This window comes from Nuphar pumila, chromosome 3 (assembly GCF_984573655.1).
Source record: "Nuphar pumila chromosome 3, dmNupPumi1.hap1.1, whole genome shotgun sequence".
Lineage (NCBI taxonomy): Eukaryota > Viridiplantae > Streptophyta > Magnoliopsida > Nymphaeales > Nymphaeaceae > Nuphar > Nuphar pumila.
Window position 1 is genome coordinate 131,482,898 of NC_143251.1, and position 288,358 is coordinate 131,771,255.

The 288,358-nt window shown below is 38.5% G+C and overlaps 8 protein-coding genes and 1 pseudogene across 11 annotated transcripts; 3 read left to right on the forward strand and 6 right to left on the reverse strand.

Moving 5' to 3' along the window:
• Positions 1-318: 318 nt before the first annotated feature.
• Positions 319-113,050, reverse strand: LOC149843852 (gamma-glutamyl hydrolase 2-like). Of its 4 annotated transcripts, none has more exons than XR_016430920.1 (10): positions 112,507-113,038; positions 111,603-111,689; positions 95,311-95,400; positions 94,432-94,526; positions 78,522-78,582; positions 59,867-59,956; positions 59,633-59,695; positions 6,044-6,155; positions 591-683; positions 319-501 (listed from the first exon to the last, which is right to left on the reverse strand). XR_016430920.1 is itself a non-coding variant. In XM_090000095.1 (10 exons), the coding sequence occupies exons 1-10, from the start codon at positions 112,966-112,968 to the stop codon at positions 468-470; spliced, it is 1,164 nt and encodes a 387-aa protein (XP_089856221.1). In that variant the 5' UTR covers positions 112,969-113,050; the 3' UTR covers positions 319-467. The 4 variants fall into 4 exon arrangements, 3 of the variants coding, with proteins under 3 accessions (XP_089856221.1, XP_089856222.1, XP_089856223.1); XM_090000095.1 differs by having other exon boundaries at positions 6,044-6,132; positions 112,507-113,050; XM_090000096.1 differs by lacking the exon at positions 95,311-95,400 and having other exon boundaries at positions 6,044-6,132.
• A 2,285-nt stretch (positions 113,051-115,335) lies between these two features.
• LOC149843853 (heat stress transcription factor A-4c-like) lies at positions 115,336-131,483 on the reverse strand. The gene is made up of 3 exons (XM_090000094.1): positions 131,302-131,483; positions 125,438-125,974; positions 115,336-116,767 (listed from the first exon to the last, which is right to left on the reverse strand). The coding sequence occupies exons 2-3, from the start codon at positions 125,666-125,668 to the stop codon at positions 115,583-115,585; spliced, it is 1,416 nt and encodes a 471-aa protein (XP_089856220.1). The 5' UTR covers positions 125,669-125,974; positions 131,302-131,483; the 3' UTR covers positions 115,336-115,582.
• Positions 131,484-176,019: 44,536 nt separating this feature from the next.
• LOC149843854 (BES1/BZR1 homolog protein 4-like) lies at positions 176,020-179,907 on the forward strand. The gene is made up of 2 exons (XM_090001965.1): positions 176,020-176,364; positions 178,781-179,907. The coding sequence occupies exons 1-2, from the start codon at positions 176,149-176,151 to the stop codon at positions 179,690-179,692; spliced, it is 1,128 nt and encodes a 375-aa protein (XP_089858091.1). The 5' UTR covers positions 176,020-176,148; the 3' UTR covers positions 179,693-179,907.
• Positions 179,908-212,275: 32,368 nt separating this feature from the next.
• On the forward strand, positions 212,276-239,544 carry LOC149843855 (uncharacterized). Its single transcript, XM_090001966.1, has 7 exons — positions 212,276-213,160; positions 213,601-213,840; positions 233,756-233,845; positions 234,886-235,035; positions 235,560-235,684; positions 238,448-238,577; positions 238,816-239,544. Exons 1-7 carry the CDS (start codon positions 212,555-212,557, stop codon positions 238,939-238,941), a joined length of 1,467 nt encoding a protein of 488 aa, XP_089858092.1. The 5' UTR covers positions 212,276-212,554; the 3' UTR covers positions 238,942-239,544.
• On the reverse strand, positions 217,738-219,099 carry LOC149843856 (urease accessory protein F-like; annotated as a pseudogene).
• A 3,042-nt stretch (positions 239,545-242,586) lies between the features above and the next one.
• Positions 242,587-250,590, forward strand: LOC149843857 (uncharacterized). The gene is made up of 6 exons (XM_090000098.1): positions 242,587-242,780; positions 243,879-243,992; positions 244,126-244,333; positions 244,986-245,100; positions 245,195-245,353; positions 250,347-250,590. The coding sequence occupies exons 1-6, from the start codon at positions 242,688-242,690 to the stop codon at positions 250,381-250,383; spliced, it is 726 nt and encodes a 241-aa protein (XP_089856224.1). The 5' UTR covers positions 242,587-242,687; the 3' UTR covers positions 250,384-250,590.
• An 11,295-nt stretch (positions 250,591-261,885) lies between these two features.
• Positions 261,886-263,636, reverse strand: LOC149843858 (xyloglucan endotransglucosylase/hydrolase 2-like). Its single transcript, XM_090001967.1, has 4 exons — positions 263,404-263,636; positions 263,069-263,169; positions 262,588-262,781; positions 261,886-262,497 (listed from the first exon to the last, which is right to left on the reverse strand). Exons 1-4 carry the CDS (start codon positions 263,567-263,569, stop codon positions 262,074-262,076), a joined length of 885 nt encoding a protein of 294 aa, XP_089858093.1. The 5' UTR covers positions 263,570-263,636; the 3' UTR covers positions 261,886-262,073.
• Positions 263,637-275,956: 12,320 nt separating this feature from the next.
• LOC149843859 (small ribosomal subunit protein eS26y-like) lies at positions 275,957-277,180 on the reverse strand. The gene is made up of 5 exons (XM_090000100.1): positions 277,138-277,180; positions 276,959-277,051; positions 276,768-276,852; positions 276,313-276,443; positions 275,957-276,225 (listed from the first exon to the last, which is right to left on the reverse strand). Exons 1-5 carry the CDS (start codon positions 277,138-277,140, stop codon positions 276,151-276,153), a joined length of 387 nt encoding a protein of 128 aa, XP_089856226.1. The 5' UTR covers positions 277,141-277,180; the 3' UTR covers positions 275,957-276,150.
• A 5,964-nt stretch (positions 277,181-283,144) lies between these two features.
• Positions 283,145-287,124, reverse strand: LOC149843860 (putative splicing factor 3A subunit 1). Its single transcript, XM_090000099.1, has 3 exons — positions 286,912-287,124; positions 283,937-286,282; positions 283,145-283,631 (listed from the first exon to the last, which is right to left on the reverse strand). The coding sequence occupies exons 2-3, from the start codon at positions 286,106-286,108 to the stop codon at positions 283,362-283,364; spliced, it is 2,442 nt and encodes an 813-aa protein (XP_089856225.1). The 5' UTR covers positions 286,109-286,282; positions 286,912-287,124; the 3' UTR covers positions 283,145-283,361.
• Positions 287,125-288,358: the final 1,234 nt, after the last annotated feature.

Below are 288,358 nucleotides of genomic sequence, written 5' to 3' on the forward strand. Positions count from 1 at the left end.
GGGTGGAGGTTAAAATCCATTCCCGTGCAGGGATGGAGGTTCTAATCTTGAGGCGGGGCGGGGGTGGAGACCTTTGTCCCCCGCCCCACCCCACTGCCATCCCTATATACAGGTGTGTCCTTTACCGGACACCGAAACAAGGCCACGGTCAATGTGGCACCTCGCAGTCCGTAAGAGGAAGTCCGAACCATCAGAGGTTTTTCCCATTACATTGAAAAAAAAAAAGTCGCTTCTTATATTTGATATCCAGGATCTGGCTTTTTTATCATATCTTAAGATCCTGATATCTGTACAACGCCAAAATAAAGGGAAAAAAAAACAAAGAACGAAAGTTCTATTGCTTCACCAGCTCCAATAACATGCAGCCATTATTTATACACATAATGTTTGGAAACCCCAAGGTTTTTTTTTTATTAACAGAATTTTCTTGATCAATTTGGTGAATCCACTGAATCTCCCAGAACTGTTCAGGAGAAGATGTATACCTCGTCAAATCCCCTCCTACAACATCAAAGTTGAAGCAATGTTAAAATCTGACCATCTAGATAACCTTCTCATTGTTGGATAAAGTGGTCATTTTTTAACCTTACCCTGCCTTCCCACAGTAAGTGGGGCTGTAGTTGTAAATGAGGTTGTCCAGAACCGTTCTGGCAGGTGGTCTATTCAAGGATTTTCGAGCCTCACTGAACCAAAGTAATTAAAATGTGAAATTTATTAAAAACATTAACTTCCATGGGCGAGCAGAACGGTAGAAGAATGGAAACACAGGGAAGAACATCCATGGTAATTGTTCTTTCAACAAGCAAACTGTCTTTAAGGAAGACCAAAAAGATAAAGCAAGAAACACCTTCTACCAATCCAGTTTTGTGATCCCTACAAGGCGTGTTTGCCTAAAGGCTAGCCTGACGCAGCACTGTCCTGAAAGTATCGGTACTCCCCACCAAGGGCGTAGCTAGGGGGGGCAGGACTGTAGCCCAGTCCTGCCTCCCGAAACAGTTATTTTTTTTTGTTTTTTTGTTTTTAAAAGCCCAGTCCTAGCCCAGCCCTGACTGCAGCAAATAGTTTGATTTGTCCATATGAAATAGATTTTTATTAATAATTGTAGCCATTTTTTATTTTATCTCAAAAAAAAATATTTCGGGGCCGCTGCCCCCGAACCCCCCACTCACAAAAAATAATTTGTTTTTGCTACACCCCTATTTGCCCCCCCCCCCCCCCCTCCCCCCTCACATGAATCCTAGCTACGCCCCTGCTCCCCACAACCACCTACTATGTCCAAAAGCCATGCACAAACCATGATTTCTATCATATAAACTACGGTGAATACATCTGTAAGGTCTGATTGATAAGATGCAACCTACACCTATGTATGTGGGTATAAGGGATCTCTACGTAGCATACCTCTTCCTCTGTCTCACTCTATATAGTAATGGGTATGTGCTAAATGAGGTTTTCAGGTTTTTTTTGTTTTACTTTTAAATTCTGACCGTCCAGATGTGATTTATGCACTTGATTTTATAGGGATCATCTATTGAAGTGTTAGATTCTGACACATGGGTGGGTTTTTATAACGGTCCAAAATCTTTGTAAAATTTTGAGGCTCCAAATATCATTTTTTTATGGTAAACACATGATCCAAATGTGAATTCCTCATAAATCAATGATGCCAAACACATTTATGGGGTCAGAACTGCAAAAAAACACTGAAAAAGCAAAAAAAAAAACATTTAGCACATTTTATCTCTCATATTTCATTTAACACGTACCCATCTCTCTCTCTCTCTCTCTCTCCCTATATATATATATATATATATATATATATATATATATATATATATATATATATATATATAAGAAAAGAGGCTGTCCAACCAAAGGAAAGTGAAAATCTACAATGATAATCGATGGCATTCCTTCTCTATCAATTGAGCTTTTCATCGATTGAATGTTACATATTAGAATTTTATCATTCACTTAGTGGGTGACATGTTTTGGATTATGAATTTTTGATGTTTAGATGTGTTTTTTAAAGCGCTAAAAGACAATGGCCAAGAATACTTTGTATTGTAAAGTTTTAAATGCATTGTGAGTCATCGATTTTTCATGTTTCAAAAAACATGTCCATATATCGTAAAGTATTTATGTAAAGCATAATTTTTACTAAATAAATTATAAAGAACAAATATATGAGAACCGAACGATGAGATGCTCAAGCATTGAAGGAGAGTGATCAATAATTGTTGATTGTAGAATTTGGACCTTCCTTTGGTTTGACGGTCTCCCTTTATATATATATATATATATATATATATATATATATATATATATATATATGAGAACTAAACATATTAGGTCCCATTTATCATTCTGCCCCATAGTTTTAAGTGTTTAATGATAGATCTGAACCGTTAGATGTGTTTAGCAAGATCAATTTGGTGGGAATTGACCCTTGGATTATGTTTTTTGAGAAAGAAACAAGTTTTTATGAGCTAAGAAAAAACTGGTACCTTCATGGCCATTGATTTTGGATCATAGGAAAAACTTATTCCGCAGATCCAAAAGCTTGTTCCCACTAAACAAAACCTATAGATCACATCTATTGTGTTACATGTGAGAAAAAAAATACCTCAAACTATGATTTTTGAAGCAGCCTAACCAGACCTAATGAAAAAGGGAGCCTAAGGAACACATTATATATATATATATATATATATATATATATATATATAGAGAGAGAGAGAGAGAGAGAGAGAGAGAGAGAGGTCTGTGCTAAATGAAACGTGCTAAATGGGTGGTGTTTTTTTTTTTTATAATTTTGATCCCATAAATGTGTTGGGCATGGTCACTTTATGAGGAATCCACACCTGGATCATGTGTTTTAAATAAAGAAAATGATATTTGGAGCCTTAAAAATTTACAAAGATTTTAGGCCAATGATTTTTCGAACGTTATAAAAACCCAATCAGGTGTCGGAATCAAACACTTCAAGAGCTGATCCCTATAATTTAAAAATAAAACATAAAAACCTGAAAAACTCATTTAGCGTATTTTATTTAACACGGACCCATTACTATCTCTCTCTCTTTATATATATATATATATATATATATATATATATATATATATATATAGAGAGAGAGAGAGAGAGAGAGAGAGAGAGAGAGAGAGAGAGAGCTGCTTGATTCATAGATAATTGACAGGAATTTGATTTTGATTAGCATCCATTGCTTAGCATTTTTCTGCGAAAAAGTCGCTAAAGGTCACAACGGAACTTGGATTTTTAACTGCGCTTCAATACACCACTAAAAGCCATTTTTTAAATAAAGGGCACATCCTTAGGGCCTTTAGCAGCTCTACAAAGGCTCCACTAAAGGCACTTTTGTGCATTTTTGCAATTTTTGGACATTTTTGTGTGCTGACCATCCATCACACGCATGCGATGGATGGTCAGCATGACTATGGGTTAAGTAGCTATGGATCAAGCAGCTACCACTATATATATATATATATATATATATATATATATATATATAGATAGAGAGAGAGAGAGAGAGAGAGAGAGAGAGAGATGTGTTTCTTAGACCCCTGTTTCATAAGGTCATTAGGATCTATCAAAAATCAATGTTTTAAGTATTTTTTTCTAAAGTCTAACACCGTAGATTTGATCTATAGGTTTTAGTGGGAACCAGCTTTTGGATTGCCGGAATCTGACCTGAATACAGGTTTTTCTGGTGATCCAAAATCAATGGCTATGAAGGTACCTGTTTTTTGGGGCTAAGAAAAATATATTTTTTCATCCAAAAAACATAATCCAAGAGTCTATTCCTACTAAATTGAGCATGCTAAACACATCTAATGGTTCAGATCTATCATAAAACACTTAAAACCTATGGGACAGAATGAGAAATGGGGTCTTTATATATATATATATATATATATATATATATATATATATATATATATAGAGAGAGAGAGAGAGAGAGAGAGAGAGAGAGAGAGAGAGTATAAGGGGTAAGGTGTGCACAACCACCCGTTAACATGAAAATGAACTCAATTTTTCCCCAATGTTTTTTTTTTTACTTTTTAAAAATCTGAATTTACATATTTGTTCCACACAATCAAATTAGTAGGGATCAGCTTTTGAGTAATCCAATCCAACACATAAACAGGTCATTTTAAGGGATGAAAATCAAGAGTCCACAAATTTTTGAATTTACAATGTTATAAAATCATGCTTTTGGTCATGCCAAACACATCCGTATAGTTAAATCACTGAAAAATGGTGTCTAAAACCACATTCGGGGCATGCACACCTAAGCCGTGCACACCCACCAATTTTCTAGCCTACTACCAGTCTACCATGGGTGAACGGGTGTTTTAAGGTTGCTTTTTGCAAATCTAACCCTACAGATGTGTTCGGCATAGTGAATAACACTGGATCATGTTTTTTCAATAAAAAACATGATTTTTTAAGTCTTGAATATTTATAAAAATCTTACACCATCAATTTTAAGCCTTATAAAAACCTACCTGTTTTCTCATAAAATCAAGCATGTAGAACACGTGCAGTCAGATTTAAAGAAAACAGAGAAAAAACCCCTTAAAAGCCTAATAGGCTGGCGGTAAGCCAAAAAAGCGACAGGCAGCTCTCTCTCTCTCTCTCTCTCTCTATATATATATATATATATATATATAAATATAAACACTCCAATTTCTAGCATGGTGATGTCAGAAAGCAGTGGGGCTTGTATTATCTCAAGAGGGCAAACACTTGCTCTCCTTGTATCTGGCCTTCCTGTGACCAGAAACCTCGGCTAACATTCGTTTTTTGCATGAATAAGCTTTGCATCCACCCTAGGCAAAACCCCTCTTTGACTGGCTAACATTCCAACACCCGATCTCTCAGAAACAGGTAGAGTGATACCATCCATCCACCCACCTGGTTTCCAGTTAATCCAGTGCCTGCCATTACCGTAAAGCCATTGTATCACTTCATGCTCTCTCACACACACACATACAGAGTACCTCAATATCATCAATCTTGCCATCCTAAGGTAGGTCGACCCAGACGATATAATTGTGAAGACACTTTGTATCCCGTAATGTTTAAGATGCTTTGGAACAGATAAAATTTCAAAACACACAGCACCTACCTAGACTTTGAATGGATCATGACTACCAAATACTGTAGGATTGATCTATATGTGAAGAGAAAGAAGCTACGTGCACATGAACAGAGCGTGCTTAATTGCTTACTGCCAAGCAAAATGACCATTCCCATGTATGAAGATCTGTACACAACCAATTTATGTGCACATGAACACAGCATGCTTACTGTCGAGCAAAATCACTATTCCCATGTATGAAGGGCCATCTTTACACAACCAATTTTTTGCAATAGCACGACCAGAAACTAACAGACAGGTACTCTTAATGGTCGGTTCTGTAACAAGTGTTGGCATTATCTAAACAGATGAACCCTGTCCCTTTCTGTCTCCAAAGTTCTAATGATTGCATCTTTATTATATACACAACTATAGCTCTGCCTGGATTATGATATTTAAGTTACTTCTAATTAGGTCAGAATACGTCCAAATATGATAATCAAAGATAGCAACTTAATTTTGACTTGAAATTAGGTTTAAATGAAAATTAATGTTTTTTTCAAAGAAAGCTGCCCGTTCAAAAGAAAGATCACATTTGCACAAGTATTTTCAGAAAAACTATCTTAGATTATATATACGACTATAGCGCAGATTAGATTAGGCTATTTAAGCGACTTCTAATTAGGTCAGAAGACTCAGAACACACCCAAATATGAAAATCAAACATAGTAACTTAATCCTGACTTGGAATTAGGTTTAAATGAAAATTAATTGTCTTTTCAAAGAAAGCTGTATGTTCAAAAGAAAGATCACATTTTCACAAATATTTTCAGAAAAAACTATTCCAGCAATGCTTTTTAAGGTTGCCAGACATGTTAATTGCAGCATCAGATAATCTAATATCTAAATGTAAATAAAAGATATAGAGATAAACTAACCTGATAAAAAAGTTGGCAACATTTTGGGTCACTTGGACAGCATCCTCAGTATGTGGAATCATTGAAAGCCCCCACTCAAACGCATTCTTCTGCAGTTTTCTACATCAGATCCCTAATGTGTCCAACATGAATAGAACAGTGCATCGATGAAGAACTAATATGGCATCAGCTAAAACACTTAGTTTTTAATGCAATACTAAAATTACCCTAATTAAAACTTTTTTACTTTGAACTTATCAATACAAAGGTTATGATGGGCAATTAAATTACAATCAATTGATAAAATAGACAGTATTTCGCTCACCTATTAACATGTCCAGACTAATTGTCAATTAAAAGAAAAAATTTCCACAATTACTTAGATTGACTACTTCAGAGTTCCTCAGAATCAAGTGAAATTATGTGAAACATGTGAGCTGCTTATTAGTTTCAAATAAAATCACTTTCAAACTTAGTTTCAGATATACTTGCAAACTATCTCATTCTTAGAAAAGCAGAAACACAAGATGAATGCCAGAAAACAGGAGTATAATATATGATGCCTGGCAATATACAGAAAAAAAAATGGAAAACCTGTTAAAATGTAATCCTTAATTTTGTCATATGTTCTTGTGTGTGTATATATATATATATATATATATATATATTTATTTATTACCCGAAAATGGTATTTCTGTAATTTCCTATTTTATGCATATTCCATTTGGAATATGATTGTATTTCCTGTTATTCTTTTTCTTTTTCATGGTTTGTGCCACCTAGGAAGGCTCCCCAAAGAGTCATTGGGGGAGCCTCCAACGGTCACTCCCAACGACTCCTTTGGGAGTCCCCTAGGTGGCTCCTCTTGTGGTGTATAAATAGGGGACTTCCCCTTGTATTTTGTTCAAGAGCTTTTGGATTCGGGTGTGTCTTTTCATATGTCCCCAAACATGTATTCCCTTTCCGAATATTAAAAAAAATATTTTCCCATCTTTTGTTTCTACTATAGATGGAACTTCTCTTGAAATCAAAGGTAATTTTGAAACTCAAAACTTTTTCATTCCCAAAATTAGATTTATACCAAAGTTAAACTTGAACCTTTTCTCCGTTTCTCAACTCTCGGACCATAGATGTGATATAAATTTTTTCTCTGATAAATGTTTAATACAGGATCGCCAGTTCAGAAAGTTGATTAGGGAAGGCTCTAGGAAGGGAGACTTATATTATATGGACTCTCTTCAAGTTCCTAAAAATTTCTTTTGTAATGTTGTCCAACATAAAGATATAAATGTTTGACACAAAAGACTTGGTCATCCCAATATCACCAAGTTATCTTATTTACATTTTGCCAATTTTTTTGTAAAAATACATTCTCTTGTAATGACTGTATACTTGAAAAAATCAGAAGTATGCTTTTTGAACAAAGATCAATGTTTACTTCTAAACCTTTCGAAATTGTTTAGTCAGATGTTTGGGGACCGGTACCTGTTGTTTCAAAATGAGGGTTTGCCTACTATGTGATTTTTATGGATGATTTTTTCTAGGTATTTTTTGATATATTTTATTAGACATAAGCATGAAGTTTTTTCATATTTTAAATCATTCCATGTGATGATTAAAAATTAATTTAATAGCGGCTTAAAGATATTTAGAACTGATTGCGGAGGTGTAACGACCCCAACTCACACCTCTTGAAAATATGGAATTTTTTTTCTTCTAAAGTGTGGCAAAAATCTTCTCAGAGACTTGGGGTCCTTACAGTTCTAATTTCAGCTGGATAACCACACACCACAAACGAACTTACATTTATCATCCATAACCAACCCCTCCCCTTTTTTATTAATGAATCAAAATCCAACTCCAAAGACAGTGTTCTACTCAACAGAAAGTGAAGTAGTCACTAACTGAAACAAAAGAACTGAAAAGAACAGTAAAACTGAAAGACAAAAGAAAGAGTCACTCTATCCACTCGTGAAGCTGTCAAGAATTAAGTGCGACTCTCGTGTCTCCCCCTAGTAGCTAGCCAAACCTCACTGATTACATGTTTCTATGAAAAACCAATAAAGTAGGGTGTTAGAACCAAAATTCTGAGCACAGCTACTTCTAATGAAACCAAGTGAGACAAGACATATAGATAAGATTTCATGTAATAGTTTGAGTGAGTGCAGATATAACAATTTGCAACATTTAAGTAATCATACATGCAACAGGTTACATATGCTAAGCAGGAAGAAACAATAAAGTAGTAGCATATAGCAAGAACTAAGTGGTCAATACTTTCGGCATGCAGTAGAAAGTAATTAACATGCATTCATCATGTCATGATTGAGAAAATAAGTAAAATGTGCATGTTCTAATACATCGCAGAAAAATGTATGTGCTATGTGCAATGCATGAATCATTTGTTATCTTTCATTTAAGTTTTTCTTTTCCATATGCATGCCCTATTAAATGCATACAACTTTAAATTTCTTCTTTTTAATTACCGTTGCGGAGTTATACACTGCCGGTCCCAAGCCCGGATAAAGGAGGAGGGTTGCGGTAGGCCTGTGACAGCCAGCATAAAAACTTTGTCATATCCTATGAAAATGAACCAATATGAGAATTTCGTTGGGGCGTTCCCTACTGAGCGACGCGCTGTACTCTCTAGGCCCGGAGGCAGTGATAAATGTGCAAGGGTTGCTAGGTCGTCGCCCAGAAGCGACGCGTCACACCGGCGCCCGGGTGTGGTGTCAAATAGGCAAGGGTTCCCTCACTTTGTTGGACGGGTGGGGGTAAAGAAGTTAGTCCAAGACCATAAAATTAGGTTAGCCACTTGGAACATAGGGTCTTTAACTGGTAAGTTGGTAGAGTTAGTAGATGTTATGTGTAGGAGAAAGATTGATATTTTATGTCTTCAAGAGACCAAATGGGTAGGTGAGAAAGCTAAAGTGATAGAACCTTGGGGATATAAGATTTGGTATACAGGAATAAATAGGAATAGGAATGGAGTAGGGATTGCTATGAGTCGTCAGTTTATAGATAATGTAGTTGAGGTCCGTAGGAAGGGTGATAGAATTTTACTTATTAAATTAGTATTAGGTACGGATATTATTAATATTATTAGTGTTTATGCACCTCAAGTAGGTTTAGATGATTCCATTAAGCATCAATTTTGGGAAGATTTAGATGGAGTAGTACAAGAGACATCTTATGGAGAAAAGCTTTTCATCGGCGGTGACCTTAATGGACATGTAGGCATTAGTAGGGATGGATTTGAGAATATCCATGGAGGCTATGGTATAGGAGAAAGAAATGAAAGTGGAGAAAGGATTTTAGATTTTTGTTTGTCCTATGATATGATCTTAGCAAACACTTGGTTTAGGAAGAGGGAGTCTCACCTAGTAACATTTAAAAGTGGGGTTAATACGAGTCAGATAGATTTTTTCCTACTTAGAAAGAGAGATAGGGGTTGTTGCATCGATTGTAAGGTTATACCAGGAGAAAGTGTAGCTACACAACATAGAGTCTTAATTTTAGATCTTAGAATTAGACAATGCCGCAAAAGGGATAGACATAGGATAGATCCTAGAATTAAGTGGTGGGCACTGAAAGGAGCTAAACAAGGAATGTTTGTAGCGCAGGTAGTTAAGGAAGTTGATTGGTGTCTCGAGGAGGATTCAGAATCAATGTGGAATAAGATAGCGGGTGGTATGAGAAAAGTAGCTAAGGAGGTATTGGGTGAGTCTAAAGGCGGTGCACCACTAGGTAAGGATACATCATGGTGGAACGAGGATGTCAAATTAGCTATTAAGGTTAAAAGAGAGTGTTATAGAAATCTAAGTAAGAGTCGTGATAATGAGAATTTGGAGAAGTATATGATAGCAAAGAAGGAAGCTAAAAAAGTTGTTCGAAACGCGAGGGCTAAGGTATATAAGGAGGTTTATGACAAGTTGGATACCAAAGAAGGCGAGAAGGATATTTATAGGCTTGCAAAGATGAGAGATAGGAAATCGAAGGATTTGGGTATGGTTAGATGTATCAAAGATGAAACGCAAAGGGTTTTAGTCAAAGATGAGGAGATTAAGGAGAGATGGAAAGATTATTTTGATAAGCTATTTAATGATAGTCATGCTCAAGATCTTGGAGACTTCTCCATTCCTTTTCATGAGATAAATCGTGACTTCATGCGCAAGATTCAAAAGAAAGAAATTGCAGAGGCTTTGAAGAAAATGAAATCAAGAAGGGCAGTTGGCCCAGATGGTATACCTATCGAGGCTTGGAAATGCTTGGGAGAGAAAGGTTTAGAATGGTTGACAAATCTTTTTAACTTGATTTGGCGAACAAATAAGATGCCTAATGAGTGGAGGAAGAGTACTTTGGTGCCTTTATATAAGAATAAGGGTGATATACAAGATTGCACAAACTATCGTGGTATAAAACTCATGAGTCATACTATGAAACTTTGGGAGAGGGTGATTGAGTCTAGGTTGAGGAAGGTTGTCATGATATCGGAGAATCAATTTGGTTTTATGCCTGGAAGATCAACTATGGAAGCTATACATCTTCTTAGACAACTTATTGAAAGATATAGAGAGAGGAACAAAGATTTGCATATGGTTTTTATTGATTTAGAGAAGGCATACGATAGAGTACCTAGGGACGTTCTCTGGTGGACAATGATGAAGAAAGGTGTTTCTCTCAAGTACATTAGTATAATTAAAGATATGTATGAAGGAGTAGTAACCAATGTCCGCACTTGTGGAGGGGTGACAACCAATTTTCCGATAACGGTTGGGTTACATCAAGGATCTGCTTTAAGCCCTTTCCTATTTGCGATAGTGATGGATGAGCTTACGAGATCAATTCAAGAAAATGTACCGTGGTGTATGTTGTTTGCTGATGATATTGTTTTGATTGATGAGTCTAGAGCTGGGGTTAATGCTAAGTTAGAATTATGGAGACAGACATTGGAAGCTAGAGGTTTTAAGTTGAGTAAGAGTAAGACTGAATATATGGAATGTCGGTTTAGTAAGCAACGAAGTAGTGATGGGAGTGTAGTGAAGCTTGGTGAGCAAGATATACCGGTGAATGATTATTTCAAATATTTGGGATCCATCATTCAAAAGTATGGAGAAATTGATGGAGATGTAAATCATAGGATAAAGGTTGGGTGGATGAAATGGAAAAGTGCTACTGGAGTGCTGTGCGATCGTAGAATGCCATTGCGGTTGAAGGGAAAGTTTTATAGGACGACTATTAGACCCGCTTTACTATATGGTACGGAATGTTGGGCTGCCAAGAGACATCATATTCAAAAAATGAGTGTAGCTGAGATGCGGATGCTTAGATGGATGTGTGGAAATACAATAAAAGATAAGATTCGGAACGAAGAGATACGTAAGAAGGTAGGTGTTGCACCCATTGAAAATAAGATGCGAGAGAATCGTTTACGGTGGTTTGGACATATTCGGCGAAGGCCTAATGATGCTCCAGTTAGAAGGTTGGAGAAATGGGAAAATATATTAGTTAAAAGAGGTCGGGGTAGGCCTAGGAAGACTTGGATGGAGATGATAGGAAAGGATATGAATGCTTTGAACCTCACCGAGGACATGGCGTTGGATAGAAATGATTGGAGGAAAAGGATTCATGTGGAAGACCCAAAATGAATTTCTTTTTTGGTTCATATCGCTGACCCCAATTGTTTTGGGATGAAGGCGTAGTTGTTGTTGTTGTTGTTGTTTGTTGTAATTACCGTTGCCCGCGGATACACCAAACGAGTACAATCCCCGAGGTCAAGTTAGGTTCCCAAGGTAGCTTAACACACAATTTATAATTTATTACTGGGTTCCGAACTTAACCCTCGACCGAATCACCTTCGGAACATTAGACTTCCACATCTAATGTCGGGGACACAAGGGACATCTCACGCCCACATATGTCACTTTCTTGATACAAAAAACAACAGCGATGTTAAACACACCACCCTCAGGTAAAGTGGTGGACTCTCCATTGAGGTTCAAAGGACAAAATAAAGCAAACAAAGTTTTTGTATCCTCACAGTCTCCCCAAGACCGAATCTCTAAGATCCTCATTCTTCAGATGAGAGATCCCAGAACATATATTACACTGTTCTTATTTATTATCTTTTTATTGAAAGTCAATTCTTTAAGTTTGCAATACCATATGCAAAAGTAAAGGTGAAAACCCATATCCTCCCTTATGAGGACCCTTACGGGACTCCAGCCCATAAGGATAACTAGAACAGTGTATTAGCGTGTCATACCAACTTGTGTGTTTTAAGTGATGCAAATCAAAATATATATATATGAACAAAAATCAAACCCACGGCTCTCCAGGCCGGTGATGGTCCATTTAGGCCATCGATGCATCACATAACAAAACCAAAGTTGTGTTTTATTCGTAACACCAGGTTAGTGTGCCAAATGCATGTGTACCCATGCAAAAATAATGCCAATCATAAGCATGTCATTTCACAATCATATGCATCCTTATTATGTGTGTTACCTGTTAGAATTGTATTTGTATCGGATATGGATCCGATATTGGATCCATATCCGAGCGTATGCTTTCCCCATGCTTGGGCGGTGGCATACTTGTAATCCTGTATATTTTTCATGTATTTTGTTCAGTAGTGTTAGATCCTATATATATCTTATTAAGAGAGGGTCACGATACTTTTAACGTGCCCTACTTTCCTTTTGGCATCCTCCTCTTCTCCCCCTCTCCTCTCTTCTCTTTATTTTGTATTTTCAGATTGAAGGCTATTCTCCAAAGCTTGAAGGCGCACTATCTTGAAGCCCTATTCAGATTCTTTCATCTTGAAGCCCTATTCAGATTTTTTCATGGTATCAGAGCAACCCACGATCGACGCCTGTTTCTCCAGCCACGAGCGAGTCTTCTCCAGCCACGATCGACGAACTGCTGAGTTACGTCTGCCTTCTTCATCACGCCTGTCAACCAGGCCACGATCTGCTGAGTTTGATCTTCATTCTTCAGCCGAGTGCCTGATCCTCATCCTTCAGCCGAGTGCCTGATCCTTCAGCCGAGTACCTTTGGAAACGCAAATATTATATCAGCATAATCATGTCCACCCTCTCTTCGAGTTTTCTCTCCCAACTCATCTCCCAAAAGTTAACCCATTCCAACTATTTGACGTGGAAACGTCAGATAGTCCCTTTCATTAAGAGCCATTGTCTATATGGTCATATTGATGGCTCTACTCCAGCCCCGCCTGAATTGATTTTGGGTGAAACAAAGGATGCTACTAGTTCGGTGACTGCTACAGATAATATCCCTAATCCAGCATATGCCGTATGGATGGCACATGATCAGGCTTTAGTTGCTTATATTACTTCTACCCTCTCTGAAGAAGTGCTTGCAGGTATAGATGATGATATCTCAGCTTTTCAACTATGGAATACGCTTGCAAATACATACTCTCAAGTTTCAGAAGCTAGATATCTTCAATTGAAGCGTCAATTTCAAAGCATAAATAGAGGCTCCAGATCTGTACTTGAGTATCTCTATGAGATTAAAAATGTAAGCGATCAACTTGCTGTTATTGGCCATCCTATTTCAGACAAGGATAAAGTTCAGCAGGCTCTTAGTGGTCTAGGGTCAGAGTTTGATATATTTTGCACTGCTCTGGAGGTTCTCCCTGTCTTACCCTCTTTTGAAGACTTAAAGGCAAAATTGATCCAGCATGAGGCTAGTAGAGTTCACAGGCATGATGCTTCCATTTCTACTTCGCCCAGTATTTTAGTTACTTCTACACATGGTGTGTCAGGACAGCGTGCACATACTTGGGCTCATACATCCGGACAAGGAAAGGGTATTCTTCCTACTCCTCAGGGCAGCACTCTTGTTAACATGCCAAAGCGTATCCCTACATGTTTCTATTGCAACAAGAGAGGACATGTTAAATCTGAATGTTGGCACAATCCTCAGAACAAAGCTAAGGGAGGTCGACGTGATCACAGGCCAACCCCCTCTATCATTTCTAGAGCGTCTTCCTCCTCATTCACGCCCGATGCACAATAACTCTTAATGACAGCTATTTCTAATCTGAATCTCAAGCAAAATGATGATGGTGTCTGGTATGTGGATTCTGGTGTTGCCGCCCATGTGACTGATGATGCAGGTAAACTCTCTAGTGCATCTCCATATTTAGCAAAAGGTTCTGTAGTTACAGGTGATGGCACTCACCACAAAATTACTCACATTGGTAATGCATATGTTTCTTTGCCGCATACTTCTCTTCCTTTACACAATGTTTTAGTCGTCCCTAATGTCAAGAAAAACATTATTTCAGTATCTAAACTCATTGATGACTCTTCCACATCAGTTGAATTCACTCCTTCCTCTGTTTTTGTCAAGGATCCTCTCACCAAGACGATATTCGCTGAAGGAATTCGTGAAGGCAACATGTACGTCCTCAAAGAAGCTCCTCCAGTGTCCAAGTCCAGTTCATCTGTTTCTTTTCCTATCAGTCCGAATGAAGTCAATTTGACTCAAATTGATATGCCGTCCATTTGGCATAATCGATTAGGCCATTGTAGTCATTCTTTTATTTCTAGCCTTGTTAATAATGGATTTTTGCACAAATCCAGTCTGAGACCTGTTAGTGAGTCAGGCATGTGCTCAAGCTGTCAACTTTGTAAGAGTCATGCCCTTCCTTTTAATTCCATCAATAAAAGAGCTTCTAAATTGTTTGAAACGATTTACTCTGATGTTTGGGGACCAGCTCCTGTCTCATCTCCTTCTGGCAGTAGATACTATGTCATTTTTGTTGATTCTTTTTCTCGCTATACATGGATACACTTCATAAAACACAAATCTGAAGTGTTCCGTTTGTTTAGCCAATTTCATGCCCTCATCCAAAATAAATTTTCATCCAACATAGTGCATTTTCAATGTGATGGTGGTGGTGAATATTTATCATCTGAATTTACTGAATACTTGCTAAATCATGGCATCACTAGACAGATATCTTGTCCACACACACCACAGCAAAATGGCATTGCAGAACGCAAGCACCGACACATTGTAGAGACTGCCTTAAGCATGCTCCATGACACTGATCTCCCTATGACTCTATGGACTGAGGCATTTCACACGGCCGTTTATGTTATAAATCGATTGCCTTTAGCTCTTCTCGCAGGGAAATCTCCTTTCTTTCTTTTGAATAATGAGCATCCTAAGTATGATGAGCTTCGGGTTTTTTGGATGCATTTGCTATGTTCATGTTGATTCCAGCCTCCGGAACAAACTTCAGGCTCGGGCTATAATGTGTCAGTTTGTGGGCTATGCAGACCATTATCGAGGCTATAGGTGCTATAATCCCCTAACAGGCCGTATACATATTTCAAGACATGTTTTTGATGAACTCAGATTGCAGTTTCACACTTCTTCCAAGGCTATTCATGATTCAGCGTCCAGACTATATGATCCATGGTTATGTGCTAATATCTTAGGCGATGGGATTCAACCGACCACTTTTCCAGCCCCTTCTGACAGTACTCACATTGAAGCAGAAATGTCTGATGCCCAGATGGATAGTACTCACATTGAAGCAGACATGTCTGATACTCAGATGGCTGATCCTCCTTTAGACAGATTTTCTGGCTTGGTTTATTCTCGTCGCACTCCTGCCTCTACTACTGATTCTGTCATTGTTCCTTCTCATCCACGAAGGTCCACTCGAGCGAGACATCCCGTGGATAGATGGATAAGCTATAACACTTTCACTTTGGATTTTCAGCTTTTTATGACCAGTTTGCATAAACAGACTGAACCAAAGTGTTATTCTCAGGCCTCTCAAAATTCCCGTTGGATTGAAGCCATGAATGAAGAAATGGAAGCCTTGAATGAATGTCAAACATGGGAAGTCGTTCCACGGCCAAGGGATAAGAATGTTGTTGGGTCTAAATGGGTTTATAAAATCAAATATAAACCAGATGGCAGTATTGATAGGTATAAAGCTCGTCTTGTGGCTAGAGGTTTCACTCAACAACATGGGGAAGATTATGATGAGACTTTCAGCCCTGTTGTTAAGATGAGTACCATTCGAGTTATTCTCTCTCTTGCTGTTACTTTTGGATGGTCATTACATCAACTTGATGTCAAAAATGCTTTTCTTCATGGTTTCCTCAAAGAGGACGTCTACATGGAACAACCACCAGGATATGCTACTAATGATTCTAATCTATGGGTATGCAAGTTGCACAAGTCATTATATGGGTTAAAACAGGCTTCTCGTTCATGGTTTGAAAGGTTCTCCCTTCACATTCAAGAAGCTGGTTTTCAGAAGAGTGCTCTTGATCATTCTCTTTTTATCTATCACAAAGGAGGGATCACTACTTGGTTATTGATATATGTGGATGACATTGTTCTCACGGGAAATACTTCCTCTCATATCGTCCAAATCAAAGAAGTGTTAGAACAACACTTCAAAATGAAAGATCTCGGGGACCTCAGATATTTTTTGGGTGTTGAATTAGACAGGACTGAGGATTCCCTCACTATTTCTCAACACAAGTATGCCCTTGATATTCTCACATCCTCTGGTATGTCTGATTGTAAGCCCATTAACACGCCCAGCATTTTGCATGCAAAGTTGAACGTTTCAGATGGCAGTCTTGCATATCCTGTTCCAACCCTTTACCGCAGTATTGTTGGGAAACTTCAATATTTGACATTCACTCGGCCCGACATTGTATATGCTGTCAATCAAGTTTCCCAGTTTATGCATGCTCCCACAGACACTCATATGGAAGTTGTCAAGCGTATCTTACGTTATCTCAAGGGGACTATTGGCGATGGACTTACTTATAAACGCATGTCTCCTACTGTGGATGGTCATATTATCTCTACTTACACTGATGCTGATTGGGGAAGCGATCTTGATGAACGCCGATCTGTTTCTGGCTATTGTGTCTTTCTCAATTCTAATCTTGTCTGTTGGAGTAGTCGCAGACAACGCGCCATTGCAAAATCCAGCACAGAAGCTGAATATAGGGCCATGGCTGCTGGCACTGCCGATGCTACTTGGCTTCGTCACCTCCTTGGGGAATTATCTCTTCCTATTGCTCAATCTTCCATGCTGGTTGACAATCAAAGTGCCATTAAAATTTCATTCAATCCCATACTTCACAGTCGTACCAAGCACATTGAGATTGATCAACATTTCATTCGTCAGAAAATAGAAGATGAGGAAATCTCCCCTGCATATATACATACTTCTGAACAAGTTGCTGATCTTTTCACCAAAGGACTCACTGGATCACAGTTTTGGCATTTGAAGAACAAGTTGGGCATGATGAAAACTCATGCACAACTTGAGGGGGGATGTTAGAATTGTATTTGTATCGGATATGGATCCGATATTGGATCCATATCCGAGCGTATGCTTTCCCCATGCTTGGGCGGTGGCATACTTGTAATCCTGTATATTTTTCATGTATTTTGTTCAGTAGTGTTAGATCCTATATATATCTTATTAAGAGAGGGTCACGATACTTTTAACGTGCCCTACTTTCCTTTTGGCATCCTCCTCTTCTCCCCCTCTCCTCTCTTCTCTTTATTTTGTATTTTCAGATTGAAGGCTATTCTCCAAAGCTTGAAGGCGCACTATCTTGAAGCCCTATTCAGATTCTTTCATCTTGAAGCCCTATTCAGATTCTTTCATTACCTACATCACATACATGTATTCACCAATGCATACCTCCTTTGAGTGTGTGAGTGTGCACAAAAATTACATATTATCATCGAGCATACATACTCACAAAATATCAATAAACAACACATGATCACATTCATGATTGCATAACCTGGACAATGCAAATACTAAAATTTTGCATCTCTATATGTCAAAAGTGAAAATTTCTACATATGCTAGAGTAGTTGGTCGGGTTTATCAATCCCGAACCGGGCAACCTACCAACTAACTAGTCAATTCAATCCAGCCGACTGGGCCTGTCAACTAGTCCAGTCGACTGGATCGGCTGGAGTTGACCCTCCAACAGATCAACTGATTATGCTAAAACTGCATGGACCTTCAAAAAAGAATAGTTTGCACAATTATCTTAATGCACACAAGGATCGACTAACGTGATCAGATCATTATCCAGAGCTCAGGGTTCCAGGAAACATTCACATGGTACTTATACATAAATCCTATGATAAATCTGTCTATCAAACTCCATTATGTATGTAACACAGGGACATACCTGATAACTTTCATGCATGAGCACCACTATCAACCTATCATGGATGAACAAGATTAACATAGAATCAACCATTACGAACACAATTACATACCTACACAAAGTTAAGAGAACCTGTGACAGAAATTTTAATCAACATATATGCATACCATGTATAAGTGGGAAAAAAATATACTTATATTATTATTTTTTTTTCTATTACATTCCATACCCAGCCGATTGCACAGGTCTAATCCCAGTCATGGTGTCTATTCCAAATGTGTAAAAACAATCTTGCTTTATGATCGAAATTGTCGATCCACCCAAATCAAGCTTCACTTAGCGTGAATCGTTATTCAGGAGAGGCACAGATTATAATGTATCAGCTCAGCGTGATCTCAACTCGAGAAAACAAAAAAAAGAAAACACGCAGCCCCACATGACAGGTATACCCAATTTAAATCCTAAACAGAAAACGAGTTGGACTGTGTAATGACAGTCCAACTTAGGTTCACGTTCACCCATTACTTGGTGGAACAAACTCAGCGTGAACTCCCACAACTGTAGATTTTATGCCCTGACGTAAATCCAGTTCAAGAACACAGATCCAATCCAAGGACACGATGCCCAAGTTGAAATAATGACATTAATTTAAACCCCCCCCAAAAAAACTAAGATCTCAACAAAAAGGAAATCGATTCTTTTAGATTCACTAAGATACATAGATTTTTTTCTTAAAAGGAAAGGGGAAAGTAGACGGAAAGCAATCAATCGAGCCATGGAGAGCGACCCACGGTTCGCCCTCCATGTCTCTTAGGGCACACAGCCATATAGGTTTTTTTTTTCCAAGGATTCTCATCTCCAAACACTACACGGAATCGAACCGATATTCGATCCCTCATCTAGATTCAAGAGGAGCATCGTACCTCTTTCGATGCTTTTCCGACGATCGAAGACGGCCGTCGCGAGAGAGGGGTCGACTGAGGTTGATCTCTCCGTTGTCGAGCTCAAGTCGAGGGGGAAACAACGAGGAGGTGGAAAAGGGAGCTTCACTCGACGAGAGTGGCGTAAATGCCTGCCGCGGGTAGGAAGCCGTCGGCGACGATGGCTCTGACGTTGCGCACGAAAATGAGAGGGAGCTGAAACAGAGAGAGAGAGAGAGAGAGAGAGAGAGAGAGAGAGAGAGAGAGAGAGAGAAGAGTGAAGAGGGCAAGACCCTCTCCATCCCCCTTTTATCAAACTGACCCCCTCCTCTCTCTCTCCGAGAAGAATGGGGTTGGTTACACCTTCTGTAACCCCCCCCCCCCCTTCTCCCCTTTCGATCTTTGCAAGAATCGTGCCCTAGGCACGATTCTTATTTTCTTTGTTTTATAAAGCACAACCCGGGTCCGGGTCCGGGTCCGGGTCCGAATTGTAACGTCCCAAAATTTCAAACTTGCGAACCTTTCAGAAAATAGGCAAGAGACTAGAAAAAAATCTCTTTCCTCCATAGTTTATTTATCAAATCAGCGAAAGACTATTCTTTTGTTAATTCAGAAGGTAAGCTGACAACTTTGGGCACGTTAGCTAAAAGAACCAAAACTCACAAAATTCGAATATCCCAAGGAAAATCCGTTACAAACCCAAAACGTCCAGAACGCGAGCTAAGAGCAGGAAGAAGAAGTCTTGAAGCCATCTTGCAATCGCGCCATCGCCCGTAGTGTACCTAATCATCACTTGTACCCATAGAATGGGTTAGTTTCACGAAAAACTAGTAGGTGCACAAGAAAGACTACAGGAAACTGAAATAAGTACATTTAATTCAACAGATTATGCAGTTAAAAGCAGATATGCAGTTAAACAGATAAGTAGTGCAAGCGAGTCAGTAGTGCAAGCGCGTAAGCAGTGCAAATGCGTAAGTAGTGCAAGCAGTAAGCAGTTCAAAGCAAGTAAGCAGTGTAACTGACAAACGCAACATAAGATTCAATTGATCGTAGGCTGTGAACCACTACGCAACTAGCTTGTTCTCGTTCCTAAAACAGGGTTTCTGCATCTAATCATTATCAGGTCATCGTTTGTCGCCCTCACTACTTCTAACAAACGCTTGTCCTGAACCACCTTAAACTATTCCCATCTCTCAAGGCCTTATGCGGCCAACTGTCATCGGTTATGACTCACTAAGGCGTCATGCTTTCTCAGAAAAGCCCACCCTTCCGTAGAAGGTCCAAAATATGATCACTATCTCAAATCGCTAACGGTCTGATTCTCACATCTGAGTCCTGCATGTAATCATGCTAAAACAGAAAGTCGAAACTATAAATTCATAAGTGGCTATCCCAAACAATCTCAAAAGATCATCACAACTCACCATAACATTTTATGATAAGCAAAAACACAAGATCCACGTCGGATCACTCAATCCGGGAGATATACGACCTGACAGGGAATTACCGCCCTAAAGGGTATACCTGGTCTTGGACCATACACTTTCTCACAGGAGTTCACCGTCTTTGCGGCTACCCGTTCGTGGACAGTGTACATCCTCACAGAAATTCTACCGCTCTAGCCGAATTACCCGATCTGGGAAATGTACCTCACAAAGAATTACCTCCCTAAATGGTATACCTGGTCTTGGACCATACACTTCCCCACAAGAGTTCACCGTCTTTGCGGCTACCCGTTCGTGAATAGTGTATATCCTCACAGAGATTCTGCCGCTCTAACCGGATTACCCGATCTGGGAAATGTACAACCTCACAAAAAATTACCGCCCTAGATGGTATACCCGGTCTTAGACCATACACTTCCTCACAGGAGTTCACCGTCTTTGCGGCTACCCGTTCGTGGACAGTGTACATCCTCAGAGAGATTCTACCGCTCTAGCTAGATTACCCGATCTGAGAAATGTACAACCTCACAAGGAATTGCCGCCCTAGAGGGTATAACAATCACATCACACAAAAACATATAATCCTACGTACCGTATTATTGCCACAAAGAACATTACAATCTTCAAATAGGACCTCAAAGCATGCGTAAACGACACATGAGAACACACAGATCCAATCCAGCTGATTCTATAGACGAAGAGTAACTAACTCTATCTGACAGTCAAACAAAACAACTGAATAAGACAAGCACTCATAACAATGCTCGTAAGACATACAATTACCATCAAATGGCTCAGTCCATCAGCAAGTAATTAAATTAATCGTAAGGCATAAACCATTGCATCACAAGCCATTCATAAGCAATCATACGACAACAGTTATATCACAATATGTAAGCAGTTTATAAGACAAGCGGTCACATCAATCCTAGTTGCCACCAGTTCGTAGATTACGAGTTGTATGCAATCACATCAATCATAAGAAATGCAAGCCAACAAGTGTTACGCTACAATAAGCATCAAACAGTTCGACCAAGAGGTAAAGCAAGTCACATGCTAATATGTAGCAACTGGCATAATGCTATTATTATAAGCATTTAACTAGTATGAGAAGTTAGATATTACTTAACAAAGAACTGCGTAAGCAGTTTAACAAACTAGAGTAACGCCTCGACATGCGGGTACAGCTCAACGAGTAGCATACTGAACTACCGAGCAAGCAAGCAATCGACCAGTGTGAACAAACTTTATATTTCGATATTACTGGCCTACGGGTACGCGCAGGCAAAACGTAAAAACAACTGAAACTAGTTTGGGCGTCTCTTATTCTATGTATTTTCAATAACCCGAATAGCTAGTTGAGTCCGCTCCAAAGGGGACGGCTTTAGCCGAGAGAGGATTCCCCAAAGGCTGATAAGCAGTGCCACGGATGCATCCAACTTCTGCAGAAGTGTTGAGCTAACTATTGTAGCCCCTTTCCCCTAACTCCAATGACTGGGGAGGCCAGATCATATGCCCGTAGGGTGGTTGTTAACAACCTGTCCATTGGAGTTTTGTACCGATCTGTCCTCTCCCTTGACAGACAACAAGAAGCGAATAAGTACGTTAGGGGTTGCTTAACTAACGACCCATTTTATGTTGTGGTCTTTAACTCACTCAAGCATCTTGCCTGTGAAGACGAATGTGAGACCATTTTATGTGATTACAGCATTGTGCATTTAACATTATTCGAGGTCGCACGACCATCTCATCCGATCATCGCAGTACTAGACATGTCGTGCACGACTACAAGTACTCTAGGATGAAGGGGGTATAGCTCCTCAATAGAAACCTCAACAGGAGTGTTTTATAAAGATGTAATGCTTCTTAAACTATACTTTGACATTATTTGTCTTTTAAAACAGCCAGCAGCTTTAGCCAACATTTGGCATGTGATTATCTCGAATCTCATCCGCTATCGGGGTATCTACATGCCTCGCATGACTCGATACCGACCTCGATAGACGGGATACTGGTTTCTCAACAGAACCAGCCAATCAGATCCTTCCATATGCTTCGATTTGGGCAGTCTTTAATGCTTTTGCATAGCCTCCTAAAATCTCAAGTCGACTCTACAGGACTGCGTACACGAAGAGCCAGGATCCTTGCGAGGTATCCCTCTCCTTAGACGAAGGTGTATCGCCAGCTCCCGACTGAACTCTTGTCGCAAGAGGGAGAGTGGTAGATGTCTCTTGCATCCTCCACGAGGATGCCTCAAACGCGTATGCAATGAGCGAAAACCTGAGCGTCATCAGTAACAGCAAGGCAGTAACAACACATATGCAAAAGCAAGAGCTTGGGCGCAAAGCGCGATGGCAAAGTAAAGACTATAAGCAGAAGTGCAATGCAAAACCTCGGCGCAATGCGCGACAACAAGTAAAGACTATAAGCAGGAGTGCAATGCAAAACCCTTGCGCAATGCGCGATGGCAAGGTAAAGACCAAGCAGGAGTGCAACGCAAAACCCTTGCGCAATGCGCGACGACAAGGTAAAGACTGCTAGAAAGTAAAGAACAAGGATCGTGGAACTGCGTCCTTGAGTTAAATGTGTACTCGTATAAATATATATATTTCTATATATATATATATACATAATGGTCCCTTTTTAGTTAATTAAACTTAATTCAATTGTCCAAGTCTTCCGTGCGATCTTCTCCTACCTTGGACAATTGCGAGCTTGTCGGCGTCTGCGGTTGTAAACAATTGACGGTTCGGGTCACGAAGCGCGAGCGGAATCCGTCGTACGAGCTGCAAAAGTGTCAGTCTTAGCACGCTAATACCAAAAATAGAAGGTCAGGGACACTGCCGTCGTCCTGACGTGAAGGAAGCAAAGACAGGGGCATCGTGCCCCTGCGCACCTGCTATCAGTGCAAGAAGCAGGGGCAGGGGTTGTGAGCCCCTGTTGAGTTGCTGTCAGCAAACAACCAGGAGGCAGGGGCCTCACTCCTGCCGACAAAGAGCCATAGAGGCAGGGACCTCATGCTCCCTGTCTGCCAGAACAGAAAAGGCAGGGGAGGGAGCAGAGGCTCCCTGCCTTAACAGGAAATAGGACAGGGGGCGCAACCCCCTACTGAAAACGAGACTGGCAGCAAGATCGAGGCAAAGGGGCGAAACCCCCTACCGGAAAACAAACAAGGTGCAGGGGGAAACAGTCCCCACCAACCTTGAAGAAATGTGGGGCAGGGTCCAATGACCCTTGATGTCGAAGAACAGGTGCAGGGGATAGGGGGTGTCGCCCCTGTCGACAAAGGATAGGCAGAGCTCCATCCCCTGCCGACCTACCAGAAATGATAGGCAGGGGCTTTAGCCCCTGCCGATCTGAAAGTTTCAGGCGACAAGGGCGATGCCCCTGTCGTCCTGCCAAAAGACGATAGGTAGGGGCCACAACCCCTACCGGCCAAAGGTAACAGAGAGAGAGTGAGGGGCAGGGGCTGGAAACCCCTGCCAGTCGATCAACAATAGGCGACAGGGGGGCATCACCCACTGCCAACCAGTCGAACACAAGCGACAGGGGGTGTCGCACCTGCCGGCTGAAAAGGAGGAGAGAAGAAGAAGACGAGGGTGCAGGGAGGGGGGCTCGACCCCTCCCTTGACCAAAAGAGGCAGCAGGGAGGGCTCGACCATCCCCTGCCGTCAAAGGTAGCAGGGAGGGTTCGACCCTCCCCTGCCATAAAGAGACGCAGGGAGAAGGGAGGTTGCAGGGGCTCGACCCCTGCCCACCCAATCGAGAAAAAGAGAGGGAGACAGGCGAGGAGGGGTGCTCGGCACCACCCTCCTGATAGACCCAGGGCGAGAGGCAAGGGAGGAGTCCCCCTGCCGACGAGAGGCGACGACAGGGGGCTCAGCCCCCCTGTCGGTTGATCCCAAAAAGAGAAGCAGGGGGGAGTCCCCCTGCCGACGACAGGGGGCTCAACCCCCTTGTCGATCGATCCCAATGAGATAAGCAGAGGGAAACCCCCTACCGATGAGAGGCGACGGCAGGGGCTCTGCCCCCTTGTCGGTCGACCCCTCACGGAGAAGAAGAAGAGGAGGCGGAAGGAAAAGAAAAGAAGAGGGGAGGTGGGTGCGTACCTGGGGTCGCCGGAAGGTGCTCGTCGAAAGGGAGCTCGCCGGAAGGAGGGTTGTCGGCGTGTTGCAGAGAGAAGGAAGAAGGTGGTAGCCGACGGTGAATGGGGTCTCAAGCGAGTCGACGAGGGAGAGTCGGGGGGAGAGAGCAGAGAGATGGGAGTCGGGAGAGAGACGGTGAGGGGGGGGGGTCGTATTTGAAACCCCCTGCCTCGCTGTCTATAGAAGACCCAAGGGAGGCGGTAAGGTTGTGCCCAACCGCCTCTCCCTTTGGATCAGAGTCAGGTCCAAAACTGGATCCGATCTGGGTCCAAAAAAAAAAATTGGCTATTACACGAACCCCTCAACTCAGGATCCAAACTCGGTATTTGGATCTGGCTAAATAGGAATGTGGATCCGGCCACGCAAATAACGGTGGATCCACGAGTTGGATCCAATTGGGTCCAACTGTGGATTAAACCCCAAAAAAATAATGATTTTCTTTATTTTATTATGATTATATATATATTATAATATATATATATATATATGGATATATGGATCTAGAAGGTGGATCCCAGACCCATGTCCGCACTATCTTAAATAGTTATCACTTGAATAATTTAATTAATTAAAATTATTACACTTATATATACATATAAGCTTATGCGAGATAAATACATACGTAAAGATTCCTTTATGGGTCCTGGATCCGAAACTTTGATCCCAATCCCAAATCACAATATTATGTAATTTGTATATAATATTTCTAAATGCCTAAAAATTGTGGTTATTACAGGAGGTGAGTACCTCTCAAATGAATTCAAGAAGTGTATTGAAGATAGTGGTATTATCCATCAAAGGTCATGTCCTAAAACACCTCAACAAAATGGGTTGGCCGAAAGAAAACATAGGCATATCATTGAAACCACTTGAACTCTTCTCATAGCTCAAAATATTCCAAAGAATTTTTTGGCCGAAGCGACTCTTGCATCTGTCTACCTTATCAATCGTTTACCATCTAGAAATTTGGGTAAAATCTCACCTTTTGAAACACTATATAAAAGGAAACCTGATTATAACAGATTGCGAATTAAATTTTTGGTTGCAAATGCTTTGTTCTTACAGATAAAAATGACAAACTTTCACCTAAAGCTATTCCCTGTGTCTTTCATGGGTATGCCAAGACTCAAAAAAGATTTCATTGTTACGACCTTAAAAATGATAAGTTATATGTTTCAAGAAATGTGACGTTTTTGGAAAATGAGAGTGGTTTTGAAAAAAATGATTCTCACCACGAGAATGTTGACTATTCTTTCTTATTTGATCTATTATCTAGTAATGATGATATGTCTAGTGATGATGAAATATCATCAAACCATGATCGTGATAATGAAGTTGACACTAATGACTTCATTTCACCCAGTACTCAAGGTAAAACATCAAATGACCCAATAACCTATTCTCGTAGAGATAGAAATACTTTTAGAAGTGCAATTGAGCAATATGGTGATTCTATTCCCTCACATGATCCCAGACGATCTGAAAGAAATAGGAAGCCTCCAACCAGATTTGACTCTTTTAACTCTTTTTCACCCAAGTATAGAGCTTGTCTTAGTGCCATTCATTCTTATTTTGAACCAAGAAATTTTGAGGAAGCCAAAAAATGCGTAGAATGGCAAGAAGCTATGAAAAATGAACTCAAAGCCCTTAAGAAAGCTAACACATGGGAATTCCAAACTCTACCTTTTGGAAAGAAAACTATAGGTTGTCGTTGGGTGTTTAAAGTCAAGACTAGGAGTGATGGATCTCTGGAGAGGTATAAAGCTCGCTTAGTTGCGAAAGGGTATGGTCAAGAATATTGAATTGAATATGAAAAGACATTTGCTCTTGTAGCACGGATGGTTACAGTTAGATGTCTCATCACTATTGCGTCTATTAAAAAATAAAACATTTTTCAAATGGATGTTAAAAATTCTTTTTTAAATGATAATCTTAACGAAGAAGTTTATATGGATGCCCCACCAGGTATGAAAATTCCTAAAGATAAAGTTCTTCGTCTTCGAAAAGGTCTCTATGGTTTGAAACAGGCACCCAAAGCCTGGTATGATAGATTTAACGATGTTATGTTAGAAAATGGATTCTCTTCCTGTTATACAGACACTGCATTATTTATCAAAAAATCTGATGCATGTATTGTAATATTACTGTTATATGTTGATGATATGTTAATGATATGTTAATAACGGGTGATGATGTCAAAGGAGTCAAGGATATCAAATCCGTCTTGACTTCGAAATTTGAAATGTCAAACTTAGGGTTTCTGATATATTTCTTGGGAATTGAGGTTGCTTACTCCCAACGTGGTTATTTTCTATCTCAAACTAAACTTGCTTGTGAGATTATTGACAGGTCAGGAATCTCAAATGACAAAATTTGTGAAACTCCTAAAATAGTGGGCTCCAAAATAAAGATCGATGGCGGGATTCCTCTGACTGATCCTACACCTTACAAACAACCGGTAGGCTGGATAATGTATCTTAGCATCACTCGGCCTGATTTGTCCCATGTGATCCATATTGCCAGTCAATTTCAACATGCTCCCACAACGATTCACATGAGTGTCGTTCTTCGCATCATCAGATACTTAAAGGAAACTACAAATAAAGGAGTTTTTTTGTCTTCATCTTCTGAATTAAAGTTAATTGCCTATACTGATTCTGATTGGGGAGGTGACCCGAATAACCGTCACTCCACCACAGGTTTCTGTGTTTTCTTATGTGAATCATTGGTTTCTTGGAGGTGCAAGAAGCAACAAAAGGTCTCTTTGTCCTCCACCGAAGCTGAATATCGAGCCATGGCATCCACAACCATGGAAATTGTATGGATTCGGCGTCTTCTCTAAGACATGAGAGTATTAAAGAGCCAACAAAGTTATGCTGCGACAACAAAAGTGCAATATATATTGTCAAGAATCATACTTTTCATGAATGCACGAAGCATATAGAGATAAATTGTCACTATATCAGGGAAGAATATTTGAAGGTCATTGATCTTCCATATGTGACGTTTGAGTATCAACTGGCTGATTTCTTCACTAAGGCTCTTTGTTCTCCTAGATTTAATTTTCTTCTTGGCAAACTTGCAGTTATCGCACCGTAAGTTTGAGGGGGGGTGTTAAAATGTAATCCTTAATTTCGTCATATGTTCGTATATATATAGAGAGAGATACATATACATATATACTATGTATATATGTATACATCTCTCTCTCTCTCTCTCTCTATATATATATATATATCTTTTTTTATTTATTACCCAAAAAGGGTATTTCTGTAATTTTCTATTTTATGCATATTCCATTTGGAATATGATTGTATTTCTTTTTATTCTTTTATTTTTTCTTTTCTTTTTCGTGGTTTGTGCCACCTAGGAAAGCTCCCCAAAGAGTCGTTGAGGAGCCTCCAACGGTCACAAATGTGACCGTTGGGGGCTCCCAACGACTCCTTTGGGAGCCCCTTAGGTGGCTCCTCTTGTGGTGTATAAATAGAGGACTTCCCCTTGTATTTTGTTCAAGCTTGTGAGCTTAAGCTTGTCCTCTTTTCTAATATATTGTGGCATTTCATGCCTTTGTGCATGTCTGTATTGCTTTATGCTTTATGCTTTTATGCATATTTGTTAAGTCTTTTTTGAGTGCTTTTGTGCACTTCTCTTGTGAGGAATTAGTGCTTGTATGCGTATTGTCTCTTTGAAGACATTTTTAAAAAACCATGAGGAGAGAACCAACCACGAACCAAATTAGTTGTTCTCCCTAAATTGATACTTGCTATGCAAAGAGGCACAAGTACTAAAAATGCTGGGATAAGCACCCAACAATAATGCTAAAAGCCTAAAATGCATCAAACCCAAACATCCTGAGTTCGTTTTCACTCAAACAAATTTCTGGGCCTAAGAAGCTAAAAATGTCCTCAAATTTTGTTCTTTTTTTATAATGATACCATCCAACCAGAAAAAAAAAACATGTCTAGGTTTTGATGCAATTATGGAAACACGCCTACCTTTTTAGAAATTACAAAAAGCAGCTTGAGTTAGAAAATTAATTCTCAAATACACGACTCCATCTGAGGTGGGTTTGCCATGATTAACCCATGGTTAGCCTCGTGCAAATTAGCATATTACCCTCCTTTTCTTTTTTTCTTTTTTACCATTTAACCAAAAGCGAAAAATGGGGGGGTTCTTTTCTCTGTCTAAGCAACGAGTTTTGCCACCGGAGCTTGTCCACAGCAGGTGCTGCTTTCGAAGGACTGCTCCCCACCAGATTGTGGGATGCCAGAATCCACAACTTGGTGCTCTCTCTCTCTCATTTAAGGATTCAGGTATCTTTGTGTCACCAATTCATGTCTTCAAGCAACAATGGTGCACAAGTCATCCTCCTAAGCTGTAACGCCACCACTCGGTTGGGGCAGTTACGAGAAGAGGGGGAGCCGCTTGGGCGGTTATAAGAAAAGGGGGAAGCGTTACCGCTCTCCTCCCATGAAAATGGAAAGTGGGAGAGGGAAGGAGGGAAACGCCCTTCCCCGTTAAAGAAAGGAGAGGGGTGACGGATGCCCCTCACCCATGGCTATAAAAGCTATGGGTTCTCCTCTTTTTTCCCACTCGATTCAGCACACCCTGAGAGAGAGAGATGCCACCACCGGCCACAGGTAATTTCCCTTCCATTTCATTTGAAAAGCAGAGGACGCAGACAACCGCGGGGTTGCCGCTCATAGGGTTGGTGAAAACAGAGGGGTCCCCTCTGTTATCATAACCAACAACCAGTGATAGAAAAAGGAGGAAAAAGGGCAGCGAGCCGCCGGCAATGCCGCCCCCGATCATAGTGGACTGTTGCATCCTCAGCAACGGAGGGGTTGCGAGAAGCATACGCACAACAGAGAGGAGGGGGAGACAGTGTCTCGACGCAGACTCTATCTGCACACAACGGCAAACCGAGTCAGCTATGTTGCTCGGTCTGGCCATGACCCAGACTGAGCCGAGTCAGGGGATGACCAGGGTTACTCGGTCTGGGCATGCCCAGACCGAGCCAAGCAGTAAAAAAAATACATTTTGCAACAGATCGAGTTGGGTCTGAGTATTATCAACAGATCGACTCAGTCCGAACAGACCGAGTCAGATATGATTTGTTTCGGCAAACCGACTCGGTCTTGCCCTTGGCAGACCATGAAACGCCCTGAAATCTGACCTAAATTTTTTAGGATTTTTTTTTCAAGCCAGCAGAAATATTCAAATTTAAACAAACTAAGCATTTCAGGCACGTCACAGGAATCCTCAAAGCAATTACCATTCATTTCATTTCTAATAAAAAGTTTAAAACATAAGGTCAGAGTTTCTGAATGACTGGTTGACATAATTAATAACATCTAAATTAACTTTTGACATCCCGGGAATACAATAGATCATATATCTAGGTCCGTACACCATCCCACAACCGCTCTTTATCTTTTACTCTTCTCCTGAAAATAATAAAATAATTTGTGTCAGACTACAACCAGTCTGCGTAGGAGAATACTATGATTTTGCAAATGTAGTGTAACAAGTATGCAATGTGATGGAACAACTATAGATAGTAAAGTATGATACTATGCATGGCATGGATGAATAACAGAAAACTAATTTATTATATATCACAATTTTAACTCACGAAAAAGCATATCATAAATTATCATCTAATCAAATAAATAATCACAGGTTTAAACAATTAATCATACACACAATTAACTAACCATAAATTAACATGTTCATGCATCAAGCTCACAATTATTTGTCTGAGTGAAATCATGTATCAAGCTCACAATCATTTGTCTGAGTGAAAAGAAGTTAAATTTTATGTTTCTCTTGAATTATCCCGTGGGTACTCGCAGGCCAAGGCAACCGTAACAGAAGAGACCATTCGGAGGTTTATTATGCATTGGTATTTTATTAACCTAATGTCTAACTAAAACTGAAATCCTAAGGGAGTGGTTGAATAACCGAGAAAACCTCCCAAAGGCCCAAGACAATAGGATGCATCCCTAACTTCTGCAGAAGAATATGAAGCTACCGCCTAGGACAAAATTGGTAGTCTGAATCCCCTAACTCCAAAGACTGGGGACCAACGAGCCATTGCCGCTAGAAGCAAGAAATACATATCTTCAGAGTTGTGTACCATCTACCCTCTCCAAAGTAAGCTTGGATCTGAGTGGGTTGCTAACTTATTAATTTGTATTACTCGATTTGTTAGGGTTTTCCATGTTTTGAGCCCAATAGCTAAAAGACATTAGAGTTTCCCAAAATTTTGAATCATACCACAGTAGTAGTAAATCCCCAACCGTTCATACCTTAAATAGGTATGTTAACCAACCTTTGTCCATTTAATTGTGCAGACCCACCCAGAGTGCTCTGGTACCTTTAAACCATCAAGCACCAATGCCCTGGTACCTTTAAACCAGACAAATAACAGAATTATAGTATTTAAATTTCTCTGTGTATCCACTCTATAAACTCGAGGATCAATGCATAACCCTTTTTACCCTAGCTTGGCAACTCATGTGCCAGCATCAAACCGACCCGCAGGCTCGGTTACAAGATCATCATTCCTCATCATTATTTTTCAACAGCAAATTGCCACATGTCATTAGGTTTTGACTTGCGACATCCCAACACATGGTGACGTTGACTAATAGCTACGCCAAACAAGCAGAGACTCGTTCATTTCATTTAGAGATCTTGCAGTGTAACCTCGGAGGCAGTACATGTACCTACCCCTTTCTCCAATCACCTTCGCATTTGACCTTTCCAGGTGATATACAACTAAATGAGCATTTTGAACATTTCAGGAAGTATAAAGCTTTATATGCATTTGAACATCAACTTTATATGCAGCTTAATAACAAATGAATATGCGGCTTAGTATGCATTTTGAGCATCAACTTAATATGCATCGGAACCTCAACTTAATATGCAGCTAAATGTGCACTTGAACATCAACTTAAGATGCAGTTAATTACGCATTTGAGCATCACGAAATATGCAGTTAAATATGCATTTAAACCTTGACTTAATATGTAGCTTAATATCAACTTAAGTTGTTTAATATCAACTTGATATGCGGGGTAATATCTATTAAATCATATGTATAAGACTATAATACCCGATAGGGGTATTATAGTCTTTTCACATTGCTTATTAAACAATGTTTTTTTCTTTTCTTATTTTCTGTTTCCTTTTTCTTTTTTATTTCTTTTATTTTTTGTTTTTGGATTCACGCCAAAAGGGGGGCCCACCATAGAGTCGTTGGGGACCCCAACGGTCACAAATGTAACCATTGGGGGCTCCCAACGACTCTTTGGGAGCCCCCCTCTTGGCTCCTTTTTCAGCCCTCTCTCTTTGTATAAATAGGGGTGAGACCCCTTGTATTTCTTAAGCATTTTATGCTCTCTCTTTCAATAAAAGAGTTCTTTTATTTTAGTTGTGCCTTTTATAAAGCTTGTGTTTGTGTTGTCCCATAGTGAACTTGTGTATTGCTCCCTTTTGATATTTCTCCCTTGTTGGTGATTGTGAATGTATTTTTGCATTCATTATATTTTCACATACTTTATTACATGGTATCAGAGCCACTCGACTCTTGTAAGGTGAAGTTGTAACTTTCTCTCTTCTTTGTTCTCATACTACCTTATTGGAAGCAATGGAGGCCAAGATCGACCTATCATTCAAGCTAAATGGCAAAAATTACATGATGTGGGCATCCGCAATGGAGAATAACCTCAAAGGAAAAAAACTTTAGTTATGTAATGGGGTCCATTCTGGAACCTCAACTTGAGCTCACCAAGATTGAAAGAGGTCAAGAAAAAGCTCTTGAGGGAGATGCTCACCTCAAAGCTATTGAAGATCATCAAAGAAAAGTAGAAGATTGGGAGAGCAACCATGCAAAAATCCTAGCATGGTTTATGAACAATGTAGAACTCAAGGTATGTGCAAATATTGTCAAATTTCGCCGAGCCAATGAGGCTTGATTTTTTATGAAAAGTATGTATACCCAAAAAGATCTTGCAAGAGCCTATTTCTTGTAAGAAAATGTTAGAACTACTAAGCAAGGGGATATGAGCATTCAAGATTACTATAGTGCTTTAAACTCGGATGAGTTGGCTCTTTTAGAGCCAAAGTAGTATCTATGGAGGATGTTGAACTAAGACAAAAACAAATGTAACAAGACGATTGTTTCAATTTTTGTTCGGTCTATGTCCCGAATTTGAGCAAGTTAGGTCTTCACTCCTCCATAGATCCATTTTTTCTCCTATAGAAAATGCCATAGCCGAAATTATTCAAGAAGAAACTAGGCTTGGCATGAGTAAAAGCATTGATGAAGTGCTTATTGTATCCAAACTCGGCAACAATGTCAAAACATACAAACCACTTCATTTTGGAAAGTAAGGCAACTATGGTGGAAGAAAAATGATTGTATGCCATCATTGCCATGAGTCGGGTCACATTAAACCCGTTTGCCTGAAACTAAATGGGACATTCAAGTCTAAGGTGGCTTTTCTTGAAGAATCCACTACAAAAGAAGATAAAGGCAAGAGCGGAGACCTCAAGGAAACACTTGGTCAAATTTCTATGGCTCTTCAACACATTCTCAAAGCTACTTCCTCCACATCGGGTGTGGCCATTGCATCTACTTCACCTCCCGGTACGTACTCTTGGATCTTAGACTTCGGAGCCTCATTTCATATGACCCCACATGAGAATACATTAACTGATGTATGCATCAATTCAAGAGGCTCATGTATTTCTACGGCCGATGAAACCTTTTTAAAAATCACAAGTATTGGAACTCTTGATTCTAAAAATTCTCAAAATCTTTTTGTTCCAAAGGTTAGAGTTGTTCCAAAATTAAATCTAAATCACTTTTCAGTTTTCCAAATTGCTAACCATGGATGTGAAATATCTTTCTCATCTAATGGATGCTATGTGCAAGATCTCCAATCCGGGAAGCGGATTGGGCAAGGCCATAGGAAAGGCGACGTCTACTATGTGGATCATCTAAACCTTCCTACAAATTCTTTTTGTACTTATGTCCAAGATAAAAACATTGAAACTTGGCATAAAAGACTTGGACATCCAAGTTATTCGTAAATGTATCTTTTTTCATTTGGAAACAAATTTTGTAAGGAAAAAGACATCTATTGCAAAGATTGCATTTTTGGAAAAATGAAATTTATTCCATTTCCAACTAGAACTTTTCTCTCTTCAAGACCTTTTGAATTGGTGCACTCAGATGTATGGTGTTCATCTCCGGTTATGTCTAAAGGTGGTTATTCTTATTATGTCACTTTCATCGATGACTTCACTAGATATGTTTGGATTTATTTCCTTAGTTATAAATCGGAAGTGATTTCCTTCTTTAAAGAATTTCATATAAAAATACAAAATCAATTTCAAAGTAATATATTCATTCTCAGATCCGATTCTGGTGGAGAATACTTGTCTATTGAATTTCAAAATTATTTAAAGCAAAATGAAATTTGTCATCAAAAGTCGTGTCCTAGGACTCCACAACAAAATGAACTAGCGGAAAGAAAACATAAGCATATTATCGAAACCGCTAGAACTTTACTTGTATCTAAAAATATTTCAAAAAGCTTTTAGGTCGAAGCCGTCTTGACATCAACATATTTGATCAATAAAATGCCTTCTTCTAAACTAAAGAATGTATCTCCATATGATTTTTTTTTTTAATTTCCTCCTGACTTCAATTGTCTTCGCATCTTTGGTTGTAAATGCTTTGTTCTCTTGCATAAGAGAGACAAGTTATCTCCTAAAGTGATAGAAGGTGTTTTCTAGGTTATGGGGAAAACCAAAAAGGCTATAGATGTTTTGATTTTAAAAATAATAAACTATATGTTTCAAAAGATGTAACCTTTTTGGAAGATGAGAATGGATTTGAATAATTAGATAACCAAAACGAAGTTGATTACATGTTTCTACATGACCTTATTGATGATGTGTGTAATAATTCCATGAATCATCTTGAGGATATAGAGGATACATGTGATGTATCCAATATTGATATATCACCATCTAATGATGATATTAGTAATAAAAACAATAATGTTTATACCAGAAGAGGTCAAGAAAGGCCTATTAGTGCCTTGGAGAAATTCACCGAATCTTCAGAAGAAAATCCTATTAGAAGATCTTTTAGAGAATCAATCCCACCTAATAGGTTTGTGACATATGAGTCTCTTACTCCTAGCTATCGAGCATGTTTGATAACACTATATTCATATTATGAACCTGCTCAATATAATCAAGCCAAAACTATACCACATTGGGTTAAAGCCATGCAAATTGAGTTAGATGCCCTAAAAAAGGCCAATACTTGGAAAATTGTAACCCTACCTCCTCATAAAAAGCCTATTTGATGTCGATGGGTCTTTAAGGTTAAAACTAAAAGCGATGGATCCTTAGAAAGATATAAAGCTAGATTAGTGGCTAAAGAATATGCTCAAGAATATGGAATTGACTACGAGGAAACATTTGCTCCTGTAGCCAGAATGATAAGTGTTAGAACCTTAATAGTTGCCGCATCAACCAAAAAATGACCTATATATCAACTTGATGTGAAGAATGCCTTTTTAAATGAAAATCTAATTGAAGAAGTTTATATAGATCCGCCACCTGGAGTTAACATTGGACAAGTTCAAACTCTTAAACTTTTAAAAGCCTTATATGGTCTTAAGCAAGCCCCCAAGGCTTGGTATGATTGATTTAGTGATATCATGAACAAATTGGGTTTTTGTTCCTGTTATACTGACATTGCTCTCTTTGTGAAAAATATAGGTATGAATATTGTTATCTTGTTGCTTTATGTTGATGACATGATTATCACAGGAAATGCTCAACATAGTATTGTTAATGTTAAAAATATGCTAAAAGATAGTTTTGACATGGCTGATTTAGGTTTTCTTTCATATTTTCTTGGCATTGAGGTTGCATATTCTCTCCAAGGATATATATTGTCACAAATGAAATTTGTTGCAGATATATGTGCTAAGTCTGGTATTTTAGATGATAAAAAGGTGGAGACTCAAGAAGCAATCAATGCAAAATTAAGGTTGGAGGATGGGGTTCTTCTAGAAGATCTCACACCGTACAAACAACTCATTGGATCCCTCACATATCTTACTATCACTAAACCTGACATCACTCATGTTGTTCACTCTGCTAGCCAATTTCAGCATGCCCCTACAACTGTGCATATGAGTGTTGTGCTCCGGATCATTCGATACATCAATAATACTATAACTAAAGGGTTATTTCTATCCTCACCTTCTTCATTAAATTTACTTGCTTATATTGATACCGACTAGGGAGGTAATCTTAATGATAGAATCTCAACTACTAGCTTTTGTGTTTTTTTAGAAGATTCTTTAATTGCTTGGCGATGCAAGAATCAACAGAAAGTCTCCCTATCCTATATCGAAGCTGAGTATCAGGCTATGACAACTACTACAATAGAACTTGTGTAGCTTCGAAGTCTTCTCAAAGACATGGGGGTAGACATCACTGGCGCCTCAAAACTGTACTGCGATAATAAAAGTGCCATTTATATTGCGAGCAATCACACCTTTCATGAACCGACCAAACATATTGAAATGGACTGCCACTATGTTCGAGATGAGTATCTACGTGGAACAGTTGCATTGCCATATGTTACTTCAGAATATCAGCTTGCGGACTTTTTTACTAAAGTACTTCCTGCGCCTCGCTTCATGTTTCTCCTTGGCAAACTTTCTGTCGTCACCCTGTAAAGTTTGAGGGGCGGTGTTAAATCATATGTATAAGACTATAATACCTGATAGGGGGCATTATAGTCTTTTCACATTGTTTATTAAACAATGTTTTTTTTTCTTATTTTCTTTTTCCTTTTCCTTTTTTATTTCTTTTATTTTTTGTTTTTGGATTCACGCCAAAAGGGGGCCCCACCATAGAGTCATTGGGGCCCCCCAACGGTCACAAATGTGACCGTTGGGGGCTCCCAACGACTCTTTGGGAGCCCCCCTCTTGGCTCCTTTTTCAGCCCTCTCTTTGTATAAATAGGGGTGAGACCCCTTGTATTTCTTAAGCATTTTATGCTCTCTCTTTAAATAAAAGAGTTCTTTTATTTTAATTGTGCTTTTTATAAAGCTTGTGTTTGTGTTGTCCCATAGTGGACTTGTGTATTGCTCCCTTTTGATACTTCTCCCTTGTTGGTGACTGTGAATGCATTTTTGCATTCTTTATATTTCCACATACTTCGTTACAATATCAACTTAATATGCAGTTTAATTAATCAGGGGAAAATATTCAGAACATGCCGCAATTTGAGCATTACAATCTCAGAATATGAGATCGTTAAAACAGGGAAATAATCAGAACATGCCAAAATTTGAGCATTAAGCCTTCGGAGTGCATGAATCAGGAATAGATACATCTATTTTGAATGCAGCCAGACAGTATCATTGCTAACCATTTCCATTTGGTTTGAATCAGGATTTTTTTTTTTGACTTACAGTCTTACTTGTCTGCAATAACAATTTCGTTCTGCCATGATAATGAAAAAATAAGTATTCAAAACAAAACAAATAAGTGGCACGCTGATTGAACAACTTCTCATTGAAACAGTTAGCCAAAGCCGTGATTAAATAAGTTCTTCTCTAGGTAAGCTTACCATCGACTTTCATGTCTAATATATATATATAACCCAATTCAAATAACCAGCATGAAGACTGTTATGAAACCCTTATACAGAAATTAAGGGTGAAACTAACTAAAAGAAAATTAATGCTCTAGGTGTATTTTTCAGTCACTGATCTCAGCCATTAAATCGTTACCCAGAAAATGAATCAACAGGGTGCTATATGAACTTGCAGATGACTGATCCCTTTTTCTTTCTTTAAAACGCCAGCTGGGGTTCGGCAGACCCCAACCAGTCAAACGAGAGACCATTCACTACACAATATGATAACAGATACTTAATTTCCAAAAATTTAGTTCAAGCAAACCCCATAGGTCGGCGGATAGTAGACTTGCAGAATCTCGATTCTGCGTCTACAAAACCTTAAATCCACTCAGATGGGTGGGGCTACTATATCTTGCATTCTGGAAACATGTACACTATAATATCATAACACCTCCTACCTTTGAACCGAAAATCCCCAAGTTATTCGATTGCTTCCTTCCAGTTGTCGCGAATTCGAGCCCTCTTCACGCCGATTCCGCAAACACGAACGAGAGAGATGAAAATCCGAGGTAACGAGAGAGAGGAGGAGATGAGGGATCATAAAGAGAGAGAAAAACGAAGGGGTCGAGATCATGGAAAGATGGGGAAGATCGTGGGTGGGGGAGAGGAGTCGGTTTTTCCCCTCCCCACTCCTCTCCATGCCCCCCCTTTCATGAATGGGGGGATTTCAACCCCCATTCACCTTATTAGGGTTTCGGGTTCACTAATGACCCCCCCCCCCCCCCCCCTTTTAACTTTTTATTTTTTTTCATTAAACACACCAGCAGGTGCGGGTTTGGTTCGACCGAATCTGTGACCCACGACCCACTTATGTCTTTGGGTCCAAAGTTTGGGCTATTCGGATCCATCCTAGGATCCAAATCTATTAAGTTTTGAACCATTCCCTAATGGGTGCTAATGCGATATGGGTCTTCGATCCAATTTGTTTATGAATTCATGTGAGCAAATCTGGATCTGAGGACATGGCATTGGATAGAAATGATTGGAGGAGAAGGATTCATGTGGAAGACCCAGAATGATCTTTTTTGGTTCATATCGCCGACCCCAATTGTTTTGGGATGAAGGCATAGTTGTTGTTGTTGTACTACATGATTAGAACCATGGATCCAATTAATTTATCACGGATCCAATTAAAGGTACTTTGATCCTTACGCTTTCGATGCAAGGATCAACATCAATATTGAAGTTTCCGATGTCCAAAATCCAAATAAAATAATTTAGATCCAGATGTCTTCGGCATAAAGTTTTGAGATTCGAAGATCTTGTAAAATACTACGGACCCAAATAAACTACTATGGACTCTCCATAAGGTTTATTATTTTATTTTTTTTATTAAAGATCCAATTTAAACCCGCGGATCCACTCAATTCATCCTGGATCCAATATCCAATCTGGCCATGATAACAAGGATCCACTACCAAAGGTCCGATCCATTTGACCAAAAACAATTATTAAATATTCAATCTAATGTTCGTGATCTGATATCTAAGACCCGAATGAAACATCAAAGATTCAAAAGGATATTAGGGATCTGACATTAAAGATCCAAACAAGACATCCAAGATCCAAAACACATAGAACAATAAAAATTATCCTTGTACCAACTTAAAAACATATATTTCAAGTTTATTTATCTGATAAAATTCACGGGTATTACAGACCAGCTCGGTCTAGGCAGACTGACACAGTACTCTTGGCAGACCGACTCTGTCAAGATCGAGTTGGCCATTTTTTTTAGACATATATATATATATATATATATATATATATATATATATATACACGTGCGTCAGTGGAATTGTATGTGTACATAAAGCAGAGTGAAAATCGAGATGGCAAAGACCTCGATTTTCCAATACAAGCCGGATCCAGGTTTGGATCCAAACTCAAATCAGATCGCATGTACCTAAAGTGGATCCAAAACTAATTGGATCTAGTTGAGTTTAATCCAAATCCAAGACTTTTCCAGTGTTGACACCATACTTGTGCCAAACCATTATAAAAGGTTTGGATCAGGCATATCGGATCCAAGATCCAGTCAGAATTGCAGTTGAAAACTTAAATGATCCGCTCTGTAAGAAGAGTGTATCTGGATCTAGAATTTACTTAAAAGTTGAACTACTGTTAAGTATGGTGAAAAGATATTGTATAAAGACAACAAATTGTTGACATTATATAAAACTGGGGGTGTCGAAGAGTAAAAAGACCATTTTGCCCTTAGTATGCCTGATTAGTAAACATTGCATGACTTGGCACCCTGATGCCGGATTCAAGTGATTTTTGGATCCTTGGATTCTTCTCTTTGAGTAGGATCCGTTAGCAAGGGATGTGATGACAAACTCTGAAGGAACAAAGTCAGAGTTTGGCATTAAAGCTCAGTAGTATTTTCATAATTTTCACAAAAATGAGACTTTAAATGATTATATAGAATATTCGTTTATTTCATATCAAAACCTGCGAGAAGGCTAAAGTTATTTCTTAGAATTGAAATTTAAGCATTTCAGGTAAGTGAACATTTGCAAATTCTTCCTTAGTTAAATAAAATACATGATTAGTTTAGGCATCTACAATATGATTCCATGTGTTTTAAGTATGCTGGTTTTATTTTATTGTGAATAGAACAACTGTTTAGCATGCTTAGGAATCTATAATCATGATTGTAAAACTAACGCAAAAAAAAAATCTTCGGACCCGAGTCGGATACGGATCCGACCTGGACCCGCTAGGGTTATCGAGGGCGAGGGTTTCTTTAAACCCTTCTTCCCCATGCGCTGCACTTCCCCCTCTAAACAGGGAAACCCACGAAGGGTTTCCTGATTTACACCCCCCCCCCCTGGTGCCTTTAAGAGCACGCAAGGGTGAGGGAGGAGCCCTCACCCCTGCGCTCTTCCTCCTCCACCTCTCGACTCCTCCTCCGTGTCCCTCGCTCTCAGTGTGCGACCGAACCCCGGCGCCGACGACCTCGCGTCTGACGCCTCTCAGGGGAGCCAACGTCGCCTCCGCCCTCTTGTTCGATCAACGTAGTCGTTGCCGCCATCGCCGGTGACCTCACAAGTACGCCCTCCCTCTCTTCTCCTATCTTCTTCTTCCTCGGTTCTTCTTCTCCTTCCTCTGCGCTCGTCGAGGCGGCCCCCTGCCGCGCCCTCCCTCTCTCTCTCTCTCTTTTTGGTTCGCCAGGAGGCCGGTGGCCCCCTGTCGCGCTCTCTCCCTTCTCCCCCTTTCTTTTGCATTCACCGGGAGGCCGGCGGCCCCCTGCCGCGCCTCCCCTCTCTCTTTGCATACGTCGGGATACCGGCGGGAGATCGACGGCCCCCTACCGCACCTCCCCTCTCTCTTTGTGTTCGTCGGGAGGCCGGCAGGAGGCCGACACCCCCTGTCGTGCCTTCCCATGCTCCCTCTGTTTGCCGGAGGGCCAGCGGCCCCTGTCGTGACCTCCCTTTCTCTCTGTTCCCCCTCCCAAGTCTGTGCATTTTCTCTCGTGCAAGACGTGTTCCTTTGAGCAGTTGGCTCGTCTCTTTATTAGAGAGAGAGTGAGATTGCACGGAGTGATAGACTATTATATCCGATAGAGATTCAAAATTCACTTTCAAGTTTTGACAAAGCTTTCAAAAAGCAATAGAAATTCAATTGAAGATTAGCACAGTCTTTTATCCTCCGACATATGCACAATTGGAAAGGATCATCCAAATACTGGAGGATATGTTGCGAGCTTGTACATTGGAGTATCACAACTCTTGGCACACGATTATGTCATTAATGAAATTCACTTATAACAACAAATTTTTGACCATCATTGGTATAGCTCCCTACAAAGCTTTATATGGGAGACATCGTAGAACGCCTCTATGCTGAGACCAGGTAGATAAAAGAAAAACCTTAGGGCCTGAAATTGTTCGACAAATGAAGGAGCATATCAAATTCATCCGTGGAAGACTCCTAACAGCTTAGAGCCATCAGAAAAGTTATGCAGATAAGAGACGACGTGAGTTGAAATTCGAGTAAGGTGACCACGTTTTCTTGAAGATATCACCGTTTAAAGGAGGTTCAGAAAGAAGGGCAAATTAAGTCCAAGATATATTGGACCCTTCGAAATTTTGAAAAAAGATAGGATCTACAGCCTATCGATTGGCATTACTCCCATCGCTATCCAGGATGCATAATGTGTTTCATGTATCCATACCAAGGATGTACCAGATAAGGTAGAATCAGTGTTGGATATCCAAGAAGATTTAAGTACTCGAGAAGAACCAATCGAGACTTAAGAATTCAAAAGGCATAAGTTGAGGAATAAGGTTGTTTCGATGGTCCTGGTGAGATAGAAGCATCACAGTGAGAATGAAACTCTGTGGGAGAGTGAAGCAGACATTCGCTCACAATTTTCTCAATTATTTCCTAGTAAGATTCAGGATGAATCTTCTTTTAAAAGGGGTGGAATTGTAACGCCACCGCTCAGTTGGGGTGATTACGGGAAGAGGGGAAGTCGCCTGGGCGGTTACAGGAAGAGGGGGAAGTGCTACCCCTCTCCCTCCCACGAAAATGGAAAGTGGGAGAGGGAAGGGGGAAAACGCCCTCCCCCATTAAAGGAAGGAGAGGGGTGAGGGGGGTAACATATGCCCCTCACCCATGGCTATAAAAGTCATGGGTTCTCCTTATTTTTCCACTCGATTCAGCACACCCTGAGAGAGAGAGAGAGACTCAAAGAGAAAGAGAGAAGGAGAGGAGGCGCAGTGGCAGTGAGAGACACCACCGCCGACCACAGGTAAGGTCTCATTCCCCTTCTTCCATTTTATTTGAAAAGCAAAGGACGTCGGCAACCGCAAGGTTGCCGGTGCATTGTAGAGACGCTGGGATAGGGAGAACCCTGTCACTGTCGCTTGTAGAGTTGGTGAGAACAAAGGGGGTTCCCTCTGTTATCACAACTGACAACCGGTGATGGAAAAATGAGGAAAAAGGGCAGGCAACCACCAACAATTGGTGATTGTCGGCGGTGCCACCTCGATCACAGCGGACTGCGGTAGCCCCGACAATGATGGGGTTGACGAAAGCAGCCGCACAACTGAGAGGAGGGGGAGATAGTGTCTCGACCCCATGTGACAAGCATACTCAGTATGCACATAACGGCAGACCGAGTCAGTCGTGCTGCTCGGTCTGGGCATGACCCAGATCGAGCCAGGTCAAGGAATGACTAGGGTGACTCAGTCCAAGCAGAAAAAAAAAAACACATTTTGCGACAGACCGGGTAGGGTCTGAGTATTATCAGCAGATCGACTCGGTCTGAATCGGGAGTAATTTGCATTCGGTAGACCGACTCGATCTGGACAAAGTGAGCCTGATCCATAGTCAGAGAAAATAGATTCGGTCTGAGCAGATCGAGTCGGGTCTGCTTTCAGCAGACTGACGCGATCTAGACCGAGTCGGTCTGCCAACTCCAGATCGAGTTGGGCCCACAATTGGGTTAGATCGAGTCGACCGGATTTATATATATATATATATATATATATATATATATATATATATATATATATATATATATATATATATATATGTGTGTGTGTGTGTGTGTGTGCGGAATTGGATGGGTACATAGAGCAAAGTGAAAATCGAGATGGCGAGGACATCAATTTTTCAATATGAGTCGAATCTAGGTTTGGATCCAAACTCAAATCGGATCACATATACCTAAAGTGGATCTAAAACTAATTGGATCTAGTTGGGTTTAATCTAAATCCAAGACTTTTTCAGTGTTGAGGCCATACTTGTGCCAAACCATCATAAAAAGGTTTGGATCGGGCATATCGGATCCAAGATCCAGTCGGAATTGCAGTTGAAAACTTAAATGATCCGCTTTGGAAAAAGAGTGGATCTGGATCCGAAATTTAATTAAAATTTGAACTACTGTTAAGTATGGTGAAAAGATGTGGTGTAAAGACAAAACAAATTGTTGACATTACATGAAACCGGGGGTGGTCGAAGAGTAAAAAGACAATTTTGCCTTTAGTATGCCTGATTAGTAAACAAAGCATGACTTTGCACCCTGATGCCGAATTCAAGTGATTTTTGGATCCTTGGATTCTTCTCTCCGAGTAGGAGACATTAGCAAGGGATGTGATTACAAACTTTGAAGGAACGAAGTCAGAGTTTGGTATTAAAGCTCAGGAGTATTTTCATAATTTTCACAAAAACGAGACTTTAAATGATGATATAGAATATTCGTCTATTTCATATCAAAACCTGCGAGAAGGCTAAGGTTATTTCTTAGAATTGGAATTTAAGCATTTCAGGTAAGTGAACATTTGCAAATTTCTCAGTTAAATATAATACATGATGATTAGTTTAGGCATCGTACGATATGATTTCATGTGTTTTAAGTATGTTAGTTTTATTTTATTGTAAATAGAACAACTGTTTAGCATGCTTAAGAATCTATAATCATGATATTTTGTATGATGTTTAAATGAGACAATACATGCTACATGTTTTTTGCTTTATGACATTATTTAAATTATAAAAATCATGACATTTCTGCGTGTAAAAAATTGATGTATGATGTTGAAAATTGAGTGTAGAGTTCAGAGTTTTGAGATAGGATCTGTCTTGAGAATATCATGCTTATGCCTTATGAGGGGCATTGTAAGTGTCGTGATTTAATAAGTCGACTCTGTGGTGGGTCGTTATCATTAAATATATGATATGTGAATACGTATTAAAAGTAGTTAGTGGACATATATTGATGATTGTATAAAGCACTAACTTTAAGAAATAAAATTTAAAAGAATAATGTGCATAGGATAACTACACAGAGTCTAATAAGGAACTCTATTAGGAGGCATGGTCTAGGACATTGTTAAGGTATGTACCTCATGTGTACTTTGGGAATTTCTTAGACATTCCTAAGTGACCCTTAAGGGTTAAAACATTGCCCACTAGAAGTAGCATGAACCACAAAATCTTGGGTGCAGGTATAGTTTCTCGGCACCTTGGGGGCAGGTATAGCTCTTTGAGTACCTAGGGTGCAGGTATAGCCACCCTAGCTCTTCGGCTAGCTATAGATGAACTCTTTGTGGCTCCCGACGAGCATCTACAACACTTGTGTCTATAGTCTGGGCCAATTCGAACTATGTTGTTGTGAGTGGTTCATATGTCTGGCCAACGTTGTAGACTCTAAGTTGTCTAAATGAGTTGCTACGCACGAAAAGACTACATCTGAAATAGCTAATTAGAGTAGATTATGATTGTGCATATGAGGATAGAATTACGGTAAAAGAGAATAAAATTCATAAACAACATGTATGCTTAGTTAGCAAACTAAACCAAGACTAGGAGCTTAGATCTCACTACAGTTGTAACAGTCATATCTATTTATAAATAAAAACTTACTGAGTTATAGACTCACCCCTTCTTTTGGTTGCAACTGTAGGTTCAAAGACTGTTGCCAATAGAAGGAACTAGTCGAGAACTTTGACTCTACTGCTACCAGACTGATAAATCTGCTAATAAACTGATGTGATCTGCAGAAAGTGTGAGAAAAGGAGGGGAAGAGAAGAGGTTTCAGAAATCGGCAGTCAATCTATCTGTAGTTGCACTAGTGTTTCATTAGTTTTAATAGGGTTACAATGATCTTTTTACAAGGACAAAATTGCCCCTTGTTAGTAACACATGTTACATTATAATACAACTAAAGCAAAACTCGTGAATGAATATGGATCCTTTATCGGATCCATATCCAATCCATATTCCACATTCTAATACCCTCCCTCAAGTTGTGCATGGGGTTGAACCATGTGCAACTTGTTCTTCAGATACCAGAAGCGGTGACTTGTAAGACCTTTTGTAAACATATCGGCAACTTGGTCTTCTGAAGGCACATAAACTGGTTCAATCTCTTTGTCGGCTATCTTTTGTCTGATGAAATGTTGATCGATTTCAATATGTTTAGTCCGACTGTGATGAACAAGGTTGAATGCAATTTGTATAGCACTTCTATTATCACACATAAGTGTCGAATTTGAGATATCCTCTCTCATCTCTATAAGAAGATGCCTAATCCAGGTCACTTCTGCTGTGGTAGCTGCCATAGATCTATACTCTGCCTCTGTGCTAGATCTTGCCACAGCCTTCTGTTTTCTGCTACTCCATGAGACAAGATTTCTCCCAATGAAAACACAGTATCCTGAAATAGACCTCCTCTCATCTGGATCCCCTGCCCAGTCTGCATCTGTATAGGCCAGTAATGTCATGTTTTGGTGATTTCCATGAACATTGAGTATATGTGAGTTCATCACCCACCGTTCCTTTTAGATAGCGAAAGATGCGTTTGACAGCATCCATGTGACCAGTCTTTGGTTCATGCATGAATTGAGATACTTGATTGATAGAATACACAATGTCTGGCCTAGTGAAGGTAAGGTATTGTAGCATACCTACTAAACTCCGATACTTGACTGCATCAGGATATAACTCACCATCACAAATACTGAGCCTTTGGTTAACAACACTAGGTGTGGGTAGAGGTTTACAATCTGTCATTCCTGCTTTAGCCAGAAGATCAAGAGTGTATTTATGTTGAGTTAATGACATTTTATCACCTTGTTTGTCTACCTCTACTCCAAGAAAATATCTCAACCCCCCAAGGTCTTTCATTTTGAACCGCATACTCAATAGAACTTTAATTTGTTGAATGTGGTCTGAAGCATTACCAGTGATAACAATATCATCAACATATATGAGTAAGAAAACCATAGTGGTACCGTTCCTATATATGAACAGAGAATGGTCAAGTTGGGAACGAAAGAAACCATGTTTATGGATTTCTAAGGAAAAACTTTCAAACCATGACCTAGAAGCTTGCTTCAATGCATACAAAGCTCTAGTTAACTTGCATACATATTCTTTTGGGCTTCCCTCTGCATAACCTTGAGGCTGCTCCATATAGACCTCTTCCTTTAAGTCCCCATTAAGGAATGCATTCTTAACATCAAGCTGACCGAGGATCCACCCATGTTCAATTGCCAAGCCAAGTATAATGCGAATAGTACCCATTTTCACCACTGGGCTGAATGTCTCATCATAATCCTGACCATATTCTTGAGTGAAACCCTTGGCCACAAGACGCGCCTTGTACCGTTCAATGCTACCATCCGGTTTATATTTAATTTTATAAACCCATTTGGAACCAACAACATTTTTGTCTGGAGGACGGCCAACTATCTCCCATGTTCGACACTCATGAAGTGCCTCGATCTCCTCATTCATCGCTTCAATCCATTTGTTGGATTGGATAGCTTGATGAAAACCAAGTGGTTCATCATGTTTTTCAATCTGGGATAGAAAAATCTGAAAGTCCATAGAAAAGTTGTCATAACTAACCCACTTTTCAATAGGATGCCTTATCTTCTTGGTGCTTCTCTGTCATTAGACAATACAATGTGTTCTTCAGCAGGTACATTCGTTTGCTCTCTAGATCTCCTGGTATACACATTTCCTTTGTATCTCAGACACTCTGCTTGTGATGTATCATCTGAAACTGTCTCACCATGTATGCTTTCAGGAGATAGAACAGTATGCTCGGCAACATGTGAAATAAGTTCAGCACTAAGCCATGGATCATACCAATTATCAATTGCACCAGTAGGTTCACGATTGACCTCCGCTTCTTTTCCCAAAAAATTATTTTCATCAAAAACAACATTTCTGGAAATTCTAATCTTCTTACTGGCAGGATCATAGCATCTGTAACCCTTGTGTTCATCTGCATAACCTACAAATTGGCATATAGAGGCTTTGTCCTGGAATTTAGTTTTCATGGATTTGTCAATATGAACATAACATATGGATTTGTCAATATGAACATAACATGTGCATCCAAAAACTCGTAACTCATTATAATCGGGATGTGCACCAAAGAGAACATAATAGGGAGATTGATTTTCAAGAATAGGCATAGGAAGATGGTTTATCACATGAGTGGTAGTGTGAAAAGCTTCAGTCCAAAGACTAATGGGTAAGTTACTCCCATGCATCATACTCATTACACTTTCCACAATATGTCTGTGTTTACGTTCAGCAATTTCATTTTGTTGTGGAGTGTATGTAAAAGTATCTTCAACAAGATACTTTAGCCGATAACGCAACAACCTTAAGAATAAATGTGTGAACATACACACCCAAGAACACTTGTGCACAACGAACACAACACACCGAATCACAAATGTGCACTTGCACCCATAAGTTTCATAAACACTAAAGAGGTTGGGCTATAATCCCAAATCTCTTCTTACAAATACAATGGAGAGAGCCCATATTTATAGGGCTAAAGGAGACCTTGGAAGGGGCTCCACATAGTCGTTGGAGCCCCTCCAACAGTCACAAATGTGACCGTTGGAGGGGTCCAACGACTAGTGTGTTGGGCCCCTCCCAAGGTAGGTACAACTCATTTATTGAAAGAAAAAGAAAAATAAAAATGGGAAAAGAAATTACAAGACATATTCGAAAAAGAATATGTGTAAAAAAGACTAAACTACCCCTAAGACTAAAGATAGAATTATATATATATTTTACATATATAATAGGTAGATACATATACATATATTATATATATGTATATGTATTACCTTATATATGTAAAATATATATACGAAGTTACAAGTTTGGATTACATATTTTAACACCCCCCCTCAAACTTAGGGCAGGATGACCGATAGTTTGCCAAGAATGAAGTTGAACCGTGGAGCACACAAGGCTTTGGTAAAGAAGTCCGCCAACTGATATTCGGACGTAACATAAGGAAGATCAATGACTCCTCGAAGATATGCTTCGCGAACATAGTGACAGTCCATTTCAATGTGTTTGGTCCGCTCATGGAATGTGTGGTTTTTCGCAATGTAGATTGCGCTCTTGTTGTCGCAACACAGCTTGGTAGGCCCTTCAATTGTGACTCCCATGTCTTCAAGCAATTGGTGAATCCAAACAATCTCCATGGTAGTAGTTGCCATGGCACGATATTCAGCTTCTGTTGAGGAGAGTGACACCTTTTGTTGCTTCTTGCATCTCCATGAAATCAGCGAGTCACCTAAAAATACACAAAATCCAGTGGTGGAGTGACGGTTATTTGGGTCACCTCCCCAATCAGAATCAGTATAAGCAATTAATTTTAAATCGGAAGAAGAAGATAGAAAAACTCCCTTATTTAGAGTACCCTTTATGTATCTTACAACTCGTAAGATGGCACTCATGTGAACGGATGTAGGCGCATGCTGAAACTGACTTGTAGTGTGGACTGCATGGGATATATCTGGTCTGGTAATACTTAGATACATCAGAGATCCTACAAGCTGTCTGTAGGGTGTAGGATCCAAAAGTGGAACCCCATCATCAATTTTCATCTTTGCTCCTACAACCGCAGGAGTTTCGCAAAGCTTCTCATCCGTAATACCTGACCTGTCAATGATCTTAGAGGCAAGCTTAGTTTGAGATAAAAAATATCCTCTAAGAGAGTATGCTACTTCAATTCCCAAAAAATAAGTTAGAAAACCCAAGTCAGACATTTCAAATTTATCCTTCAAGATAGATTTTATACTCTTAACCCCGTTAGAGTCACTCTCAGTGATGAGCATGTCATCAACATACAAAAGTAAAATTATAATCCCTGCATTGGATTTTCTAACAAATAGAGCAGTGTCAGTAAAACAAGAGGAAAAGCCATTTTCAATCATAACAGAATTAAATCTATCATACCAAGCCTTGGGGGCTTGTTTTAGACCATAGAGTGCTTTTTGAAGACGAAGCACCTTTCCCTCAGGAGCCTCCATTCCAGGAGGAGCATCCATATAAACTTCTTCACTCAAATCACCATTTAAAAAGGCATTTTTAACATCCATTTGATAGATGTTCCACTTGTTGATAGAGGCAACGGTTATTAGGCATCGAACAGTGACCATACGGGCTACAGGAGCAAAAGTTTCTTCATAGTCAATACCATATTCTTGACTATATCCTTTTGCAACCAAGCGAGCTTTATACCTTTCAAGGGATCCATCACTTTTAGTTTTTACTTTAAAAACCCATCTGCATCCTATTGTTTTCTTACCTTTAGGAAGATGTTGAAACTCCCAAGTTTTGGCTCTTCTCAGGGCCTCAAGTTCATTGTCCATGGCATTAATCCATTCAGGGCATCTACGTGCTTTCTTCAAAATTTCTAGGTTCTATATAAGAGTGGATGGCACTAAGGCAGGCTCTATATCTTGGTGAGAAAGAGTCATAGGAAATGAACCTAGAAGGAGGCCTTCTACTTCTCTCAGTTCTACGAGGGATCACTTCATTCTGAGAGGCACTGGGACTGGCATCATTATATCTGTCAAGAGCACTCCTAAAGTTGTTTTGATCTCTATGAGAGTAGGTGATAGGGTTTCTAGGTAATTCAATAGGTTGATGTGACGAAGGAGATAAGGAGATGTTTTCCTCGGTTTCAAGTTCATTTGGGTTACTTTGATCTGACTCATTATCACTAGTATCATCGTCCTTATTCAATAAATCAAATAAAAAGGAATAATCCATATTTTCATTATGGGGGTCACAACGTTCAAACCCACTAACATTTTCCAAAAAACTCACGTTTCTGGAAACATACAATTTATCACTTTTGATATCATAACAACGAAACCCCTTTTGGGTTTCAGAATAGCCAAGAAAGGCACAAGGAATGGCTTTTGGAGAAAGTTTGTCATTCTTATCAGTAAGAACAAAACACTTACACCCAAAGACCCTTAACCTGCTATAATCAGGTTCCTTATCATACAGTTTTTCAAAGGGAGAAATTTTGTTTAAATTTTTCGATGGAAGTCGGTTTATGAGATAGACAGAGGTAAGGGCTGCCTCAGCCCAAAGATTTTTTGGAATGTTTTGAGAAATGAGCAAAGTCCTAGTGGTTTCAATGATGTGCCTGTGCTTTCGTTCGGCTAACCCATTTTGTTGCGGGGTTTTCAGACATGATTTTTGGTGAAGAATTCCAAAATTTTCAAGATAACTCTTAAATTCATTTGAGAGGTATTCTCCTCCAGAGTCAGACCTAAAGATTTTTAAACATCCATTGAATTGATTTGAAATCATCATGTGAAAGCTTTTAAAGGTTGAAAAAACCTCATGTTTATGTTTAAGGAAATAGATCCAACAAAACCTAGTATAGTCATCCACAAAGATCACATAATATGAAAAACCTCCTTTTGACATTACCGGAGCCGGTCCCCATACATCGAAATGGACAATTTCAAATGGTTTTGTCGTAAACATGGATCTTTGAGGAAAAGGCAAACATTTCATTTTCCCAAGAATGCATTCATTACACAAAAAGTCACTTTTACAAAGATGTTTAACAAAAGGCAAATACGAGATTTTAACAATATTGGGATGACCCAATCTCTTATGCCATACATGAATGTCTTTGTTTTGGACGACGTTGCAAAATTGACTCTTGGGAACTTGAAGAAAATCTACGTAGTAGAGGTCTCCTCTTCTAGAGCCTTCCCCAATCAATCTCCCGGACTGGCGATCCTGTATCCAACATTTATTAGAAGAAAATTTTATATCGCAACCATGGTCCGAGAGTTGGGAAACGGAAAGAAGATTTAGGTTAAGGTTTGGGATAAAACGAATTTTTGGAACAAAGAAGTCTTGTTTTTCAAAATTACCTATTCCTTTAATCTCAAGAGATGTACCGTCCGCGGTTGATACAAAAGATGGAAAAGCATTTTTAGAAAAGTTTGAAAGAGTGCAATAACTAGGGGTCATGTGAAAGGATGCCCCGGAATCTAAAAGCCAAGATGTCTTACCGGGGGAAGAGGATGACATAGCGGCTCCGGAAGTACCTCCCTTGAGAAGAGGTTGTAGGGCTTCCACGATTTGTTGAAGAGAAAGAGACTCACTTGATAAAGAGGGTCGTTCTTCAACTTGAGATGCCATAGCCGTTGCAATCAATTTCTTCCATTTAGGACACAAGGGTTTGATATGTCCGGGTTCTTTACAATGATAGCAAGTTACTTTGCTATAATCTTTTTTGCCATACCGATCATTTCCTCCTTGACCTTGATTCTTGAAATGAGGAGGTCTATAGGTTCTCATGTTATTTCCCGGTCTTGACACGGCATTAGCCATTTCACCATCTTCTTGAGTAGAGGAAGTAACAAGAATGCTAGGATTATTTTTGCCAATCCCCATACGGGTTTCTTCACCACTTAGCTTGGTGATAACATCTTCGAGTGAGGGGGATGTGAAGGCGGAGAGAAGAGAGGACCGGACTTGTTCAAATTCAGGTCTAAGGCCATTTAAAAAATTGAAGAACCGGTCTTCTTCAAGTTGTTTGTGCCTTAATTCGATTGCCTCACCACTCCATTTAGGTTCAAGAATAGCGAGCTCGTCCCAAATAGAGGATAATTCGGCAAAATACTCCCGAATGGTCATGTCATTTTGTTGGAGAGTCAAAGCCCTCTTTTGGAGAAAGTACTTGTGGGATAGATCTCTTGAGGTGTACATTTTCTCAAGATATACCCAAGCTTCGGAAGCCCTTTTAAATTTGATGATGTTGGCATTTATCTTGGTCTCAACGGATGAGAAAATCCAAGATAAGATCTTGAAGTTCTTCATTTCCCAATCATCATGTTTCTTAGAATACTCTTCAAGGGCCTTTTGTCTTTCATCCCCTTCAAGGATCTTAATATCCCCTCCTTCAACAATGGTAATCTTGGGTTCCGGTTCCGGTATGGATCCATGAACGTAACCCCAAAGCCCCTTTCCTTTAATATGGGCTTCCATATTACCGGCCCAAACGTGATAGTTTGAGCCATTAAGCTTAAACCCAAGAGAGAAATGGGAGTCTTTTTCGCCCATTAGAGAGGAAAGAATGCAAGAGATAGTATGTACCTTAATTACTTTTTGCGTCTTTCTTGACAAAAGAGGCTCCTAAAATATTGCTCGAAGAAGATGATCCTCTTTGATTTCAAAAAACTTGAAGGCATGCTTCCCGAGGAATGCAAAAGAAGGCGAATCGCAATTCTTCTTCTTCAACGAGGCTCTGATATCATGTAAAAGTATCTTCAACAAGATACTTTAACCGATAACGCAACAACCTTAAGAATAAATGTGTGAACATACACACCCAAGAACACTTGTGCACAACGAACACAACACACCGAATCACAAATGTGCACTTGCACCCATAAGTTTCATAAACACTAAAGAGGTTGGGCTATAATCCCAAATCTCTTCTTACAAATACAATGGAGAGAGCCCATATTTATAGGGCTAAAGGAGACCTTGGAAGGGGCTCCACATAGTCGTTGGAGCCCCTCCAACAGTCACAAATGTGACCGTTGGAGGGGTCCAACGACTAGTGTGTTGGGCCCCTCCCAAGGTAGGTACAACTCATTTATTGAAAGAAAAAGAAAAATAAAAATGGGAAAAGAAATTACAAGACATATTCGAAAAAGAATGTATAAAAAAGACTAAACTACCCCTAAGACTAAAGATAGAATTATATATATATTTTACATATATAATAGGTAGATACATATACATATATTATATATATGTATATGTATTACCTTATATATGTAAAATATATATATACGAAGTTACAAGTTTGGATTACATATTTTAACAGTGTACAGGCAAGAAACTCTACGATGCATCCCATTATCTTGGAGAAAATCTAAAAATTCTTTGGAGGAATACTCACCACCTCCATCACATTGAAGAATTTGGATATTTTAAGAGAATTGATTTTTAACATAGGCATGAAAGTGACGGAAAATGGAAAAGACCTCTGATTTGTGTTTCATAAAGAATATCCAGGTAAAACGAGAGAAACTGTCAATAAAGGATACATAATATTTACTTCCTGATCATGCATATATTTTAGAAATATTTCATATAAAAATATGCATGATTTCATGAGAAAATGATTTAAAAACCCAATTTTATGTTAGTTTCGAGTAAATGTGCTAAAATGATTTAAAAATAGAAAATGCATGAAAAATAGTTTTATTTTACATTTTTTATGCCTATTTTAGTTTTTGTTATAGTCATAGTAGTTTTAGTTTTAGTTTTCAATAAAAATAATAATAAAAATAAAAATAAAATAAAAATTAGAGTTAAAAATAGAGTTAGATATATTTTGAAATGAGGTTAGTGTAAATAATTTTTTTTAGAGTAGTTAGTTAGTTTGAGGTTTTTAGTAAATAGTTTTTTTTTTAAAATACTCTTTTAAATAGTTTGTTTTTTTTAAAACAAACCATTGCACGGTTTGTGTTTTGTTTGAAAATTGAAAAAACTAAAAAAATTATATATATAATAACAAACCGGTTTTACACGGTTTGATTTCTTTGAAAAAACCGAAAAAAAATAATAAGCAAACCGGCTTGAACCGGTTTGCGTTTTTTTTTTAACTGAACAGATTCTGTTTCAAACCGGTTCCAGCCGGTTTGGGGTTTTTAAAACCCACGAAATGAAAAATTTTCAATTGTCTCCCCTGTACGCCTGAAACCTCTTCCCTCTTTCCCCTCTTTCCCTCTCTTCCCTCTTTTCTCACCTTCCTCCACCAACATCGGCCCCTTTCTTACCTCTTTCTTCCCCTTCTCCCTATTTTTCTCATCTTCTTCAGCCGGTGGTGGTGGTGGATCTTCAGTCCGGCGAATGGCGCACGGTGGAGGCCGCTCTTCTCTCAACCCATCCCTATGGTAAGCATTTCTCTATCTCTTCTTCTTCTCAATCTTTTTCTTCTCAGCGTAATCTGGTTCTTCCCCTTCTTCTACTCTACCTCTCCTCCGTCCTTCTTTCAATCGTTCATATTTCTGTTAGCATATTAGATTAGCATATTTTGTTTGCTGAAAAATAAAAAAATAAATAAAATAAACACTTGTTTATCGGATATTGATTTCTGTCTCTGTTTCATTCCTGTTGTCCGTCTTGTTCATCTCTAGTTTTTTTGTGTGTTTCTCAATTGTTGATTAAAGTTTTTGTGTAATTCATTGTAAATTTTTTGTTTTGCATTCGATTGATTTTCTGTTTGTTTGTTTTGTTCGTTGATTTGATTTTCTATGTTTTTTTATTGTTTCTCATTCAGCGCACTTCCTGTTTCTTCCCTCTCTGCATTATTATTTTGTGTTGTCATTCAAATTTTTTTTCTGCTTTTATTTCAGCACGATCTCCTGTTTTGATTAATGGTTTAGTTGTAGTTTTCTTTTTCCTATGTTTTTTTCCCCAATCAGAATCCGATCATTCGCTGATCGTGAATACATTGCATTCGTTGGTTACAACATTTAATAAGAGTCTGACTATGGTATCTGTGTGGTTTTGCTGAGAAAGCCGGCAATTCTGGATTCATCAGATCTCAAATCTGGGTGATCAGGAGCTACCGAATTGAAAGATCGTGCGTGTGTGAATCCAGATCTAATTCAGCATCTCTGTTGCTGATCTCTTTTCCACCGATCATTTCATCGGTAGTAGCATTTTCATCTAGCATTCATTTCCACATACTTTACATTCTTGTGCCAATTTGTTTCCATCACACTCAACCGTCAACAACATCTGATCTGCTTCAGCATCACCACCGTGAATTCAACACTGATTCACTTGAAATTTAATCCTTGCTGTTGAGTTAACATAAGACTCCCATCGGGTCTATTGTGAAGAGTTGTTGCTGGAACCCCTTGTTCCGCCGGAAGTCCTGTTAGTGCCATAGAGCTTTTTACAGCAAGAGATAGTGAGAAGGCCTAATCCGGTTTGAATTTTGATTAGTTGTTTTGAAACTAGATTTACTTAGTAGATTTGAAATAATGAGCATTGGGTAATTGCATTGTAATTATAATACTTAGCTAATTAGTAGTTAGTTATACTTCGTTAAGAACATGTTGTTAGTTAGTTTTCGATATTATGTTTAGTCTTAGAATTAACTAGTGAATTGTCGTCAAGTTTACATAGTTATTGTCATTTAGTTTTTTTTTCCATATGTTCTTTTATTGTTTTTAGCATTAATTAGCATATTCTGCGTAGTATAGTCTTTATTGGTATCTTGTGCTGCTCGTGTTCTTTTGAATTGTGCAGGATAGCACAGGAGTGGAGCAGAAGCGATTACGTGACACGAAGTACGAAGATAGAAGATTTTTACTTTTCAGTTTAGAATTAGGAATTTAATTGGGTTTGTAAATATTGCACTTTACGCCCTCTGCGAAGGGTATTCATTTGTTGTAATAGTTAGTTGTTTTACTTTTCTTAAACATTCTACATTTCAATAATTCGGCAATAAAGATTTGTTTAGATTTGTGTACTTGAATACGATATATTCCCGTTCCCTGAGTTTGACCCGGTCTCATCCACTAGTGAGAACCGTTTTTTATTATTTGATGTCTGGTTTTCACATGTTTTACATTTAAAAATCTTTTCAAAATTACAACAATTAAAAAAAAGACATCACTTCCAGAAGAGGAAGGATTAGGAGCTGGGCCCCAAACATCTGAACATATTATCTCAAAGGGTATAGAAGTTCTTTTATTTATTTGATGAAAAGGAAGTACATGACTTTTGCAGACCTGACAACTGGGACATATTTTATTCCTCAATGAAGGTGAAATAGACTCTGAAAGAAGACCATTGGACACTAACTTTTCAATAAAGACTTGACTACAATGACCAAGACGAGAATGCCAGAGATCTGACTTATTACATTTGGATGTACTTAGGACACTTTTGGAGACGAGATCAGACTGGGGCTTCAGGACACTGGAGGCTGGAACTTCATTAAAGACATACATGTCTCCACGTCGCTCTCCTTTAGCGAACATCTCCTTCGTTTGAAGATCCTTGACAAAGACAGAAGTAGGAGTAAATTCCACATAAGAATTGGTAGAATCAACAAGCTTGGAAACAGATACAATATTTTTCTTTATATTTGGTGCATGAACAACATCAGATAAAGGAATAGATGACTTAGACAAAGGAATGACGACATTGCCTATGTTTGAAATAGGGTGGTGAGTCTCATCTCCGGTTACAATATTAGATTTTCCAAAATAGGGAGTCAGAGTAGAGAACTTACCTGCATTACCAGTGACATGGGTTGCTGCCCCAGAGTCAACATACCATATTCCATCATCATTTTGCTTCAGATTCAAGTTGGCCATAGCAGATAGAAGGAGATCCTTAGCATCTTCACTGACTCGAAATGTACCTGCAGTTTCTGATATACCAACATTTCTGGCGTTTTGCATTCTATTCCGATTTTGTGGGTTGAACCAGCAATTGGCCTTGATATGACCTCGCTTGTTGCGCTAAAAGCATGTGGGAACATTCTTTGAAAAATTGACATTAGAATTTGGTGTAGGTAGAATCCCACGTCCACCCTTGATTGGATTTCCCTTGCCTCTGCCGTGTCCTCCTCGTGCACGATCAGCTATCACCCCTGTGGCAAGAACCTCATGCATAGATGGTTGTCCAGTTGAAGCTTCAGACATGCTTTTCAGTGTCATCTCATACTGAAAAAGTTTGGCGCGTAATTTCTCAAAGGAGAGCAACGTAGGCAAGCATAATAAGGATGTAACAAGAACATGATATTCTGATCCCAAGGCATTCAGTGTTTGCTGCACCTTTTCTTTATCTGAGACTGAATATCCAACCATAGCTAATTGATCTGTGATGCTTTTGACTTGATTTAAGAATTCAATAATGCTCATTGCACCCTTTGTTAACATTTGAAATTCACGTTTAAGAAACAACACTTTAGCCTCTGATATCTGAGAGTAGGTCTGAGCTAAAGCATCCCACAAAACCTTAGAGGTGCAATCATCAGGAATGGAAATCAAGACTTCTTGTGACAATGTGGAGGTGATGTATGCGACGAGTGCCTGATCACGCTTCATCCAAGCAACAAAAACAGGGTTGCGAATAATATTTGGCAATCCTCCATCCTCTTTGGCTTCGATTGTGATAAATTCGATCCATCCAAGTGACTCGAAAGATCTTGACTCCGAATGGAAGGGATAATCTGTCTCTTCCAAGTCAAATAGTTGTTGGTAGTTAACTTTTCTGACACTAACTGCCCTAAGAAACTGGAAGAGAGACCTGAATTCCCTGAAGAATCCATTGATAGAATAAAAGGCTAACAAAGAATTAAGATAAATAAAAATCAGTAGGTCGAAGCAAATGGATTTGAGAATGGCAGCAGTATTGAACTTGGCTTTATGGGGCTGAAAGTGCCGAAGGACAAAGATAGAATAGCAGATCTGAAGGGATTTAAGATCTGCGAGGAATAAAAGAGGCTTAAATCAGACAATGATCTTTAGAAATAGGAGAAAGAACTGATGGCAGATCTGTCGCCACTTTCAGATTTGCGACAGTGAGAAAAGAAGGATAAGCAAAGATTATAAATCTGAAAGTATTTCAGATTTACAAGGTAATGGAAGAAAAGAAACAGATTGACATTTAAAGAAATATAAATAACAGAGAGAAAAGGAGGAAAAACAAAGGTTGCGTGACCTACCAACTTTCACGCTAAAAGGGATATTTTCTGAAAGTATTTCAGATTTGCAGGACAATGGAAGAAAAGAAACAGATTGACATTTAAAGAAATGTAAATAACAGAAAAAAAAGGAGGAAAACCAAGGTTGTGTGACCTACCAACTTTCACGCTAAAAGGAATGACCAGGCAGGCACGTGATTTGGAAGACTATTCACGCTGAAAAGGGGCTCTGTGAAATAGAAGAAAGGAGTTTCAGATCTGCGATTTTCAGATCTGTCAGAAGTTGTTCACGCTGACCTCAGAAGTTGTTCACGCTGACCAGGCACGAGCCTTATGTATTCATCACCCACAGGATTAACCCTGCTCTGATACCATGATAAATCTGCTAATAAACTGACGTGATCTGCAGAAAGTGTGAGAAAAGGAGGGGAAGAGAAGGGGTTTCAGAAATCGGCAGTCAATCTATCTGTAGCTGCACTAGTGTTTCATTAGTTTTAATAGGGTTACAATGATCTTTTTACAAGGACAAAAGTGCCCCTTGTTAGTAACACATGTTACATTATAATACAACTAAAGCAAAACTTGTGAATGGATATGGATCCTTTATCGGATCCATATCCAATCCACATTCCACATTCCACATTCTAATACTTCATTATATTTGAAGTATTATTCACTTTTACATTTTTGTTTATTCTTCTTATGTAATTGGACACTTGTATTTGGATGGTATTAGTTATTATTAATGGATGTATGGACCTTTAGTTATTATAAAAAAAATTTATGGCATGGTTTTGATGTTATTTTGGTAATTTTTCTTTGGGAACTAACGTCCATGAACCTGGGCTCGAGAGGCCCCGGTTTGGGTCGTTAAAAACGCATATCTCCGACTGACACCTCATTCAAGAAACTAACTCATATCATCTCAAAGTAGAACCCTAATTTCATAGAGAAGCTCTAGTCTTTTAACAGCCAGGACGAAAGGAGAGGGGCTTTGGGGGATTTTTGGAGTGTGGGGGATGAAAGAAACACTTGAGAGAGGATTAAGAGTAGAGTGAGAGAATATAAGAGAGATTCCTTGGGTGGTGAGGCGGTTTGGTTCAGAATGCTTCCTTTTATTACCTTTCTTTGAGAGAGAGACGAGCTCTGGCAATTGGAGCAATCTTCAAGTGGTTGGAGAGAGAGGAACCATGGGTTTATGATGAAGGTTTTGTAAAGCCTGTTTTAGTGGTAAAAACAACAAAGTAAGGGCAATATAGTAAATTTATGAATCCTAACCATGGTTTGACCATGGTAAACCCACCTAAGTCAAAGGAGGCATGTGTTTGGGAGTTATTTTGCTAACTAATCTTGTATTTGTAAAATTTCAAAACTTAGGCATGTATTTGTAAATAGGTTAAAAGTCAGGTATGTTTTTGTAAAATTTTCAAAAAACAACTGTGTTTTCTAGCTGCATGGGCCCACAAACTTCTATCGATTTATCCTCTTGAATTTTTCTAAAAAGAAACCATGACGATGGTTTGACAGTGCCAAACAAGCTTAATTTTTCCAAACCCCAGAAACATGACTTATTTAATATAACAAACAAATCAGTCATGAATTAATGAGGTAAAGCATGAGAGAAAAGAGAAACATACCTCTGGATGCCATTGGAAGCCACTCACAGGATAGTTGTATGCTTGTATAGTTGAAACATATACCTGGTATAATCAAATAGCTGTTAGTAAGAGATCATAAACATGATATGTAAAAAAAAGGCCATTAATAAGGAATGAACACATTATCATATATAACTGCATGACAGTGCCTGAACTAACCACCACAGATCGAAAATTTACTGTAACTGAATCAAAGGAGTTATCTTTTTGTACCTTATCATTTTTATCGCTGCTTGTCGTCAAAATCTCAAAGAAACTTGATAAAGCAGAACATTCTCGAAATCGTTCTGGAGATATGCCATACTGTGATCAAGATTATAATCAGATGGACAAATCAGCCCAATCCCAATCCTTTGCTAATAATGGAAAGGGCTTCCAATGGTAAACAAGACAAGTTCAATAGATCCCACCAAAGAGGAAAAGAAACAAAGAAATGCTAAAAATAAAAGAATTAAAAAATAGCCAGCTAAACAATCTTTTAAATTGGTTAAGCCATAGAAAATTCTGACTAAGATATGTCCATGTCCAAGAAAATCTAGTGTGCCTACAGATGAGTGCAGTTACATGTTGATACCAGCATTGCAATCCAAATGCAGTTCATCTAAGCAGCCAATGTGCAAAATTCATGTTAGAGGGTTACAAAAACAAGAAGGAAAGAATAAATAATGAATAAAAGCATTTGCAGAGAACCTAAAACTGATAAGTGTTAAAATATGTACTCTCTCTCTCTCTCTCTCTCTCTCTCTCTCTCTCTCTCTCTCTCTCTCTATATATATATATATATATATATATATATATATATATATATATATATATATATATATATATAATATTCTGTGTATAATTGTATATGTATATTATGTATATATATACATATATATACATATATATATATATATATAAACGTAATACATTTTTTTTTTTTACTTTTTTGTTCTATTCTGTGGCTGTTGAACTAACAGTTAGGCACCTCTAAAGGCTAGCTTGGTCTCCCTTTTCCCTCTCATTGTATATTTAAATAGATCTTCAACCCATTTATGTTATTGTTCTTTGTGAGCATTTTATGAATAAAATCCATATTTTTTATGTGTTGTTTTCTCTTATTCTCACTCTCTCTTGTGCCTTAGTGCATTTGTATTGCCTGTAGTGGCTCTTTTGTACTGCTCATAGTGGCTTGTGTATTGGCTTTTTTCCTATTGTGTTCTTGTGTACTTTTTTATTTGATTACAATCAGTTGGTAGATTTCAAACGTCTACTTAAATGTTGATGACCAGTACTCTAAAATGAAATTTTGACAAGTCATAAAATACTAATTAGGAGATAACGAGTCATATAGGGAAACAAAAATCACAAGACCCAGAGTTAATACCAAAATCTGGTGAATAAAATGCCCATTCAACATCTCCACTTGAGACCAAACACGATCACTACAAAATTGTAATATTATATATATTTTATATATATAAAGGATAATACATATTCATATATGGTATATATGCATATGTATTATCCTAATTATATATATAAAATATATATTTATCTATTTATAGGCATAGGGGTAGTTTAGACATTTCACAGTTTTTACGTATATTCCATTTGGAATATGTTTGTAATTTGTCTCCCCCTTTGTATTCTTTACTCCTTAGAGGAGCTTATGCTCCATTGTATGGGGTTTATACCCCCTTCTTCCTTCTTCTTCAATAATATTCAACTTATGACTTTATGTCATATTTTTGCCCCTTGTGTGGGTTTATGTGTTAGCACATTATGTGCTTGTGTTGTTCCCTTTAATGGGTTTATTCGCACTTCATGTGCATGTGTATGGGTTCTTTATTGAACCTAATGTATTCAAAGCCACTTTCTAACATGGTATCAAAGCCAAGTTGAGATTGAGTTGCTCTTTGGTGCATCGGGAAGCGTGGTATTCAAGAAATTTTTAAAAAAAAATGGTGAAGTATTTATTTCTCTCTCTTTTCTTTCTTAAAGTTATTAGGTATGCATTCTATTTCCTTAAGTATTGTATGAAGAATTTAATATGTTTTTTTATGTGTACTCTTTGTCATTATGTCTTTTTATAAAAATTTGAGTTACTTGATACTCTATTGAATCTTTTTCGTATACATACTTTTTCGTATGTTTTTCTTTGAAAAAATTGAAAATGATAACTTGTTTGGCGAAAAATTAGATATATGATTGCTCAAAACTTAATGGGTCAGTAAAGATTTATGACCATTGGAGCCTTGAATTTATATTTTAAATCTAACTTTGTTTATAAGAATACCTTTTATATATGGTAAGTCTTTAAAGAAAGGTATGTTAAGATTAAAATGTTTGTGAGATGTAGTTTTTCGAAAAATGCTAAATTCCTTAATAAGTTTTGATTCACTTACCCAATGTGTCCTTTTTATATGAGCAACATTTAATTAAGAAAGTTTTTTTTTATATAATTCCGGTTCAATTAAGTTTTAAAATAGTCTTATGGAATATGGTGATTTTCTTTGCATCTTTGTACTCTTAAAAGATTTTTTCAATTTGATTTAAAGAGCTTGTCTCATTATAAAATTTATGGTCTTCACTAATGTTTGTTGCGTACTTATTACATTAGGAGTTCGTAATAATCTATTAAGTCATGTTTTTTGATAAAACTTAAAAGCTTTTGAATTTTTCCTCAATAAATGTTTAATTTTATAGATTTATGCCATAGTACAATCTTACTTTATCATAAGGTTTTTTTTTAACAAATCTTTTATTCTTCTTTGTTGGAATTTCTCTCACTTTAGTGGAGTTTCCCCCTTCTTTGGGAATTTTGTGTGTTTTGAGCTCTCTTTAAGGAGCCTTTCGGTCCTTATAATCTTCTTGTGAGTATATACTCTTTTATGAAGATTTCATGGTTGTTGTGAGAAGATTGTTTGTGAGTATCTTTTTCCTTGCATAATATCCTTCAACGATTCATTAATACTTGTAACCCTTTGTGGATCTTTTGAGATTGGTTGTGAGCATTATTTTTTAAGTTACAATAGTGGATTTCATAAGATTTTTCAAACTTCACCATCTTTATGAATGCCTATATTGGCCTAAGTTTGTTATTTGCTTATTCAAGATTATTGTCATTTAAAAATCTTGCATTGCAAAAAAGTGCATCTATTATGATTTGGTGTGCATTTAATTGCACTTTATATCTATCATAGTTGAGGCTTGTTTTTTACTTTTTGATTATTCCAAATCGGTTCTTACGCATGATGTTGCTTAATATTTCATAATTGTGTTAGTTGCATAATAAGTCTTTTTTGTATAAATGACTTCTTTTGAAGATTAAGCATAATTCATGTTTATGCAAAATTGTTGTTATAAAGCATATTGTTGTGATTGATTATATTAGACCTTTGATTCAATTTTTAATCGGTCCTCTTTTCTTTGAAAAATGATTTCTAAAGTGTTTATTGCCTTTTTTTGGCATTTATATTTGTCCATCACATGTTTCTTTAATGCATCATTGTTTTGGCCTTATTATTGCTTTATTAGAGATGTTTGTTGAGGTTAGTTATGGGCACCTCGTGTTATATCATTCTAGATTGTCCAAATTCACATATTATAGATGGTGGTTGAGGTGAGTTATGGGCACCTTGGGACTCTAGAATGATTTGGTATATGAGTGTGTCACTAGTTTGATGTTGGCCATTGATCTTATGGATGCTCTTATTTATATATAAATGTGATGGATATATGATGTTTAAAACCTTAAAATGATTTAAGGTATATTGAAATCAAGGTTTTAGGGATTATTGCCCAACCTTCCATTGTTTATGAAAATTATGAGTGCATTTGCACATTTGTGATTTTATGCTTTTGTGCACAAGTGTTTCATATGTTCTTGGTGTGCGTATGTTCACACATTTATTTTCAAGAATATTGTTCTATCGGTTGTTGTATCTTGTTGAAGATACTTTTACATAGTTTATTCCAAAATGTTATTTTTATGGGTATTCTTTTTTGAAGAATATTGTTTTATTAATTCAAGGTTTGATTTATATATATGTTTGTCATTACAAGTTTTATTACCTCAAAAGTCTTCTCCTTTTATGCCCCTTATCTAAGTGTCATCATATGTAGACAAGAATTTTATTACACCTTCGTGTGTTGGTAGCCCTTTATTAGCTTTTGCTCTCTTGGTCTAGTAGCTGATCACACTTATCTTGAGTGTTATTTTATGTAGACAAGGCACGTTGATTCACACCATGGTGTGTGATTTTAGTCCATGTTGGCGTTTGTGTCCTTGCTCTAGTCGCTGAGATGTATGCCCATGGTTGGCTTATTTCACTCATTTCAAGTGTCATCTTATGTAGACAAGAGATGTATTGTGTTTTAGCCCATGGTTGGCTTGTTACTCTTGTTCTAGTAGCTAAACATACTTGGTTTTGAGTGTATTTTTACGTAGACAAAAGATGTTTTTAGTCCATGTTGGCGTGTATTCTCTTGTTCTTGTCGTAGATGCACTCATTTCAAGTATTATTATATGTAGACAAGAGATTCTTTTGCACACCTTTGTGTGTGTCTTTGGCCTTTAATGGCATTATATTTATATTCTTGATCTAGTAGCTTATACACTTGATTTATGGGTTTTGGAGGACTAATGAGGTAGTTGTTTGTAATGGATGAACTATTGTTGAAATTTGCAAAATTTCATTCATGACTTGTGTTTTAAGATATTCAAGTGAATCATATTTTTTATATGCATATTTTAAAATCAAGTTGATTTTTTGGAATTTAATCTATATATTAAGTGTTTATGGTATTTTGGCTACTTTTGTATGCAAAATGTGTCCTTTTTGTCAATTGAGTGAGATTTTCCTAAATGGGTAAGATTCTTTACTCAAATAACACTATTCATTTTGCCTCGTAAATGGATTTAAAACCTTGTGAACTCTTGTGTTTATTTTTTGTCTAAAGTATGCTTGGAGACTTCGTTTCTCTTGTTTGGCACTTCATTACATGTTTGAAGCATGTTCATTAATGATTCCTTTACGTATTAATTCATTTCATGATAATATATGCATATGCTCTTTATGACCTTTTAGGATCTCATTCAATAAAGTATATGTTGCTTATGCCTCTTCGTAGGATTATTGTGGGGTCCCTTAGTGGACTATTTTGTTATTCCCCCATTATGGGGTTGTGTTTGTCCAATATTGGACCTTATGAATGCACTATGCATTCTTGCAATATGTTTCCGCTCACTCTTTAAACATGATATATGATTTTGAAAACTTTGGTTTTCTAAATTTTCTTTTCATGCTAAAGTAATTATCCTATTATGCATAAATTTTGCACCTTGTTAGGAATGTTCCTTTTTGAGTAAATTGCAAAGATATTTTTTACTTGTTTTTTATTGTTGTTCCTCAAGATCTTGAAGATAAGAGGAAAAGAAGTACCTTGGATAGATCATGGAAGGTGCTCATCGTTAAAGACATTGGAGGGAGACATTTACAATGGCATTCGTCCTGAAGGCTCTTGAAGCCTTGAGATTCTTCCTCTTGCTTTCTTCAATCTTTTCGTTCCCCCACGCAAAGCTTGAGGGGGGGTGTTAAAATGTATCATTCGACAATTGTAATATTATATATATTTTATATATATATAAAGGATAATACATATTCATATATGGTATATATGCATATGTATTATCCTAATTATATATATAAAATATATATTTATCTATTTATAGGCATAGGGGTAGTTTAGACATTTCACAGTTTTTACGCATATTCCATTTGAAATATGTTTGTAATTTTATTTTTAATTTTCTTTTTTATTTTTCCCTTTTTTGTGGTTTGCGCCACCTAGGGAGGCTCCCCAAAGAGTCGTTGGGAACCCCCCAACGGTCACAAATGTGACCGTTGGGGGCTCCCAACGACTCCTTTGGGAGCCCCCTTGGTGGCCCCTCTCTTGTGTTATAAATAGGGGTCTCCCCCTTTGTATTCTTTACTCCTTAGAGGAGCTTATGCTCCATTGTATGGGGTTTATACCCCCTTCTTCCTTCTTCTTCAATAATATTCAACTTATGACTTTATGTCATATTTTTGCCCCTTGTGTGGGTTTATGTGTTAGCACATTATGTGCTTGTGTTGTTCCCTTTAATGGGTTTATTCGCACTTCATGTGCATGTGTATGGGTTCTTTATTGAACCTAATGTATTCAAAGCCACTTTCTAACATAAAATGCCCATTCAACATCTTCACTTTAGACCAAACACGATCACTACAAAATTAATTTCAGATTTAAATGAAGCTTCTATTTAGATTTGAGAAATGAGAAGACAAGAAGAAAATGAGCTTAAATTGTATCATAGCTGACTTATTTAGGAGCAAATTTCATTTAATGGGGTAATTAGTCATATAGGAAATAAAAATCACAATACCCAAAGCCACTGCCACATTAATTCCCTATCAACAAAACAGGACCAATACAAACTTAATTTTGGATTTACGTAAAGCTTCTACTCAAGAAAAAATGAGTTTGAACTCTATCATACCCAATTTGTTTAGGAACAAATTACATTATCAAAGAAATTAAGAGACCCTCTACCCTTCATCCCTCCCTTTTCACCTTTCACTATTTGTTTTCTCTTTATTTTCATTCTCCTCGAGTCTCCAGTATCTACCTTCTATATTAAATTCATTCAAGGTGTTCATAACTAGAATGAGATTAAGGGTAAGATCTAGAAAAATTAGACAACTAAGAACCATGAAAAAAAGTTACAACACAAAATTTGACTAGTAGTTGTAGAAGAGATATCTAGGAACCTCAAAGACAATAGGTTCCTAGGAACACTTGAAGGGCTAGATCATTTGGTTGCTGAAGCTATGTAGTCAAAAGCGGCGACTGGGTGCCGAGTTGGGCTTGTTAAAATATATGTATACCATATATATATATATATATATATATATATATATATATATATATTCTCTGCTATCTATTGTAATGCCCATTAAGGGCAATTTAGACTTTTTCTTATTATGTAAATAGACATGTCCACTAGGGACATTTTTTGCCTTTTTCTTATTATGTAAATAGACTTCTTTTGTTATTTTTCATTTGTGAAGGGGCAAGAGGGTCCAACCCATAGAGTCGTTGACGGTCACAAATGTGACTATTGGGGAGCTCCCAACGACTTTATGGGAGCCCCCCTTGGTCCCATAAAGTGTATAAAAAGGGGTTTTTTCCCCCTCTTCTCTATAATGCTTTTTCATAGTATTTCAATATATGATTTTTTATATTTCAAGCTCTCTCTCTCTCATTGTGTGTGTATGGTGCCTAGCCCTTTGTAGTTTATTGTAGTTTGCTAGTGGCTTCTTGTTTATGTGCTTCTGCATTCGTTATAGTCACTCTCTGACATTGTTTTTGCACTAATGTTTCATTACATGATATCAAAGCCCCTAGGTGATTGAGCACTCTTGGGACTCTCTTTTATTTTATTTTTTTGTGTGCTTGTATTTTGCACACTTGTTATCCTCTTTCCTTCCTCTTCCATAATGGCCGACAAGGATGCAAAGATTGATCTCTTGTTCAAATTGAATGATACTAACTATAGAATATAGGCAGCCGCTATAAAAAACAACCTCAAAGGTAAAAAACTTTAGGGATTTGTATGTGGTACGGTTCTGAAACCTCAACTAAAGCTCACCACAAAGGAAGGAAATGAAGAAAAAGCTTTGAATAAAGAAGAAAAAACCAAGGCCATTGATGAATACCAATCCAAAGTTGAAGAATGGGAAAGTAACCATGCCAAAATATTGGCATAGTTCATGAACAATGTGGAGCTCAAAATTTGTGTTAATCTAGCCAAATTCAAGAAGTCAAATGAAGCATGGTTCTTCACGAAAGGTATGTACACTAAAAAAGATCTTGCTAAACATTTCTTTTTGCAATAAAAAGTGAGAGCAACCAAGCAAGGAGATATGAGTATTAAACATTACTATAGCATTTTATCTCCTCTATAGGATGAACTTGCCAAAAACAAACGGAGAGAGAGATTCTTTCAATTTATTCATGGGCTTGGGCCCAAATTTGAACAACTACGAGGATCCCTACTTCATAGGGCTTCAACTCTTCTTAGTGAAATTCTTGTCGATCTATGCCAAGAAAAAACATGCTTAGCTCTAAAAAAGAATATTGATGAAGTATATCTGGTATCTAAACCAAGTAATGATATGAGGACATATAAGCATCCTCACTTTTGAAAGAATAACTATAACAATAATGGTCATGGAAGAAAAAATGTATCATCATTGTAATGAACCAGGGCATCTTAGACCTGATTATCCTAAGAGAATAGTGGCTTCCATTGGAAAGAACTCCAACAACTCAAATGGCGATCAAAAAAGGGATGGAGATATCAAGGACTCCATTATAAAACTTAAGAAAGAATTTCAACAATTTGTGAGGAACAACTCTTCCACACTTCTGGTGTCGCGCTTTCATTGACTCCCAGTATGTCTTATTGGATTCTTGATTCGGGTGCTTCATTTCATATGACTCCAAATGCATCTCTTTTATCCAAACCAAACACTAATTCTTTCAAATCTTTTGTTTCTACAGCCGATGGTACATCTTTGGATATTAAGAGAATGAGAACTCTTGAAACCACTTTAAGCAATGACAAAAAATTCTTTGTTCCAAAAATTAGAATTATTCTAAAACTTAAACCTTTTTTTGGTTTCTCAAATATTCGATCCTGGTTGTAGTATCTCTTTTTCATCTTCAAATTGCTATGTCTAGGATCCTCGATCCGGGAAGCGGATTGGGCAAGCTCATAGAAGAGGATACCTACAATATATGAATTTTTTGTCATTACTATCAAAGTCTTCTTGCAATCATGTTCAAACAAAAGATGTTGCCACTTGGCACAAAAGACATGGTCATCCTAGTCTCTCTAAGAATCTTTTCCCTCTTTTTGAGAAATTTTGTAATGAAAAGAAATTTACATGCAATGATTGTATCCTTTGAAAAATGCATTCTCTTCCTTTTCAACATAGCAACTTCATTTCGAAAAGACCCTTTGAGTTAGTGCATTTGGATCTATGGGGACGAGCGCCCATCATGTCTAAAGGAGGATATTCATATTATGTTGTCTTTATTGATGATTTCACTAGATCTACTTGGGTTTACTTTCTAAAAAACAAATCCGATGTTTTTTCTACTTTCAAAGAATTTCTTATTCTTATTCAAAAATCAATTTCAACATAATATAACTATCTTTATATCCGACTCCTGAGAGGAATACATGTTAAAAGAATTTCAAAATTATTTTAAACAAAATGGCATTATTCATCAAAGATTTTGTCCCAAAACTCCATAACAAAATGACCTTGCCGAAAGAAAGCATAGGCATCGTATTGAAACCACAAGAATTCTTTTCATCTTTAAAAATGTTCCAAAAATTTTTGGGCCAAAGCCACTCTTTCCGCAACATATCTTATAAATAGGATGTCATTCTCATTTTAAAAAAATGTTTCTCCCTTTGAAAATTTGTTTAAAATATCCCCGAATTTCCAAAGATTAAGAATCTTTGGTTGTAAATGTTTTATACTTTTTCAAGGACAAAACAAACTCTCACCAAAGGCTCTTGAATGTGCTTTTATTGGTTACGGTGAAAATAAAAAAGGATATGGGTGTTATGATGTTAAAAACAACAAACTTTATGTTTTAAGAAATGTGACTTTTCTTGAGAATCAAAATGGATTTGAACATCGAAAACCCAAAGAAGATGTTGATTATTCCTTTTTATTTGACTAAGTTCCTAAAGATTGTTAGAATACAGTTTGCATATGTGTATGGATCTCGATCCAGATCCATACGCATATTATATGAAACACATGTTAAATAGGATCTCATTAATGGCATACTTGTAATATGTATACTTCTTTACTTTTATAAGGTTTAGGGTTTTGGAGGTCGTGTATTGCTGTGCCGCCCCAGCCTTTCTCTCTCTCTCTCTCTCTCTCTCTCTCTCTCTCTCTCTCTCTCTCTCTCCCTGCTTCCTGTGAAGGCTGTACCAGATATCAAATCTGATATGGTATCAGAGCTTAGGTTAATTGCGTGAAGAAGTTCTGAACAGCAACCCCAGATCGTGATTCTCCAGCGTGAACAACTCCCAGCGTAAGCAGTTCTTCAGCGTGATTCTTCAACGTGGATTGTGATTCTTCAGCGTGAATAGCAAACCCAGATCGTGATTCTTCAGCGTGAACAACTCCCAGCATAAACAGTTCTTCAGCGTGGACTGTGATTCTTCAGCGTGAACAACTCCCAGCGTAAACAGGTCTTCAGCGTGATCAGTTTCTCTTTATCTCAAATTTCATTCTTCTGAAATCTGAAATCTCATCTCTATTCTGAAAGTTTATCCTCTTCATTCCATTGTCTTTGTTGATTTCATCTTCTCTTCAACACCAACAACTGGTTTTCAGACCTGTGTTGGTTCCATCTACACTCAACACAAACAGACTGCAGTTCCCTTTTTATTACAAACCAGTTTTCTCTGATTCCACAAGTTTTCTTTCCTTTATTGTTGTTTCAGTGTTCTTTGTGCAACACTTTTGGTAGTACAGAACTTATTCACTGTTTCACTGCTATGAATTTCTCTTCGTCATCCGGTCCCTCTGCCAATTTCTTGAGTCAGCTCGTTACAGAAAAACTTACTCATTCTAATTTTTTGACCTGGAAGAGGTAAATCCTTCCTTTTATACGGAGTCAGGATCTCGATGAACATTTGGATGGTTTAGTTTCTATACCACCGCGGCTTATTTTGCAGGAAACCAAGGATGAGAAGGGTGACACAATTACCATTTCCATTAAGAATCCAGAGTATACAGCTTGGAGGAAGCGGGATCAGTCTTTGGTTGCTTATATTACGTCAACACTCTCTCAAGAAGTGTTGGTTACTCTTTCAGATGATTGCATTGCGGCAGATCTGTGGAGTAAGCTGTCTCAGACATACTCTCAGATATCAGAAGCCCGAGTTATGTACTTAAAAAATGGATTTCAAAGTTTGAAGAAAGGCTTCATGACCGTCATGGAATACATAGGCCGCTTGAAGAGTATTACTGATCAATTGGCTGTTGTTGGAAGTGCTATTGCAGATAAAGATAAAGTTCAGCAACTTCTCAATGGATTGGGTCCTGATTTTGACATGTTTACCACAACTTTATCATGCCTTCCTCACTTGCCCACTTTTGAGGACCTCCAAGCGAAACTTCTCCAGCATGAGATGATTATGAAGCAAAGGGCAGAAGGAAATGAGTCAGCTCGTCCTCATTCAGTTTTGGCCATGGACACTTCTGTAGGTTTTGGACGAGAGAATGGAGGGTATCAAGGAGGCAGAGGCCGCGGACGTTTCGGGCAGGGAGGACGTGGTATCTTACCTACACCTAATATTTCAGGGGCTTTTAATACAGGGAATCAGAGGAGAGTGCCCACTTGTTTCTTATGTAACAAAAGAGGACATGTGAAAGCTGATTGTTGGTTCAATCCACAAAATAGAGGAAAACTAAACAAAATTGAAAACAAATCAACTACTGCTGTGGACACAAAAGTGCCATCCACAGATGTGCAACAACTTTTGTTATCAGCATTGTCACAGATGACGATCAAGCAAAATGAACAAGGCGAATGATATGTTGATTCAGGTGCCGCCACACATGTTACGGGTAATGCGGGTAAGTTATCTCACTTATTGCCTTATTTTGAAAAAGGTAGTATAGTTACGGGAGATGGAACTTATCACTCCATTAGTCATACTGGCAATGCACATATCCCTATGTCAAAGTCCTCACTTCATTTGTCAAATGTCCTTCTTGCTCCTAATATTAAAAAGAACATTGTTTCTGTAGCTAAACTTGTTGACGATATAAATTCTTCCGTCGAATTTACTCCCTCTTCTGTTTATGTTAAGGATCTATGAACAAAGGAGACGTTCGCTAACGGGGAGCGACAAGGAAACATGTACGTCTTCAAGGAGATTCCTCCAGTGTCTTTGCCCTTAGTCCCAGTCCTTCAGTTGAAGTCGTCCAAGCATTTTTCAGTGTCTTCGCCTTTAGAGTCTTTGTTTTTTCCTTCATTGGAAGTTTTTAATTCATCTCATTGTAATAAGCCAAATATTTGGCATAGTCGTTTGGGACATTGTAGTCGAGGTTTCGTTAAAAATCTTGTATCTGATGGTCTTCTTCCAGAGTCTAGTTTAAGTTCATTTTTTGATAATAATAATAAATGTTCTTCATGCGAACTCTGCAAAAGCCATGTTCTTCCTTTTCATATTATCAATAAAAGAGCTTCAAAGCCATTTGAGATTATTTGTTACGATGTTTGGGGACCCGCACCTATTCCTTCTCTTTCTGGCAGTCGTTACTATATTGTCTTTATTGATTCCTATTCCCGTTATACTTGGATATATTTCTTAAAACACAAGCATGAAGTTTTTCAAATATTTCGGGAATTCCATTCGATGGTCAAAACAAAGTTTGCTTGTGATATTGTGCATTTACAATGTGATGGTGGAGGAGAGTATTCGTCGAACGAGTTTATTGCCTTTCTTCGAGATAAAGGAATAAGCCGACAGGTTTATTGCCCTCATACTCCTCAACAAAATGGGGTTGCGGAGAGGAAACACAGGCATATTGTCGAGAGCGCGATGAGCATGTTACATGATAGCAATGTGCCCGTTAGTCTCTGGACAGAAGTTTTTCACACATTTGTTCATATCATCAATCGTCTTCCTATGGCACTCTTGGATCGGAAATCTCCCTATTATACTTTATTTGGGCAACATCCCTCTTACGATGAACTGCGTGTTTTTGGTTGTGTATGTTATGTACATATTGATTCATCTCTGCAAAATAAGTTTCAGGACAAGGCTGTCAAGTGCAGATTTGTTGGGTATGCAGATGAATACAAAGGTTATCGATGCTATGACCCTACTACAAAACGTATTAGGACCTCCAGAAATGTTGTTTTTGATGAACAAAATTTTAAGGTCAATGACTCTGCAGTGTTGCCACCTCGAGAATTAGAAGTATATGATCCATGGATGAGCGCAGATCTTTTTGCTAATACAGGAGAAACATGTCACACAAATTGTCCTTCCTTCGGCTTGAGTAGGGAGTTGAATGACTCACAAATGCACGGTGAATTATCTCCAGTTGAGTCACCTCCAGTAGAACGTTTCTCTGGACAGATATACACTAGACGGGACAAAAATACAGAGCCGAGGAATGTGGAGGAAAGCATCGCCAATGATTCGGCTCAAAGGCCGTCACGCATTAAGCATCCTATTCAACGATGGGTGAGTTATGAGACCTTCTCCCTTGATTTTCAGTTGTTTATGTCTCAACTCACAAAACAGGATGAACCCACTTGTTTTAATCAAGCTCTTCAATCCCGTCATTGGACTGAAGCTATGAATGAAGAAATGGAAGCTCTTCATGAATGCCAGACTTGGGAAATAGTCCCTCGGCCAGAAGGAAAGAATGTAGTTGGCTCAAAATGGGTTTATAAAATAAAATATAAGCCTGAAGGAAGTATTGACAGATATAAGGCGCGACTTGTTGCTCGCGGATTCACACAACAATATGGTGAAGACTACGATGAAACTTTTAGTCCCGTAGTCAAAATGGGTACTATTCGTATAATCATATCCCTAGCAGTCGATTAAGGTTGGAGCCTTAGCCAGATGGATGTTAAAAATGCATTCTTGCATGGAACTTTAAAGGAAGAAGTGTATATGGAGCAACCACCTGGTTATGCCGAGAAGGATCCTATTGCCTGGGTGTGCAAACTAAGGAAATCTCTGTATGGGTTGAATCAGGCGTCCTGTTCCTGGTTTGAAAGTTTCTCTATGCAGATTCAGAGTTATGGTTTTAGAAGATGCTCTCTGGATCACTCACTCTTTATTTACCAAAAGGCGGACATTGTTATACTTCTTATATATGTTGATGACATTGTGGTCACTGGGAGCTCAGATAGTCATGTGCAAGACGTGAAACAGTTTTTAATGAAAACTTTCAAGATGAAAGATTTAGGGGAGTTGCGGTACTTTCTTGGTGTGAAAGTTGACAGACAACAAGACACATTGACACTCATGCAACGAAAATACATTCTTGACCTTCTGGAAAAAGCCGGGATGACGAATTGCAAACCAGTCAGCACTCCTAGTGTATTACATCAAAGGCTGAGCTCTGAAGATGGTCATCTTTGTGTCAACCCTACAACGTATAGAAGTCTTGTGGGGATGTTACAGTACTTGACCTTTACCAGACCTGATATAGTTTATGCTGTCAATCAAGTATCCCAGTTTATGCATGCTCCAACAGAGGGTCATATGGAAGCTGTGAAGCGCATTCTACGCTATTTAAAAGGAACTATAGGAGACGGACTTGTTTATCGCAAGAACGATAATTTGCATAGAGGTCATGCACTCATTACTTATACAGACGCAGATTGGGTAGGGGATCCAGATGAGAGACGATCTGTCTCTAGATATTGTGTTTATATTGGGCACAATTTAGTGTCCTGGAGCAACAGAAAACAAAAGGCAGTGACACGATCGAGTACAGAGGTTGAATACAGATCGATGGCTGCAGGCACGGCAGAAGCCACATGGATTAGACACTTATTGAGTGATCTTGGGGAGACAATTATTCGATCATTTCTTTTATGTGACAATCAAAGTGCAATAAACATTGCATGTAATCCTATCCAGCATAGCAGAACGAAGCACATTGAGATTGATCAACATTTCATACGGCAGAAAGTCGAGATGAAGGAGATAGAACTACGTCATGTTCGTACAGAAGATCAAGTGGCAGACCTGTTTACCAAGGGATTGACAGGACGTCAATTTTGGCTATTAAAGAGCAAGTTGTACATGCTCCAAAATCACGTACAACTTGAGGGAGGGTGTTAGAATACAGTTTGCATATGCGTATGGATCTGGATCCAGATCCATACGCATATTATATGAAACACATGTTAAATAGGATCTCATTAATGGCATACTTATAATATGTATACTTCTTTACTTTTATAAGGTTTAGGGTTTTGGAGGTCGTGTATTGCTGTGCCGCCCCAGCCTTTGCGTCTCTCTCTCTCTCTCTCTCTCTCTCTCTCTCTCTCTCTCTCTCCCTGTTTCCTGTGAAGGTTGTACCAGATATCAAATCTGATAAAGATGACTCTAAAAAACCTAATGATACAATTTGGGATAGTAAGATTGTTTGTGATAATGAGAATGCTTGTGATAACCATTCTCATTAAAAAGATGATTCTCCTAGTGAGAATCCTAATGATATTCATGTATATACTCGACATGAGGAAAATGAGCATCAAAATGCTTTTGACATATATTAACAAAATCTCCCTTTAAATGATCAAGTTGAGGAATCCTTACGTCAACGATCCTCTAGGAGCATTAGACCTCCTCAAAAATTTGTATCATATGACTCGTTTTTTATAAATTATAGATCTTGTCCAATGATGATCCATTCTTGTCACGAACCTTACAACTTTAAAGAAGCTAGGCAATACCCCCATTGGATAGATGCCATGCACCTAGAATTAGAAGCACTCAACAAGGTTGACACTTGAAAAATTGTAACTATCCCTTTAGGTAAAAAGGCTACTGATTGTAGGTGGGTCATTAGAAAGATATAAAGCTAGGTTAGTTGCTAAGATATATGCACAAGAATATAGAATTGGTTATGAATAAACGTTTGCTCTAGTTGCAACGAGTGTCAGAACTCCAATAGCCTTAGCATCAATCAAACAATGGCCTATCTACCAACTAGATGTCAAGAATGTCTTTTTAAACGGGGATCTTTGTGAAGAAGTCTATATGGATTCTCCGTCGGGTCTTGAAATTGAAAACGGAAAAACACTTAAGCTTAATAAAGTTCTTTATGGTCTTAAGCAAGATCCAAAATCTTGGTAGAACCGCTTCAGTAAAGTTATTCTTGATAGTGGATTTACTTTATGTTATACTAACACTGCTTTTTTTGTTAAGAATGCAGGGGACCACATAACCATCTTACTTTTGTATATTGATGATATAATCATCATTGAGAATGATAAAAGGGGCATTGAGTTTATTAAAAATATTTTTAAAAATAATTTTGATATGTCTAGCCTTGGATTTCTAAGATATTTTTTAGGGATTGAAGTTGTATATTCTCCTCGGAGATGTGTTTTTTTTTCAAATAAAGTTTGCATCAGATATTATTGCTAAGTCCAGCTTGACTGACGAAAAGAAAGTGGAGACTCCATAAGTAATCATTGTTAAGATGAGATCCAATGATGAACCTCCTTTAGAAGATCCCACTTCTTATCGTCAATTAATCAGATCTCTAACATACTTGTCTATTACCAGGCCAGACATTACTCATGTTGTACACAATGAAAGTCAGTTCCAGAATGCTCCTGCTATTCGCATGGTAGCAGTCATGCAAATTGTCAGATATCTGAAAGAAACTATAACAAAATGGTTATTCTTATCCTTTTTTTCATCTCCAAATTTAATTGTTTATACTAACTCTGATTGGGGTGAAAACCCTAATGATCGTATTTCTACCACAGGTTATTGTGTTTTTCTTGGACAATCATTAATTTCTTGGAGATGTAAGAAGCAACAGAAGATTTCCCTATCTTCTATAGAAGCACTACAACTGAACTGGTTTGGTTAAGAAGTTTGCTCAAAGACATGGGAGTTGTCATTTCTATTCCTTCAAAGCTATGCTCTGACAACAAAAGTGTCATCTACATTGCTAGCAATTATATATTTCATGAACGAACAAAGCACATTGAGATGAACTGTTATTATGTTTGAGATGAGTTTTCGTGGGGCACTATTGAACTTCCATACGTCACTTCAGAATACTAGCTTGCGGATTTCTTTACCAAAGCTTAATCATCCCCTAGATTATTTTTTCTTCTAAGCAAACTTTCGATAATCTCACCATCAGTTTGAGGGGGGTGTTATATATATATATATATATATATATATATATATATATATATATATATATATATATATATATTCTCTGTTATCTTTTGTAATGCCCACTAAGGGCAATTTTGTCTTTTTTTTATTATGTAAATAGACATGTCCACTAAGGACATTTTTGCCTTTTTTTATTTTTTTCCTTTCTTTTGTTATTTGTCATTGGTGAAGGGGCAAGAGGGTTGAACCGTTGGGGAGCTCCCAACGACTCTATGGGAGTCCCCCCTTGGTCCCATAAAGTGTATAAAAAGGGGCTTTTGCCTCCTCTTCTCTGCAATGTTTTTTCATAGCATTTCAATATATGATCTTTTATATTTCAAGCTCTCTCTCTCACATTATGTGTGTTTGGTGCCTAGCACTTTGTGGCTTATTGTAGTTTGCCCATTAGTGGCTTCTTGTTTATGTGCATGTGCATTCGTTATAGTCACTGTGACATTGTTCTTTGCACTAGTGTTTCATTACAAGGCTAGTCGCCAAAAAACCTAGGAATTGGTGGGATTCCTAGGTAACCCCTTTATGGGGTACCAATTTTTTCAGCTAGGGCGCCTAGTTAGCGCTTAAACTGCCCCCATCTAGGCATGAGATAAATTCAGTCATTATTTTACTTCAGTTTTTACGAAAATGGGGGGGGGGGGGGGTTAAAAAACCTAACCCCCCTCATTTTACTCTCTCTCTCCTTCTTCCCTTGTCTCCCCTCCTCCCTCTTCTTTTTCCCATCTCTCCTCTGCCCCCTTCTTCCTCCTCCCACTTCTTCTTCGTCTCCTATCTCTCCTCCTTCGCCTTCTTCCTCCTCCCACTTCTTCTTCTTCTTCTGCTGCTGCTGCTTCTTCGTCGGTTGAGAGAGACAGATGATTCTGTGTGTGTTTCTGTGAATTTTTCTATAAAAACCTGAACCATGTTTAGTATTAGTAATGTGTGATTTTTTGTATTACTAATTATGTCGTGTGTGTGTGTGTGTGTGTGTGTGTGTGTGTGTGTGTGTGTGTGTGTGTGTGTGTGTGTGTGTTTCTGTAAATTTCTGTGAAAGGTTAAAACTGAAAGTGTGATGTTTATTTGCATGCATGTGTGTATTTTTCTGTGTATTTTCCTGTAAATTGTGTATTTTATAACTTTTTTAATTGGGGTACCAATTCATGTAAATTGTGCAAGTTTCTGTCCATGTTCTCATATTTGAGGTTACAACTTGTGCAAGTTTCTGTGAATTTTCTAGGCTTTATTTTAAGACTTTTTGTTTAGCTTTTGTTGATATTGACTGTTTGATTTGTTTTTCAATTGTTCTTAATTTTTGGGCAGGTTTTGTAATATAACTGGTTTCTATGCTTGATGAGAAGCGATATCTTATACTATGTACTTCATTGTTGATTAATCTTATGTTGCATGCTTGTTTGCTATTAGTTTTAGGCTTTTAGCACTGCTTTTGTAATTTTTATTATTATTTTTTTTAATTGGGGTGCCGACTAGTCCCACCTAATCTCCGACTAGTCTTTTTGGGGTCCACCAACTAGGTAACAACTACTGCTTTTGGCTACATAGGGAAGAAGCATACTTATTCTGAGGGCTAGATCTTTTGGTTGCTTTAGAATCACACGTCATTTACATGAGTGCAATCTGGTTCCCTACTGCTTGCATAAGAACAATATTACGGCTTCCAAGTTGATCTATGTACAGGTTGTTTGTTTCATAAAAAGAAGCTATGATTAATTCACAAATAATGAGTAAATTACTTAAACCAAGTCAACAAAAATAAGCAGTGACTGGCAACATTGTTGTATCACAAAAAACAAATGTTAAATATGGCATTATACAAAGGTATAATGAAAATTTCATAAAACTTACCTGATGGTTTTGCATGACAAGGCACTCTGTTGTTAATTTCTTAAGCAACTCAGGCGAAAATCTGCAGAACAATTTGTGAACTTAGATAGCTGCCACTATTATCCATTATGAATCATGCTGAAGTAGTTCAAAATCCCTTTGTGCAAGGTGCTCACTCGAGGCCTTCATCCATATCATCAGTTATTCAAAAGCTGACAGCTAGGGTTCAGCCCTCACCTGCTGTGGTCCCAGCCTGTTTGGACCATCCTTGGAACCACTTAGAGACCCAACCCAGCTTGAACCAGGCTTGGGACTGGACTGATGCCTTTCCCTTCTTGAAATGGGCAGGCCAGCAGTTAGCCCATGGCCAGATCCATATGAGCCAGGCACAGGCCACAGTTTTTGCCCCTAGTCCAGCCTGTTGTCCAGCCCTACTGACCAGAACTATGAGACATGAAAATTATAATTTATTATAGCCTAATTATGTGGGATCACAGAGCAGGATTCATTTCATGAGAATGATTCCTATCTAGATAGCTCAACATCAATACCATCAGAATTGATCACTGCCAATCCCATTGTGCAATAGGATCGAATATTACCCTATGCAAATTGAGATACAAGCACATGGTGACAGCCAAATGTGTGACATTTATTAAGTCAAAATATTTCTAAAACCAAGCCAACTATTGGTAGCAAAAGTATCTGCAGGAAAGGATATGCCATAAGCTGTTATAAGCCACAATAAAGCCAGATATTAAATAAGTAATACTCTTCAAGAAGGTACCAATCACGCCAATCTTCAATGTCACCAGCACTAGAAGCTGTTACTATTGTATGTAGAATCTGTAAGGAAATGAGACCCTCCAACAATGTTCTCCAAATCACCAAAGTGGATACACAAAAGAGCCACAATAAAATCCACTTAAAACACCACAAAGAACTACAAAATAGGCTCACACACAAAACCCACTCCATGGGCACACAAGGAGCACTCATAAATTTAAAAATATTATTTTATTCAAGAGGAATCCATGCAACAAGCATTAAATTAAAGAGGGGGTTTCACCCCTATTTATATACAATGTAGAGAGTCTCCTAAGTGCAACAACTCCTTTTGACTAGTCAATGTGTTGACTAATCCAACTAGAACTAAAAAGTAAAAAATAAAAGAAACTAAAAATCAAACCTAGTTACATATATGTACATAATACATATATGTGTTAAAATGTATCATTCAACCTTTGTAATATTATATATATTTTATATATATAAAGGATAATACATATTCATATATTGTATATATGCATATGTATTATCCTAATTATATATATAAAATATATATTTCTCTATTTATAGGCATAGGGGTAGTTTAGACATTTCATAGTTTTACGCATATTCCATTCGGAATATGTTTGTAATTTAATTTTATTTTTTCTTTTATTTTTCTCCTTTTTTTGGGGTTTGCGCCACCTAGGGAGGCTCCCCAAAGAGTCGTTGGGGAGCCCTCCCCCTTGTATTTACTTACTTCTTGGAGGAGCTTATGCTCCATTGTATAGGGTTTTTTACCCTCTTCTTCTTATTTCTTCAATAATATTCAACTTATGACTTTATGCCATATTTACCCCTTTTATGGGTTTATGTATTAGCACATGATGTGCTTGTGTTGTTCCCTTGAATGGGTATATTAGCACTTAATGTGCATGTGTATGGGTTCATTATCGAACCTAAAGTATTCAAATTTCAAAGTCACTTTCTAACATGGTATCAGAGCTCGGTTGAGATCGAGTTGCTCTTTGGTGCATCGGGAAGCGTGGTATTCAAGAAATTTTTAAAGAAAAATGGTGAAGTATTCATTTCTCTCTCTTTTCTTTCTTAAAGTTATTCGGTATGCATTCTATTTCTTTAAGTATTGTATGAAGAATTTAATATGTTTTTTTTATGTGTACTCTTTGTCATTATGTCTTTTATAAAAATTTGAGTTACTTGATACTCTATTGAATCTTTTTCGTATACATACTTTTTCGTATGTTTTTCTTTGAAAAAATTGAAAATGATAACTTGTTTGGCGAAAAATTAGATATATGATTGCTCAAAACTTAATGGGTCAGTAAAGATTTATGACCATTGGAGCCTTGAATTTATATTTTAAATCTAACTTTGTTTATAAGAATACCTTTTATATGAATGGTAAGTCTTTAAAGAAAGGTATGTTAAGATTAAAATGTTTGTGAGGTGTAGGTTTTTTGAAAAATGCTTGACATATATGAAAAATTCCTTAATAAGTTTTGATTCACTTTCCTAATGTGTCCTTTTTATATGAGCAACATTTAATTAAGAAGGTTTTTTTTCGGTTGAATTAAGTTTTAAAATAGTATTATGGAATATGGTGATTTTCTTTGCATCTTTATACTCTTAAAAGATTTTTCAATTTGATTTAAAAAGCTTGTCTCATTATAAAATTTATGGTCTTCACTAATGTTTGTTGCGTACTTATTGCATTAGGAGTTGGTAATAATCTATTAAGTCATGTTTTTTGATAAAATTTAAGAGTTTTGAATTTCTCCTCGATAAATGTTTAATTTTATAGATTTATGCCATAGTACAATCTTACTTTATCATAAGGTTTTTTAATAAATCTATTATTCTTCTTTGTTGGGATTTCTCCCACTTTAGTGGAGTTTCCCCCTTCTTTGGGAATTTTGTGTGTTTTTTGAGCTCTCTTTAAGGAGCCTTTCGGTCCTTATAATCTTCTTGTGAGTATATACTCTTTTATGAAGATTTCATGGTTGTTGTGAGAAGATTGGTTGTGAGCATCATTTTTTAAGTTACAATAGTGGATTTCATAAGATTTTCAAACTTCACCATCTTTATGAATGCCTATATTGGCCTAAGTTTGTTATTTGCTCATTCAAGATTATTGTCATTTAAAAATCTTGCATTGCATAAAAGTGTATCTATTATCTTTTGGTGTGCATTTAATTGCACTTTATATCTATCATAGTTGAGGCTTGTTTTTTACTTTTTCCAAATCGGTTCTTACGCATGATGTTGCTTAAATATTTCATAAATTGTGTTAGTTGCATAATAAGTCTTTTTTGTATAAATGACTTCTTTTGAAGATTAAGCATAATTCGGATTTATGCAAAATTGTTGTTATAAAGCATATTATTGTGATTGATTATATTGGACCTTTGATTCAATTTTTAATCGGTCCTCTTTTCTTTGAAAAATGATTCCTAAAGTGTTTATTGCCTTTTTGTGGCATTTATATTTGTCCATCACATGTTATTTAATGCATCACTTGTTTGGCCTTATTATTGTTTTATTAGAGATGTTTGTTGAGGTGAGTTATGGGCACCTCGTGTTATATCATTATAGATTGTCCACTTGTCATATTATAGATGGTGTTTGAGGTGAGTTATGGGCACCTTAGGACTCTAGAATGATTTGGTATATGATCTCTAATTATGAGTGTGTCACTCATTGTTATGTTATTTTAGTTTGTCCACTTACCATATTATAGATGGTGGTTGAGGTGAGTTATGGGCACCTTGGGACTCTAGAATGATTTGGTATATGAGTGTGTCACTAGTTTAATGTTGGCCATTGATCTTATGGATGCTCTTATTTATATATAAATGTGATGGATATATGATGTTTAAAACCTTAAATGTTTTAAGGTATATTAAAATCAATTTTTTGGAATTATAGCACAACCTTTTTAGTTGTTTATGAATCTTATGAGTGCATTTGCACATTTGTGATTCCGTGTGTTGTGCTTGTTGTGCACAAGTGTTCTTGGGTGTGTATGTTCACACAATTATTCTCAAGGTTATTGCATTATCGACTAAAGTATCTTGTTGAAGATACTTTCACATGGTATATTCACACATTTTATTTCAAAATGATATTGTTATGGGTATTCCTTTTTTGAAGAATATTGTTTCAAGGTTTTATTTATATGTTTGTCATTACAAGTTTTATTGCCTCAAAAGTCTTCTCCTTTTATGCCCCTTATCTAAGTGTCATCATATATAGACAAGAATTTTATTACACCTTCGTGTGTTGGTAGCCCTTTGTTGGCTTTTGCTCTCTTGGTCTAGTACCTGAACACACTTGTCTTGAGTGTTATTTTATGTAGACAAGGCACGTTGATTCACACCATGGTGTGTGATTTTAGTCCATGTTGGCGTTTGTGTCCTTGCTCTAGTCGCTGAGATGTATGCCCATGGTTGGCTTATTTCACTCATTTCAAGTGCCATCTTATGTAGACAAGAGATGTATTGTGTTTTAGCTCATGGTTGGCTTGTTACTCTTGTTCTAGTAGCTAAACATACTTGGTTTTGAGTGTATTTTTACGTAGACAAGAGATGTTTTTGGTCCATGTTGTCGTGTATTCTCTTGTTCTTGTCGTAGATGCACTCATTTCAAGTATTATTATATGTAGACAAGAGGTTCTTTTGCACACCTTTGTTTGTGTCTTTGGCCTTTAATGGCATTATATTTATATTCTTGATCTAGTAGCTTATACACTTGTTTTATAGATTTTGGAGGACTAATGAGGTAATTGTTTGTAATGGATGAACTATTGTTGAAATTTGCAAAATTTCATTCATGACTTGTGTTTTAAGATATTCAAGTGAATCATATTTTTGATATGCATATTTTAAAATCAAATTGATTTTTTGGCATTTAATTTATATATTAAGTGCTTATGGTATTTTGGCCACTTTTGTATGCAAAATGTGTCCTTTTTGTCAATTGAGTGAGATTTTCCTAAATGGGTAAGATTCTCTACTCAAATAACACTATTCGTTTTGCCTCGTAAATGGATTTAAAACCTTGTGAATTCTTGTGTTTATTTTTGTCTAAAGTATGCTTGGAGACTTCGTTTCTCTTGTTTGGCACTTCATTACATGTTTGAAGCATGTTCATTAATGATTCCTTTACGTATTAATTCATTTCATGATAATATATGCATATGCTCTTTATGGCTCTTCGTAGGATTATTGTGGTGTCCCCTAGTGGACTATTTTGTTATTCCCCCATTACGGGGTTATGTTTGTCCAATGTTGGACCTTATGAATGCATTATGCATTCTTGCAATTCATTTCCGCATAATTTGCTTTCGCTCACCATTTAACATGATATATGATTTTGAAATCTTGATTTTTCTAAATTTTCCTCATGCTAAAGTAATTATTTTATCATGTGATCTTGCATAAATATAATTTTGCACCTTGTTAGGAATGTTCCATTTGAGTAAAGTGCAAAGATATTTTTTACTTGTTCTTTGTTGTTGTTCCACAGGATCTTGAAGATAAGTCGAAAATGAAGTACCTTGGATAGATCATGGAAGGTGCTCATCGTTAAAGATGTTGAAGGAAGACATTTGCATTTTCAATGGCATTCGGACTGAAGGCTCTTGAAGCCTTGAGATTCTTCCTCTTGCTTTCTTCAATCTTTTCGTTCCCCCACGCAAAGTTTGAGGGGGGTGTTAAAATGTATCATTCAACCTTTGTAATATTATATATATTTTATATATATAAAGGATAATACATATTCATATATTGTATATATGCATATGTATTATCCTAATTATATATATAAAATATATATTTCTCTATTTATAGGCATAGGGGTAGTTTAGACATTTCACAGTTTTACGCATATTCCATTCGGAATATGTTTGTAATTTAATTTTATTTTTTCTTTTATTTTTCTCCTTTTTTTTGGGTTTGCGCCACCTAGGGAGGCTCCCCAAAGAGTCGTTGGGGAGCCCCCAACGGTCACAAATGTGACCGTTGGGGGCTCCCAACGACTCCTTTGGGAGCCCCCTTTGTGGCTCCTCTCTTGTGTTATAAATAAGGGTCTCCCCCTTGTATTTACTTACTTCTTGGAGGAGCTTATGCTCCATTGTATAGGGTTTTTTACCCTCTTCTTCTTATTTCTTTAATAATATTCAACTTATGACTTTATGTCATATTTACCCCTTTTATGGGTTTATGTATTAGCACATGATGTGCTTGTGTTGTTCCCTTGAATGGGTATATTAGCACTTAATGTGCATGTGTATGGGTTCATTATCGAACCTAAAGTATTCAAAGTCACTTTCTAACAATATGTACATAATACATATACATACATACATATATATATATATATATATATATATCTATATATATATATATATATTAACACTCTCTCTCAAACTTACGGTTGGATAACTGAATGTTTGTCTAAGAGAAAGTGAAATATAAGAGCAACAAAAGGCTCGGTGAAGAAATTTGTCAATTGATATTTTGAGATAACATTGGGAAGATCAATAGTGCCCTGTAGATACTCCTCTCGTACGTAGTCACAGTCCATCTTAATATGTTTAGTGCATTCGTGAAAGGTCTGGTTGCTGGCAATGTAGATGGAAGCTTTGTTGTCACATCACATTCGTGATGCTCCTTTAATCTGAACTCCCATATCAGTCAACAATCTTCTGAGTCAGATCACCTCCATAGTGGTTGTAGCCATGACTCAGTATTCTGCTTCAGTTGATGAGAGAAAGACTTTTTGTTGCTTCTTGCATCACAATAAGATCAATGAGTCACCTAAGAAAACACAAACTCGTTGTTGAGTGTTGGTTATTGGGATCATCACCCCAGTCAACATCAATATCAGCAGTTAAATCTAAAAATGAAGAACCAGATAAGAAAAGGCCTCGATAAATGAAAGTCTTAATATATCTAATAATTCATAAAACCGCTCTCATATGAATAGAGGTGAGAGTATGCTGAAATTGGCTAGTTGTGTGAACTGTATGCTATGTCATATCTCGTAATTGAAAGATACAGCAGTGTCCCGATAAGTTGTTTGTACAGTATTGGATTTTCAAGTGGTTCTCTATCATCAATTCTCATTTTGATATTGATAACTTCATAAGTGTCAACCTTCTTATCATTTAAAATTTCAGACCTGACAACAATATCTAGAGCAAATTTAGATTGAGTCAACAGATAACCTCTAGAAGAATAAACAACTTATTTGAAAAAACTCAAATCATTCATTTCAAAATGTGTTTTGAGAAGATTTTTAATGTGTTCAACTCCCTGTTTATCCTCTCCGGTGATGACCATGACGTCTACGTAAAGGAGAATAATAATAATACCGGCATCAAAAATCTTAATAAACAAAGTTGTGTCAGTCAGGCATGATTGAAATCCAACATCAAGCATAACTTGACTAAACGGTCATACCAAGCCTTTGGTGCTTGTTTAAGACCATACAAGGTTTTATCTAAATGAAGAGTCTTTCTTTTAGAAATAGTTATACTAGATGGTGTTTTCATATAAACTTCTTCAACTAAATTCTCATTAAGACATACATCCTTGACATCCATATGATATATTGGCCATCTTCTGAAAGAGGCAAGGGCTACTAAGGTCCTAACTATGGTCATCCTAGCAACTGGGGCCAATGTTTCTTTATAATCTAATTCATACTCTTAAGAATATCATTTGGCAACTAATCTGACTTCGTACCTTTCAAGAGTTTCATTACTCATGGATTTTATCTTATACACTCATCGACAACCTATAGGTTTCTTTCCTGGGAGAATATCTTAGATAGACTAAGTATTTGCCATTTAGAATATTTTTTTTGCTTGAGCATAGGTCGAGGGTTCTATGTAGGAATGTATTAATCCAATGTAAGGTTGGTACTTAGGTCAAAATGAATTATAAGTCATAAATTTCTCAAGAGGTTTTGATACTCTAGATGACCTCCTAGTTTGTATTTATATATGATTATTATCAGTATATTTTTCAATGATACATGGATGTTCATAATCACTACGCTTGGAATATTGGATATAACTTTGATCCTTATGAAGTTTCTCTTCTCTAATCTCATTATCACGAGATTGTTCATTACTCACTATATCATTTCTAACTTTCTGATCTTCACCAAGATCAACATCACAATCATCATTCTTTAGAATTAGATCCAATAAGAAAGAATACTCAATTATTTTCTTAGATTTTTCAATTTCAAAAAATCTTTCTTTTTCTAAGAAAGACACGTTTCTTAAAACATGACTTTTTATTTCTAAAATCAAAGCATCTATAGCCGTTTTGGTTATTTGCATATCCCAAAAAGACACAAGAAATAGAACGGAGAGAAAGCTTAACATTTACACCCAAAGACTCTTAATCTAGAATAATCAGGAATTACTTTAAAAAGTTTTTCAATTGATGATACATTTTTTAAAGAAGCGGATGGCATTCTGTTAAAGAGATAAACTACAGTTAATGTGACTTCAACTCAAAAACCTTTAGGAACTAGGTTTGCAATAAGCAAAGTTGTAGTTTCTATGATATGCCTATATTTTCTTTCAGCTAAACCATTCTGTTGTGAAGTGTAAGGACAAGATTTTTGATGTATGATATCGTTTAAATCTAAGTAATCTTTAAATTATTTTGATTAAAATTATCCCCCTAAATCAGTGTGAAAGATAGAGATATCATTTTTAAATTTATTTTTGACCAAATTGTGAAATATTTGAAAATGTGAAAATACTTTAGATTTGTATTTAAGAAAATGAATCCAAGTATGTCTAGTAAAGTCATCAACAAAGATTACATAATATGCAAACTCACACTTAGATATAACACGTGTTGTGCCCCAAACATCTGAATGTATTAACTCAAATGGTCGTGTAGAGACATATTATTTCTTGAAATGGCAATCTCTTCATTTTGCCAAGAGTCGATGCTACTGTGACACAACACTTAGGGTATCGTACCCATGTTGACACGTGTTGACATGGGTACTGGTACCTAGACATGACATTTGCTGTCATATATTATATTATATTATATATTTTTAATATATAATATATATTTTTAGTATATATTTAGTCGTGTCCTCGTACCCACATTTTTTGGAATTGTCATGCCATAACCTTCGTACCTGCACTCGTACCCAGGTGACATAGCCAAGAATACAAACTTTACATGTAAAATTTTTAGAATTACAAAAGTTTTTATCTTTAAAAAATACTGAATTTTGGATACAATAGGATGGACAAGCCATTTATGCCATAAATCCAAATCTAGTTTCTGAACATTATAACAAAAGGTATTCTTGGGTATTTCCAAAAAATCCATGTAGTTTCCTAATCAACTTCCCTGATTGACGATCCTACACCCGACAACCAATAGAGGAGAAAGAAACATTACACCCATGGTAAGATAATTAAGAAACAAACAAAAGATTTAAATATTGTAAAACCCACGCTTTTAAAAAAAAAAGGACCCAGGTCGGATCCAGATTCGAGTACCCCTTTAACCCCCCCGTTGCTTATTAAAGCAAGCAGGGGAGGGTTTGCATTACGCAAAACCCTCCCCTGCCCTTTCTCTCTCCTCGTTCGCCCGACACCCCCCACTCCCTCCCGCAGAATATCGTTCCATGGTTGCAGTCACTGTTGAAATGACTTGGATCAGACATATGTTGTATGATTTATGACAACTTATTCCTAAATAGTATTGTTATGTGATAATCAAGGTGCTATAAAATTTTTAGTAAATCTCATCCATCATGGAAAGACGAAACATATTGAAATTGATAAACATTTTATTCGTCAGAAGGTGGAAGATCAAGAGATAGAGACCATATATATCCCGACTGAAGAACAAGTTGATGATTTACTCACAAAAAGCCTCATGAAAAATAGATTTTGGTACTTAAGAAACAAGTTGTCCATGATTGATAGCCATGTACAACTTGAGGGAAGCTATTAGCGTGAGGTCCAAATATGAGGATCCAGATCACGTCAGACCCCAGCGTGATCAAACCAGTCTGGTCTAGATCCAGATCACGTCAGATCTGGATCGATCCAGATCCAGATCACGTCAGATATGGATCACATCAGACCCAATTGTGGTTCTAATGTGGTTATTGTATTTCTATTATATTTCCTTAAATTCCCCTTATTAATCTCCTTTGTATTCTTTGTAAATGAGGGTATTTTTGGTCTTTGATGTATCTTAATTATAAATAAAATATAAGTTATAAGAGAGGCACGATTTTCCCATATTGAGAATCATGTGTGTTTAGCCCAAAACCCTATTGTCTTCTCTTCTCTCTGCAGGGAATTCTGGAACCCTAAATTTAATAGATGGTTCATCTCATAAAGAATTGGTACGCATACTAGTTTGTCTAGGTGAATCGAGTCAGAACTAGCTGGCTTGAAACTGACTTGAATCGTCTGATTCAACATTGAATCAGCGAGTTGTCGAGTCAGTGTCGAGTTGGGTGATTCCTGAACAATCCTAGCCCGAACATGGTTAAAACAAGTTTGGGCTGGATCGGTGGCCCAACTGCTGGGCTTGCCAACTATGATTAAAGGCCTATTCATTCTAAGTTTTTCATCTACCTTTATTGGTTTTGATTTGAAACTTTGCTTTTTTTAAATCGATTCTTATATATGAACCCCCATATTTGGAAATTGATTTCCATGTGTTTGTATCGCCTTTTTATAGCATTTGTCTTGTCTATTATAGAATTTTATACCATGCATCATTTCTTTTTGGCCTTGTTGTTGGATCAAGGTTAGCAGTTGAGGTGAGTTATGTGTGCACCTCATGTCATCTTAACAATCTAGATTCTCAAGGGTTATGAGTAACACAATCACTTGTCTCGGGTCTGATTGATGGTTGATTGACCTCTGAACTCAATGTTATTGGTATTCTAAGTTAGTCATTGAGGTGAGTTATGTGTGCACCTCAAGTTATCTTATTAGTCTGCAATTATCAAAGTTTATGAGTGTTGTGTTGACACTAGTTTTGGATTTGATTGATAGTTAATTAGCCTCTGGATCCATGTTACTTTTGTTGAACCAGAGATGTTTGTTGGTGTAAGTTATGCACACCTCATTTTTTGTCAGTTTAGATTGTTGGCTTATAGTTTGGCTCTAACTGATGGTTGTTTGATCTCTGGTTCTATGATCATATTGTATCACTCATTTGTTTATTTGGCTATTATTATTATATTGGATGCTTATAATTATGTTTATCTGTGATGGCTATCTATTTTTGAAACCATGATGTTTCGAAAGATTGTTAAAATTGATATCCTTATTCTTCATGGTAACGTTAATTTTTTTTTCATTACAAGCTTTGTTACCTTGTGTGTTTTCTCCTATTATGCCTCTTATTTAAGTGTAATTTTATGTAAACAAAAGATGTTTTTCAATGTAGTTAATTATGTGCACCCATTGGTTATTCACACCTTTTGTGTGTTTGTTTAGCCCATAAGTGACATTGCAATTGTGCCCTTATTATAGTAGTCGATACACTTGAATTTTGAGTGTCATTTTATGTAAACGAGATGTTTTTCAATGTGGTGAGTTATGTGCACCCATTGGTTATTCACACTTTTTGTGTGTTTGTTTAGCCTACAAGTGGCATTGTGATTGTGCTCTTGTTCTAGTAGCTGATACACTTGAATTTTGAGGTTTAGAGGACTAGTGAGGTGATTGCTTGTGGGTCGAACTAAGTCACACGAACTCGACTAAAAGGTCGACGCACCCACGTCGACACGCCCCGACACGGGTGCAGACATGGGTGCGGCTTCGAATACGGGGCAAACACGGTCAACTAAGTGTCAGATTCGGTCAACGCAGTAGGGCTGAATTCATCCATATTTTGGACTTGATCAACTTTGACCAAGTCTATTTTTGTCCATTTATTAAAATTAATTTGCTTCTTTATGTGTTATATTTTTGGTAAGTTTGTGTTACTTAAATTATTGTTATTATATAGTTGTGTATCCGTGTCCAAAATTTTTGAAATTGCTCTGCACCCGTACCCGCACCCATCTGACATAGGGGTCGAACTATTGTTGAGATTTATAAATATCATTCATTTTGTTATGTGTGATTTTTAAAGAATCTCTCAATGAAATTTATAAACCTTTTTCTACCTATTTTTCCTTGTATGGAAAAATGTTTATTGATAAAATTTCGTGCATCTTATATATATTTAAGATTGTTATTTGGTCCTTTGTGCATAAACTATTCTAGGTTGTGTGAGTGATCCTAATGGGTTATGATTTGTGAGATTGCTCTCATTCATTATTATGTGCATTCAATATATTTTAATTTAATATACATATGTTTTATATTGATTATATCGATCACAATATTGCATGCAAAAAATTAATTAACTCCTATTTTCTTGAGGGTTCTTTTTTTTGAATTGTTAAACTTTATATGCATGTTGTTGATGATTTGTTTTATTTGAAGTGAATTTCTAAAACTTTGGGACATTATTAATGCATGATTGTTAATCTCTTCTTGACAATTTATATGTTATTTAGTAATTAAATTCTCTTATAATCAATATTTATGTTTTCTTGAAAAATAAGTTGATTTTGGGCTTATGATTGTTTAATGTTGATTTCATAAAAATTTATCTTTGAGGTATGCTTCTTTCATCTTGCTTGAATTATTACTAATGTTTTTAAAAATCTTAAAATTATGTGTTATTCTTTTTTAAAACATTATAACTACTTTGTTAGAATATCTTCTTTTGTATAATTTGAACATTTGTTTTATACAGGTTCTTAAAGATGTGATGGATTGAAAAAGAAATATCTTAAATGCATTGTACTATGAAGATGGAGATAGCCGACGTTTGGGGATGATCACCAATGAAGACATTGGAAGACTTGTATTTGAAAAATTCTCTAATGTGTCATAAAGATGGAGATTTTCATTGAAGACACTTGAAGACTTGGATCCTTCCCATTGATTTTTTTTTTGTATTTTCAAACTTTCGGTATATCACATTATAAGTTTGAGGGAAAGTGTTAAGTTATATATATATATATTTGTTTCATGTTGTGTGTGTGTGTGTCTATATATATATATATATATATATTGTAATAGGAAGTACCCATTAGGGGTACATTAGTACTTTTACTTTATTCTTTTCTTTTTGTCGTTTTCTGTTTTTATAGGGACTATTTGGTCAAATAACAAATAAAGATGTTGGGTTCTTTTTTGACAAAGTTGACTAGTCAATAGAGTTGTTGGAACATTCCAACAACTATATTGAGACTGCCACTTGTGTATAAATAGGGGATTTGCCCCCTTTCATTCTCTAATGCTTCTCTTAAACATTTATGCTTAATAAATTGTATATTTTTTATATTCTTGTGTTCTTTTTATATTCATAGGGTATGACTAAGTTTTTATGTTGGCTGTCACAGGCCTACCGCAACCCTCCTCCTTTATTTGGGCTTGGGACCGACAGTGTATAACTAAACAGTTATACACAGGCGGAGTGTAGTGAAGCTTGGTGAGCAAGAAATATCGGTGAATGATTATTTCAAATATTTGGGATCTATCATTCAAAAGTATGGAGAAATTGATGGAGATGTAAATCATAGGATAAAGGTTGGGTGGATGAAGCGGAAGAGTGCAACTGGAGTGTTGTGCGATCGTAGAATGCCATTGCGGTTGAAGGGAAAGTTTTATAGGACGACTATTAGGCCCGCTTTACTATATGATACGGAATGTTGGGCTGCCAAGAGACAGCATATTCAAAAAATGAGTGTAGCTGAGATGCGTATGCTGAGATGGATGTGTGGAAATACAATAAAAGATAAGATTCGGAATGAGGAGATACGTAAGAAGGTAGGCGTTGCACCCATTGAAAATAAGATGAGAGAGAATCGTTTACGATGGTTTGGACATATTCGGCGAAGGCCTAATGATGCTCCAATCAAAAGGATGGAGAAATGGGAAAATGTATTAGTTAAAAGAGGTCGGGGTAGGCCTAGGAAGACATGGATGGAGGTGATAGGAAAGGATATGAATGCTTTGAACCTCACCAAGGACATGGCATTGGATAGAAATGATTGGAGAAGAAGGATTCATGTGGAAGACCCAGAATGATTTTCTTTTTTGGTTCATATCGCCGACTCCAATTGTTTTGGGATGAAGGCGTAGTTGTTGTTGTTGTTGTTGTGTTCTTTTTAATTTCATAATGTCTTGTATGCACTTAGTGCTTGTGTAGTGCCTTAGTGATCTTGTATTGTCCCTTAGTTGGACTTGTGTATGTGCACGTGCACTTTGTATTTATGATCATGTAAGCCCTTAGGTCTTGTTTGATGGTGCATCCCGGGCTTCGCGCGAGACGAAAAAGCCAAAAAGATCATTGTTTGCGGCAAACATTGGACACAATAGACGTGCGAAATGTCATCCACCGTGTCCATAATATTGTTTAATCACCGTTCCACCATCCTTGTAATGAAAATAACAGGGATGGGGGGAACAAAAAAAAAATCCAACCCTCGACATCTCTCGCTCTCACCCCCGACCCCGACACCCTCTCTCTCACCTCTCTCGCCCCCAACTGCTGGACCAGCAAGAGGCACTGCGATGGTTGGTGGGAGAAGATGAGCTCCTGCTGGACTAGGTGGCGCTCGTGACTTGAGCCACGCCGCTGCACCTGGCGGCGAGGCAATATATGTACATACTGTTAAATTATAACATCTTTCCTATATATATATATATATATATATATATAGAGAGAGAGAGAGAGAGAGAGAGATTGTGACACATATACATATATATATTCAATATATATGTCTGTGTCCTTCCAAATATATATAGATATATATACTATTTTTATAATATCCACTAGGGGTAAAATAGTCTTTTCCCTATAAACTCGCATATCCCTTTTTGGAATATGCTTTTCTTTTGTATTTTCTTTTTTATTCTTTTCTCTTTTTTCATTCAAATGTGAGGGGTCCAGGTAGAGTCGTTGGACCCCTCCAACGGTCATAGGGGCTCCAATGACTCTATGGGAGCCCTTCCAAGGGTCCCATTTTTGTGTATAAATAAGGGTCAAAGCCCCATGTATTTGTGACGCTTCTTTGAAGCTCTTCTTAAATGAATGCTATATTTTTAGCTCTTCTCTCTCTTTGCTCATTTACCACTTTGTGGTTTGTTGTAATCTTGCCCATTAGTGGCTATTTGTTTGTGTGTGCATTTGCTAGTCTCTTTGAGACATTATTTCTCTTCATTAGCATTTCGTGACATATACATTTTAAGAGAATCATGTCATCAAGCACTTTGCATGCTCAATATCTCCATTTTTCCAAATTAAAGCTAAAATGCTACATATCCCAGAATATTTCACATTTTCACTCATCATCTCTCTCAGATCTTCCTGGATCTCCTTATACTGTAGCATAAATGCCTAAACTATAACGCATGGTTTAAAACCTATAACACATAGGTGTGGGTGCAGATACGGTGATGCTGCACTTTAAAAAACTTGGTTGTGGGGGTGTGAGGGTGCGGCGAGGGTATATATATAATTTTTAACAGTTTTAAGTTAACACTGTGTATGTGTGTGTATTTATGTATTTATATATAATATAGATAAAACTGGACTTGGTTAGGGTTAATTGAATCTACTTTTGGACAGAAATGGACCTCAATGTGGTTGACTTCACCTGACACAAAGGAAGCCATGTCCAAGTGTCGCACCCGCATGGGTGCAGGTGCGATGCGGGTGTGGTGCCCTGTCTGTGTTACATAGTTTAAAATTGCTTTATCTGGGTTCCATATGAGTGCAAAGCATTTATTAGTCAACAAGGAGAATTGCTTGGGTTTTCAAAGCAAATATAATTCTTAATATATGTCACTGACAGACTATAAATATGCCAAAATTGAATATTTTTTCAACATTCTTAGATGCAAATAAGAGACCATGATTTGCATAGGATAATCCATATGAAATCACGAACATATGCACGATGCTGAATGACTTTATAATGTAGCAGAAGAAACTGAAAGAGTTAGAAAATTGGAACCCCTGGTTTACAATTTCAAAATGAAACATCATTTGAAAATATATACCTCTTGAATACAGTTCCTTCAATATCAACATTTTCTATAAACTGAAGAGCAGATGACTGATCAAGTGCACTAAAACTTTCAAGAATTTTCTTGTCCTACAACCAAAAACAGAAAAATTATAATCATAAGTAATAGCATACGAGGACAACCAGAAGAAACAATGGTAAAACAGACTGTCCACTGCCCAAAGCATGCATTCTTGTTTGTGTCTGACACAACACAAAGAAAATCTCGTGAAACTTTTCAAGTTTTGGACCACTTACAATTGCATCAGACTTACGAGAATTTATTTGAAGAAAGAGAATAATTCTCAAGCACCAAACAGCATGCTGATCATTTCAGACAAAGCATAACTAGACTACTCCCATAGTGCCCATTATTCTAGAGCAGTTTAGAATCTAGATATGTCCCAAATAGCCAAATCGTACAACTAAATTTTGATGATTCTTGACTAAGAAGATTTAAGATCATTGAGTTGTCACTTTCAAGTGCAAACTCCACTTCCAACTATGAGTTTACTTTGTTTGCATTTTCTTAAGTTGGCAGATATATAGGTGATGTGACTGTTTTGGTCACCTAAACAAAGTGTTGGCACACCAACGCTGACTTGCAAACAAAAGTATCACCTAAACAAAGTGTTGTGGAGCAATGCAAAGTAGACATGCTTGCAGGCATCCATGGAAAAAAGAGTTTTCCCTCGAGCATCTGCTGAAACTACATTCAATATGCAATGATATGCCACCAGAAGTGTAGTTTTGTTGACAACCATATTAACAGTCTATCCATGAATCAGTCTAAGGATCAATGCACCTACAAAGACAGATTGAAAGTGCAAAAATTTCATGTCAGTCCATGCCAAGGGAGAATTCTCTAATTTACCTGGCTAACAATCATAGTTATAAGCTCAAATCCTAAGCAAATAGCAAACAATGGAAAGTGATCTCCAGCATCATTTTTCAGTAAGACTTCCTGTATGTAAAAATGAAGCAGTAGGATAAATAACTGTGATAAAGTACTAGGAAAGAAACAAAGAAATGCAGAAAACTTGAGCATACAAGAATATTAAATAAATCACTAGCAAGAAACATTTTCTTATCATTGATGAGACATAAATGCAGGGTGAAACATTAACCATCAGCATCATCAAATATTCATGATGACAGTCAATAAAAGGTGAAAGATAAGAGGTATCACAATGGAAGATATCCTGAATTGTGATAACAGTCTACAAGAGAATTAGTTGATGGAATAACAGTTAAGGTCGATGCCACATCCCCGGCTAGTCCCAGAAAACAGAGAAGCACATCTGGGGTATACAGGTTGACAAGAATGTTATGCAAAAACAGGAGATGGAAAACCAAAGACGAAACACAAAGAAATAAATTCTATAAATTAAGAGATGAATGTATAAAGGGCAAACAACATATCTCTAATGCTAACTAAGAGCAAAAGAACATGGGAAAAAGTTCAAAGAACATGAGGTGGCATACAGATTTGCATGCCAGCTTGGGCAATGTGCACAAAAGATCCAACATGGTAGGATGATTACAAGTGGATAGATCAGATAGGACAGTACTTCAGCTTCATCAAGAGATTGAGCCTTTCTTGCAAAATGTATGATTCTCAATGAACTGAGAATGGAGAGGAGAACCCTCGTAAATAAAAAATATCATGTGCAAATATTTCAAAAAACTGCCACTCTCAGAAAGTCATACAAGTCAGCAAACAATAAACAGGCCATACTTTCAGGGGTATGGCAAAGTTCATTAATGTCAACATCTTTATCTACCAACATGACTGACATGAATGCAGCACACAGATGCCTAGATCTCTTGCAGATATAGAATGGAATCCTCTCACATCTTTCATACAACTAACATTATCTGTTAATATCAACTTTAGCTGCATCTTTTGATCCTCTACTATCCAGAGTCCAACTGCCTTCTTTCAGTTGTCATGGATCTGTTTTCAGCTTTCACTGTATCAGCACTAAGACCATCCTCCCAAGTTTCAGTGCATTATTATCTTATTCCCAGTGGCATCAAATGCATCTTGCTTTGCTTGATCCACAATACTTCTGTTTGAAAAAAAATCCCATCCACATGGAGATGACATCAGAAAATTCATTTCCTACAGATATCAGAGCGTGTAATATCTTTTCCTTCACAGCTTTGTCACACCTACCTACTTCACCATTACATCAGAAAGTTCTTCGATGTCAGCATTAAAGAATTACACTTAAAAAGGATGGAACTGTAGAAAAATTGCCAGCTAGCTTGATTTTCAGAATGATATCAATAACTAAGTTGCCAGGAAAATGACCCAAAGATAAAACACTCAAGGGCCACATGGATATACCATGACTATCCTCTCCCTGCAAAGAGAAACCTAAGAGAACCCTTCATATAGAGATGAAGCTCATTGCACCAAAAGAAAATCAATGCTGGCCATAAATACATTAACAAATTCAGATAAAGGCAATACTTCCTTAGTTGACTTTCACATTCTAAGACTTCCATATCATTAATTCTTAACTGTTCTCATTTTTGTGACCTCACTCGACACATAAACTGGTCACTGGTTCCTCATGTCCAAGCCCCTCTGAAGCCTATGCTCTGTATGCTTGATTACCTCTTGAACATGCTACTTGAAACTTCATTGCATCATGTTACTTGAAAGTTCATTCACTAGTCTAAATCCCTTATGGGTTCCTCTATCGCCTTAGCACCTCTCAGACCTCATCATCTTTTCCACACTGCTTTTGAACCAATTAGGCAACTGCCCAACTTCCATGCCATGGAATTGAAACACTTCTTCCCTTTATGCTCATGTGTTAATGTTCTCAAATACCTATGGAACCAAGGTTATTAATACAGGTCAAGGATGCAGCATGATAGAAGACTTGGACATGGTTTGATAGGAAGTAGGACATAGGGAAATGCTAGCATATTGAATTCTTCTAAACCTATTAAAGAAAGACAATACACCATGAAGTCAAGAAATATGATTCACTGGGACCAAGCAAGATGTCTATTTGACAGATTGTACAGGTTTGCTTCAATGGGAATACTTGTGAAACTAACCAAACAGATAAAAGTAGGTTTAGACCAGGGCCTACTGAATATATATTGCATAATATGCATCTAGACCCATCAAGTATGAGCCCACTATGTGAAATGTAAGGTGGCAATTCTCACCTTAAAAGAAACTATTGTACAGGGTTAAAGAAAGCACCATACTTACTTGAGAAGCATGTTTTCAGAGAAATGCACTCAGAAGTGTGAAGCAAACTCTAAGTGAAGCATGCTTTCCATAATGCTTCTCATTATCCATTAAAGAGTTTTTGTATGAGAAGTATGCTTTCCAAATACCTTCCAAACACTTTCTCATTCACTTAAATTCAGTTAATATTTAGTTGTCCAATTCAATCACGTGAAACATACTAAATACAACCTTATGGGAGCTTATATAAAGACTTATGGAAAAAGAAAATCAATAACAAGGCTCCTCAATGTAGGAACCATTTTCAGCTCAAGTAATCAAAACATGACTCAACAAAATATGTGAAAATAAATATGCAAATAAATGGTTTCTTATCTTCTTTGAATGGTTACAGGAGCAAATGGATCAAATTCGGTCAGATATCTGATCTGGATCCAATACATTATTCTAAGACATGGATCTTAAAATATGATCTGCATACATATTGGATAGGAATCGGACCTTAACAAAGGAAATGCCACTTGGGCTTTTGTTTACAAACGGTTTGAACCCCTTTCTTTCCACACCTTCATCTATGTAGCTAAAATCCCACCTAGGACGCGTAGGCTACCTAGGCACAAGTCTACTGCCTAGGAGCACCTAGGTGCCTAGGTGAGTACCCAGGTGGGAGGAGACCAAAGTTGATAGGTTATGTTTGTTTTCTTATAATGTTTAAAACATTATAATAATGTTTTGGTTGTGTATTTTGAAACATTGAAGTTTTTCAATGGTTTTTTTTATATTTTTATACTTTTTTAAATAATTATATTATTTTGTGGGTCTCTAGGCGATACAACTAAACAAATATTTGTTTACATGGTTTTGAATCTATGTCACAGGGACTCGCCAACTAGGTGCCACACCTGCGTCGCACCCGCACCCAATGCGGTCAACCTGACCTTGGGTGCAGTCAATGCACCCAGGGTCATTTATGTCCAACTTTTGGACTTTATATATATATATATATATATATATATATATATATATATTTGCCGCATCCAAGTTTTTTGAAAGTGCCGCACCCGCACCCATGTGACAGTTTTGAATGTTTGAAATGTAGTTATGTTTTCATTGTTTGGCTTCGTTCATGAATTATGTGTTTGTTTCAGTTGTTTAGCTTAATAAATTGTGTTGAATGTGTATTTCTATTACTTTTTAAGAATTTATTGCAATTTTTATTGTTTGATTGTTTTTTTTTTCTGGGTCCCGACTAGGCTGACTGGTCTTGCATAAGCGGCGACTAGGCCTTTTAGGGGACTGGCAGCTAGGCGTCAACTAGCGCTTTTGACTACTTATACCTTCATCTAATTCACCAACATTTCCGGCCACACAATGCATTAAATACCAATTGATACTGTTATTCTAAAAGTAAGAGCTTTACTTATGGATATTTACTTCCTATTTCTAATCACCATTCTGATTCTAATTTGGTTCTGCAGTTTCTGTCAGTTCTACATTCAGACACAGATCCAAAGTAAACCTGTAAAATCCCATAAAAAAAAATCTGTTTGGACCCGGGCCGGGTCGGGTCCGGACCCGACCCGGGCCCCTTTTTATGTTAGGGTTTTAAGAAAAACCCGAGCATTCAGGCGCCGCTACCCACCCCCCTTCTCCCCCTTCTCTTGCGGGAAGATTTGGGAAACCCACCAGGGGTTTCCCCTTCCGGTGCCCCCCTTCGCCTTTAAGAGAGAGGTTGGAGGGCGAGGGGAGTCTCGCCCCCCTCTCGCAGCCCTCTCGAGCTTTCCCCCCTCCGCGCCGGTCACCTCCCTCGCTGCGCCCTGTCGCCGACGCCGGCCACCGCTCCCAGGTACGCTCCTCCCTCTTCTCTTCTCCTCCCTTTTCCCTCCTTTCCCCCCCCCCCCTCTCTGTCTCCTCGTCGGGAGGCCGACAGGCGGCGCATGGCCCCTGCCGTGCCCTCCCACGTCCCCTGTGCCCTTCGGAGGGTCGACAGGGTGCCCTCAGGCCCCTGTCACCTTTCTTCACCTTTTTTTTTCTTGTAGGGCTGTCGAAGGGCCGGCGGGGGTCCAGTCACCCCCTGCGGCACCTCTTTGCCTGCCGTCTCGTGTCAGTCGGCAGGGGCTCAGCCCCTGCCGATTCGATGATTCCGACAGGGGCTCAGCCCCTGCCACTTGACGTTTCTGGCAGGGGCTCAACCCCTGCCACTTTCATTCGCGCAGGCAGGGGCCCAGCCCCTGCCACCTAATCGGTTCTGGCAGGGGCTGAGCCCCTGCCACTTTCATTTGCGCAGGCAGGGGCTCAGCCCCTGCCACCTAATCGGTTCTGGCAGGGGCTCAGCCCCTGCCACTTTCATTGTTGCTGGCAGGGGCTGAGCCCCTGCCACTTTCATTGTTGCTGGCAGGGGCTGAGCCCCTGCCACTTTCATTTTCGCAGGCAGGGGCTCAGCCCCTGCCACCTAATCGATTCTGGCAGGGGCTCAGCCCCTGCCACTTTCATTGTTGCTGGCAGGGGCTGAGCCCCTGCCACTTTCATTTTCGCAGGCAGGGGCTCAGCCCCTGCCACTTTCATTATTTCAGGCAGGGGCTCAGCCCCTGCCACTTGGCTGTTGCTGGCAGGGGCTCAGCCCCTGTCACTTGTTTGTTTCTGGCAGGGGCTCAGCCCCTGCCACATTTATTTTGCCGGCAGGGGCTCAGCTCCTGCCGCTTCTTTGCGATTGGCAGGGGCTGACCCCCCTGCCGCCTCTGTAGTTGTCGACAGGGGCTCATTCCCTGTCGCCCCGTTGCTGTCTGCAGGCAAGGGCCCGCCCCTTGTCGTTTTTCGGTTTTCGGCCAGTAGGGGCACACCCCGGCTGCCTCTCTTTTTCCTATAGGCAGGTTTGTCTTTCTTTTGCTCCGCATTATTATTAACATAGCACTGTTGCAGACCTCGCATCGGACCCTCGTTCTGGCTCCGCGGCCCGAGCCTCGTATCATCTACACGCGTAGGCACACGCAGCTGCAAGACATCCCGAGGTAGGGGAAAGTCGCACGAATAGTATGTATGAACAAAATAAAATAAGACTTCTGAGGTAGAATAGTTAATTTGCATACTTGTGTATCTGAAGAAATATTGACTGGTCAAAGTTTACTCTTTGTGATTCATTTGAAATTGCATAATGTAAATTCTTTTAGTAGACTCATCAAGTAGTTTAATTGGCATGCCTGTTTACGTGCAAGATTACTTAACTGATGATTGTCTATCTTGCATGATTACTCCTCTGGAACTGCATACTTAAGGTAGACTTTGTGAATAGATTCTGAATGCACTGCAATTGCTATTGTAATCGAACCTTAAGGCAAATACGGTATGAATTTTATGTAAGATCATGGAGTGTATTGAAGTGTGAAATTTACACTTTATTGTTTTGGATGTAATAATATCGGCCTCCACGGGCCAATTGCTCAGAAAAGAAAAACATGTCATGTAGGAACCAAAGAAATCATAAAACCTTATCGTAGTTGTACCTCTAGGAAGGTATGATCGTACTTTTGGACAAGTACGTCCCATGTGGGTTACGATGGTAGGTTAAGGAGGTTGTAGCAACCTCGATGAGTGCAATTAGCACATTGCTGAGATCACATAAATGATGACCATTTTCGCCTTTACAGGCAAGATGCTCGAGTGGGTCTAAGGGACCAGAGCATGTAGGATGGGGCGGCGGTTAAGAAACCCCCGTCGTACACATCCGATCTTCACGGTTCATCAAGGGAGAGGATGGATGGTACAAAGACTCCGATGGACAGGTTGTTAACAACCACTCCACGAGCAAAAGACTCGGTTTTCCCCAGTCATCGGAGTTAGGGGAATTGGGATTACCATAAATTATCCTAGGTGGAAATTCCCAGGCACTTCTGCAGAAGTTGGATGCATCCATGGGCCACGAATGCCTTTGGGGATTTACTCTCTTGGTCACTAACCGTCCCCTTAGGAGCGGACTCAGTCAGCCATCCGGGTTAATGAAAACACCTGACATAATAAACCCCCGGATCGGTCTCGGCTGTTTCTACGTTTCGCGTCTGTGCGTACCCACAGGCCAGTTAATATCAGAACTTAAATAATATATTCATGAATAGATATAGATGACTGAGACTCACACTGCTTCTCTTTGCACTTATTACATTTGTTAGAATAGACTACAATTGTTTTAATTGCTTAAATATCATAACTGCTTATCTCATGAATATCTTGTTTTATTTTCATTCTACTTATCTGTTCGTGCACCTACTGGTTTGTTGTAAAACTGACCCATTTCATGGGCAGGTAAGGAGTAGGACCTTACGGGCAGCCGATGGCGTGGTGCAACATGGATCAAGATTCATCTTCTTTCTGCTGACGGCTTAGCTTTGGGACTTTTTGGAGTTTTTCTTAGATTTATTAAACCTTGGAATAAAATGCTCATTTTGTAATAAACTGCAGATTTTAATCGATTGTCTTACTTCTTAAATTCCTTTAAGATGTTGGACATGTGAATGATGATTTTTCAGCTAACGTACCCAGGATTGTTGACTCGTGTTCCTTTCTAAATGTCTTCCGCTGTTGTTTTTAAATATTAAACTTTAAATCTTTGAAAGGTTTTCGATAAGGTTTCGAAAATCACAAGTCGAAATTTTGGGGCGTTACAACTTGGTATCAGAGCCAGATCAGAAAGAAGTGAATCTTGACTATTGAGCATCCCATCGCGCTGTAAGTAAACCTTTGATATTTCATAGCATGTTTAGACTAAATGATATTCTTGTCTTATTCGTAGTACCGTTGGATATATGGATCCAGTTACTGGTTTTAATGATATTCGCGGTAGGAGCACGCGTAGTGTACGTGGTCGTTCCGTAAGGGAGAGGGGCGGACGTGAGATGTTCGGGGCTGGTTACTGGGCTAACCGCCCTCCTCTACCCATTTTTACGGATGAGCAAGGCTTCTCACTACCGATCGCCTACCAGATACCCTTGGCAGCAGCATGGGCTGAAGTGCATGCTCGAGAAGGTGGTTTCGTGCCTTCACACATTCGGGTGCACCATCAGACACCACAGGAGTCATCGGGAGATTTTGTTCCCCCTGAGTTAGCAGAGGAGTGTGGTTTCTGCGGAGAAACAGGCCACACCATGGATGCTTGCTTCCACAAGGCTGAGCATGACGACAAGATCGCAATTTCGACTGCCGGCGAGCAACCGCCACCTCCGGCAGACCCAGTGGGCGGTGTATCACCCACATATACACCTGCGACAGATTCTTCAGATTATAGCCTTGGCTCATCGGAATATACTCCGGCGACGCCCCTTTTCGGGCAGGAGCCCTCCTACGATGAGTCACTTCCCTTCACCCCTAAGCGCAGATTCAGGCGCACAGGCAATAGAAGGGAATATCTTAGGAAGTACTCTAGTCGTCCCTAAGGGGAGGTAGCACGCACCCAGTTTTGTTGGAGTCTGTGAACTCATTTATAACTGCGGAATATAACTTTTGCTTATGTACCAGCACAGCTGGATTCTAAATATTTGACTCTCGGAATAAAGATTTATGTTATTGCCTTTGTTTCTATACTTATGCCTACTGGTACGTCTTCAGTATTTTTGATTTTTATCTTGGTTGCTTTTAAGGATGGCGGGAAACTCAAGTCACAGCATGGCCGATGAGTTGCGTGAACAGAGGGGATTCATGATGGATACCCTCAACTCCTTAGCTGAGGCGATTCGTAACGAGGGTCGTCCCCATCAGGATCCGGGTTCCCTTGCTGGGAATGCACCAACCGCCACATATGAGAAATTTCTGAAGCTAGACCCTCCTACTTTCTCGGGCAAGGTTGATCCTGACTTGGCGGAGAGTTGGGTTAAAGAGGTGGAACGGGTGTTCCAAGTGTTGTCCGTTCCTGATGATAAGAAGACGATGTTCGGGTCCTTTCGTTTGAAGGACGACGCTCGAGAATGGTGGGACACTACGCGGGAGGTGCAGTTTCCGGGTGCTGAGGTGATTCCGTGGGAGGCCTTCCGAAGGGTTTTCCTCGGAAACTATTTCCCTCCTCATGCGAGGGAAAAGAAGAAGGTGGAATTTCTGGAGCTGTGCCAGGGCAGCTTAAGTTTGAACGATTATATCGCCAAATTTCAACGGTTGGAGCGCTATTGTCCTCACCTATTCGAGGATGATCATGAGCGGGCCGGGAAGTTTATTCGCGGACTGAAGGAAGGACTCAGGCATAGGGTTCTCACCAGCATGCCCGCGACTTTTTCTGCGGCAGTAGCAGCAGCCACCCTACTGAACGAGGATTGGGAGCGTTCAAAAAGTGTGCAAGCCAAGAAGTCAACCGCGTCAGGTGGTGAGCAGAAGAAGACATTTTCCGGCGGCCCAGGGCAACGACCACCTTTTCCAGAGAAGACTGAAGCAGGGAAGAAACAGTTTCCTCCAGCAAAACGCCAGCGACAACAGGGCCCTCCACCACCCAGGCAACCGTCGAGTGATAACTGCCCCAGGTGCAAGAGGCCTCATGTGGGACAATCTTGTCCGCGGGACACTGGCGGATGCCTATACTGTGGCAAGATGGGCCATTTCATACGCGACTGCCGGAAGAAAGCAGCAGATGACCTCAAGCGAACCGGCAACGTATCTCAGCCTCCTCGACCACCTCATCAGCAACAACAGCGAGCACAACCAAGCAGTGGCAGAGAGCCGGGTCGAGTTTATGCAGCCACGGTCGATCAATTGACCAAAGGGGATCTCGTTCAAGGTACCATTCTTGTTGCTGATCAAGCAACTTTTGCACTCTTTGATTGTGGTGCCACACATTCGTTTGTTTCAGAAAAATTCGTAAAAAAATTGCATATAACGGTAAAAACGCTTGATAATGCATTAGACGTGTATAACCCCGTTGGGAAGAACACGGTTTGCACCACTTTCATACCTGAATTGGACGTAGTTGTGGCAGAGCGGCACTTGCCTGCTTGTGCTATCCTGCTGGAGATGACTGAATTTGACGTCATCCTAGGCATGGATTGGTTGCACAAGTATCATGCCAAGATCTTTTGTCGTGATGGCAAGATCGTTTTATCACCTCCAGGCTCTTCGAGAGTAGAATTCAGAATTCCCAGACCTGTTCGAGCAAGCCGGATGATCTCGGCACTTAAGGCACAGAACTTCTTGCGGAAGGGATGCACTGCCTTTTTGGTTAGTGTTATCCAGTCAGATCCAATGCTCATTCCCATCAGTGAGCTTGATATTGTTCGCGATTACCCCGACGTTTTTCCTAAAGAGTTGTCGGGACTTCCACCGTCTCGTGAGGTAGAATTCAGTATTGAATTGCTACCAGGTACGACACCAATCTCCAAAGCACCCTACAGAATGGCGCCAGCTGAGCTTGAGGAGCTTAAGAAGCAGTTGCAGGAGTTGTTGGATCAAGGATTCATTCGCCCCAGCGTTTCTCCTTGGGGAGCTCCTGTGCTCTTCGTGAAGAAGAAGGACGGGACTTTGCGATTGTGCATCGACTATCGAATGCTCAACCAGGCCACAATAAAAAACAAGTACCCATTGCCGCGTATCGAAGACTTGTTCGATCAGTTGCAGAAGGCCAAGGTTTTCTCGAAAATCGATCTTAGGTCCGGATACCATCAACTCAGAATTAGGAATGAGGATATTCCTAAGACGGCCTTTCGGACGAGATACGGACATTACGAGTTCACAGTCATGCCGTTCAGACTGACCAATGCCCCCGCAGCTTTCATGGACTTGATGAATAGGGTGTTCAAGCCATTTTTGGACACCTTCGTGATAGTGTTCATCGACGACATCTTGGTGTACTCAGAAAGTCGAGAGCAACATCGAGAGCACCTAACAGTTGTGTTGGAGACCTTGCGAAAGGAACGTTTGTATGCCAAGTTCTCTAAATGTGAATTCTGGCTCGAGGAAGTCATATTTTTGGGACACGTTATTTCTAAGGAAGGAGTGACCGTGGACCCTGCAAAGGTGGAGGCTGTACTTGGTTGGCAGCAACCAAAGAACGCGCGTGATATCAGGAGTTTCCTTTGACTAGCGGGTTACTACAGAAGATTCATTCAGGATTTTTCTAAAATTGCGTTACCCCTGACAAAGTTACTGAAGAAAGAGACTAAATTCTTATGGGACGAGAAGTGCGAGGCGAGTTTCCAGTTGTTGAAGGAGCGACTTACCAGTGCTCCTATTTTGACCTTACCTTCTGGTAAGGGCGGATTCGTGATTTATACTGATGCCTCTGGGTCAGGCCTAGGGGCCGTGCTGATGCAGAATGGGAAGGTGATCGCTTACGCTTCTCGACAACTTAAAATTCACGAGAAGAACTACCCAACTCATGATTTAGAGTTAGCTGCGGTGGTGTTCGCACTAAAGATATGGCGACATTACTTGTATGGGGAGCAGTTTGAAGCATTCACCGATCATAAGAGCCTTAAGTACCTATTTTCACAGAAGGAATTGAATATGAGACAACGACGTTGGCTTGAATTCCTCAAGGATTACGACTTCACCCTCTCCTACCACCCAGGAAAGGCGAACGTTGTGGCTGACGCTCTCAGCCGCAAAGCACCGAAAATCTCGATAAATGCTTTATTTGCTGGATGGAGGTTGGTTGAAGACCTAGCCTCATGGGAACCTTTCGCGGTCACTCAAGGTTTAATCGGCTTATCTCACCTTGTTGCTCAACCTGAGCTGCTAGCGAGAATCATCAATAGGCAGAAGACTGATGCACGCTACGAAAAGTTGAAGGCTCAAGCGATATTGGCAGATACACCTTTTCGTCTGAAGGAGGATGGAAGTATATGGTTGAGGGAGCGCCTTTGGGTTCCTGATGACCCGGTTCTTCGAGATGAAGTTCTTGCGGAAGCCCACAAGTCTAGGTACACAATTCACCCGGGTAGCACGAAGATGTTCAAGGACCTGCAACGCAGTTATTGGTGGAACGGTATGAAGCGAGACGTGGCTGAGTATGTCTCGAAGTGTTTAACGTGTCAGCAAATCAAGATCGAGCACCAGAGACCCGGTGGGGTCATGCAGCAGATAGAGATCCCTCTTTGGAAGTGGGAAGATGTTACCATGGACTTTATAGTCGGTCTTCCGAGGACGCGGAGGAAGCATGACGCGATTTGGGTGATCGTAGATAGACTCACCAAGTCGGCTCACTTCCTACCTATCCGTCTCAACCAATCGTTAGATAGTCTCGCTGATCTCTATGTTAGAGAGATTGTGAAATTGCACGGTGTTCCAGTCTCGATTATCTCCGATCGTGATCCTAGATTCACTTCAAGGTTTTGGGGACAACTTCAGTTGGCGTTGGGCACAAAGTTAAAGTTTAGTACTGCATTTCACCCTCAGACGGACGGGCAGTCGGAGCGTACGATTCAAACCTTGGAAGACATGCTTCGAGCCTGTATGATGGACTGGAAGGGAGAGTGGGACTCCCACATTAGTTTGGCGGAGTTCGCGTATAACAACAGCTACCATGCGAGCATCGGGATGGCCCCATACGAAGCTTTGTATGGGAGGCCATGTCGATCCCCTGTTTACTGGGACGAGGTTGGCGAGCGAAAATTGGAGGCACCTATAGTCTTACAACACTATACTCAACAAGTACAGATGATTCGGGAACGACTCCGTACCGCTCAGAGTCGGCAGAAGAGCTATGCAGATAGACGCCGACGAGAGCTTACCTTCGATATTGGTGAGATGGTTTTTGTTAAGGTATCTCCGACGAAGAGCGTATTTCGGTTCGGGAAGAAGGGAAAGCTGAGTCCTAGATACGTCGGACCGTTCGAAATCCTGGAGCGAATTGGAGAAGCAGTTTATCGCGTGGCGTTACCTCCGCAGTATGCTCAGATCCATAATGTTTTTCACGTATCCATGTTGAGGAAGTATGTTCACGATCCATCGCATATCATTCATTATGATGATGTGGACATTAGAGGGGACTTGACTTTCGAAGAAAGACCAGTGGAGATCATCGACCGTCGTGACCAAGTGCTTAGATCAAAGACCATTTCATTTGTAAAGGTTCGGTGGCAACATCATGGGATTGACGAATGTACTTGGGAACCTGAGAACGATATCAGGGAAAAATATCCTGACCTGTATTTTGATTCTTCAAGGTAATAGATATTTCGCGGACGAAATTCTTTTAAGAGGGGTAGGATGTAAAATCCCATAAAAAAAAAATCTGTTTGGACCCGGGCCGGGTCGGGTCCGGACCCGACCCGGGCCCCTTTTTATGTTAGGGTTTTAAGAAAAACCCGAGCATTCGGGCGCCGCTACCCACCCCCCTTCTCCCCCTTCTCTTGCGGGAAGATTTGGGAAACCCACCAGGGGTTTCCCCTTCCGGTGCCCCCCTTCGCCTTTAAGAGAGAGGTTGGAGGGCGAGGGGAGTCTCGCCCCCCTCTCGCAGCCCTCTCGAGCTTTCCCCCCTCCGCGCTGGTCACCTCCATCGCTGCGCCCTGTCGCCGACGCCGGCCACCGCTCCCAGGTACGCTCCTCCCTCTTCTCTTCTCCTCCCTTTTCCCTCCTTTCCCCCCCCCCCCCTCTCTGTCTCCTCGCCGGGAGGCCGACAGGCGGCGCATGGCCCCTGCCGTGCCCTCCCACGTCCCCTGTGCCCTTCGGAGGGTCGACAGGGTGCCCTCAGGCCCCTGTCACCTTTCTTCACCTTTTTTTTTCTTGTAGGGCTGTCGAAGGGCCGGCGGGGGTCCAGTCACCCCCTGCGGCACCTCTTTGCCTGTCGTCTCGTGTCAGTCGGCAGGGGCTCAACCCCTGCCGATTCGATGATTCCGGCAGGGGCTCATCCCCTGCCACTTGACGTTTCTGGCAGGGGCTCAACCCCTGCCACTTTCATTCGCGCAGGCAGGGGCCCATCCCCTGCCACCTAATCGGTTCTGGCAGGGGCTGAGCCCCTGCCACTTTCATTTGCGCAGGCAGGGGCTCAGCCCCTGCCACCTAATCGGTTCTGGCAGGGGCTCAGCCCCTGCCACTTTCATTGTTGCTGGCAGGGGCTGAGCCCCTGCCACTTTCATTGTTGCTGGCAGGGGCTGAGCCCCTGCCACCTTCATTTTCGCAGGCAGGGGCTCAGCCCCTGCCACCTAATCGATTCTGGCAGGGGCTCAGCCCCTGCCACTTTCATTATTTCAGGCAGGGGCTCAGCCCCTGCCACTTGGCTGTTGCTGGCAGGGGCTCAGCCCCTGTCACTTGTTTGTTTCTGGCAGGGGCTCAGCCCCTGCCACATTTATTTTGCCGGCAGGGGCTCAGCTCCTGCCGCTTCTTTGCGATTGGCAGGGGTTGACCCCCCTGCCGCCTCTGTAGTTGTCGACAGGGGCTCATTCCCTGTCGCCCCGTTGCTGTCTGCAGGCAAGGGCCCGCCCCTTGTCGTTTTTCGGTTTTCGGCCAGTAGGGGCACACCCCGGCTGCCTCTCTTTTTCCTATAGGCAGGTTTGTCTTTCTTTTGCTCCGCATTATTATTAACATAGCACTGTTGCAGACCTCGCATCGGACCCTCGTTCTGGCTCCGCGGCCCGAGCCTCGTATCATCTACACGCGTAGGCACACGCAGCTGCAAGACATCCCGAGGTAGGGGAAAGTCGCACGAATAGTATGTATGAACAAAATAAAATAAGACTTCTGAGGTAGAATAGTTAATTTGCATACTTGTGTATCTGAAGAAATATTGACTGGTCAAAGTTTACTCTTTGTGATTCATTTGAAATTGCATAATGTAAATTCTTTTAGTAGACTCATCAAGTAGTTTAATTGGCATGCCTGTTTACGTGCAAGATTACTTAACTGATGATTGTCTATCTTGCATGATTACTCCTCTGGAACTGCATACTTAAGGTAGACTTTGTGAATAGATTCCGAATGCACTGCAATTGCTATTGTAATCGAACCTTAAGGCAAGTACGGTATGAATTTTATGTAAGATCATGGAGTGTATTGAAGTGTGAAATTTACACTTTATTGTTTTGGATGTAATAATATCGGCCTCCACGGGCCAATTGCTCAGAAAAGCAAAACATGTCATGTAGGAACCAAAGAAATCATAAAACCTTATCGTAGTTGTACCTCTAGGAAGGTATGATCGTACTTTTGGACAAGTACGTCCCATGTGGGTTACGATGGTAGGTTAAGGAGGTTGTAGCAACCTCGATGAGTGCAATTAGCACATTGCTGAGATCACATAAATGATGACCATTTTCGCCTTTACAGGCAAGATGCTCGAGTGGGTCTAAGGGACCAGAGCATGTAGGATGGGGCGGCGGTTAAGAAACCCCCGTCGTACCCATCCGATCTTCACGGTTCATCAAGGGAGAGGATGGATGGTACAAAGACTCCGATGGACAGGTTGTTAACAACCACTCCACGAGCAAAAGACTCAGTTTTCCCCAGTCATCGGAGTTAGGGGAATTGGGATTACCATAAATTATCCTAGGTGGAAATTCTCAGGCACTTCTGCAGAAGTTGGATGCATCCATGGGCCACGAATGCCTTTGGGGATTTACTCTCTTGGTCACTAACCGTCCCCTTAGGAGCGGACTCAGTCAGCCATCCGGGTTAATGAAAACACCTGACATAATAAACCCCCGGATCGGTCTCGGCTGTTTCTACGTTTCGCGTCTGTGCGTACCCACAGGCCAGTTAATATCAGAACTTAAATAATATATTCATGAATAGATATAGATGACTGAGACTCACACTGCTTCTCTTTGCACTTATTACATTTGTTAGAATAGACTACAATTGTTTTAATTGCTTAAATATCATAACTGCTTATCTCATGAATATCTTGTTTTATTTTCATTCTACTTATCTGTTCGTGCACCTACTGGTTTGTTGTAAAACTGACCCATTTCATGGGCAGGTAAGGAGTAGGACCTTACGGGCAGCCGATGGCGTGGTGCAACATGGATCAAGATTCATCTTCTTTCTGCTGACGGCTTAGCTTTGGGACTTTTTGGAGTTTTTCTTAGATTTATTAAACCTTGGAATAAAATGCTCATTTTGTAATAAACTGCAGATTTTAATCGATTGTCTTACTTCTTAAATTCCTTTAAGATGTTGGACATGTGAATGATGATTTTTCAGCTAACGTACCCAGGATTGTTGACTCGTGTTCCTTTCTAAATGTCTTCCGCTGTTGTTTTTAAATATTAAACTTTAAATCTTTGAAAGGTTTTCGATAAGGTTTCGAAAATCACAAGTCGAAATTTTGGGGCGTTACAAAACCATTTTCAGATTTTACACGTAAAATCCTCATCTTGTATCTCACGTAGACATCATTCCCAAAAGAGAATGTGATATATTTATTAATTTCCAGAGATTGATCAAGTATTTCAGCTGAGAACCGTAAAGGAGTAAGAATTAATAATACAAAATTGTTATAGACAATTTCAAAGATACCAAATAAGGAGACAACAAAGATAGTCAGATTTCTATAGCACATGCCTCTGCCTTAATGAAGCTTCATTCTTTATTCTATTATGATGTCCCAACATCACATATTTTCATTAGAACTAGTTATGCTTTATCATCACCATGTTGGGATACTCTAGCAATGTCTTATATTTTTTGTAGGCAGCTCTTCACACTTAACTGGCGACAATCATACTATTATAACTTAATCTCCTTTTGAACTCTAACATTCAAGTGTTCTTAACACTAATAGCAAATGAAGAATAGATCTCAATTTTTTCAGATTATTCTTCTACAGATCTGCCTGATACATAACACTGGCATTCACATAAAATGTTAAAAGTTGTGCTTTATACTGAATGGGAAAATATCAAAACAAGCAAACTACCCAATCTCCAGAAACAAAGAAAATGGATCTAGATTAAACTTCTGGTGAAGAAATAAAAATCACTACAAACTACATTCCAACAGATGGTAGGTCTATTTATTCCCCAACCATGATATCAATGATTAAATACCTTAAATATTCTCTCCACCACATCATAGTATAAACCGCTTTTAGCCCACCCTCCAGTAAAAAGAACCCCATTGACCAGGTTTAGTTTCTGCAATCATAGAACTGCTTTTATTCACAAAAGATGTCAGAAAAAAAAGAATTAAGAGCAAAAAAATGAGATCCAATATCGTTCTTGAATTTACAAGTAGATTGGGAGATAAAAAAGGAAAATCAACAAAGAGATATTACAGGAGGTCGAAGTTGCAACTATCTTTTTCTATTTTATGCAATTATTATCGCACGAAATTCAAGAACTTTTACCACCATGATACAAACAAAAGAAATTGGTTGTGGTAAAAAATGCTTTCCAGTTAAAGAAAAAAGAAAAATGTTATCCATTCTTTAATTTTGTTAATATTTTCCCATATTTTTTCAAGGAAAACAAAATCTTAAATACTGCAAAGAGATCACCCCGATGACATCCTGACATTGGTGTACTGATTTTGGTGACGGCCTAGGAAACACCTGCTAAACCTATCGTATAAAGAAAATGAATTGTTTGAAATATTTCAATATGGCAATAATGCAGTACAAATTATGCTCTCATTGGAAAAGCAGGGCGCTGAGGTACAGGACCACGAAGTCAATTTACATAAGAAAAAACAAAGCGCGTGAATAATAAGGCCTACGTATTTTCAGTAGAACGCCAGGTTTGTTTACTGATTACGTAAAATAGTTGCTTCAAGAGTATCTGCCAAACATGAAGGTTCTCAACTCCATGAATGTGCTTCCAGTTCCATGAAATAAGCCCTATAGATTATAGAACCGATGATCGTCTTTGCTACACAATGTCATGTAGATTCTGCACAAGAAAAAATCGAACTAAACCGAATCGAGCTCAAAATTTTCTGAATTCCTCCTCTCACCTCTAGCAGAACCTCCGTCGGCTCGTTGTAGATGAGGGGGATCACGCGAGCCCCTGCAGCCTCGACGAACTTCACGTACGACGAGGCGATGTACGACGCGTTCGTCGCGTTGTTCAGCCTCCCGCTCGCGCCGTCGCCCGGGTGCGAAAGAATCCCGATCACCGGCCGGTAATTCAGCGCCGGATCAGGGAACGGGCATCGGGAAAGCCGTGCCTGTGCAAGATCTGGCTCGCTGGGAAGGAGGAGGGATTGGGCCCTGGCGTGGGTGAGATTCTTGGAGAGGGAGATCAGGAGATGTATCCACAGACAATTGAACATGTCCGAGGCGATGAACTGAGACGGCGACGACGAAGACGAAGACGAAGACGGCAAACGGGAACGGAGCGAGTTCGAACCCCTAACCCTACCGGCATCTTCGACGGCTCCGGGGCAGGAAGCGGAATCGCAGAGAGGAGAAGGCATTCTTCTTCGTTTCCCTGAGCTCCGGAGATTCGGAAATCCGGTGGAATTAGGGCTTTAGTTTTTTTATCATCTGAGGCCTCCCGAGAAGGGGATGATGAGAGTGGCAGATGTGGCAGAAAAAGACACTTCAGTGACTGGTTTGGTCCTTCCCAGAGGGTCGCTGTCTTCTTCCTGAGGAAGCTACCAGAACAACTGGAAGATGATTTGGCTTGTTTTTGAAACACAACCTTGACGAATACAATGGTGCCACGTTGGAACGCAGCGAGGTAGTACTCTTTTCCGAAGCCTTTGCCATGTTCTTCTTGTGGGCCCCATGCTTTGTCAGCTGTGGGCCCAGCACTCATCTGTAAGTCGCCTCGATGTTCCCTATATTTTCTTCCTCTGAAGGCCGAAACTACGCGTGGACGGAATTCGAGGTTGGAGCAGGTTCTTGGTCGCCGCTATCCGCCCAGGTACCGCTAAAAACCCACGCGATCAAGTGTCCGAAATTGTTCGGACACTTTACATGATACGAGTCACTATATATATATATTGAATATTTATGAAATTTGGATCAACCATGATCCGGCATCTGAACCATTTGCAGCCTTGCTAGTTGAGAATGGGTACGTTATGACAAACTGTAGTAAACCTATACTGCATACCGTCCGATCCGAAAAATCAAGTTCCACCCATCTTCTTTCATGACACGTGGGCCATATGGATCAGTTTGTAATTGTTAGTCCATGGATCAAGCAATGGAATATGAATTTGGACATAGTGAAGATGGGACTGGGAACCTAATCACATTGTGGTGCTATTTCCAAACGGGGCAAACTTGAAACTCACGTGATTCTCGAGAATGCATGGATGAGCATTTCCTAGATCTGGAATTGGATATAGTTTGTCCAACATCTGGGATTGGTCCCATATCTGGATTTGGGTGTGCTTCCACAAAAGCAAGTTCGGGTTTGATTGGGATCCATCATGCAATTTCCCACCTTATCGCACTTTTGTGGATAAGTGGATGCACATAAGCACGCCCTTGAGAGAGAGAGAGAGAGAGTAGTCTGCACCCCCTCCCCAACAACCAAAGAAAAAAAAATTGCCAGGCCACAAGAAATGAACGATCAGTCACCCGAACCCAACTCAATAAACAGTGAGTCAAGTTTAGACTCAATGCCTATTCAAGTTCCGGCCTAAAACCTAGCCCAAACCCAGCCAACGTTGAGCAGGGCCTCCTTCGCTTGTTGGGTAATCTGACCAACGTGACTCCCTGGGGCGAGGGGTGCGCTAAGGTTTTACGCTGCTAGAGAAGATACTAGGTTTGGTATCCTCCTATCCATGCTCGCACAGCTTGTGGAAAGACATTAGAATCGTTCTTGTTTTCAACAACGTTTTGTGGACCTTGAAGTAGCCACTTTACACATACCTTGTGTTGGCATCAACCATTCCATTTCTATCAGATTACAGGTATATCTGCATCTCTATCAGATTCTGGAGCATAAAAATTTAGATTCATCTCCTCCTAACATAAGAAGAAAATCTACCAATCAACTAAAAGATTAGAATTTCTTTTAATCTCTCCTCATCCTCATGAAAGAAATTATATCCATGAAATCTTTTCAAACATTTAGAGGACCTTCTATAATCAATCAGATAGAATATTATTCATGGAAGTAAGCATAATTGGTTAGCATGTAAGAAATACATCAAGGCTGAAGCTATGAAGAGATGCAAATCACTTACTGAATAGGTAAGGCCAGCGAGGATATGAATAAATTGGTAGAGTAGCTGAAAGTTGTAATCAGTCGTGTGAAAAAAATCCAAAGTTGTGAATCCAACTAACTTCACCAAGTTAGTAAAGAGCTGATAATGAAATAAGTGCAGGGTGGTTGTGGAGCCCCATCTGGGGTTATTCTCGCTTCCGAGAGGGTTCCACGTCATAAAAAAAAAAGTGCAGCAGTTGACAACTACCAACCTAGTGGATTCTTAACTCATGGCCAAGTTGCTTTTCATGTCACAAGTCAATCCAACCATGCCATGTATAAAGAAGACTATATGTTTGGTTGCATCTCATGTGATTCCAAATTACGTGAGATGGAACCAAATGTGATTTGAACTCATATGATTTCAAATCACATATTTTGGAATCACATGAGATTCACTTCAAATGTAATTTCAAGCCACACTGTTTCTCATTTGCATGAGATTCCACATGTTTGGTTTGCTGTTCAAATGAGACTCATTCTCTCATTTGCATTAGATTCCAAATCACATTTAAATGCAACCAAACAAAGATCATAAGTCACTGATGACATGGTTTCCTTTGTTTCTTTGATCATATAAGATTCAAAAAGAGTAATATAAGACTACACATACAACTACTAAAGGAAAATATCATGGATGCTCAATCATAGATTAGGTGGCGTAGAGTGGATGTTTCCACATGTATAATACAGCCATCTTGAATGACAAAAACAAATGTCAACACAAGAACAGTTAAATGATAAGACGCTCAAATGGTAAGCATCATTATATCCCCGAAACAACATATGATACAGGAGATGATCCATCCAAAGAAGAATAGAGCATAAATACTGAATGACCATCACAAACACAGGTATAGTGCAAGTTAAGATTGGGTTCTTTCAGATGGTGTAAGTTGCCCCATTTGCTCTGTAAGATTATCAACATTTTTCTTGTTCCACCAAAAACTACCGTTTTCAGTTGTTCTATTGATAAACTTTTTGTCATCCTTACCTCTCAATTCAGACTGGACCTCACGAGTATCAACAGAACCTGGAGTCTCGGTAAGAAATTGTTCCCAAAATACATCATTCGCTCCAGTTCGGGGTCCAACACTAGTTTCTACACTATCAACTGGCTTCTTGGATGCTCGAAGTTCAGGAGTAGAAGGCATCAAGTTCATGTCTATCACTGAAAGCCTTGACCCATCTCCTGGTAATTGTGGATGTCTGGCTTGTTCAAGAGGAGCAAGGCCTGTGCTTTCCTGGTGAGTTGCAGGTTTTGTTATCTCAGGAGATGCACCAATGTCCGCCAAATGAGAAGATGACAGATGTAATCTAGGCGATTGAGGATGCGAAACTGTATCTGCACATCCAGATATTGCTCGTAATTCAGTATGAATTGCCATAGAAGACTGACACGCATCATAAAAAATATCCATTTCTTCCCCGGAAGCCTGACCAACATGGCGAAAGAACCTCTCTAAAAAGTTTAAGGATGATTCCATGTTATAAAATGCTTCTATGTTCAAAGGCTGACCAAATCTAAAATCTGAACTATCTGTTCCTGGCATTTGCAAAGCCACAATTTCGTTCTCTTCTGCATCCTCCTCCTCAAGGGAATTATCAGATTTAGGTAACCTTCTCTTTTTATTAGCCATTGAGGAATACGTAGAATTTTCACATAGCTGAACTAGAAAAGAAATAATCTCAGGCTTATGCACAACTCCATCCACGAAGGTCAGCATCTGCTGTTGATGATGTTCTGTGAGACGTAACTTCTCCACCAAAGCCTGTGACTGCAAATCTAATTTGTGTTGCAGATGCATATGTCTACGTAGCTCCAACATAAGCACATTCTTATCATGTTTCAGTGTCTGTATTTCCTCCTCTAGCTCCTGCTTTTCCGACAAAGATAAAGTCACTGAAGCATTACCTTGCCCTTGGTTGGGATGCAGAGAATGGCTGTATGTTGGTTTTCGTCTGTGAATATTCTTCAGCAGATGCCTTTGGCCTCTTCTAAACTCATCATTTGCAAACTCCCATTGATCAGGGTCTATTTTTCTAAAACCCTGGTTTAAAAGGATGGAATTTAATCCAAAGAAAACTAAAACATCAATAAAAGAAGTATGAAAGCAGAGAATAGAAAATATACTAGAAAACAAAGTCTTCGCCCTTAAATACCAAACCATCAACTGGACGTCTGGACCAGTCTTACACACTCGAGCGCACACATATACTCTCTCTCTCTCTCTCTCTCTCTCTCTCTCTCTCTCTCTCTCTCTCTCTCTCTCTCTCTCTCTCTCACACACACACACACACACACACACACACATATATATATATATATATATTATATATATATATACAAGTCCCAATCCTTTGGAAGTTTAAAGTGACTGAAGCCCCTCTTATTGATCAATAAGAAAAAAGCATGTTATATATATATATATATATATATTATATATATATATATACAAGTCCCAATCCTTTGGAAGTTTAAAGTGACTGAAGCCCCTCTTATTGATCAATAAGAAAAAAGCATGTTCAACTATGTTTGGGTTTTCCATGTTTATTTAATATTTAATTTAATGTTTCAAAGCTTTTGTAACCCATCATTATCGCTCTTTCCTCTTCCCTCGTAAGGCAAGCCCCTTAACTTGGCATTTAATGCCCAGCCTATCTCTCTCTTCCCAACGAGTGCCCACTGTGTTTCTACTTTCTAATATAACCTTTCCCCCCGCCCCTCTCTCTCTCTCATGTAACCTTTCCCCTTCTGCATTGATTGCCCAACATGTTTCTCTCCTCTTAATGGGTGCCCACACTGTTTCCAACATGACCTTTCCATTTTTACCCTCTCTCTCCTTATGCTGGAAGCCACAAGCTCCTTCCCTCCACTGCCTCACTCATCAACAGTAGATTAATTGGCGATGAATCGGCGCTCACAAGTTGGAAAGAAGCCAAGTAACCAACTGTGATTACTCCCAAAAATCATTTAATCGGCGCCTCACCAGTAGACGGTGTTGTCAAAGAGACTGTGTTGGCAAGGAGATGCTGACTCCAACTGGTTGCAAAATACATCCTCCACAACATTGGTAACCTCGGGACTCCAAAATCTAGGACTTTGGATATCTAGGATTCGTGATTACTCATCAGTTTTTTTTTTTTTTGTTAAAAAAATTCCTGTGTTAAATTATCTTTTGTTTGAGATTTTATCAGCATGTCCTTATTCTTGTTTTTGGTGAATAAAAACGGTCTTTTCAGTATAGGTTTTCTTCTCTTGGTGTTGACTTACACTTTTCTGAAAAAAATCTGCTGATTTAGTCTTCGTTTTTTTGCTCCTATTTTTTTATAGTATGTGTTTTAATGCTATGATGAATGTAATAAAATATTATACAACCGCTATCTAATGGTGTAATATCCTTTTTAAGATAACTCCATTCCTGTTGAAATGTCATGGACCATGTTTTTTTTTCCAATTGTATTTTGTTCGGTTATTTAAAAGGTATAGATGGATTAAGCTTTACATTGACAATATGTTGTTTCTTTCAGCAGTAGGCGTGCCAAATTTGTTTTCTGATGGGGAATCAATCTATTAGTTCCATCTTTTAAAATTTTATGACTTCTCACCACTCCTAAGATAAGTTTCCTGCAATGTAATTACATTTTTTGAGAGCATTCATGCACGATGCATCCAAACTTGCAAAATTGGTTATTAAACAAGGGTCATCATTTGTTGGGTAAGGTCCAGGCCAAGCTCCAGTGGAAAAGCTGTCCTGAAATGCATGTAAAAAAAAACAGTTTTTGGTAGCAGGAGTCTTGAAAAGATATTTGTCAGGGTTTTGCTGTTAGCTTTCCAGTTATTGTATTTGTTAGATGTTTGTGTAATGAAATAACAAGTGCACAAACACAATGCCATAAAAGGGCTACAAGTGTGCACATCCACAAACACACAAGCCACTTATGGGTCAAATACAAAGAGCCACTAAGGGCTAACACATAAATCTCTCAAAAGAGAGCAAGAATAAAAATATAAAAACAAAGATATTATTCCCGAATGCTTAGACCAAGCATTCCTTTTGAAGGAGCCAAACAACCCTTTTTATATACAAGAGAGAACATTGGGGAGCTCCCAATATAGTTGTTGGACTATGTCACATGGGTGCGGGTGCGGGTGCGGCACTTTCAAAAACCTTGGGTGCGGGGGTGCGGCAAAAAAAGATTTTATATATATATATATATATATATATATATATATATATATATATATATATATATATAATTTTAAAGTTTTATCAGTTAACAACATTAACACTAATGAAATAAAAAAACAATTATCACAATATCATCAAATCAATCCATCATGCATGCAATAAATCAAATTAACAATCTACAATTCTATTCTACAAGACTATTAGCTCTAGCTTTACTACGGTTATCCGAGTAGCAGGTGCCATCAAACAAACTATAACTAATTTATTGAGTCATTCGCAGTTTCACAGTCTGAATTAGTTCATACTTACACATGCATGGCTTAATCTTTGAGACAAGCATATGACTACTGGCAGGATCAACCAGGTAGCATGCCTCGTAAATGTCGCAACACTGGCTCGAAGGCCGCGCAACTGTGAAGCGTCATCCGTCGATTCCGACATTGAAAATATCAGTGCAGGAAGGAGAGCTGTTTCAACTCCCCACCTAAGCCAACACATACCGAACATCCGAAAGCCCACATAGCGGCAAGGGGAGGGGCCGAGCCCCCTACCTTCGCCCTCTTTGTGCAGGGGAGGGGCTGAGCCCCCTCCCTGCACTCTCTGTTGGCAGGAGAGGGGGCGAGCCCCCTCCCTGCACCCTCTTTGTGCAGGGGAGGGGTAGAGCCCCCTCCCTGCACTCTCTGTTGGCAGGGGAGGGGCCAATCCCCCTCCTTGTGCCCTCTTTGTGCAGGGGAGGGGTTGAAGAGGAGAGGAGGAGAGCAGAGGGAGTCAGAGGGGAGAGAGCGTACCTAAAGCGGCGGCGTCGGGGTCCGGCGGAGGCTTCAGGAGGAGAGGTCGGGAAGATAGGAAGGGTCAGCAACACATTTATCGGGCGATTTTTTTTTAAGTTAAAAAAAAAAGATACAAATGACCCTGGGTGCGTTGACGGCACCCAGGGTCGGGTTGACAGCACCGGGTGCCGCACCCACACGCGCATATTTACGGGTGCGGCACCCTGGGTGCGTTGATGCGGGTGCAACACCCGTTTTGCCGAGTCCTTGTGGCATAGTTGTTGGGAGCTCCCCAACTATCATATTTACGACCGTTGGAGAGCCCCAACGACTTTATGGTCATATTGACCATAGAGCCCCTAAATAAACATTGAATTTACAAAAAAATAAAATAAAAAATAAAAGCCTAAAACTATCCCTAATAGACAACACTACAAAATAACCAAAATACCCCTGGTAATATACCCAAATTACATAACCCAATATTTAAATATATATGTACATATGCTCATATACAATACATTTTAACAGTTTGTCATTCCTCTGATTCTTATTGTTTTCTATATGTATTGGTATTTGTTTTCTTACTTAATGTACGGATTTGGATAATACAATATTTTGTGGCTTGCAATATTAAATCAATATTTCTAAACTTTTCTCCTTCTGGTTGTGAAAATGCTGCTTGAAATGTTGGACATTGGATCCAGGTGAGAATTCTTCTTAAAAGTGGTCCAGGATTTTCTTTTTTTATTGATAGGCAAGCTGGGGTTAGGCAGACCCCACCAGTTATACAACGTACCATCGGGTTTTGAACTTGCAACGTCCCAATACAAGGTGACGTGAACTAACAGCTCCTACCAAACAAGCGGATCCCCCGTTAGTTTCATAAAAATGGTCCAGGATTATTATTCCCCTTAGTCTTCGCAAGTTTCATCTGTTTAGGTAAAGTGATTATATAATTTAGGGGATCATTTTAGTTTGGTCCTTCTATCCAATGTATGTGTTGTGAAGCTTTTTCCAGTTATGAAGATTATGTTAGTTCAGCGATAGTATTTGGTCGTGTTGATGTTATGGGAACATATTTACTGAGACAAGGTGTTGTATTTTATGAATTATGAACCAAGTGCGAATTCAAAATTTTGAGGTATTTTTCCTTAAATCTACCCATATGAATATGGTCTACGTGTTTGATATTTGTAAGAATCAAGTCTTGGATCGTTTGATTACGACATTTGAGAAAGACCGTTTAGGGCTTGAAAACCAATGGCCCAGAATTTTCATAAATATTTTTGTTATACTTTTTTTTTAACTCCGCCTGTGTAGTTATACACTGCCGGTCCCAAGCCCGGATAAAGGAGGAGGGTTGCGGTAGGCCTGTGACAGCCAGCATAAAAACTTTGTCATATCCTATGAAAATGAACCAATATGAGAATTTCGTTGGGGCGTTCCCTACTGAGCGACGCGCTGTACTCTCTAGGCCCGGAGGCAGTGATAAATGTGCAAGGGTTGCTAGGTCGTCGCCCAGAAGCGACGCGTCACACCGGCGCCCGGGTGTGGTGTCAAATAGGCAAGGGTTCCCTCACTTTGTTGGACGGGTGGGGGTAAAGAAGTTAGTCCAAGACCATAAAATTAGGTTAGCCACTTGGAACATAGGGTCTTTAACTGGTAAGTTGGTAGAGTTAGTAGATGTTATGTGTAGGAGAAAGATTGATATTTTATGTCTTCAAGAGACCAAATGGGTAGGTGAGAAAGCTAAAGTGATAGAACCTTGGGGATATAAGATTTGGTATACAGGAATAAATAGGAATAGGAATGGAGTAGGGATTGTTATGAGTCGTCAGTTTATAGATAATGTAGTTGAGGTCCGTAGGAAGGGTGATAGAATTTTACTTATTAAATTAGTATTAGGTACGGATATTATTAATATTATTAGTGTTTATGCACCTCAAGTAGGTTTAGATGATTCCATTAAGCATCAATTTTGGGAAGATTTAGATGGAGTAGTACAAGAGACATCTTATGGAGAAAAGCTTTTCATCGGCGGTGACCTTAATGGACATGTAGGCATTAGTAGGGATGGATTTGAGAATATCCATGGAGGCTATGGTATAGGAGAAAGAAATGAAAGTGGAGAAAGGATTTTAGATTTTTGTTTGTCCTATGATATGATCTTAGCAAACACTTGGTTTAGGAAGAGGGAGTCTCACCTAGTAACATTTAAAAGTGGGGTTAATACGAGTCAGATAGATTTTTTCCTACTTAGAAAGAGAGATAGGGGTTGTTGCATCGATTGTAAGGTTATACCAGGAGAAAGTGTAGCTACACAACATAGAGTCTTAATTTTAGATCTTAGAATTAGACAATGCCGCAAAAGGGATAGACATAGGATAGATCCTAGAATTAAGTGGTGGGCACTGAAAGGAGCTAAACAAGGAATGTTTGTAGAGCAGGTAGTTAAGGAAGTTGATTGGTGTCTCGAGGAGGATTCAGAATCAATGTGGAATAAGATAGCGGGTGGTATGAGAAAAGTAGCTAAGGAGGTATTGGGTGAGTCTAAAGGCGGTGCACCACTAGGTAAGGATACATCATGGTGGAACGAGGATGTCAAATTAGCTATTAAGGTTAAAAGAGAGTGTTATAGAAATCTAAGTAAGAGTCGTGATAATGAGAATTTGGAGAAGTATATGATAGCAAAGAAGGAAGCTAAAAAAGTTGTTCGAAACGCGAGGGCTAAGGTATATAAGGAGGTTTATGATAAGTTGGATACCAAAGAAGGCGAGAAGGATATTTATAGGCTTGCAAAGATGAGAGATAGGAAATCGAAGGATTTGGGTATGGTTAGATGTATCAAAGATGAAACGCAAAGGGTTTTAGTCAAAGATGAGGAGATTAAGGAGAGATGGAAAGATTATTTTGATAAGCTATTTAATGATAGTCATGCTCAAGATCTTGGAGACTTCTTTTTTTGGTTCATATCGCTGACCCCAATTGTTTTGGGATGAAGGCGTAGTTGTTGTTGTTGTTGTATTTTTGTTATACTTTTTTCCCGTGCATTTGCATGGGTTTTCTACTAGTATATATATATATATATATATATATATATATATATATATATATATATATATATATATCAAGAGTTCTTTTCCTTAAAAATGCATGAGAAACACAGAGAAAGTTCAACTCTTTTCTTCCTTATGAATAGGATAAAAGTAGGCAAATGATCTCTCTCTCTTTCTCTCTCTTTATATATATATATATATATATATATATATATATATATATATATAGGGTAGGTGTGCACAACCATCCGTGAGCACAAAAATGCACCCAATTTTTCACCAATGATTTTTTATTTTTTAAAATTCTGACTATATAGATGTGTTTTACATGATCAGATTAGTAGTGATCAGCTTTTGAATCATCCGATTCTAACACATAAGCATGTCTTTTTAAGGGTTAACAATGAAAGGCCCACAAATTTTTAAATTTTAAATGTTATAAAGTCATACTTTTTTGTCAAAAAAACACAAACCAAGGGCCAGTTCCTAGCAAATGGAACATGGCAAACACATCCATACGGTCAAATCACCGAAAAACAGTGTCTAACACCAGTCCACACCCACCTCTCTCTCTCTCTCTCTCTCTCTCTATATATATATATATATATATATATATATATACACACACACACACACAAAACCTCTACTGGAGACATTACGTTCATACCAATTTCTTTCTCAGAAAAAAATTCACACTAGTTTTTTAACCCTAACAATTTTGAAAATACCATGGCCACATTGATAGTCACCACCAGGACAATAAAATTAGATTAGTTATGTACCATGAGTGGAACTACTAAATGTGCTTCTCATAAAACAACTTAAAGTTAATTACCATTGGCAATGACAATTAATGTTTGTAACTATAAATAAAATGTATATATATATATACATTACTAAATTTGTTGACATCTATGTTACATAGTTGCGGATGCAGAGGGTGTGACATGACAAACTCAAAATACTTCGGTCAGGGGGTGCAGGTATATATGTCTATATTTATGTATGTATGTACTTATGTATGTATGTTGCATGCATGCATGTATGTATATACACGTGAGTGTATGTACATTCTACATAATGCATTTAGAATTATATAATTATAATTGTTTTTAGGTTTTTTCTAAACTTGGATAATTTAGGACTTGGTCAAAGTTGACCAAGTTCAAAAATGAATGAAAATGGCTAGGTGAATGCCTCACCCAACACTTGTTGACCCACACCCAAATGTGTCAGGTGCCACACCTACACCATGTTGACACGGTTGATCCAGGGGTGCAGAAGCATCCATGTTACATAGGTTGACAATCATTAACCGTAATGAATGCAGAGCAGACATATGACAATTTAAATTTTAATGTGCATCCTTTATGCATACAAGTAAATAGTTGTGGCGATGACAATTAATGCAAAAGACACAGTGAGTAACTTCAAAACATTATAAAAGCAAAAAAACATAGTGAGTTGGGAGTTGGGGCATACCCAATGTGCTCTCGTATGACAGCCGCTAGGGAGGAGGCATACTAGGCTGCATCCTAACCTTCTGTATTTTTTTGCAAGAAGTGGTCACCCTCATGGCTCAAACCCATTTCCAAGACAACAGTTCAAACACTTCACAATTGCACCAAGCAATGGCCTTTGTACTTTATACAAGCATACATGCATGCATTCATGGAAAGACAACAAATATTGTCCCCTTCCCCCTTCCTTTTCCAACACAAATTGGGCATTTGCAAGGTCCAGGGCATGTTGTCTATGTTATATGAGACTGCCCAAGCCAGAATCATCTTTGTTTTCATGGATATCCTATTTCCATATGGTTTTCTTTGAAAAATATTGGCTTAAAACCATATCAGCAGCCAGTTCCAATTCAAGTGGTTCAACCAATTGACCAGTCACCTTGACAAAATATTCCTCGAGCAATAATCTTTGCAATTTCTGGCCAATGTTTTAAGAGGAGCGGTTCTTTATGCCTTGAGGGATAAGCTTCAAGGCATTTTAAGAGCAAAGTACTTTCCGTTAAGTTAAAAGGCATTATTGTTTTCAGGTACAATCAGAGAGTTTTTAGAAGAGGTTCTAACCGCCTCTAGATATCCAATCCTCATTTTCACTCGTTTTATCACGTGTTATACTGTCTTACTTAATCTTGATTTTAATCAACCTTTAAGCATTCTTCCTTCTTTTATACTTATTAACTTTTAAGCTTGCACTCTGGTACATTTCAATGCTTCAGCCTCACCTCCAACTACTGCTACAGCCTTGCCTCGCTTTTTACCCTTTTAAAACCTTGTTGCCATCTAGAAGTTGGCCAGACATAAAAAAAAACATATGACGTAGTAAATAGGATGTGCAACCATCTGATATGGAAATAAATGAATGTGCATCTGCTATTCATTTATACATTTACCGAGTCAAAAAAGTAAAAGGTCACTAAGCAAATTGATAAAATAAGACAGCAGATACCTAGCAAATTAAAGTAATAAACCCTACTAATGATTGATAAGAACTCCAACAAACACCAACATAGCATCGATGACACGATAAGAAACATAAGTATCATAACTCATAAAACAAAATATGTACTTAACGTGATCGAAGCCACCAAAAAGATGAATCCAGCAAAAGAAAATGACAGAAACCTAGATAAGAACTAATGGTGAATGAAAATCAGCAAAATTAGGAAACAGTTATATGCTTACATATGTATTAAGCTGCCGAACAAAGCTGGAGAAATTGCTATGCTTGAAATACTTGGGAATTAGATCCCTTTCAAACTCAGCCTGATTCCATACAATGAAGCTGTGGCCGCCTTCACTCCATGAGACGACAGAATCCGTTGATGAGTCATCAACCATGTCATATGTCTTTGTGAGAAAAGGAGGAGGGGCAATTGTACCGCTCTGTGGTCCATCCATTCTCCAGTCAGCCATGTGGAAACGCTGACCTCCTATAAATGAAGACTATACCCATGGAAACCATCTTACCATGGCGACACCAATCCTTTGCCACTTGCTCAACAACTTGACCAATGATTCATTTCTTGGACTCCTTGAAGCCTCAGAAAAAAATACCAATAGTCTTGCTTGCCAATTGAAACAGTGGAAGTTTTGCTCTCAACACAAATAACACAATCCCCCTCTCATCGTCAAAATTTTTACTTACTAATACCAAACTATGAATAACACAAGGCTCTTCATGTCACCCATAGATCAGGCATGTCTTCACTGGATGCATAGCTGGACAAAACATACAAATCACGAAATCGAAGTTATAAAAGCTGAGAGCCAAAGAGACAAACCATCTTCAACCCCTGAGTTTCCCCTTTAGCAGATAAATGACTAAAAACAGTTGGCTTAATATCTCGCTCCCCAAGCCCAGAACCCAAAAATAAACCAATATTCTTCTTTTTGACACAGAAGCCACTATCAAAGTAGAAACCTTCCTTCCACTCCTGGAAGATCCCAAGAAGAAAATCATAAAACCATGAACACCTTCAAGATAAATATGTTAAAATGTATCATTCAACATTTGTAATATTATATATATAAAGGATAATACATATTCATATATGGTATATATGCATATGTGTTATCCTAATTATATATATATAATATATATTTCTCTATTTATAGGCATAGGGGTAGTTTAGACATTTCACAGTTTTACGCATATTCCATTTGGAATATGTTTGTAATTTTACTTTTAATTTTCCTTTTTTTTATTTTTCTCTTGTGTTATAAATAGGGGTCTCCCCCCTGTAATTCCTTCACTCCTTGGAGGAGCTTATGCTCCATTGTATAGGGTTTTTACCCTCTTCTCCCTATTTCTTCAATAATATTCAACTTATGACTTTAAGTCATATTTATCCCTTTTATGGGTTTATGTATTAGCACTTGATGTGCTTGTGTTGTTCCCTTAAGTGGGTATATTCGCACTTAATGTGCATGTGTATGGGTTCATTATCGAACCTAAAATATTCAAAGTCACTTTCTAACATGGTATCAGAGCCCGGTTACGATGGGGTTGTCTCTTGGTGCAACGGAAAGCGTGGTGCTCAAGAAATGGTGAAGTATTCTTTGTTCCTTCTTTTTTTTTGAAAGTTTTTCGGTATGTATCTCTTTTCTTAACATATTATGCATTATGAAACTATTTTTTGCACATTTAGTGTTTTTCGATAGTTGAATCATTTCCTTTTAGTATATTTTAAAAACATCTCTTTTTAATTTTGGTAAACGTGTTTATTGTTCAAATATATAATTCTTGTTTATATAAGTTATTGATTCCGCATTACATATTATAGTAATTTATGTTTTTCAAAATTGAAATTATATATAATAGTAATTTATGTTTTTAAAATTGTTTTCAATTATGTGAGATTTATGATTCTTCCGTAAGAATTTCGTGATTAACCTATAAATTAACTTTTTATATATATTTTCTTGCTAAATTAATGATCTTTGCTTAAAACTCTTGTGTATGATTTTTAGTGCTTTTTTGTGAAAAACAAAAAAAAATATTATATATATATATATAATGAGAATTTCTCGCATCTAAATATTTGTTGTTTATTTTAAAAATGTTCTCACACTCTATAGAGTGCATAGTGTATCTATTGCATCCTTTGGTATAAAAGATTTTCATTATTTTGATTTTTCCTCTAAGGATGCCTACATTGGCCATAATATGGTCTTCCTTGTCTTAAATTGCATAATTAAAGCTTGAGAGTCTCAAGCATTTGTTTCTTTTTGTGAAATACATGCTTTATTACATGTTTTCCTTTATTACGCTTTTTGCGTATTTTGTTCAAGTGATTGTGAAAGTGTCTTTGTACACTTCTTTTATAAAATATTTATGCTTGTATGCGTATTGTCTATCCATAGACATTTTCACATAGTACTCTCTTTTCAATAAAGAGATGTTTTTATTGCCTTCTTTAGGGCTTGTGTTTGTTTTTATCCCTAAATGGACTTGTAAGATTGTTTCTTTTATCATTATAAATGCTTCCGTAATATCTTAGTACATGTTGTCCTAAATTTGCACATTTAAGATTATTGCCATTTTGCATCTTGGTATACATATAAATTGTTAATTATAAAGGCTTGATTTATTTCTTGGATTATTCCAAATCCTTTTTCTCACATGATATAGCTTAAATATTTCATGTTGTGTTGATTAAGTCTTTTTATAATGATCATAATTAAACATTATTTCATATATATACAACATTATTGTCATATGACATATTGTTGTGATTAATTATGTTGGACCTTTGATTCAATTTTTTAATCGGTCCTCTTTTCTTTGAAAAATGATTCCTAAAAGTGTTTATTGCCTTTTTGTGGCATTTATATTTGTCCATCACATATTATTTAATGCATCATTTGTTTGGCCTTATTATTGTTTTATTAGAGATGTTTGTTGAGGTGAGTTATGGGCACCTCGTGTTATATCATTCTAGATTGTCCACTTGCCATATTATAGATGGTTGTTGAGGTGAGTTATGGGCACCTTGGGACTCTAAAATGATTTGTTATATGATTTCTAATTATGAGTGTGTCACTCATTTTTTCTCTTTTGGCCATTGATCTAATGGATGCTCTCATTTATATGTAAATGTGATGGATATATGGTGTTTAAAACCTTAAATGTTTTAAGGTATATTAAAATCAAGGTTTTGGGGATTATTGCCCAACCTTTTATTGTTTATGAATCATATTAGTGCATTTGCATATTTATGTTTTGTGCTTTTGTGCACAAGTGTTCTTGGTGTGTGTATATTCACACATTTATTCCAAAATGATATTGTTATGGGTATTCTTTTTTAAGAATATTGTTTAAGGTTTTATTTATATGTTTGTCATTACAAGTTTTATTGCCTCAAAAGTCTTCTCCTTTTTATAGCCCCTTATCTAAGTGTCATCATATGGAGACAAGAATTTTATTACACCTTCGTGTGTTGTTAGCCCTTTGTTGGCTTTTGCTCTCTTGGTCTAGTAGTTGAACACACTTGTCTTGAGTGTTATTATATGTAGACAAGGCACGTTGATTCACACCATGGTGTGTGATTTTAGCCTATGTTGGCATTTGTGTCCTTGTTACAGTCGCTGAGATGTATGCCCATGATTGGCTTATTTCACTCATTTCAAGTGTCATCTTATGTAGAAAAGAGATGTATTGTGTTTTAACCCATGGTTGGCTTGTTACTCTTGTTCTAGTAGCTGAACATACTTGGTTTTGAGTGTATTTTTACATAGACAATAGATGTTTTTTGTCCATGTTGGCGTGCATTCTCTTGTTCTTGTCATAGATGCACTCATTTCAAGTATTATTATATGTAGACAAGAGGTTCTTTTGCACACCTTTGTGTGTGTCTTGGGCCTTTAATGACATTATATTAATATTATTGATCTAGTAGCTTATACACTTGATTTACGGGTTTTGGAGGACTAATGAGATAGTAGCTTGTAGTGGATGAACTACTTTTGAAAATTGCAAAATTTCTTGTGTTTTTAGATACAAGTTAATCATATCTATGATATGTTTTTAAATCAAATTGATATTTTAGCATTTAATCTATATATGAAGTGCTTACAGTTTTTTGGCATCTTTTTGTATTTGATATGCAAAATGAGTCTTTTGTCTCAAATGATATTCATTCTTGAATCTTGGGTGGATGCTTTAATATATTTAGTCAAATCATGCTTTTGAAACATTTGCATCCGTGTTCATTTTGACTAAAGTATGTTTGGAGCATGTTCATTAATAATTTTTTTTAAGTGTTAATTCATTTCATGATAGTATATGCATATGCTCATTATGGCCTTTTAAGGCCCTCATTCAATAAAGCATATGTAGCTTATGCCTCTTCGTAGGCTTATTGTGGTGTCTCTTAGTGGACCATTTTGTTATTTCCCATTATGGGGTTGTGCTTGTCCAATGATGGACCTTATAAATGCATTATGCATTCTTGCAATTCGTTTCCGCTCACTCTTTAACATGATATTTGATTTTTGAAGCTTTGGTTTTCTAAATTTTCTTTTCATGCTAAAGTAATTATCCTATTATGCATAAATTTTGCACCTTGTTAGGAATGTTCCTTTTTGAGTAAAGTGCAAAGATATTTTTTACTTGTTCTTTGTTGTTGTTCCTCAGGATCTTAAAGATAAGAGGAAAAGAAGTACCTTGGATAGATCATGGAAGGTGCTCATCGTTAAAAACGTTGGAGGAAGACATTTGCAATGGCATTCGTACTGAAGGCTCTTGAAGCCTTGAGATTATTCCTCTTACTTTTTTCAATTTTTTGTTCCCCCACGCAAAGCTTGAGGGGGGGTGTTAAAATGTATCATTCAACATTTGTAATATTATATATATTTTATATATATAAAGGATAATACATATTCATATATGGTATATATGCATATGTATTATCCTAATTATATATATAAAATATATATCTCTCTATTTATAGGCATAGGGGTAGTTTAAACATTTCATAGTTTTACATGGAATATGTTTGTAATTTTACTTTTAATTTTCCTTTTTTTATTTTTCTCTTTTTTGTGGTTTGTGCCACCTAGGGAGGCTCCCCAAAGAGTCGTTGGGGAGCCCCCAACGGTCACAAATGTGACCATTGGGGGCTCCCAACGACTCCTTTGGGAGCCCCCTAGGTGGCTCCTCTCTTGTGTTATAAATAGGGGTCTCCCCCCTGTAATTCCTTAACTCCTTGGAGGAGCTTATGCTCCATTGTATAAGGTTTTTACCCTCTTCTCCCTATTTCTTCAATAATATTCAACTTATGACTTTAAGTCATATTTATCCCTTTTATGGGTTTATGTATTAGCACTTATGTGCTTGTGTTGTTCCCTTAAGTGGGTATATTCGCACTTAATGTGCATGTGTATGGGTTCATTATCGAACCTAAAATATTCAAAGTCACTTTCTAACAAAATCTCTCTCTCTGAGTTTATGTCCGATATTCCGCATCGCTTCACCAATTGAAATTGCCCCAAAAAACAGACGCTTCTAACTTATTGAAGTGCGCTGCCTCCTCAAAGCTAATATCAAGCAATAACGATAACACAAAATGTTGCAAAAATGAACCAACTTCCATTATATTGCCAATCTGAAACAATACCTACTTGACCTTTCAATTCCTGATGCTTAATTCACAAACCTTCAAGCTAAATATCAATAATTCCACAACAAAAAAAAACTCCCAAAAAATCACAAAAATACAAAAAAACAAAAAAAAAATCTCAATTCTCAATCTCAATTACAAAGACCCAAAGAGGAAAGCCGACTACCTTGTGATCAACCATAAGCGCTATTAAAATCCACACAAACCACATCTGTGGAAAAGAATGAGCATCGGATCCGGCAATCCAAACGGATAAGCAGCGGATTCAATCTCAATAATCAACGCAACTGGAAACGAAAACCACTAGCAAAAACACAATTTAGAATCCAAATTCCTCCTTTTCTCCGTACACAAGAGTCAGAATTTCTCCAAAATTTCAGGGCACGAAAGAGGAAGAAAGCAAGCAAAGACGGAGATGAAGTTTACCTCCCACCAAACGGGAGAATTCGAGCGTTTTGTAGATCCCAAGGGGAAGAGCGTCTCGATCGAGCAGCAGAAACGAGAATTAGGGTTTCTACGACAATTGGGATCTTCGGAGGGGGAAGGCTTCTCGAGAGCGCGTTTGGATGGCGGGGAGCGAGAGAGGGAAGGTCACGCAAAAGAAAGTCTCGAAGAGTCGGAGGCGTTTGGACTTTTGACTAGGGACGAGGACGACCGTTTCCTCTCTGCCGCCTACTCTTCACTAAATTACGGAAATGCCACTCCTCTACGGATCGACTCTGGTCGGATCTTTTATTCGAACCCGGTACTTTATTTCGGGTACGGATTCTTACAAAGATCCGAAATTGTATTTGGATGGATCTCGGAACTTCAGATTAACATGGTGGTGTTTTTTTTTTTTTTTTTATGGATGCTGATCAGATTTGAATTGGTGTTTAAGCTGGATTATATTTTAAATAAAATCTATTTGTACCTTTTTTTCCCGATAGGCAAACTGCTAGAATGTTGACAATATCGGTTTGGGAAAATTGATTTTCAAATCGATTCAGAGAATCTGCTGACTTGGAATCGAACCAAATCGAGCTGAATTGGCCATTTTTTCTTTTGTAATATAAAAATAATTAAAATTGCAAATTTATTAAAAAAATCACGATGTTAAAACATTTTAAAAATTATTAAAACATTAAAAATTGGCTGAGTGCTGAAATTGATTTTGGACCCATAAGATATGAAATTCAGACCAATCTGGGTCGATGTCTTTTTTTTACTCGGAGAAACCGCCCCAAGCACAAAGACCGAGCCACGCTCTCTGTCTATGCCCGCGTAAAACTCCAAGGGCTTACCCCTCGACCCCATAAAATCGCTACGCTTCGGCTTATGCAGGTGGTGACGCCCATGGGATTTGAACCTAGACCGTCCGTCCAACGGTTTAGGCCCATCCCACTACACCAAACCCCTTGGGTCTGATTTGGGTGGATGTTGATAACAATGAGCTAAGGAATACAACCCTACTGGGATTTGAATAGAAGAACTCTTGGCTACGTAGTGCAACCTAACCATTCAATTATCCCATTCAACTCTGATCAGTTTGTCGTTTTTGCATGTGAAAACCTTGATTTTGGTCCTCTTTTATAGGATGCAGTTTTACCACATATGTTTCGGATCTGGATTTAAACTATATTATTGGATCTCATTCAGATCTGTAATTCATTTTTTTTTTTACTGAAAAGTCCGTTTGGATTCCTATCAGATAAGGCCCAACCTGATCTGCTCACGCCTGGCCTGGCGTAAGGTTTAGAAGTGGGTACTGGAGGTCCGACCCGAATCAGACATCCTGTTGGTGCATGGGGCGGTTGTTGCTTTATTATGGTTGGGACACGTAAGGCTGGATGGACGTGTCCTCAACCTGAAGTTTTACCTCAAAGGAGGCAGACCTATTAAGTGACTCTGTTATCGGTGAGAGTTTTACTTTATCATAAAAAATAAAAAATAAAAGAAAGAAAAAAGACATCCCGTGGAGTAAGCTTTGCCACCATCATGGTAATCAGTAGAAAATCGATACGCTTTACCTCTGAATTGGTTATTTTTTAATAAATATAAAAAATACTTAAAATTATTTCTTAATAAATAAAAAAATTACTTAAAATTATTTTAATGGCTTGTATCACACATTCACTTAATATGTTTTGGCCAATTCAGAATGATTCATTTGAGTATCGGTATCGGCCGATTCACTTGAACGGTTGGCCAAATGATACAGGGCCTATACCGATACTGACAACATTGGTCCCGCCTATTTGTCACCACAACCGAACTAATCATGTCATTATATTACTAGTTTGATTAGACACCATTTTCTTTCCCTTCCTTCCCATTGGGAAGTTAGATCATGTTAATCCATAGTAGTGATCTGATTTAGGGGTAGCAATCGGTCGGGTTGGGGGGTCAGCATACCTCAACCCGAACCTGACCCGTTTATTAAACGGGTAACCCGACACGACCCGCCAACCCGCTTAACAAACTGGTTGGGTCGGGTAAACGGGTTGGCGGATTAGCGGGTCGGGTCGGGTTGACCCGCCTGCCTAACCCGTTTATTAAACGGGTCAGCCGGCTTGGCGGGTTGGCATACCCCTAACACGAACCCGACCCGTTTAATAAACGGGTTAGGTGGGTTGACCCGTTTATTAAACGGGTTCATTTTTGCCCAACCCGAACCCACCTAAGAGTCGGGTTGGCGGGTCGTGTCAGGTTTTGTCACCCCTAATCTGATTGTTGCCTTTGCTTTATACCTTTCTCGGCCTTTTGGCTAACATCAAGATTGTTGTCTTGCTTCTTGGGATGCAAATGTATCGGCTTCTGTTAGACCTTTCGATCTGAACTGACACCTTATTCTCGGATATGGATTTTAAAATGTTGATCCGCATGTGTACTTGAGTCATATTTGGAGTGGTCCATGCAAAATTTTATTGGATTTGGATTCAAACAACTTTCTACCAGATCTACATTCAGTTCTGCATCAAATTCGATCAGTTTGTACTTTTGCATGTTGAAAAACCTGTTTCCGTCAATTTTTCTCTTGGATCTAGTATTGTCACATAGGATCCAAATATGGATTGAGAACTATTTCATGGAGCTTATCCAGATCCAAAATCGGCGGGTATTCCATGGGTTTGCCCACTTTAATGCACGTTGGGCACTAACTATTGTTTCCAGCCTCCAAACTGATGGCCACTTTACGTGTAGAATAGATTATGGCTAACTAGTAATTAAACCCATTTCATTATAAAATTAATTATGTGATAAAAGTTCCATCCCCATGAAAGTATTTACTCATATTTATTTGGCAACCACATGCTTTTATTTAGGAAAAAATATTGGTGGGTTCCAAATCCACTAGTGAACAACTTTATTTTTTATTTTATTTTTTTGGCAGATCTGACCCACTAGAAGTGATCTACTGGGCGTAGTAGAAACTGGCCCTTGGAGCATGTTTTTTTTTATGTACATGGTGGATTTTTTGGAGGTTAAAAAATCTACAGCCTACAATGTATCAATTTTTTAACTATCAATTGTATTTCTACATTGAAATAATATGATCTAAGCGTTGATTCCCACTATTTTGATTATGTTCCATGGAGTCAGATTTGATCAAAACAACTTGCCCCTTGAATTTCGACTAGGAGGTTTGGAACCCACAATGTGAACCTTAAGTGCTCGGTTTCTAAGATGGACTTTGGAGAATTTTTAACATACCTTGCAAGGATTTGAGGAACCATTTTGATTACAATTTGTTAAGAAATGATGTACGGAGAAGGCAACGGGGGAGGGATGTAGGATTTGAAAACATACCTTGAGTTATGCATTTAGGACACGTTTGAAAGAGAGAAAAACTCTCATTGGAAAATAAAGTTTTGCCCTGTGAGAGTTTTTTATATGAGAAGTTTTTAAAAAAGAAAGTTTTTTCCTTGTTCGTGTAGCATGAGAAAAACAGTGGAAAATGTGAAAAATGAGAGAGAGGAGGAGGGTGGAGGAGGTGGTGGTGGTGGTATTGGGATAAGCCACGATGTGTGGCAGTTACCCATGTTTTTGGTAACCCCCCATGTTTTTGGTAATCCTTTTTTTTAGTGTTTCTTTCGATAAACTTACTAAAAATCAGGAAGGAAACGGTTACGCTAACTGATCTCCTGCTGCGGCTATAAAGCTTGGTATCAATGAGCAACCCATGATCAAGAGAAAAACACAGAAAAAGGGTTAAGGAAAAAAATACATATTTCTAAGTTTTTTGACTAAAGAGGGAAAGAGAGATTCTGCTCACCGACTGCTGAAGGAGCCTACGCTCATTTGAGGGTTGCAGTCTGGCTGAGGAGCGAAGCTCATCCTGTTCCAGCCACCAATGCCAACCACCAGCCATCATCCGGTTCTTCGATGGCCGCCTCAGGTACGCCCACCTTCGCTCTGGTTTTGTTATGTGCAGCAAAGGATCCCAACATTGGGTTATGGGCTCACGCCATGCTTTTCTGCTACGAGGGCCTGTTGGCATTTTTTCGGCCACTGTCGCCATGGGGCGACAGTGTTTTTCGACAGCCCATTGTCGTAAGGCAATATGGTGCATCGGTTCTCGTCCATCGGTGGGGTGATGTTGGCTGCAAGCGACGACAGCCGAACACAAAAAAAAATTAGAGTTGGGGTTTTTACCAACGCCGTTGAGTTGTAGGAAGGCCGATCGACGCCGGGGTTGCCTCGAACTATTTTCGAAGGGGGAGGGGAGTTGTTTTCGCCGGATCGCTGGCATCCGTCCGGCGACGTGCAACAACAAGGGTTTTCCCCATTCTCTATTCCATCTGTCGTCGGGCAGTGGGGTTTTCTTGTTGACGTCTGCAGGACACCGTGGGTGCATCGTCGGGAAGATGCGGCCTTCGTCGGCCGCTTCACCGGCGTCGTGGTCCGTCTGACGTCACGCGACATTTGGGGCGGCGAGCCCTCTTTTTTTGGCTTCCCCTCTATCGTCAGGCGAGGCAGAAGATGTCATCACCGGGATCTTGCCAGAGAAGCGTCACTGGCCGAGCTTCGTGAGGGTCGCCGGCAGGCGACGTTGGTCACCGGCAGGCCGGGTGGGTAAATCCTCTTTCAATTTCACCGATTTTGTAATCAGAAACCCTCATATTTCTGTTTTTTGTTTTTATCGGTGGAACCAGATTGGGTTCGGTACCTTTTGATTCGGTGAGAGACCCGATCCAAACCCACTCAGGGTGGATCGTGTCTACCATTTTTTCTTGGATCAGACCCAGACCCATGATGGTTATGGGTATGGGTCTGATCCGAAAAGACCGGGTCCGACCCGGGTTATGTTTATACCGGGTCAGGCTCGGATCCTGTTAGTACCATGTCAGTCTTGGATCCGGTTAATATCGAGTTAGACTCGGATCTGGTTCATACCGACTCAGACCCAGATTTGGTTCATTCTTGCAGACGAACAACTACCTCAGTGGGAGAAAAACAATTGCGAGGCCCCATTTTCACACGCACATGCTCTCTCTCTCTCTCTCTCTCTCTCTCTCTCTATATATATATATATAATGTGCACACTGATCAACCTTTTTAATGTTTTCTTTGAATCTGACCGTACAATGTGTTACATGTGTTTGATTTTATAAGAATGAACTCTTGCATTTTTATAAGGTTTGAAAATAGACGGTGAAACATTTTTATAAATATTCAAAATTTTTAAAAAATTAATTTTGATCGAAAAACCATAATTCAAGTATCATTTTCTAACACATCTGAGTGGCCGGATTTGAGAAAAACAACTTGGAAAGCTCCCTTCTCTCGCAGTAGGCTGCCATAGGAAGGTACTATGCTCTCTCTCTCTCTCTCTCTCTCTCTCTATATATATATATATATATATATATATATATATATATATATATATATATAACCCTCCAAATGTGATCTATATGTTTCCTTTAGTAGAAATTAAGGCTTCGGTCATGTTCTTTTAATGTGTATGTCTGATTTTATGGAGATTAAAAGTTCAATGGCCGACAATGATCTGAAATTTCAACCTTAAAAAAATGTATTTTTACTTGAAAGAATGCAATCTAAGAATCAATTATTTCTATATATTTTGACCCTGCTGAATGCATTCATGAGGGCAGATTTGGTTTACGATCTAAGAATCAATTAGTACTATAGATTTTGACCATGCTGAATGCATTCATGAGGTCAGATTTGGTTTACGATATAAGAATCAATTACTATAGATTTTGACCATGCTGAATGCATTCATGAGGTCAGATTTGGTGAAAATGACACCCTCTATATGTTATGAGTTTTGCCAAGGGGGACCCAAGAGGGTAGCCACTATTTTTCACTCAGACACAAACACAAACACACACACACCATATATATATATATATATATATATATATATATATATATATATATATATATATATATATATATATATTATTTATATATTATTTATATAGCTTAGAAAATGAGATTTTTTGGGGGTGCAAATCCAACCCTATAAATGTGATATAGATGTATAGATCAAAATTTGGATCATAGAATTTCAATGCATTAGTAGGTTCTTCTTTTTCTTTTTGATAGGCAAGCTGGGGTTAGGCCGACCCCCACCAGTTACACTACAAACCATTGGGTTTTGAACTTGCAACGTCCCAACACATGGTGACGTGCACTACCAGCTCCTACCAAACAAGCGGTGCCCGTGGGTCATTAGCAGGTTTTTCTGTTGATTCAAAAATCGTTGGTTGTAAGTACCTTAAACTTTTTCAACTTGGTAAAAAAAAAATCCTTGAAAAAACACTATCCAAGAGTCAAATCCTAGCAAATTGCGCATGCTGAACAGGTACAATGTTATGTTAGATTGAGTGAAAACTCTCAACTATGTTTTATTATCTAGATTTACGCACATTTGCTTGTAACAAATACATTCCAATTGAGCAATTTAGGTAGGTGGCATCTAAGAACTGGAAAATGCTTCATTATCAAGGGAGGCATTCATCATAAAGAACTCACAAGGCACTGTCTCTGCAGTAGCCTATACAGGGAAAGGGATAAGGGGTTGTAGGGTTGTGGATTATCTCCTTTTTTGTATTATGTTGGCCTCAATGATAACAAATATTTCTTTTTCAAATTTAATGCTTGGAGACAAAGCAAAGGGGTTTGCTTTGGAGCAAGCTCCTTGCTCATTTAGACTACTTGATGACAGCCTGTGGATAGGATGTCTTGAATCAGAAGGCCATTATTTACCAAGGTCAGTTGAGTATGAATGTGGAAGTTGGTAACTGTACAATAGAAGCTTGATGTGTCACTAACACAAATTTGTTCCTGTAAACTGACTTGTTTTGTGTCAACAATTGAGACACATTGCCATTGTGCACTGTGTGAGCAACAACAATGATTTTTTCTCAAGCATTTTAGGCAAAATCCCACATCTTGCTTTTATAATCAGACAGATGCCTGCCTTTGATCATGACTTTTGGAGAAAATAGTAACGATGTTGCAGTTTGGTATAAGTTTGCACATGCTCAAATGGCCTTTTTTTCTTGTGTTGTGATCATTACTGTAGCAGACCTCTCTCAAAGATTCGAGCTATAGCACATGGTTTCATAAAATCCGATTGTCCAGTAATAACTTTGTGCTGCTAGATCTGGTTCTGTATATGTAATATGCATATTTAATTTTGATGACAGCTCACCGCGGAAGTGCATATTTAATTGAGAGTACTCGGATCAAAACAGAATAAGAGCAGATCAGAATATATTGTGTATCGAATTATCAGTCCCTCCGGCACATTTCACTTGGTGAAAATGTTGGCGGCCCCATTGTTGTTGCTCCCAACTGCGATAAGCAGTGGGGATTGAACATAACTGACGATTAGATATTACAATATGGTCTTATCTTCTAGAGGTTCTGCAATTTTTGGCTGTTCTGTATCTGATTCCAATCGGAATCCCCATGTATTTAGCTGTTCTGGATTCCAATTGCTTGCATCCCTAGTAAAACCTCTTTTTAAAAACACTGAATCGTTGATAACAAGTCATGCACCTACTGTAGTTTGTAGGCATCTGAGTGGGTTCAATCCAGATCTCTCTCTCTCTCTCTCTCTCTCTCTCTCTCTCTCTCGTTCTGTTATCATTACTTTTTTACTGCATCCCAACCAAGGTTGAAAGAAAGGGAAACGAAAACAGAAAACTTTTTGAAAAAACGAAACAGAGACGAGGCTTTTCAGGTGCATGTGAAACGGGAAACGATTTGGGAAACAAACCCGGAAACAATTGGAAAATGCATGAGAAATACATGAGAAATATTTAAGAAAAACTAATATAATAAATTAATAAAAACAGAAAATATGCACCGCACGAAAGGGAAATGCTTGAGAAACATGAGGAAGAACACATGGCAATGAAGGCGCAACAGAAAACAAGCAGCAAGTGGATGAACGACAGCACATACAAGGATTAGAAGACGGAGAGCAAGAGAAAGAGATTGAGGTAGGTTTGCTTCAAGAGTGCAAATTTTTAATATTGTATATCTGTATATATGCTGGGCATATATTTATACACTCTTGGATTCCCTATTGCCCAGACTTGGCAATTAAGCTATGGAGAGATATGCGGCACATAATCTCTGTTTAAAACAGTTTTATAAAACAAAAGTTTGATTTTGAATTATCTTTTTGAAAAGGTATGCAAAACTCATAACCGTGAGCGGGTCCACCCACGATTATGAGATACATGAAAGATATGGATCATGGCCATATACCAACATCTCCCACTTGGCCATGAGACTGTTGGTTTGCTCCCACTTTTATGGGCTTCCCAACAAAGATTACAGATTTTCCATATCATGGTTTTCATCATAATCTATTCACAAATATCTTAGCCCCATATGGGCTACATGTTTGATAAACAGGTTTTCTGAGATCCCTTTAGTCAAAGGGTTCTCCAGTTTTCATTAATACGATTGTTGCCTGATTATCATAATATAAATGAACAAGTTCTTTCATGATTTTCAACTTTAGGTCTTTTAGAAACCTGTTAATCCAGACAACAAAGGTGGTGGCTACATTACAAGCGATGTACTCAGCCTCTTGAGTGTGTTGAGCAACACATCCTTGTTTCTTACATGACCAAGCAACCGCTCCACCTCCAAACAAAATGATATAGCCGAAGGTAAACTTGCTATCATCTTTGCATCCAACAAAGTCAGCATCAGAATATTCGACCAATTCCAGCTCATCAGTCTCGAAACACAATTGTAGTCCTTTCGACCCTTTTAAATATCAGAATATTCTTTTAGTAGCTTGCCAGTGAGGCCACTCAGAATTTTCTTGATATCGACTGACAAGACCTACTGCAAATCTTATATCAAGTCTTGTACACAACATCACGTACATCAAGCTGCCAACAGCTTGAGCATAAGGTACATTTAGCTTCTGTTGTCCCTCACCTGGATAATCACTCTTAGATTAACTCCTTTAGCTACAGGAGTTCCAATCAGTTTGGAGTCATGCATTCAAAATTTCTTCAAAATATAATCAATATATTTTTCTTGGCTAAGACTAAGGATCTTAGACTTTCTGTCATGGGTGTTTTTAATTCCTAAAATGTAGGATGCTTCACTTGTATCTTTCATTTCAAAATTAGTGTTCAACCAATGCTTAGTCTTAATTATCATGTCATTGTCATTTTCTGTCAATAATATGTCATCAACATATAGAGACAGAATGCAAAAATGACTCTCACTTTTCCAAACATATACAGAGTGGTCTAATTGATTGGCTACATATCCAATCTTTGTGATAGCTTTGTGAAAAACCAAATACCACTGTCTTGGTGATTGTTTTAGTTCGTACAAGGATTTTTTTCAACTTATACACTTTATCTTTATCAATAATATAGTCCTCTGGTTGTTCCATATATATTATTTTTTTTAAGTCACCATTCAGAAAGACAATTTTTACATTCATCTGTCATACATCTAGATCATAGAAAGCCATTATAGAAAGAATTATCCTAATGGAGGCAAACTTAGCTATTGGTGAATAGGTTTTTGTATAATCAATATCTTCTTTCTGTGAGAAACCTTTTACTACCAGTCTTGCTTTGAATTTATCAATTATTCCATCAACTTTATACTTTTTCTTTAGAACCCATTTACAATCAACTGGTTTTCTTCCTTCACGAAGGTTTGTTAATTCCCAAACTTGGTTCTTTTCAATGAATTCAATTTCTTCATCCATGGCTTCCTTCCAATCTAAGGATTCATATGAATTTATTGCATCATTGCATGTCAGATTATCAATCATTTCATCCAGGTTTACAGAATAACCAAGGTCCTTAGTCAAATAAACATAGTAATCATCCAAATAGGATGAGGGAGCTCTAGACTTTTTATGACCACCCCAATTTTGAGAAGTAGAGGCACTAAAATCAATTGGTTCATTGTCTAATTGTTTCACAGTTGGTCCATTGCCTAACTGTTTCACAGTTGGTTCATTGCCTAACTGTTCATTTTGATCATCAAGATTATCCAGTAAATCAAGTTGTTCTTCCACTGGATCAGTGGATTCATTATTGAGTTCTTCTAAGAACTCTACATCTCTACTCTCAATCAATCCCATAGATTGATGGTATAATCTATAGCCTTTGGATCCTTTTGGGTATCCAATAAATATGCATCTTACAGATCTATTATCCAATTTATCCATCTTTGGATCTAAGATCTTCACACGTGCTACAGATCTTCATCTCTTGAGATGGCTCAAATATGGTTTCATACTAGTCCATCTTTCATAGGAGGTAGTTGGGACTACTTTGCAGAGTACTCTAATCAACATATACATAGTTATATTTACAGCTTCACCCCAAAATATCTTGGGTAATTGTGCTCCTGCCAACATGGATCTCACCATGTTCAAGAGGGTTCGATTACACCTCTCAGCAACACCATTTTGTTATGGTGTTTTAGGCATTATTCATTGTCTATTTATCTTAAGATCCTTACAATATTCACAAAATTCATTTGAGGTGTATTTACCTCTTCTATCAGACCTTATTAATTTAATATATCTTCTAAGTTATCTTTTGACTTCACTTTTATATTTCTTGAATTTCTCAAAAGCTTCAGACTTTTGTCTGATTAGATACAAATATGCATATCTTGAAAATCATCAATAAATGTTATAAAATATAACATGTCACTATGGGTTTAGACTCTGAATGGTCCATAAATATCCATATGGATAATTTTTAATAAATCAGCGGCACATATCACATTGGATGGAAAAGGTTTTCTTGCCATCTTACCATAAATAGAGGACTCACATTTTTCAAAGTGAGTTTCATTAAAGGTAGGTATTATTTCTTACTGTGCTAATTTTTTTTATACTTAGATGTCATATCCTTTTATATCAAACCTTAACATCAACATTAAATGCACAGTTAATATAAGCAAAAACAAATCCTTTATTATTACATAACTTGAACATACTATGTTCTTTTACAAATTTTCCTTCAAAAAGGACCCTGTCATGCTTTCCTACTGTGACCTTGCCAGAGACAAACCTGAGTTCAAAACTTTTACCAATCAAAGCTGATATAGACACTAGGTTCCTCCTCATGAAGGGTACATGCAAAAACTCATTTAATAAAACACTAGTGCCTCCCACCTTGAGTCTATAAGACCCAATACCCATTACATCACAGTAGGAATGATTTCCCATATATACTTTATGTTCACCAGGATCAAGCTCTTTCATATCCACTGCCCCATTTATGGTCTTGGATATATGTTGGGTAGCTCCAGAATCTACCCACCATCCAGACAACTCTTCATTTGCAAATAAGCATTCAGACACTACACAGATGACTTCTTTGTTGTCATTTCTCCTCCTGTTGTTGTTGTTGTTTCTCCCATTGTTCGCATAGTTTCCATTATTCTCATTGTTGGAGAACTTTGTCCTGCAGTTTTTCTAGATATGCCACAGCTTTTCGCATTTGTAATACTTCACTTGAGATCCATTAATGTTCCCTTGAGGCCTTCCAAAACTTGAATTTTGACCTCTGTTGAACTTGCTATTTTTATTACCCTTTCTTTTAAACTGATTGGTTTTAAAGGGTACTCGACTATTGGAGGACTTGTCCTGGGCTACCATCAGCTCAGATTTCTTATCTTTAGCCATATGTTCTTGTTCAATGGCCAATTGAAGGAATAGTTCAGTCAGGTTAAGGCTTCTAGAGTTTAGCCTAAGAGCAATGGTTACTATCTTCCATGAAGCTGGCAAACTATTCAAAATAGTGGATACTTGCATCCTATCTGATATAACATTACCTGCTATGGCTAGGTCTTTAGCCATTACCAACATCTGGTTGACATGATCAACTATATTATCAGACTCCTTCATTCTATATGAGTTGTATTGTTCAAGGAACAACTGGATATGGACTTTAGATGTTGTATCATACTTTGTAGCTATGACATCTATCATTTTCTTTGCAGTCTTGTAATCCTCAAAGACTCTAATCAAGTCATCATCCATATAAGTTAACATGATGGTCTTAGCCATAAGGTCATCCTTTTTAAATTTGTCATATTTGTCTTTCTCCTCTTTAGTTCCAGTCTCTTCAGGTTGAATCAAAGTTTTTTAGAGAACATACTTCAGGCCTTCTAGAGTCAAGGACAAGGGAATCCTACGCTTTCAAATAGGAAAGTTGGTCCCATTTAACTTATCGGTCTTGGCAAGCTCTGACGCACACACCCTACTCACCAATTTTTGAATATTAAAATTTTTTATTATTATAGCAAGTTTAACAAAAAAAATTATATTAGTTTTACTTGAAGAAACCAAAAGGTTTATACTTCATGAAGCAAAATAATTCTTCAAGAGTAGTAAAAAAAAATTATTAATAAGCTTCAACTTGGAAGAATGGTCCACGGCTAAAAAGATAAAATAAAATATTTTCTGCTAAATTCTGAAATTCATAGGTACTCCAATGAAATTTCTCTATAAATTTTGGATTATTCAAGAAATTTCTGACGCAAACAAAAAACAAGCAGCAAGTGGATGAACGACAACACATACAAGGATTAGAAGACGGAGAGCAAGAGAAATAAATTGAGGTAGGTTTGCTTCAAGAGTGTGAATTTTTAATATTGTATATCTGTATACATGTTGGGCATATATTTATACACTCTTGGATTTCATATTGCGCCCAGACTTGGCAGTTAAGCCACTGAGAGATATGCGGCACATGATCTCCGTTTAAAACAACTTTATAAAACAAAAGTTTGATTTTGAATTATCTTTTTGAAAAGGTCCACAACACTCATAATCGTGAGCGGGCCCACCCACGATTATGAGATACATGATGGATATGGATCATGGCCATATACCAACAAAGTTTCTTATAGTGTGAGAAATGTGCTTTATAAGATCTAGATTTTTATTAATTCCTATAGTCTTCGGAAACCTTCCTTCTTTATTCAGACTTGGAATTTGCATAAAAAACATGAAAACCCCACTACTGACGAAATTATCTCCAATTCAAGTCGAGCAAATTTTTGGGCACGTGTGCATGTGTGCACGTGCGTATGTGTTATTGAACCTGTCATTCTTAAATTTTCACGAATTTCATGTTAGACCCTCGTAATTTTTTTATTCATGGGAAAATCTCGGCGAGGGAAAAACTAGGGATTGCTTAAAAATTATGGTTGCTTAGAAAGTTTTGGAAAAATATTATAATATAAAGTTATATAACATATAAAAGTATGTATGTAAACTATATATAGATAACACCAAAGTTGAAAATTTTCTTTTAACTTGTCAATATCAAATATATAAAAAAAAATGTCAATATCGCATTACAAATCACATTATTTTCATTCCAAATGATATTTAAAAAATTATCACATTTCTAACAACAAAATAATGGCTATTGAAAAAAAGTTTTCAAAATAACTGATATATATATATATGCAATGGTTAGACTAGGTCTCATTTTTTGGACCCAATTCATCCAGTACCCACTTTTCAAAGTCTGGTTCTTGGCAGGTCCGTGGACCAAAGTTTCAGATTTAGAATTTAGGAGCTGAGTTTGATTGGACACCCCACCAAACCGCTCTCTCTCTCTCCTGTAAACGTGCTCAAGAGGATACTTGTACAAAAATACGTGCTCAAGACGGTAAGATACTTGCACCAAAATAATATATATTTTTTTAGATTTATAGGGAGAAACCGCCCTCATGATGTGAGATCTAGTCATGTGGCTGACTGACGTACTTACTGTTGCTATCCTGTCAGCGTAAAACTCCGTGAGCTTACCCCCTTGCCATCTGTGAGTTGCCAGCTTGTATAAGGGATGACACTCATGGGATTTGAGAGGGTTGTGTATGTTCGCCCCCGATGATTCACTGAATCCCACGTCCGTGTTCGGGGGATCGAATGAGCGCCACGTATTCATGCACATGGGGCTCGTATTCCCGTGTATGTTGACATAACTTTGCATCGGACTCTGGTGCTGTTGCAAAGACTTAATCACCCTTACTTGCTTTTCTTGCCCTGAAATGACGGTTCGAGGAAATGACAAAAATATCCTCTATTCAAAAGTTGTGAAACGACGGGTGGGGAAAAGGATAAAAAAGTCCTCCTTCCAGAAAGTTTGATGTTAACCATTTAAAGTGGAGACGTTCGCCTGCGCCATCTGCTGTAACAGTGCTCCCATTATCAATGTTCCAGTGTTACAAAACATTCCAGTGTCTTCTCTTCATTACTGCTGTCGTTAGGCATCATGGAAGAAAGCAATGATTCACAAACATTCCAACCAGTGCCATTAAGGCACAGTGAGTAGCTTTTCATCTCATCATGCTATCGATGAAGAAGGCATGTCGTCTTGTGTGCCATTAAGGCATTGTTTGGTTATTGCAGGTAGATCTTGTTATTAAGAAGGTTGGAAACTTATCGATATTTGTAAGACGCTGGGACCTGTTGACAAGAACACTTGTTTGTAGATGCTAGGAAGGGCCTCTACCCCATCAGGTATCCTACAGTCACTCATCATATGCATTGTATCTCAAACCGCTGTATTAGTAACAGACTCTCATTTTTGTGAGATACATTTTTGTTAGTTAATATCGATTTGTTTGCTATTATGTTCAAGTTCTTCTTTATCGATTTGTAATTTATTGTGCGATATATTTATCGACCTTTTAGATAGTATGTTTTTGTATCGTCGAGTTATAAGTTATAAAAACTGAACTGCCGTATCGATTTTCAATATCTGACAAATCGCTATACATATCATTTTGTAAGATATTATATGTTTTGTAATATGTATTTGTAAGATATTTGTACACAGACTTTGAAAACGTTTGGGTGCAGAAACACATCTTGACATGCATGGCGGGGCGATTTTCGCATGCATATCGTTGCTCTCTCAGCGACTTCTATTGAACTCGCTTTAGAGCCTCGTGGATATTATGAGAGCGTTATCGTCAACACACATGTACGACATGTTTATTTTATTGGCATGGTAAGCGACACGTCGATGCTCAGCACAAGCAAACATCAAACCGCACTTGCTTTGATACTTCCATTCATTAAATCGTTGCTTTGACTTGCGTAACCCTAGTGGTATCCGTTCTTATATGCATCCTGATTAAATCGTAGTAAACCTATGCCGCTTGCTAACGGAAATTGATATATTGCTTACAAAACATTCCACTGTCTTCTTTTATTTGTCGTTGTTGTTAGGCATTAAGGAAGAGAGCAATGATGCACAAACATTCCAACCAGTTCCATCAAGGCGGCGTGAGTAGCTTCCCAGCATCATGCTATCGATGAAGAAGGCATGTCGTCTTGTGTGTCATTAAGGCTTTGTTTGGTTATTGCAGGTAGATCTTGTTCTTACGATGGTTGGAAACTTATCGATATTTGTAAGACGCTGGGACCTGTTGATAGGAATGCTTGTTTGCAGATGCTAGGAAGGGCCTCTACCCCATCAGGTATCCTACATTCACTCATCATATGCATTGTATCTCAAACCGCTGTATTAGTAACAGACTCTCGTTTTTGTGAGATAATATCTACTTGTTTGCCATGTTACTGCAAACACAAATTGATATATTGCTTAAAACATTATTGAGCTTATCATCAGGTTGTAATAAAGACGATGTAGCTCAATCAATAGAAAGATCTGGAGAATTGAATATCTATGCTTATGACCCAACTGAAGAATTGAACAACTGCACTGACGATGCACATGAAAAGAAGGGTGCAGGCATTAGACCCACTATTGACTTGAATGTTCCAGTGGAAGAAATGCAATTCAATGATGAGGTAGACTACCATGACAGCGCACATAATAAAAGTGTATGCACCGGGAATGTACACGGAAGTACACCTGACTTCAATGTTCCAGGAGAAGAAATGCAATTCAATAATGATCCTGATTTTGATGTCAGTACACTTAATAAAACCGTAGGAACTGGGAATGTACATGGAATTGCACTTGACTATGTTCCTGTAGAAGGAATGCATTTTAATAACGAAGAAGATGCATATAAATTTTACAATGATTATGCCTTAAAAGTTGGCTTCAGTGTGAGAAGGTTTTCTTGGTCAAAAAATGCACAGGGTGTCTTGGTTAGAAAGACATATGTCTGTTCCAAGCAAGGTTGGAAGAAATCAATGAGAAATCCAACTAGGAGCACGCCAGAATCAAGATGTGGATGTCAGGCGAGATTGGTTTTGAGAAGACATCCGAATGAAAAATTTGTCGTGCGTACGTTAATCAGTGATCATAATCATGATTTATCTGCATCATTTATGACTCCTATGCTAAGGTTACATCGTAAAGTAACTGTAGCTCATGCTGCAATGGCTGAAATAGCCGATAGCGCCGACATTGCACCAAGGAAGACATACAATTTGTTTACTCGCATTGATGGTGGTCGCGAAAACGTGCCATTCACACCTTTGGATCTTAGAAACCACTTGAGCAGGAAGAGGACAGATAACATGAAGAACGAAGAAATATGTTGTTTGGTTCGTTACTTACAGAATAAATCAAGTAATGAACATCGTTTCTTTAGTGCAATGCAAGTGGACGCAGATGGATATGCCGTGAATATGTTTTGGTCAGATTCAAGGTCTAGATTAGATTATGAATGCTTCAATGATGTGCTTGTGTTTGATACTACAGTAAAGATTAACACTGAACAATGGCCATTTGCGCAGTTTGTGGGAGTGAACCATCACGCACAGAGTTGTATATTAGGCGGTGCTTTTGTATATGACCAGACCAAGAAAACCTTTGAGTGGTTGTTCAGAGTATTTACACAAGCAATGAACGGGAAGCATCCTGAAACTGTACTTACAGATGGTGATCACGCAATTGCGGCTGCAGTGCTTCATGTGTGGCCAGATGCACATCATCGCCTGTGTTTGTGGCATATCTTTCAAAATGCAGCAAAGAACATAGGACACATATTTAATCAGAATACAGGGTTTGACAAACATTTTACAAGGTGTGTACTTCATAGCGTAGACAAGGTCACCTTTAAGTCAGATTGGGACAAAATGATTAAGACATACGACCATACTGACTGTTTGTGGTTACAAAATTTATATGCAGAAAAAGAGAAGTGGGCATTGGCATATGGAAGACAATACTTTTGTGCAGGTATGATAAGCACACAAAGAGCCGAATCTATGCATGCCACGCTGAAGAAAACCCTGTATTCATGTTTAACAATGTTTCGTTTCATGGAACAATATGAATTATTTGTAGACGGTCTAAGACAGAATGAGCTTGAACAAGACGTGAAATGCTTCAATACACGACCTCTAACTTTTGGCATGAAAATATTGATGTGATCTGCAGCTCTGTATACACTAACTGTATTTGAATGGATCAAGAAAGAGGTGTTGCATGTCATGAATTGCAGAATAGAAGAACTGGTGCAAACCGAGAATATGCACAAATACCATATTTTTTGTCAGGGCGAAAAGCATCAGGAAAGGCAAGAAGCGCATGTCACGTACAATGTCGACAACAGAAGGGTAGAATGTTCGTGCAAAATGTATGAATTCAAAGGTATCCTATGTTGTCATGCATTAAAGGCACTCAATCAAGAGAAGATACAAGAAATACCTGAGTCTTACGTAATGCAAAGATGGACGAGACGCGCGAAGATTGAAATGCTCGTTATGGACAATGCGAGTAAATCTGCTGTTGACGAGAAGTGCCACATAGCCTCCCGTTACCAACAACTGTGTAGGCCATTCATGCATGTTGCTGATTTGGCATCGAGAAGCGAAGAAGGCTATGCATGTGTGAGAAAAGCTGCAACGGAGTTACTTGAAAAAGTGGAGTTAATTCACATTAAGTCTGTTGCAGCGAATGAATACCAGCCGAAGATAATGGGATCAAACAACGTAGGTCAAAATCATGTCTCGCTTGACACTCCCGAGAAGTTGCGCCGAAGCGTAAACATTATCTTCAACAAGTCAGTAGTGAACGTTGTTGATTATGATGGACATATTCATGAAGCGCAGGGTATCAAAAGAAAACCTGCCACTGATCGCAGTCGTCGGAGGGCAAAGGGTGCACTAGAATTGGTTGGCAAGAAAAGGACTAAGAAACAACCAACCTGTAATAAAAAACAACAAAGCCCTTCGAATGAACAGGTATGTAAAACATTATATTGCTTCCCATTGCGTGAAGCTTGTCAAATAGCTAACTCGTGTAATGTCCATCATGCAGGAATACCCTGCAGAAGTACCGGCAAACGTTCAAACCTACATTCCTCTCGACCAGATTTCCGGCAACGATCGCTACAGTTTTACAAGGCTTTTGGTATGTAATCGATGTTGCGAGGAGGTACGCATTTCTTGTGAAACATAATTCAGTGTCTAATATTTTCTCTTTCATGACAGGCTACGATGCAGTCGACAGATAGGTTTGGGACACAGGAATCTCATGTGGGCTATTAACTTAGTTGTCATGCCTCTTTCCATGACCCGATCTCCACAATGCTGGATTTTTTGAGAGTTTATAGTCGTTTGTCATTGACGACTTGCGGTTCGTGGTTGAATTTGTTCAAATCGATAGATAGCGGGTTTTTGCTTCTGCAGGAAGGCGAATGATAACATCACTGTATGGCGATTTGTGGTTATCGTTGAATAGCGATATGTGGCATCGCAGCGTAGAACGTTGTTGATTATTGTTGGACTGTCAATCTTAACGTGATGCGAAGGATTGTTCAAGTGTGCTGCGATGTGTGGTATCGCAGCGTAGGACTATCAATCACTGTGCTGCGATGTGACAGATCGCTATTCAACGATAACCACAAATCGCCATACACCTCTAGTCAACTTCTTCTCCAGCAAATCTTTCACGTTCCCGACACCTCCACTTGCCTTTTGAAATCATTATTGTTATTTTGTGAAAAGTTGTATCCATATATTATAAATAAAAGGCTACTCAATGTGTTTTTTCCAACGGATACCCATAAATGTTTGAGTTGTCGTACAGTATTCATTGATCATGTTGGTTGAGCAGTACATCTTTTAGGTCATAAATAGTCGCACAAGCACTGAAAGGTGTGTTTGTCTTCTACTTCGTGAACCAGCAACAACCAAACCGACGGTTTCTTCATAAACCTGGAGATCCGCCCTCGAACATAGAAAATTATAGTCGGTGAGGCAGACGAAGACAGCTACACGACCAACAATGGCGAATCCTGGGTATATTGTCTACACATAGTCTACATGTTCAGCAAAATCCGTCTCTTTCATGCGTTTTTTGCGATTTGTTTTTGTGTACTATATAATGTAATTTAAATATCGGTTGTTGCAATGTCCGCATTCATTTCAGTCGAACATCCACCGACGAAGTTGGGCGAAAACTTAGTCAATCACTCCTGGAGGACATCAACCGAATGCGCAGTGAATTCGCATAATGCAACATGATCAGTAATTTTGTTAGTATGAAACTAGTAGTAGTTGTCTATAAACGTAAGCCATGTGTACGTATGACCAATACAACACCATATTTGCTGCAAACAGACTATATCCGATTTCATAAATTATATTAAAAGCAACGCACCAAGCCAGACTGTGAGCGTCGTCAGCCCATATTTCATGGTATATCGGTTGTATTTTATGTTGTTTTTCATTATTGATTTAGTCCAATTGATTCATATGTTAATGTTGGTGTTAGCAATGTTTCTTTCGGTTTGCAGACTATATTACGCCGTTTGCCATACTTCAGTGGATTTCAAGACGACAAACCTTATTGGGTTAACAATAATCACTGCAGAGACCTTATGACAAGTGAAAAGGTAAGCAAACAAACCTACAGTGCAATATTACAGCGTGACAGTGGTAACAACATTTTTTCGATCTATTTGCATATACTGATTCCTACACTCTGGCAGTCTGAAAAGCATTGGGTCTTATACGTGATGGATTTACGTGAAAAACAACTATGGTGTTACAATTCGTTGGAAGTTGACAGTGGTTTACGGCTAGACATTTCCCATCTCGTAAGATTCCATCTATATGAGTATCGTGTAGTGTACTGGGGTCATGAATTTACTTTCGGTCGCATTATTCTCAGATCGGTTTCCTCATAGCCATTTTGGGAGTCGATGTCAGCGAGTGGATCTATCGCACGGCATACCATGCTCCTTTACAAGATAATGGCGTTGATTGCGGCGTATTTGTAATGAAGTACATTGAAGCGATATACAATGGTGCAGAACCCTGTTTCGACGTTGTATGCCATTCCTTGGCCTCTGTTATTGGCAATTAAGGGCATGTCTATTGCTTCTAGTTTACAATCTATTTTTGCAGGTTGATATACCCGGATTCCGCGAAGAACTCTGCAAAAAGTTGACGTCCTTTCTAATTTCGGAGGATAAACTAACGGAGGCGAGGATCTAAAAGGCTTGTAATTGATAAAAGATGTGCGCTCAACCCGCGGGATTGACAGTCGCAGGGTGAGACTACGATGTGTGCAATGAACAAAGACTTCTAATGTTCGAAATGATAATATTCAACATCGCTATGAAATGTTGTATGCTTAAACATCGCTTTAATGTCGCGTTCTTATTTTACGAATAGTACAAAGCGATACGTTTGGTGGTCTAACGTCAAACTACACTGCTACGACCATGAAAACCTGTGGCAGCATTTAAAAATTGCTTGAATTTTAAACGACGATTTCTTCAATTATGATCTTACAGACCTATGAAAAAGGTATAAACGGATACGACAACTGCGTCGAAGCCGCCTATGCACTCGATTCAAGAATAAGTCGTGTATGCAGGAATTGTCGATTATGTCGGTTCCTTATTCGCGAAGCAAAGTGGAACTGTGTGTTGTGTCATTCAAATATTAATGAAACGTCCTATCACCCTCCGTCAGTTTTCGAGTATATACGTCAGTTTCATTAAACCAAAAGCAAATCTTAAATAAAAAAGCACTCCGCATTAATGAAAACAATGTCATGCCAGAGGGCTATTCTGAATGGTAGTCAATGCGATTGGACCGAATCTTTGGGTCTCAAATAAATCCATAAGTACGTCTAAAGAAATCGCCTTAGGTGTACATTACCGTCGGTTCATTAATACAGCGATTTCTAAGAACAAACCTTTCTTATTGATAAGTTCACGGAATGCGATATTTAGAAATATCTTTCGCCAGAGAAAAATATGCTGGTCGTACTTGTGCTGGTCGAAAGCACCAGCAACCCAACACAATATGCTGGTCGAAACAGAGAAAAACTACAGAAAATGGGTTACCGCCTGAACTAGGAACCCAAATCTATCATCAAAATTGCACCCAAACACCCAAATAGCCCTTCAAATCAGTCCCAATCTATCACACACCAAAAAATGACCAGATTACAATTGATTTGGGCAAACAAAACCCACTGATAGCATCACAATCACAAACTTTTTGCATTCAGGGTACTGTTCATCAGTTTTTTCAGAAAATACAAGAAAATCCACTAAAAATTGAGATTTCATCCGACCATTAAAATTCTTGATTCATTCAATCACAAAAATCAAGAGCTAATGGAATCCAACATCAATCGACCAAAAGTTCAAGACTTCAAGGTTGGTACGGACGTCAGCTGTGGAGAACACAAACTGAGGTGGGTCCCAGCACGACCGATGCAGATGAAGCTTCTTCCTCTCACCGATCTTCAACAAAGCACCCTTTCATTTTCAATAGAGCTCTGATACCATATTGAAATCGGGAAACCAGCAAGAACAAAAGGAGAAGAGAGGAGAATAGAGAGGGAAGACAACTTAAGCTTCATTAGCAAAAAACCCTAAAAAGGTTACAACATATAGGGGTCGACCCTCTTTTACACTACATGACAAAAATTTAGATACCCACTAACACCTTGAAACATTACAGTTATACACTACATGACTTGGCGGAGCTCCTGCTGGCCACCCTCAGCGCGACTGCACCTACTGGGTTACTGTCGAGGAGGACGGCGAGAACGGTGATGGAGGGCCTCGTTAGGTTGTATAGACAGAGCAATCGATAGGTTTCACTTTATACTATTCTGTCTACCGTTCGTTTTAAACTCAATCAATTTTCCGCATATTTCGTCGCGTATTACCGGAATATGTTCCTGCAACAAAACAGGTAATGTGAAATCCAATATATAACAGGAATACCCAATAACATCGGATACGAAGCTCATACAGCGTGGAAACAAGGTTGTTCTCCATTGTATATTGCTTTAATATGCTTCATTACGAATATGCCACAATCGACCCCATTACTTTGTAACGGAGCATCGTCAACACAGAGCAACATCCACTCACCAATGTCGACACTCATTTGCCCGTTAAGGAATCCCGTCTATGAAAAAGGGATAATATATTATAGTCCGGTCCACCTCGAATAGCTACTTCACCTTTGGGTACAAGCTTACCAAATGCATAGCATCACGTTCTACGCCACTGTGGCAGTCCAATGAGTTGTAGCACCATAGTTGTTTTAGCTGAAAATTCATCTCGTATAGGACCCAATGGTCTGGATGTTGTCAGAGTGTATAAAATCATTTTTCGTTCCAGAGACTTATCGTGATGGGGATGTTACGAATAAACCTTGGATAAGAGGTTTATTCACTTACCTTTCCAAATTTCGAAATGTCTATGCACTCATCATCGCTGTTCCAACAAGGTAGTGCATCTTCGAATCCTATGCCGTATGGCTTTCGCCGGACGTACATCTGTTGCACGAAATAGCAAGGTTTAACCACCAAGAAACATGAGTACGTCATGAAAGCAAACAGAACAACAGCGGCACAGACATACCATGAAATACGGGCTGATGATACGTACTGTATTGCTCGTTGGGTTGCTCTGAATGTAATTGACAAAATCATACATTGTCTGGTTGCACAGAGTTACGAACTTCAGAACATGCAAACCGATGACCTAGAAATTGATAGTGGACAAATACTTACAAAATTACTGATAGTGTTCCCATCTGCAAATTCATCTTGCATCTGCTCGATGTCATCTACGAACTCGTCAGGGCGTTGCCGCCCACCCGAGACTGTGGATGTTGCACTGAGTGCACCATGAGCGTGGTATTCAGGATTGGACATTGAAATTATTGTCTACAGTAAACAACACTAGTCCAAATACGACATGAAAAGCCAAATGTTCACTAAACCGCTCAGGCGTTTCAAAGAATATACCTCTTAAGCGCTAGTCCTGGTACTGTGGATGTGGTTGTTTTCTTGTTCAGAGCCGTGCGTGGCCGTTTTGCTGCCATCGTCCACTCCATTGGCAACGTGCCTGGTCGTTTAGCTCCCATCCTCCTATCTGTTTGCTCCGTGCCTGGTCGTTTTTCTCCCCTCGTCCACTCCTCTAGCGCCGTGCCTGGTCGTTTTGCTACCATCGTCCTCTCCGTTGCCGCCATGCCCGGTCGTAGTGCTCCCATCGTCTTTGGCGTCGTGCCGGATCGTATTGCTCTACTAGTCCTCTTGTCCGCCATGGCTGGTCGTACTGCTCCGATTGTCCCCTTCTTCGGCGCCATGCCTGGACGGAGATATCGATGGCACCTTTGCAACGGAGATACTGAAACGCCGTCCTCACCTACAAAGGTAAAGTCCTTTAACGTGCAGCCATTTTTTGAAAACAGCCCGCTAATTAATTGATTGCGTTTAAAAAAAATATAAATACGGCTTTTCGCATGCCGCCTTTTTTTGATAACCGCGCCAAATTAAATGCTTGCGTTCGAAGTATTCAAAAATACGTCTTTCCATGCCGCTCATTAAGTTTTAAATATTCAAAAATACGTTTCCCACGTGTGATCATGCATATATGTTTCCTAAGGTTGTCAAAAAAATTTCATAGTGATCCAATCATGCATATATTTTTTCAAAGGCTATCAAAAAAATTTCAATCATGCATATATATGTTCTAAGGCTACCAAAAAAAATCACAGTGATGCAATCAAGCATATATGTGTTCCAAGGCTCTAAAAAAAATTCACTATGATTCAATCATGCATATGTGTTCTGAGGTTATAAAAAAAAGTTCATTAAGAATCAAACATGCATATATGTGTTCTAAGTTTGACAAAAAATTCATAGTGATTCAATCATGCATATGTGTTCTAAGGCTGTAAAAAAAAGTTCATTTAGAATCAATCATGCATATATGTGTTCTAAGTTTGACAAAAAAAATTCATAGTGATTTAATCATGCATATATGTGTTCTAAGGCTGTTAAAATTTTTTTTTAGTGATTCGATCATGCATATATGTGTTCCAAGGCTTTCAAAAAAATTTCAATCTTGCACATATGTATTCTAAGGCCCTAAAAAAAATCATAGTGATTCAATCTTGCATATATATGTTCGTAGGTTGTAAAAAAAAACTCATAGTGATTCAATCATGCATATATGTGTTGTAAGTCGGTCAAAAAAAATTATGTTGATTCAATCATGCATATATGGGTTGTAATATTGCCAAATAATTTCATAGTGACTCAATCATGCATATATGTGTTCTAACGCTGTCAATATTTTTTTATATTGATTCAATCATGAATATATGTGTTCTAAGCTTGTCAAAAAACATTATAGTGATTCACTCATGCATATATGTGTTCTATTGCTGTCAAAAAAAAATCTTAGACATTGAATCATGCATATATTTGTGATTAAATATATGTGTTCTAAGGTTGTCAAAAAAATCATAGTGATTCAATCATGCATATATGTGTTCTAAGGCTACCAAAAAAATTTCATAGTGACTCAATCTTGCATATATGTATTCTAAGGCTCTCATAAAAAAAATCATAGTGATTCAATCATGCAAAAAAGTGTTATAAGGCTGTCAAAAAAATATCATAGTGGTTCAATATTGAATATATGTGTTCTGAGGTTGTCAAAAAAAAATAATAGTGATTCAATCATGCATAAATATGTTCTAAGCTTTTGAAAAAAAAAATTATAGTGATTCAATCATGTATATATGTGTTTTACCGCTGTAAAAAAATTTTATAGTGATTTAATTATGCATATATGCGTTCTAAGTTTGTAAAAAAAATTTATAGTGATTCAATCATGCATATATGTGTTCTACGGTTGTCAAAAAAATTCTAGTGATTCAATCTTGCATATATTTGTTCTAATGTTGTCAAAAAAAAATCATAGTGATTCAATCAAGCATATATGTCTTCTAAGGTTGTCAAAAAAAATTCATAGTGATTTAATCAAGCATATATATGTTCTAAGTTTGTCAAAAAAACTTCATAGTGATTCAATCATGCATATATGTGTTCTAATGCTTTCAAATAGAGAAATGACAATAATGATTTGAAAAGGCAAGTGGAGGTGTCGGGAACGCGAAAGATTTGCTGGAGAAGAAGTTGACTGGAGGTGTATGGCGATTTGTGGTTATCGTTGAATAGCGATCTGTGGCATCGCAGCACAGTGATTGACAGTCCTACGCTGCGATGCCACACATCGCAGCACACTTGAACAATCCTTCGCATCACGCTAAGATTGGCAGTCCAACAATAATCAACAACGTTCTACGCTGCGATGCCACATATCGCTATCCACGTGTGATTAGACATTCGAACAATACCCAAAAATCACTATGCTGCGATGCCACAGATCGCTCTCCAACTCAAAGCACGAAGCTAATTAATTGATTGCGTGTAAAAAAAATATAAATACGGCTTTTCGCATGCCGCCTTTTTTTGATAACCGCCGCCAAATTAAATGCTTGCGTTCGAAGTATTCAAAAATACGTCTTTCCATGCCGCTCATTAAGTTTTAAATATTCAAAAATACGTTTTTCACGTGTGATTTGACATTCGAACAATACCCACAAATCACTATGCTGCGATGCCACAGATCGCTCTCCGACTCAAAGCACGAAGTATCCAACGATGGCAACAAATCCTTTCCTTATCTATTGATTATTTGCATAGCTGTAATCAGCGATGGCAAACAATCGCTGTATTTGTCTTCGCCAATACTTTGTGCGCTATTCTTTCGAGGAGAAGACAAATACAACGATTGCGAAGACAAAGATCTCTGTAAAAGTAATTTCAATTGTAATCATTGCATTTTTGGAAAAATGAGAAGCTTGACTTTTGAACAAAGATCTACGTTTACAAACAAATCTTTTGAACTTGTGCACTCGGATTTATGCTGCGATGCCACAGATCGCTCTCCGACTCAAAGCACGAAGTATCCAGCGATGGCAACAAATCCTTTCATTATCTATTGATTATTTGCATCGCTGTAATCAGCGATGGCAAACAATCGCTGTATTTGTCTTCACCAATACTTTGTGCGCTATTCTTTCGAGGACCGACACCCGTAGTATCTAAGGGAGGATTTGCTTACTATGTTATTTTTTTTTATGATTATTCAAGATTTTGTTGGATATACTTCCTTAAACATAAGCATGGAGTCTTTGCATCGTTTAAGACATATCATATGATGATTAAAAATCAATTTAATGATAATTTAAAAATCTTTAGAGTTGATTCCGGAGGAGAGTATCTTTCAAATGATTTTAAAAACTATCTTGAAAACCATAGAATAGTTCATCATAGATCTTGTCCAAAAACACCACAACAAAATAGTCTAGCTGAAAGAAAACATAGGTATATTATTGAAACAACTAGAACTTTACTCATTTCTCAAAACATTCCAAAAAGTTTTTGGGCCGAGGCGGCTCTTACATCCGTTTATCTTATAAATCACTTTTCTTCAAAAAATCTAAACAAAACTTCAGCTTTTAAAATTTTATACCAAAAGGAACCCGACTAAAATAGGTTAAGAATCTTTGGATGTAAATATTTTGTCCTTACTGACAAAAATGACAAACTCTCACCAAAAGTCATTCCTTATGCATTTCTTGGATATTTTGAAACTCAAAAAAGATTTAGATGCTATGATGTTAAGAACGACAAACTATATGTTTCTAGGAATGTGACTTTCTTAGGAAACGTTAGTGGTTTTGAGAAGGATGAATCCCATAAAGAGAATATGGATTACTCTTTCTTGTTTAAGTTACTATCTAGAAATGATGATATTTTTAGTGATGACGAACTCAATTAGTTTAGTAAAAAAGAAAATATAGATGAAGACAACCATCCTTCTTATCAACCTACTAATCCTCCCATAGAGGAAAGTTTATTTATTACCGAGACCCAAAGTCGGAAAGATGTAATAATAAAGAATTAAACAGTAAAAGAATTTCACGTTACCGCAACTCATTATACAATTACAACAAATGTATAGCGTGATAAAAATGAAAATCTAGGATTTATTCTGAGTCACTGGACGAATCTGATGAAATTTCATAGACTTGTCTCTCACTTTTTATTGGTGGCCTCCTCGTTGCGAAACCTTGCCTAAGAAGACTGGTCATCATGTCCACCACTGCATTCAATTGGGTCCCCATAGTGCTTACTTATGTCCTTAATTTCTTATTCTCCCTCTCAATAAGTTCGAACCTTGCGGAAGAGACAGTCTTCTCTTTTGGAGCAAGAGTTCGGTCTTCCTCGTGATTTATTACTGATGGACTAGTCGTATTAACCAGATCGAGGCTGGGCTACAACATGAGAAGGGACAGTTGGGAGGCATGGGTTGACAATTTTCTCAATCTTCCGATTTCGCCGCATTGGTTCTCAATAGCTTTCGAAATAGAAGGGATCAAATTGTCGTCCTTCATGATCATACGGTACGGCAGGGAAACCACCTGAGTTCCAATTAAATAATTCGTCCCTGTACCGATCGCTCCAATTCACGTGCCTGCCCCCACCATTATTCATCTTCCTTCTCACCTCCAAAGGCTTATTTGGGATAGACTGCCCCAAGCCAGATTGTAGGAGAACTCGACTACCTTGCTGCATCTCGGCTTCAAAATTGCAGAATAGCCACAAATCGCGGCCAGACAATCTGGCAGCCTCCGCAACAACGTCTTCATCATCGCCCCCATCTCCATAAGGTCTCCACAAAACCTGTACATTGGTAATTCTTTTTAATAACGAATGACAAATATATTAAAATTTATTTACGCATGATATGGCAACAACGATATGCACTACGGAAGACAATCCTGCAGCGATGTATACTTAAGAATGCTGAATATTACAACGACTTATAATACTCAATGATAAATGCTGACGCGATTGTAAACAATTTTAGAACGTTTACCTCGTTTAATTGCAGCCCATCTAAAATGGACTTAGCATTATAAACTGCGACGTTTATTCTGGCCCAGCGACCGATCTTTGGAAAACCACAAATCGGAGGGCCACACCATGGACGCAATGGGATAATATGTTCCAATGCCCAGGCCTAACAAAAAAAATATTATTAGCAACGCCACAGACTGCAATGAGATTTGTCTACAAATACTAAGTATGTAATCAACAAATACCTGAACAAATGGCCAAAATCCGCCAACTGTTTTCGTACCATTACTCGCACGGTGGAGTTGACTATCCACAATCATCAAAAGAAAGATTGCCCAAGCTAAGAGTCTTGAGAGAGTAGAGGAGGGCCTCACCACCCTCTGAATAACAAAAAATACAATGACTCAACTTCAAGTGCAGTAAGGACCCAGAGTCAAATAAATTTAGAGGCAGCTCATCAGTAAGGACCCACAACAGTCAATGTGCAGGTCAGTCGGTGCTTGATGGAGCAATGTAGGATCTTCTGATGGATGTGCACAGAAGCAGAAATAGAAGGGAGAGAGAGCGAGAGAGGGTTGATGAGCCCCCGGACCCCCCTCCTGTAAGGGCAAAAGTCCATGAACATGCTGGGAGGAGCCCTCAGACCCCCCTTCTGTAAGGGTAAAAGCTCTGAATCAGACTCCATAACTCTTCAAGTTGAATGATGCTACCCACACTTGGAGGAGCTCTCAGACCCCCCTTTCTGTAAGGGTAAAAACTCTAAATCATACTCCACAACTCTTCAAGCTGAATGATGCTACCCACGCTGAGAGGAGCCCCCAAACCCTCCTCCTGTAAGAGTAAAAACTCTGAATCAGGCTCCACAACAGTAAATGTGCAGGTCAGTCGGTGCTTGATGGAGCAATGTATGATCTTCTAATGGATGTGCACAAAAGCAGAAATAGAAGGGAGAGAGAGAGAGAGTGAGAGTTGAATGATGCTACCCACGCTGGGATGAGCCCCCAAACCCTCCTCCTGTAAGGGTAAAAACTTTGAATCAGGCTCCACAATAGTCAATGTGCAGGTCAGTCGGTGCTTGATGGAGCAATGTATGATCTTCTAATGGATGTGCACAGAAGCAGAAATAGAAGGGAGAGAGAGAGAGTAAGATGGTTGATGTTCATGGCCTCCTCCAGGGGAGATTTCTTTTTCGGATAATCCTCCAGTGCAGAGACCGGGTCTTAAATAATCATCTTCGGGGCACTTAAGTCTTTACAACCACTCCTTTTCAAGAACCGTCATTTTTTTTTTGCACCAATGGAGGAGAGGGTACTTAAGTCTTTGCAATCGCATCAAACTCCAACGCTAATTAATGCTGACAAACATGGGGATACGAGACGCACATGCTTACATACGTGGTGCTCTTTGGGACCCCCGATCATGAGATGTCGCTAACTGCCCTGTTCGGGGGGGAACATATAACCTGCTTCGGATTTGAACCTAGACTGCTCACCTAGTGGCCTACTCCCCATCCCACAATGCCAAACGCTTTTGGGGCACCAAATAATATTAAAATTTTATTTTTGATGATTTTAAGCATCTTTAAAAAAGAAACTGAATCATCCTGTTTCTTATCGATTTTGGGCCTATACGATACGAATCGCATTATAAAACATATTATTTTCTATCCAAATGATATTTTGAAAAATTGTAGCTTCTTTCAAGCCAACTTCTCCTCCTCTTGGCATTCGCTGAACTTGGGTCCTCCCGGTTAGTAACTATTCGTAACTTCTGTTATTTATCTCCATTCTATCCATGCAATTTTAGGATAAATCTTTTCCAAATAAAAAAACTGATTATTAGGAAACTAGCCATGCACGTCTCTCTCTCTCTCTCTCTCTCTCTCTCTCTTCTGCATCCACCAAGAGTGAAGTGACTTTGGAAGCCATCAGTGTTATCGCTCATGCCCTTAAAACACCCCATCACTGGCTGAGTGGAATTGCATATTTAGCAGCACCAGCAGCACCATTGATGCTGCTCCTCTTAAATCTAGAACCCTAATCTTCATGCACTGCATCGACCTTGTCCCTTCTTGGGGCTTTCTTGGTTGTTTTCTGACTCTTAAATCTAGAACCTTAATCTTCATGCACTGCATCAACCTTGTCTCTTCTTGGTGCTTTCTTGGTTGTTTTCTGACTCTTGTTGTTGTTGCTGCTACTGCATCGGCAGCCTCTTCCTACATGTTTATTGCTGAAAGTGTTTCTGCAATACATTGGATTCTAAGGTTTCTTTAGCTTTACATGAGATAACTGCATGTTAACTTACACCAACCCAATTAGCTTTATTTTGCTTTTTCTTTTTCCTGATTAATTTTTTTGTTTTAATTTGAAAAACAAGTACGTTTGTTCAGTTCTATGGCTGACCCTACCGATAGTGAAGTCGATTCATGTAAAGAATCATGTTTCCCTTAGGCTTCTGCTATAGGATGATTCTTTGCCACTCTCTTTCATCTCTGTAATGATTCTTCCAACATTTGAATAAAACTTTTTTTTTCAAAAAAAAAAAGATTCACGTAAAGGATGGAAGCCACTTTAACATGTGGACATGGGTTACATGGTATCTTGAACTATCTATTTATCATGACAATGGTAGAAAAGGATCTCCATTAAAATGTTTTACTGATAATCCGTTTTTAGAATGGCCAAATCGAGGCTTAAATTGGTTTAGAAATTAATACCATTATAGTACTTGCTGAAAAGTACTAACAAGGTCCATTAGCTATAAGGGCAAAATATTGCTTCTAGTCATGTATGTAGAAGAATCCCAAATGCATTTCTCAAAAGGGTACAGTAATTCTAAGCCAAAGGTTGGTTCATTCACTACAAGAAATATGCGGATTAGCGATGAACGGTATCCATCGATACTTCATCGCAAATATGACACCAATCCGTTTAACGATGGATAGCTTCCATCGCAATTTCTTGGTCGCTAATTAGCGATATAACTGATCTGTAGCTACTTATGTTGCTAATTTACGGCGGATTAAAGAATGTCATGATTCATCGTTAATCTGTCGCTAAATAAGAACTGATTTGGTTTTGTGATAGATGCATATCCGTCACTAAAAATTTACGATGGATATGTTTTCGTCACTAAATTATGTCGCCCAATTAACGACAGCTTAGCGACGAATTACATTTCGTCGCAAAATATCAACCGATTCAATTTTTGAGACAGATTAATATCCATCCCTAATCCATCGCTAATCTATCGCAAAATTTTTTAAAAAATAAAAAAATTTATTTAAAATATAAATATCGAGAAAAAATTTCTCGTTATACAATTTATATAACCTGTGTATAAAAAACAAAGTACACATAAAAAAGACATATACAAAGCAGGTGAAACAAATTTAGCACAAGCTATAAGTGAAACAAATTTAACAACCCACTGTAATCATCGTCAAGTACTAATTAGTTACAAGTGAACATATACAAAGAGTTTGTTCGAAACAATAAGTAAATGCAACAAATTCAACACATGAATCTAATCATCGCCAAGATTTAGAGCATCATCCTCTTTATTGTCTCGATTTGTCCCTTCATTCATGTCTGCATCAGCTCATCTACGTTGATCATCTTCAGCATCCTACAAGAGAACCAAAATGTGAGTATTGATAAACAAAATATAATGAAATAAATTATATGCAATGTACCTAATCTAAAGAAATCAAAGTAACATGGCTGAATGACACATAGACTAGCAATAAAGTGAAGAACATTAATAGAATTCAGATATGTGTTCTAAAGGTGACAAAAAAAATTCATAGTGATTCAATCATGCATATATGTGTTATAAAGCAGTAAAAAAACTTTCATAATGATGAAATCATGCTTATATGTGTTCTAATGTTGTCAAAAAACTTTCATAGTGATTCAATCATTAATACATGTGTTCTAAGGGAGTCAAAAAACTTTCATAGTGATTTAATCATGCATATATGTGTTATAAGGCAGTCAAAAAACTTTCATAATGATGAAATTATGCTTATATGTGTTGTAAGGTTGTTAAAAAACTTTTATAGTTATTCAATCATCCATATATGTGTTATAAGGCAGTCAAAAAACTTGCATAGTGATGAAATCATGCTTATATGTGTTCTAAGACAGTAAAAAAACTTTCATAGTGATGAAATCATGCTTATATGTGTTCTAAGGTTGTCAAAAAACTTTTATAGTGATTCAATCATGCATATATGTGTTATAAGGTAGTCAAACAACTTTCATAGTGATGAAATCATGCTTATATGTGTTCTAAGGTTGTCAAAAAACTTTCATAGTAATTCAATCATGCATATATGTGTTATAAGACAACAAAAAAACTTTCATAGTAATTCAATCATGCATATATGTATTATAAGGCAGTCAAAAAACTTTCATAGTGATGAAATCATACTTATATGTGTTCTAAGGTTGTAAAAATGTTTATAGTGATTCAATCATACATACATGTGTTCTAATGCTAGCAATAAGAATTCATAGTGATTCAATTATTCATACCTGACGGGCACCAGAGCTCATGTTGAATGCCAACAAAGTTTTCCTGTCCCGAAAAAAATTGCATAACTCATTATGAACAAGGTTGGGAATGACTTCATGTAAAAAGTCATGCATTATGTCCTAAAGAAGCTGGTAGACACCATCCCAAGAAATAGTAGGGTCAATCGAACGGTGGGAGTTGATGCTGGTGGGAGAATTCTGAGAGCCTTAACTGCAAGAGGCAATGACTGGTATGGTGTTCATGTTACTGCCAAACCCGAACACACAACCCTTTTTGGGTTCACCAGTTGCAGTCACTCATACTGCAGGATCAAAAGATGGATGTTGAGTGGAGTCATCGTCATATCGATGTACCATCTGTTGCTCAAATGACTCTTATAAAGTAATGATTACAGTAGAAATTAATAATTAAGAATTCTTATATTTAAATATAACACAAAGACATCTACCTAATGATGTCCCACAACCTCCACTTGATCTTTGACCAATATGATCTCCATGAACCATATTCTAACAAATAAAAATGATATTTGGATCAGTTACATAACTCTTGAACTTAGCATGGACATCACATATGCATGAAATGTAAAGATTTAAAGGTCCTACATGAATCAGTTTTATAACTGTGCATGTACATGCTAAGTATGCATGGAATGTAACATGATATGCAATTTCATGAACATGAATACATAATCAAATAAAAAATAACTTCATGCAAGCATGAATACAGTCACGTCAAACATTATAATACATTCAAATCATTCATATCACAACAATGGCAAACATGTACCTACAACAAACACACTCCAAGATCTCGTTAACTACAATCATGACTAGCATGGACTTCAAACTACAAAAATAAGAGCATATGATAAAGTGATGTGATATGTATTACAATATGTACTTCACTAGCTCGAGTATGCTTCCTCATTACTTGTTTGACTTTCATATTCTTCTTCTTCATCCTTCTCCTCTTCGTCGTCTTCTTCATTGGGTGTCCATCCACTTGGTATATCATTTTGATCACATTCTTCCATACGTGTGCCACTGGACAATGAAGATATGACATGCAAACATGTGTGACATCGTGACTATAAAAGAAGTCATACATATCATCTGATTGATAGTAATCACCTTCTTCAGCAATCTTGTCTTTCTGTAACAGATCATACTCGGGGTATAGTTTAGACTTCACCTTGCAAACTGCCCACAATTCATTTCTATCTATTCGAGTGTATGGGGTGATAAATATTGGCCAACACGAGTATGGGGTTGATCTACCCCCAAATGGATTAAATTTATTTATACATAAATATAGCCTAACATTTCTCACTTCCATTGCGAAGGTCTGATGAGTACGATCAAAGTACTTTCAAGTTTCAGCGTCAACAGGATGCGTGATCTTGTCTTCATCATGACGAACTTTATTTGCATGTCATCTCATGTGTTAGGCTATCCTCAAAGATATATATAGTCGTTATAATCTAAGAGTGAGAAGGAAGTAGTGAAGTGACTTGTATGACACTTCTTTCAACATCGTGCTACCATTGCCCTTTATCTTTGGCTTAAATAGAGGATGCCCACATGACGGACATGCTCTGCTATTTTCTTGATCTTTGAAATACAACATGCAGTGATTTGGACAAACATCTATCTTTTGATACCCTATACCTAGAGTGTTGACAATAACATTCGCACAGTAGAAATTTTATGGCAATTTCTCATCTTTGGGCAACATACTCTTCACAATAGAGCACAAATGATCAAAACATGATTGACTTAAATTATACTATGACTTCAAATTCAGTAGTTGAAGAACTGCAGACAAGATAGTATGACTCTCGCAATCATTCCATAGTGGTTCATCAACATCTCTAAGTAAGTCATAAAATCTACTAGTTGTAGCATTTGGTGCTTCTTCCTCTACCCCAGTTAGTACATCACTAGGACCTATAGCAGAACCCAGTTCTGGTCCTGTGGCATCAAATATCAAATTCACATATGGATTATCGTGCATCACATACACCCATACGTCAAAATTATTTCAATTTTTTTACCATGAAGCATCTAATTATGATAATCACTTACAAAACCTTTCCTGTATAGGTGATGTCTAACGCCATGAGGTTCTACAAATCGATTATTCTTACACATCGTGTAGGAGCACCTGATCCAACCGATGAGATCTATTCTACTGACACTTGCCATTGTAAATTCAATAAAACTGTCAATACCATCCATATATTCAAGTGACACCTCATTATCAACTATCCTACGGTACATCCATTCACGGTTTGCAGCCATTTTATTTTATAATGTTATGGATATTATCTTCACCAGTTAAAAGAGAATCATAATAATGCATCGATAAAAAAAATATCAAATTTATCATACATTGTTGGTGGATATAATTATTTGATATATATATATATATATATCACAAAGATATTTAGAAAGATGAAATCACATTCATAAACATGATATATTCAATTTAAGCATATTTTCATAATACAATTTCACATGGAGGGCATAATTAATTCAAAAATAACTTCATGCAAGCTTGGATACTGTCACGTCAAACATTGCAATACATTCAATTATTCATATCATAATAATGTCAAACATGTACATGCAGCAAACACACTCTAATATCCCACTAACTACTATTATGACTAGCATGAACTTTGAACTACAAAAATAAGAGAACTTTTATTTTCATACATTCAAATCATGCTCAGAATGATCTCCGAACTCCAGCAAAGCAGTCCTAGATATTCACAACTAAATGAGTGTGTGAATAAAAAATGTTGTATCCAAGAAAGTAAATAACATGTGATGCGTTTGCATCAATTACTTATCACGGGTATTTACCTGATTTGCATTGCTTTTGCCATTGCATTTTTTTCTTATTTCTTTTTGCATTCCATTTTTAACCGCATACGATGCTTAGCACTATGAATCATGTAATTAGCTCAGCTACGTACCTGCAATGCACATTTATATACGACAAGGGCAGCGCTCCGCCATCGCCTGACAAAGAGAGAGAGGCGATATACCTACAGACTCACCAGGGAAGGGTATCCGGCTATGGGTTAGCTGCAGAGTAAGGCTACCAGAACAAAAGGACGACCGACGATAAGGTCACCATCGTGGGTCAAGGAAGAAGAGAGCAATCAAGGCTGCCAGAGAGGGAGGAAGAAGAGGAGGTTAGTGAGGGAGAGTCGCAGGTAGGTGGGTGGGTGGGTAGGGGGGGGGGGACTTCGACGACTGCAGGTCGGAGGCTGGAGGTCAGACGAGAGAGGATAGAGGGCGAAGAGGGACAAAGGCGACAGTAAGAGGGGAGGCGCAGTCGGGGAGAGAGAGGAGGAAGGCAGGTTCAACCCTCTATGGCCTATTAATTGCACAACGAGGCTACCAGAGAGGGAGGAAGAAGCGGAGGTCGACGAGGGAGGGTCGTAGGGGGGGGGGGGAGGACTCCCATAGTATCATGTCGGTGGCTGGAGGTTGGACGAGAGAGGAGAGAGGGCAAAGAGGGACAGAGGCAGAGAGGGAGGTGGGGTTGCCGGTGAGGCAGAGAGGGTGGGCCGGACGAGGGGGACGAGGTCTCTGGAGAGCATCACCGATGGGTCGTCGAAGAGTGGGGGCGAAGATGGCGAGCAACGCGATGGTAGGGGGCAGAAGAAGAGGAGGTCGATGGGCGACGATGGCATACAATGATGGGCGATGGGCGACGGGCGGCGATGGTCGGCGGATGCACACGACAGTCAGTGGATAAAACAAAAAGGAAAAGAAAGGGGCTCACATTAGGGTTTTACGGGAGAAATTAGCGATGAAACTAGCGACGAAAAAAATTGGTCTCAAAATCCGTCGTCAATTAGCGACTAAGTCGCGATAGAAAAGTTTTGCTGCTCATTCATCGCGAAGCTAAGACGGAGTTTGAGACAGAATTTTTCTGTTGATAATTAGCGACAGATTTTGAGACAGAATTGTTCTGTCACTAAGTCTGTCCCTAATTCTAATTTTAAGGATGACTCGTTTTCTCTAGCTAATTCATCACAAATTTGCGACGGATTATTTTCATCATAAATTTATGACCAATTATTTCCGTTGTAAATTTTTTATCGCTAATTAATGTGTTTCTTGTAGTTATTTAAGATTAAGCTTGCTTTAAATACCATTAGTTATTGTACTCCTAGAGTACACGGTAAATGAGTAATTTTAATCAATCTTGAAAAAAAAATCTTAGTGTTCAATTGTTACAAAGGTAAATTAGTCATTTAAAAACATTATTGTTAACCCAAGAACAAACTAATGGCAATGTGTGAATGGGTACATTTGAGTAACAGTAACAAATATTTTGTGGTAAATTGAAAACCTCTTAAAGTTTGGGGTGCACATAAATTACACCCAAAGGTTTGGTGGGTATTTGAAAATTTGTCAAAAAAATATTTTCAAAATATCGGTTATATTTGTGGACAATGTGTTTGGACTAGCCCTCATTTTTTGATCCAATTGATCCAGTACCGACTTTTCAAACTCTGGATCTTGGCTGCAGGTCCGTGGACCAAAGTCGCAGATCTAGAATTTAAGAAGTTAGTGGACACCCCACCGGCCCCTCTCTCTCTCTCTCTCCTGTGCACGTGCTCAAGACTGTAGAATGATTGCACCAAAACGGGACCAATGAGGGTCAGGACTTGGGCGTACTTCGCTTTTCTCTCCCTTCATGTTGTCTTGTCCGCTCCCAACACCACTTGAATATTGATATCGAGTACGCCTGCGGATGGGGCAACTCGTAATGAGGGCCGTCCATTATAGAGATGGACGGCTTTCAAGCCCCAGCATGGGTAAACTGAGACATCTTTGTTCGCATCTCGTTTTCAATATATTGTTCAAAAATTATTAAAAGAAGTACATGCATTTCGTCATCTTCGATGGATGACAACACAAACCCAGAGAGAGAGAGAGAGAGAGAGAGTCGGTATATGCAAAATTTTAAAAAATATAGAAACAAATTTAAACTATAAAAATATAAAATTGTGAAGGGTTAATTACAAAACCATGCATTTTTTTTTATAATTCAGATTCACACTCAATTGAATACCTCATTTACTTTATGGTCAACTTGCTAAGTTAAGCTTTCTTATTTACACTCAAAATCATGATTCAATCCTTAAAAAATCATATATAGCGTTTTGGAGAGAGAGAGAGAGGGAGTAACGAGGTTTTTTTAATAAATGCAAAACTGATATAATCTTAAAATTGTTAACTATTGACTATGTAAAGAAGAATAATTATAAAAGGGATGAATTTGAATAATTGAACATAAAACTAGGTAAATTTTGAATTATAGGTATTTTAGGTATGAAAATTGAATTATCCAAGAATCAGGTATGTTATGTTAAATAACCCAATTGTTATACAGTTTTAAAAAATGTTAGTCACAATAATATCACAATAAAAACAAGATGTTCAATAAAAAAGGATCACAAAAGTATTAAAAGATTTTAACTATTATAAATACAACATCATCACAAGACAATTTTGATATTTGTAAAACAATATTACCAATATTTGTGAATATGGTTTAGACTTCCCATCGCTTAGTCAGGCAAATTCTACTATTCTAGTCCTTGGTAGGCCATCGTTCAAAGCAAACTTTTAAGCTGGGTCAGAATCTGTCCAAGCCAGACTACTAAGACCAGACGATTTGGGTTGACCTACTAAGACATGGTCAAGTCTGACTCCTACCAGTGACTGAGTCAAGTTTGGCCAACTTGTCTGAATCTTACAGAAGCCACTTACCAAGTCAAAGTCTTCACTTGAGATGCCGGTCCGCGGTCTCATGCTATGCCTCCCATTCGGGTCTCTGACTTTCGCATACAACCCCATGCCCATAACCCGGTCCGATTCTCGATTCCATCTTTGGATTCCAATTACATCCTCGCAAGGTGGTTATGAAATCCACTCTCATCGCACTCTATCCATCACCCTTCTCATTTCCCTCCTAACACCAGCACCCAAACAAAACCTAATAGTACAGTTTCCCATAAACCCCATGCAAAAGCTTTCAATAACATTAATCTATAACAGCTTAAGGGTGTACATCAGGTCGGGCCAGCCCAACCTGATCCGACCCCAACCCTGTCTAGCTCACTGAAAAACCCGACCGATCCCAACCCTCTCCCACCGGAAAATCGACCTGACCCTTATCAGGTTTAGTTGCAAACTTCCAAACCCAACTATTATCAGGTCAGGTTCCAAAAACAAGCTTTTCAGCTGTCCCTGAGTCCAGCCAGTCTACTTCTTGAGCCAGCTTAAAGGTTGCGCAGCCAACCCAAACCCAATATGCACCCTTTAATGTATTTATCTAATTATCAAGCTTACATTTTTCTTTTAATCAGAATTGCACTTTTCCTCAATGTTGGATATTCTCTAAAAAATGGTTTTGGATCCCTTGTTAAATACTTATCATTTGTCAAGTATTTAACTAATTATAATATGCACCTTTTAATAAATTTACACAAGTTATTTATGTGTAATCAAAATAATTAAATCATTTACTTAGTAATAAATGAACTCCTAAGAATATTTTAAACCCTTTTTGTACATGAGAAAGTTATCTACTGATAACTGACAGTAAATATTTTTTTAATCTACAACTATGACTATTTCAAACACCAGGAGCTAGAAAAATTAGTTCTCCCATGTTGACTAGAAGTCAAATATTTAGTTATCTTACAATGTAACATGTGGACCCTTAGGAAATTTTATATATGGCCGTAAACATAGCGATCTTAACATAATAAATGTTACTTTAATTTTCTATCAAATACATTTTATTGGATTTTCAGGGCACTAATTTCAATATCTAGAGTGTAGTTAGGGATGGCATTAGACCGGGGCACCAAACAAGGTCTTCACCCCTGACCCATCTTAAAATCCGAAACTCCATCCCCACACGGGGATGAATTTTAACCTCCACCCCTGCCTTTATCCCCGTTTCATGTCCTCCATCCCCAGTCCAAATGGGGGCGAGGCGGGATGGGGCCCGTTTTCCCTCGGTCTATTGTCATCCCTTAGAAGGATTGAGGATGGGGCGAAGCGGGACAAGACGAGGATCAGGATGGGGGACGGAGCGGGCTGAGGGAAAGCGTAAGTCCATCCCCACATGGGGATGGATTTTAATCTTCATCCCCGCCTCCATTCCCGTTTCATGCCCTTCATCCCCGGTCCAAACATGGTGAGGCGGGGCGGGGCCCCGTTTTCCCCAATCCACTTTCATCCCTAAGTGTAGCCAATGTTTTTCCCAATATTAGATTGGATATACATTCGGATATTAATTATATAATAACTAACCACATATGAATCAAATTTATGCATGACCACGTAAGACTCACCCTTTTACATGTAATGCACCAATTAAAAAATAGATAAAATAAATTACTCCAAAGTTGCATGGATCGACCAAATTAGATGAACAACTGGATATGGGATGCCCTATGATTTTTTGACAAATCACCGGCCTAGAACATAGAGATAGATATCAAAATATTTGAAAAATATCACAAAAACAAATATATTGGTAAGCTTTAAAAATTTGTGCAAAATCATATTATTTTCAAAGTATCATGATTAAATTATTTAGATCAATATACCACAATTTTATCAGGATATACATGTTTTTAACTCTATTCCTTGTCTCTATTTGAAAATTTTAAAAATGCAAATGCCCAATTTGAGATCCTAACATTGGATTGCCACTAGGCTGGGCTTGGAAACGAGATGAGCAGCTCATTGCTCACAGCTCAGCTTGGGAATTGGGTTCAAGCGAGCCAAGCTAACTTGTTTAAGTAACCGTGCTAAGTATTAACAGTGGAAGCTTGTTTCTACTCGACTCGTGTAGGCTTGTTTTATACATATTATACATGTTTTATATATGTAATATGTTATTAAATTTTAAAGAAAAATATGTTGGAAAACAAGCTAGCTGTTGATGAGCTCATAAGCTGAGCCCAAGCAAGGATTTACGTACCCTTAATGTGCAAAGCCCGAGCAGTTTGAGTTCGGCTTATTTACCAGCCCTAAATGCAACTTAGTAAAAAAACACATTTCGTCATCTTTCAATTGTGATGCATAAGCAACTTTTTCAAGAAAAAAAAAATAAAAAAATCAACGGTTGATGTTGCACCAAAAAAATCATGAATGAGAAAATTTCGTTTTTATGTAGAAACGACTTTTAAGTTGAAAAATACAGCTCTTAGAAAAGAAACCATGTTGAACAGGTTGTGAGGTCAAATTGAGTATATAAAATTCCCCACCCAAACACCTATAGTTTGATCATTAATAAAAAAAACACAACAAAGTTTTGAAAAATTAAAAAAAAACCTAAATTTTTACACCGCCAATAAAAATAAACTTTCATCTATTTATCCTAAGTTATGACTAACCCAAGATGAGTTAATAGAGTTAATTTATTAGTTGATCCTTTACCTTATTTTTTATGTGTATTTTTTAAAATATGATGTTGAAAGTAAAATGCTGTTTGAGTATCACGTTTGACAGAAATAAACTCTTGGGCCTTTTTTACTAACCACGATACTTTTTAGATGTGTTTTTAAATTTTTTTTAAAACTTTGTGACCTTTTTTATTAGTGTACAAAATTCACGTGCTTTTAGAAAATTTCCTTTTTTTAATCCAATAAAAAAAGTGTCATTTTGATTATATGGTAGGGCTAAATGAGGCATTTGGTTGCAATACGTCTCGTTTCTTTGGCCCGGTCGGCATGCGAAAGTATAGCATGGTCCCCGCACCGTTGGCGTCTCCGCGTGCCTCACAAGACGTAATTACGGAAATAGTCTTCGATGTTCAGTCAAGGACGACAAGAGACTAGGAGACTCTGCATCCATGCCTTTGACTGTTGACCAATTGAATGGATGAATCAATCGCAGGTAGGTCAAGTCTCGGTGAATTAAGTGGACTCATTTGAGTTTCGAGCCGCCTACTTGCCCTTAGTCACAAATCTTGGTCTTGGGATTTTCTAATCCACAAAAGAAAGAGATAAAAATAGATTATTATTATTCATAAAAGTAATATAACAATTTTTAACATGCTTATAAATTGAAAAATAAAAATAGAGAAAAACTATATTCATCTAACAAGTTTGGCTAGTTCGTTAGATGTTCAAAAAGTAATTCTTGGGAAGATATGGATGAGGAAAGATTTGGTGATGTTTTGAAAATATCATTTTTTAAAAATTCTCCAAAAGTCTCTCTCTCTCTCTCTCTCTCTCTCTCTCTCTCTCTCTCTCTCTCTCTCTCTCTCTCTCTCTCTCTCTCTCTCTCTCTCTATATATATATATATATATATATATATATATATATATATATATATACACACAAATACAAATATGAATACCAATGGGCGCTCTGCTTGGTTGGTAGTAGCTCTCGGTGCATGTCTTCTTGTGGTGGGTCATTGCAAGTTCAAACCCAGTGGTACAATGAATAACTGGTGTGATCTGCCCAACCCCTGCTTGCCTTTTAAAATAAAAAATAAAAATATGAATAATATTAAAAGTATCAAGAAATTTTAAAATATGTGATACTTTATAAATATCACTTTTTAATATAATATAATATCAGTCTTTAAAATTTTGACAATAAAATCATGGTATTTCCAAATCGATGACATTTGCGACTGGTTGAAACACTTAAGGAAGTTTCAAAGCCTGATCCCTTTCAAATAAAAAGTTTTAAAGACTGATCTAATCTCTAGTCAAATCTTAGGTCTGGTCTATGAACTTTCAAACCAAATATGGATCCATCTACCACTCAAATGTTGTAAATCTGACCCAATAAACTATTAGCCCCATTGCATTAAGTCAAAAAATCCGAGGCCTATCAGATCCAATCCAGGCTGGTATCCAGACAGAGAGATCCAATTTGACATCCCTGGCTCAGGCCCAGCAGGTGCGTGTTTCGGTAACGGGACAACTACGGCATTGACTCAAAAGTTTAGGGCATCATAGTAATTAAATTAGAGTCCCCCCTTCCTTCTCTTCTCTTTTTCCTTAGTACGCCCTTTTTTATTGGGCGGACGGCCCGCAACAGCGAGCGAGGGGAGGGATCGCCGGAGGTGGTGGGACCCACGCCAAGCCCCGAATGGACCGATATGGATCACGTGAAGGCGTCCACGTCAGTTCGGGCTTTGGAGCGCGCCGTGGGTGCACGTGCGACGAACGGCGCGCACGGGCCAGACTGCGAGCGGTGGGGGGCCGCCCGAGATGGACAGGCTCGCGGCTGTTCGCTGGAAAAAGGGGCGGGTCTCTGACGCTGACCACGTGGAAGGGCCAACCATTGGAAACCGAAATGTCCATTTCACCCCTTATGAAGGGCTTGATTTTCTTTGGATGCCCGCCGGGAGCCCCGCCCTCGTGAAAGGGGGGGGGGGTGGCTTGGAGCTGAAGCGTCCGTCGCAACTTTGAAGCTTTGACAATGTCTTCGTCAAAAAGATTAGAGGAAAAAGAAAACCCCAGCACGGGTATTTTTAAATTTAGGGTCTAGTCCGTAGAGTACCGTAATACCCTCATCTTACTAATAAATGATAAACCGAGTTGAAATGTTTTAGAACCAATATGCCTCTGAAACTATCGAAATTTACAATCCATCTTTAAAGGATATATAGTCATTTTTGTAAAATCTCTGTAATATCAAGGGAAAGTATCGGAGTCTTTCAGTCGCCCTCAAACCGTCACTCCAGTAACAATAAGATAGGATATTAATGTCGTTTTAGTAAATATAAGTAGGGGTCTATAAAATGATGTTTGAAAGTGGGAGCCATAATGGCATTTATGTAATTCTTTTGAATGACTCGGGCATTGTCACAGATCTTACAGATATAAAAGCCACACGCCGAAACCCCGATTGCTTGGTTCCAGGTTTGGGCCATCTTAGGTTCTAAGTTGAAACCTGGTGTACCGAGCGGTTTTGATCGGTTTTTAGGATTCAGACCGTTTTTCCGTCCTGTTTTCTCCTTAGGGTTGAATGCCGGAGTCGCGGGTTGCGTGGTTTTCAGAGTGTTTTTTCTCATGAAATGCTGGTAAAAAGTCGGTCCCTTTTGTCGTTCGAGCCTCTGATTCGTGGAGTATTGGAGTCGATCAGACGTTGATCGCGTTTCGGCTATTGGATTCCTGGCTGGAAGCGTGGGGATACCTCCGCCTGAGCCGCCGGAAACTCCGCAAAGCTTGGTTTTCCGGGAGATTTTGGATAGAGATATTGGAAAACCTGGTTAGAAGGTTTTGCAGCATTAGGAGGCGGTTTCGGTGTTATAGTTTTTTCAGTTGAGCTCAGGGGAGAGAACTCCGGTTTCCCGGGAGTGGATCCGGTTTTGCGGGCGAGCACTCCTGTATTCCGATGTATTCGGCCGAAAACTGTTTTTTTGTGCCGATTTCCTCCGGATTAGAATAGGATTTCCTCCGTCGGAAAACCAGATCCAGCCGTCGGAGCGATTGTGCAGGTGGTTTAGAGTCCTTCACCCATTTTCTGAAGCATTCGGAGATCGGATTTAAGGGGATCGATGATCGGAAGAATGAAGAGGAGAAATGGATCTATGTAGGGGTTGAAGTACGGTTTCCAACGAAGCTTCCGCTACGCGATCCGGCAAAAGCGTGATTTCGTTGTTTTCTTTCTTCAACGAACGGGCAAATTTAGGGGTTTCTCTTTTGCGAACACTCAGGTGGAAAAGGCGAAAGCGAAGTTGTTGAGTCAGGGGATTGATTGACACTTTCTGACGAAACCCTCTCAGAGTAGCGTTTCCCGGGAGCTTCCTCTCCGGAGCTGTTCATTTTAGGGTTTTCTGGCCAATCTATCATATAAAAAACGCGAACTCCGCCACTGAAGCTCTGAATTGGGTCTTTTTCTGGTTCATTTCCCCTCCAAATCCCGGGAAATTTGAGGAGAAACTTTGGATTTTTTGAGAATCCGAAACCCAAAAGCTAGGGTTTTTTCCTGGCTTCTGTTTCCAGGAAATCAGGTTCTGGTTGTCTGATTGGTTTGGAGGGATGACGTCGGGAACGAGGCTCCCTACGTGGAAGGAGAGGGAGAACAACAAGAGGAGAGAGCGCCGGAGGAGGGCGGTAGCGGCAAAGATATACTCCGGTCTGCGAATGTACGGGAAATACAAATTGCCGAAGCACTGCGACAACAACGAGGTCTTGAAGGCCCTCTGCGCGGAAGCTGGATGGACGGTTGAGGAGGACGGAACCACCTACAGAAAGGTATGTGTTTTCTTCTGATCCTTCTTTTCTCTTTTCCTCTCTTTTTTGTTGTTTGTGCGTGAATTGTGAGTATAGTAGCGCGAAGAATATCTGGACATCTCGTATAATTTGGGTCAATTATATGGTTGGAAATGCCCACTACGTGTGGTGGGAAGTAGTACCAGTGTGGCTAATTTTGGTAAGCTATGGTTTACGATGATGGTCGCATCTTTCCGAATGATGGGGTCCTTTGTTGGGCTCAAACTGAACCCATGATTCTAAAGTTTGATGGTTGGAAGGTCCTAAGGTGATCTTTTGGTGAGGATGCTTGGGTGAATAATTGCCCCTTTTGGGCAGTGGAACTGTAACTTTTAACCTTTAAATAGTGTTTCTTGTCGTTTCACGAAACTGGATTGATTATTCACTAGAAAATGTTCTTTGGCAGTACAAAATCGTGCGCGCATGATTTTAATCTCGGTCGTAGTTATTGTAAGGAGAGCGGCCCAATGTGCTGTTGGTGGCCCTTCCGACCTGGAGGGTTGCGTAACCTCATCTCTTCCTTTTTTTAGGAGAAATTACCTTTTACTTTGTTTTTTCACCTTCCGTGGTTTGTTTCACCAGGGACAACGGGATGAAAAGTTGCAAAACAAAACCAAGTCTTTTAACCTGGGAATGGGCAGGATTTTCTTTTGAAAATGACTAGGTTATTATATGATCATATAAGCAGGTTTTTGTGCCTATTATTGTCATTTGTTGATGGAATCAGGCCTTTCCAAGAGGTTTGCTTCTGTCTTTGATGTTGTTTCTTTTCCACGGTACAAACTCTGTGTCAGTTTCTTAAGTAAACAGAAGATATGCTAAATGCGTGTTGCCAAATGTCCTCCAAACCAATTCTTATTATCTTGTTAACTGCATGGCGTCTTGTTTGAGCCTTTCTATTTCTTTTTCTGGATCCATAATCAGATTGAACGACAAGGGCAGGCTGAGTTGCTCCTCCAAGCAGCACCAGCAGTGTTTGAAACACTTCCAAGTTGAATTCTCTAGAACATGAGTTTTTTGTGCTAAGTAGCTATTTGCTTCTTGAGTGTAGCTAATGTCCTTTTTGTCAAAAGGAGGCAATGGAGTTATTGGTTTTCCTTCCAAATCTGTAGATAGGACAAAGCCATAGTTTCCCCAAGTTGTTGCACCATACATGGTTGTGTTCCTTGCTTTTCCAACTTTTTCTTTTTATAATTTTGCTACCACAGTCTCTTTATGGCCTTGCTTAGTCACAAGACAATTATGTCTTGGTATCATTTAGAGCAGCCTTTGCTTTTACTATTTATTAGTTTTGATGGCCAGACACAATGAAGTGAATTGGCATTTATTGCTCGGGCACATTGCTATTGTTGCTTTTTAAAAGTGACACCATTACTTAGTTTTAGATAATATTAGCCATGTGCAACAAATTCCTTTTTATGACATTGCCACCATTGCATATTTGGGTGATTACTCGACTGTTGGCCAGAAGGTCGACCTAAAAGATGGAAATCTAGGTTTTTTATTAGTTAACCTAGCTTACCACTTAAATAATAAACATTAGCTCACAAATCTTGATCTGCCAATATGTTTTTTATGTGATAGTGTGAATAATCGGTCTCCCATGCATGCTTATTCTTAGTTGGATGACCTTGATTTAAGGATTTTGTGTAATTAACTTTTGTATGACACTGTGCATATGATCTTTTGCTTAAATGAATCGAAAGTTAGTCTTTCTTGTTAGTTGTTATCTAGCGTCTTCTTAAATCCCTTGCTGAAGTAAGGGACATCATATCTCATAGTTTCTCTCCGTTATGCTTTAGTTGACTGGGAGCTAGTTTTCCAAGATGGCACAAGGTTTATTTTTTTTATCTGAAATTAGGCTCTGTTTGGGAGCCGGTGTTGGTGAGAAGATGAGAGGGGTGATGGGAGTGGAGATGAAAATGAAGATGAGGCTGGAGTTGTCAACAACATCCTTGTGAGGATGTAGTTGGAAATGACCCATCTCCACTCCCAACACCATCCTCATCTCCCAAAACGGGGTTCCCAAACACCTGTGGTGGTGGTAGGTGGTGTTAATTACATCCTCGTTAAATACCATCTCCACTCCCAAACCGAGCCTTAGAAAAAACCTCCCATTCTACTGTATATCCACACAGGCTTCCTTGACTTTGGAGTACTCATTTGAGTTGGTAGAGTCTATGGGAGGCACAATTTGGTGCATCACTGCATCTGTAAGACTCACTGGCAGTTCCAAATTAGGTTAGGGATGTTGACGTGGTGATAGTTTTCTTTCAATTTTAGGGGGTGATGGATTTGCATTCACTTATTGGTGTAGTTAAAATTAGTGAAGTTTATAACTTTGTTTGTGAATCTTTTAGACATGTGTGCTGACTGCAATTTTGCCTTGTTCCACCAGGGGTGCAAGCCAGTGGGGCGCATGGACATGGTTGGAGGTTCTGCTTCTGCAAGCCCATGTTCATCCTACCACCCTAGCCCTGCTGCCTCCTACAACCCCACCCCTGCTTCTTCGTCTTTTCCAAGCCCTGCCTCTTCCTCCTATGTAGATGGAAACTCCCTCATTCCCTGGCTTAAGAACCTCTCCTCTACCTCTTCCAGTCACAAATTCCCTAACCTCTATATTCACACTGGTTCTATCAGTGCTCCTGTAACTCCACCTCTTAGTTCACCGACCTCATGCGGACCCCGAGTTAAAACCAGCTGGGAGTCAGGCAACGGTGACCCTGCAGCCTCCAACACCACTGCAGTACCTTGGCCGCACCACGACTATGCTTTCCTCCCTAACTCCACCCCTCCTAGCCCTGGCCATCAAGATCCCTACCAAAATGAGTTCCAATTCATTAAAAGCGAATGGCTTGCAGGATTCCGTCTTCCAGCTTGTGGTGGCCCCACGTCGCCCACATTCAGCCTGGTGAGCCCTGCATCTAACCCATTTGGTTTGAAGGCTGAGGGGTGTGGCTCTCGGATGTGGACGCCAGGCCAAAGTGGGGCTTGCTCTCCATCAGGCAAGGAGGGGAGTGGCTCTCGGATGTGGACGCCAGGCCAAAGTGGGGCTTGCTCGCCATCAGGCAAGGAGGGGAGTGGCTCTTGGATGTGGACGCCAGGCCAAAGTGGGACTTGCTCGCCATCAGGCAAGGGGCTGGCCTCTGATGTGGGCGAGGTTCGCATGATGGATGCCTCTGAGGAGTTTGCCTTTGGGAACAGTGTGGTCGTGAAGGCATGGGAGGGCGAACGGATTCATGAGGAATGTGTGTCGGATGAGCTGGAGCTTACGCTCGGGAGCTCCCGAACCAGGTCTGTCGACAACTGACTTTCTTAATTTTCCCTTTTCCTCCCTGATTTTTTTTCCTTCTATGTCACATGTTGGCTTTGTTATAGAGGTCAAGTGTTTGGGAAATGGATGGTGTTTATACTGTGAGCAGAATTTAATGTGGAGGCTTTGAGGTCTTCTCTTGTTCACAAAGGAAAAGGGTTAATTTGTTAAATTAATTAAAAACTATTTTATGTTAATATAATTTGACTCCTACACGCCTGTGATTCCCACACTTGTGCTGTCTTGGACACAAGTTTCAGGCTTTCGTTCTCAACTGAATGTGCTATCTGCCTCCAGATATCCATCTGCATGTGGACATACCTCTGGTTGGGACTCATGCGTCCCTTACATAGCCATGGGTGTTTTGCTCATAAACGTCTCTTAAAATTGGTGTTAGTATTTTGGTTTGGTTGGTCATGTTTAAATGCACGAGTGTTTCATCTCAGGAGAAAAAAGGGGCCTGTTGAGCTTCTTCAAATACTTGTTCTCCTCCAGATTAACTCGGTTTGCATGGTTGATGGGGTGTGTCTTCCTGTTTAAGCGTGTATGCTTCTTGGTTTTACGAGACATTTTTCTTGATTATATTGTATAGGCCTTCACTTTTGTGTACTTTGCGTGCTACTGTGTTTGAGAAGACTGCATGTGGGTGCCCTCAGGATCTGCTGATCTAATGGATTCGTTTAGGTCCAGTCTGGGTTCGAGTAGAGAGACCAAATTGCGCCCAACGCACCGGGTGCAAAATGATATGACCTAATCTGGTGAGATCCCCCTGGGCTTGAAGCTTAGATTTGTTGTCATTAATCAGGTCATAGATGAAATATTTAAGAGGCTTTAATCTATATAGTTAATATTTCGATCTGTATTACGTAAGAATGTGATGTATGCGGATTCCATGCGACATGCTGAGACACAGGCTTACTGAAAAATGTTGTGACCGGTGTTTAAAATGTGAACAAAATCATGAACCTTTGCAATTCCTCGTTTTCAAAGGCGTTGGGCCTATTTCAAAGCGGAGGTGAAAAATGAGACTGCTGTTTGCTAGAGCTCGTGAGGAGTGGATCCTTAGTTCTAGTAATCCGGTGGACGTCTGCCTGTTTGGTCATTAAAAATTATATGTTTGTCATATGATACATCTCTACAAGCACAAGATATGTCCGAGGCAACAAGTACCAGAAATGCATTCAGAATCAAACACGTTTGTAACACTGAAAATGGGAAATTTTCAATTGTTCCCTATGAAAAGAGCTGGGGAAAGCCCCCTTTCCATTATTATTCTCTTCTTTTTTCTTTCTTTTTCAAGTTCTTGTGATTATACAATCACAGGAACGCAACTTTTACAAAGCAACACAAACGTGAAAAGTTGAACCACAGGCTGAGGAATCACAACTGTGATTCTATACACCTAATCTGTGAAGGCGAATCATAGATTGAAATAATCACAGCTGTAACCAAAACATTTAGAGAAACTTCCCGTGACCCTTGGGCCAGCAACTTAGTAAACACGGAGGAAGGGACGGAGAGTAGGGATGCAAAGGGTTTGGATCCAGAACAGCTAAATTATAGGGATTCTGATCAGAATTGAATCTGAAACAGCCAAAAATTTCAAAACCTCCATCTTGGTTCTGGCCCATTTGCATCCCTATCGGAGAGGGTTAAAAGTCCTTTTACTGGTTCTTTCAATATCTGCCCAAATGCCAATGTCAAACACCTCCGCTGCGACCAAGCCTGTCTTTCTATGATGATGCCTATTTTAGGCCATGTTCGGAAATGGTAAAAATTTTATTTAAAAAATTGAATCATCTTGTCATATGGAGAAAATTCTCACCACCATTTCACCTTTTCAGGTGGGAAAATTTTTTCAGACGTGTGGGATGAAAATCCAACAAAAATATTAAAACTTTCCACTCGTTTGAAAAAGAACGAAGCTTTCTTTTACCCCATATTTTGTACAGAGTTCTCCTATCTTTTTCTTGCTTCCTAGTATGGCCTTAGTGGATATTGGTGAGTGTTAGGGACTGCAACTCTAGATTCATGTCAGTGAACCTGAAGCTGTTCTTAATGGACCATATTGCGCTCCCATATTATTTCCAAGAGAAACTAGAATATGAGAACTAAAAATATGGGCATTTTTCAACACTTTTTTTGCAAATCCAACCATGTAGATGTGTTTGGCATGGTGAATTTGCTAGGAATCAACCATTGGATCATGTATTTTCGATGAAAAAATGTGATTTTTGAATGCTTGAATATTTATTAAGATTATGAGCCATTGATTTTAAAACCTTAAAAAAATCACGTTTATGCATCAAAATTGGATGATTCAAGAGAGGGTTGTTATAAATCCAAGCATTTTGATCACATCCGGTTAGATTCAAGAGAAAAGAACAAAAAAATCATGAAAATAGCGGTTCACAACCTTTTTCCGCTTAAAAGTGTGAGAAATAAAATCCCCACATACTAGTCAAGTTTACACCCTTCTTTATAACAGACTAAACTACCAGCAGGTTTTCTCTTCTTTATTTATTTTTTGAGAAAGACAGCAGTTGGGTTTTCTCATTGCAATCAAGGAATCGCCTTCTTTTCTGTTTCTGTTCCATACCAACAAAACTGCAAAATGATCGCATGCGGGTAGGCAACCAGTCGTGCATGAAAAGGAAGACCGGTATATAACTTTCAGTTGTGAACAGATCCCATCATCTGGCGTATGATGGGATCCATCCTACACTCGATCTTAACAGTCCAAGGGCCAATGGCTAGTCTACATTCTCACCTGGATGTGGACTAATCCTAGCCAGAGACGGGGCCAGGATTGTAAACTAGGGTGGGCACAAATGCACAATAATGATTGGAACATATATGTGTGTGTGAATCCAAATCTGGTAAGGAGAGAAGCGTCATATTAATAATATAATTCAAATTCAATTTGAGGTTTCACATCATAATCCAAATATAAGTAGAAAATGTATCTGGTTAGCTATCTTATGCTAACTGGATCCATACCCAGTACTATCCTTTTTCCATATGAATTTGAAATCTGAATGTGAATTCTAATTTGTTCAGGTCAGATTCAATAAAGGCTACATCCAAAACTAAATCTTTCACTTTTACATTTGTATGTGTGTAGATTTGTAGCGTAGGCTTGTAAACAGGCTGGATCTGGGCTGATCCGGTGATGACTTCAATTTGCAATAAGTAGATCTAATTTTGCATGTGAATCTTACTCCGAACACATGATAGAGTTATGGATCCAGATGTGATCCAACCTCACTTGGCACTGGATTTTGCAAAAAGTAGGTCAAGTATATTGGTTTTTCACAGAATATGTAAAATGGGTTGGATTAGGCTGAGTTCTGAACATATTTATCTCCCAGTTTCTAACTTGGATCTAAGTAAATATCACACTACTCAATCTGAATCTGATCCATTTGAATCTAACCCATTTGATAAACGAGCTTTGGGTTCATGAGCCCCTAAGCGGCTCTGGGGGCACCTGTTTTGGATCAGGGTGGGCACTGCCCACTGCCCAAATTCTCCTCTGGGAAATTTTTGGGTCAGGGTGGACATGTGCCCACCCTGGCCTCTACTTGGCTCCGCTCCTGATCCTAGCCATCCAAATGCATCGATGCATCAATTGTATGGATACATAGATCCGATGTCATCATATGTTAGAGGATAGGATTCTTTTGCTTTCAGCTGTGTAGAACATTAACTTTTTTTTTGTTGCCAAAATTTGCTTTATTTTTTATTAATCTCTATAATAATCCTTATTTACACATTAATCAGCACGATGATGTGCCAAGTTGATCTGCAACATCTATTGGCTTTCCCAGCCGCTACCCAAATGAAACTAAAAGCAAAGGCAACACACTCAACAACTATTCAGCTCATGTAGCAAGTGTTGAATTGTGTCTCAGCATTATGCTTTTTCTGAGATTAAATCATGTTTGACTTGACCAAGCCACCTAGCTAGGCTAAGCTTATAGCCATGCTTAAATTGACTATGACTTTATAAACTAGATGATAGAGGTATTGATTAGCGACTGTTACCTGACCATTGACATTTAATTAAAATGGTCTTAGCCACTGGGTATAAAGATATGATCGTTATATATATATTTAATTATGATGGTTGAACTTTTATTCATAATTGTTAGACATTTATTCATGACGATTAAGACATTAATTCACCTAAGCTTATGTATACCTTGAATCCTTTGTGATTTGCATTTATCTCATTCTTTTGTATCTCATCCCTTACATTTTTCTATCTAAAGTTATTTAAAGGTGATTGTGTCGTGGTAGGCAGCCTCCACAGTGCAAGTTGAAGTCGCGTTTAATGTGAGAAGGCGTGACTTGATTGTATCTTGAAAACAAAGTTATAGGCAACCCTATTGCACCAAGAACTCGATCTTATAAGGACAATTGTTGCTTTAAAGAGAGTGCTTACAAGAGTGCCACGAGATTGAGTATATATTTCAGCAAATTTTTTCAACAGCAAGTAGAGGTGTCAACACGTCATATATGATGACCTGATCTCAAGCCATACCATATCCAAGTTTGATAATTGAGAAGAATGTTCAATTAAGAGTTTGGGTTGAACTCACAGGGTTTGAGTAGTATGCAGAGTCAAAGTATTGTATATAAAATTTCATATCAGATTTGGATCTAACTAGAGTACCAATTAAGATCTGCAATTTTTCAATTTACAAAATAGAAAATATTATTTTACAATATATGGATCTGGTGTGGTTTATATAATCCTTACAGGACCCAAGTAAGGTTTTTCTATGGTCAGTCTAGTTAGACTCAAGTCTGGACACAATACAAGCACCTCAGAGTCGGATCCTGGCCCAGACAAAACTGGGTTTGGTGAAAGTCCAACTGTTTGACAATCCTAGTAGCAAAGAGTGGCCAACTTGTATGCATGTGAATATTTTTATACTTTGTCTCGATGTTGACAGTCTTGAGCCCAGTTTGAGATCATAGTGAGCCCAAACTACACAAGCCAAGCTTGAGCTGACTTGTTTACAGAAAAAAAATAAAAAGGAGAGATTTTTGGGAAACTTCATGTTTATGCTTAATATATGACTTAAAATATGGTTTAGTATGTGTTTCTGGAGCTTTTTGTTGTGTAATTTGATTCTTTGTGTAAAAGAATGAAATCTGAAAATGAATCCATACTGAGATATTGTTTTTTGGGAGTTTTTCTGAATGTTTCTTCTTTTGTCTGAACACGGGAGTCAACACCTGTGATACAAGAGTCCCGAGGTGAAGCCTGAAGGTCAACCCTCATGTTTAGAGAGTCAACCCCTACAGTGTAAGGGTTTACCCTTGATATGTTGAGAGTTGACTCCTGCAGCTGAGGAGTCAACTCTTGGAAACAAAGAGTTGACCTTTGTAAATTAAGAGTTGACTCCTGATGTAAAGTGCATAATTTTTCTTGATTTTTCAGAAATGATACAGGATTACTTTCGGTATTTTTATATGTGAATAAATCGATGAACTTTTGGATGTTGAAAAGATATCAGCTTATACTAACTCTTTATGGATCTGGGTCTCGGTCAAAGCTGCCCCCCCCCCTCTTGTACCCCATAACTGAGCTGAGATTCGCTAAAATTGAACCCAAGTCGGTTCCCCCAACACTAAGCCTAGCTCAGTTTGATCTAACCAAGACATCTCGGTGAAGCCCCCATAATTGAGCCACAACTTGGTTAAATCCAACCGAGCCTGACTCAGTCATTTTTGAACTGAGACATGACTTAGTTAAACCGAGCCTAGCTCGGTCATGGACCCCAAGGTGCCTTTGACTTTTTGGACCGAGCCTAACTCGGCTTGCTAGCTAAGCTGACGCAGTCATTGGGCCACAACCCCTCCCTTTTGGTTAGGCTCAACTCGGGCTCATCCAAGCTCGCCTTGGTTGAGTCCAAGCCCCTCCCTTTCTTGTTTTGGGTTTGGCTTGGTTAAGATCGAGTCGGTTTTGTCATAGAATTTGTTCCACATTAATCGAATCAAACTCGGTTTCCCCAAACCAAGCCAGTCTTAGGTCTTTTTCGCACGAGCCTGAATCAAATAAGTCCTAGCCAAGTTGTGCATCAGCTTACAAACGCCTCTAAGCCAACTTAGTCATTCCGATAATTGAGTCACTCAGGTTAGCCGCTTCGAGCCTGGCTCGATCCAGTCAACTCGAACAGAGTCTGAGTTTGACCCCGGCGATGCAATAGTCGCTTCTTTTTATCATAGATAGTTTTATAACCTTGTTATTTATGTAGTTCGATAAAAATCTTTTGAGCACACCACATCAGTGTAATTGATGAGACATTGTACCTTTGACACTTTTATTGAAACATGAGCAAAGCTTGCACCTACGCTCAAAATCATCGAATATTCAAACTATTTCTGAGGTAGGAGAAATTTGGATACGATGGTGGCAGTTGAACATTTTGGATATATGTATTTATATTTATGTCAAATATAAATATATATATATATATGTATGTATTTATTTCAAGTACACAATTTTGCGTACTTTGGCTTTCTTTGATGTATGTATTTATTTCATGTACGTAGTTTTGCGTACTTTTGCATTATTTATAATGACCTTTTGGCACATGATGTACATAGTTTTGTGCATTCTAGTCTTATTTGAATTATGCATTTATTTCAAGCACGCGGTTTCACATACTTTTTGCATTATTTATGATGGTCTTTTGGCATATGATAATTTGATATACATGTAATTATATATATGTATACAATTATTCAGAGTATACAGTTTTGCGTATTCTTGTCATATTTGAATAACACATTTATTTCAAGTACACAGTTTTGCATTACTTACGATGACCATTTGGCAGACGCTGCTTTGATATATGTGTAACTATATATACATATCTAATTATTGAGAGTATGCAGTTTTGTGTACTCATGCTTTATTTAAATTATGCATACATTTTTTTGGAGTACACAGTTTTATGTACTCCTATTTACTTTAATTATGTGAGTATTTATGTAAAGTCAAAGTTTTGTGCACTTTTGTTTTCAATTCAATTTCAAAAGGGATCACATGTTAGATTTTAAGTCTGCATGCTTTCGACGTCTTGTAATATAAAATAAGTGATTTACGTTCTCATGTTCGGGATATTTGGCATACACTTACACCGCTTATCATACAAACAAAAAGAGGCTCCCGTGCTCGCATGCATGAAAGATTTTATGTCTGTTTTGATTGGACAACGTCTAAGTGTTGGAGTGTTCCTCAAAACACAATTCCAATCTGATTCAAACTTTAAATAAGTTGATATTGTCATGACTCAGGTATTTACAACTGAGTCTTCTCTTCAAACCAATTAAACATAAGACTTTGACTACGTAGACTTCAATCGTACTTATGTCAAATCCTTTCATTTTACATCCGAAGATAACCCGGACATGCCCTCAACCTGAGGTTTGTGAAATCATGGATTTTTAGAGTTTTGACTCCTATTCTTTTTAAAAACTAGTTATTCTATGATCACAGTAGTACTATCAAACATGCTCGTACGTCGATGAATGAATGGAGGTTTATGAGAAACCTTGTCGGAGAATAATGCACTGCAATATTGGAAAATCATGTACATATACATAATCACCTTTATAGGTAAGATGCTCGTTTCTGTTTAAAAGACTAAAGCATGCTGAGTGAGTTGCTGGATAAAAGAAAACCGGATACACTCATTCATCCTTTAGTTCTATCAAAAGAGAGAATAAGAGGTACAAACTTCGATGAACAATGTTGTTAACAACTACGCTCCTTGAGTGACAATGACTCGACGTCCCCGATCATCGGAGTTACGAAACATGACTATCATCCCACAAACTTCTACAAAAGTTATGATGTATTCCCCATTTATTCCTGCCTCTCGAAAAATCTCTCTCAGTATCTAAAATTGTCCCCTTTATATCAGACCCAACTAGTCATTCAAGTTATTAATTTACATAAAATAATAAACCCTCGAATGATCTCAATTGTTTCTATGATTTTATCTTGTGAGTACCCACAGGTAGGTAATTATTGAAACAGAATTATGATGTTCACACTATTTTTTGGAATTATAAATGATACACTGCTTATAACAACCCGCAATCCGCCCAATTGGGTATGACCAAATGTTTTGAAGTACGATAAATATTGTTATTAGTCTTGTTCTCTTGTCTAATATTGTTGCACCTACTAGACTTTCATAAATCTGACCCATTTTATTAGATACAGGTGACGATTAGGCTAATGTTTTAGGCGATAATGTGATGACATGATAATATCAAGAATCAATTCTCTTTGTTGTTCGTTACTGAGCATATTTTGTCATTTTGTATAAGGACTTTTGTATAACATCATTTATATATAAAAACCTTGTTATTAATCTTCATGGTTTTTAATAGATGTTGCACACCCAAATCCAAGACATTTGGAAACCCAATTCGTTTGTTGGAAATTTTGGAGTTTGCCGTATTATTATTTTCAAACTACTATTTTTGTTGAACTATCATTTTAACTCTAAAAAAAGTTTGACTATTAAAATTTTAATATTTTTATAAAAAATACAAGTTAGAAATTCTGAGGCCTTATAGTTGAGTTCCCCAAATAAGTTTTCTTGGTGTTTTGAGTTCAAATACAAGCTATTAAGCCTGGGTTTTGATGGATGCAAGCTCGTACATTTATGTATGCATGCTTAGTATCAGTGTTAGTTGATTGTGCACAATCTTTACACAATAAGGCATTAGTTGATTTCATTTGGTCCTAGAGAGAACCATTTCATGCATAAATATATATATATTTTTTATTGTGTTGTATGTTGCATTGAGATGTTAGGTCCCGTGTTTCAGTTGTGGTTATTACAAAGATGGTAATACCAATGAGAAAAAAATATATACAGTTAGTATTCTAGGGTGATGGCCCTAGAGTTATCGTGTTACAAGAGCATGCTTGGGTGTTTGCCCTGAGTAACAAGAGAGAACATTGTAAGGTTATGTAATGTATAAGAAATTGATAATTAAGAACAAGATTCACTAAAAGATTGGTTTGTGATCGCCAAAATGTGTGGCTTGAGCATGCTTGTCAAAGATGGACAAGTATTAGCGTGAACCATGTGGCAAAGCATGTAACGCTAATTGCTCAATTGGGAACCATCCCCAGCCATAAGAATTAGAGAACCGAAAATCCGATGCTCAAGGCGGAGGTGGAGCTGGTGTACTATGCCTAGTAGTGCACTATGTTGACTTCAAAAAGAGATAAGGTTCATGTATTCTAGGTTCCGAGGGAAAGGGACGGCTTGACGAAGGGTCCTTAACTTTGGTTCAAGCGTTTCAGTATTTTTCAAGGGTTAAAAGACATAAAGAAATTATTGAAAGAACACTCTTGGACAGGCCAAAGATGCCCACAAGGGCCAAGGGAGTGGTGCTCCTTAGATATAAAGTATGGTCATAACAAAAAGGTATATGTTAAGCATCACATATAAAGCAACATAAATTAAATGAAAGATTTAATAAAATATCCATGCATGTAGGTCGACATAGCATGAGTTTGTGAACTTGGTATGTGAGGTATCTGAGGGTCGACCCCTATGTTTGAGGAGTCGGCTCATTTTTAATGTCATTATGATTTTTTGTTCTGAGAGTCGACCCCTGTGTTGGGAGGGTCGACTCCCTTTATGGTCTATTGTTGTTAGGCTTGTTTCTAAGGGTCGACTCTTAAGATTGTAGGGTTGATTCCTCTTGAGTTTCTTATATATGTGTGTGTGTGATCTTTGGTCAATGAGTCAATCCTGATTGAGGTAAGTAGACTCTTTTGAGTTATTCTCTTGTGTTGTGTAAACCTTACGGTCAACTCCTACGGGAGGGGTTGACTCTTCGTATTTAAGAATTAAGAATCTTTGATAAATAGACTTTTGATTTGGCTCATACTCACTGGTAACCATGTGAGTAGTGAGAGTGTTTATCATTGTTGTCATTAAAAAATTTAGGGACTAAGACGAAATATAACGCAGCATACACTAGAGGCTCGTGAACATGGGTTGATGGACTTTTGGACTTTCTTCTAGGAATCTTTTGGGATTTTTGGGTTGTGATGTAAAAACTCGTATATTTTGTAAATGAATGAAATATGATATTTTTTTACTAAGTGTTGAAACTCATTCTCATTAGTGATCTTGGTTTGATTGAAATAATTTAGAATGAACCTTTATATGGCTTTTATGTTTTTGGATAAATCTAAAGTGTTTCATCAAGGTTAAAAAAAAAACACTTGGTTAAAATTTGAGTGTGACTAGTAGAGATAATTTTTTTCCAAAATTGCAAGAGAGGAGGGATTTTGTTTGCGGGGGTTAGCCCCAAACAACCCTTGGGTTTTCGTGGCACACAAATGTGACCATGTTTGGTTGAGTCTCATGAGAGTTGGACTCTCAAGCTAATGAAAGAATGAATCTCATTGGCATAGGCTAAACAAACATTAGAAAATGAGCTTTGAAAAACCGACTCTCAATTGTCGTTTTTGCATTGGTTACACGTGAAAAAGTAGAAGGTGAGAAAGTAATAGTATTTGTGAATCAACCTTGTGATCTATATTTTCACAAGATTCAAGGCAGACAGCTGTCACGGTGATTGTGATTTACAATCACCGGATCCAAGAATCACACGGCATTGCAAACATGCCCAACACTCCTTGTGATTATGATTTTCATGTAAAATGAGAAATCAATTCTCATTTGTAGGGTTAAACAAGTGATTCTGATTCATATGACTCCATGTGAATTGGCATGGAATTTACTTAAGAAAACAATGAATATAGTTGAGAAGGTTTAAGCATATTTTAACAAAAGTCTAAAATTGCGCCAGTATGAATTGTAAACTAGGGTGGGCACAAATGCACAATAATGATTGGAACAAATATGTGTGTGTGAATCCAAATCTGGTAAGGAGAGAAGCGTCATATTAATAATATGATTCAAATTCAATTTGAGGTTTCACATCATAATCCAAATATAAGTAGAAAATGTATCTGGTTAGCTATCTTATGCTAACTGGATCCATACCCAGTACTATCCTTTTTCCATATGAATTTGAAATCTGAATGCGAATTCTAATTTTTTCAGGTCAGATTCAATAAAGGCTACATCCAAATTAAATCTTTCACTTTTACATTTGTATGTGTGTAGATTTGTAGCGTAGGCTTGTAAACGGGCTGGATCTGGGCTGATCCGGTGATGACTTCAATTTGCAATAAGTAGATCTAATTTTGCATGTGAATCTTACTCCGAACACATGATAGAGTTATGGATCCAGATGTGATCCAACCTCACTTGGCACTGGATTTGCAAAAAGTAGGTCAAGTATATTGGGTTTTCGCAGAATATGTAAAATGGGTTGGATTAGGCTGAGTTCTGAACATATTTATCCCCCAGTTTCTAACTCAGATCTAAGTAAATATCACACTACTCAATCTGAATCTAACCCATTTGATAAACGAGCTTTGGGTTCATGAGCCTCTAAGCGGCTCTGGATCGGGCTTTGGGGGCACGTGTTTTGGATCAGGGTGGGCACTGCCCACTTTGGCCCAAATTCTCCTCTGGGAAATTTTTGGGTCAGGGTGGACACTTGCCCACCCTGGCCTCTACTTGACTCCGCCCCTGGGGATGACATTGTTTTTTTTGTCTCAGAGGTTTTGTGCATCTTGGATGGATGTGATTCCAAGACTGTCTGTCAATTGTCATTAGCTAAGTTGGGACAGGTTTGAGATTCTTCTCCATTTGTGAAAGATAATAGGAACATTTTAACCAAACGTTCTTTTCCCTACCTATAAGGTCGTATTCAAGAAGAGTGAAAGCCTCCATGATGCTGCGAGATTTTTTCAAGGTCCCACATCTGCTTTTTTGTTCTTTTTTTTTTTTTGGGGGGGGGGGGGGGGGGGTTACAATCGAAGTTACATCACCACACTAATTCGTGAACTCATTGGTTTAAAAACCTCAAGTTCTCCTTGCCACCAAAAGTATACTCAACCTTCAGCCTTGCAACAAGGGACGAAGCCCATAGGTTTTGAACTCATGATGTCCATTCAGCTTGATGATATTAATGGTGCTACTTTTATAGCTTATAATTGTTGGAGTATTTTTACATGGTTAGTCATTTCTTTATATATACAGGGTCACTACAATATGTTAACTGAAAATATGTGAAGGAAAAGTGTGAACTAGGCATTTTAACACTTTTTTAATAAATCCAACCCTGCATATGCTTGGTCCATTTCCTAGGAATTGACTGTTGATCATGTATTTTTTATAAAAATATAAATTTTAAATGTTTAATTATTTATGAAAATTCTAAACCGTTGATTTTCAAGCCTCATCATAATTGAATGCTCTAAGAGTCGATTTTTATAAAGCGAAGCATCTAGATCACATTCATATGATAAAATAAAAAATAAAAAACATGAAAATCTCAGTTTGTAATCCATTTAACATATTTTAGTGGATATATATAGATAGATAGAGAGAGAGAGAGTAGGGCATAACAGTGGACAACATATGTCATCCATTGTTATCGGATCCGCGTCCGCTATTGATCGCACGTGTGATCAGTGGCGGGCATTGATTTGAAACAAAATCGCTTTTAGCGATGATTGAAAGAGAGAGAGAGGGTTTTCCGCCCAACTCTTTACCTAGAGTCAAGACCACCGCTAAAGATCATAAATTAAAAAATAAAATTAATGAATGAGCGTTGTTCGATGATTAAGCATCCACAGAGTAAACATCAAAATTTCATAATGCACAATTGCTTACATCTTTTGAAGATAAGTATTTGCAGGTACCCAACAAGAATTGAACACTCTCACACGGACGACAGAACGAACCGCCATCTGTCACCGGATGACAAAACAGACCACCATCCATTACTAGACAGTAGAATGAAAATGCCACCCATCGCAGGATGGCAGCACATAGAACATTGTCCACTATTGGATGGCACAGTCCTTTCGCCGTCCATTGTACCAAACACATGGATAAGCTTTGAGGCTTATCCATAACTTATCTCAATCACCTTGAACGTCTTTCAGGGTGGGAGGACTCTTCTTAGATGAGTTTTCGTACGAAAAAACTCTCCTGGATAAGTAATCCATATCTCATATTGAACTCTATAAATAGAAGCTCACCCCTTTACCTTGAACATCTGAAAATGATAAGAAAATCGGAAAACTAGATACCTATATGATGGCCCTATAAGAACACGTCTACTCACGCCTTGTTGGTACGTTGTCCCGACGCCATTGAAGAATACTCATATATACGTGAAGAGCTAACAGGCAAAAAAGAGTTTGAACAATAAAATAGACCTTCGAGTCTGAAAAGGTATTTTTTCATATCTTTAATCTATTTATTCCAATTTCATGTAATCTTTTGATTGGGTGCTTATACACGTTTTGTATTTGTTTGCATACCTGAATCCACGGTGGTGCGATTCTAACTCCGAAAATCAAAAAACCTATTTTGGTTTTCCGTTTCCTTCAGGCAAAGGACGATCGAAACTTGCAACGATGTCCCCTATGATTTCAAAGAGGATTTCACGAATCTAGGTAAGTTTCATCTTTCTCAACATTCAAATATTTTTATCAATAGTTTTTGGCGATTAGGATGGGATGCCATATTTTTTTAAAAAAAATTATAGCTAGAGTTGCATTAGGGAGAGGTTTTGAGCCCTAATGAGCCCAAAATCTCAATTTTTTGGGTTTTATCTCTATCCAAATGGCAAACCCTGTTTTGTCATCTGCTGACCACTATCTGGCTACATTCGGCAGTTCACAATCCCTCGCATCCACACGTTTGTCCGTCCACCGAATAACAACATTGTCTGTTGAATGACAGGTTCATTCGTTGATTGATAGCGTCATTTATAAATCCTCGCATTTGCAGTTTCTGTCATCTGCTGACAGGCATTGTCGTCTGTAGATCCTCGCATTTGTATATTCTATCATCTGTTGATAGTCAGTGTCATCTGCAGACCCTCGAGTCCGCAGGCTCTATCATCTGGTAGGTCTTTGTTGCTCGGACTCGCTGCATTCTTTTGCTTTGTTCGCTAAATCTACTATTTAATTTTTTGTTAGCTTATTGATCCCATGTATAGGTTGCTTTTGCATTAGTTTCATGCATCAATATTAGGCATAGATTTGCTTACATATTTAAAAAACACTTGCTAGAGAAAATGCATGCTCACTTAGAAAATATAAAAAATACAACCTCAAGCAAGTTACGGTTTTTTTGAAATATTGTTTGATTCCATTATGTGCTCCTTATTTTATCATCATTCTCTCTTAGGAAAAGAACTCTTTTTTATTTCAAAATTTTCAAAATCTCTTATTCTATTATTTAGATGTTTGGATCCCCCTAACACTGTTAAGTTTTTATCTTGGGTATATCAGTGGTGGTACCATTGGAGCCTGATCATCCACATTAGTACCCTTATGTTGTTATCTTGAATATATTAGTATGGACCTGAAAGAGAGTCCTGGACCTTAAAACCTGAAGAGACCTCGCAAATCAGTGGATAGAACTTTCTAAGATACCTATTATTATGAAAATCTCATGTTACTTATTGTGGGCTTGTGTGGACTAATTATTTTGGGTATAATAAATATCTGATCTAAGACCCAAAAACTCCAAATCTAATCCATCCTAGAGGAACCATCTATGGAGAATCTCACGTACATGATGTCACCCCATATGATGCAAAACAACATATTCGATGAGGATTCTAAAGATATGGCCCATAATGACATCCTTGATTAGTCTATGGATGATCGAAAAAGGAAAAAGGCCCTGATGTTTCTAGAGTCCAGCTCATGTTAGTACCCTCAGCGATCTCGTAAAGTCTCCCAAATGGTTACAAAATGGATAGTTCTAGCACAAATGAATCCGCCAAAAGATGAATCCTCAATGCTCTGTATTTGGAAGCTTGGTCTAAAGAACGACACCCCCATCAGTCTCGTAAAGTCTCTCATATGAGTTACGAGATGGATAGTTCTAGCACAGGTGAGCCCACCAGAAGATGAACCCTTAGGACATTGCATTTCAAAGCCTGATGCAAAAAAGAGGATGTGCTAGCACAGATCAGATGGAACATGAAAAGGGTGGAGGAGAAGATGAGAAAGATCCGACAATAGTTGGGACAAGAACAAGCAAGAGCTGAAAGAAGAGACTGAAGAGCCCACAAGTCAAAATGTGAGAGGCCACAGTCCAATAGAGAGACCAGAAGAAGAACCTGACGAACTTTAGAGCCACAAGATTATAGATAGCACAGTCAATGGGGATAGTCCCAAGTATATGATATGCAGAGGAGAGTTCACAGATTTAGACTCACCAGTCCAATCAAAACCATGTCATATGATTCACCTTATCTCTATCTTATCCCATTCACCTTGCACGTCTTCTAGGGTGAGAGGACTCTTCTTAGACAAGTTTTTGTACGAGAAGACTCTATTGGATGAGTAATCAATATCCTATGTTGAACTCTATAAATAGGAGCTCTCCCTATACTTTGAACATCTAAAATTTATTAGAAAATCTAGAAACTAGATACCTACATGCTGGCCCTACAAGAACATGTCTATCCATGCCATACCAGTACATTGTCCCGATGCCATTGAAGAGCACTCACATATACGTGAAGAGCTAACAAAAAAAATGAACTTAAACGATAAAACAAACATTTGAGTTTGAAAAGGGTATTTTATCAAATCCATAATTTATTTATTTCAGTTTCATATAATCTTTTGATTGGGTGCTTATGCACATTTTGTATTTGTTTGCATACTTGAATCTGCGGTGGTGTGATTCTAACTTTGAAAATTGAAAAACCTATTTAGGCTTTACTTTTCCTTTGGGCAAAAGACGATATGAGTTTGCAATGACATCCCCTACGATTTCAAAGAGGATTTCACAAATTCGGGTAAGTCTCATCTTTCTCAACATTCAAATATTTTTATCAACACACAATTACGCCCAATCATGTGTGTGTGTATATATAGGGGTGTATCATCAGACGCCCCATCGTCAGATGGGGGCATCAGACAAACCCCAATTGTTGATCATGTGCACGATTGACAAAAAAAATTTTGTTTTCACAAAAATGACCTTTAACGACGATCACTACTGCCGCTGAAGGTCATTTTTGCACAATTTTTTGGCATTGCATCTGCTATTGTCGAATGAGATTGGTGTATGACAATACTCATATTGTATATAAGGTTTATATTTGCTACCAACAATTATACCTATAATACAGTTTGAACCTCACAATCCAAGTTGTTTTGGCACAATCTAACCTCATAGTTGTGTTCAGCTTCCTTGAATTAGTGGGAATCTACTTTTGTTCATGTTTTTTGAGAGAAAAAATATATTTTTATGAGTCGGGGAAAGTAGATGCCTTTATAGCTTTTGATTTTGGATCGCTGAAAAAACCTATATATAGGTTGAATTCTAGCAACCCAAGAGTCGGTTCCCACCAAACAAAACTTTTAAATTACACCAACAGGGGCTCCACTTGTTTGGTAGGAGCTGTTAGTGCATGCCACAATGTGTTGGGTTGTTGCAAGTTCAAAACTCGATAGTATGTTGTATTACTGGTGGGGGTCTACCTAACCTCAACTTGCCTAGAAAAAAAAACTTGTAAATCACATCTATGGTGTTATGTGTGACTGATGGAAAGCTCAGAAAGTTGCCATACTTCTCGGGACCTGGTTTCTTTGGAAGGTTGTTATCCAGTCGTGTTTCATCCTCAATTATCGGATTGATCTTAACCGTTTTCTCTTTGTGATATTGCTTGAGTAAGCTTCATGCTTATCTTCAATAGCCTGTTTGTATCCATTGTAAATCGTCTGCAGTATGGAATAAGAAATCCTGAGTGTGTGGCTATTTTCGTGGATGTAGGATCTCTTGATCCGAACCACATTATACTGGTCTTTCTTCTTCTCTCAATTCTACATGGCATCAAAGCAGTAAATACGTTGATCTGCCTTGTTTTCCTCTTGAAGGCCTATAGCTGCCTATCATGGCAACACCTGAGAGATCTACTCCAAACAGAGAAGACGGTAATGGAGGATCCAACATAGGTACTGTTGGAAAATTTTTAGTTCATGAGTAGGTAACTCCAAATCTTAAGATTACTTCCATTCTGTTAAATGGATCTAATTATCTATCTTGGGCTAAATCTGTTAGACTCTATCTTAGTGGAAAATCCAAACTCAAATTTATCACTGGGAAAAGTCCCCGACTGGATGATGTTGCGTCTGAGTATGAGGAATGGCAAAGCTCAAACGATTTAGTAATGTCTTGGCTTTTAAATTTTATGAAGACCTCCATCACGGAAAATTTCTTGTTTTTAGACACTTCCCAAGAAATTTGGGATGCTGCAGAGGATCTATATAGTGAAAAAAATGAAATAGCTCATATGTACCAACTTACTCAAAATATTCATAAACACAAGAAGAATGACATGTCATTTGGGGCTTATCTCAGCAAATTAAAAAGTATGTGGGATGAATTTGATTCCCTAACAAGCCCATATTGTGATCTTGTGGATCTTAAAAAATTAAGAGATCATGAGAAGGCGTTTCAGGTTCTTGCCAGTTTAGGATCAGATTATGAGCACCTTCGTAGTCAGATCCTTTTAGCTTCTGATTTTCCTTCGTTATCTAATGTCTACTCTATGATAATGAGAGAAGAATCACGTCGAAAGGTCATGAACAGAAAACAAAAATCTCAATCTCAAATGAAGCAAAGTGAGAAGGTCATTTTCAACACCTATCAAAGTCCAAAATTTGAAAATGCAAACAAGAAAGGAAAAAAATTCTTTTGCACCTTCTGTAAAAAAAGGACATTCGAAAGACAGATATTAGAAACTTCACGGGAAACCAGGCAACAATAGTCATGAAAGAGAAAAGGAATCAGGAAGTGCTCAAGTTGCGAGGATCAAAGAAATTACATTGGCCACTATTGCTGATATGATCAGAAATCTTAGCAAGACTAGTCTTGAGTCAGCCATGATCGCCTCCGCCATTGTTAACGGTAAAACATCAGGTATGGCTTCATCCCTTTCTTGCTTCAACTCTAACGTATGGATTGTAGACTCGGGAGCTTCGAAACACATGACCTGTTGTAAGAATAAAAAGGTTGAAGATACCCATGATCGATAAATAGTCACTATTGCAAATGGGTCAGGGATATCAATTAAAGGGGCTTGTGAAACCAAGCTTTATGGAAAAAAATCTTAGAACTCTCTATATACCAAATTTGGCTTCCAATCTGTTATCACTATCAAGATTAACTCAAGATTTCAATTATGATGTTATCTTTACGTCCACTAATGTTCTCTTACAGGACAAGATAACGAATGTGAAGATTGGTTAAGGAAAAATGAAGAATGGATTATATGTGATAGAGTTTGAGAAGACGACAACCTTGATGAGTGCTTCTTCCAAGGATGGGCGACTATGGCACTTACGATTAGGTCATCCTTCCAGTGGGTCTTTGTCTCCTTTGATGCCTAATTTAATTATTGATCACAGCATGTGTGACGTTTGTCAATACTCTAAAATGTCTTGACCTCCTTTTAATTTGTCTGAAAATATGTCTAGTAAATTGTTTGAACTAGTGCATGCCGACGTATGGGGACCGGCACCCATAGAGTCTTATAATGGTTTTAGATTTTATCTCTCGCTCATTGATGATTTTTTAAAGGAAATCTGGTTGTACTTATTGAAAACCAAGGATCAAGTTTTTGAGAAGTTTGAAACGTTTTACAATATGATCAGAACTCAGTATGATATTTGTATCAAATGTTTGCGTACCGACAATGAAACTGAATTTAAGAACGGAGTTTTTGAAAACTTTGAGAACAATAGCAGGATGGAACATCAATATACGTCTGTCAGGACTCCCCAACAAAACGGTGTCGCCGAAGAAAAAAATCAGCATATTCTTGAAATCACATGGTCTTTACTTTTTCAGGCTAATATGCCCAAAAAATTTTGGAGTGAAGTTGTTATGATGGCTTGTTATCTCATAAATCGACTACCGAGTAGTTGGCTGAATGGAAAGTCCCCATTACAAATCTTTAAGGGACGAGAGGTCAACATTCAACATCTTCGGATCTTTGGATGTACGGTTTTTGTGATGATAGACAAAACTGAACGAGATAAGCTGAGTCCAAAATCTTGAAAATGTATATTTGTTGGGTATGCCACTGACAAAAAGGGATACAAATGTTACAGTATGGAAGAAAAGAAACTTTATATCTCACGAGATGTAAAGTTTGATGAAGATTCTCTCTTGGAGACTGTTCTTCCGAATTTGTATGATGTCTTGGTCATCATGCTTGAACCTCACAATAAACCCTCAGAAAATGAGACATTAATGAACGATAGCAATCAGCCTATAGTCTCTGTTAACGATGAGACCACTCCAAGTCATGTTGAGCAAAGAAGGTCTCAATGTATTAATCCTCCTCCTCAATATTTAAAGGACTATGTTACTTACAGTGTCGTTGGATATCCTATAGAGAAACACTTATCGTACACGAAGGCTTCAAATGAACTTTTTGCTTTCCTATGTTCCTTGCAACAAGAACCATCAACCTATGAAAAAGCCAAAAAAAGTGAAGCTTGGAATAAGGCGATGAAAGAAGAGCTTGAGGCTCTTCATAGGAATCACACGTGGGATCTAACCAATCTCCCAAAAGGTAAAAAAATTGTAGGGTGTCGATGGGTTTTTAAGACCAAATACAATCATGACGGAATAGTGGAAAGACACAAGGCAAGGCTGGTAGCTAAAGGCTACACTCAAACTCAGGGGCTCGACTACGAGGAGACATTTGCTCCTGTAGCTAAAATGAACACTGCTCGAATATTGCTTTCAGTTGCTTGCAATTTTAGTTGGTTGTTGTTTCAGATGGATGTAAAAAATGCATTTTTACAAGAAGATTTGCAAGAAGAAGTTTACATGAAAATCCCACAAGGACATCCTCAAGAATCATCCAATCTCGTTTGCAGACTCAAAAAGTTGATTTATGGTCTGAAGCAATCTCCACGAGCATGGCATGTAAAATTGAGCCAGGCTCTGGAGCGAAACAAATTTATTAGATCCAAGGCTGATAATTCATTGTTTATGCACAGAGATGAAAAAGATTTGGTTTTTATTCTTATATATGTTGATGACTTGATAATCACTGGAAGTAATGCAAGTTACATTCAGAAGATCAAAGAAATGCTTCAAAGGGAGTTCAATATTAAGGACCTTGGAAGATTGAGATACTTCCTGGGAATTGAATTTGCCCATTCAAAAAAGGGTATTTTTATGTCTCAGAGAAAATATACTCTGGATTTGCTAAAAGACACAGGGAAGTTAGGGAGACAGTCGGTGGACACCTCCCTTGAAATTGATTTTAGAGATAGAGGAGAAACAGAAAAGATGGCTCCAGACATTGCTCAATATCAAAGACTTGTGGGAAGGCTTATTTACCTCACCGTAACCAGACCGAACATCACTCATACGGTAAGTATAGCAAGCCAACACATGCATAATCCAAGTATATCTCATGTAAACATTATAGAGAGAATCTTGAGTTATTTGAAGAAATCTTCGGGTCAAGGATTGTGGTATAAAAGAAATAATCACGTGGAAATCAAAGGATACTCTGACGCAGACTGGGCGGGCAGTATAGATCGTCGGTCTACTAAAGGATACTGTGTTTTTATAGGAGGTAATCTAGTGTCCTGGAAAAATAAAAGACAGAAGGTGGTGTCGAGATCCAGTGTGGAAGCAGAATATCGGGCAATGGCCACTACCACTAGTGAAATTATATGGATAAAAAGTTTGTTGACTGAAATGGGGTTTACATTCTCATCACCAGTTCCTATGCATTGCAATAATCGGGCAGCAATTTATATTGCTACAAATCTTGTGTTTCATGAAAGAACGAAACATATAGAAATAGATTGTCATTTTGTGCGAGAAAAAGTTCAAAATGCAGAAATTCAAACTCCATACACCCCAAGTTCAAAATAGTGGACAGATGGTCTAACCAAAGGTTTAACCAAACAACAATTAGCTGAAGCACTTGACAAGTGGGGCTGCTACGACGTCTATGCCCCACTTGAGGGGGAGTGATGGAAAGCTCAGGAAGTTGTCATACTTCTCGGGACCCGGTTTCTTTGGAAGGTTGTTATCGAGCGATGTTTCATCCTCAATTATAGAATTGATCTCAACCATTTTCTCTTTGTGATATTGCTTGAATAAACTTCATGCTTATCTTCAATAGCCTATTTGTATCCATTGTAAATCGTCTGTAGTATGAAATAAGAAATCCTGAGTGTATGACTCTTTCCATGGATGTAAGATCTCTTGATCTGAATCACGTTATACTGATCTTTCTTCTTCTCTTAATTCTACAATGACAAAAAAAACCAAACAAGGGGCTTCCACCCCATTTGCTAGGTTGTTTGCAGCTACAAACGACTTTGGCAAATGTTATTGAAGACACTAAAGTACAAAGAATTATTGAGCTGGAAATCATAGGTTTTAGATTTTTTGTAATTTAAGTCTTATAGATGTGATCTATAATGTTTGTTTAGTGAAATTTGAGTTTTGAATAATATGATTGTAACCAGAGTCGTACCTGTGTTTTATGGGGCCTGAGGCGGAGGAAAAAAATAGCCCCCCTATTAATAGTAGGACTTCGGGGGCAGCGCCTCCGATTTTTTTTAAAGAATCAAAATAACAATAAAATTTGCATTCACATTAAACAAATATAATATTCCAAATATTTATATTATATTAAATAAAAATATATAAAATATTTATATAAATTGTGTAAACAATACTCGTTTGATTGTTTTAGAGGCAAAAATAATTATTAGATCAGTTTAATCAAGTTGTTCAACATTAATTAACAAAGATTAACTAATACAAATATTCATATTATTTTTAGATTTAACTAGCAATAACATCAATTAACATAAATTAACATAAATTAACTAACAATAATTATTAGTAATTAACTAACAAAAATTAACTATTAACATAAATTAGAAATAAAAAATTACAGTGAAACAAGAAAGTCAAGAGAATAAGACACAACCTGATAGTATCATCATTCAAATAACAATAAGATTTATATTTTTACTAAACAAATATGATATTCTAAATATTTATATTATATCAAATAACAATGTCTAAAATATTTATATAAACTACTTAAACACTTCTCGTCTAGCTGTTTTAGATGCAAAAATATTTATCAAATCAGTATAATCAAGTTGTTCAACCATTTCTTTCTCAATTGACAAGATAGCCAATCCATTCAATCTGTCCTGAGACATAGTTGATCTAAGATTAACAGACAAAGAACATTCTCCCCATTTCCTAAAGAAGCTATGCCAAAAAGCTTTCAGATTTGGTAGGACAGGTTAACCATTTAAAACAATCTTGATGACAAACTTTGTTTATAAGATTCAAGAATCAAAACAGTGTTGGTCACAAACTTGAATATCCAAAGAACAACATTACTATGTGCACATGACAAGTATTATGACCTTTGACCCAAAAAAAATCACTTTCAAAAAGAAAAAGGCACACCAAGCTAATATTAAAGGAATATTTTTCATATACAGTAACAATTTTCTAAACTTTTCTTCAAAAAATCCTCAAAAAAAAAAGAACTTACAATTAGTGCCTATTCATCTAAACGAAAATAACATCCTATGTAGTTTGTGTGAAAATCCAATGTACTCACGGTTTGTCTTCAGCAAAGGATGATGGAAAACAGACACTCTTTTGGGTCCAGATGCAATTCGTGAAGATGAAAATGGCCTCAACACATCTTACCACGACAAATTTTTGAACCTCATCTATCTCACATCGAAAACAATAGTTTTTGGATAAGCTTGTATCTGCCCCTCAGAAAACTTTTAGGTGCCTACAATAAAGATTGAAAATCATGATTTCAGGACACGAAAATTGAAAACCTGAAGGAACTGACACGCTCATTCAGCAAGAAGTTTTTTTTTTTTTTGCTTTTGCCTATTAGGCATGATAATAACAGCCACAGTTAGATGCACAGACCTTAGTAACCCAATTGAGATAGACCTCATTGGACTTCTTGCAAATGACAACACAGAAACATAATATTCACCTTCCTCTACTTATCTGCCTCAATCGAATGTGCCAACATTTCCTTTGGAGCTTTCTGAATTAGATTGAAGAAGAAGAGAGGCTAGCGCAGGAGAATTAGATTGAAGAAGAAGAGAGGCCAGCACAGGGGTTTTAGATTGAAGAAGACGAGAGGGTGCAGGGGTTTTAGATTGGAGAAGACGAGGGGGCGCATGGGTTTTTAATGTTTAATCGGATCCGCGTCGGGTAAAGGATTCGGGTCTGATCCTTTACCCGAACCTTTTCTAAACAAATGGGGGCTCAAGCTTTAAAAATGGGCCTTTAAATTTTTTTTGGGCCCAGGGGCCCTGAAGCCCAAGCCTCATTGGCCTCTTTACAGGACCGGCTCTGATTGTAATACATAAGCATGTTTTTTAAGTGCTTCAAAAATTAATGGTTTACTAAATTACTAAGAATTTTTGAGCTGGAAATCATAGGTTTTAGATTTTTTGTAAATTAAATCTTATAGATGTGATCTACAATGTTTGTTTAGTGAAAAATAAGTTTTGAATAATATGATTGTAACACATAAGCATGTTTTTACGTGCTTTAAAAATGAATGGTTCACAATGCACTGAAATTTCATGACTCAAAAAGTCATGTTTGGATCAAAATGACATGATCAAAGGGTTGATCTTTAGCAAACAAACCTTTTTTAACAGATCTATACGGTCAGAACTTTTTTAACAGATCTATACGGTCAGATTAAGTTGATATAGCTTGAACCTACGTTAACCTATGTTTTCCAGCTCAATAGTTTCATATAATTTGGTGCATTCAGTAGCACCAAGTATTAACTATATATATATATATATATATATATATATATATATATATATATATATATATATATATATATATATATATATATATATATATATATATATAAATTAGCACAACTGTTCTATTTTCTCTATTGTTTTTTTTCGTAAATCAAACCTTACATATGTGAAGCACGTGATTTGTTTAGTGGGGATTGGTGTTTGGATAATCTGATTCCAACATATACGCAAGTTTTTTGGGTAATTCAAAAATCAATTGGTTGTAAGCACATCAAATTTTTTTATTTCAAATATGTATATTTCATGTATAAATAACATGAGCCTAGCTTGAGCTCATGTTTAGGTACGAGCCAAGCTAAGCTAAGGATGAACACAAGCAGAGTCATGAGCTCAGTCCACTGGTAAACGAGCCAAGCCCGAACATGCTCCGTTCAATTCGTTTACAAATAGTATTTTTGAAGAAATGGAAAATATGTTGTAAATGGGTACCAAACTCATTCTTATCAACATTTCCATTTACCAACCAACCGGGGGGCTCCTGGTGGTTGGTAGGAGCTGTCGGTGCAGGTCTCCCTGTGGTGGGACGTTGCAGGTTCAAAATCCCAGTGGTACTATTGAACTGCCGAACCCCAGCTTGTCTTTCAAAACAAAAAAAAAAAACATTTTCATTTACCAATAATTAAGTCATTGCTACAAAAATATTATTTTCATTAAGCCTTTCAAATACTATGATTTATAAAAAGATCATAATTGAACAACTAATTAATTATACATGCTAACTGTTTTAATTCACAAGCATCTTTATGAAAATACATATGAAACATGTTATTTTATATTATCATTTTACTTGTAACATAAATATACTGAAATAGTATTTTATAATATTATTAAAAAGATTAAACATTCATACCAATCCTCCCCTGGGGTTTTCCTTCCTCATTAAAAAGGAAAGAACAACAACTTACCAATGTTTATTAAAAAGTTTGTTTTTGCAAAATGGTCTCTGCATTTTCAGCTATTTGCGATCAGTGCCTACCTTATGCAGTTTTGCAAATTAGTCCTCGACCTTTCTATTAATTCTTGCAAATTAATCCATGAGGTTAACATCTCTGACGGTTACCGTTAAGGGTAGGCAAATTTGTGTTTCTGCCCTTAAAGAACCATCTTGCAAACCATACCCATGAGAGAGAGATATGGGTGCTTGCTTCTTGCCCTTAGTGAGAGAATTTCAATAACATTGCCAAAACAGAAGACCGTTAGACCAATGAGAGTTGAACCCAGGACCAGATGGAGAAACAAAGCAAAAAAAAAACAAAAATAGGAGTTAAGCTTAAACAATCGCAGCCAGCAAACCATGGAGCCCCCCACTCCACCACTTAATGTGAATGGCAACAAGGACATCATAGTTGATATGGTGCACCAGCGTCGTCAAGACTACAAGCCCACCCCTATAAATCACATTGTTTTGTGTAGTCCAAATTACCCACCACAAGGTAAACAACCATGTTCTCCAGATGAATCTCCATTTTTCACTACGCCTTATTTGTAGGAGACCCCAAATAAGATCTCTAAAAATGGACTCATTTCTGACTTGCACCTTAGGTACCACCCACGTAGCCTAAAACATTTCTTGCGTGATGGGGCAGTACCAAAAGAGGTGCTCCATGGATTCTTCTTGCGACCCACACAACATACATTTACTGGCCAATTGAAAGCCCCACCGTTTCATGTTGAGTTGGGTTTGTATAGAATCATGCAATATAAGCCATGGCAAGATCCTAGATCGTAGAGTGGGGCCATTTCTCCAAAGTTGATCCCTAGGAAACCAATCGACTCTAGGAGGATGCAGCGATCCATAAGCCTTAGCAATGGTAACTTCACTAGATGTGTTCCTTGCCCATTCAAAGAAATCTGGTGAAGTCCCCCCGAAATGTCTGCACTGCGTGAAGACCCACTTCCATGCTTTCCACAAATGAGAACTCGGCATGCGCATCATATTCAGACAATCAATTAAATCACCTTGATGAAGGTGATATTTACATCTAAGAAAAATAACTCAGGGATCCGAGGATGACTCCAAATCAGCCCACCATTTGAGAATATTGGCCATATTTTTTAGCTTAAGATTTGGAACGCCCAAGCCTCCTCGCTGTGCAGGTTGTGTTATCAATGGCCATGCAATTAGTTGCTTCTTCTTGCCGGCAAGGCATCTGTTTCATAGGAAGCTTTTTAAAATCTTATTGATCTCTTTGACAACCGAAGAAGGCATCTGCAACACCGTTAAGAAATAAGAAGGCAACGAGGAAAGCACGTACTTTATCATTGTAACCCGGCCTGCTATGAACAAATATCTAGCCCTCCAATAACTTAATCGATGATGAATTGCTTCAATGACTTTTGTCCATGCCGGGGCACACAACTGAGCTACTTGTAACGGCAACCACAGGTAGGTGGTCAGAAACTCTTCCACCGGACAACAAAAAATCGTAAATGCTCATGCTTGAGTGTCTCTATCAGTGTTGAATAAATAGATGAAACTTTTCCTTTCATTGATGTGCAGTCTTGAGATAATAGCAAAAATCTTTAGAATGAGAAGCATCATGGTCATCTGTGGTAAAGAAGTTTCTCCGAAAATGATAATATCATATGAAAACTGAACCACATGCTCAAAAAAACCATTGAAGGGAAGGGGGGTCAGAAGTCCTGCTTCGACCGCTCTATGCATCAAAATGACAAGCCCCTCGGCTGCAATATTAAAAAGCAATGGTGATAAGGGGCACCCTTGTCGAAGATCGCGCTCTACCAGAAATGACCCTCCCCTTTGCCATTCACCACTACCACTGCTTCATCCTTAGAGATAATCTCTTTGTTCCATCGTTGCCATCTTTGCCCAAATTGCATAGCTTCTAGAGTTCAAAAGAAATAGGTCCATGACACTGAATCGAAGGCCTTGCGAATATCAAACTTTAACATATAAAAAGGCCTTCGGCTACACTACATAGAATGTGCCACCTCAGATGCAATGATATAGTCGTGCATGATGCTTCTAGCTGGGATGAAGGCAAGCTGGGTGCGGGAAATAAGAGATGAGATGACGACTTTTAGTCTCATTGCCAATACCTTAGCAATGATCCTTCTTAAAGCACCCATTATTGAGATTGGTCTGAAATGTGTTATATCCGTCGATGCACCCTTCTTTGGGACCAACATCATCATAAACCGATGGTAATCAAAGGGCAATCTTGTGTTCCAGTGAAACTCTGTAAAATGAGCGTGAAGGTTCCGACTGACTATCTCCCAGTATAATTTGTAAAAGTCAATCAGGAAAATGTCCAATCTCGAAGATTTGAAATCAGATAGTTTCCTAACAACCTGCTTGATCTCCTCTAAAGAAAATAGTACCTGCAATTGTTGAGCTTGGTGAGATGACAAAAAGCGAAAGTGGAGAGTGCCCATATCCCCACCCTCATTGGCAGAAAGTGAGAAAATTTGAGCATATTAATTATTGATGGCCGACAACAGTTGATCCCTGGTGAAAGTTCTCCCTTCGATTGATATAGATTGGATTCTGCTCCCACAATAGTGCTTAGATGTTGTTTGATGAAAGAAAGAGGTATTGGCATCACCTAATGTCAACCATCAGATCTTTGATCTCTGTCTTCATTTAATCTCCTCCCTAATTCTCCATTCAATGATATGATTTGTAAGATCCCCCATACTTTCTTTGATGGCCCACTGTTGTGTTTCAGGCACATTGGGGTTAGAGGCCAGGTAATCCTCTAAATTTGATAGCTTTCATTCCCATTTCTCCAAATGAGAAAGACGAGATGCCCCTCTCTCTTTAATCCACTGAACAATTTCAGTCGTCAAATGTTTCAATTTGACACATAATATGATCGCAGTCCTAGATGCCTGCACTGACTCCGTCCAGCTTCTTTGAACAATAGAATTGAATTTAGCATCTTTGACCCACCATTGTTCAAACGAGAAGGGTATCACCCTTGTGAAACCCATACCCCAGGTGATGATCAATGTCGTGTGATCCAAAATCGTACGTGGCATTGCACTGACCATAATGTCAAGAATTTGCTCCATTAAGCTGACATTTGCCAAAAACCTGGTCTAAAATCCTCAAACAAGGTTGTAAGCACTTGCTGGACCAAGTGAAGCATTCTCCAATATGATCAAGTACAAACAAGTTGTTATCATTTATGAAAGTTCAGAAACCTCATATAGATGGATTCAGAGTAACCAGAGCGCTGGAGTCATTGCAACTGAGCAAACAATTGAAAACTCCTACGAATAGCTGTGGTTGGGGAAAAATCGTAATGATACGCTGAAGATCATTCCAGAAAGCAGGCCAGAAGGCCGAAGTGACAAGGCCATACACACAAGTGAGAACCACCTCTGAGACTAGATGGGGCAAGGGGAAGTGTATGGATATAGAGAAATGCCCCAAATTGACAAGCTGTGCTAGAAGATTCGACTTTCACTGCGCCAAAATGCCACCTTTGTGCCCTTCTGCTGGCTTGTATGCATATCCTGCACCTCTCCAAATGAAAGCTACATCTGCTAAGGAGATAGACTCCATCTTAGTCTTGATAATGACGACAACGTCTGGCTCAGTCTCCTTCATACTCTGGGATGAGAAGAGCCTTTTCTGTGGGCAGTTTATGCCCTCGTAAATTCCAACATATGAGTTTCATAGCTATCAATCTTGAAAGGCCCTTGGCCTCCTGGGCCCAGAGGATTGTCTAAGAGGTCTGATACAATCGTAAACATGTGTTTTGCTCCATCTGCTTGGTTCTCTTGAAACTATTCATGTGTCTTGTTGTTGGTTCAACATGTTCGTTCACCATCTCTTCTAAAGCAACAATCTGCTTCTGCGGTAGACAGACCTGCAGATTCAAGAGCACCTCTCCAATGGGCATCCCCAAAATTCTTCGTGCTGCCTTTCCAGATTGGCATTGAGCGAAGTCGTCCCTCCCCCTCAAACGATTGCAACTCGACTTCGAGTTTGTATCGAACTCCAGAGTAGGCACCCGATTATGGGGTATGAAATATTGATTGGCCTCTGAAGTATGCAGTATGCTAAAAAAATCCGGCGGGAAGCAAAAGTTTATTATTGTCATTATAGGGCCAAGAGATGTCTGCAGCAAGAGTGATCCAGAGGGCAAAACGGACAATGTGGTGGCCCTCCTCTCCAAATATACTTTCAATTCGATATCCACCGAGAGGATTCCAGATACCCCCCTTTCGATCAGTGTTGCATCGTCCCCAAGGACGATGCCGCTGAAGGCGAGCCTTGAGTGTCCAAAAAAACCCCACTCCCTCGAAGCATGCATGGCATTTTGCATGCGTGCAAAGGAAGTCCATCTGCTCCTCCTCGAGACTCGATACATAAATAATGATGCCTAACCCCTTAGTATGGCCAAGCTCACCATTAGTTAAACACCCAGAAGATATGGTGTGGGCCATTATGGTGGTATGTGGACCTATGACAATACATTTCTGATCATGGGGGTCAACGCATGGCTCCCATGCCCATGCAAAGCGGGTAGAGTGTGTAGCGTCAAATGATATGAATGCAGCCGTCGACTTGCTGATTTGTTGTGGCTTGGGTGTTGTGCATTTAATGATGGCACAATTGGCTCGACAAAATTGTTGTGCCACGCGCGAGGAGGACGAGTCTGAAATTGTGGGGGACTGTGACCGTCGCGCCATCAAATCATCGTGTCGATCGATGATCGAAGAAGATGAACACGGTAAAGATGGTGTCCTTCCACTAGGAAGCTAGATACTCCATCGTATGGGCACCCAAATGGAGCCCACCTAGAAGGCCAAAACCAAAGCTACTATTGTCTCGAAGAAACAAAGCTCCTGCAAGTTGCTGAAGAAGACTTTCTCATGGGACTTGGTGGGAGGCTTACGATGAGCATATGGTAAGGGATCAGGAAGGTGGGAGCAACATGAAGCATAGCTGACGGGAGGCTTGCATCCCCGATGTTGGAATCCACAACGAAAGCAACCTTCTCGAATACAAAAGTTTAAAGATAGACATTCAGAACACCACCAATCCAATCACCGAGCCCTGTGAATCACTGCCCTCCAGATGACGTTGGCGAAAGATGATGGCCATGGAGAAGGGACAAGTTGCCAACCTTTGATCAACTCATCGACGATAACCCTGATCAAGAAGGGTGAGTGAAGAATGGTCCCGACGGAGCATGCCCATGCCGCCTCCTTTTGCATATCTCGTAGGATTTGTCTAATGTCAGGGAGCATAAAAGGACCAGGACTCCAAGCAAGCTCCGAAAACCACTGCTAGATTATGAAAGAAGGAAGCAAATAACATGAACGACAACTGAACAGGAGCACCATGCCTTCTGAGGCAGAATGCTGCTCCTCAATCGTTAAGAGAATGCTCCAAGATTCAAATGGCATCCTGGTTGGTGGCGCGAGGTTGACGAGAACTAATTCCCTAGAAAGCTCCAAAGTTTGGTCGATGCCGACGATAGCGAGCCATCCAAAATCGTAGAGAGAGAGAGTGAGTCTTAGAAACAAGCACCCCCCATCAAGACGATCCTCCTTTGGCAGAACAAGAGACTCACATGCAACCACATATATATATATATATATATATATATATATATATATATATATATATATAGAGAGAGAGAGAGAGAGAGAGAGAGAGAGCGAGAGAGAGAGAGAGAGAGAGAGAGAGAGAGAGAGAGAGAGAGAGAGAGAGAGAGAGAGAGAGAGAGAGAGAGAGAGATTCTTGGCCTTAGTAACAATAGCAAAAAAGATTGGTCACTTTGGGGAAGTTGGCAGTCAAAGAAAAGGCATTGATAACAATGAAGCTTTTAGAAGGCCATAAGAACAAAAAATTGAAATGGTTTACTGCTTTGAGTGCATAATAGCCATTTTACATGACATTTAATCATTGGTCCACGTCTTACCTTGTTTAGTTTAACGCCATTCTAGGGATGACAGTTGATCGGGGCGGGCTCCACCTTCGCCTGTCTCAAAATCTGAACCTCCATTCCCGCCTTCATATACGCACGAGTTTAGATTTTAACCTCCATCCCTTGCTTTCTCTGGGTCCATTTCCATCTCTAAAGAAGGATTGAGGACAGAACGAGGCGGGACAAAGTGAAGATCGAGACAGAACGGGGTGGAAGAAAGTGTAAGTCAATCCCCACCTCCATCTCTATACAGATTTTGATTTTAACCTCCATCCCCATTTCATGTCCTCCATCCTTGGTCTAAACAAGGCAAGGCAGAGCGGGGTCCTATTTTCCTCCCATCCACTGCCATCCCTAGGCCATTTTAACAAAAGGAACATTTTGACCTGATAACGAAAATGGTGGAACCCGATTTGCAAAATCACATAAGTCGTAGTCTAACTTGCAAAATCACTTAAATGGCAGGGACTATTTTGCAAAAAAAAAAAAACTAATAAAAAACTTTCAACAACCTTTAGTAGAATCATATATCGAGACTAAGGGTGGAAAAATCTGACCTGACCCGCTAACCTCCTTCTTAGCCGGGTTAGGGTTTGACTTAAACGGGTTTGTGTCGTAAACGGGTCGACCTGCCTAACCCGTTTATTAAACGGGTCATGTTTGTGTTAGGGGTATGCCAACCCACCAACTCGTTTAATAAACGGGTTAGGTGGGTGGGTCAACCCGTTTAATTATTTATGTTTATCTTAATGATTGTAAGACAACTTGGTGGATATGCTTGTAGTATGGTTGTAACTTGTAAGACAATTATGTTGATGTTGTATTTATGCTGAAGTTTTATGTTAATGTTGGTAGTACAATTCCATATTGAGATTTGCAGAAAAAAAATATAATATGTATTTTTTTTTTTTGTGTTTCTAATTGTGTTATTCGGGTTACTAAGGTCGGTTATCGTGTCTATGTTATTGGGTTGACCCGTTTAATAAACGGGTTGCCGTGTCATGTAATCGTGTCGTGTCAACCCGACCCATTTATTAAACGGGTTAACCATGTTGTGTCGGGTTACCCATTTAATAAATGGGCCGTGTTCGTGTTTGCCACATCCGACCCGTTTAATAAACGGGTCATGTTCGTGTTGAGGTATTCTGACCTGCCAACCCGACCCACCAACCCACCGACCCGATCCGTTTGCCACCCCTAATCGAGACGGACCGGATCAGGCCAGAGTGTGCTATATGAAGGTTTTCCGTCAGAACACTTTTGGATGCCGTTGATCTCAAGACGAACGACATCTAAAACTGGTACGAATGAGATGCCCATCACCTCTCTCTCATACATCAAAAATGCGTTTGACGTGAAAAGTGAAAGCCTACACACAACTTTTAAACCTTCACCTCTCACCAACCAGTATCAGTATTCAATACTTTTTACCACTTATAACTAACCCGCCGCCTTGAGCGGGTAAGATTCAAGAAGCGACCGGGGGACGTTTTCGTCATTGACAAAAAAGACGTAGAGATTTTAGTCACGGCCGACGAGATTTTTGGGCGTGCGCAGCATCTCGAATTCTACTTTATCCTTCCGCCATAAGACCAAAGTAGAGGCTCGTTTTCTTGCCTTCCCCGTTGTACCCCTTTCCCACCTTTTCATCCACTCCCTTCCACCCTTTCCCACCTTTTCGTCCACTCCCTTCCACAGAGAGAAGGAAGAGTCGCTGGATTTCAGAGAGAATCACATAAAACCCTAGTTTTCTCACAGGGTTTATTACCAGCATCGATGGTTTTACAGGTACCTTCTGCACCTCAGAGACCCTAATTTCCTCCCTGATCTCTATTGGTATCGAGGACTTGGGGCCCCGTGAAACCCTAGTTGAGAGAGAGAGAGATGTCGGTGGAGAGGTCTCTGGAAGCATGGGAGGGGGTGCAGAGGCAGGGCCAGGACATCGCCGACCGCTTCAACTCCATGGCCCACGGATTCACCTGCCTCCTTAACTCTCACATCAAGCCCCCTTCATCCTTCCCCTGGACGCCCATGCACCAGAGCCAACCCCACGCGGAGGACCCCCTCAATATGGCGGGCTTCCCGAAGGGGTACTCTGGAACTGACGGGGTCTCCGCGATACTTGACATCGGCAACAGGCTGGGGCAGGCCGGAGCGGAGTTTGGTGCCTGCATCGGCGGCATGGTCGAGCAGTTCTTCCGCCGGTTGCCGCCACTGCCGCAGCTCCGCCAAGAGGAGAAGGGCCAGGCGCTGAGGGTGGAGCCTGACGGCGGTGGTGGTGGCGGATTCCTCAAATTGGAGAGGGAGGATGAGGGGCAGACTGAGGGCGGGTGTCAGGGGTTCAGCCGGAACTGCTCGGTGTTTTATGACCTGGAGACGGGATGCCCGGGGATGGCGGTGTTGGGAGATTCTGAGGAATTGGTGGAAGAAGAGGGTTTTGGCCTCAACCTGCGGTCTTCATCTTCTATGGAGCGATTTACTAGATCACAGGTGTGCCATTTTCACTCATATACGTACACAATTGCACGCATTACAAGTCATACATAGACGGTTATTGGGTACTAACCAACACTCTTATATATGCATATGTATGTTTTGTTGAGAGTTAGGATGTTCTTTTTAATCATGGGCGTTATGGAATACATGTTCTCATACGTTTCTATACTTATTGAACGCATTCTTATGATCTTATCTTCTGTTCTTTTGCTTGTGTACGTTAAATATATGTTGTATGTAAGTTTTTTTTTCTTATTCAGAAGTAAGATGTATTTTGGTTGGTAATTAAATTGTTTTAATCAATTGAAGTTTCTTTCTCATCCGTGACTTCTTGATGTTTCAAGTGTTTTATTTTATCGATATTGCTTTGTCTTGCATTATTATGTGAAGACTGAAGATATACCAACTATTTGTATGGTTTGTTCTGAAACCAGGGGAGTGTAAATATTACATCAACATATGATAGTAGAACACATGGAATTGAAAGTTCTGTGATTGCAAGAGGGGATTTGTGGAGGGTGGAGGCATCTCATGGTAGTTCCACATCTGGAAATGACAGTTCACCTCTCTTCCTTGTTCAACTTGGACCAGTTCTTTTTGTTCGTGATACAACACTCCTTCTGCCAGTTCATTTATCAAAGCAACACTTGCTTTGGTATGGTTTTGACAGGAAGGTATGGTTTCATCTGTACAACCATGCAAAGTATCTTTAAGTATTGGGTTTCTTGAGAGAACAATATGCAGCTGTTGAGTTTCTTATGTGTTTTCATGTGTTATTCGAATAATGGGGTGTGTTGGAAGCTTCTGATTACAATTGCAAGAATTGTTCAAAATCAAAGTACAAAAACCGTTTTCTATTTCTGGTTATGGACAAAGTCATTTTATAATTAGTAGTAACTATTATCATCTTCCTCACTTTATTGCCTAAGTGATATTATTTTTGGTAGTGCCTGCATTGGCTCAAGTTTAATAAACAAGATTTATGCATGTCTATAGATTATTCATCATGAAAGTGCTTGCCTGTTCATTGCCCATTCTTGATGCTGTTCTGTTGTCCTTTGGTTTTTATTTTCTAGATATTCTGCTGCTGGCCAAAGCAAATGCTTTAGTCAGAATTCACCCATCACAAACTTTTCAAGTTTTGAGATGCCGTGAATCAATTGTTTTGTTTATTCTTTTCTTTTTGGGTGAAGAACTGGATCAAACATTTGTCATTGCATTTAGTTGTTGTTCTCAGCCACTAAATGAGGGAAGGTAGTTGCTGCAATAGTTGCTTCTTGATAAGTCTCAAGAGTCACCATAATTAATAGAAGGTTATTTTTTCATAGGTTCACTTTCAGAACATAACTTTTTGTGCTTCCTAAAAGTGTGATGATCCTATATTTGGAAACTTAACTTACACATAGGGGATGTTTGAATGTCTGAAGGAACAATCTGTTGGGTTGTTTCTTCTGTTTTTTTGTGTGGGCCCCGCATCACAATCAAACGTGGAAGAAACAATCCGGAGGACGTTTCTTCTGTTTTCAGTGTTTTACCTCCAAAAAGCGGAGATAAATAGTCACACTCCAAGGGGTGTAACCTATGTCACATGGGTGCGGGTGCGGGCGCGGGTGCGGGGGTGCGGTGTTGCGGCAGGGGCAAAAATGTAAATATATATATATCATGTATATGTATGAATGTATGGTAGCTGTTAAGGTCCGTGACATTTATGCCCAACTTACTTTTTACCATTTTTTTATCTTATATGGTTGTCCCCAAAGATGAAAGTGATGAGTTGTGGAGCCTGATTCATTGTTTTTGCCCTTGCAGGAAGGGGGGTACGGGGACTCCCCCTGGCGCGGGTCCAGGTGGGGCAGCGCCCCCCCCCCGCCCCCCCAAAGATTTTTTTTTAAATTCCGCAGCCCATTTCATAGGGCAAAAAAATTAAAAAAAATCCAAAAAATAGACAAAAATGACCCTGGGTGCGGTCAACGCACCCAAGGTCGGGTTGACCGCACCCGGTGCCGCAACCGCACCCGCACCAGCGTCGAGTCGCATCGACGCGGGTGCGGAACCCTGCTAGCCGAATCCCTGTGACATAGGGTGTAACTATTTATCAAGGATGATGACATCGTGGATAAACAATCAATGACTGCTTATCCACGGTGCCCAAAGGCACCAATAAGCTATGTCACATGGGTGCGGGTACGGGTACGACACGGGTGCAGAGCAATTTCAAAAATTTTGGACATGGGGACACGAATATATATATATGTACATATATTTTTAAAATATATATATAACAATAATAAGACTCGGTCAAAGTTGTGCCCCATTAGGGGACACAACTATATATATATATAAATATATATAATAAGACTCGGCTATATATATATATAGATAAAGTTTTTTTAGTTTTTATACATCTTTTACCCTAAAAATGGACAAAAATAGACTCGGTCAAAAGTTCACCGAGTCCAAAATGTGGACGGACTCGGCCCCGGTGCGCTGACCGAGTCCGACACTTGGTTGACCGTGTCTGAAGCAGCACCCGTGTCCGCACCCGTGTCGGGGCGTGTCGACGCGGGTGCGTGTACATTATAGCCGAGTCCATGTGACTTGGTAAAGAAGCTTTCTCCTTTAAGGAAAATCACATATTCTATTATAGGAACCATAATGTTAAATTGTATATACATATAATGTATATAATATATATATATATATATATATATATATATATATATATATATATATATATATATATATATATATATATATATATATATATATATATATATATATATATGTGTGTGTGTGTGTGTGTGTGTGTGTACATACCAATGTATGTATATGTATTATATACATATGTGTATATATATGTGTATATATATATATTTGTTATAAATATATATATATATATATATATTTATTTTTTGTTCTTTTTGACTAGTCAACATAAAGTTGACTAGTTTGACTAGTCGTTGGAGCTAGTCCAACGGCTACAAATAGAGCGGTTGGACTAGCTCCAATGTCTCTCTTTGGCTCTCTATGATGTATATCAAAAGGGGTGAAACCCCTCATTTGTTGTAATGCTTCTTGCATTTTGGGTTATCAATAAAATCTATATTTTTTACATTTTGAGCCTTCTTGTTTGTGCCCTTTGTGGGTTTTGTGAGTGTGCCCTTAGTGGCCACTTTTGTGCTTGTCCATTTAGATCTTTGGTGGACACTTTGTTTGTAATTGAAGGCTCTTGATTTATTATATGGTTTCAGAGCCTCGTTGCTCTTGAACCTTTGGAGATTGATCATCATGATTTCATGCTTGTTGGAGCAAGAGGAGACTCTTGTTTATTGGTAAATCAAGTGTTTGTGTGTTCGTGCATTTGAAGATTGACTTAGTTTGTTGGTTCAAGTGTTCGTTGATTCTACCTAAAGTTTGTGGTGTGGTGCTCGTGTTATTGCTTCTCTTCTACATTCTTTTCTCTTTCTCATCTCATTTCTTTTCTCTTCTTCTCTTTATATATATATATATATATATATGTATATATATATATATATATATATGTTTCTCTCACCCTTTGTAAGAATGGATGACAAAGAAAGTGTCACCATCATGCTCGTGAAACTTAATGATACAAACTATGTAATGTGGCCTTTAATTATGAAACACCATATTTGGGGAAAATGGTTGTGGAGACTAGAAGATGGATCTGATCCAGAGCCTAAACTAGTTCTCACTAAGATAGAGAACAATAAGGAAGTGCCACTTACGAATGATGAGAAAACTAAAGCCTTAGTTACTTATGAGAAAAAATGGAAAGAGGGGGAGAATGTGACATGCCAAGATTATCTCTTGGCTTATTAATAGTGTTGATATTAAAAAATGCTCTAGCCTTGCAAAATTTGAGCATGCTAATAAGACTTAAGAATACCTCAAGAATATGTATTCCCTTAAGGATATTGCATCGTGTGCAATTTGCAAGATAAAGTTCGAACAATGGCAAAAAATGATAAAAGTATTACGGAATATTATAATGAGTTGTCCAAACTTTGTGAAGAGTTGGCTCTTCTTGAACCTAGGTGGCATTGCCCCCGAAGATATTGAGCTCTGTCAAAAGCAAGTTGATGTGAAACACTTCTATCAATTTATAAATGATTTGAGACCACCAAATTAGCCCTCTTTTATATAGGAAAAATCCCTTCTATTGTTGACACTATTGAGTTAAGTATGGAGGAGAATAGGTTAAAGATGCACACTACGAAGAATGAACATGATTAAGTTCTAGCCGTCTCTAGGTCGGGCAATTACATTCGTACTTACAAGCCACCTCATTTCAGGAGACAAAGCAATGAGTATGATAAGAGAAAATAATTTGTCACTATCGCCATGAACCGTGACACATTAAACCTCAATGTCCAAATCTAAGAAGCAGAGAAGAAAAGAAGGTGGCTTTGATTGGCTCACTGCAAGAGTCAAATGACATTAGTAACCAACAAGATTCATCTGTTGGAAACATGTCCTTGGCTCCATTGGTAGAAGCACTTTAACCTCTTTTTAAAGGAGCATCTTCCTCGACTTAAGTTGCAATTTCATCATTCTTCGATCTCGGTAAATCTTCTTGGCTTCTTGACTCTGGTTCCTCTTTTTGTATGACCACAATGGTAATATTTTATCTGAATATCATACTAATTTAAGTGTGTCAAATGTGTTTACTGTTGATGGTATATCTCTTGAAATAAAAAGAATATGAAAATTTGAAAGTATTTTTCAAAAACTCTAAAAAATTTACTATTCTAAAAGTTAAATATATTCTTAAGTTGAATTTAAATCTTTTGTATGTTTCTCAAATATCTGACCATGGATGCAATTTCTCCCCATCTGATGGTTGTTGGGTACAAATTGCCAGCCAGGGAAGCTGATTTGGGAAGGCTATAGAGAATGCAGCCTCTACTATATGAACTTTTTGGAAATACCCACGACTATCCTTTGTTGTAATGTTAAGAAATTAGATTTGGACTTATGGTGTAAAAGACTTGGTTACCCAATGTATCCAAAATTCAATATTTTCAAGTTTGAAAATTTTTTGTAATTTTGAAAATTTACTTGTAAGGGTTTTATTCTTGGTAAAATGAAGAGATTACCATTTCAAGAAAAAACTTTTGTTTCTTCTAGTCCGTTTGAGTTAAATACATTTGGATGTTTGAGGCCCAACACCAGTTATATCAAATGGTGGATATGCATAATATGTAATTTTTGTCGATGATTTTTCTAGGTATACTTGGATCTTCTGCTTTAGTCAAATATGAAGCAATGTTGTGCAAAGCGTTGAGGCGTAGCGTAGCTCTCCACCAAAAACTAAAGTGAGGCGTAAAGCGTAAGCCTCAATTTTTTTTTAAAACTTTAAAAAACCCTTTAAAAAAACCTTTAAAAATATCTACAAATACAAATAAATAAAAGAAATATTTTATTGATGAAGCAACAACCAAAGGTGCTACCTGACATGATTCCTCAATTGGATTCATCCATTTCTTCACTATTTCCTCCGCAACATGAGCTACTTGATGCTGCAGCTAGCAGCACTAACCAACCCAAAAACTGGTGCATGGTGAACATAGACAACTCCTGAACTTAGTAGCACTTCTCACATTTTCTTGAGAGTTGGGGAACTCAGGAAACATAAAAGCAGCCACCCTCAAGAGAATTGACCCTCGAGTGATTGATGCATTTTTGCTTACTTCATTAGTTAAAGTTGCTTCTAGTGTTTTGTCAAGAATCAACCATGTCTTCGAATCAGGAAACTTGTTTGTTTTATAGACGAAAGGAAGAAGCAAGCTCCGTGTATTCTCTAGTATTTGTATTATGCATGTTTTAGGATCTTTTGGCCTCAAGACGATGTGTGCTTGGACAGTGGCCTCAAGACCATAAGAATGAGCAAACCCACCAATTGGAAGAATAAACAAGAGAGGAAGAAGAAACAAGAGAGTGAGCAACGAGAGAGGGAAAGAAGTGCCTTCTTCTTTTTCTTTTGTTTCTTCTGCTTCTTCCTTTTTTTTTGCTACGTACATGAGAGACGAGAGTGAGAGACGAGCAACGAGAGATGAGAGACAAGAGAGAGGAAGGATGGATCAGCGAGAGAGGAGGGAGAGATGAGAGATAAGAGAGAGTGGATTGAGCAACGAGACAGGGAAAGAATAGAGGGCTCGACCCTGATAAGGGTCGAGTTCTCCCAATTTTGGGTCAAATGAGGGCTTTGGCACCCATTTGACTTAACTCAAATGAGGCGCATGTCTCATGGTAAGGCACGCCTCATAGCACATGAGGCATGCGCCATGGCCTCTGTGCGCTATTTGAGTGCTTCTCAAAGCATAGAGGGCTACACCTCGAGGCAAGGCGGGCCTTTTGCGTCTTGAGGCACGTTTTTAAAGAAACATTTGCTCCAATTGCTACGATGACCACCATTAGGACCTTAGTAGCTTTAGTCTCTATTAGAAAATGACCTATATATCAAATGGATGAAAAAAATGTCTTCCTTAATAGAAACTTACTTGAAGAAATATATATTAAGGCGCTACCTGGTGTGAATATTCCTAAGGAAAAAGCTTTTCGTTTGGACAAAGCACTTTGTGGTTTTAAACAAGCACCGAAAGCATGGTATGACAGGGCTTATCGGAACATTATCTTATCTTTCAATTACTAGATTTGATATAATACACGTTGTACACACACCTAGTCAATTTCAACACGCTCTTATGTTTACATGAGAGTAGTTTTGCGTATTATTAGATATATTAAGACTTCTCTTTCTCGAGACATCTTCTTATCTATTTCATCTACATTGGATTTAATTGCTTATACTGATGTTGATTGAGGAGGTAATCTCAATAACACACTCAACCATGGGTTTTTGTATCATTTTAGGTGAATCTTTAATTTCATGGAGGTGCAAGAAGCAACAAAAGATCTTTCTCTCTCTATCTTTCATCAACTGAACCTGAATATCAGGCGTAGGGATGGTAGTGAACTGGGGATGAAGGACATGAAATGGGAAATAAACCGTTAAAATCAAAACCTGTGCGGTGATGAGGCGATGATGAACTTACCTTTGCCTCTGCCCTGCCCCGTCCCCAATCCTTGTTAAGGAAATTACTATTATACCTTATACATATTATAAAATCCTATATATATATTTCTAACCCTAACATAAAACCCTTTCTCTCCTCTCTCCTTCCTCTAACGAGCCATGCAAGCTCCCATTTCTCTCCTCTCCTTCCTCTAACGGCGGAAGGCGACAACTACAGAAGGACCAAGGACACAGGGTCCGCCCCGCCTCTCCCCATTTGGACTAGGTATGAAGGACATGAAATGGGGAATGCACCTGGGATGGAGGTTAGAATCAAAACCCGTGTGGGGATGGAGGGCAAAATTTTGAGACGGGGTAGGTGTGGTGACCTTGTCTCCCTCCCCCGCCCCTATCCACTGCCATTCCTAACTGGGCGATAGCTACCACAACGATGGAGGTGGTCTGACTTAGGACATTGCTGGCCGATATGAGACTTCAAGTAATCGGAGCCCCACGAATGTGCTGTGACAACAAAATTGCGATCTACATTGTCTACAACTGTACATTTCATGGACACACTAAACATATCGAGATGGATTGTCACTATATACGAGAAAAGTATCTACATTGCAATATTGATTTGCCCTATGTTACATCAGAGTAAGGTTGACATATTTGCTCACCAAACCTTTTGTTGCTCTTAGATTTCACTTCCTTTGAGGCAAACTTTCGATTATTTTACCATAAGTTTGAGGGAAGTGTTAAATTCCATATACATATAATGTGTATATATATGTATATATATTTATACTTTTTTGGTGTAAATATTTTCTTTTTTTCTTTTATTTATTTTTTGTTCTTTTTGACTAGCCAACATAAAGTTGACTAGTTTGACTAGCTGTTGGAGCTAGTCCAACGGCTACAAATAGAGCCGTTGGACTAGCTCGGCTAGCTCCAACGTCTCTCTTTGGCTCTCATATAAAAAGGGGTGAAACTCTTCATTTGTTGTAATGCTTATTGCATTTTGGGTTATCAATAAAATCTATAATTTTTTTTACATTTTGAGCCTTCTTGTGTGTGCCCTTTGTCGGTTTTGTGAGTGTGCCCTTAGTGGCCACTTTTGTGCTTGTCCATTTAGATCTTGGTGGACACTTTGTTTGAAATTGAAGGCTCTTGATTCCTTACACATGGTTACCGGAAGCGCCTCCTTAAGGGGGAAGCACACTTCCAAATGGGGAAGTATGAGAGAAAATTGTTTTCCAAAAGCATTCGCTTCTCATATCACTTCTCTCTTGCATCCTCTTCGTTTCCCACACATTTAGCCCTCGCTTTCCCCTTGTTTTTTTTTCATGTTAATATTTTATTTTTTTGCTTCTTTCATGTTTCCTTTTTCGCTTCTCACAATGTAATGTGATTTTGAAAACAATATTTTTAAACCAAGAACTACGCACCAAATAATAATTTAAAACCAATTCTTGCACTCGTTGCAGAGTAGCAAGTTGGATCGTCTCTTTAGGAAACAAAACTTAGGCAACACAATTCACAAAAGAACTTACTTTATTAATAACTGAAAAAGAAAATTACACTATCTTTAATTACAATGCTAACTAAAATTAAAAAGGGACAAAAACAATAAAAAAATATCCTAAACTAAACTCAGGGATTCCTCGAACAAAATCCAAGGAGCTTTAAGAGAATATTCTGACCACCTCAGCCCACCCTCATCCTTATTCTAACGCAGATATAGGAACTTGTAAAATAAAAATAAAGAAAACTATACCCTATTCTAAACTGTTGAGCAAATAAATAATCAAATAAATAAACAATTTAAGTATAAATAAATGTCTGGAACTAACGACTATACAAGAATTAATGCAACTAATCAAGAACTCACTAACTAACTTAACACAAAATTATCAAGAAACTAATTGACTAACTAAAATATCAATAAAGCAATTAACTAACCGAAATTCAAGAATTGAACTAATTAACTACTAACTAACAAGAGTGACTAAAACAACAACTAATTTAATCTAACTACTTGCTATCATGTTGTACGGATTTTAAAACAAAAACTAAACTAATCTAAACAATCAATAACCGTTTATCTAATTTACACTAACCAAATAACAATGAATAAAAACTAAAAATAGGATATCGGCAGCTAATTCTTTAACTACTCTAAACTATTTACCAGATTTAAATTAAAATTAAAATTAACTAAAACTTGCATGAATAAACTAAAAACTGAATCTAAACTAAATAATGAATTTTGGAAATAATAAAGAACTGAATTAAGTTGTCTAATCTAATTATCGATGAATATAAATAAAAACAATAATCGTCTACTATTATTTAACTAACTATTCTAATATAAATCCCAAATTCAATTTAAAAGCTAAACTGATTTAACGTAATTATCTAAAACTAAAGCTAACTAATGACTCAAGACTAATATTAACTACAGAAAACATGATTAAAAGAAATTTAATATTAACTAGACTATTATAGGAAAACGATAGTTGGAATAAAGAGTAAATCGGCTTAACTAATATAACTAAACTAATTTTTAATTAAACTAATCTAATGACGTTAAATTAAAAACAATATTAATCTAATTAATCTAAAACAATAATTAACATGATATAATAACTAAATAAAAGAAATAATTAACTATTATCTAAATCGCTAACAATGGAATCCTAATTAAAAACAATAATTAAACTAAAAACAACTATTTTCTAATCTAAATGCTAAAAATAAAGTTTCTGGAATTGAAATCAATTTAACTAAATAATAAACAACTATAAGAAATTATTCTAATAATTCTAGCTAATCGATTGAATTAAAAACTAATTATCTATGCTATCGCTAATCTAACTTATTCTATTAACAAGATAAAAAAATTAATCAACGAGAATTAAATTTACTAAAACTAATAAAAACATGATTGAACAGAATGAAAATTAACCTACTGAACATGAATAAATAAACAAAAATTAGATCTAACAATATAATGCTAAAAAGAATTGAAAATAAGGCAAGAAATCCTAATTGGCTATTATTTTATTTTCTAAATAATTAACACTAAGCGAAGACCGAATATTAAAACCTATTCTAAATTGATCTAAACTAAATCTAAACCTAATCTGGACTGAAAATCACGTAAATAATAGTAAAAAAACTAATCTATACCTAATAATTTTTATTAAAACCGAAAACTATGACTGAAAACATTAAAATTTGATAAAATCTAATTTAATCTATTTCTATTTTATACAAAATGTAAATCTGAAATAAAAGAAAATCAGATCTAATCTAAAACTAATCTAATCAATGCAAATATAAAATAAACTAATTTACGGATCAATACGGACAGTTTTTACAAATTCAAACTTACCTGACGGACCTTTTCGGTTAAGTTTTTTGACCCGAATGACTCAAGACTCGATCAAAACTCCGACATGAAAACGATCAGACCTCAAAAACAGACTCTAGACGACAAATAATACATAATATCAAAAACCCAAAACAAAACTCAAAGGAAAAATGGCCAAGAATCGGTTTTTTATTTCCTTTTCTAAAAAAAGTAAAAATAAAAACTGAAAAGTACACCTAGGGCTGCCCGCCGAGTTTGGGGGTAGAAAAGAGCGGACTTATGCCTAGAATATAATGCCACAAATGTTTAGGTTGCTGGAATTGCGTTTTTAGCTGCAGCATGCCCGAAACCCGAGTTGACGAAAGGGAAAGATTGATGGAGAAAGAAAAGAGATCGGTCGGTTGCAGGGGAGCTTTCTTGGCCGCCGATCGTGAAGGTAGATGGTGGTTCGCTTCAAATCCGAAGTTGAAGGTTCCAGCCGTGGGTACCTGCAGCAAATACACAAAACCAACAACAAAAAGAAGAAAAGAAACAATGAAAAGCATTATGGTACAGGTAGAAATCGCAGGAAGGAAGAAGAGAGGAACTTGGCCAAGAGGCGGAGAAGAAGAAAAAGGGGAAAGAGGGATGGAGGCTGGCGTGAAACCCTAGGTAAAAACAGTTTTCTCTATGCTAGACATCCCCTATTTATAAAAATATAATTTTACAAATTTCAAAAACAAGCCTACTTAAAACTATTTACAAAATAGTACTTAAAACATTCTAAAATTCTTAAAAACAACCTGTGCCAATTCTGAGAGGGTTTTTTTGGATATTTTTCACGTTGGATCTATGGAGCTGGGTTTAATTGCAATATGGATCAGATGTGAAGGTCCATTTGTATGGTTTTGGATTGGATCTGGATCCAATTCGCATCGGTACATATCTGATTTCTCAGAAAATGCTCTAATTTCCTCATTTTAACTCGGATTTTGATGAAATTCAAACCGAAACTCCTTCACACCTAAAACAACATAAACACAAGTATTTAAGCTATAAAATTTCATATAAATGCACGAATTTATAATAATACGATATGCATTTCATGCATTATCACAATGCTTCCACAATTGCTTCCAAAATGAATCTTGCTTCACACTTCATACTGCTTTTTAACACTGGCTTCCCCACTTCCATTTCACACATTGCTTCCCATATCCATTTTGCTTCCTAGTAACTGTGATAGAGGTTGCAATTTTCTGTTTTGGAGATCAAACTTCTCTATTTGTGTTTTGGATCTTTGGCATGAGGATTGTGGTATTGAATTCCTTTACAATTGGCAATTTTATTTTTTGTTGAGGAATGCTCAACAATTATTATCATATGGTTGTTCTAGTAGGCTACTAGGGACTCGTAGGATTCAGCAAAATAATGATTAGAAACTTGTGTACATTGAGAATTAGGAGCGAGTTACCATGTACCTTCTCCCCTTTATCTTTGCTGTATTTGACCAAACTTTAAATTGCTTGGTCTTTTGTGGGGACACATAAAAACCAAGCTTCAGTTTTTAATTGGATAGAAGATCAAGAAGCTTTCAAGATTTCATTGACTATTATTGGGTCCTTTCAGTTTCAGGCTAATTTTAAACAAAATTAGTCATTAAAGATATAATTGGTAGCTGAGAATGCTCTGTTAGTTTATCTCTTGGCTTGCCAACAGTCTCTTGTTCAAAATAGCCAATAATGGCACTACTTGGCCTTTGTGATGTCTTGCATACTGAGTTTTTTTAATCCTAACCAGAGATATCTGTTCAGGAGCAGATGCTTCTAGAGTATTGATGTCTTTGATACCACCAACCAGTTTGGGTTGTACCGAGATTTAACAAGATCAAAACTCCTTTTTTTTTCCAGTTGATCTAAGCTGCTATAGGAAAGGGATACATTGCTGCAGTGACCTGTGCTGTAGTAACTTTGTAACTGTTGAAACTTACTCAACAGCAAACTTCCAAAATCTTACATGTGACAACTGATATGCTTATATATGGTTACATACTCTAAAATAAATATGCATGCTTGCATGTAAAGAATGTGAGGTTGAGATGCTTGAAGTTTGAAGTTTGAACTATGTAAAACATAGGGTGTTAAACTAGTAATGTAGGAGAGAGAGAAAGAGTAAAGGATGTGAGTCGTTGAGATGTTGGTAGTTTGAAGCTTGAACTATAAAAAATATACGGTGTCAAACTTGTGACTCGGGCTCGGAGCGCCCGACCCTTGACTCGGGCTCAGAGCGCCCGACCCTTGACTCGGGCTCAGAGCACCCGACCCTTGATCGCGGGTCAGCGGGTCGACTCAGTAACTTGGATGGGTTAGGACCCAATTTTTTGTGTTTTTTTAATAATACTTTAAATATTGAATATAACATTGTTTTCTACAATGTGAATGCAAAAAATCAAACTCCAAGCAGCAAATTCACTAAATCAAAGCATCAAAGAACAAAAACTATAAAATATCTACATAAAAAAAAGCTTAATAACTGCACATAGCCACATACATAAGAATGATAATGAAAATTGTGAAATGAATATTAATAATTAAGCTACACAGGTAGAAATAAAATAAGTAAAAAATGAACAAGTAAACTAGTAATCACTACCTTTCTAAGAAGGGAGACCGAGGAAGATGAAGAAGAATAAGAATAAGGAGGGAGATAGAGGAGGAAAAGGTGAAGAAGAAGAAAAAGAGCGAAGGTAGGAGGAAAAGAAGAAAAAGAAGAAGACGAGGGGAGATAGGAGTAAAACTGAAAAAGAAGAAGAAGAAAAAGAATAAGATGAAAGACAACGAAAGAAAAGAAGAAGGGGCAAGATAGAGGGGGGCGGGGCGTTACCTCGGTTGGCCTCCGTCGATACGAGAGAGAGAGAGAGGGAGAGAGCCTGGCTGTCGGCGATGCTGTTGGTCGTCAGTGGCTGTCGACAGAGGGAGGGTCGCCAGAAAATGGAGGGGAGGGGAAGAAGGTTGTCTTCGGAAAATGGGGAAGGAGGGGAAGAGTCGACTCAGTCGACCCTTTTTATAAATTAAAATCGGTTCATCTCTGAACGAACCGATACAAATACCGGTTCAACTAAGTGAATCGGGTCAAAACCGGTTGGTCATGTATCAATCCTGAATCGTAGGGATGGCAGTGGACCGAGGCCTGCCCCGCCTCGCCCCGTTTGGACCGGGGATGGAGGTTAAAATCAAAACCCGTGTAGGGATGGAGGTGGAGATGGACTTACGCCCCGCCCTGCCCATGTCCCTATCCTCGCCCCGCCCCGTCCCGTCCCCAATCTTTATTTAGGGTTGGCAATGGACCGAGCGGAAACGGGGCCTCGCCCTGCCTCACCCTGTTTGGACCAGGAATGGAGGACATGAAACACGGATGGAGGTTAAAATCAAAACCCGTGCGAGGATGGAGGCGGGGTGGGGGTGGAGACCTTGTCCCCTGCCCCCACCCCAGTCCATTGCCATCCCTACTGAATCGTTTGACTGACTCAGCGCCGAGTCGGGCGATTCCTAGCCGATTCATGTGCTCGAAACTGGCTAAAATAGGTTTGGGCTGGATCGGTGGCCCAATTATTGGGCAATCCGATCCGACTCGGACGATTCTCAAGTCGGATCGTCGGGTTTGCCAACTATGGTCAAACCAATAATGTAATGTGTGAAAGTCTAAACATCAACAAGTTACTAGTGTTTTATTTTATCATTTTTTTGATGATTCATCTAAAAACATGAAGTTATGATTTCAATACTAAATCATCAATATGCTTGAAATATTAGACAATATTAACAATAGTGTGGTTCTAATAACAAGGGTAGGGGGAGCCCTACTGCCTGAAGTCTCGTAACCCAAGATTGTCACAAGCTTGCATCCCTTAGGCTATGCTCTCTGTTACCTTACTGAAAAGAAAGAAAGTCCTAAAATTGGATAGAAGGGCACATAGATGTCTCTCTGTGTTGGACACCTACAACAAGTATTTGGCATATAATACAAGCCATGAGCTAAAAACTTTATTACCCAAAAGCATCCAAGGAATATTGCTATCTACACTGTTGTTAGGCGCAAAAGTTGTTGGTTCTTAGGTGTGTCTAGGTAACAGTCTTACGTCTTTGGTCCTTTCCTTCGAGAAAAATGTCCTATTCTGGTGCTATCTGAAAAAGTGGTATTCTGGGTCATTAGGACCCGACCCGAGTCCATTGTATCCATCGTATGTACAATATGGATACAATGGACCTGAGCCATGTAATGTTTTATTTATTTGGGTCTGGACATACTAGACCCGGACCCATACTTCTGTAATGTAAACTTATTAATACAAGTTTAGGTCACGATTTCTGGGTTGAAATCGTGACAACCGCAATTCATCTTAGCCCTCTTTTTTGTCTCTCTCTCTCTTTCTTTCTTTCTCTCTCTCTCTCTCTTTTCTCAATACAGGCATTCTAACATGGTATCAGAGCGGAGATCCATCTGAGGGCCGAAGAAGGTTGCTGACAGGTGCGACGATCAGAGATTTGAGGTTTTTCGTTCCTTCTCTTCTACTTTTCTTCATTTCCTTTCTCCTTCTTTCTATTTCTCATTTCTTCCCTCTTTCTGAAATTTTCTGTGCACCCGACCCACATCTCACGTGGGCTTGACACTCACGTGGCTCATTTCTTCCCTCTTTCTGAAATCTTCTGTGCCCCCGACCCACATCTCACGTGGGCTTGACCTTTTCGTGGTGATCTGAGATTCACGTAAACCCTGTTCACGTGAATCCAGACTGTGCAAAAACAAAGGTGATTCTAATTCACGTGAATCGCTGAAATCAATTCACGTGAAACAACAAATCGACCACGATCCCTATTTCAGATCTGCTTTTGTTTGGTATCATTCGATTTGTCCCCTTTGCCCGATCTCCTCTATGTTTTTTTTTTGAATATTCAGATATCCCAGCTTTCCTCGTTTTTTTTGCTATGTGTTTTTCTTCCCTGATTCTCATTTTCTACACTTGCCTGAAAACATATCTAACGTGTGAAAGTGTTTTTCATTACGTCAATCTAAAATTTTTCAAGAGTGTAAAGAAAAGTTCAGTGTTCAATCTCACTATCTTCTGAATCTGACAGCCTGTGGTCTCCTGTTCAAAAAAACAAAAGGGAGGCTGAGCACTTCGTGAACACTCTTGTTGAATTTTATTTCTCGATGGATCCTTATTCTTCTCAATCGAATCTTTCTTCAAGCTTTCTCAATCAACTCGTTTCTGAAAAGTTGAATACCTCAAACTTCTTGATTTGGAAGAGACAAATTATTCTTTTTATAAGGAGCCAAGGTCTCTTAGGTCACCTGGATGGAACCACTCCAGTCCCACCAGAATTTGTCCCGAGAGAAGAGAAAGATGATAAAGGGGCGAGTTCAATTGTATATGTAAAAAATGCAGAATATCTCAACTGGGAAAGGAAAGATCAATCGGTAGTTGCATACATCACTTCTACCTTGTCTCAAGAGGTCCTGGTTGCCAGCACTGACAAATGTACAACTCTTCAACTCTGGGAGCGACTGGTTCAGACGTATTCACAAGTTTCACAAGCGAGGATGGTTTTTCTCAAGAGAGAATTTCAGTTGCTAAGAAAAGATTCCATGACCATCATGGAATACTTGAACAAGATAAAGCTTATCACAGATCAGCTTGCAATTATAGGATGTGCGGTAAGTGACAGTAACATGGTGCAACAAACTCTGAGTGGATTGGAACCTGACTACAATATGATAGTCACTTTACTATTGTGTCTCTCTATCCTTCTTACCTTTAATGAGCTACGAGCTAAATTGATCCAATATGAAATGACTCTGAAGGGTTTCTCTGAAGAAACTCATGTTCACACAAATTCCCAAGAAGTTTTTGCCACAGGAGTGACTTATGGTCGAGGACGAGGACGAGGGGGGCAAGGGAGAAGTGGACACGGAGGACGTGGTTTGCTTCCCATTCCCAATGTGTTGACTCATGCACAGGGACAAAGACCCATCCCCACTTACTTCCTTTGTAACAAAAGGGGGCATATCAAGGCGAATTGTTGGCATAATCCAGAAAATAAAGCAAAGGCTCCATAGACAGAAATCAAAAGAAAGTTCACGAATATTAGTGGCAGTGGGGAGATTAAAGATCTGCTGATATCCGCCTTGTCAGAGTTGAAATTGAAGCAGAGTGATGAAGGCACTTTGTTTGTCGACTCAGGGACAAACACTCATGTGACAGGCAATGCAGGTAAACTTTCTAACCCTATTTTTTATTTTGGCAGGAGTAAGATTGTTACTGGTGATGGATCCCACCATCCTGTTTCTCATGTTGGAAAAACTGTCATCCCCATGTCACATTCCACTCTTAAACTTTCTGATGTTCTTCACGCTCCCTACATAAAAAAAAATAGTCTCTGTTTTCAAACTTATTGATGATAATCATGCTTCAGTTGAATTCACTCACTTCTTTGTGCAGGTCAAGGACCTACGCACGAGGGAAACATTCGCTGAAGTAAAGAGACAAGGCAATATGTATGTCTTTGAAGAAGCTCCATGTCATTCCGTCTGCCTTGTTCATCAGGATTAAAAGTCTTCATTAGAGTCGTGTTCATGTTTTTAGTATTTCTGAATGTAATAAGCCTTTCTTATGGCATAGTCGATTAGGACATTGTGGGAGCCATTTTATTGAGAAACTTGTCTCTAATAACCTCATTCCAAAAGTCTCAATGGGGATGAGAGCAGTCAGAAGTGTCCAGTTGTCTTTCATGTAAAAGCCATGTATTGCCTTTTCATTTCATTAATAAGAGAGCTTCAAAACCTTTTGAAATAGTTTGTTCTGATGTATGGGGACCTGCCCTAATTGTCTCTGGATCTGGGATCAGATACTACCTAATCTTTGTTGATAACCATTCTCGATACACTTGGATATATTTCATAAAAAATAAGTCGGAAGTCTTCCCTTTGTTTCAAAATTTTCTTTCCTTGGTTAAAAATCAATTTTCTAAGTCCATTCAATTTTTCCAGTGTGATGGAGGTGGGGAGTTCTCATCTCGTGATTTTATTTCTTTTCTTCAAAATAACGCAATAGGAAGAAGGGTGTCCTGTCCACACACCCCTCAACAAAATGAGATTGCTGAGCAAAAACATAGGCATATCGTTGAAAGTGCCATGAGTATGCTTCATGACAGTAATCTTCCCATCAACCTATGGACATAAGCTTTTCATTTTGCCGTACATGTGATAAATAGACCGCCTATGGTTGTTCTGGAAAATAAGTCTCCTTATTACTGTCTTTTTGGAGCTCACCCTAGTTATCATGATCTGCGTGTCTTCGGATGTGTTTGTTATGTGCATATTGATCAGTCCCTGAGAAACAAGTTTCAAGACAAAGCCCAGAAGTGTAGATTTGTGGGATACGCAGATGACTATAGGTGTTATGATCCAACCACCAAGCACATCAGAATCTCAAGAAATGTTGTCTTTGATGAGCAAAATTTTGATCATAGAGCTGACGCAACGGATATGTCTCCTAACACAACTGAAGTTTACTATCCTTGGCTGAGTTCAGAACTTTTTGCTGGTTCCAACGAAGCCTGTTCTTCAGACTGTGTGCAGCAAGAAGAAGAGATGTATGAGAACATTGGGACATCGGGATCACAGAATGAAGGAGAAGTACCATCATTCGTACTGGGCAGATACAAAGGCATTTTCTATTCTAGACAGAGTTTGACAGCATCAAGCCATTCAGATCATGTCTCAGTCGCTGATCCTACTTCCTCTCATACTCTTGAGGTCAGAAAATCAAATCGCATACGACATCCTATTAACAGGTGGGTTAGCTATAACAACTTCTCCTTGGATCTTCAACTCTTTTTAACTGCTCTCAATAAGGAAGATGAGCCCATTATGTACTATCAGGCAGCCACTTCTAGTAAATGGGTAGAAGCCATGAATGATGAAATGCATGCCTTGCATGAATGTGGAACCTGAGAAGTTGTTCCCAGACCACCTGACAAAAATGTTGTCGGATGCAAATGGGTCTACAAAATAAAGTACAAGCCAGATGGAACCATTGAACGATATAAGGCAAGACTTGTGGCAAAAGGGTTCACCCAAGAAGCAGGGCAAGACTATGATGAGACCTTTAGTCCGGTTGTGAGAATGGGAACAATTCGAATTATTATTTCCCTGGCTGTTGAACATGGATGGAAGTTGAGTCAGCTTGATGTGAAAAATGCATTCTTGCATGGAGATTTGAAGGAGAAAGTCTACATGGAACAACCCCCTGGATATCAAGAACAAAATTATAAAACCCATGTGTGCAGGCTAAAGAGAGCTATCTATGGACTAAAGCAAGCATCTCACTCTTGGTTTGATAGCTTCTCGCTTGAGATTCAAAAACATGGATTTTCACGTTTCGTACCGGATCACTCATTATTTATTTTTAGAAGTCAGACTGTGACCACTCTATTATTAATTTATGTTGATGATATTGTCATCACAGGAAACTCTGAAGCTCACATCAAAGCAGTAAAAAGTTACTAGGTCAGAGGTTCAAAATGAAAGATCTTGGTGTTTTGCGCTATTTTCTTGGTGTAGAAGTTGATAACCAGGATCATGGCTTGACACTTACTCAACACAAGTACATCGTAGATGTTCTCAACAAGGCAGGCATGAAAGACTGCAAACCTCTAGGAACTCCGAGTGTGCTTCACCAAAAACTTAGCGCTCATGATGTAGATCTGTGTGACGACCCCACCAGGTATCGCAGTATAATAGGAATGTTACAGTACCTCACATTCACTCGACCTGATATTGTTTATTCAGTCAATCAAGTGTCTCAGTTTATGCGTGCACCACGTACTGGACATATGGAAGCGGTTAAGAGGATTCTTAGATATCTGAAAGGGACTATTGGGGATGGATTGACATATTCACCACAGTCATGTGGCAAGGATAAGCATGAACTCACTATATATTGTGATGCAGACTGGGCAGGAGATCCTGATGAATGAAGATCTACATTAAGATATTGTGTCTTCATTGAAAGAAATTTAGTCTCTTGGAGCAGTAGAAAACAAAAAGCTATTGCTAGATCAAGCACTGAGGCTGAATATAGATCCATGGCTGCAGCTACTGCCGAAGCTACATGGATCAGGCATCTACTAACTGAAGTAGGAGAAAAGATCTCCCATTCTATCTTGCTATGTGACAACCAAAGTGCTATCAACATGTCATTCAATTCAGTACATCACAGTCGTGCTAAGCACATTGAGATCGACCAACACTTTGTGAGACAAAAGGTTGAAGAAAAAGAGATTGAGCCCGAGTTTGTCAATACTGAAAGACAAGTTGCAAACATATTTACCAAAGGGTTAACAAAGGATCATTTTTGGATGCTTAAAGGCCAGTTGTTCATGGTCCAAAACCATGATCAACTTGAGGGGTGGTGAAAAAGTGGTATTCTGGGTCATTAGGACCCGACCCGAGTCCATTGTATCCATCGTATGTACAGTCTGGATATAATGGACCTGAGCCATGTAATGTTTTATTTATTCGGGTCTGGATATACTAGACTCGGACCCATACTTCTGTAATGTAAACTTATTAATACAAGTTTAGGTCACGATTTCTGGGTTGAAATCGTGACAGCCGCAATTCATCTTAGCCCTCTTCTTCGTCTCTCTCTCTCTCTCAATACAGGTATTCTAACACTATCTTCATGTGAAGGGAGCTCCTTTGCATACCAATCACCGCTAAGATTTGAGAAACGATGGTTTCATAATTGATGGTGTGTTGGAGCTTTGTTGGACAATGGTAGGAGGATCATGTAGTGTATGACTTTATATATTCCATTATAGAGTATTTTAATCTTTCGGCATTTGATTCATCTGTTAGTTTTAACACATGGTTTCTTTCCTCTTGTTTGGAATAGCAAAAAGGAAAACCTTGTATGTAGCTTGTTTTCTCTTTTTTGGATTAACAAAAGGAAGACCATGTGCATAGTCTGGGAATATCCTTGATTCATGTGTACTAATGGATTTATTTTATTATCTCCAATAGTTTTAGCTAGTAGAACTCACTGTAATGTTGACATGACTCCTTTCTTCTCTGTTCCCTTATAATATCCACTTGTTCTGACATATACATGTGTGATTGCTTCTTACAGAATGGTGTGCACTCGATTTGCCCTGCTGTATGGTCGAAGCAGAGGAGATGGCTCTTGATGTCAATGATTTGTCTCAACCCCTTGGCTTGTGTAAGTTTGAAGTTTGGTTTAGCAAGTATTGCTATGCTATTTCCCTAAAAAAAAGTGTAACCCTTTTTATAAGCAGACTTAAATCTTTTCTTTGATTCCCGGTCTTCAAGTTGTAAAATTGGCTATTAGACTGCTATAAAATAAGTGGGATGCTTGTGCTGAAACAAAAGAAAGAAAGAAAAATTAAAGGGAGGAATGCTTCACTTTTGTGGTTTTTTTGCTTATCTGATCTTGATTTTAGTTTAAACTAAAAACGAAAAGGAAAGAAAAGAGAGCATTTATTTTGTTTGATTCTGAAAAACAAATATAAACTCAACGGCATATTGTATCCCCTCCCCCGCAGAAAAAAAGTGCTACTGGGTTCTTGCAACTGGACTCTTTATGTCAAGTCAAAGCATATTGATATTGATCACTGTTTCGTATCTGATATGTTCGTTATGAACACCGTGGATTGCATCCATGATTCAAGTAGATGAGATACTAAAGGTCTGTATAAAGTACAGCACTGAGACCAATTATACAACTTTAATAACTACTATTTGGAGGGGATATTAATGCCCATACACAGGTATCACAGATTGATCCATTTGTTTGTAATGCATTTGATTGCTGATTATTCATGAATATGTTGCTGCCATATGCAATGGAAAAACTATAGAGGCACCATTTTGGAAAAGCGGAAGCATGGTATGTATGTTTTCTCTGAAGAAGGAAAAGTAGTGCATTAGAATCTCTCACAGACATCATATACTATCCTATGAACTTCCGGAATCTTAATTTATTCTGTTTTGATCAGTATGCTTGTTGGTTGATCCTCAAAATGTTTGTACTAGACTTCCCTATAGTTTTGATGCTTTCAGGCTTTGCTGTTATGAAGTTCTTGGAAATAAAACATACCTTGATTTAGTGGTTTTGTTAGATGAATACTTGTCTGTGAATGATCGTGAGTTGCATTTCTTGCTGAAACTGCTTGTTTTTAGAGGTATATCATTAATCAGGCCAACATTTTGGCTGTATCTGACTTGGATCCCTTTCTCCAGTCGTTTATGGACTTGCAGTTTCCTAATGGTCAGCTTACATATGTTGCTGGTGAGGGATTGACTACGAGTGTTTTCTTGCCCATCCTTGGTGGTCTACTACAAGCACAAGGTCGATATCCAGGAGAAACTAGGCTAAGTTTCTCTTGCAAGGTTAGAAATATTCAATGACAATGCATTCTAAGTTGCATGCAATATTTTCAATATTTTCTTGTCCAAGGCATTATGGTTTACTATTCATGCATAAGGATTTTATTGTGTTAGGTTTGTTTTTTGGGTAGAATTCTCTTTTCAGAAGTTGTTGATGGCACCTGGATAGAATTTTTTTTTATGTATAATGTTAGTGCACATCTCACTATTGATACCACCACTGTTATTTGATGGCAATTCATGTTACATGAAGCAATACACTGAGATGGAAAATCATGTCCTTTTATCTAGTTCATGCAGAAGTTGGAGTGAGTTGAGTAGGTTCTGGGCTCAGTCTGGGTTTTGTACTATGTCACCAAGGGTCTTTTCAGGCGAGTCAAGTACCTACAGGTCCCAGAAATTGAGATGTGCTGAGCTGTTCAACTTCTGGCCTTTTGTGATTCAATGGTTGATTTGTGATTTTATTTCTGTTTATTCGAGTTGAATTCAATCTTTATAAGGTTTTCATTTTTCATTTGGTCTTCCAGAACAAGCGAGGTACACGTTTTACGTCTACCGTGCAATGGCCAGACAAGTCTCTGTCTCTTGGAATAATGCAAGCATTAGCATGGCAAAGATCAGGTCTCATGGTTAGGCCTACTGTCCAGTTCAGGTATATTATCTTGTGCTATTAAAAAAACTCAAAAGTACAAGTAGGAAACAAGTGACGACAGTTTTCTTCAGTGATTTAGTTATTGTATAAACTGCAATTTCGTGTCACATATTATTAGTTTTTTCCCGTCAAATATTCTGCTTGACTTGTGTTGGAAGGAACACTCTCGAATTTCAAATTAATTGTTAGTGTTACTTTACTTCGTTCATGACCGAATTTTTTTTAATGCCATCACTTTCATATTCAGGAAATAGCTTAAGCCTTTAAGAACTTGCTAAGGAGAAAAAAGATAGAAAAGAGAACATGCAGTATACATGGGATTTTATAGAATACTAGAAGCAAGGTGTATTTTTATTATAACTTTTATGACAAATAAAATGAATAAAAAATGGAAAAATGTATGTGTTTGAAAAAAATATTTTGTATTTTAATTTAAAACGTACAACTAAAAATAACTAAAGCAACTACATGGTCTTTTTATATGGCTTACTATATGTTTAATTTAACACATGCAAGTAAAAAAACTGAAACAGATAAATACCATTGTATAAAAGATTGTCAAAAATTGTTTATTCGACTATCCAACAAGTGAAAGTAACATAAAAAGTAAAATTTAGTTACCACATTAAAATGAAAAAAAAGTCATATATGCCATAGTAATAAAACTTAAAAGGTATGCCTATCAAAGAAAAATAAAACTTAAAAGGTAAAAAAATGAGCATACCATTTCTAAAGGGGGCAAATTTTGAAGCAAGTCACAGGTTGAAACATTTAGGCATGAATTTCATAGTTGGCAAACTCGTGACTCGGATCTGGATTGACTCATGAGTCAGCGGGTTGACTCGGTAACTCGGACGAGTTAGGACATGAATTTTTTAGTGTTAAGACATGAAAAAAATTAAACTCTAAACTGTATAATAACTAAATTTAGCTATATAAGTATTCAACTATACATAATTGTTGATATTTATGATTTAAAAATATATGATTCTTTATAAAAATTGTCCCTTTATAAGCATCATGCATTAAAACCACGGAATTCATTACAAAAGACACACAAGTGCATGCAGATCGGTGATCCTGGATCGGTGACCCAGTTGGGGTCCGATCTGGGTCGACTCGGGCATCAACTCGCCGGGTTTGCCAACTATGATGGATTTCAACTCTATCCCAAATGTGTTTTATAGACCTACCTTTACAAAACCTAAACAACCGCACAACAGCTTGTCTTAAATAAAGGAAACTGAAAAAAATGCATGGGTTTCCAAAAATTCAATGCATGCAACACTAAGAGCTATAGTTCTGAAACTGGTAAGCATATTGAAAATGGTAAGTTTAAAAATGGTTCATATTCATGCAATTGATGAATTGTGTGTGAATGAGAGAGAGAGAGAGAGAGAGAGAGAGAGAGAGAGAGAGAGAGAGAGAGAGAGAGAGAGAGACCCACCAGTTATTATTCAACGTACCACTGGGTTTTGAACCTGCAACATCCCACCACTAGGAGACGCTGCACTGACAGCTCCTACCAACCACACGGAGCCCCCATTGGTGAGAGAGATTATTTTATTTTATGTTAAATGGTAACTTTTCAATTTTTGAAAATTTTCAAAATGCCATCTAAGTAACACTTTGTTTATTGTAAACAATGATACACAAATGACCAAACAAATTCAAAATGACATTCTTAATACACAAGGCAACAATGTTGATTAAGAAATGTTATAAAGAATCTACTTTTTGACACCTACTACCCTTGCTTTTGCTTTTATAATATTTAGGTTAGGATTTAGGATTAATACATGAGTACTGGTAGCAAAAGGCAACATTATAGAACAAATAAAACAAGACAAACTTGAGCTAAGAATTCTTTCGCAAGCTATTTCTTACTAAGCTTGAATGTGGTGTGAACATCCTGACCTTGCCAACCCTGTTATATGCAGTTCTCTTTTCTGTATTTCTAGCAAACGTGCATCTGCTCCAGTCATGGCTTCTATGTTGCAATGATCCTGTTCTTTTTCTCCTCCCTCTGTTTGATGGAAACATATTCTTGCACATTCAGAATGGAAATTTGGAGTTTTAATTTGTTTGTGACCATTGTGTAACTTGGGTTGGAGATTCCTATGCAGGTTATGAAATATTCGATTCCATGTGATTGGAGTTTATGTCTGGGTGTCAGGATGCTTGTGTCTTCATTTGGTTTCTACGTCTTGCAACCATAATCAACAAATCTCGTTCTTAGGAATTTCTCTGCCGGGTTTTCTCTGTTGTTTTTTAAAAAAATGTTTGTTCTCCAGAAAATCTCAGTTGTTTTAAAAAGTTTAAAAATATTATGAAAAATTAGAAAGGAAAAGAAAGAATAGGTTTTAGCAGTATTTTTCTTATGAAAATATAGTGAAGTGGTTGGGAAAGTTTTACAAATAAAAAAAATAAAAAATATATATACTTAAGAACAAATGCATTAAAGAAGTTTAAAATATTGTGATATTATCATAATATTTTTGTTATGGCTGATTTTTTGAAGTTATCTGCTGCTATGAAAAACCTGAGAATATCATGATATTCTCAAAATATTGCCGATATTGGTGACTGTCCTTGAAACATTATCAGTGACCACATCTGTCACTGCAAAACTACGTTCATTCAAAGTCTGTGGAAGTTTGATCATCGTTTTCAGAAAAAGTTAATAATGATTCAGAAGTTTGGATTATAGAGATTGAAGTTTGATGGTAGCTTACGCCTTCTCTTTTGCCACATGTTGAACAGTATATCTCCTACTTTTGGGGGAAATAATCCTGGATTGTGGGCCGAGGTTATCCATTCTGTGAAGGAAAAGCTAAACCTGATATGTGGCTATGCCTGCACGGCTCATCCTTCTGCATTTGCATCAGTTGCGGTGAGTTTTTCTCCAGATGCCCTTCCGGAAAAATGGCAGTAATTTATTGTGATTCTTCTAAGTTTTCTTCCCCAGACTCCAGTAATTAAGGGAAATACAATCACAGTGGTTTAGGTTCTTTGCCAAGTTGAAAGTATCTTTGTTTCTGAAGTAGAACTTTCTTTTGAGGCCATTGGTCTGGCATGTTGGCATGGGTAATTCATTTTCTTGGGTGTGTTTGTCTTCTTTTCTTGTAAAGCTTGGCAGGTCTAAATGGAATGGACATGCTGGAAATGCCGGGATAGTGTTGAAGTTGGAAGTTCCTACCACAAATCTCGGAAGAGCTGCTTTCTCTATTCAGTTGAATTCTGGTATAGAGTTCTGATGAGTTCCATTTTGTTTGTATAGCAAGTGTATATATTAATGTGAATAGTTTATTGATCATAGATGAATAAAAACGCTATAAAATGAGTTTTGAGGTTCCTTTCAAATGTGCCTTACCCAACGAAGGGAAAAGGATCACGTAGAATGCGTTCTCACCCGTTTGTGTGGTCATTGTTCAAGATAACTGGGTAGTTGACTAGCATAACCGTGTGAAAATGGAAACTGGATTTTTCTCGAGACTTGGTGATGAAAAGATGGTGTGTGGATTTTTTTTTTGAAAGGCAAGCTGGGGTTAGGGAGGCCCCTATCAGTTATACAACTATACCATCGGGTTTTCAACCTGCAATGTCCCAACACAGGTGACGTGCAGCAGCTGCTCCTACCAGAGAAGCGGAGCCCTCATTGGTAAAAGATGATATGTGGATGGCCCAAGGGATTTGGCATAGTGGGATGAGGCCTAGACTGTTTGATGGGCAGTTTACGTTCAAATCCTATGGCCTTCCGCCATCACCCCTTGCTTAAGCCGAAGCTAGGCGATTCTCTGGGGTAGAGGGGTAAGCCCTTGGAGCTTTATGCTGACTTGGACAGAGACCGTAAGTACAGCAGGCTGAGCCAGCACGGTTAGGTCTCTGCATAGGCTGGTTTCTCCGAGTAAAAAAAAAAAAATACGTAGATGGGTTTCTTCGAGTGAAAAAAAAAAGATATGTAGATGGCCGACATGTTGGTGATATGATGTGTCGTTGGGAATATGATGGTCACTGCTAAATGTGTGGATATTTTAGAGAAAGGGTAGAGATAGAACCAAAACATCTTTGTCCTAAATGCGGATAAACGGTTCTCAATATGATACGTGTCTCATGCTTATCCCTATCATCACTCCAATTGTATTATACACCCTCATCATCATCCTCATGAGGGAGGGAGGGAGGGAGAGGTTATTGTAGTTTTTTTTTAAGTACATAACCTCGAGAAACCTCAGCTGGGCACGGAGACAATCACTGCCCGGCAACATAAATCTCCAAAGCTAGGACCCTTGCCCTCGGATCCTTTGTAGGGTGTTGGCTTATGCAAATGGTAGCGCCTGCAGGAATCGAACCCCAACTGTCCATACAACAGAGGCTTGCTCCAACTAAGCTAACCCTTTTGGGGCATATTATCGTAGGTTATTCATCCCCATTCACAAGAAAGCTGGTGTTGGTGATGTAAAATTTATTTAGCTTTATAAATATCATAAAGTCCATTCAAATATGGAATAAGTGATAGCGAATTAGGTCCAAGATAAGTTGGGCAGTAGTCCATTCAACGCACCTAGGGTACCATTCACCCTCGTGAATCGTGGACTCCATGGATGCAAATGATCAGATTTGTGCTGGATTCTAACTTATATTAATCCAAATATTTTATGGTACACCATGATTGGTAAAAACAGGTTGGGAACGTGTCACATGCAAAATGTACAAAAGATGGTATTTGGTTCAGGTTAAAATATAGACATAACAGATAATGTTGATGTGAAATTTGGAAAGACCTTCCACATAAATTTGAATCCACCTACGTACAAATTATTGGTGAAAATATTCAAAATGGTGCAAGATTTGTCCTGTTCGAGATTTTCTTTAGAATGAGATTTGGGATATTGATCCATACTGAATAATGAACAGACATTCAAATTCTAGTTTTAGGGATCCATATCAAAAAATAATATCTCTTGACCAATGTTGTTGTAGCCCTAGAGAGCAAAGGATGGAGAGAAAATAACTCAGGCTGTGTTTGAATGTCTTGGATCTCAAATCCTAGGGAGAACTTTGAATTTTATAATGGAAAGATGCATCCTCCCCCCACTTCCTCAAATTCTCAGATCCCAGGATCTGACCTTTTATTTCCTTTATACCAGGGATCTCAAATCCTTGATCTGAAATTCTTTGTTTGAATAGCCTTAGATCTTGGCATGGGGTTAGAACCACATCAGCCTGCTCTATGCCACCTTAGATCCTTGGATCTGAGATTTGAGGCTTTCTTACGCCCTTGTAGAGCTAATTCCTGATAGTGATATTGATGGTGATCTCAAAGCAATATCTCATGTTTGAACAATGTTGTCAGTATCATTGCGAATGGGCCAATTCGTATAGTATCAGCCAAAAATCCATGTGAAACCAAGCTGATTTGGTTATTTTTAAGTTTAAATTTTTTTAATAGTTTTGTAACATGTGTCATTTGCTGGTTAAAGATTGGCCGATTCAGTTCAATTAAGTTCAGAAACCGAATCGGATGATTCCCCGAAACATTTTGAAAATCAATTCAGAGTCCGATACGATTCTGACAACATCGACGTTTGAATCGCGGGTCCGAACTGAATCTAGCCCCATTTCCACCCTCTCCGTAAGGCCCTACTACCTTGTAAAATAATTCCATTGTGGATGGAGCCCATCCAGCCTCTGATGTTCATATCATGGTAGGATGAATGACATCGCATGGCTGTGATACGAGGCCATGGCTTCATTCATACAATCGAGTCTTGGATACCATTCATGATGGACATTAGTCCAACCCATATATCTTGAGCTAAACCAAGAGACAGGTGGATTCCAGTAAACGGATGATCTACACATAATGCAAAATTGATGGTCAGGATCTAATTAATGGACCCAAAAGATCCGTTTACCATCTCAAACCCAGCTTGAGATAAGAGTATATACTTGTCCCACCCACAATATCTGGCGGGTCGAACTTCATGGCCAACGGTCCAGATCATAGTGAGGCACAAGAACAAAGGAGTGCCATCATACCACGTGGCTCCTTAATGATATTCCAAGTGTGACAAATATCGCATTGTTAGCCATTTTAAACGGTCAAAATAACACGTTTTTTACAAAATTCCATTTCCGTTTTTTTTTTTTTTTGAATTCTCTCATTTGTGGCGAAGTTATTTCTATCATTAGTAAATAAAGCAACACTTTTATTTTAGTTTTACATATTTTTGTTATCACTTTACCCATAATTTTTTAGAGTCCCATGTGAAAAGCGATTTTCATAATTTTTGTTGTTTTCTCCTAAATCTAACATACGGATGTGATCTACATACTTGGTTTTATAAGGACCAGCTCTTGAATCATCCGATTATAATGCATAAATAAGACTTTTTAAGGCTTTAAAATCAACGGCTCATAATCTTCATAAATATTCAAGGATCCAAAAATCATATTTTTAATAAAAAATATAAGATCCAACAGTTGATAATTCACTCGAACACATCTACATGGTTGGATTTGCAAAAAAAGTATTGGAAATGTTCAGTTCACACTGTAGTTCTCATATTTCTACTGACTGTTTTTTTTTACTTGTATATGTATTCATTTTCCCCATATTTTCCCGATAAACACAAAAAATATGAGAGATTTCAAAACGATAAATTAACGGCCATTTAGTGGCTGTTTTTAGTCGTTTGACTGGATATTTCTTATTGTACACTTGGCATTATCAACAGGATGCAGATATTTTGGTAGGTCAGTTTCCGAAATGGAAAAAGTAAGCTTAAAGATCTCAAGAGTTTGGCCCACTTGTTTTTAGAGCCACCACCTAAGCTTGCAAAGATCCTATAAATCTAGCTAGATTTTTAACAAAACCTTCACTACCAAATCTTAAAAACTATCCACATAAGAAGAGAAACTCACTCCGCTGGAGGAACTCTTAAGTGGGTTCCCTCTATCATCCTTTGATTTGGTTGGCAAATTCAGCAGAAACATTCAGATGGAGAATCAAATTGTGCAGAGGAGAATGTCCATGATTGCTTGTCACCTTGGTGGGAGTGAAGAAGTGAAGGCCAATCATCTCTTCCCTATGGTAAGATCCAGAATCATGGTTTTCTTGGTTTTGGTGTTTAATTCTCTCTGCCACAGGATTTGCATGTTGTTTAGTTCATTGATTTGGGTTCTCTTTGTTTTTAATATATTTGGCATGCTCTGATGCTTTATAATTTTAATTTTGAGCTCATTAAGGATTTTGGTTTGGAAATGTTAATCTTATGATTAAGTATCTGGATGGTGTTTTGCTTGGTTGATTATTATTTTTGTATTCTTTGTTGTTAACTCATGGAAAAATTTTGTAGATTCATTTGGTGGGTGTCTTTGCTTTGCTTTTATTAACAAATTCTGACTGGTTTAGTCATGCTTTGTTTATGATTATATATCTGGAGAGCTGTTGTATGCTGGCTTTGTTACTAATTTTGCATACTTTGTTGTTTCTTCTTTCTGAGAATTTTTGTAGAATTTTGAGGGGCCTTTGGATTGTTTTGTTTGTCGAATTCTGATTGACTTGGACATGATTTATCAAAAGCATTAATCTGAAAGCTAAGACCTAAGGACTATACTCTTAGGAGTTTGAGGCGTCTGTGAGTAGGCTCAAACTACTAATGGAGGTGGATGGTTTTTTTGTGTTTCGCAGGGGTAGATGATGAAATAAATGTTTAAAATCATGCATTCTTCTTCTTCTATTCCAGATAGCCAGGCCGGGAAGTAGTCCCTGATGGGATTCGAACCCGAGACCTCTTGTTTAAGATAGCACGACTCTACCCGATGAAACCATGTTCTTTCATTACACCATGTTTCATCTTGTAAGGCTTTGTCCACTTTGATTTTGGTGTTTTGAGACAAAACACACTTGCAGAACCAGATATCATCAAAAGCTTAGAATCAAATTAGGATTCATTGATGCATTGTTCTCGTTTTCTAATGACAAATTATATTTCTATTTGTTATTATGAATTATGAATGGATAATTTAGACGTGCATTCCCAAGCATATAATGTTGGGAGTTTGAAGCATAAGATTATAGAAATTTAACCAAAATAATTATAAATTATTTCTTTTGCTCTTTTCCTTCTTTTGTAGTCTGATGCTCTTTACAAGAATTTTTTATTTTGGTTTCATCTTACTTGCACAGAATTGCAGCAGCACACTGAGTTCTGTTATCCAGAGGCGTGACAACAGAGTGCTCTTTGCACGCCAAGGGTCGATGTCTCAAGCCTGCTTTATGCGTCAAGTTTCAACAAAAGAGGTTTTTTATTATGTCCTGATCCCAAATTTCTAGTAAACATTCTTATGATGGAGCAGTTATGGCATTTCTCCAAAAGCTCTCATTCCATTATTATGAAAATTCAAAATTTGTTCGTGTTAATTCATGCCAACAGGACAATTTTGAGCGACCTGCATTTGCTAGGCCAGTTCAGAAAACAGCAGATTTTCCAAAATTCACAGAGTACCAACCAGTGATAAATAATTTTGATTCAGTTGCAACTGAGCCTCCTAGATTTGCAAGGCCTGGCAGTGGTTTATGTAAGGTCGGTGAATGTTATGAAGAAAAACAGCATTGCTCAAAACAAACCACCAAAGTCAAGGGTATCTGTCTATATATCTTAGCGTGTTTAATTCCCTTTTGTCTACCTAATTTTGTATTTTTGTCAAGTGTCTTCTTTTGATATTCATCCTTAATCCATTGATCATCTGCTTCTTCTTAATATTTTTCTTTGTATCTGGCAATATGTCAAGATTTTTTTTTTTAAATCTTTATCCAGAGCTCCAAATTGCAGGAAATAAAACAGGTGCTGAAGCAGGAATTCTGCAATTTATGGATTTTTATGAAATTTAATTTGATTATTCATCTTCATCCATAATCTATTCATGATCCATAATCTATTCATGGCCTATCTCTCTAGCTTATTTGCCATATTTAAAAGTAAAAGAATAAAAGAATAAAAAAGCAGAAGCTTACCATGATTTTGGAGAAACCATCTTAAGCCTACTTGCACAAGATTTTAGCTTGCTAGTTCTTTGTACACATTCTCTATTACCAACAGATCAGTTTGTTATCCATGTCCACCAGCAATTTAACTAGATCATTTGTGTCCTAGCATCAAGCTGTTCTTGGTTGTAAACATTTGCTGCTATGTTTCAAATTCATATGGTGTTTCATATTAGGATACAAAGTTACTGTTTCAATGTGCTTTCAAACTTTTTGTGTTGATTGTTCTCATCTTGAAATCTAACACAGGTCAGGAGTGGTCACCACGGATGGACGTTGCAGAGTGTGCCTCTAATTATATTATTGCAATAGAACTTCCTGGTGTCAGTAGTAAGAATATACGAGTTGAGATGGATGAGAAAAAGTATGGCTTATGTGACTTGGATTTCCTTAAACTCATTTTATTAGATTTCTATTTTCAGAAATTTTGATCCATGATTTTTTTTTAACTTCTTTAGCTTGGTAGTGTCCGGGAGACGTTTGAACCAATGGTGCTCAAGTGGCTGGGGAGACACAGCAGTTACATATCACAGGAAGGAGATTTATCAGGGTCCATACCAGATTGTCTGGCTTCTACCCTATGATGTGAACAAAGATCGTGTCTCTGCAGAGTTTGTGTAAGTCTCGTGCACAAATTTCATTCTTATTCCTTCTATCTTCGCTTCTGTACAAATCTGGGAATTAGTAGTAAACTTCTTACATCATCATTAGAAGAAATTTCCTCCAAAAGCTTAGCTTGTAGAAATGCCATACAAGCATGAAACCGATCCCATGTTCATTGTCTCACATTTCAAATGCATTCATTACAATTAAAGCTTCAACTCAACTATTCTGTGATTATTATCAAACTTCACTATTAAACATTTATGAAACTTGTCTAAATCATGGGATACAACCATCTTGACTTGCAATGTCCTATACCACAGTGAAAGGTCTGTCTTTTTTTTTGATGGACAAGTTGGGGTTTGGCGGACCCCCTACCTGTTTATTGATATACACAGAAGAGAGATACAAAAGCCAAAACGGAAATCATCCCTCAATCAGAGGGTGCCAGTTAGGGGGATATTCTTTCCAAAGTTTGCGCATCCCCACTTTTGCCAACTTTGCTAAAGATCTAACCAAGAATTGAGCATCCTTGTACACCTTATCCACATGAACACATTGAAAGCTATATAAAGAAGAGGGTAGCGTATCAGGTACACAAAAGAGGCGTCCCCTACCGTCCATCGCAGCATTGATCTTAGTCACCAAATCTGATCGGCAAGTCTCAATGACCACCTTCTTTGGACTTTGGATCCTTTGAAGCACCTCCAGCCATACCCATTCTAAATCCTCGATTCTGCCATCCGTTGAAAAAGCATCCTGCTTGCATGAAATAGCCTGTATGATTTCTGATTGTAAATCCTAAATGTCATTGCTGGCTGTACATCACAAATATTAACCTTCACCCATCGTGGCGCTGGAGGAGTCCAAGAGTTTAAACTCCATGTCCAGGCAACTGAACCCTCGTCTTTACTGAGAATCCTTAAAACATATTCCCTTACCACCTGTAATGCTTCCCTATTATTAGGGTAACTCAATATCACTACTTTCACAAAATAATAGAGTATTTCTTACCCACCAGATTTTCCATTTGAAAGGCCAAATGCCAACTAATTTGCTCCTTTTTGGAGACAAATTTAATTGAATACCATGAAATTAGGGCATCTCAATGTGATCACTAGGCTTCCATCTCCCCAAAAGAGCTACCACCTGGGCCTAAATGGGCTTCACCCAACTACACTGAAGGAAAATATGATCGACTGTCTCCTCCTGATTCATGCAAAGAACACATCTGCTTGGCATATCTTCTTTGAACTGCAAAACGGAGGATTAAAGCAGCCCTAGGAAAGAAGCTTTTACACCATCTCATACGGGACATCAGAAATAGGTCACCTATATCACGAACAACTTTCCATGCTTTGTGAAGGAGAACCGCTTTGAACGATCCCACATTAGCTCATCCTCAGCCTCTGGGTTCCATCTTTGTTGGGGGGACAAAGGTCAACGATACATCTTCCAGAACTCTGAGAAATAAGTCAAGGGCCTGGCATTGTGGATATATTTGAGGATTTATCATTTGGAGCAGTGATGTGACGCAGGGCATCGTACATGACATATTGTGTATTTTGAAGTTGACGAATCAAGGAGCTAATTGAACACCAAGGGTCAAACCAAAATTCAATCCGATCACTAGATCCTATCTACCACTTGACTGCTGCTAACAATAAGACACCTACCCTTTTTCCACCTGTAAGATACAGGCAGACATAGCTTAGGACACCATAGAGATTCATTTTTCATGTACTTGGCCGTAACCAACTTCACCCAAGGATTATGAGGTTTAGTCACCCACAAGAGCAATGATCCCCAAACCCCCTTTTGCTACTGGCTTGCGTACTTGCTGCCCATTCAGAAATGATAGCTCCATTTTCGGTCCGAGTCAAACTAGGAATTTCCTCATAATGGTTTTCATTTGCTTTAAAACAGCAACCAGAATGCAAAATGCTTGCATCCAGTAAAGAGGAAAAGAAGCTAAGGCAAAAGTTAATAGGGGTAACATGGCCAGCCATGGATATGAGTTTACCTTTCCATGCATCTAGCTTCAGTCTAAATTTCATGATGAGGGTAACAATCAGATTGGCGTAAGCATCCTTTGAACAATGGAATTCTGAGATGTCATCGGAAGCTGTGTTGGAGACCACTCGGTCTCTCTTTGAATAGTCTGGACTCTATGAGAAGATGGATGAAAATGGAATCGTGACTCCTTATTAACCATAATGCTTGATGAAGCTTCGTAATCTTGCATAATTCTAATGAAATTGCTTATAGAATTGTCACGATCAAGAAACAATAATAATAATAATAAGGCATTGTCGACATAGGAGTGATGCCATTTGCTTCTATAAACATCAACAGGACTAATAATACCCTGGCTTTGAGCCTGAAACAAGCGTTTCATTAGTAGGAACATATAGGGAGACATTGGGTCACCTTGCCTTATACCCCGGCCACTTCAAAACTGTTTAGTAGGCTCTCCGTTAATGATTACCAAAAAAGAAGGGGATCAAACACACTCCATGATCTTGTCACACGATCAACTATAAAAAAAAAAGGAGTGTCTTCCAGAAACTCCCAACTTACTTGATCATATGTTTTAGAGAAATCATTTTTTAAGATGGCAGCTTTTCTATTACTCATGGCTAGGGAACATATATTCCTGCCTTTTAGAAATGCCTGTTGATTTTGGCTAATAATTCGCTGGAGAATACTTGAACATTCAATCAACTATAATTCTAGAGAACTTTATATACAAAATTAGCCAAGTTGATTGGTCTTAATTGATTCAACCACGTTGCTCCTATTTTCGAAAGTCAAATTATATTACAGTTCACCTGACGTAGGTGACACTTTTGAAAGAAATCCTTTATAGCCTTGCATAAATCTCTCTGAATTATGTGCCAATATTCTTAAAAAAACATCCCAAAAAACCATAAGGCCCTGGTGCACTCTCCGGGTGTAAATTAAAGACGGTTGTCTTTATCTCTTCATCCGTTACATGTGAAGACAAGTAGTTATTTTCCTCAATCGAGACAGAAGGATCAACAAATTCCATTAAAGCAATCCTGAGGAGTATTGGCAGCTAAAAATAAACGAGAGGTGCTGCACAACTTCCTCTTTAATTTGTAATGGGGGAGTTTACTTGAGGGCCATATCCCCTTTCTCTAGTATAAGGATCTTTCATCTCATAATCTTTCTCTTGACAGTGGCATGAAAAAAGGCAGTATTCTGGTCGCCCTCATCAATCCACTTACAACGAGCCTTTTTTCTCCACATGGACTCTTCCATCTCATGTAGAACTTGGAGTTCGCCTCTAAGCAAAAGCTCTTTAGCAATACTTTCTGCGTCACCCGCATCTGCCTGACTTTGGCACTGTTCCAAGTTATTGATAACCTCCTTAATTCTATAGGGTATATCACCTATATCTGTTTTTGACCATCTACTTAAATATTTCTTAAACATTTCCAACTTTTTAACCAAGATAAACATAGGACAACCTTTGAATGTAGATGTCCAAGCTGCTTGGATAATATTTTCACATTCTTGATGCTTCATCCAAAACTTAAAACTTAAAAGAACATAAAAGTAGACAATGGATTAATATCTGGACAACTATTCACCAAAATACCCTTGTGATTCAACACAGATCTGGGGATCAACAAACAATTCGTGTTGGTAAACTTATTGGTCTATGTGTCATTAATAAGAGCTGTGTCTAACTTTCCTGCTCTGAACTCAATTCCCTGCTGACCATTCTGCCAGGTGACTGTGGATGCTCTAAAACCCAACTCAGTCAACAATTATTAATCATTTCTTTAAATCTCGAACAGTGTGGATACTCGTCCAATGTTCCTTGCCTCCCGAAAGTAGACATAGTGGCGTTCCAGTCACCTAAAGTCAGCCATGGAACACCTCTAGGGTGATGTTTCATCAATTGCCATAAATGCCAGTAACCATGAGCAGGTCCTTATTATCATCAACTACGACGATCAGAAGCTGTTCCCTCATTAGGTCGACCGAAATTGAGACTGCAGTAGGGTTCCAAAAACAGATGATTCTACTATTTTCTAAATACTCAAAATTACCTACACAATGATAGGAAGGGAACCTTCTGAAGCTGGGCTAGAAAACTCTGCCTTTACTTTAGTTTCTAGTAGGAAAGCTACATCCACCCTATGGAATCAAAATAACTCGGCAATTATGTGCCTTTCCCACCCTCTTCCCAACCCCCTAATGTTCCACACAAGGAACTTCATAGGCAAGAGGTTGTGGTTGATTCACATCACCCGTATGAGTGTCAAGGCACACCTTGCCAACATGGGCCTGTCTTTGGTGAGTTATTGGCTCAGCACTACTTTGGTGTTTATAGTAAGCATGGGTTCCTTTGTGATCACCTTTTGCTCATAAGAAGTTTCAGAGGTTTCTTCAGACTTGCTGTATGTGACGTCCAATGAACAGAACTTTTACTCCAAATCACCTTGATTCTTCTAGTCTGAAACAATCCCGGACAACTCTGCCCACAACTCTTTAATTATTATGTAAATTCGTGCAAACTGCTAGCTTCCTAGGTACTTCATAATAGTCCAATTTACAGAGAAATGACCAAGAAAGTTTCGACTTTCAAAAGCAGAAATTACATTCGGGGGAAACTCATGCTTTCTCCTACGTTACAGTTAATTGCATGTAGTTGTCTATTATGCTGATTGGTCCAAGGAACAACAGTACATGTGGTGCTGAATCTTGACATGGAAAAGACTGCCCCTATGATCCAAGGTTGCTAATGTGCCAATAGGATTTTTTTGATGTAGACAAGCCAAATGGGCTTTGGAAGCCAACTTAGTGGCTTAATCATCCTGTTCACTTGTTCAACTTACACGAGAAGCAATTCAACGCAGACGATCCTGAGCCCTCGGTTGAATCTTGGTGGTTGAAATTTTGCTCTCTAACCTTTTACTCACTTCTTCTGACTTATAAAGTCTTCTGGTTGTTTTTGCATGTGTGTGGCTGCAGAGATGGATTCCTACGGATCATGCTACCAAAAGTATGAATAGTATGTGCCTGAATCATCATCATGAAGAGGAAAACGTGTGACCGGATCATCATGTAGGCATGTAAATTCACTATCAATAAAGCTATATGCATACAACTCTACTATATGTAGATCTTATCGATATGTATGTGTATCTTCTCATGAATCTTTTGTCATATATATAGGACAATGGAAAATAAATAATACATTTTAGCGGGAGAGATATCAGATAAGTTTTAATTGTGTTGGTGGGAAAATGTTGGCTACACTTGATTATACCATATTCTCTCGAAGAAACAACCCTTTTTTTTTTGCCTTTTATTTATTTTTTTTATTTTTGGATCAATCCCTATGTATCTGATATACATGGTTAGTTTAATCAAAACATGGTTCAAATTGTCTAGTTGCACTTGTATAAAAAGCCTGTAACACATCATGATTGAAAAAATTATCTTCTTTCGTCGAAACCACTTGAATATCCAAGTGCATTTCCTAAAGATGAACTGTGTTGAGCACATATATGGGTCAGATTGATCAAATATTTTTTCTGCAAAAGAGTATGGCATTATAGAGTGTAGCCAATATTTTTTCTTTGTTGGCCGTTGATGATTTTAGGCATATGGTTGCTAATTTACACAGCTAATTAACGGAATTTTTTCTTGTTTACTTGATTTTTATGCGGTGGTGTTGAGAAAGGTTTTCTGTCAACAGATGTTAATGTAGGAGAAAATTTTCAAATATTTGCTTCTTTTATGTTGATACGGATGGCCCTGCCATTGACTGGATGGCAGCACCATTATGTTTAGCTCAACTTCTACAGTCTTACAGTCAGTGAATCACTCTTATTGTTTAGGCTTATGAGTCGAGCTTGGACTTTTTAAGCTTGGCTTGTTTATGCTTAGATTTTTAAACCTTGTTCATGACTAAGTAAAGAAAATTAGTTATCTTGCACTTGATTCAGCATTGTTATGAGCTTGAGCAAGCTTTATTTGGGCGTAATTGTAATTGGCTTAGCCATATGTATAGCTTGGTATTAGGGGTGTCAACGGGTCGGGTTTACCCAGATCAAACCCTTATAGGGTCATGGTGATAAATAAGAAGACCTGATTAAGACCTGTGTCCAGACCCGAAGGTCCGATTAATACATGGATCCGGGTATAGTTTCTGAAATTTTATACCAGACCCGGGCCCGACTCGAGAACCGATTAAGACCCGCAAATTTTCAATGTAAAAATAATAAAAAATATTATTTTGCCGGGTATGATTTGGGTATGGTTCATATAGTTCTTATTTGGTCCGGGTATGGTTTCTCTTATAGTGAACCCGATTAAACCCGGGTCCAAACCCAAAAACTGGGTCCAAGTCTGGTTTCACCTGGGTCCAAACCAAACCCAACCCAACCCGTTGACACCCCTACTTGGTATGGCTCAAATAATGCTGGACGTAGGCCTAGGTGGTAGGAACCCCCTTGAGGCCCACCTGACAATGCACATAAACAGACCAACTTTGGGGCCTGAACCTGGTAAGAGTTCTCCCAGTCCGGGTCTAGTCAAACTTGGCTTCTCCTCCGGTTCCTCCAGGCCCGAGGTGAAGGACCCGGCTTGGTTCGAACCATAGTTACCAGAAGAAGCTTCACAACTCCTAAAAAGCCACTTTGCAGCAGGCCCACTTTAGAAGCATCAAACTAAGCACTCATTTCACAATTCCAAAATTTTACGAGAAGTCCGGGTAACGGAGAGCTTGGTTTTCTTAATATTATGGATATAGAACACCTTTCTTATGTTAGAAAATTTGAACTTTATGATAGACAAATTGAAAAGGTTTAAAAATTGTAATATAAATTAAAACGTGTTTGTAAGTACTTTTTGGTGTTACTTCCTCGCATAGTGACAAATATCACGAGATTTATGAAAATCTCGCGATAAGAATGTAAAAAATTGCATGAAAGTTTAAAACCGCAATTTCTCGCGAGATTTTCTCAGAATATTGCAAGATTTATGAAAAAACTTTAAACACGATATTTAAGTTTTAAATGGCTATTTATCATGAAAAAATGTGTATTTTTATTTTAAATAATTTTTATTAATATTTCTTATAAAAAATATTTTTTATATTTTTTATTGTCAAGTTTTTGCTGAAAAAAAATGTGAGATTTATGAAAAATTTTCATTTTCTCACAAGTTTTTGAAAAACGAGATTTCTAACTATGCTTCCTAGTTCCTACTTGTTTCATCACATTTTCTCTCTTTTCCTTCTGCCAGCTTTACGCACCCGGGAATTCAACGTTGGTCAGTACCGTTGGGAATCGGCCTGAATCAGTTCAAAATCAAATACGACACAAGTCTGATTTGGTTTATTTTTCAAAAAATGCATACAAAAGTTAATACTAGTTTTTAATATTATTTTAATATTTACTCACACATTTCATCCCTTGGTTCAGATCGATTCAGTTCAGAATTGGAATCTGCCGATTCCATGAATCATTTTGAAAATAGATTCAGAGCCAATATGATACTGACAACATTGCGAGAATTCGCTAGATACTTGATTTAGAATATCCTGCTTTCTTTATTCAACCTCCAATCTAGGAGTGGGCATCGTGCGGCCCCCACCTGGACCTGTTTAGAGCTCGGTCCATCGGGCTTTAGGGCACGTTTGATGGAGCGTCTTGTGCATCATACGGGACAAAAATCACAAAAAAGATACTATTTTTAACAAACGTTGGACGCGGCGAACATGCAGAATGCCGTCCGCCGCGTCCTTTAAACATCGTTATTTTCGTTCCACCCCCTCCCCTGTTACGAAAAGAACAGGATGAGGAGAAGGAAAGTTTAAAAAAAGTTTTGCCTCGATGGGCGCACCCCTCACTTGCCCGACTCCCTCCCTCTCTCTCATGTGCAGCGAAAGGGAGCCCCTCTCTTGCCCTGTGCAGGGATGGAGCGCCCCTCTCTTGCCCGACTCTCTCCTTCATGGAAATTTGGATTTTGCTCTTTAACTTTTGACCTAAACTTTAATTCGAAGCTTGAATCAGAGATGGCTGAAGCAGAAGATCTCCGAGAAGGACCGACTGATTTACGAGCTCCAGGACAAAGACTCGGAAATAGATGTTGGTCTTCGTGTCACCCTCGATGAGAATGTATGTGTTGTTAGACCTTCCCTTCTTTGCTTCTGAAACTGATTGATTTTTTGAGGGTTTTATTCGTGGATTTCATTCTCCTAAATCATTTTTTATTAAAGCAATCTATTGCCTTCACTCATAGTTGTGTATCTTCAGAACTGTTTTTTTGTGAACACCATTAACGTCATCATTGTCACCACCACTCTTGTTTGTTGTATTGATGATTAACAAGAGATTTTTAGGCATGCTGATAAAGCTTTCTAATGAAAAAGATGGGTTGATGATTGCCGCAAAAAAGTTGAACAGAGATGTTACTCCAATCAGCTACAACCTCCCTCATCTTCTCATCAATAATCATGTTCGAAACTAACCTTCACTTGGTGCAAAATTCTATTGATGTTCATGTTTACCAAACCTATTTGTTGTCATTTGGAGCTGGAGGAGCTAAAAAGTCACTTGCTCATAGTGCCAAGGAAAAGGGAGCCAGAATGGTTGTTGCCAATCTCAATTATGGTATGGATTCTCTTCAACCATTGCATGAACTGAAACTTTTGGCCATAAGATGTTGACTCTACATCTAAATTTACCAACTCTTGTTGTTTTGTTTCTTTAGATGATACTTGTTCGCTGATGTAGTAAAGAACTTACAAGGTTATATATATATATATATATATATATATATATATATATATATATATATATATATATATATATATATATATATATATATATATATTTGTGTCTGTTGCAGCATGCTCTAAAGCATTACACACTAATGTTTGATGCAATTTACACCCATATAGATACCCGTCTCTTGGTTGAGTCAAAGGAGGCAGGAGCTATCCCTGTTAGTAGTGTGGGGTGCTCTCTCAACTGGTTACATAACCCAGTGGGCTGCTATGTATCCTCAGAAAATAGATGCTCAGTTCTATGCTCATTTTGTCAATGAAGTGAGAGCGTTGGCACCTCTTCTGGAGAAATTTAGATCAACAGTTGGAAAGAAGGCCTATATTGTGGTGTCTGGTGGTAGTTTTTGCCCATGTGAAGGCACTGCAGATGCACTCAAGTGGCCAAGGGCAGGTTGCTGTGAGAAAAGATTCAAGATCTTTGATTTAGCCATTGGTGCTACTGGGGGAATTTTAGATTTTGTGGTGCCCATCCTGCATGTTGTTTATCCTTATTGAGAAGTTATACATACCAACTTATTTGCTCCGAGAAGTTGATCATGGTCAATTGTATAGATTTTATCCTTCATCAGATTAATGAAAATTATTCATTTCATAATCTTTCATTTTAAACTTGCACGGTTCATGATATCTCCAGGATTTGTTATTCTCTTCTCTGAAACAATCTGATATTTTTGGAAGGCCATTGTGTTGTTGCTCTTTTTTCTTTTTTTCTCTTTTCTGGTGTTAAATTCTGCATCCCATGGTTATTGAGGATCAAAGTGTCAGGAAGTTCCTAGGTTTGTCTCTATATTGTACCTAATTCACATAATTTACAGAAATACAATTTGATCCTTATTTGGAGCAAAATTCATATTTAGGGCAAAATGCCATTCAAAGTCTATATTCCAGGCAAAAAATTATATCTGGGGGCAAAAATCTATATTCATAGCAAAAAATCATGATTTTAGATATAAATTCATAATTGGATCCATATTCGGGCAAAATACCATAATAAATTTGTTAGAACATGTAAAATGGTAGATGGATCGGGTCATACGATCCAAAATAATTTGACCCATTATTCTTGATTGTCCAAGTTGTTCGCACATTATCATCAAACAATGGACAATTGGAACATAGCATTTGAGTACGGTTCAAACAAACGTTGGACTTAGAACAGTTGTTACAGAACGAACAGAACCAATGCTCTGTTCCGTTCTTTTTGTTCATTTCGTTCAACCCTGGACAAGCCATCAAACATACCCTTAAGTAACGGGCTCGGGTTTGAAGAGCAGCCCATGACCCAGCCTAATGTGAAGTGGGCCGGATCTGGTCCTGCCCAAATCTATTTGTAAATATTAATAATTAACAAGTTTTCAACTTTTCATGCACCCAATTAATTATCTTTTTAGTTTTTATAAAATTAATCTAACTAATTAGGTAAATAGTAATAGTTACCAAGTAACTTATGTAATAGTTATTGTTATTAATTTTATATTATTATTATTTTTTATAAATAACTCAGGCCCATTGGGCCGGGCCGGTAGCCCACGGACTGGCCTAAGCCCGGCCCATGTATATAAAGGGTCGGGCGCCTGGTACCCAACGAGCCCAGGCTTAAAACCTTGGCCCAAACCCGACCCATGGTGGGCCGGATCCGCTTGGCTCATCGGGAAGCCCGGCCAGTTGCCCACCCCTACTCCAATCTGATTTGGATGACACCTAAAACCTGGTTTGGGAAACTGCTCCCCCTTCCCTTTTCAGTTATCATGAAGAGGGGAGCACCTTCCACCACCCCTTTCTCCTCCACGCCTTGTCCTTTTTTCTGTTGGCCATTTTCAGCCGGACACCATCTGGGCTGGTACCATGCTACCAGTTAGGCCAGTGGTCGGTAAAAAATGGTTGGAATCTTGACCCTTTCTTTTTGAAATTTTATGACCGTTTGGCCATTTTTTGGCCACCCACTTTCCGGAAAATGGCCAGGACAGTGTCAAGTTTCTTTTACCGGCCAGTGGGTGGCCGGAATAGCCGGAAAATGGCTGGCCACTTCTTTTCTTCTTTTTCTCTTTTTAGTATTTTGTTACTTTTGACCATTTTCCGGCTACCCATCTGCAGGAAAATGGCCGGGATGGTACTGGCCATGGTGTGAAAATGGCAAACTCTTTTTTTCTTTTTTTTGTTCTGTTTTTTTATTGTTTGGTGACCAAAAACCTACAAACCAGGTTTTTGGCCATCCAAACAGTTTAGTTAAACTGGTTTTTGGCAAACTTGGTTTTTAGCCAAAACAAGGTTTTGCCTGTCATCCAAACGGTACCTAAAAGAGGGTCTGGTTGGTTTATATTGGATATGAATTTATACGATCAAACTTACCTCCAATCTGAATTTAAAACTTAAAAGAGGATCTGTTTGCTTTTTAGATTTGATACCAATTTATCTTACCAAACTTAACTCCAATCTGAATTTAAAACTTAAAAGAGGGTTTGTTTGGTTTATATTGAACATGAATTCATATGATCAAACTTACCTCCAATTTGAATCTAAATAGTAAAAGAGGATCTGTTTGGTATTAGATTTGATATCAATTTATTTGACCAAACTTACCTTCAATCTGAATTTAAGGGGGTGTTTGAATCATGGGACAAACGCCCCGGATGCTCTGCACATCCCACGAGCCCTTTATAAAACATAAAGGACGAGGACAAAGCAGTCCCTGCCAATACCACTTTGTCCCCGCATATCAAACTCAACGGTGCCCGGGCAGGGACCAGTCTGTTCTTGCTCGGGTGCATCCAACGATTCAAACACTTTCTCAGGGTGCGACTGGCACATCCCTTGAGATACATCGCAGGGGAACAAAGCAATCCCTACTGGAACCACTTTCTCTGTGTATCAAACACTGGACATCGCGCGGGCAGAGACAATCTGTCCCTGCCCGGGTGTGTCCCATATATTGAACACCCCTTAAAGGAGGATCTGTTTGGTTTCAGATTGGGTATGAAATTGATCTCATCAACCTTAGATCCAGATCCATCGATTAATATCTTTTGTGGATTTGTATTCACGCATGGATCAAGATCCAACCCATTTAAAATTATCACATAGCCAACCATTTCTTGCCGTGGACCACGTAAGGCAGGGTGGCTGTGGGGCACCACCCATCAGTGCATATTGGCCTGTATCTATATGCTGCAAGCCTGAATCGGTTATTTTTTAATAAATGTAAAAATACAAAAAATGTTTTTTAAAATTATTTTAATGGTTTTAAACATTTTCCAAGATTGACAAATAATATTTTTTTATTATTTTTTGACCGATACAAAATGTTTCACTTGAGTATCGGTATCTGCCGATACAGCTGAATCGGCGGCCAAACGATTCAGGGCCTATACGGAAACTGACAACATCGTCATAAAAAAATGGATGCACACCCACACCCACACCCACACCAACAAATCTGGATCAGATCATGATCTAGTTTCCGATCTATCTCCCCGCAAAGTCATCTCCAGTATCGGATCAAAGGAAATCCGTCTTCGGGAGCTTTGTTTTCTCGGCAAAAGGGCGATCTGTTCTCCACAGCCAAAGAGGGAAACTGACCACTCCCTCTCAATGGAGAAGCTCACTATCTTCTGCTTTCTGATCCTTCTGTGTTTATTCTTCTTTGCATCCAATTCTCACGATTCCAACCGAAGCAATCATGATAACTATAGCGAGGAGGTCTCGGGATCGAACACCCGATCTCACAGACGCTTCAATGGAGCTCCCCCTGGTTGCAAAGATATGATCTCTAAGGAGGAGTGCCTGAAGAACTCCAAGTGTCGATGGTGTACGAGCGAGGACATCGACGATATGTGCTTCACTACAACAGAGGCGTTGAGACTTCCACAACAGATCTTTACTTGTGACTAAGTCTTTTGATGGTGTTTTAGGGGTACCCATTTCGCTCTATCTGTTTCTCTCTGCTCCTTTTTTCTTTACCTTGGCATGTGTTGATGGAAGAAGGGACTTTTGAATGGTGGGTTGGTGTTTTTAGGGGGTTTTGGGAATTGGGTGCTTGAGATTTCTTGTTTTGATGGAAGAAGGGAGTTTCGAATGGTGGGTTGGTGTTTTTAGGGGGTTGTGGGAATTGGATGATTGATATTTCTTGTTTTCCGGGTGTATTGGACCATGTAACATCTTTTTCCTAGTCTAAATGAGATATGGATGTTGATGCAAACATGAAAATATGATGTTTGGTTCCTTGAGTTATGTTGTCTTTCCTTTTTGGTTTGATTGATGTACATTGATGGGTTCATTTCAGATCAGTTGTTCAATTAGAAACATTCACAGGGTAATAGAAATCACCAAAGGGTGGCCACCTTAAGACAATTCACAAAACCAAGATCATCATGCCATTCTCCGCCAGCTTATTCCCACATTCTATAGCAATCTCATGAGTATTGCCTTTGCAGATTCATAAATACTTATGTTTGGTTGCATTTAAATGACATTTGGAATCTCATGCAAACGAGAGAATGAATCTCACTTACACAGCTAAGCAAACATGTGATTTGAAATCTCATGCAAATGAGATAATGAATCCTATTTGTACAGCTAACCAAACATGGGATTTGGGGTACGTTTGGTTTTGCTGGGGCCCATATGACTTCAAATCAAATTTGATTTGGAGTCATATGATTCGGAATCACATGAGGTCTTATATGACTCTGAATCTCACATAAATGATAAAACGACTCTCATTTGCAAAGTCAAATGAGAGTCCGTTTCTCGTAGCTCACTTTCTGATGTTTGGTTGCCTGTGCAAATGAGATTCACTTTCTCATTTGTATGAGAATTTGAATCTCATGAGATGTTACCAGGAATCACATGCAAATAAGAAACGGAATGTGATTTGAAATCACATTTGAAGTGAATCTCATGTGATTCCAAATCACATGGTGGAATATGTGATCTTAAATCATGTGACTTAAATCACATTTGATTCCATTTCATGTGATTCCAAATCACATGAGATGCAACCAAACATTTAGTTTCCTTGTTTCCATCTCCCGTATTACCTAACAACTCTGCAAGTGAAATAAGGGTATCCAACAAACCTTCTAATCGGGCATTTTGTTATGGGTGAATGATATGTGACCCCTCCTAAGGTTGTACCTGTTCTCAAGGTTGAAAGCTCCTGGTGCCTAAGTAACATTGACTATCTCGACATTCTTCTTACCCTTCTCTGGTGATGGGGAAGTCACGGCCTAAAGAGTTCTGTCTTAGGCTTCATAGGTCTGATGGGTTCTTCTCATCTCAATTTTAACTGAAACTTGTATCTTGGAAATCGTTCTTTTCAGATGAACAAATTGTATCAATTGGAGTTGTTGGTTGCACTGTTGAACATATAGAAAAAAGGAATCACCATGCCAAGATGCAAATCACTAGCTTTGTTTCCTTTTACATCCATCTTACCAATGCCTTCCATCATCTTTGGTTATAAAATTTGTTATGCTTACACGATGCACTATATATTGTTCATCTTGCCAAGGGATAGCAAATACCATGTGATTTTTTTGGTCATAAGACAAATGTGTGGCATCTATGAATTGATGAACCTACACAAAGTCTGATAGAGGAATCATGAAGATCCTCAAACAACCAATTTCAAGGCAAATACAAAATGTCTGCTGGTGCTAAAAAAATTAATAGCTGAAAGATAAAATTGATGTGCCTTCATGAAGACTACTACTACTACTACTACTACTGCTACTGCTACTGCTACTCTTTTCTTTTTCTTTTTTTGTTGAGGAAATGCAGCCAAGCCTCTTCTAGAACTTTAAATTAGCAGCTAAAATCATGGAGTGGATATAAACAACATGCTTACTCTTATAGAGGCTTTCCTTTTTTACCCCTTCCATTGATTTGGCTTTTGATGTCAAGCCTTATCAACCGTGAAAATTTCTCCTTTGAACATTTGAAATATTAGTAAAGATGAATGAGGCCTGTCAAGAACTAGGGCACAATTTTCCTATAGTTCAAAGCATCCACATAAATAATACTGACCATTTCAAGGAGTTGGTCTCTCAAAACTTTCTGATACGTAATCTCTAATCCAGCTGGACCTTCTGTTTTCTATATTTATGCTAATCGACTAGCAACTTATGCATATTAATTACATATAAAGACATTACCACTGGGGATCTTCTATTGAAAACATTTATATAGCAACTCTTACCATAATCAATGATATCAACTACCTAACATTTGACCTGTTCTTTGGTCATGACACCACCACTCAATTGTAGAAGTTTGCTGATGTGCAGAATCCCTGATATTTTACATGCATACCTTATCACAGATCCACATTATTTTCCATTCCAGTGACAGATGCTGCTCAACATGAAAAGTCCCACCTGTCTCCACATAGTGCTCTATTCTGTTGGAGCTCTATATCTCTACTCTTTCAGGACTATATCGGGTTTCACATTTGAAATTAGAGGATTATTTCATAGAGATGTTGTGTTCATTACTTCATTAATATTACTATTTACAGGAGCAAGGACATTTACGGTTCTCCCTGTAAATTCCAATATATATACATACATGTGTGTGTGCGTTTGCTCACACTGATTTTAAGCTGATCAAAATTGTGCAATGGGAGCTTTGATTATTAACTAATTGATCTCCTCTTGTTCGTATGTGATAACTGGACAACTTTTCTCTTCCAAATTTAAATGCCTTCTAATTCTTCTAACATTTCCAGAATAGCAGCTGAAATGTTACTTTTCATGCCTACTTATTCTTGGTTATTACGGACTTTATGATATTACACAGAACTATGACACCTCATCAAACTCCACGGACTAACTGGTTCAAAACAGGCTGACAAATTCTCTAGCGGATGGTGAGAAACAGTGAGATTGCATCTGGGATCGTAATGCAAATTTATGAACACTCAATGTGAAGTCTCTTTCATGGGATAGAGCTTAAAAATATTGAAGGCCATTATAAGCCAAACACAATAAAAACTTTTCCTATTAGAAAGTCGTCAAACTAAAGCACATTCCATTGGTAGGTCACTGGAAGAAAAGGTAAAAATCAACCATCAAGAACAATGATTCGAAATTTGAGAATATTCTTGTCAATTTTTTTTAAGATAGCAGGGCGGAAAACCACAAATTCTCTGTTTGATAAGGATACAATAGTTATCTATTTGTCTTTATGATTTTATATATCTGCCTAAATTTTTAAATTTTATATATGCTCATACATTTTTGAGATTTTCTCAAAAAACATTGTTTTTTAATTTATTTTACAAGATTTTCCCTTGCTAAGAAAATTTCAATGCCCAGGTTTGTGACATTTTTTTTGTTTTAAATTATTGTGGAGAAACCACCGCTATGATTTGGACATCCCATTACAGGCCTAGAGCTGTCACATTGACTGCAGACCGGATTAGTGGCTGCAGTGTAAAACTCCGAGTACTCCTCCCTGTCCACCAGGTAGTTTCCCATTCGCTTAGGTCTTGCCGCAAAGAATGCACACCCCAGGTATCGATTTCTGGACCTCCTTCAACTTGAAAGCCTTAAGCCGACCAACCTAGCCATATGTACAGAATCCTTGTGGCTTATTTGTAACATTGCTTAATTCTCATGATGAGTCTCTAAAGGGCAAGATTCAACCTCGGTAGAAATATTGCGTGGGAGTCTATTAATTGTAGATGTGTACAGATCAACAACAACAAAATTATCCAAGGAGTGAGATATAAGAAAGAATCCTCAATCTCTTTATTATTTTCGTCACAACAAAATGAATGGAACGTATAATTGGTACAAATGACCCCTGTTTCCTGTAACTTTTGTATCATTGAAATAAAATGAATAAATGAATCAGAAGTGCTAGAATAGACAATGATAAGGTAGAAAGGAGCGCCGAATCAACTAGTTCTTGTAGGAACACTCTGCAGGAAGGCCCTGAGGGAAGCGCTTTGCATCGTTGCAGTAGTTGTAGATCATGTACCTCCTCTGCAACAAGCGTGTCATCTTCCTAGTCCAGTCGTCCATTTGGGGGAGTTTTGGGCCTTGTTGGTTGCCATTTGAGGAAGAAGTTGAGATGGGTGTGGATGGGTGTGTGCCACATAGGGGTGATTTAGAAGATGAAGGGCAAGGGATGGTCCTGAAGTTTGTGTAGGAGGCGATGAAGGGGGCATTGGTCCAGTTGGTCTTCACACGACCCCCTTGTGTGGCCCAACCATCTGCATTCCATATGCTTGCATACACCCTCATTGGTTGGCTTGTGGGGAATGGAATACCGAGGGACTGCTGATTGGTGAAGACTCTGATGGGCCTCCTATCTACATAAATTCTGAAAAACAGATACAAGATGGATGATTAGTAAGAGTTCAATAAGGCAAGATAAGAAAAAGATGAGGTGAAGAGGGATTGGAGTATTTACATGATGTACTGTGGGTTCCATAGGATGGAGTAGGTGTGGTATGCAGCCGTGGGGTCGAACCAGAGGTAGAACTGCATCTCTCTGTTCCCTTTGCCTTGAGCATAGATGTTGGTGTGCAGAACATAAGGTTGGCCAGTCTCGTTTCCAAGGAACTCCAGGTCTATCTCATCATGAGCGGAGCCTTGTGATGACATCTGCTCATTAATACCAAGAACAGCAATGAGCAAAAACATACAAAAATTAGGCACGTTTATCTTGTATTGTTTAGAGAAAGATATAATTGTGTGTATACCGATAACTGGGAGATCTTTTTCAGAGAAGTAATAATTTTTTGAAACATAAAATTCAGTGAGCATAGGAAGAGTTAAGTACAGGAACGTTCAAGGCAGGGTGACGAGAGGCCAAGATGCAAATCAATAAGAATGCAGAATACAAACAGAAAAAACAGAGGGCATTAAATGGGAAATTGTTAGCAACTTACATAGAAGGTAGTAACAGTGCCTGCAGAGTCACCGGCGGGCAACTTGATCTGCAAGTCGATTCGAGCAAACAAAAACTCCTGTTTTGATTGGAAACCAGATGCTGTATAACGTGAACCATCAGACGAGAGAGAGAGAGAGAGAGAGACGAAAGTAATTCAACATTACCACTCATGAAGATCAACAAAATGTTGAACCCATGAACTGAACAAGAACAAAAGCCAAAACAAATAAAGAAAGCACAAGAGAAAAGAACACCAGAGAGAGAGAGAGAGAGAGAGAGAGAGAGAGAGAGAGAGAGAGAGAGATTATACTTGGGGTATCACTTTTTAAGTACCTGAGAATTGATCCAGTCTAAGATCAACCACATTGTCCCCATTTCTTATGGTGGGTTTGCCTCCAGTGATATCGATATTCTGTAAGAACGTTGCAGCAGTGGAAGAGATGGTGGTGAAGGCTACCAACGCCACAATAAAGGTTAGGCAATGCTGTGAAGATGCCATTGGTGTTGCCAACGAAATGAAAGGAAAAAGAAAACTGAATCTTTTGACTGGGGAGGAGTACTGAAAGAAGCAAGGGGTTATAGTTGTGATCTTGGGGGAGGGAGGGGCTCTCCATATTTATAGGTCCCCAAGATTAGCTAGTTATGGTAGTGGAAAGAGAGAGGAAGGAGCGTGCTTGTGTTAGTGTATTGTATATGAGTTGGCTAACACCTGGAAACACTCACCAGGCTGCTTTTCTTTACTTTCTGTTTACAGCACCATGCTTCCATTCTTTGAATTTCTTTTCCAGTGTTGACCTCTCTCTCTCTCTCTACAGTCAAATCGTGTAGGCTTAGACGCGTAGAGCCCTCCTGTTTTTTATTTTAAAGAAAGTAGAGCCCTATTTTAAAGTTGCAAACTCAAGTTGTCTAATTGGACTATGTCGATAAAAAATTCCAAACGTTTTCAAATTTTTTATTTTTTAAGCTTTTCGGATTATTTAAATATAATGATTATTTTTGTTATACATAAATAAGAATTTGATGTTCAATTTAAAACAAAAACTAAGAAATGATTTGAATCTGTTCATATTATTCTATTGATTTTTTCAAAATTAAGGTTTAAGAAAAGCTAATCATGAAAATAAAGATTAAGGTTGATTGAATCAATTAATTATGATTTTTTTATTTATCACAATTTGCTGAATAGTTAATCAATTGAGATTGCATATATGTCATCAATTTTATCGTTTAAAATTTATTCTGAAATTTATAATTTTACGTCTAACTCTTTTTTAATGTTCAAATATGATAATTTTTATTTCGATCAATCATGATCTTTTTTGCTTTGCCGATTAATCATAATTTGCTGAAGAATTCAAATGGTGAGGTCGTCCAATTTTTTTGCCCATGACACTTCACAAGGAATTGGTGAGGACGAGTTTGGCTACTATGGAGAAGACAGTTTGATAACAAATGCATTTGTGCTTTTTTTTATAGAAATGAAAGTTTTATTGCAATAGCGTCAATAGGTAACATTTAAAAGTGGTGTTAATATGAGTCAGATAGATTTTTTCCTACTTAGAAAGAGAGATAGGGGTTGTTGCATCGATTGTAAGGTTATACCGGGAGAAAGTGTAGCTACACAACATAGAGTCTTAATTTTAGATCTTAGAATTAGACAATATCGCAAAAGAGATAGACATATGATAGATCCTAGAATTAAGTGGTGGGCACTGAAAGAAGCTAAACAAGGAATGTTTGTAGAGCGGGTAGTTAAGGAAGTTGATTGGTGTCTCGAAGAGGATTCAGAATCTATGTGGAATAAGATAGCGGGTGGCATGAGAAAGGTGGCTAAGGAGGTATTGGGTGAGTCTAAAGGCGGTGCATCGCTAGGTAAGGATACATCGTGGTGGAACGAGGATGTCAAATTAGCTATTAAGGTTAAAAGAGAGTGTTATAGAAATCTAAGTAAAAATCGTGATAATGAGAATTTGGAGAAGTATATGATAGCAAAGAAGGAAGCTAAAAAAATAGTTCGGAATGCGAGGGATAAGGTATATAAGGAGGTTTATGACAAGTTGGATACCAAAGAGGGTGAGAAGGATATTTATAGGCTTGCAAAGATGAGAGATAGGAAATCGAGGGATCTGGGTATGGTTAGATGTATCAAAGATGAAACGCAAAGGGTTTTAGTCAAAGATGAGGAGATTAAGGAGAGATGGAAAGATTATTTTGATAAGCTATTTAATGAAAGTCATGCTCAGGATCTTGGAGACTTTTCAATTCATTTTCATGAGATGAATCGTGACTTCATGCGCAAGATTCAAAAGAAAGAAATTGCAGAGGCTTTGAAGAAAATGAAATCAAGAAGGGCAGCTGGCCCAGATGGTATACCTATCGAGGCTTGGAAATGCTTGGGAGAGAGGTTTAGAATGGTTGACAAATCTTTTTAACAAGATTTGGCGGACAAATAAGATGCCTAATGAGTGGAGGAAGAGTACTTTGGTGCCTCTATATAAGAATAAGGGTGATATACAAGATTGCACAAACTATAGTGGTATAAAACTCATGAGTCATACTATGAAACTTTGGGAGAGGGTGATTGAGTCTAGGTTGAGGAAGATTGTCATGATATCGAAGAATCAATTTGGTTTTATGCCTGGAAGATCAACTATGGAAGCTATACATCTTCTTAGACAACTTATTTAGAGAAATAGAGAGAGGAACAAAGATTTGCATATGATTTTTATTGATTTGGAGAAGGCTTACGATAGAGTATCTAGGGACGTTCTCTGGTGGACAATGATGAAGAAAGGTGTTTCTCTCAAGTACATTAGTATAATTAAAGATATGTATGAAGGAGTAGTAACCAATGTCTGCACTTGTGGAGGGGTGACAACCAATTTTCCTATAACGGTTGGGTTACATCAAAGATCTGCTTTAGGCCCTTTCCTATTTGCTATAGTGATGGATGAGCTTACGAGATCAATTCAAGAAAATGTGCCGTGGTGTATGTTGTTTGATGTTGATATTGTTTTGATTGATGAGTCTAGAGCTGAGGTTAATGCTAAGTTAGAATTATGGAGACAGACATTGGAAGTAAGAGGTTTTAAGTTGAGTAAGAGTAAGACAGAATACATGGAATGTCGTTTTAGTAAGCAACGAAGTAGTGATGGGAGTGTAGTGAAGCTTGGTGAGCACGAAATATCGGTGGATGATTCTTTCAAATATTTGGGATCTATCATTCAAAAGTATGGAGATGTAAATCATAGGATAAAGGTTGGGTGGATGAAATGGAAGAGTGCAACTGGAGTGTTGTGCGATCGTAGAATGCCATTGCGGTTGAAGGAAAAGTTTTATAGGACGACTATTAGGCCCGCTTTACTATATAGTACGGAATGTTGGGCTGCCAAGAGACATCATATTCAAAAAATGAGTGTAGCTGAGATGCGTATGCTGAGATGGATGTGTGGAAATACAATAAAAGATAAGATTCGAAACGAGGAGATACGTAAGAAGGTAGGCGTTGCACCCATTGAAAATAAGATGAGAGAGAATCGTTTACGATGGTTTGGACATATTCGACGAAGGCCTAATGATGCTCCAGTTAGAAGGATGGAGAAATGGGAAAATATATTAGTTAAAAGAGGTCGGGGTAGGCCTAGGAAGACATGGATGGAGGTGATAAGAAAGGATATGAATGCTTTGAACCTCACCGAGGACATGGCATTGGATATAAATGAATGGAGGAGAAGGATTCATGTGGAAGACCCATAATGATTTTCTTTGTTGGTTCATATCGCCGACCCCAATTGTTTTGGGATGAAGGCGTAGTTGTTGTTGTAGCGTCAATAGGTAACAGAAAGAGTGATAAGGAATCAGTCGCAAGTGAAACACTACCGCCAAAAAGAAAAATGCAAGCAATATCAGACGAAAGGGAGGTACGATACAGAAAAAGAACGGCCTGTGCGTGCAGATCAAGCGCAACACAGAAACCTTAAGTCTAAAGCATAGCCCTCTTCCTTCCAATCTAGTCGAGCGCCTTCCTCGGCCATTTCTGTCTAGCTCTCCATAAGAGATTTCCCATCTCACCCGTTCATGAATCATGTTAGGATCAGAAATAACCTGACAGAATCTGAGATCGATGATTTCTTTCATTCCAAATGAGATACCAAGCTGAGTACACCTACACCTTCCAAACATACTTCTATTTTCTGCCACGACCCATCGAGTTGAAGTACACCTACATACTTCCAAACATCCCTAGGGAAGTTGAAGTGGTTCTAACACAGATTAAAATCCTCCCATGCTAAGTAGAGCAAATTTCTAAAGAATGTACATTCCCAAAATAGATGGAAAATAGATTCATCCTCCTTTCTGTAAAGAATATGCATGCTAGCCAAGTGAACCCCATGTACCTTGAGTCTTGAGTCGGTGTTGACTCTACCATGCCATGAGGGAAGCCCGTAAAGGTAGACCATTCCTCCATAATGCCTTCCTAAGAAGCCAAGGTGCAGCTTGTTCGGACAAGAACGTGTATAGGGAGCTTGTGCTGACAATATCATTGCTAGAGAGTGTCCATAAGACTGCATCCTCCTTGTCAAACGACAACGTATAATTAACTTGAGTGGTAGGGGCTGTCCATTGAGCAAATACCAATTTCGATGGGCTTCTATAAAGAGTCGGGACATGGACAAAATTTTTGCAGCCCGAGCATACTTCCTTCTAGAGGCTTCATAAAGGCATGAAAATACATCTCTAAGTTGTCCATGTTGCCACCAAGTGTCTTGCCCAAAGAAGGTAGAGTTGTAGTTTCCGATCTCAACTCAAACACTTAGACAAAAAATCTTGGAGGGCTGCGATCCACCCTTTCCAAATACCCAAGACCTTTTTTCAGGCTTGATTTTCGAACCAATTTAGAGGGTCATCCATGTAGGGCATACTTCTTAGTAAAAATAATGGCGAGCTTGCCCTCTTTCGTACAAATCACCCATAACCATTTTGCCCAAAGGGCTATGTTGAACTTGTGCAATCAATGAATCCTGAAGCCGCCAAGATGAGTTGGCTTAGAAAACAATCGCCAACTCACCAAGGAGTTAAACGAGTCATCCGATTTACCTGACCAAAGGAATCTTTGGACTAATCAAATGAATCTCTTTTTCACCTTGCGTGGAATCTTAAAAAATTGCGTGCAGTGTAGGAGCATGAAGGTGAAATTAGACCTAATCAAATAAATGTGTCCGGCCTTAGAGAGCAAGGGGGGTGACATAATTTTGTATTTTTTTGGTGACCCTATCTTCTAGGTGTGATCAATGAAGCTCTCTAGAGATACCAAAATGAAGTGAAAGGCCAAGGTATTTCATGGGCAAGGACCCCACTTCACAATCGAAGATAGAGGAAGTCATACTTTGCACTTCGCCGAGCAGGTCATTCATGCACAAGCTAGAAATATGAGCGAAACTTTGTAAGAGAATCCAAAGAACCCAAAAGTTGTGTTCTGAAGCTTCTCCAAATACCAAGAGATCATCAACAAAAAGAATGTGGGAAACATATACACTTTTTGAGACCTTGCAACCCATGAGTATACCGTTTGCCTCCGCCGAAAAGATCATAACCGAGAGGACCTCCAATGCCAAAGTAAATAGTAGAGGCGAGTGTAGGTCTCCTTGGCGCAACCCTCTCCTCGGTTTGAAGAGATCACCACTTTCTTCATTGATAGACACCCTAATGGATGAGGCATTAAGTAAACCCTTAATCCATGAGTGCCATTTTCCATTCAATCCCAATATATCCATACACTTTAAAAGAAAGTGTTAATCCAAGGAATCAAAAGCCTTTTCTATATCAATTTTCAAAATGAAAAGTTTCTTACCTGATGATTTAATTGAGTACAAAGCTTCGTGAGCAATAATGCAATGATCATGCAACCTTCTTTGGAAAATGAAAGCACTTTGAGCATCCGAAGTGAGAGATCCCACACACTCTTGAGCCTTGAAGCGATCACTTTAGATATAATATTGAAAACCAAGCTCACCAATGAAATTGGCCTAAAACCGTTCAATTGAATCCGCTTGTGGGTCTTTAGGAATGAAAATAAGTAGTGATTTGCCCAATGAATGTGAAAGCTTCGCATTAGACTGAAATTCTGCCATCATTTAGAGAAGGTCCCCCCTTAATAAAATCTCAAGATTCCTTAAAGAATTCAATACAAAATCCATTTAGACACGGGGTTTTCTACTGGGCAAACTCCAAACCGCAATTTTAATTTCTATCACCAAGAAAGGCCCAATAATGCCACTAAGAACAGCATCATTTAATTTTGTAAAATGCATACTTGACATGTCATACGAATTGTATGGGGAAGAACCTGCAAACCTTGAAATGAAACTCCTCCAATGTCCATTGATAGGATATGGTTGGTTCTCTTTCTATTTGATGCATATATGAAAAAATTTAGTGTTGCGCTCCTTCGACTTAAGCGAATGAGCCTTGGCCCGTTGTTTCCATCTAATGCACTCCCATGCCCACCACTCACTTATGTCATGAACTAGTTTTTCTCTTTTCAACTTGATGGTGGCGGCCCTTTCTACATCTACCACTTCCTCTTCCATGTGTTGCAACAAGTTTAAATTAGATTCTCATTCATTAATGGCTCAAACTTTGCTGGACAATGGTGCTTGTTCCAATCAATTAGCTTTGCTCTCATAAAACTCAATTTATAGTGGATTCTCAATGCAGCTCACTCCTCCAAAGAAAGAGCTTCAACCTACCATGCCCGAATTAAGTCCATAATGTTTGGCTCTAGAAGCCACCAAAGCTCCATAAGAAAAGATCTTGAAGTGCAAGTGATTTGTGCTTTGTTGAAGTTAGGTGAAGATGTTGAATCAGGTGAAAATGTTGCTATCTCTCTACTATGCATGTAGTCATATTCTCAATCCCAACCACTAAATCTATGTTCGAATGATATTTTCAAAATGCCAAAATAAAATCTTCAAGATACAACTTACCTTGAAAATAATTTGTTTTATTACGATATTAACATGATAAAAAAAAATTTGTTGATGTTTATATTTTAAAATTTTATTTTTATCTAGAATTATACTGAAGTTTTCCTGAAATTTTCTTAAAAATAAAAAAATTTATAATTTATTGCGAGTTTTTTCTTGCCAAGGTTTATTGCAAGATTTTAATTTATTGTAGGGTTTTTACCCCAACAGGCCACCCATATGGTCTTAGGTTATGGATAGAGAGATCTCCACATAACTCAAGTTTAAATCTTTGTATAGGCTCTCCCTTCTACAAAGTTAGAGGCTCTCTGTGTAAGGGATACAAAGGATCACTGAAGTGCGGGACTATGTGACACAAGCCAATCACATGACAGCATTTTAAGTGGGGTCTGCATTGACCTGTGTCACTTAAGCAAGCCCTAGATATCTGTTTGGGGGTAAAGGGTAGGGGTGTCCCAACCCATACCAAACCCTATAGGGTACTGTGATAAATAAGAAGACCTGGGTCTGGACCCGAAGGTCCAATTAATACATGGATCTGGGTTTAATTTGTGAAATTTTATACCAGACCCAGACCCAGACCCAACCCGAGTTTCGATTAAGACCCACAAATTTTCAACGTAAAAACAGCATGAAATATTATTTTACCGGGTATGGCCCAAGTCTGATTCATGTAGTTCTTATCAGGTCCGGACATGGTTTCTCTTATAGTGGATCCAATTAAAATGAGGTCGGCCAGGTCTGCTTCCACCTGGGTCTGAACCAAACCCGACCCATTGACACCCCTAGTAGAGGGCATGTGCAGTGACTATAGGTACAACAGGCTAAGACCAGCGCCACATGGCTTCTGGTCCCCTGATGCAGGTTCTCCATGTAATCAACAAAGAAAAAAATGAAAAAGATGGCAAAATTGAACAGAACCATCCTGGTATGCTGTAAAACACAAAACACAGAATATCGCTACAGACTAAGAAAATCGCTACATGTGCAGCGATTTTCGGCGTAAAACACAAACAGAGAATATTGCTACAGAGGCAGCTATTTTATCTGTAAAACACAAACACAGAAAATCCCTACATGTGCAGAGATTTTCTGTGTTTTGTGTGGCCCGAGTACTTTATCTGTAAAGTACTCGGGCCCGATCATGGGACAAACTCAAGCGTTTCCCTTTCACCCACCCTCACCTCAGTTTATTCATGGGCGTCCTGCTTCTCATATTTGCACCTCAGTTTGCTTTCTCACGTAAATGAGAAGGCAACCCTCACTTGTAAAGGCAAATGAGAATCCTTTTTTGCCACTCACTTTCTGATGTTTGTTTAGCCAGTGCCAATGAAGTTCATTCTCTAATCAGCATGGGAGTCCAAATCCCATGAGACTCAACCAAACATGACTTCATGGATGAGATGCTCCCTTGCCTACTTTCCTCACCAGCCAGAACTGACCTATAGGGAATTAATTGATGCAATGGGGTGATGCAGATCAACGCCAAGTACCAGACATTTGCTTAATGGCTCCTGGAGAAACTGCTTTGCAACCTTATATTAACCTGCAAACTGTTCCATTGCCTCTTGGCAAATGCAACACCACCTTAACCAACGGGGGGCTCCACTTGTTTGGTAGGAGCTGTTAGTGCATGTCACCCTGTGTTGGGACGTTGCAAGTTCAAAACCCAATGCTACGTTGTATATAACTGGTAGGGGCCTGCCTAACCCCACCATAAAAAAAATGCAACACCACCTTAACCTATCCCATTGCTATCAACACAAGCTGCTCAACGGACTCTCTCTCTCTCATACATCATATGTGGAATAGTGGCAAATATTGCTATATTTTGTCAGCCATTTTAGATGGCCAAGATATTGCAATTTTTCACTTTAAAGGGTTGTGATATTCTAATTACGCTCTTATTAGTTATATCCCAGATAAAAAATGGCAATTTATCTCTCTTACATATTTTTTGTTTTTATTTTATTTTTACACCTACTTTTTAATTCATAAACATACTCATTTTGTAATATTTTGCCAAAAAATATGGAATTTATAATTTCTTAAAAGATATAAATTAATAGTTGTTTTTTTTAAAGCTATTAATTAATAGTTGTTTAATTGTCATTTTATTAGAATTTTCTATTACTCCTATAAAGCCATCTAATATTGTTTGACAATAAGTTCTTGAGCCCAATGAACGGATAATCATCAACCATAATAATTAAATGGTTCAGTTGGCATGATAAAATAATTAAGTGTTTCACAAAATGTGAACTAGATTTAAGGTGTATTTGCATCACTTTCGTGGAAAGGAACATGCACCCGCACCTTCCATGGCCTATTGGGATCGAATTTGGATTTGCTTAATTAGAATAATTTTGAATCTCAATTGAATTCAAATTAGTACATTATGTTGAATCCATCGTGATATCAAATTCAAACTCGATCTGTAATAAAAACTTACTTTTCAGTTTTTAATCAATCCAGTATTACTGTATTACCAATCAACCCTATTTAATTGGATCTCAACTGGATTCAGCCTTAGATTTGGATATATACCAAAAACTTGGGCTAAAATTCAGACCATCCATATCCAGCCTATATCTTATCGGCTTGGACCCCTAATTTTAATGCATTGTAAAAAAAAAATCCGTGGGTCATCATCATGTACACAATGCCCTAGTGATTCCCAGTAAAGAAAATTGCAGATCCTGACACCACCCATGAGGGCAATATTTTCAAAAGATCACAATCTTACCATGATATCTTCAAAAGTCGATAAATTATACAAAAACTCGATATTTTCAGAAATATTATCATTGAAAAATATAATGCTTCATTCATGCAATAGAAGTGTGATAGAAACCCTTTAGATTTTCTAAAACATCTTTACATCTCTCTGCATTTCTTGAGATTTCTTAAAAAACATTTTTTTTTATGTATCCCAAGATTGTCCCAGCAGGAACTTTTCGAGAATCAAATACATCACATTGGTTCAGAGCCTATTGAAATTGCACATTTTTAAAACTACAAGGTCCATGCTCCAACAGAATCTCACATAATATATTGGGCTTACACCATGTAAATTCCATTGATCAATCACTTTTTATGAACATAAAGCAAACAAGAGGAAGCGTCTGATTGAGCTTCTGCTGATTTATGTTGTCAATTGGTTCTGAGACGGCGACATTTTTTTTTAGCTTTTGAACATTTCAATTACACAAAGCTTAATCGAAGATTCATAGTAGCTTTTGAAAATTCTAATACAATAGCAAGGTTCTTTTCATAGTAGCTCCTATCAGTCATCAGCAATTAATCGGAGCCACCAAATGAGTAAATCATGATTAATAAGTAACAAAACCGGTTAACCTTGGCAAGGGAATCCTTCAACAGATTGTGAATGATCAAAAAACTGAATTCCTATTGTTTCCTTTTTATATCATTAGTTTTAATGTGCAGTTCAAATCTTCTCTTAAGCGTGGTGTTTGTTTCATGCTACGGATGGGAATGCCCTTTCCCACCCCTAATAATTAAAAAGAAAACCAACATTAATATACAGACAAGTTTCTACTCAAATGAAGCATGAGAATTAAGAAAATCAAAATTAAAAGCAAAGAGGAGTTTTTGACTGAAAAACAAGTTGAACATGAAGTGGTATTTCCAAAAACACAGGGGTCTCACTGATCTTGAACTGGGAAGGGGAAAAATGCAGAGGTGAAAAGTCAGAGAAATACTTCTAGACAAACTCCCAAGACACACGAGCACAAAACAAACTACTAGCTGGTAAAAAAGTTCCCGATTCTCATTTCAACAATGGCAGGTAATGTAACTTTGTTGTCTTCCAGTATTCATCTACCATAACAAAAACCATAAACAAAATATCCATTGCCTCTTAATCATTTGGATAGCATCCTTGTCAGATCTCCACAAAGACCATGTCATCCATGTATGATAACTGTATAGTTCTTGGATGCAGAAGAAAAAACACAACAAAAATCCAAAGGTTTAGCTATTTAGTGGGCATCTTAATCATCTGGATACCATCTTTAACAGATTTCCACATGTAAGATTAAGAATAGGATGTTGCAGATGGACCTCACAGCATGCCATTTAAATTGTCGAAAAATAGGCATGCTATAACAGTTAAAATTTTAGCCATCCTTACTAAAGCAGCAGTTCTCAAACTGAATCTTATGCATGAATAGCTTTTCCCCACTTGAATCCATGGCACTTAAATAACCTGCTTCTAAGAGTCAATTCCTTAAAGGCCCATGTACCAGCTCCACATGTCATATCTACAAGTGCTCTAAAGAGATGGCACCTCCAAAATAAATGGATAGATGTTTTCTCAGCAGCCTTAGACATAACAGAAAATGCAAAAGCTTCTCTTCCTGAAGTTCTCATGAGTCGATATACATTCCAAACACCAACCATGAGAAAGATATAGAACACTGACTGGGAGCAATCCTTGTCACAAGAAGAGCGCAGCAGGAGTTGATGCCTAAATTCCCTTCAGCATTTCATTTCCAGATGATTTGGTCTTCATCCTCCAACAGTCAAGGGTTACTCAGGATTCACTGAGGTTCTCATCCAACCATTGTATGATTCTCAAGTTACCAAAGTTCCAACCTGCTACAGCAAAAATTTAATTGGGGGAATGTAGTCTTACTCATAGTGGGAAGTTCTTGTCCCCTAAAAGATTTCCTTCTCCTAACTTATCAGGATTAATGTTGAGGGCATCATTCCCAAATCCTGTAGCAAGAATGCCCACACATGCTTACTCTTAAACATTACTTAAATCTGACCATACAGATGTGTTTGGCACAGTCGATTTATTAAGAAACGATAGTAAAATCTTAGACCGTCGATTTTTAAACCTTATAAAAACCTACCTGTGTATCGGAATTGGATAATTCAAGAGTCGATTCCTATAAAATCAATCACATAGAACACATCTGTATGTATTTAATAAAAACATGAAAAATCCTTCAAAAGCACGGTTAGAACAGCGGTTAGCTAGAAAAGTGGTTAGCACCCAAATAGTGTAGCTTATGAAGAAATCATTATGCAACCTATAGGTGATAGGTTCATGTAGAATTCCACTAATCAATACATACTCTGCCATATTATTGTTTTTGTATTCCAAATTTCCACAATGAGTTTTTGTAAGGTAAGATGTTGATATGGCATTAAAACTTCAACATTGTACATGCAAATATTTACCAATCTAGATCATGGGATATGTGATCAATCAATGAGAAATTAATGTCTAAGGAATCCTAAAACAGAAACCTTGGAGGAAATAGTTCAAGCTCTACTTGGTCAGACATGCATGACAGCTGCTAAAATATATAATTGAATTTATGTCTCTACAACTTATCAAAATTAATCAGGTTTGTGATCAACCTAACAGGTAAACAATTCGTGTTCAAGACTAACTACCAAATATTTGCATTAATGCCACACATCTATGAAACTTCCTGATGACATATTTGCAATGCAAGGCTTCCTCACAATAATTGCACCTAAGTATTACATGGTTGGTCATATAATCTGAAAACATGTAAAAATCAGTCTCTAAACTTCAAATCCATCAATATATAATGCACCAATGAATTCCAGCAGCATCTGACAGAATAAAAAAATATGACTCCTCAGTATTGGTGGTCTAAGAAACTGAGGAAAGACCATTACATAATGTTGTGTCTGAAGATCCAAAGCTCATCCTTTGCATGCATAGAACAAATCCATGCAATCGGAACCAGACTAGCACCATAACTACCACTAATAACAGAACCAACATGCCACCATCATCACCATAATTATTATCATAAGTGTACATCACATAATGGCAAAACAATCAACTATAAAAATAAAATAAAAATACAATGAAGCAAAGAGATATATCATAATCAAATTAAACATCTGATGTGCAATAGATAAGCCACCAACAATTCATCTTACCACCAAGTATCTGAAAATATAAGAGTATACCTCAGAGTTTCTCAACAAAAAGGGGGGAAGTCAATCAACCAAAATTACTCAAAACTATTAAATGTCTTAGACTCTCAACATCGAAAATTGTATTCCAATATTAATACGTCCATCAAGGGCGGCCGGGATTTGCAGGTGCACCAGGACCACCAGGACGGGGAGCTTGCCCAGGCTTTCCAAGATCATCCTAAAGAAATAAAATGAAGAACAAAATCAGCAAACAATCAAAAGCTAGACCCGGACCCAAAAAAAAATGTTTGGGAAAAAGGCGCACCCTTCTCCTGAATCGCTGTGGGGGCTCCCTGTTGCGCCTAGCAGTGCGCGATCGCACACGAACCACATGCGAGTGGATCGCACAGGAAACACAGTACTGCATCTTTGCATACAGCTTGGGCAGAGTATATCCTAGCAGAAAATTATGTGTGATTCAGTTTAACGATTTAAAAAGAAATTACAGTAAAGTGGGCGTTTATTATGCACCCACTTATCCAACAAAGGGGAATAAGTTAGGATACTGCATTTTAAAGCAACACAGCAATTTCCCGATTTATCCCACTTTTATGAATAAATGGGTGGTAACAATCGCCTAGTAACTATCAAATAACAGACTCCATATATAAAAGGAGCAAAGCGGAGTCTTCTGCCACAATTCTACAATCGATCTAACGTACAGACTGAAGAAAATCTCTTGATTGCTTAATAACAAAAAGGGGGGAATAATAGGATTACCATCATAGACGCAGGCTTCCTGCACATCCCTAACAGCGGCTTGCTCTACGATGTTCCGAACCAGAAACCTCTTGATTGCCTTGTCCTAATCACGCAATAACCATACCAATTTCAGACCAAAATTAGAACCAAAAAACACAAAACAAAGGACGAAAGCACACCCAAAAAGAGAGAGAGAGAGAGAGAGAGACCTTGGGGCAGCACTTGCCGCAGTTGGAGCAGCGGATGAAGTTAACGTGGCCCCTTCCGTGCTTGTTGCGACCGCCATTCCTCCTCTTGAAAGTCTGCAACCAGAAATATCCCAAGAAATATTAAAGGAGACATAAGAGGGAATAGGGCCAAAAGGAAGACGAGAGAGGCGAGATCTCACCATGGTTTCACAGAGAGAGAGAGAGAGGCCGAGAGATGTTAAAAGAATGCTAGGGTTGCTACTTTCTTTTTTATATAGGGGTGTCAACGGGTCCGGTTTGGTTCCGACCCAGGTAAAACAAAACCCATACCTGATTTGAGAAGATGGTACCGGATCCGGACTTGGGTCTAAATCGAACTCACCGTAAGAGAAACCACACCAGGTAAAATAATATATTTTTTTTATCCTGTTTTCATTGAAATTTTGCCGATCTCAGTGGGAACTCAAGTCGGGTATGGTATGAAATTTTACAAACCATACCTGGCTCCATATATTAATTGGACTCTTCCGGTCCAACCTAAATTCTAATGGAACCTTCTTGTTTATCACCAAACCCTGAACCTATAGGGTGTCGTAACCCGAGCCATTGATACTCATACTTTTATAAAGAGAGAGAGACTCGGCCCAGTCATGTAAAATTTATATTTTATATAAAATATATATGTAATATATTATTAAAATATTATTCTAATATATTTATTATATAATTTTAATAATACATATAATTATTTATATATAATATATAATTTATACATTATATTTTTTATAACATAAGCAATTATATATAATATATATCACATACATGTATAAATCGGCCAAATGGTGACAAAACTTAGTTGACTTGGTAGAGTTATATAAAATTTAAATTCATTCACTAGGTTGACACTAAGTGACGCAGTCAAACCTTAAATAGTAAATCTAGTGGTAAATATTAAAGTAAACACAAGAAAACATACGAAAAACATTCACATTAACAACAAAACACAAAATACGGATAAGGTGATTAAATGCTCGTATCTAAAAAAATGAAAAAAGTTTATAATAAAATAAAATAATATTGTTTATAAGAAACTCACCTTTCAACCTAACAGAAGAAGTCGATGCGAATGATACCACAACTTCATTAGAATGCAATAAAAAAATTTCACGAGAATCACTCGAAAGGGAGAGGAAAAATGTTGAGGGTTCTAGAGAGAAAAGATTTAAGTTTTTTTCAGAGATAAAAAAAATAAAAAAATGACTTTATATATGATTAAGCAAGAATGCGAAAATATGAAAATTTATATGCCAAAAAAATTGTGCAGACCATCATATATTTGCGGTTTTCCTTAAGCATTAGTTATTAAAGAAGGTTCGCACAATATCTCATGAATTTCGTATTATAGAAGCTAATTTAATACGGTATTTACAAAGTTACGCGGTTTGAGTAATAAGAGGTTCACATGGTATCTCACAAATTTTGTACTATATAAGCAAATTTAGTATAATATTTGCGAAGTTACGAGGTTTCAGTAATATGAGGTTTACATTGTATCTTGTGAATTTCATATTATATATATGAATTTAATCTGATATTTGTTATGTTATGAGGTTTCAATAACAAGAGTTTTGCACATCTCACAAATTCTGTATTATATAAGTGAACTTAATATTTGTGAAGTTACGAGGTTTCAGTATTAGGAGGTTCACATTGTATCTCACGAATTTTGTATTATATATATGAATTTAGTCTGGTATTTGTGAAGTTATGAGGTTTTAGTAACAAGAGGTTCACATGGTATCTCTCGAATTTCGTATTGTATAAGCAAATTTTAGTATGATATTTGCGAAGTTATGAGGTTTCAATAACATGAGGTTCACATTGTATCTCATGATTTTCATAATATATATGTGAATTTAATCTGTTATTTACAAAGTTACGAGGTTTCATTTGAACCGGAGGTTCACAAATTTGGTTATGTGAACTTCATGAGGTTTGCAAAAAATAAAATAAAATAGAATATACTTTTTAGTGAGAGTTTGTAATACTAGTAGAGTTTATTAATATATCGTGTGAACCTTAAGAAGTTCGCTCGTGCGAAGGGTAAAAAAGTCTTAAAGAAGTTGGATATTTGTGAATTTAAATATAAGCCGATTTTAAAAATTATGAAGCATTTTGAAAAACATGTTATTTTTGTCGTACATTATGGTTATTTATGTTTTGTTAATGAAAAATGATATTTGAATGGGCACGAGACACACTCAAGGGTGTTCGGGGTGCTTGAAATTTTGATGATGGTTGCACTTTTCATAAAGGAAATTGTTCCTATAAAGAATCAAGTTGTGAAAGGGGTAACTTGACATGAAAGTGTACTGGACGATGTGTTCATAAATCTTTGGTGAAGGACTCACACTAATGAGGAACTTGGTGGAGGGCCCTGAGGCAAGAGGTTTCTTCGGCTATTGCTCGTGTTGAGGGTAGCACAAAGTAGTTTCTTCAATTGTTGTCTCTTAGGGCAAATCAGAGACACCCTAAAGAGCGGCGTGCAAACATATTTCACATTGAGAATCATTGTCAAGTGAAAATTGACAGAACCTGAAAGTGACTGAAACAAGTGAATGGTCGATAAGGGCTTGTAGGGAAAGTCGATGAAAAAAAAAAACCCAGTTGCGACAATCAGTGTGGACTCACAAATGTTGAGTGTTGGTAGAGTCGGGGCTAAGAGGTGTCCAAAGTTGAAAAGATGTGGCCATACCCAAAGCGTGCGTATAAGAGAGGACTCAATAAGGTTGAGGGTCAGCAGCAATCTTTTCTCAGTTGTGAAGTACCCACAGGTTTCTTGGATACAACTTGAGTGGCGCAACGTTATTGCAGGATTTGGTCAAAAGGGCAACTGATTCTGCAAGAGTATTGTGGCATCATGCATGCATAGGGCGGTGTGCGAAAACGTGACCTTGGCTAAGTCACTGCACATGAGATGTTGCATACAGCTGAACATTTAATGCAAATGAGGTAATGCGCAATGCCAATGGGGTGATGTATGAGGCCTAAATCTATTAGGCTGACTAGCAATTCATTTGCAATGGTTGCATGAGGGACTTTTTTTTTTTTTTTTTGGGTGTGTTCTAGACCTCCCGGATGCAAGAGCAAATCCATGATCGTGCCCAATACTTAACAAAGAAATCGGCACAAAAAAATCACAGAATGCAACGGAAAAAATAGCTCACTGTTTTCACAGAGCGATTTTCCGTGTTTTCTGTGGCCCGAATGCTTTGTTAAGCGCTCGACCCGAGTACAGATTCTGCTCACCCTGGATGCTGGCTTAACTGATCAAGATGGAGTAGCTCGTAGTCTTTGTTTCACGGCTTGTTTTCCATGAAAAGGATTCCTAGAGCACATGCCGTGTAGATCAGGATGGCACAACAACTGAGTCATGTGTCATGTCAAAACACGGACCAAGACGTTCCATACCATATCAACAAAGCACCCATCGTGCCAAGAAGCGTCATCATTCGTGATTCGTACTAGAGGGATTATATCTGTTACAGTCAGACTGTACACTACTCCAGTAGCAAGCCACGGTCTTGCGAGCTTCCATCAGATCAATCTCACCGAGCACACATATTCGGCATGATCCTTTGTTAGGGATGACAGTCACCAACACAATGGATTCAGTGTTTCTATCTTGAAAGTGTCTTTCTCAATCACAGAATTTTGGTGAGAGAGAGAGCAATTGGTTTATGACCATAATGACAAAATAAAAGATGCCACATTCTCAGCAGAAATTGAATAATTTTTTTCACATCAGCTAAAAATAAATAAACAAAATTTAGGACATAACGCAAAAAAATAGAAGTAAAGAATATATAAATCGAAATTGTACATGCAAAACCCACTATAAGCTATCAAAGTCCAGTTTGTATGATAGAGCTCGATTACAGCTGGTGGCACTGAATCATCAACAAAAGGACCCCTTGTCACTAGACTTTTCACCGGATATACGCGCTCTTAGGGCATCCTTGTCACCAATATGTAAGCAAATGACAAAATTATTCCATTGTATGATGCTTCACTGCTGCATAAACACGTAAAAAGCCACCCAATTCAATGAAGTTACAAAAGATGCAATGCTGATAAAAACCCAGCTACTGTGAAGTATTCAACTCAATGATATGCCTACTCATCAAAGCCCATTGTCTTTCTAACATCCTCAAAAATATTGTTGTAAAAAACGAATCCCCAAAAATATATCATAATTTTTTTAGCTAGGGCCAACCTTCCCTAGGAAAAATAATTAATGCTCAAAATTTGTTAATCGCTTCAAATCTGTAATTATGCAAAAGGATGGTTGGTACAAGAACAACTTCTGTTTGGGCTAACCTGTTGCAAACAAATTGTACATATGTGAAGTCCATTTTTCAATACTTAATGAGCATATTGGGATCTGTTCGTGTACCAGCCATCCTTTTGTGACTAGGCTTAGGTTTAAGATTCACTCAATATATAAAACATACAAGCTTCAGCCAAGCTTCATTGCCCCACCTTACCCAAAAGTTCCTCACACCAAGTGCAAAAACCAAATCAAGGAATGATCAACACAGTAAATGTTACCAAAGAAACAAAACTTATCCCTGGGTTGCCGGTTCCTAACCCTAAATGCTAGGTTGGCACGAGTGCCAACTATCTTCTTGGATGCTTACGCCTTGCACAACTAGTGTGATCTTTACAATATTTTCAGTCCTGCGTTTGGAAGAAGAATGACTTTTTCACAGATTAATAGTGTGTAATAAAAAGGTGAGAAAGTATGGCTCTGGTACCACCAAAGCATTTAATTTGAATGTCATTCAATAGAAGATGGTACCCCTCCATCCTTTGCATAGATAGAGATGTATCTTTTAGAGTTTAAACACCACAGCCTCAAAGTTAGAAGAGCAAGGACGACATATCAGAGTATAACCTCTCTCTCTCTCTCCAAATATTTTCTCAAAATTTCCTTCTATTCTGATCGTTCCATAATATATAACAATATATATTATATTGTCAGAGTAATATATAATACCAAAATAACCTTTTGATATTGAATACATCGCATCACATGCCATATAGTAATAGACATTGCAATACATTGTATATTTATCATAAGGATTATAAAACACAATTGGTACACAGTTATACAATAACCACTCTCAAAATTATTGATACACAAGATTATCCAATAATCACTCTAAAAATCGGTATACATTTATATCAAATATTGACTCTGCATATTTATGGTTTTGTCTAAATTATATATACATGTGCATGTATGTGCATATGCCAAGGCACCCACCCACTTACGTTAGGTGCCTAGTCAGCTGCCCTTTTTACCTAAATAACGATGAACAATGAACCTATCAAAGCCTGACCAACAACAGCAGCATCTGTAGGCAAGGTAGGTGTAGAACAAAGCCTCAAAAGGACAACATTCAACAAAACACCATTATTGGAAGCAAAAACTAAAAGTTATTTATGGTTCTCCAGCTAAAGCCCCTCCTGTATGTCAATCAGTCCAGTAAGGTATCCCAATCACTGTATCTCCTACAGGTTTTCCCCTTGTGTGTCAACTCAATACACAGAACCAACTCGAGAATGCAGGCAATAAAATGAAATAACACAAACATAGATTTCAAAATAACATCTTCACTGTGTGCGTTATCCAGTTACCACTGTGGTGATGCATCAAGAAGGCCCCGTCCTCTTTTTGAATGATCAAACAACTGATGACACCACAACAACTGGACTTTGTGGCTGAAAACTCCAGAAAAAGTGATCCAGTGTAGCTCCACGCACACAGCATGCTCATGACCACCAAGGTTAAAGTTTCAGTTGCCTAATCGAAGCAGCAAAGACAGGAGTAATCATTTTCACAAACAATTTCTCAAGACATTATGCTCGAAGAAAACTAAAAAAAAAAAGCCTGGTTTGTTCAGGTCTCATAGTCCATATTCAAATGAATGAAAGTGCATTACACCTTCAGCCATTACCAAATCTGATGGATCGACTATCCATATTATAGGGTTCGAAGGCAAAACCTATGCACAATGTACTGCAGAAGGGTAAAAAGCAGAAAAACATAGGAAGGCAATGAAGATACCAAACCAATCTACTCTTAACAGAATCTCAAAAGGAAAACAGCCAAAATAAAATAAAGAACTCCCAGCAAGGCACTCGCAGTGTCTGAATGTCAAGAGAATCTATCTGCAGCATTACCACATACATTGTCAGTATAAGAATGATAAAAGGTGCCACAAAATCGCAAAGCAAGTTTACAGTTACTTGTAGAAGAGTGTTAAAAAGCTAAATACTTGCAAGTTGTAACTAAAATAATGGAATCCTGTATGGGATTTCCACAAAAGTAGATTGAGATCCAAGGTTGAACAAGTTTTCATTTCTTTCTGCCACCACGCTCCCTCAAAGCAAGGGTAAGCACCTCTCCAGGTACAATGTTGTAGTAAGCAAGAGAGAGATTGTCCTTGAGGAAACCAGCCTTTCCACTGAGTTTCTGTTTATTTGCAGGCAGTTGAATCTCTCCTGCAATCTTCTCTTTCAGGCTTCCAACAGTTTCAGACAGAGATAGCAGGGTGATCTCCAGAAGCTGCCCTTTGAGATTCCCTTCATCAACACTTGGCACAGACACAGAGATACGGGCAGACCCCTGCATGGATAACAAAAAGATAAAAACATCCAAGAGTGGTTAGTCGAGCATTATATACAAGAACCTTCGGTTAACTCACCACCTAGACCATCAAAATATGCAGACTACCAACCCAGGTTAACACTTTTACCCACATCTCATGCAGAAACTAACCCTTACGACAGAATGATTAAGAAGATACACACTCTTCAAAGATGGGTCATGAGATGGTTGTGCATTATGCATGCGTTATGAAAGTTCTTGTGCAATAATAAGTTTTAAAATAACATATCAAACCTATCGGAAAGTGAAAAAAGGTTACTTACTGGGTGTTGCGCCAGGAACTGGTCCTCTGGAATCAATGAGACATCATCCATCTTCTGCCTCTTTGGCTCTGGCTCATCCGGCAGCGGTGGTGGTGCCTCTTCCGGCGGTGGTGGTGGAGGCATTCCTTGAGGAAGAGGAGGAGGTGGAATCGCAGGCATTGAAGGCAGTGGGACAGGCATGGGCATGTATGGTCTTGGAACACCCAATGGTGTAAACTGGGAACCTGGTGGAGGTGGTATGCTGATGCTAGGAGTTACAGAAGCAGGCAGAGGAGGTGGTGGTGGGCGGTTCAGCATCATAGGTTGCGAACCAGAGGACAAGTGGATGGGAGGAGGTGGCGGCCTAATAGTAGAGATCATCGGAATAACATGAGGTCTAGGTAGAGGCGGAGGCATGATGAGCCCTGAACCTGGAGGAGCAGAGTACTGAACCGCATGTGGAGGACGAGGGATGTTAAGAGCAAGCCCAGGAGGAGGAGGGAGTGGGCGGACTGACGGCACTCCAGGCTTTGGAGGAGGAGCAGGGCCAGGTAATGTTCTCCCATCATTAGCATTAGGATCTGAGTTTTCATCTGCCACAAGGTTCTGAGACATAGCTTGGTTTGCAGTCCGTCCGATGCTTCCAGTATGGCCATCCCATATAACCTGTTTTGGCTGTTCCTCTTTTTTCTTCTCAATCTCGGCCTTGACAGCATTTGAAACCTCCTCCTCTGTGGTCCCAAAAATATCAGGTCGAGTACGTGCAAGACCAACAATGTTTCTTGAGATCTCATCGTCCTGTGCAAGTGTTGTCTCTCTAATCTTGGCCATCATCCTTTCCTTTTGCTCCTTGTATTTGGGATCAATCAGAGAAATACGCATATGCTCTGCCATCTCCTCGATCGGTATCAGTTCCTTAGTGATCGGGGAAACAACATACCTTGTCGGGTCTCTTTCAGCTGCTATTCTTTCCTCAGGTCTTTTCCAGTTCTTTACAATTCTCATGGGTGGCTCCTGTTCATCAAGGTTCCGAGTCTTGTTCTGCTTCTCATCATCATTTTCTCCGATACTTGCTACCCTCATACTCTCCTCAACAAGCTGAATCTCTTCTTCATCCATTTCCATCTCTACCTCTTTCCCAGGCTCAACAACCTCTTCCATTTCTTCTTCTTCAAGTGCAGACATCTTGCTTCTCCTAATAACCTCCTCTATTGTCATTGGTTGAGGCAACTCATCGTCCTCATCATCTGCAAATTCAATAGTTTCTACCACAACAAAGTCATGCCAATCAATCATGGCCATAGTCATCCTCTCCTGCTCAATTTCATCTTCTGCCTTCTGCCTCGCCTGAGCCTGCGAGTGTTCCCACTCAAGCCGGTGCAAGCACCTCTCAAGGACGGTGGTCATATCAGCAACGCTCTTCCTGAGCTTGTCAGTCAGTCCCTTCGGAGGCATTAGAACCTTTGAATAGGAGTCCGTCAACGCCGTGAAAAACGTAAACATGCTGTGGGTAGGCTTCAAAAAGTGGAATTGAGGATTGTTGATCTCTCTACTGGTCAAGCCAGTCAAGAACGGCTTCCCATTCCTAGCAACAAACTGAGCTGTAAGCTTGATGATATCCAACTCCTCGGCTGTGATTCCTTCAGGGAGCCTAACAGTGTACTGTTCAGCCTCTGGTGGCTCAAGAACCTTACGTACAGGAAGGAACTGAGAATTCTCAGACTTAGCAGACTCATCGCCAGCTTGAGTGGCGACAGCTGAATCAGGCTTAGAATCTGCCCGAGTCCCAGCCTGCGAGTTAGATTCAGCAGGAACTGACTGTTGTTGGTTCCGAAATTCCGTCAACTTATGCTGATAATAGGCATGATAAGGGTCGGAAGGGTTCAGAAAATTGAACTTGGCATTGTTTTTCTCGTTCACCAGAATCCTCTTCTCAAATTCTGGCCCATTTTTTGCAACAAAAGTTGCAGTTTTGTCGACAATATTACGAATATCTGGTGGGGGGTGAATAATCCCGATTGTTTTTGTGTGGGTTGCTACAGAAACAGGCGCAGCATTTGCAGGTTTCTGATCCTGAGGTTGTGCGGTTTCGTCCTTTGGGGTTTCCTCTACAACTTGCGCCGCAGGAAGAGGGCCAAGATTTCCATCAGAAGGTGGTGCCGGAAGTGCCAATATTTCTGCTAATCCAGGCATATTGGCAACCAGATAACCAAAAAACAAATAAAAACAAGAAACGGACGGCCAACAGCTAAAAAAACAGAGGGCTAACACGTATAATATATCAAAATTTTCTTAAAAGTCCCACTTGTTACAGAGATATTGACAATAACGCAATGAATGAAGGATGGCAGTTCAGATGCTTGATCCCTGAAAAAAAAAAGGTCAAAATGAAAAAGATAAGTACCCCGAAAAAGCATAGCCCTGAACACGCAACAGAGGTTTCAACTAGCAGAAAAAATCCCAAAATCAATTCACAATTGCACCATACTTACGATTTCACTAACATGAAAAAGAAAACCAAAGGAAAGAACAACCAGTTAAAATTCCACAAGAAAACCCTAAAGCCAGTCGCTGACTTCATCGATTTTAGGGTTTTCTTGCGTGCACCTCCTCCAACTTATCCACTAATGAACCGATTTTAGGGTTTGAATGCATTCGACCCTGAAGTTCTACCAAAAACTCACTACCTTTGGAAAAACACCAAATCGTCCCGTGCCCCTCTTTCGGTACGTAACACCCAATTTCTCTCACCACACACACACACACACACACACACACACAGATTTCTCCTCTATTCTACAGTTAAGAGATTTCTCCTATATTTCTAAAGAGAGAAAGCCGACATTTCACCCCAATTTCTGCAGAGGAAGCCGAGATTTCTCCTTCATTTCTAGAGAGAGAAAGTCGAGATTTCTCCCCCATTTCTAGAGAGAGAAGCGAGATCGCACCACGGCCGAGAGAGAGAGAGAGAGAGAGAGAGAGAGAGAGAGAGAGACCTCTTCTTCTCGTAGGAAACCCTAGACGAGCTGCAGCAGGGAAGGGAAGAAACGTCGAACAATCGCCCCTCAGGTGAAGCCGGAGGGCCCGCCTTCTATTCGGCTCCGCTCCTTTCACCCACCCTCACCTCAGTTTATATTCATGGGCTTCCTGCTCATATTTGCACCTCAGTTTGCTTTCTCACATAAATGAGAAAGCAACCCTCGTTTGGTAAAGGCAAACGAGAATCCTTTCTTCTTTAAATCGTTCAAGTGAATTAATTCATTCAAGGGAGAATCAGCCAATTCTACAGATTTTAGCGAAAAATCAGTTTGATGTTTGAAGGGGGCCGAATCGATACTTGGACCATGTTGGTAAAGGGCCGATTCGGTTTGTATTCCCCAATTCAGGCCGATACGTATCGACTTTTTGGGTATAGATAAATATCATAAACTAGAATTGGTGAATTTTTAATTTAAAAATTTTTCATATTGAAAAACAGTAGATCTGAATTGAAACTCAAGTGATGACTATATGAAATTTCATAAATATAATCAAATCCACATAATTTTGGAAAACATTTTTATTTTATTTGGAGGAACCCTTGCCTAGAAACAGGCCACTTAATGGGCTCTTCGCCTATATGCCAGGTAAACCCCAAGTGGGGTCACCGACAGTGGCGGAGCCAGAAGTTTTTCGTTGGGTGGGCAGACTTCGGGTGGTGATGATCGACCTCTATCGGTGGCGCAATGGCTCGAAGCCTCCATGGTGGTGAAGATCATAGATCGAGATCGAAAGCCTGTTTCGGTAGTTGAGCCACCTCCTTCTCGGTGGTGATCCAGCAGCAAGCCGAAGGTCTTCCAACTGAGGTGCCTCCTCAGCTCCCTCTCGGAGGGGACGGTCCTCGCCACAGCATGAGGCGGAGCAACTCCCTCGGCTGGCTCCATCCCATGTCCACCGTCTCCTGCGTCTGGGTGCCATATGGTACTTTGTATCGCAGGGAGGCTTGATCTCCACTCCTGCACCACCCTGTTCTGATCTTCTTCGACAAGCATTCACAAGGAAAGAATGCAACCACCAAATCGTGCAGAATGAAGAAGAAGACCCGAGTCGTATAATATTTCAACTCGGTTTTTAATTCTGGGGTGGGCGACCGCCCACCCATGCCCACCCCTGGCTTGGCCACTGGTCACCGACACCCAAGCCCCTTAAGGAACTCTACCAGTTAAAGGTACCCACACACACCCTGTGAGAGTCGAACCTGACAAAGACATCAGCACTTTTTTCTCAGTCCTGCTGCCACTAGAGTGATCGGAGCCTGTGTATTAATCAAACATATTTCAATATGCATGTTGGATCAGATTTAGCATTCAGGTCATACCTAGGGCTAGGGGTGTCAACTGGTCGGGTTTACCTTGTCCTGACCCGAACCAAACCTTATAGGGTTCAGGTATGATTATAAATAAG

Excerpts from the sequence above, each read along its gene's own strand:
- LOC149843858 (XM_090001967.1), bottom strand. The coding sequence starts at position 263,569 with ATGGCATCTTCACAGCATTGCCTAACCTTTATTGTGGCGTTGGTAGCC. Across the intron at positions 262,782-263,068 it reads GCACTGTTACTACCTTCTAT|ATGTCATCACAAGGCTCCGC; the intron begins GTAAGTTGCTAA and ends ATTAATGAGCAG. Across the intron at positions 262,498-262,587 it reads TGGAACCCACAGTACATCAT|AATTTATGTAGATAGGAGGC; the intron begins GTAAATACTCCA and ends TCTGTTTTTCAG.
- LOC149843860 (XM_090000099.1), bottom strand. The coding sequence starts at position 286,108 with ATGCCTGGATTAGCAGAAATATTGGCACTTCCGGCACCACCTTCTGAT. Across the intron at positions 283,632-283,936 it reads AGTTCCTGGCGCAACACCCA|GGGTCTGCCCGTATCTCTGT; the intron begins GTAAGTAACCTT and ends TTATCCATGCAG.
- LOC149843852 (XM_090000095.1), bottom strand. The coding sequence starts at position 112,968 with ATGCCTTCTCCTCTCTGCGATTCCGCTTCCTGCCCCGGAGCCGTCGAA. Across the intron at positions 6,133-59,632 it reads GCTTCCAATGGCATCCAGAG|AAGAATGCGTTTGAGTGGGG; the intron begins GTATGTTTCTCT and ends AGAAAACTGCAG. Across the intron at positions 502-590 it reads ACTTACTGTGGGAAGGCAGG|GAGGGGATTTGACGAGGTAT; the intron begins GTAAGGTTAAAA and ends TTGATGTTGTAG.
- LOC149843857 (XM_090000098.1), top strand. The coding sequence starts at position 242,688 with ATGGAGAATCAAATTGTGCAGAGGAGAATGTCCATGATTGCTTGTCAC. Across the intron at positions 245,101-245,194 it reads GTTGAGATGGATGAGAAAAA|CTTGGTAGTGTCCGGGAGAC; the intron begins GTATGGCTTATG and ends TAACTTCTTTAG. Across the intron at positions 245,354-250,346 it reads CGTGTCTCTGCAGAGTTTGT|AGATGGATTCCTACGGATCA; the intron begins GTAAGTCTCGTG and ends GTGTGGCTGCAG.
- LOC149843859 (XM_090000100.1), bottom strand. Across the intron at positions 276,853-276,958 it reads GCGGCAAGTGCTGCCCCAAG|GACAAGGCAATCAAGAGGTT; the intron begins GTCTCTCTCTCT and ends TTGCGTGATTAG. Across the intron at positions 276,226-276,312 it reads CACAGCGATTCAGGAGAAGG|GATGATCTTGGAAAGCCTGG; the intron begins GTGCGCCTTTTT and ends TTATTTCTTTAG.
- LOC149843853 (XM_090000094.1), bottom strand. The coding sequence starts at position 125,668 with ATGGCTGACTGGAGAATGGATGGACCACAGAGCGGTACAATTGCCCCT. Across the intron at positions 116,768-125,437 it reads TTCGGCAGCTTAATACATAT|GGTTTTAGAAAAATAGACCC; the intron begins GTAAGCATATAA and ends CTTTTAAACCAG.
- LOC149843854 (XM_090001965.1), top strand. The coding sequence starts at position 176,149 with ATGACGTCGGGAACGAGGCTCCCTACGTGGAAGGAGAGGGAGAACAAC. Across the intron at positions 176,365-178,780 it reads ACGGAACCACCTACAGAAAG|GGGTGCAAGCCAGTGGGGCG; the intron begins GTATGTGTTTTC and ends TTGTTCCACCAG.
- LOC149843855 (XM_090001966.1), top strand. The coding sequence starts at position 212,555 with ATGTCGGTGGAGAGGTCTCTGGAAGCATGGGAGGGGGTGCAGAGGCAG. Across the intron at positions 213,161-213,600 it reads AGCGATTTACTAGATCACAG|GGGAGTGTAAATATTACATC; the intron begins GTGTGCCATTTT and ends TTCTGAAACCAG. Across the intron at positions 235,685-238,447 it reads AGGCCTACTGTCCAGTTCAG|TATATCTCCTACTTTTGGGG; the intron begins GTATATTATCTT and ends CATGTTGAACAG.